This window comes from Leopardus geoffroyi, chromosome D3 (assembly GCF_018350155.1).
Source record: "Leopardus geoffroyi isolate Oge1 chromosome D3, O.geoffroyi_Oge1_pat1.0, whole genome shotgun sequence".
In the NCBI taxonomy this organism is placed as follows: Eukaryota; Metazoa; Chordata; class Mammalia; order Carnivora; family Felidae; genus Leopardus; species Leopardus geoffroyi.
The window spans coordinates 51,614,843-51,903,200 of NC_059339.1; the positions used below are offsets into that span (position 1 = coordinate 51,614,843).

General features: G+C 34.3%; 1 long non-coding RNA gene across 1 annotated transcript; it reads left to right on the forward strand.

Moving 5' to 3' along the window:
• The first annotated feature begins 17,315 nt into the window (after positions 1-17,315).
• LOC123587965 lies at positions 17,316-198,563 on the forward strand. Its single transcript, XR_006707633.1, has 3 exons — positions 17,316-17,521; positions 98,950-99,107; positions 198,104-198,563. It is a non-coding gene; the product is annotated as an uncharacterized LOC123587965 (long non-coding RNA).
• The last annotated feature ends 89,795 nt before the right edge of the window (positions 198,564-288,358 follow it).

The window sequence follows — 288,358 nt, forward strand, 5'->3', positions numbered from 1 at the left end:
TGCTTTGGATTCTGTGTGGCTCTCTCTACACCTCCCCCACTCGTGCTCTGTTGTCTCTCTGTCTCTCTCAAAATAAATATTTTTAAAAATTTTTAAAAAGTACAGTGAGATATCACCTCACACCTATCTGAATGGCTAAAATTAACAACACAGGAAACCACAACTATTGTTGAGGATGCAGGGAAAGGGGAACACTTTTGCACTGCTGGTGAGAATGCAAACTGATGCAGCCACCCTGGAAAATAGTAGGAAGGTTCCTCAAAAAATTAAAAATAAAATTACCCTACAACCCAGCAATTGCATTGCTAGGTGTTTATCCAAAGGATAAAAAATGCTGACTTGAAGGAGCATATGCACATCAATGTTTATAGCAGCAGTATCAACAATAGCCAAATTTTGCAAAAAGCCTAAATTTCCAACAACTAATAAATGGATAAAGAAGATCTGGTTTTGGCACAAAAACAGACACATAGACCAATGGAATAGAATAGAAACCCCAGAACTAGACCCACAAACGTATGGCCAACTCATCTTTGACAAAGCAGGAAAGAACATCCAATGGAAAAAAGACAGCCTCTTTAACAAATGGTGCTGGGAGAACTGGACAGCAACATGCAGAAGGTTGAAACTAGACCACTTTCTGACACCATTCACAAAAATAAACTCAAAATGGATAAAGGACCTGAATGTGAGACAGGAAACCATCAAAACCTTAGAGGAGAAAGCAGGAAAAGACCTCTCTGACCTCAGCCGTAGCAATCTCTTACTCGACACATCCCCAAAGGCAAGGGAATTAAAAGCAAAAGTGAATTACTGGGACCTTATGAAGATAAAAAGCTTCTGCACAGCAAAGGAAACAACCAACAAAACTAAAAGGCAACCAACGGAATGGGAAAAGATATTTGCAAATGACATATCGGACAAAGGGCTAGTATCCAAAATCTATAAAGAGCTCACCAAACTCCACACCCGAAAAACAAATAACCCAGTGAAGAAATGGGCAGAAAACATGAATAGACACTTCTCTAAAGAAGACATCCGGATGGCCAACAGGCACATGAAAAGATGTTCAACGTCGCTCCTTATCAGGGAAATACCAATCAAAACCACACTCAGGTATCACCTCACGCCAGTCAGAGTGGCCAAAATGAACAAATCAGGAGACTATAGATGCTGGAGAGGATGTGGAGAAACGGGAACCCTCTTGCACTGTTGGTGGGAATGCAAATTGGTGCAGCCGCTCTGGAAAGCAGTGTGGAGGTTCCTCAGAAAATTAAAAATAGACCTACCCTATGACCCCGCAATAGCACTGCTAGGAATTTATCCAAGGGATACAGGAGTACTGATGCATAGGGGCACTTGTACCCCAATGTTCATAGCAGCACTCTCAACAATAGCCAAATTATGGAAAGAGCCTAAATGTCCATCAACTGATGAATGGATAAAGAAATTGTGGTTTATATACACAATGGAATACTATGTGGCAATGAGAAAAAATGAAATATGGCCTTTTGTAGCAACGTGGATGGAACTGGAGAGTGTGATGCTAAGTGAAATAAGCCATACAGAGAAAGACAGATACCATATGGTTTCACTCTTATGTGGATCCTGAGAAACTTAACAGGAACCCATGGGGGAGGGGGAGGAAAAAAGAAAAAAAAAAAAAAAAAAAAGAGGTTAGAGTGGGAGAGAGCCAAAGCATAAGAGACTGTTAAAAACTGAGAACAAACTGAGGGTTGATGGGGGGTGGGAGGGAGGTGAGGGTGGGTGATGGGTATTGAGGATGAGCACTGGGTGTTGTATGGAAACCAATTTGACAATAAATTTCATATAATAAAAAAAAAAAGATCTGGTTTATATATACAATGGAATATACTCGGCAATGAAAAAGAATGAAATCTTGCCATTTGCAACAACGTATGTGGAATTTGAGAAACATAACAGATGAACATAGGAGAAGGGAAGGAAAAATAAGATAAAAAGAGAGAGAGAGGTAAACCAAAGAGACTCTTAAATATAGAGAAGTGAGCGTCAATGTAGTGGAGGTGGGGAGGGGGGATGGGTTAAATGGATGAGGGGAATTAAGGCAGGAACTTTTTGGGTTGAGCATTCTTTTATATAGTTTGAATGCAAAAATTTATCACACAAATCCTTTGCAAAGATGTTCTCTCTAAGCTATTGTTTGTCTTTTAATTTTTTTAGTTGCGCATTCCAAAGAGCAGAAGTTGTATTTTTGAAATCTAAATGTTCAACCAGTTTGTTAACTAATCTTGATTATGCATCCAAGAATTGCCTAATTCAAAGGCAAAAATCTTTTCTCCTAGAATTTTTATAATTTTTTTGGTGTATAATCTGTTTTTAGTTAATTATTCATAGAGTGTGACCCAAAGTTCTTTTTTGTTTGTGTTTCTTTATTTTGCATACAGACATCCAACTTTTCCAGAACCATTTGTTGAAAAGACTATCCTTGGGGGGTCTGAGAGGCTCAGTTGGTTAAACATCCAACTCTTGGTTTTGGCTCAGGCCATGATCTCACCATTCATGGATTCAAGCCCCATGTCGGGCTCCTCACTGACAGTGTGGAGCCTGCTTGGGATTATCTGTCTCCCTATCTCTCTGCCTCTCCCCAACTCACGCTCTCTCTCTCCCTCTCTCTCAAAATAAATAAACAAACTTTAAAAAAGAAAAAGAAAAGACTATTATTTTTCAATCGCACCACATTGTGAAAAATCACCTTTGTGAAAAATCAATTCCCCATTTAGATCGGTATACATTTCTGAACTGCCTACTCTGTTCCATCGATCTATTTTATCTATCTACATAAACATAATTCCTTTATGATCCTTTTAATATTTATAGAATTTGCAGTGATGTCACCCTCTCATTCCTGAAAAGGTACTGTACTCTAATACTCATTGATTATTCTAGTTAAAAGTTTACCCATTTTATTGATTTTCTCAAAGCATCAGCTTTAAAAATATTGACTTGCTCTACTTGTCCTATTTGTTTTATTTTCTATTTCATTGACTTACTATTTGATCTTTAATACTTCCTTTTTTCTATTTGGGATTTATTTGCTATTTGGGATTTATTTTTTAGTTTCTCAGGGTGTAAGTTGAGAGTTTAAGGTATCTGTTCTCTTTCAATGTAGGACTTGAATGCTACAAATTTCCTCTTAAAATGCTCTTCATTAAATTTATTATACATTTACATTATGTGATTTAGTATTTTATTTGTTGATTAGGTTTTATTGTAAATCTTGTGAAATTATCACAGTCTGCCTTCAAGTGATATTTTAATATCTCATGTTTAGTTATAAGAAATTTAAAATAATATACTTTCATTTATTCCCTCCCAAACTTTGTGCAATCATTACTATTTCATCATCTCTGTTATAAATCCTGAAAGGCTCATTATTTTTTTTAATGTTTATTTATTTTTGACACAGAGAGACAGAGCAGGAGCAGGGGAGGGGCAGAGAGAGAGGGAGACACAGGATCAGAAGCAGGCTCCAGGCTCTGAGCTGGCAGCACAGAGCCCGATGCGGGGCTAGAACTGACGGACTGTGAGATCATGACCTGAGCCGAAGTCGGACGCTCAACCAACTGAGCCACCCAGGTGCCCCATGCTCGTTATTTTTTATGTAAAGAGCTAATTACCTTTTCTTAAATGTTTATTTATTCTTGAGACAGACAGAGCACGAGTGGGGGGAGGGGCAGAGAGAGGGGGGAAGTATCAATTACCTTTTAAAGAGATTTAAGTAGTAACAAGAATGTTATATATTTATTCCCATGTTCTTTGTTCCTTTGTGTAGATAAATATTTCCCTGTGGTATAATTTTCCTTTATTTGAATAACCTGAACTAGTTCAGTTCAGGTCTGCTGTTTAGAGATTATCTTGGCTTTTGTATGCCACAGAAGTCTTTATTTCAACTTCTTTTTGAATTACATTTTCACTTACAATAAAAGTTCTATATTGATATTTTTTCTTTAAATACTTTGGAGATGTTGCTGTAATATCTTCTCACTTGCATTGCTTACAATGAGAAACCTGCTTTTATCTTTATCTTTGATACTCTGTACATAAAGTATCTTCTATCTCTGATGACTTTCGGCTATTTATCACTATTTTCAGAACAATGATTATGATGTGTGTTTGTGTGATTTTACTAATGTTTGTTGTACTGGATGTTTGTTGAGTATCCTGGAACTTTGGGTTTACATTTTTTATTAAATTTGAATAACAGTCACCTGTTATTGTTCAAATAAATTTGTCCCCCCTGACTTCAGGGTTTCCAATCACAAGTGTATTGATCCCTAGAACTTTTCCCCTAGCTTACTCATTTGTTTGATTATCTGTTTGTTTTTGTTTCTGACTTCATCTTCTCTCTGAGTTTCATTTTGGATTACATTGCTATGTATTCAGGATTGCTAATCCTTTATTCTACAATATCTACTCTATCCTTAATCCTCTCTAGTTTTTATTTTTTATCTCAACAACTGTAGTTTTAATTTCTATAAAATTGATTTCCATCTTTTTAATAATGTACATATCCATACTTAAGTTTTGAATGTATAAAAACATTTTTAATAATTGTTTTTAATGTCCTGTGTCAATTCTAATAGCTGCATCAATTCTGGGTTGATTTTTACTCGTTGCTTTTCTACTTGTTAAAGATAGTTTTTTCATGCTCTTTCCCTGCCTGTTTTTGCTTATTGCATGTTTGTTTGTATTTGTTTTTTCATGCCAAATGTCATGAGTATCTTGTTTGGTGCTGGATTTTTTTTTCTCTTAATTACCACAAACTTTCTTGAACTGATTCTGGAATGTAGTTAAGTTACTTAGACATTTATCCTTTCAAAAATTTCTTTTAATATTTATTAAGTGGTGCCAGAGCATTGCTGAATCTAAGAAAAATTATTTCCCAATGCTAAAGCAAGATACTTATTGTTTGTCATTAGGTTCTTTGTTTTTGTTTTTATTTTGCTATATTTGACATACAATGTTACATTAGTTTCAGATGTACAACATAGTGACTCAACATCACTATACCTTTTGCTGTGCTCAGCACAACTGTAGCTAAGGTAATAATTTCTGATTATGCTATTCAATGCCTTGTAGGTCATGAGGCTTTCCATTTAGACTATTGAGAACAGGTATTTTTCTTGGATCTATGTGACATTCAGGCACCATCAACTCATAGTTCTTAAGCTTGCCTCATATGTATGTATTAATATGTAATTACCTGAATATTTGAGAGCACTCTTCTGCAGATCCACATTCCCTCTCTCCTCTCCAGGTCTCTGTACAGAAAACCTTAGACTTTAGGTCTCCACAGATTCTCAGCTTTGTCTCTTCAGTCAGGGAGTATGCTGGGTTATGGCTGTGTGCCATCCTCACATGGCCACCTGAAGTCAATCTTAAGATAGAAAGGTGGGCATTCACAGGGCTGAACTTGTTTACCTTCTGTAAGGGATACTCTGTACTTCATTGTCTAATATCTAGTTTATCAAAAACCATTACTGCAAATACATTATGAATTACTGATTGTTTCAGTTTTTATAAACTGTAAACCAAAATATATCCTCCCACATTTACAAATCTCTGTAATATTTTGTTTGTTCAAAGAAATATTCCAGATAACTATATATTGAGGAGAAATTATATGATGATGTACTAAATACTCTGCTCTATCAGCAATAATAGTCTTAGGTTGACATTGATGATTAGATGCATTAGACACAATAGGTTTTACCCCAGACAAATTTCTCTAACTTTAAAAAGGATTTAGAATCAGTAACAGCAAGAATAGCAACAGCATAGCAAAATTCTGGTGACTGTAAAGCATAGCTTCTAATGCCCTCCACTTTGTCCATGGCATGGTGGGAAAGGTCGCAAGTCACAAAGCTTGTAGGGTACAGACCACTTCTAGCTCAGAAAAATAGTAAACTCCAACATCCCTTGAGTTTTTACATTTCCTTCTGAGGTTTATGAATAGTACCTATTTTCTATTACAGCTCAATATAATTAGTTATCAGTAACTTATCAATTACTGATTTTTCAATAAGCAGTCTTAAATACACTACATGTTCTTTTTTGGTACAGAGCATTTATATGTTGGGCCTAACATATTTTTATAAATCCATTGAGTTAGTTGCAAGAATGACTTAATCAAAGATTTTCCTGAAGCTAATGGTAGAATCACAGACCACAGGTCAATACTTTCCTCATAGAGAACATACCCAAAACTTGTCTATTATACTATTTATTTTATATGGACTCATTCACATCTCATTATCCTACTCTGAATAGTCAGTAGTTAGTTCTATATATAGAATAAAGAGAATATTTAAATCAAGGGCTAAATGGTGGTGGCTGGAATGAGAATGGAAGGTGAAGGGAATATTTTCCTTTTCCTCCAAATATTATAACTCCATGGATTTCAATATCAGTGTCGTTGGAAGTAATTTACTACATGTGCTATAAGAACAATTTATGGCATTTTGTTGCTCTGGAAATTGGTAATCAATAGTCTCCGCTGTTTGAAATATACAAATCATTTCAGATATCAACAACTCAATTTTCTAAGAGTATCACATTGTAGATCATCTACTATGCATAAGGCACTATATTCTACATGTATCTGGCTAAGTAAATTTAGGCTTTTTTCCAGGCTCACATACACAGAGAAGCTTACTATCCAATGGAACTGGATTAACCCATAACCTGTACCGCCCATCATATAAATATTATTGTTGAATATAACACATAACCTCATTCTCTTTGAGGTATTGTAAATATATGTAGATACTAAAGTCTTTTGCAATTAATATAAATATAACCAAAATTTATCTGTCTTATACCACGTGATATTTCTATTTCAACTGTAAAACGAAAACATAATTCCTATGCGTGTCCAGCATACAAACTGATGTGATAATCAAATGAAATTATATATGTGAATCATCATTGTGAACTTTAGTGTCTTGTCTTAAAAGAGCAAAGAGTCAAATAACTACTCAGCTATTTCTATATTCAAGACTGAAATGGAGAATCTTGATTATTATCTGTATTATTCAAGGATAAAATTCTACTGTTAATTAGTTTTGTCAAATTCTTTAATTTTATATTAGGCATAAATAAGCTGATTTCACCTCAATTTTAAATTGTATTATAATAGCCCTCATGATATATTGATTGTATAGGATTACTACTCATTAGATTATATAATAAAGCTCAATAATTATCAATAATTACTATATTATAATTAAGATATTATAATTAAAAACATAATGATTATTATGTTAATATGACTTAATTTTCTATGTCCATTCACATAAATTAGGTAATTTGAAGGTATTAGAAAAGCCAACATAAAAGAACAAAGACATTGTCTTTATATTTTAGAAATCACTTATAATTCAAAGCATGCTATTGCAGAACAGAGTTATGGAAATATTAAAAATAAAAAATTCATTGTTAAATTATATTAAACAGAGAAATGAATTAGCTTCAAAGTATTTTAAAGTTAAAATAATTTTAAATATAAATCAGAAGAAACTACAGACAATTTCTATTTCTCTAGTAGGTATTCTAACTTTATTCTTTGCATATTCATTATAAATGACAATCCTTTTGATCTTTTAACTTCATTAGAACTTCTTTTTCTCTTTTAGAACTTCTTATAAATTTCATTCACTTGTGGCAAGTTTATCTTATGTGAGTTTGTAAATTAAATTTACTCCTCTACTGCAAAAGATTCCCTTTCAAAATAATGCAATAATTATTTATGTTAATATTCATTGTGTAAACATTTATTGAACACCACCCCCCATGATGTGCCAAACACCACGCTAGAAAACAAGACAAAAGGAATGAAGAGTTTTGAGCTAAATTAATCCACAATATAATCATTTTCAGTGTACCAACTAACCAGATATAAGACATGGATGTGCCTTCAGGACACAGGTGACCTGACAGCAAGGAGAAGCATATATGTGAAACAGTAAGGAGCAATATAAAATATTGTAATTAGCAGTAAAACCTACTCATTAATCAAACATATTCATATTATTTGGTCTCAGATACTTAAATTTACAACTTGAAATAAATGGTATAATTTTTTTTAAGATTATGAAACAAAATTCAATTATTTAAACTCCAGGTAAATAGCTTAATTCTTACAGGTGTTTCTAGACATTCCAGGATTTTAATTTGCTAATAAAGCTTGCCTAGAATAAACCTTGAGATTTCAGAATAAAGCTTGCCTAGACAGAGGGAAGTTTGATAAAATGACTTAATGGTAAGTTGCCCCTTGTATAGCTATAAGATATAGCTATAAAATAGCTATAAGATAGGTTAAAGAATCTATCTAGTTCAAAGCTACTTACAAAACAAGTTGAATTTAAGCTTGGTTTGGGCAGACTTCAATGCTCAACTACTGCAAGATAAAAACTTTGATTTGATTTGATTTAAAAGATTTGCAGTGAACAGCAATATGGTCACACTCGTTCACAGTGACCCACAACCATTTTTTCAAGTACATGGTGAGAATTCGGCAACCTGCGTTATGAAGAACAGTGTAAACCAGATATTGTGTTTAGATCACACAGTAAAGCAAATAGGAATTAAAAATGGAAATATATTTTGCTAGCAACAAATTCGAGTATGAGACAAGGAAAAAAATACAAAAGCTTCATATGAGTAAACAGAAGGGAGCCAACACCTTACTACCACCTTTTTTTGCCTGGAAAGTACAAGACTCCCCAAAAGTACTCTATAAGCCATTGTGCCAAATCCTGGGCAAAAGTTGATGGTCCACTTAGTTCTTGACACAGGCAGGGTAGATTAGGAACTGCCTTTGCTAAACACAGCTGGGATTTCTTCCAGCTGAGGTAAGTGGGGAAGACAGGATTATCATAAAATTATTTTTAAATCTATTTTATATTGATTCTAAAAATAGTATTTTGTTATTATTATCTAGGACTTTCAAGAAAACCCAATGGACATATGTAAGTGATGAAATTGCCAAAACTGGAAGACTTTGAATTATAGGATACTGAAAACCACTGGACAGTGAATGATTCTTTTTACTTCATGTGTATTGAGGCAACAGTGTGGAGAGAAAGCAACTGAAACAGCTGACTGACCAACTGACTGATTCATTCCTTTCTTCCTTCCTTCCTTCCTTCCTCTTTTCCTTTCTTTTCTTTTTTCTTTCCTCTTTCCTTCCTTTTTTCTTTTCTTTTCTTCTCTTTTTTGTTTCTTTCCTCCCTTCCTTTCTTCTTTCTTTTCTTTCTTTCACTAAAGGGCGATCTACAGTAGATCTTATACCAACAACTAGTTTAAATTTGGTAGAAAACATCAGATAAACAAAAACACCTTAAAAGGATATTCCATAAAGCGTGGAGAATTACTGATGAATTACTGTCTTCCACATCTCTTTCTTGGATACTTCCCTAAATAATATGATAAATTTTCTAAAATACCAGTAAGGACAAACGGTATTTGACATACCCTGTTAGTTTCTACCTTCGGTATCACAGATCTCATAAGAAATATCAACTCAAGGTTTCCCCTAATGAGGTCTGCCATAAAACCAAGAAAACAATTACAATGCTTTCAGCATTAATGTGAAATAGTTCAGTATTTAGAATATTTAAAAAAAATGATTAAAATCTAAGTGCTTATACTCTAGGATGACAATTCAGTAGCATTTTGTATTTTTAAAAATGATGATGATGATAAATAGATGTAAAATCTATATATCTATCTATCTATCTATCTACCTACCTACCTACCTACCTAGCTACATATTTATCTATTTATATATAGTGACAATCTTACTCTTGGATAAGAAACTAATATTCCTAGCTCTCACCTTGTTCTTCCAGGAATGAGAGAGCTGGATTGGAAGATAATTCACAATTGAAGATTTAAGATTCACTTCTTAAATTCAGAGATTATAAAAATAAGTTATTAATAACTCAAGTGTTTATAATGGAATATTTCAAAGAATTTTTCAAAATTATTTACCATCATAATGTGAAGAAGAATGTTGCTACTGAGAATTACCCCATACAGTTATATTGGCTAATACTAATAAAAACAGTGTCACTAATATTAATTTCTATTTCATTTATTTTAAATCTGAAAGTACTTGAAAGAACTAGTGACACCTAATCTCAGTCACTCATTCTAAAGGCATAAAAGAGAATCTTATCATTACTTAAAAATCACTTTCTGCTCAAAGAAGGATAAGTAACTTTTTTAGAGAACAGCACTGAAGTACAAACCATTATATTTTGATTATGATAATAAATTATTCTAATAGTGTAAATCTAAAATGTATCCATATCCAAGGAAACTGAGTTGAAGAGCTATTTTAGCATTGCTGTTTATATAATCCATACATAAGTTTTCTTAATGAGCTAACAAAACCTAGTGTTCAAGTTGTCCACCCAACACATACAAAAATGTTTTCAGATGGCTGGACACATGCTTCAAACATAGTATTGAAAAGATACATGCTATTTCCAGACGGTATACTTTAACATCAAAGGTATTATGTCATATTATTCAGTACTAAATTTATATATTGTGGTAGAAGGAAATAAAATTTTCAGGTAGGATGGGGAAATATACCATTGAAATATATGACCAAACTGACAAATGAATCTTCCCTGAAGAGAGGTACTTTTAAAGGAGCATCCTTCAGCAGCTATGTGAGTGACTAGACTGTTTCTTCACAGCTTATGTTGTGATAGAAGGTAAAAACTTTTTTTTTTTTTTGGTGATGGTGCCTCACTCCATCTGTGCACAGGAGCTGCTAAGTAGACTCAATTAGGTAGAGTTTCCCAATGCACTACCTACTCCCTAGGTAGACCTATGTACCCAAAACTGACTTAGCAGCTTGTTGCTGGATCTAATAACGAAATGGATACCTAAGAAAACTGGCTGGGGTAGAGAGCTGGAAGAGAGGATTTGACGAGAACTGATTCATTTCATTTATCATTAAGTAAAAATCTACAGACTCACCAAGAATAAAACATAACTGGGGTAAAGATTTCTTTTTTAAGTCTCCATGTTCATTCCTATTGCTTAATAGATTATTTTATGGGTAATTTTATGGCCTGATATCCAGTAACTCATATTTATTAATATTATTTCTTATAGCTCTCATCAGAAATGGCACATAATACCATTATCTTGTTATTAAAATGTTGTCCCACTATGAACAGGGAGCTTAAGATGTATGTCAATGGAAATAATTCGCATATTTGTTATCAATTTTATTGATTACCTGAAGTTTTAAAAAAATAATTATTGAATTTAAGAAATCTTGTGTTTTTTAATATTCTATACAAAAAGTAAGCTTAATGTATGGTAAAAAATTTAATATCATGAACTTTGGAGTCTGAAAGAAATGTATTAAAATATACCTTTGCCAAATTTAGGTATACCATCTTGGGGATATTCTTAACTTCCAGTGCCTTAATTTTCCCATTTTAAAAAGAGAATAATAATTAGACCATAGTTTTATTTGTGATCAAATAAATTTACAAAATAAGCATTAACTAATAATCATAAGTATTTTTAATAGTACCTGCAATATAGTAAGCAATAACTGAAAACTCTTAGATTTAATAATATTATTCATTTTCTTTTTATCTTACCTGCTTCCTCCCTTTAAGATATTCTAATCTGGCAACACATGCTGACTTGATTTTTCCTTATATTAAGAATGCCAAAAACAATTTCTAAAATGAAATTCTTATTCTTGTAATCAATAATTTTTGATATGTTCTGAATCAATATGTTCTGACTTGGTATATCATATCATGCTGAAAATTAAATCACTATCTCTGATACTTTTTTATAAAGTCATGCTTTTGATGTTTTAATTTATGTCAGAATAATTAATAAATGCACCTTGTATTGCCAATAATAACAGCAGGTGTGTTACTTCCCTTTCAAAGTTTCTAGTATTTCTACCATAGATAGAGAGGCTAAGTCCAGATGGATATGTAAATATCTTAGTCATATTTCTAAAGTCTAGTATTCCTTCTGTCAATTCAGCTCTTCTGAACAATGTAGGTTTTCCTCATACCCTCATCATCTAGTTCCCTGACTTTCAGGAGTGGGGAATGAAAAACCTCTTCCTAGTGTATGGTACTACTCAGGTTTTCCCTGCCTCCACGTTGGCCTACAGAGGTTTACTTCCATTTCCAGGGTATGTCAAAAGAAGTCTTCCCACATTTTTGTTATTTGTAGGGATTTATGCCTCCGAAAAACTGATGAAATGGAAAGACTAATGGTGGAAAAGGAAGTGTAACAGAACTTAGCTCAAGATTATCATTGCTGACACTGTGGTTGCTATAGAACCTACTACTGATATAATTAACCCACAAAGACAGTGTGCATTCCTGTGTACTTTGTTTCACACTGAGAGTTTTCTCCATTTCATTGGATGAACCATGGGTCCCTAGTCAATGACAGTGATCAGTTAAGTCATACTCTATCAATGGAATGAAATCTGTAACACTGATGATAAGTAGCATGCCCAAAGTAATTTCTGATATTGCTATGAATATTAGTGATTTCTGAATTTTATCAAGATTTTAGAAAGGGTTCAGAACAAATTTCTTCTCAGATGGCTATGCTGATGGTGTTTGAAATAAGAAGTATCTTTTGGCTGTCCTTATAAACACTTATAAATATTTCAAATGAGTGAAATTTTTCACTGGTATCAATACCAAGTATAGTTAAAAAAGCTTTTGAAAAATGTGGTGTATGTGTGTGTGTATGACTTAAATAGGTTTATTTTGGATTTTCATGAACATATCTTTGATTTTGCTCTTGTATATTTAAATGATACCCTGTAATCAAAGCAAAAACATTGCATAATTGGCACTATGATTTTTTTTTAATGTTTATTTCTTGAGAGAGATGGGGAGAGAGGAGCAGAGAGAGAATGAGAGAGAGAATCCCAGGCAGGCTCCACGCTGTCAGCACAGAGCCCAACATGGGGCTTGATCTCACAAACTGTGAAATCCTGACCTGAGCCAAAATCAAGAGTCAGAGACAGTTAACTAACAGAGCCATCCAGGTACCTCTTATTATATTAGCATTTCTTATAATTCCAAATATTTGAGGATTTTAGAAAAGATAATTTGCAAACCTGTTTTAGATGTATTTGTGTACAACTTAAATTTATACTGGTATAAAGATTAGGGAAAAATAAGTGATGAAAAATTATTTGTATTAAGTGTGATGGTAAGCAGAGACAATCTTTTCACTATTGTTCTGCTAGTAAAGTTTCCTTTTTTCTTCACCTGTTCAATAGCAGAGATTTGTAGTTTTTTAACCCCACTGATTTGGGGTTAAAAAGCTACCATGAATTGCCCTTGAAATAAAGGTAAACAGAGGAAGTATTTTAAGGAATTGCTGTTCCTCTTACTTAGCTCTCTCAGCTTGATGCATGACATAGTCTCCTGCATTCCTATTTTGTAACAGCTCCTGATCAAAGGGTAGTAAAATTCTTCAAACTTCTGGGAGTAGCAGTTGTTACGTTTAGCATGTTCTGCATACTAAATAGTAAAGTGCTTACATGTATGAACATTTGGATCAGATAGACTGATTTTAATTCTTGACTCTAAAATTTATTGGGGGGTATATTTTGTCCATATTTTACTCAGCTGCTGTTATTGTTACTGTTTTTCTTTTTGTTGTGATAATTCTCTCTGATTGATTTTTTTGTCTGGCTGAGATAAAAAGGAAACGGTTGGTATCATTAAAAGTAAGAGTTTTTATTATTGCATACTATATGCCAAGAGCTGCTACAAATGTTTATGTGTATTAATTAATTTGATCTCACCATGCTACTGCCTCAACCAGTAGTCAACTCTACACAGTGTACGATGTATACTATGGATTCTATAATTGCAGCCCACAAAAAGCCCCTCTTCCTAAAGATAACTGAAGAAGTTTGAGAATTTTGGATTACAGCTTGGGCCATAGAAAAGCTGTACTAAGCAGCATCTCCATTCACAGTCATTGAGTAAAACGTGTATTACCTTTCAGTGACCCTGCTACTTTCTGAGTCACATTCTTGGGAAAAGGCAGTGGAGTAAAAAGAGATCGAGTGGTTAGACTACTATCTCTCTCAGAGGAACAAGCCTTTAAGACATATAAGATCAGCTGCTCACTTGGATAGCAATAGAAGTCCATTGTCACATTCTCTATGCGTAAGTATTAATTTGAAAGCGTTCTGCACTCTTCCATTTTTTATACTTTCTTCTCTTCTGAGAAGATAGCTACTGTAGTTATTAATAATTTCCAGAAACCCCAGAATAGGTACAATGAGTGACAGCACAGACATCTGTACTTAGATTCAATTGTTTAGACAATGTTGGGTTGGTGCTCTGTGTTGAATCTGAATTTCTTAGAGATTATCCAGTTGCACTGTTAGGATTTGATCTCTCAGTAACTACACTGACTATAAGTGATTAGCACTATCATACACATAGCAAGATTTGATGGGCAAGCTTAGGTCTCCCTTATAAGGACTCTACCAACTAAAATCCTTGACTATTTTTATGTAAGTGCTTCATATTTTAGAATCTCCTCTATCTTAACTACAAACTATGTAAGAAATTTCCAGCACATACAGTAAGGAGGATCAACAAATAAGAAACACAGTCATTGTTCAGTCTGGCCCTAGTGATAAAAATACAGACGGATCTGATATATATCCACAGCCAGGAAGATTCTACCAATCTTCAAATATGGCTCAATTGGGTAAAATCTTTACAGAAAGAAGCTTTATGAAATGACTCATAGCAATGCATAAGTCTATCTCACAGTAAACAGGAACTTCTTAAACAATTGAATATCAGTCTAAGAGAGTTTGAAAACCACGAAACATTGTACCTACAGTGATGAAAGAGAATAAAATGTGATGCTGAGTTCTCAGTAATCACGATTAGATAACTAAAAGCCTTGATATATCTTTGCGGTTTAATGATAAAGTTTATATCCTTAAACCATACCATATAGCTATTGGACAAATCTTTATGAATCCAAGTAACACTAACTTGTAACACTAGTCCTAGTAACACTAGTAAGTGTCCTAGTAATACTAACTTCTTCATTTAAAAAATTTTGTCCAAAATGCACTTTAGGAGCACCTGGGTGGCTCAGTCGGTTAAGCGTCCGGCTACTGACTGCGGCTCAAGTCATGATCTCACGGTTCAGTTCATGAGTTGGAGCCCCACATCAGGCTTTGCACTCCCAGCGCAGAGCCTCCTTGGGATTCTCTCTCTCTCTCCCTCTTCCCCTCCCCTTCTCACACACTCTCCCTCTCTCAAAATAAACTTTAAATAAAATAAATTTTAAAGAGAAAAAATTTTCTTCTTGTAGTAATATTAGTCATAGAACACTTGAAAATACCAAATCATTGACACAAATATTCCCAATAGAAACAAAAGTGTGTTTTGAATTTTACCAAGACATATTAAAAACTCAAGTTAGAAACGAACCTCAGTGTTGATTTCTTGATGTGCTTTTTTAAAATAAAACTATTACTTTTTTTTGTGGGCATGTAAGTCTCAGTAATCCATGCTTGTCTTTGTTCTTTTTTTAAACATCTTATTCATTTTTCCTCCAGCGAGGTGCGTATGCAAAAATATATACAGAAGGAGGTAGAGTTTTATATATTAATTTATGATAGGAAGGTCTCAAAGAGGTGGTTGAGGATTTCTGGTCAGACAAGACCAAAAAGGTTGTATTTTGGTGAAATACACCTGTAAGCCCTGGAAAGAACACAAGAGAAAACCAAAGGAGAACAGTGAAAGGTAATATGAAGGTGAATTCATTTTGTTATGGTGATACCTGAGGACTAGAAGAACAACACAGCAGAAGGTGACAGCCCAGTCTTGGCATTTCCGAATCTCCAATCCAGCAGATCAGGCAGGCTCCTTGGGTGGCTCAGATGGGAGTTCTGTTGACATTATCTGGCAAGTTTTGCAGAACCAGCATGGCAGAATCTATCAGAATCTCTGTTCATCACCAGCAAATACAGGAAATTAAAGGATAATCATTTACTGGATTTCTCTAAGGGGATTATTTTGAATTCCTCAAATGAAATTCAAAGATGTCCATCTCTCTGAGGTCAATCATTGGAGTTTTAGTAGTGTTGTTTGGTGGTATCATGTTCCACCGTGTCCAATTGTGACACGATCCTTGTGGCATTGTGTTGGTATCTGCACATTTGAAGACGTGGTACTTCTTCCAGTTTTATAGCAGGCAAAGCCCTTCACCAGTCTGCCCCTCCAGGGTGTCTGGTGGTATCCACAGATAGACTTGTTCTTGGAATCCTTAGGCAGGTGGACTGGCCTGGAGTTTTGATACATGGAGCCCAGCCTGCTGCCTGGGTATGTAGGAGCAGGCCTGGAGCCTAGGTTCACTGAGGTGGGCCTGGCCCTTGAGTCTATTATGATGGACTTGGACCTACATTCTGGGCCCACAGAGGTCAACCAGGCGCTAAGGACAAATAGGGTGGGCCTGGACTCTGGGCACACAGGCCTTTGCAAGCATTGGTCCACAAGAGCTGAGGGAGCCACAGGTAATGTAGTGGATCCAGAACCTGGGCTTGAGGAAATTCACTGAGAGCCTTGTGCCCAGGAACCTGCCTGGCGACCAAGGAGCCATCTAGGGCTGTTGTAGCCTGCCAGTGCCCAGATATGCTGGGAGCCTGCATTTATGGGATCTCTGGGAGCCTGGAACTGAGGAAGCCACCGAAGTCAGGGACTGGATTCGCAGGAGCCCACGGAGAGCCTGGTTCTGAGGAAGCCGCCTGGAGCCCATGTGGGGCCCCGGCAGCCCATGCCAGTGTGGGCTGGGGCCTGCCTTCAAGGCGCGCTCAAGGAGTCTGGAGCTGAAGAAGTCACCAGAAGCCGCTGGGGCCGCCCGGGGCAGCTGGAGCTGGCAGGCACGGAGGACTGCAGGAAGCCTGGGTTTGCAGAAGTTAGGTGGGAGTTCGGTGCCCGGGGACCTGACTGGGGCCGGCAGCCACCAAGAAGAGCCGCGGCTAGGTTCCTGGGAACCTGAGAGCCCACTGAGAGCCTGATGTCGCGGATGCCTGCCGTAAGGCGCGGGGGAGAGCGATAGCGCTGTGGTGCCGTAAGGCACGCTGAGAGCTGGGAGCCTGGTGCCCCAGACGCCATCACGACTGCGCAGCCGCTGGGCGCCGTGGTGAGTAGAGCCCCGGTACGTGGGAGCCCGCCGGGAACCACGTAGGGGTACAGGAGTTTAAATGGTGACCGGGCGACCCGCTTGGGGTCTGCCCTCGTGAGGCGCACATTCAGTTCACTGTCCCCCTGTGATTACCTAAGGCTGCCAGATCCTGAAGGAGGGAGGAGGGGTGTGAAGCTTACTTTCCTGCCCTCATCAGTGTGCCCTTCTTTCTGTTCTTCGTCCAGATGCTGTAATTCCGTGCTTGGAATCCTTGGCTCCTATGAAGGTATTGTTATATCCAAGGGCATTTTCGGTTTTATCAAGTTATGTTGATATAAATGTGTGTATACTAACCATGTATTATTTAATCTTTATGTTTGTGATATTTGTTTATAATATCACTTCCTCATTTCCGTTATTTTTTCTAAAACTTGTTTCTTCAATCTCATAAAAACTTGAAGAGTTCTATTGGGTTATTTAAAGCAACTTTTTGCTTGGTTGTTCTGTCTTTTTAATTCAACCTTTTATTTCTCTTTTATTCTGTCTACTTTCTTTGGATTTATTTTGTTTTTCTTAAGCCAACATTTAAAAATGTGCCACTTAATTACGGACCCTTAAGTTGGTCCTATTCAACCCCTCCTTGTAAATCTGGGTCTTCTTCTTCATCTAAGTAGGAATTTCAACCAGAAGCATCTGAATTCATTAGCCTAACTCTAAACCAATTACCTGCATTCTTTCCACTCCAAATCCAAATCCAAATCCCATGATGCAGTATTTTTGGACATTAAAGTTTGGGTTATTTTCTTTGAATGGGACACTGGAAAATATTAACAGATGAAATAGTTCTTTTTTTTTTTTTTTTTTATTAGCTGAAGCCTCTATTCTTAGTGTAGCTTTCATTTTTTTTTAATTAAGGATACATGTTTGAAATTATCAATTATATTTTGTGCACCTACTGATAAATGATTTTTAATTGATTTGTGATTATAATCAATTGGGCATTAAACTACAGGCCTTTATTTTCCTGAAAAAAGATGTTGTTTGAGTGTGTTGTAATCTTCTAGTCAGATTGCTAATATTTACTTTGTTATTCCTCTTCATTTGTAAGGGAGACATAAGTTTCTCTTGCAACTCAAGCATGACATATCTTTTTTTTTCTTTAATTGGTTATTATCTTTAATGAAAATAAGTCTGTATTTTCACCCTCCCATTTTTAAATATGGAAATTTGGTACACTCTCCCATATTCTCCACTTTACCACTTTTAGCTATTTTGCTGATTAAGTTGAGTATGTAGATTCATGTGATGATAATAAAAATGATGACAATGATACAGGGATGAGAGATGATGATGATACTTTTATATTACCGGTAACTTTTCTGTATATATTTTCCTAACAGTGAAAATAATGTCTATAAAAAATTACCCTATATTATACAAATTTATTTCACTAATATGCAGCATCTTTCAGAACTGCATTTTATTCTAATTTTTCATGTCGTTTTTTGTTTGTTTGTTTTCCTCTCTCTCTCTCTCTCTAAAATGACACACCATCTCTGTTTCTATGACCAAAATGATAAGGCCAGAGTACTTTTGGTGGTCTACCTCAGGTCAAGATTCAGTATGGGTTCAGTTAACTGTGGCCAAGAAGGCAAAAGCACTAGGCAAAATTGTGCAGGCCTAAGAGTTGAGAGAAGAATGAAATCCATTCACTTTGCTTACCAATTTATATACAGTAACACTGTCTGCCCATTGGAAAAGATAGCTGTTATTTTTTTGTAATTCCTACAATAGCACTGGCTTCTTGCCAAGTGTGCACCTATGGGCTGGGTTCTCTAGAGTGATGCCTTAACCGATTTGAACAAAGTGTCTATCAGAACTAGCAGGAGCTATCAATGAGGCAAGGATGGAGTGGTGGAGTGGGGTTGGGGATGTGTAATTATCTATAGGATAATAATAGGTTTTTCTCTATTCTCATAATTGAAGGGGGGAAAAGAGAAAAAATAAGGAAGGGAACTTATAGACAAGTATGTGTGTGTGTGTGTGTGTGTGTGTGTGTGTATACATATATATACGTATACATGTATATATGTGTGTGTGTATATATACATATATATATAGAGAGAGAGAGAGGTGTTCACCATAGTGCATATTCTGGTTTGTATTGGCATTTCTTCGCAAATCTTATTAAAATATGTCTTACATTCCATAACTTTATTATGTTTAAACCATGTAGGAATATTTGTATTCTATGAATAATATTATTATCACATCATTTACTTTATTTAGAGCTTGTAACTCATATCTTTTCAGTCTGTTTGCTCATACTAAGAAAGGTCTGTGTTTAATCAGTATTGATTATTGACATGGATGCCTTTCAAAGAATGAGTTATTACTATTCAGATTTTTCTGGCTCCAAAAAAAATGAGAAGGGAAAATCAGCATGTTGCTATTGGTACACTTTTTTCACAGTTTGAACTAGGGGAGCTAGATGCAGCCTGGTTAAAAATTAAAGTCTTAAGTATTTTACCTATAGTGATCTTTTTCTTTTTTTTTTTCCAACGTTTATTTATTTTTGGGACAGAGAGAGACAGAGCATGAACAGGGGAGGGGCAGAGAGAGAGGGAGACACAGAATCAGAAACAGGCTCCAGGCTCTGAGCCATCAGCCCAGAGCCCGACGCGGGGCTCGAACTCATGGACCGCAAGATCGTGACCTGGCTGAAGTCGGATGCTTATCCGACTGTGCCACCCAGGCACCCCTATAGTGATCTTTTTCATGTATGTTGTTACAGCGTGTTAAGACAGTACCCTTACCTTTTTATTAACAGAATGAATATTGTCATTAAAGGTTTCAGTGGTCTCACTTTCTGTATTAGACTATCCATAGCAAATGCAGCTAGAAATGAACATCATGGGAAGACCCAGTACAACTGAGATTTCTTCTCATCTAATGAGATTAAAGCTAGTCTTTGCCAACATCCTTTGTGTCTCTGAAACATAAACCATCAGTATATGTGTCTGGAGGCTTTGAATACTTATTCCTTAATTCATTCATTCCATGCATATTTATTTTGCTCCTTCTATATATTCCAGATAGTATTTTAGGAAATGAATATATATAAATAATATATATGTATATGTACATATATATGTAATGTATTAAGCGCACATATACATGTGTGTATATATATATTATATATACGTGTGTGTGTGTGTGTATATATATATATATATAATACATATAATAGAAAACAAAAGAAACATTATTATAGAAGTCCACTGTCTGGTTGATGAAACAAGAATTAAAGATCAACAAACAGGCTGCCTAGGTGGTTTAGTGGGCTAAGTGCCTGACTCTTGGTTTCAGCCAGGGTCATGATCTCACATTTGGTGAGTTCTAGCCCTGTGTCAGGCTCTGTGCTGGCAGTGAGGAACCTGCTTGGGATCCTCTCTTTCCCTCTCTCTCTGCCCCTCCCGTGTTCCCTTTCTCTCTCTCTCTCTCAAAATAAATAAATTTAGAAAAAAAAAAAACACACACAAGATTAAAAACAGACAAACAAACAAAAAAAAACCCAAAAAACATCAAATGAAATTGTGAAAAGCTTAAGAATTGCAAGAATAAGGTGTTAAACAATAGACACAGTGGGAATCCTCAAGACAGCTTCTTTCATTACAGACTAAATTTCTATTTCTAGAAATAAGGTTAGTAAGAGTGTTCCCTCTCTTTTCTCTCCAAATGACCAAGTCTTTGTAAACAGACTTTATGCAAAAGAATTAGGAATAAGATATGTTAACTTTAATGTTGCCTCAGTTATTCTCAAAATCATACAAGGAAGAAAGGGTAGAAAACTTAGCAAAAAGAAGTTAAATTTTTAGTGTCCCTAATTACCTTAGTCAAGATATAGTGGAGAAGGGAATTGAAATTGTTTCGATAGCCTTGGCATCCTCAAGAAAACTGGCTTGTTACTTGTCCATTCAGAAGAAAAATTACTTTCCTGAATGTCTTGAGGTTACAATTTTGGCATTACCCAGTGCACACTCTGTTATCTAAGCCTGTTTTAAATAGATGGCTAGTTGATCCTTTCAGACTCTTTGGTTAGAGTTGTCTTAATGGCCAATAGGCATGGCCAGACATTAAGGGACTAGACTAGCTAGGCTCAAGTAACTTAGCAATCTTGTACAAATAAATAAATAAATAAATAAATTCCTAATTATAACTGGTTGTTTTTTTTAATTTTATCTATAGTTTTGGTGCCCAACTTCAAAGTAGTTTGTTATAATTAGATTGCTCAAGTTGGCTTTAATTTAAGTCCTTAGATTATTTAGGGTCTTATTAAATGTGAAATGTTTTTGAGGGTCTGGAGATACTAAAAAGGATTATTTCAGGAACTTCTACCAAGACTTTAGCTGTGTCCTTATGGATAACAAGAAATAAGTCTTGCAAAGAAACAGAAGAGAAAATATTCTATGAAAAAGGTATGCTAATTGAGAAGTCCCTGTTAACAGAAACAATTTGGCACTCGTTATTTACTGTATTTTCTTCCAAACTTGTCATATAAATTCAGTCTCTCATTAACTGAATATCACTGATTCATCTTTACTTTTCTTCAAACTTGATACAGAAGTGTACCCTATATTTATGTTTGTTGAATGTTGCCATGAGAATCTTGGAGATGGAGAATTAAATACTTGTGTTTACATATACATAATGCTTGTGCTTACATTTTTCCAGATAGAAGCAGAATTACCTCTCCTAATGTTAGGCTGTAAAGGCAACCAAATAGCATATAACCTTTAATTTCCTTCCAAGAAATAGCACAGCAACAAGGCCATGGAATATTATTTGGTCTTATGTGTTCATTATGGGATTTAAAGTTCTGAGACTATAAAGATGGTCCTTTTTTGTCAGAGTGCTTTTAATACAGGCTTGGAACTGCTTGCATTGGAAAGGGATCAGATTAGGCTCTTATTTTCTTGGCCTCCTCACAAAGGCCAACTTTCCCAAAAGGCTGTTGGTTTTTCTTGAACTGATTGATCCTTTATCACCATCAAAATTGAAAGTGGGTGTGGGTTTATTAAAAAGGGACTAAGAGGGGCGCCTGGGTGGCGCAGTCGGTTAAACGTCCGACTTCAGCCAGGTCACGATCTCGCGGTCCGGGAGTTCGAGCCCTGCGTCGGGCTCTGGGCTGATGGCTCAGAGCCTGGAGCCTGTTTCCGATTCTGTGTCTCCCTCTCTCTCTGCCCCTCCCCCGTTCATGCTCTGTCTCTCTCTGTCCCAAAAATAAATAAACGTTGAAAAAAAAAAATTTTAAAAAAATAAAATTAAATTTAAAAAAAAAAAAAAAAGGGACTAAGAAAGTTGCTATTTAAATCTTTGCTGTACTCTAGCCTTTAGTTTGGCATCCAAGGGCAAATTAAGACTTCCATTTTGTTGAGCCCAAATCACCAGACAATTGCTTTAGTTCTGAAGGCTAAATTATTACAATAAGCAAAAACAGGTCTTTGTCCAGTCTTGTTCTCTGTAGATACATTTCTTTCAGTTTGTTGGTAGCAGTGGGTGTGGCTTGATAGCCAGGTAAAGGAGGAACTGTATACATCAAAATTAATAGATTTAGGGACATCGCCCAAATCGGTTGTTATCAATCCCCTCAAAGCTGAGTTAAAACTATTTCTTTATATGTCTCCCTTTGTTTCTGCTGTGTGTTCCTCATCCTTCCTCCCAATTTAGTTATTCATTGTAGTACCTCTGTACTCTTCCCTTTAAAGTTATCTATTTTACATCTTTAAATATTGATTTTTCTATTTGAATCACTCCAAGATAATAACCCATTTATGTATCCTTCTTGGACTGAATTGATCACATTTTCTCACATGTATAAATTTCAAATGATGTTAAGAGTTGCAGTCATGATTTTTTTTTTTTTTTTTCCCTTTGGTAGGCTAGGTAAAACAGCAGTGTAGATAGTTCACTTGAGAGCTACCTCAGACATGCTAAACATATTCAGAGACTGGCAAGGAACCAAACTATACTTTGACAACTCTTTCCTGTGAAACTGTGTTGGGTTGGACTGTGTGATTTGATTTGGGGATTAGGATGAAGATTCAGGGGTGCCTCAATATAGTCCATCTCACTCTACCTGGTTCTGTATTGGGTCTTGAGTCTAATTTCTTAGACTCAAATACTACTCTCCTTATCCTTTTGATTAATTTTCTGTTCATATATTTGTCTTCAGAACTTTAAGGGTAAGGGTAAACATGAATGAGTGTTTTCAGGTCAAATACTGTATTATATCTTCCTAATGTAAGTCAGATTTATAGTATCATAGTACCTTCAGCCAAACTAAATTTGTTTTTCCTGGAATATTTTATGAGATACCTTGCTGTATATTTCCTCTTATTTTCTTTCTTTTTTTAACTTTTTTAATGTTTATTTTTGAGAGAGGGAGGTATAGTATGAGTGGGAAAGGGGCAGAAAGAGAGAGAGAGAGAGAGAGGGATACACAGAATCAGAAGCAGGATCCAGGCTCTGAGCTGTCAGCACAGAGCCTGATGCGGGGCTTGAACTCACAAACTGTGAGATCATGACCTGAGCCGAAGTCGGATGCTTAACCAACTGAGCCACCCAGGTGCCCCTCCTCTTATTTTCTATATCAGAATAATTTATCTAACTGCTCTGTTAAAATGTTATCCATTCTTAAAGGTATACTTAAAATGATACCTCTTCTATCATAATATTTTATAGTTGTAAACGTTTATTATGAAAAAATTATATTTCTGTAATATATTTATTTTTGATGTTTATTTATTTTTGAGAAAGAGACAGAGTGTGAGCAAGCGAGGGGCAGACAGAGAGGGAGACACAGAATCCGAAGCAGGCTTTAGGCTCTGGGCTGTCAGCACAGAGCCCGACACGGGGCTCGAACCCTGATTGTGAGATCATGACATGGGCCAGTCAGTCACTTAACCGACTGAGCCACCCAGGTGCCTGTATAATATATTATACTTTATAATATATATTTTACATATAAACATATAACATTTTTTATAAAAATATATAAATATTAAATTACTAAGTAGAGCTGATATTGTCCCCACTTTACATATGAGAACATAGTGTTTAATTTGTCCAGTATCTGACAGTGTTTAGGTACAACTGTTAAAAACCAAGTTAAGTCTTTTGTCTTGGTATCCATTATACATCACTGTGTCTATTATGCTTAGGCAAAAAGCATGACACAATTTTGAGTTCCCATTTTTCTGTGGATTTAATAATCTTTCTTGCTTTCTAAAGCTTTTTTGCTGCTTCTTAGTTGTAAATAACTTTGTAGTTGCTTTATTTTCTATACCAAATTGGAAGTTCCTTTAGCTATTTATGAAATCTTTACATACTGTATATTATGTGCCAAAGTGAGGCAATAGAGAAACCTAAAGCAAATTGTTAAATAATTTACGTGAAATCACAATATCAGTGAATGGCAGATTTGGAGATTTGAATCCAGTAGTCCAGCTCCAAAATCTGTGTTCGTTAGATGTACGTTATTTATATTCCCTCTCTAATAACTCATCTTTGAGTTCCCTACTCACCCATCAATGGCTATAATTGAAATGGATGGAATTCAGTATTAAAAAATGCATTTCTTAATAATGATTAACCTTTATTAGAGACTCAATATTTAGAATTATCATGGACAGATACCCCATATTATAAATGATCGCTATAGCATATTATAATATAAAATTACTCCTTTAGGAGAATTTTTAGTCCATATAAATACTTAGTGTAACTATGTTATGTCTTTTTTTTTTTTTTCAGGATGTAATAATCCAATTGGCTTGTGGCAAATCTTGTTAATATACTATAATAAATTTGCTAGAACAAGATTTAGAAACAAAGAAAAGAGAGATACTGGCAATAACTCAGAGATTGTCTAATCATTTAGCTTTATCACCAAATATCAATAAAAATTATTAGCTGACACTAAAGAAGGGAAAGGAAAGTGTAGTCTTAAAGAAGAGCATCATTAAGGGAGCCTGGCTGGCTCGGTTCGTAGAGTATGCAACTGTTGATCTTGAGGTCATGAGTTCAAGCCCCATAGTAGAGGTAGAGTTTACTTAAGAAAAAAATTAAAACTCCAGACTTAAAAAAAAAAAAGCATCATTAATCAAATTTAATAGAGCTAATCAGTGACTTACCATTGTCAATTTTCCAGGAAAAAAATAAAACCGTGAAGACATATATAGATAAATGAAGAAACACTTCCTTTGGGAAATAATTATGTAAGAGAATTTAACAATGACCAAATATAATTATTTTTTTATCATGAGGATATCTCTTAATTCTTTTTTATTATATTTTTAATGTTTATTTATTTTTAATGTTTTTAATGTTTTTATTTATTTTTGAAGGAGACAGAAAGGCAGAGCATGAGCGGGGGAGGAGCAGAGAGAGAGGTAGACACAGAATTCACAGCAGGCTCCAGGCTCTGAGCTGTCAGCACAGAGCCCGACGCAGGGCTCGAACTCACGAACTGTGAGATCATTACCTGAGCTGAAGTTGGACGCTTAACGGATTGAGCCACACAGGCGCCCCTGTTTATTTATTTTTGAAAGAGAGAGAAAAAAAAAAACGTGAACTGGGGAGGGGCAGAGAAAGAGGAAGACACAGATTTTGATGCCAGCTCCAGGCTCTGAGCTATCAGCACAGAGCCTGATACGGGGCTTGAACTTAGGAACCTTGAAATCATGACCTGAGCTGTAGTCTGACGCTCATCTCATCTGACTGAGCCACCCAGCTGTCCTGATAGCTCCTCATTCTTAAAGCTCATTCAGTTGAATACATTTGCTCCAACCTAAAACTAGAGCTGAAAACCTAACATTTAAATGCCCAGTGACCCATGATTGCTTATAATTCTGATTGTCCACATCTGAATTTAACTTCGTTCCATAAGATCGTTATTCTTGTCCTCCCCACCATAACTCTAGGCATCTACCATGTATCCAGTTATGCAGCTTAGAAGCCTAATGATCAGGCCAAATTTCTATTTTTTATTCACCCTCACTTGATTTTTTACCAAGTCTTGTGGAATTTTCTTTCTGAATATGGCTTGAGTCCACTCCAACATTCTTTCCTTATTTGTATCACCACTTAGTTCAACCCCTATTTATCTGTCATCTGAATCTCTTTAATCTATTCTTAAATAGTCTCCCTTTATTCATTCTTGTCACTCTTAAAATGATCTTTTAGGTTGCAGTCAGATTCATTTTTATTAAATAAAATATGACTGTTATCCCCTTGTTTAAAAATTCGCAGTTGCTCTACAACCACTAAAGGGAAATGTTTAATCTCATTGTCTAGCATAAAGACCCTTGATGAAGTGACCTCAGACTACTTCTAATTCAACATTTGCCACTTTATATCCTGCACTTTAAACTGTGGTTCCCAGCACATACCATGCTATTTTATAGGTTCATGATTTATTCACAGTGTTCCTTTGATTGAAAAAAATCTTCTATCTTCATCTGGTTAATTCCCCTCAGCCTTTTATATTAGTTGTCAACTGTTATTTTCACCAGAAAAATCTTTCCTGAACAATAATGGCTAGAATAATTATTCCTTCCAGTTATCTTGAAGCACCTTGGATATATACACAGCATAACATTTCCTACAATTTAATGAATTTATCCTTTCTTTAAAAAAAATTAAATAATGTTGTCTCACCCACTAAATTGGATGCCTCTCAAAGACCAAAAAATATCCGTTTAAAGACAGGACTTTAGACAGTGGCTGCCTATATCTGATATGCAATAAATACTGGTTGAGCTGAGAGATAATTGCATACTTCTGTTTATATGAATAGGAAATTCTACTTGGACCTACTCTGTAATTTAATAAAAACCGAAATTTTAATGAAGAATATCATATCATTGATATATAAAAATTTGTGATGTGTATTTTAGAAAAAGATTATGAGGACAGCAAACTACATGTGATAGTTAGAATCACAAAATATATAAAATTTACATTTAAATATGAAGAAATTAAGTCTGTATATGTAATATATATATATAGCATAATATATGTATATAATATATACAAACATTTGTTGGAAATAGAGTATATATTTTTAACAAGGAGGAAAATAAAATGACAGAATTTATCATGTGAGAAGGAAAATGCAGCAAAGTTTATTATTTCTCAAATATAGCACCTCAGGCCAGAGTCATGTTGAGAGAATTTGTGTTAACTATAATATTTTAACTATAGATATTCAACTTCACAGCTTTCTGTTTTTGAAGATCGTAGATAAGTTACTTTTTAAGAGATCTACTCCTTCCCTAAGGATAGGAAGTTGAATTCTTTAAAACTCTATCTGACTCTATTAAAATTTAAAAAAAAATGTATTAAAGCATATTTAATTTTTGTCTTGTTGTGAAGAAAAAATTCCAAGCATGAAGGTCACTTACAAACTAAATATTTGCAAAAATAGCCCATCTAACTAACCATTGAGGATTCTGTCTTGATATAAATGAGCACCTTAAACCATAAATTGGTGTTTTTCAGAGGGTGCTGAAAAATAAATGGTTATAGAATTGTCAGCCGCTGACAACCAGAGAACTGATTCTGTAATTTAGTCAGAAACTAAAAAGATCAAAATCACATTTTTTGGCTTTTAACAGGCCTTTGGCTGCTGCACAGAACCTGCTAATAGCATCGTAGAAGGGAAGGAAGAAGTGGAGGTCATAAGGCCCACTTTACACTGTTGGGGAAATGGATGTGCCCGTTCCTATAGTCTGCTGTGTCTCTTAAGAATAGAAGACTTGTTCTGAGACAATTAATCAGAAGAATTCAGACATATAATCATTCTATGTATAGAACAATTAGTTTAGCTGCTAATAATTACAGGTTTTTTCTTTGCCTAATTTTTATTCAGAAGCACAAAACAATTAACACATATTCCCTAGACATGTCGTGTTCTGGATTTGGAAGAATTAATCATCCATGAGGCTTTTACACATTTTTCTTCCTGTGGCTTATTTGGTCAGTGTGTCCCCTGCATCTATTGGATACCATAGAATAATCTCTTTTGTATATTTCTGTTATTCATATGTATTCCAATATTCCAGTAGTCCTCACTTGGTTTTAGATTTTTGACTATCATTCTAATCGTAATACATGACAATTATGTAAGAAAGTACTTTTTTTATCTTTTTTGATCTAAAAAAGACCATGTGGTTAGTTAGCATAGAAACATTACCAGTACTGAAGAAAAACACCTAGTAGTGGACGTTTTAAGAGCTAGGAGATTTTTATGTGAATACATACAAATACATACTATCCTCCCAAGGAGGTGGGTATTTGTCAGAATTTAGTGGCCTTTCCCAAAGAGGATCATGATAAATAATCATAGTAGTAAAACTTTGTAGGTTATATATCTTTCAGCAAAGGGATGATCACTCCCTTGTAGTTACGTTTTCAAAGTAAAGTCTCAAGAACAAGCCATAGAAACACTGCAAATGCTGCTGTTTCTTATTTTGCTTTAATTGTTATTATTTTTCATTTTAGGTTGACAGCTCTTCTCTCCCAGGGACACTTATTGCTCAACATGTCCCATTTCCTTTAACTTACTTTCCTTTAGTGTATTTTTTTTTCATTCAAAACCTTGTCTGAATTGGTAATACTGCATGCACTATTAGGAACTACCTTTCAAACAGTAGTCATTAAAGTTTTCTTTCCCTAATGGTTGAGTTCTCCCCAGATATAAATTAATATTTTAGACATGAAATATAGCTCCTGAAATACAAGACAGTAGAACCATATGTTGACAGAAATATTGGGCTTACAAAATTAGTGGGATAAAGTATAATTTTAAAGTGAAAGTTTTATATAAATATTAAAATGACTTTTACAGATTTATCAGTAAGTTTACATATTGCTGGCCTCACAGTGTTTATTCACAATGTTACTAACTGATGTTTTCCCAGAAGTTAGGTATATATCAATCTTTTATCAACTGAGTCATATTTTAAAAGGGACCTTATCACTTAAGAACATTATGCCATTCCCTTTTTAAAGGAAAAGCAACTCTACACAATGATATATATATATCTATATATAGATATATATAGATATATATATATATATATATATATATATATATATACATACACACACAATGGAGTATTACTCAGCAGTCAAAAAGAAAGCAATCTTGCCATTTGCAACTATGTGGATGGAACTAGAGGGTATTATGCTAAGCGAAATTCGCCAGAGAAAGACAAATATCATATGACTTCACTCATATAGGACTTTAAGGCACAGAACAGATGAACATAAGTGAAGAGAAGAAAAAATAATATAAAAACAGGGAGGGGGACAAAACATAAGAGACTCTTAAATATAGAGAACAAAGGGTTACTGGAGGAGTTGTGGAAGGGGAGATGGGCTAAATAGGTAAGGGGCATTAAGAAAACTACTCCTGTAATCGTTGCACTATATGCTAAATAATTTGGGTGTAAAATAAAAAATAAAATTTAAAAAAAGGCTTTGTATTTAAAAAAAAAATAAAGCAAAAGATTAACCAAAAAAAAAAAAAAAAAAAGAGTGCCTGGGTGGCTGAGTTGGTGAAGTGTCCGACTTGTGCTCAGGTCATGACTCAAGATTCCCAAGTTCGAGCCCTGTATTGGGCTCTGTGCTGATAGCTCGGAGCCTGGAGCTTGCTTTGGATTCTCTCTCTCTCTCTGCCCCTCTCCACTCATGCTCTGTCTGTGTCTCCTTCTCAAAAATGGGTAAACATTAAAAAATAAATAAATAAATAACAGGTGCCTGAGTGGCTCAGGTAGTTAAGTATCAGACTTCAGCTCAGGTCATTATCTCACAGATCGTGGGTTCAAGACCCACATCAGGCTCTGTGCTGACAGCTCAGAGCCTGGAGCCTGCTTCGGATTCTGTGTCTCCCTCTCTCTCTCTCTCTGCCCCTCCCCCACTTGCACTCAGTCTCTCTTTCTCTCAAAAATAAAAAATAAACATTTAAGGGCGCCTGGGTGGCGCAGTCGGTTAAGCGTCCGACTTCAGCCAGGTCACGATCTCGCGGTCCGTGAGTTCGAGCCCCGCGTCAGGCTCTGGGCTGATGGCTCGGAGCCAGGAGCCTGTTTCCGATTCTGTGTCTCCCTCTCTCTCTGCCCCTCCCCCGTTCATGCTCTGTCTCTCTCTGTCCCAAAAAAAAATAAATAAACGTTGAAAAATATAAATAAATAAACATTTTTAAAAAATTAAAAAATTAAAAATTAAATACAATTTAAAATAGGCTTTGTATACTGTTAACAATATTTGTATCCTATGTTAAGTTTGCTCAAAACAGAGTATAATAATATTGTGTTACTTATAATTACATATACTATTGCTGTGACGTTTAAGAAAAGTTTATTGGTAAACATAGAGGATAGTAGCACTGAATTGATTTATAAGTAACTGTAATAACAAACTTGCAAAAGCAGTCTGTGCAATTTCCAGACCTCTGTTTCATAGCTCTAGAATGAAATGAGGAGGAAAAGAAAGAGAAGAAAAAGAAGGAAAAGAAAATTGAATGACTGTTAGCTCAAACATGACCCAAACAAAATTGTACCTGCCAGTACACATACCAAATATATTTTTTATCCAAATGCTTCGTTTGAGGAAGGGGTAATTATCATTCTTGTTATTGTTTTTTGTTTGTTTGCTTGCTTGTTACCTGGAGTCTTTTACTCTCAGGAACTGGGAACCCTGAGAAGTTCAACCCACCTCTTAACAGACATCAGTTTCATTTAATACCTTGTATGTTTTTGTTTGTTTGTTTGTTTGTTTGTTTGTTTGTTTTAATTGGCATGTATCTAGTTTTCTTTAAATTACTCTTAAGTTGCTAGGATAAACTCATTTACTTTATGAAAATACAGCTCCTTGACAGTAATGTTGCCCTATAAGTAGCTTTCAGGAATTTAGAGAAATGATGGTGACTGTACACTTCACAGGAAGAGATGATTTCTTGCATCAGGTTGGCATTTGGATGTACTGGAATGATAGGAATTGAATAGTAAGAGATAAGAATCCAAGCTTAAAGAGAAAGCATATACACAACAACATTTACAATGAAAACTCTAAAATTCATCAGTTAATAGCCTTGCCTAATTTTCAGTTCTATAATATTTGTATTTGACAAATTAGTAACCCATGAATATATACCTAATAAAAACTTAGTGATTCTCTCTGTACAATGATCTCCATAAATGAATTTTCAAAAACAATGCTTTCTAGGTTAACAATAATTTTTAATTTTCTAATATCAAATGTAAAAGATCTTATGGGGGCGCCTGGGTGGTCAGTCAGTTAAGCGACCAACTTTGGCTCAGGTCATAATTTCGCGGCCTGTGGGTTTGAGCCGCGTGTCGGGCTCTGTGCTGACAGCTCAGAACCTGGAGCCTGCTTAGGATTCTTTGTCTCACTTTCTTTCTGCCCCTCTCTCCCTCCCTCTCAAAAATAAATAAACATTAAAATATTTTTTTTAATTACAAGATCTTATGAATATTTATTTGCATTTTTAAGATTATTTTAAAAAGCTGTTGGGGTTAATAGCAAAACTGAGTTGAAGGTACAAAGATTTCCCTTGTACCTTCTGCCCCTACACCTGTGTAGCCTTCCTCATTATCAACATCTCCCACCAGAGTAGTGAATTTGTTTTAATTGATGAATCTATATTGACACATCATAGTCACCAAAGTCCAAAGTTTACATTACGGTTCATTCTTGGTAGTGTCCATTCATTGGATTTGAACAAATGTTAATGTATGGTATCCATCATTATGGTATCACATGGAGTGTTTTCACTGCCCTAAAAATCCTCTGTGCTCCACCTATTCATTTTTCCCTCTGTTTACCACCAGCCCTCAACTCCTGGCAACCACTGATATTTTTACTGAATCCATATTTTTGCCTTTCCCAAATTGTCATATAATTGGAATCATATAAAATGTAGCCATTTCCTATTGTTTTCTTTCACCTAGCAACATGCATTTAAGGTCACTCTATGTCTTTTCATGGTTTGATAGCTCAGTTTTTAGTACCAAATAATAATCCATTGTCTGGGTGTACCAAAGTGTAGTTATGCTTTCACTGGAAGATATTTTTGTTGCTTCCAAGTTTTGGCAATTATGAATAGAGCTGCCATCCACATTTGTGTGCAGGTTTTTGTGTGGAATGTTTTCACCTCCACTGGGTTGAGCGTAAAGCTCCAAGATTCTTTCCTTAGCTGTGTCCAGTCTAAAAGTAAGCTCATAAAAGACATTTTTCATCTGTTACATTATTTTTTATTTGTTTTATTGTGCCTTTTCTCTGTGTCTCTCTTTTTCCTTTCTAAGTTTTAATTTCCAGTTAATTAACATACGATGTAATATTAGTTTCAGGTGTAGAATTCAGTGATTCATCACTTACATACGATACCCAATCCTCATCACAAGTGTGCTCCTTAATACCCATCATCCATTTAGTCCATTCTCTGGCCACCTCCCCTCTGATAACTCTATAGTTAAGAGTTTGTTTCTTAGTTTGCCTCTCTTTTTTCCATCTATGTTTGTTTGTTTTGTTTCTTAAATACCACATATAAGTGAAATCATATGGTATTTGTCTTTCTCTTATTTTGCTTAGCAAAATATTCTCTAACTTCATCTACTCCATTTATGTTATTGCAAATGGCAAGGTTTCATTCTTTTTGATGGCTGAGTGATATCCCATATGCCACATCTTCTTTATCCATTTGTCAGCTGATGGACATTTGGGCTCTTTCCATACTTTGGCTATTGTTGATAATGCTATTATAAACATCTAGGTGCATATATCCTTTCAAATTAGTATTTCTGTATCCTTTGTATAAGTAAATACCTAGTAGTGCACTTGCTGGGTCATAGGGTAGTTCTATTTTTAATTTTTTGAGGAACCTGCATACTGTTTTCTAGAGTGGCCATACCAGTTTGCATTCCCACCAACAATGTAAGATGATTCTCCTTTCTCTGCATCCTGACTAACCAACACCTGTTGTTTCCTATGTTGTTAATTTTAGCCATTCTGACTGGTATGAGATGATATTTCATTGTAGTTTTGATGAGTAATGTTGAAGTAATGATGATGATGAGTAATGTTGAACATCTTTTCATGTGTCTGTTAGCCATCTGTATGTCTTCTTTGGAATAATGTCTGTTTGTGTTATATTATTTTTTATCTCTAGCATGCATTTTGGTTCTTAAGATTTCCATCTCTCTGCTTAATGTGGCTTATCTATTCTTAATGTGCTGTTTTATTCAATAGAAACCTTAGCATATTAATCATAGTTGTTTTAAATTCACAGTTTGATAATTCTAACATCCCCACCATTTCTAGTTGTGATGTTTGCTCTGTCTCTTCAAATTGTGTTTGCCTTTTGGTATGTCTTGTAATTTTTTTTTCTTGATAGCCAGACATGTTGTATTGAGTAAAGGAAATGATGTAAATAGTAATGTGGCAGGAAAGGAAAAACATTCTATAGCTCCTACAATTAAGTCTCGGTTTTTTAGTGAGCATATGCTTCTGGACTGTGAACTTCACAAATTTTTCTCAGATTTTTTTGTCCATACTTATTATAAGCACAGATGGCCAGAGTGGGCTGCAGTTGGGTATTTCCTTTTGTGCACATGGAAAGCTACCGTAGGTTAGAATTGGTATTTTCTTCTCCCACATGGAAGGCTAGAACTGACTGGTGTTGGGTATTTTCCTTATACCAGGTCACTTAGGCTTTGATAATATTTCTGCAAGTTAACCTTTGGTTAACTGGTTTCTCCTGAGAGCAGAACATGTTAAAAAGAACAATATGCTATGGTGTGTTTCAAAATGGTACCTCTAATCCTCTCCTAGCAGGATGCACAAGGTTTGTTTTTTTTTTTTGTTTTTTTTTTTGTTTTTTCATTTACTGTGAGAACATGTTCGAGATGCAGGTGGTAAATCTCACAAAATTGTGGTGGGGGGGGCCTTGTATGACTGGGTTCCCCTGGAATTTTTAACTCAGGGTCTTCCACAGTGAGCCTTTTGCAATCACAATGCAGATTTTCCTACCCTGGTACTTAAGTCTCTACTTCAATAAGCCATGACTCTCTATATTCACCTGTTTGTCTCCCCAACCTTAGGATAGTGACTTGCCCTGTTTTCTTACTTCCCTTATGGATCCAAAAAGAGTTATTAATTTTCCAGTCCATTCATCTTTTTATTTATTAGTAACAATGGAGTGATGACTTCCTAACTCCTTACATGCAGAAACAGAAACCAGATGTCCAGTTTTATTTGCCATTTAAATCTAGGATATGAATTAACTTAATCAGCTTACAGGAGAATATTTGGGTCATGGTTATTTGCAACTATTTCAGATATCTAGTGTATTTTCAGCTCAAAATCCATTGCTGTGTATATATACCTACATAATAAGACAACTCTGACAGAGTTCCTACAATTTATCTGGCTCTTTCAATATGCTGCCTTGTTGTATCTTTAATTATTTTCAGCTCATTATTGTTCAGCATAAGACAAAATGCTGTTGAGAAAGTCTAACCAATAGGTAGATCCATGTCTATGTTACATCAGTTGCTTTCTGCAATTTTACTATTTATACTTACTTTAAAATTAGAATAAAATTGCAGCCAAACTTGCTTTAGATTTACACTTCTAGATGCTTTCTGGACTGACTTTTATAGCAATAATCTTAAAAAAAATCATTGAGTTAGAAAGCAGATGAAATTATCTTATGAGTTATATAGTGTTTTCTGGGCCATCTGTACCTTAGACAGGTGTTTGTGTTTTCATCACAGGCCTTGTTATTTCGGATTTCCAAGGTAGAGGTCAAACTGAAAGAAAGAATTCAGTTGAGTGCTCATGTTTAATGTTGGCAAGGTAGCATATTTTTAACAGCACTTCTGGTTGTCATTTTAGTCATTTTTGCTTATTAATAAAATAAATTAATCATCCAAAACATAGTTTGAAAAGCTTCTTAACAACCCTTGATTACTTTCTAATATGAGTTAGTTCAATTTAATATAAGCATTCTGGTTTTTCCTAAGTATGCAATTATGTGGTACAAAATATATATGACATAACAGAAATTTATATCTGGAAGGAGATCATCTTTTTGTTCTAGGTGGAATTATGTTCCTGACAATATGTAGAGCATTGATATTGAGAAGAGCCATTTCTTTATTTAAATTGTTCTACTAGGGCTTGTGTTTCTTGTTTCTAATTTGTAATAAGATCAGAATAAAGTGAGAATTAATGAGTTTTTTTAATAGATGATCATAATAGAATTGTAGTTTATATTAGAATGTAGACATAAGAGAAAGCATGACATTCTATTTAAGTCATGTAAGGTAGCAACAATAAAATGATAATTATTTTGTTAAAACTCATTTTTCTAGGGGCGCCTGGGTGGCGCAGTCGGTTAAGCGTCCGACTTCAGCCAGGTCACGATCTCGCGGTCCGTGAGTTCGAGCCCCGCGTCGGGCTCTGGGCTGATGGCTCGGAGCCTGGAGCCTGTTTCCGATTCTGTGTCTCCCTCTCTCTCTGCCCCTCCCCCGTTCATACTCTGTCTCTCTCTGTCCCAAAAATAAATAAACGTTGAAAAAAAAAAAAAAAAAACTCATTTTTCTAGATAACACTTACTGAAGACTCCCCATTTTGGATAAAAGCTATACACGGGAAATAAAGAAACTATACATTTTTATTCAGCCAAAATGGTATTATATCATTCATGCATGAAATTTACTAGCTGTAGTCAGAGAAGAATATCTTAGGCCTAAGAGAGCTAAATTACTTAATTAAAAAAAATTAACGTTTATTTATTATTGAAAGACAGAGAGAGACAGAGCGTGAGCAGCGGTGGGGCAGAGAGAGGGGGAGACACAGAATCTGAAGCAGGCTCCAGGCTCTGAGCTGTCAGCACAGAGCCCGACACAGGGCTCGAACCCACAAACCGTGAGATCATGACCTGAGTCGAAGTCGGACGCTTAACCAACTGAGCCACCCAGGGGCCCCACTTTATTTATTTTTTAATGTTTATTTATTTATTTATTTTTTTAATTTTTTTTTTCAACGTTTATTTATTTTTGGGACAGAGAGAGACAGAGCATGAACGGGGGAGGGGCAGAGAGAGAGGGAGACACAGAATCGGAAACAGGCTCCAGGCTCTGAGCCATCAGCCCAGAGCCCGACGCGGGGCTCGAACCCATGAGCCATGAGATCATGACCTGAGCTGAAGTTGGATGCTCAACTGACTGAGCTACCCAGGTGCCCCTAAATTACTTTATTATTTAATTATAATATACTTTCTATCCAATTTTCTGTCGCAAAGTAGATTTAAAATACTGAGATTATGACATAGAGTAACATTTAAGAAGACACACCCAGTAATTTTCAGGGGAAAATAACATAAAGGAGGATTCAGAGTTACATAGTTACATCCTGATATTTAAGTAGCATAACTAATCCATAATTCATATGAAAATAAAATGGCGCTTTTAGATTAAGCCATCTTTAATGTGAAGAAATATTCTTAAATTGTTTCTAAAAAAAATAAGTTTAATATTAAGCAGCATCATCACTATGCTGTGTCTACTCAGGAAGATAAAGACTGAAAATCTATAATAGACCTGTGTTTCTAGTCTCTAATAATCACAGAATTAGTACCAATGATTCTGGTCATGGACCACACTTTGGGTCCATGATCCCTTCCTGAGTATTTTATTCTGTGTGTCATGATTTAAGAGTATTATTGGCAAACTAAATTATACATGAAAATACATTATTTCAGGAAAGAAAAGAAAAATTTAGGAATGATGATATTTAGACAGAAGTACATAATAAGAGAAGGGAGGAAGATGTGGAAGCTTTCTTGATGATTAGAGGCACTGCCATTGATTGTTGCAGATTCAGCTTAAATGAAAGCTTACTAACAGAACTGTCCAAATAAAATTGACTTCCTGCCACAGCAGAGGTTCCTTACCACTGAGCATATTCTACATAGTCTGGCTAGTCAACTAGAGATTCCTGAAGTACATTAAAGGAGATAAACTTTGAATTCGCCATAACTTATATCCTGTTGCTTATATTCTAGCTCTTGGTTTTTGTTTTTTGTTTTTTTTTTTCCCAAAGATCTGAGAATCTTGACAAAAGTGTGCTGTTTTCAAATAATAGAATATGATATGATTCTTCGAATAAATGGAATATAAATGGACATCTGTCTCCACCTTTCCAATAAACACACATATGAATGGTATGGTAGTAATCACAGGTAATATTTTTAGCATTTACTTTGGTTCAGACATTGGGCAGAGTGATTCACATCCTTTTTTGTCAGCTAACTCTCATAACAGACTAATAAGATATCACCCCTGTTTACAGATGAGGAAGAGCAGACTGAGTGATAAATTAGCTTGACTTAGGTTATACATCTAGCACATAGCAGAGACTAGATTCAAAGCCAGACTGTGTAATTAAGGAATGTAGATTCTTAACCATGGCTTCACATAGGAAAGGATAAAAGAAGGACAAGTAAGTAAGTTAGAAAAAATGCTGCTGATAAAATCCTCTTGAACTTCAAATGACTGCGCGCTGCTTTCCTTGCAGGACCTTGAGCTAAAGCATCATAGGAAATTTCAAACTCATTGTTCAGTGGTACTACATCAGCATCTAGATGGATACTACATCACTTCTGTTTAAGCAGGTCTTTCTTAGTGAAGGTTGTAGGAGTTCATGACTGACTTATACCATTACATAAAATAAAATCATCCTGGTCTTTGCTTTGGTGAAAGTAAGGGAGTATCAGCATTTTCATAAACTCTATCAAATACTCCTTTTCAAAACATGGACTGAGAATATATATTTTTAAAAAGAGGTGAGTCTTTCAATCTCGAATGAACTTTATTAATAACTAACATGGATGACATACAGTAGTCCTCTTTTATCCATGGAAAATGTGTTCCAAGTCCCCCAGTGGATGCCTGAATCTGCCGTAATACAGCGCCCTGTGTATGCTGGGGGTTTTTTCCTATGCATACAATCCTACGATAAGGTTTAACTTCTAAATTAGGCCCAATAAGAGTTTAACAATAATAATTATAACAATGTACTGTAATAAAAGTTATATGAATGTGATTTCTTTCTCAGAATATATTATCGTGTACTTGCCCTTTCCCTTCTTCTTCTTGTGATAATGTGAGATGGTAAAATGCCTATGTGATGAGATGAAGTGAGGTGAATGATGTAGGCATTGTTACATAGCATTAGGCCTTCTGAGGATATGTCAGAAGGAGGATCATCTGCTTCTAGACTACATTTGACCATGGATAATGGAAGGTGCAGAAAGGTGGGAGGAGGACTGTTGTACACCATTAATTGACATTTTAGTTTCCTCATCTTGGAGATAAAGCTTATTCAACTGTTTTTTAACAGTGTTCTGAGTAACATTTAGAGAGTATGACATATTTTCAGGAAAAAGAAATCAGAGTATTAGGCAGAACTTCAGAAAACATAGATTTGTATAAAATAATGAGAAGGGGGATAACGTATACTTACACTGGGGCAGGGCAGCTTAAAATAAACTCAAGCAGGCAAAATACTGTCCATTTAACTTGACATAATAAAGGGAACAGATTTCTAATCTTTAGGGCTAAAAATATATAATTGCCTTGTTAACAATGAGGGAAGAACAAAAGAAAGGGGAATAAATCTTTTGAATTCATAACTGTTAATTCTGTGGAAAAATGTAGAAAATAACACAGGTTATTTAACTAATTAGTAGAACATCTAATCACTGTTCTTTTGTGTTTTATTTATAACAATATGGTTTGTGAAGAAGATAATGGTTCTTTATTAAAGGATATTTTATATCTGATTGGTATCTATTCTACTTATAAAATCCTTTCCTCTTTCTTTAATTTCTTTGAATTTCTCTTTTTTTCATCTTCATCTCAATGAATAAGTAAATAAATATTTAAAAGGCACAAAAAGTGATAAAAACCCCGGGAGTAAATGCTAGTCTTAAATTACAGGTAGCTTAACACATATCCACAGAGACTTCCATAATTTACAAGGTAAGTAAAAAAATCCCTATATTTTTCTCACATGGTCCTATTATTTTCCAAATATCATAGAATTATAGAGCTAGAAGAGATGTTAAAAACAGATGCATCCCAACTGCCATATTTACAGAATGAAGAAATAGAAACCCAAAGACATAAAACTGGCTTGTAGGAAAAAGGCATAATCTTGAACTTCTGATTTCAACTTCAGTGCTCTTCCTAGCATTGACACCAGTATTTGATATGTGATTTTTGAATGTAGTAGTAGGATTTTTACAAATTTCAGCTTATATAATATGTGATAATCTCTTAAGTTAAGTGAAAACAAAATCAAAACATGGGTTGAAAAATAATGGAAACTACACATTATTCTATTTTAATGAAGACTAATACCCAGTATGATTAAAAAGTCACACAAATAAAAAAGGTTGTAATTATTTGGACGGTGTGAAAATAGATATTTTCGAAGCAGGTAAGCTTTCCACATACTACCACTGTGGAAGAAACATTTTTTTCTACATAAATTTTAACTACTGCCTTAGAAAAATATTTAGCAGCAGTTCAGTGAGGGTTATCTCAGTTAGGTTTTAAAGGAATTTCCTAGCTCTTTTCAGTTCCTTAAGTAGGAATCATCTACAAGTTATAGTGTAGAATAATGATCAAAAGTAGCTTGAACATGCCATGGAAAGCACTAATCCACACATTAGCAGACCTTGTTCTTTACTAGGTTTTACTATTTAATTGCCTTACAGACATGCAAGAGCATGGGCTCAGATTTCATCTCTACAAAACAGTAAAAGCAGATGCTACTGTGCTTACTTCAGTCAATCATATTAAGGATCAAATGAAAGTCTATATTAGTGTTTATTTATAAATAATTTAGATTGACATATCAGTGCAGGTTATTAGAAATCAAGGAGTGCTGACTTCTCAGTTTTCAGTTGAATAAAGGAAGATTCTATAAAAATTAATGGCTTTCCCAAAATCATATAAATAAATAAGAGCAGAACAAAGAGTTGGTTTATTGTCATATATCCCTTTCCATGCATTGTTCAGTCATCATTCTCTTCAATATCACCTTCTTCCAGAGAATGTTATCAGGGAAAATAAATAAATATATATATATGTGTGTGTATACACATGTGTGTATATATGTATATACACACATATATATATATTTCATATAATATGTAATATGTATAATACACAAAATATATTATATATATTATACACTAGAAAACATTACTTTCCAGTTTTTTAGTGTTACCTTTAGTAGTACTTCTGAAAATTGAAGTGTCACATTTTTTTACAAATAAGGTACTTATAGCATATTAGTTTGACATGGAAAAGTGAGACATTGTTTTCCTCATAATGGAACTATTTCCTTTGCCAGTTAGTATTTAGTGCCTTTAAAGAATAATTTTATTGATTTTTTTTCTGTTACCAAAAAAAAAAATATATATATATATCCTTTCCAAATACCCAGGACATAACTAATCGAGAAACTATTTTTTTTATATACTCATAGCATTTATCTTTTTAGAACCTAACATACATCTAATTATTTTAGGGGCAAGGTACAAGATAGGAAGTGCTATGGTCTGATGAGCCATGTTATATAAAAGGATAGATTTTGTATTATTGGAATAATGGAATGGCATATACATGATAAGATGATTCGATAAACATATACTTAATGCAATATTATATAATTTGAATACATGCAACATAAATATCTGTATATATCACTACTTATTAGGGAAATGCAAGTCAAAACCATGATATCACCTTACACCTGTTAGGTTGGCTGTTATTAAAAAGTTATGTGTTGGTGAGAATGTGGAGAAAGGGGAAACTTTATACATCTTTTGGTAGAATATAAATTGTTATAGCCATTGTGGAAAACAGCATGGAGTTTCCTCAAAAAATTAAAAACCTGCCATATGATTCAGCAGTCCAATATCTGGTATACACCCAAAGGAAATTAAATCATTATCTTGAGACATCTGCACTCCCAAGTCTTTAAGCATTATTTAAAATGGTCACAGTAATGATACAATCAAAAGTGTCCATTAGAGGATAAAGGGGAAAGAAAATGTGATTAAATGTGATAGGTAGGTAGGTAGGTAGGTAGGTAGATAGATAGGTAGATAAAATATTATTCGGCTTTATAAAAGAAAGAAATCCTGTCATTTCCAACAACATGGATGAACCCAGAGGGTATTATGCTAAGTGAAAGAAGCCAAACACAGAAAGAGAAATATTGCATGATCCCATTTATCTGTGGAATCTAAAAAAGTCAAATGCGTGGAAACAGAATAGAAGATTTGTTACTAGGGTTTGGAAAATGGGGAGATGTTAATCCAAAGGTACAATTTAAGATGAATAAACAAAGGTACAGTTATAAGATGAATAAATTTTGGAGACCTAATGTGTACAGCATGGTGACTAAAGTTAACGTATTATGTACTTAGAACTTGCTAAGGAATTAGATCTTAAGTGTGCTTACCACCAAAAACAAAACAAAACAACAACAAAAAGCCTGATGTGATGGATATGTTAATTGGCTTGGTTACAGTAATCATTTCACATATATATATAAAATGCCCACCTTAAATATATACAATTTTTACTTGTTAGTCATAATTCAATGAAACTGTATTAGATAAATCAATGCAGATTTCATATTATTGAAATAATGGAATGGCATAAACATGATAAGGTGATTAGATACAGATATTATTAATTCATTATTATGTAAGTTGAATGCATAAAAACAAATGTCTGTGTAAATGTAGTAATGGTTGTGGATAGATGCTTCTAAATTTTTTTAATGTTTATTTTTGAGAGAGACAGGATGCAAGTGTGGGAGGGGCAGAGAGAAGGAGACCCAGAATCTGAAGCAGGCTCTGAGCTGTTAGCACAGAGCCCGACATGGGGCTTGACCTCATGAACCACGATTTCATGACCTAAGCCAACGTCAGAACCTGAGCCACCGAGGCACCCCAATGGAGAGAAGTTTCTAAATTCTTTTAAAAAGTAAGGCTTTAGTCAGTTTTTTAAGTAATAATGAAATATATACACATGTAATATTGGAAGTTATGGATTCTTCAGAGAGAAAAATTTATCAAGATTGAAGTATGACAGTTTGAAATTAAATAAAATTATTTTAAAATTATTATTATTTAAAGTTGTCTTGTCACATATAGCTTCCAGAAAGACTGAAAGTAAAGCAAGGTGGAGCATTACACTCTAGACAATGTAGTGGTCTCTCTGAAATATTAAGGTAGATTGTGAGTTCATGCCACTTGCACTGGTGCTTGCATTTCTTTGTCTAAATCCAATTGTTCTCTAATATTCTCCATGTGGAAGCAATTGAAGCATCCCCATTCACATCCTATTTTATTTTATTTTTTTGAAGATTTTATTTTTAAATAATCTCTACACCCAACTGGAGCTCGAACTCACAACCTCAAGATCAAGATGCTTGCTCTTCTGACTGAGACAGCCAGGCACCAACCCCCCATTTGCATTTTAAAAGAATGTGGCATGGTAAATTATTCCCAATTCTAAAACTAAGTTATTTCTTTAATATGGTTATGATGTAATCCAAGGCAGATTTATTCAGATGTAACCAGAATCCTAACCTTGACCTTTCTGAATTCAATATGGTGCTTTATACTTTATTAAAAGAATACATTTAATTTTTTCAAAATGAACAAAAGATTTTTTTTTTTCGGTGAGATTTCACTCCTTCCAGATTCTTGCAATATTTAACTCTTTCATGTTTAAAGGTTTTGTTTTTTTTTTTTAATTCTCCACTATTTAAGATAAAATAGTTTACAACTACAGAGGCAAACAGTAGGGGCGCCTAGGTGGCACAGTTGGTTAAGCATCTGACTCTTGATTTCAGCACAGGACATGATCTCATGGTTCCTGGGATTGAGCCCAACACCAGGCTCCCTGCTGACAGCACAGAGCCTACTTGGGATTCTCTCTCTTCCTCTTTCGCTGCCCTACCCATTGCATATGCACATGTTCTCTCTCTCAAAACAAATAAAAATAAACTCGAGAGAGAGAGAGAGGAAGGAAAGGAAAGGAAGGGAAAAGGAAAGGGAAAGGGAAAGGGAAAGGAAGGGAAGGGAAGGGAAGGGAAGGTAGATTCGTGGACACATAGACCTGGAGGACAAGTGGGATAAACAGAAGTGACAGCTGGAGAGTACAAGGTTTCTTTGGCAAGGGGATGAAAATGTTCTAAGTTGATATTGGAGTTGGTTGCATAATTCTGTGAGTGTAATAGAAAAATTGAATTGTAACTTTAATTGAGTAGATTGGATGGTATGTAAATTGTAACTTAATAAAACTGTTAAAAATTTAGCCGACAAAACAAAAATATAAAAATCATATTTCATTTCAGTAATAATGTAATAAAAATGATAATTTCATGAGTACTTCGAAAATTCTGAAGTTTGATCATATGCTTATGGATTATGGGTTATATTTGAAGCATATACCAGCATGGGTATAGGATTGCTCTCAAGAAGACACACTTTTTGATTATAGACTTGTTGAAAACCCAAGTAAGGGGAAAATACTATTTGTATTGAAGTAATGTCTTAACTAGTTTCTCATGCAGAATATTTTCTGTCCAAGGTGTTTTCAAGTGATCAAAACTAAATTTATTATTGACAATATAATAATTCTTTTTTACATACACTCATCTATTTAATCCTTATCATATCCTCTGGGGTATGTAATGTAATTATTCTTATTTTAAAGTATGTTAACTTGAGGCAGAGAGAAGGTAAGTAGCTTGATTCATGTGGCAGAATTATTAAATGGTAATCCAAGATTTCTAAGTATGGAGCCTGACTCCAGAATACTTTTCAACTATTATGCTCAGTGGCTTGATAAGATTCATAAACATGCACAAAAGCACTTGCTGGCTTGGCAGGGTAATACTGTGCTCATATTGATTATGAAAATAAAAGAAATTTAAGTAGCAAGTCACAAGCACTAAATGGAAAATCTCCTTTTGATGAATGAGGTTTTATTATAATGGTAGTAATAAAAATATCTAATATTTATATAATATTTGATCTATGCAAGAACACTTTTAAAAAAGAGCACTTTAGAGAATTATAATTTTTATTTTGAGGTGAGGAAACTGAGATATATGTGTAAAATAATTTGATAATTTGAGATATATATGTGTAAAATAATTTGAGGTGAGGAAACTGAGATATATATGTGTAAAATAATCAGCTAAACATTAGTAGAGTCCAATTATTTATTCTTTAATATATAACATATTATAGGAACTCTGGAGAACCAGGAGGAGAGATTATATAGATTATATATAAATTTTAATCTCTTCTGTAAGGAGAGACTTTACAAACTTTGTAGTTAGCACTGATCAGGAGCTCAGCAATTTTTGAACTACCTGCCTCTAATAAACTTTTCTTAACTTTCCACTAGGAAAGTCATTGCCTGAAGGCAGGTAGATGTGCCTAGGCATTGGTTTATTGAGCAATAGGCCAACTAGCCCATAGGAAGAAATATCAAAGATAGTACTAAATATTACTTTATGAGTTTATTAAGAAGCTCAAGTCAAATGAAAGCCTAACTATGTCTGTGTTAAGAAATCCAATAGAATTTTATTGCATTTCTGATGCATACTTCATATAATAGCAGCTAAAGGGGAATCATTGTATAATTTAAAAAAGAGGAAATCAACAGCAAAAAACATATGCTTTTCATTATCCAGTTTAATAATCAAAATACAGTGAGATGGGGTGTGCGGACATATATATGTCGGGGGGGGGGTGGAATAGAGCAAAATGTATTCTCAGGAGATTTGGCCTTGATGTTTAAGCTACCTTTCAAAACCTTATTTTTTTTCTTAAATGTATACCTATTTGAACCTAATACCTCAGACACAGTCCTATTTCTCATCTCTCTCCATTAAAGCTGATTTTCTTGAAAGATTTGTCTCTACTCCCCATTCATGTTATATCTACACTCAGTGAAAAACACACACCAATTTGGCATCTGCTACCACTACTCAACAAGGATAGTTCTCACTGTGTTCAGTAACCTCCTGGTCAAAAGTCAATGAACATTGCAGAACTCATTTTATTTGACCCCGTGGCCGTTTAAAAAATTCTCCATCTTCATATTAAAATTTCTCCCCCCTCCCCACCCCATTGCTTCTGTGATGATATAATCGCCCAGTTTTCTTGATACCTCTCTGATTTCATTTTCTCTCTTACTTTATTCTGCTAATTTTCTTATATATCTCTGTTTACTGGAATGTTTCCTCAGGGTCCTGTCTTGCCTCTCTTCCACCCCATATTCTATCACAACTTTTCCTGTATTTTGTAAAAGAAATATCACCAATATGTATAATGGAGGAATCATCCTAATTTACAGAAAATAAATGTTCTTGGATAAAGAAAACCAAGATGGCAACTTTTGGAATGGTAAAGTAAAAGTCTCTGAAAATCCATGTTCAACTAAAAGCAGTAAGAACACTTGCAACACTGTCAAAAACCAACTTTTTTAAAACAAGAAATAAACAAAAATTTATAACAATCTAAGAATTGTTCATTCAGGAAAAAAATGCTGAATCTGATAAGAAGAATGACTCTTCTTATGTTTTAACCTTTCTTAAACCCATCCCTCTCTGTCCAACTCCATGTTAGCCTTGAAAACCAACTATAGTCTCAGAATTACAGTTGCTGTCAAAACAAGCAGTATAGCAGCCACAGGAGTAGGAAGAACCAAGTTACTTAGTAGCTTTATCCCCAGAGGACTAGCACTATTTAATCTGTCTCAACTACAGTGGCAAGCTCCATTCCCAGGCCTCGTCTTTGACAAACTCACTGTTTATAAACAGCACTATCCACAAGGCGTTTGTCAAAAATTATCTGGGGCAATTTTTTAACATTGCAGCTATCTATTTAGCAATACAAGTAGGGTTAACAAAAGGCTAACAAAACAGCTTAAAGGAAAAACTGGCAAATGAAATAGTCATAAAGAGATTTGTAAAATTTCAATGTACTCATAGGAATCTAGAAGGGCATACAGATGTACAGGACTGTGGACATGCCCAGTAGACCCTGGAAGGTCCCAATCTCTTACTACTGGCTGAATTTGAGGCTCCATAAAACCAAAAATTGAAAACTGAGGCACACTTGTAATCTGCCTGAAAGTGCATGATGGATATGCCCATACACAATGAGCCTGTCAGGAAAAGCTGAAAAAACTATTGGTTCATGTAATTTAAGGAAAATTCTGTATAATCATTAACTGACCACTAAGCCAACCAGAGACTTTATTGTCTTCACATGACAAAAAATACTTAAAGAATTAGTTAATAATTAAGAAAAGTGACTAAACAAATGTTAAAAACAACAACCACCAATAAACCCTGGGTGGGGGAAGATCTGGTTTCTATAATTACCACATTATGTAACTTAAATTTTCTTTTTTCTCCAAAAATTTCAAGATAGTACAAGCAAAAGGGAAGTATAGCTATACACTGAGAAAACAAACAAAAAACACTCAAAACTATTTCCAAACAATTCCAGAGTAGGCTTAGTGGACAATAGCTTGGACAAAAACTAGTACTCATATGTATTCATATGTTAAAGAACTGAAGAAAATCATGTTTAAAGAATAAACAGGGGCCGCCTGGGTGGCTCAGTTGGTTAAGCTTTCAACTTGGGCTCAGGTCATGATCTCACAGCTCATGGGTTCAAGCTCTGCGTCAGGCCCTGTGCTGACAGCTTAGAGCTTAGAACCTGCTTCAGATTCTGTGTTTCCCTCTCTCTGCTCCTCCCCACTTGCACTCTGTTACTCTCTCTCCCTCAAAAATAAATAAACATTAAAAAATATATATAAAGAATAAACAGGAAGTATGAGAGTGATGCCACACTAACTCCAGAATATAATAACAATAAAATTTAAAAAATCAAATCGACGTGAGCTCAACAGTACTAGTAAAATAAAATAATTAGGGAACATGAATACAGATAAATTGAGATTATCCAGTCTGAAAAAATCAAAAGGGTTATAAATGTGGCATAAGTCTAAAAGAATTGAAAACATTTAAATTATGGTCTGTAACCACATGCAATACAATAGAAACCATTGTAACAGAAGGAAACATGGAAAATTCACAAATATGTGGAAAACAAATAACACACTCCCAAATAAGACATGAATCAAAAAAGAAATCACAGTGGAAATTAGAAAATACCTTGAGATGAATGAAAATGAAAATACGGCATAGAAAAACAAATGGGTTATAGATAAGTCAGTGTTTTCAGGGAAATTTAGAATTGTAAACATAAAGAAGGAAGAGGTGCTCCTGGGTGGCTCAGTCAGTTAAGCATCAGACTCTTGATCTCATGGTTGTGAGATCCAGCCCCATGTCAGGCTCGGCGCTGCATGGAGCCTGCTTAAAATTCTCTCCACCTCTCCCCCCTGCTCCTCCCCTCACTTGTGCAGTCTCTCTCTCTTTTTCTCTTTCTCTCAAAAAAAAAAAAAAAACAAAAAACAAAAAACACCAAGATGTTACATTAATTATCACCTTAAGAAACCACAAAAAGGAGAACAAATTAAAAAAGCAAGCAGAAGGAAAGAAATTTAAAAAGATGATACCTGATATAAATGAAATAAAATACAAGAACAGTCGTGAAAACCAATGTATACAAAAGCTGATTCTTCAAAGAGATGAACAATTGACAATTTTTGGCTATTCTTACCAAAAGTAAGATGAAAATATCAAGTTACAAAAAAATCTGGAATGAAAGAGAAGGCATTACTCTTAGCCTTGTAGGAATAAAAAGAATTAACTGCAATATTGGGAACAATTGCATGCTAATAAATTAGAAAGCTGAGGAAATTTGACAGATTCCTAGAAAGACAAACCACTTAATCTAACTCAAAATTAGAAAATCTGGGTAGAACTAAAACAGGCAAAATAATTGAACATGTCATCCAAAAAAAAAAAAATTTATAAAGAAAAGCTTGGGACCAGATGGCTACACTGGCAAATTCTATCAAACATGTAAGGAAGATTTAACTCTAATTATTCAGAAACCCTTCCCCTTCATTCTATGAACATCAGCATTAGCTAAATACCAAAAACAGTCAAAGATAACACAAGAAAATGAAACTATAGACCAATATCCCTTATAAGTGTAGGCACAAAAATCTTCAATACAGTGTTAGCAGTACAAATTTAGCAGCATAAAAGGCCATGACCAAGTATTTATTTCAGGAATTCAAAGTTGGCTCAAATTCAATGTAATTAATACACTGTATTAATGTAATAAATAATAAAGGACAAAAACCACATGATTACCTCCATAGATACAGAAGAAGAAGTGGGCAAATGCCAACAACCTTTTTGATAAAAACTTCTCAACTGTGAGTAAAAGGGAATTTGCTCAAACCAGTAAAAGCTATATATGAATAACCCACACCAACATATTTAATGGTAAAAGGCTAGATGCTTTCTCCCTAAGATTGGGAGCAAGAAAAAAAATCTGCAGTTGCCACTTTTATTTAACACTTTATTGGAAATTCTATCCAGGATACTTGGCAAGAAAAATAAAAGGTGTACAGATGAAGAAGTGAAAATATCTGTATTTTCAAAAGATATTATTTCTGTAGAAAAAAAAAAGGAATACACAAAACTGTACTCAGGACTCATTAATGTATTCAGCATAGTTGCAGGATGCAGGATCAATACATAAAACAAGTTGTATTCTTGCACACTAAAAATGAGCACTGCAAAATTGAGATTAAGAGATTAAGAATAAATCCATTCTTTCTTTCTTTCTTTCTCTCTCTCTCTCTCTCTCTCTCTCTCTCTCTCTCTCACACACACACACACACACACACACACACACACACACACACATCAAACCTTAAATGATTTAGTAACAAATTTAACACAAAAATACAAAACTTGTTTATTGAAAAAGCATCACTGAAAGAAATTAAAGGAGATATAAATAAATGGACAAACTCTCCATGTTTGTGGATTAGAAACTTAATAGTGATAAAATGGCAAATTTCCTGAATTAATTTATTGATTCAACATACTTCTTATCAAAAACTCAGCTGCATTTATTTTATTTTTGCATAAATAGCTGATCCTAAAATACATGTGAAAATGCAAGAAATTCAAAATAAAATAATCTTGAAAATGAAGGAAAAAGTTGGAGAATTTACATTGCTTGATTTTAAATGTTACTGCAAAGCTACAATAATCATGGCAGTGTGGTAGTGTCATAAGGATAGAAATACAGATCAATGGAGAAAATTACTATAGAATGGACTTCAGACAATCAAAATAGAGATTTTGACATAGGGGCTGGTAGTACATCAAACATATGCTTCTAGAGCAATGATTAAATTTGACTTTATAGAAAGGGAATAGGCCATAATGGCCATAATGACACTGTAGATAAGGAACACCAAACAAGAGGGAGAATAAGGATAACATACGCGACGCATTTTTATTTTCTACCTGTAATAATGAGCAGTGATAATAACAGTAGTGTTTTTTCTAAGGCAGGATATAGCAAATGAGTAATTATGAGACACTTTCATTATGCCATCCTCTGTATTCTTGAAAACCAGAATTCTCAGAGTGGAAAAAAAAGAAGATATGGATATAATATAAAAAAAATGAAAATATCCTAGAGTCCCAGATTTGAATCAGCATGGCAAATTTTGTCAGCCTTCTCTGCATCTCTCCTTTCTAGCTTTACCACTGAGAAGGCCTGGGAAAAAAACACTGATCAAACATCAGTGAACAATGCTAATGAAAAGATTTTGGTCTTGCAGGCCAACGTTTCTGAAGTTAATTTTGCAACTATAAAACATATGCCTGCTTACTCACTTTCAGCTTCTAAATCTGTGGCTAATGCTAACTCCTAACTATGCAGGGAAGGGAAAATCAGGAAAGACAGTTCCAGTTTAGCTAAATTGGTATGGTTCAAATCCATTACATATATTATCTATTTATGCACTGATGGATGATAAGATTATAAAAAATTTTAAGGAAGTAATTCATATAAGAATCTGGATAGAGGTTATTTGTAGAAGAGGGGAGGGCACTATGATTGAAATGATAAAAGAGTTTTTGGAGTGGGTAGCAAAGTTCTGTCTTGATTTAGGTTGTCATTAAAAGGTGTTCATCTTGTAATACTATTTGGTAGTCCATAATATAGTTTTGAATGGTTTTATACATCTTTGTTTTATTTTACAATAACATTTTTTAAAGGACAAAGATGAATATCTTTTTGATGTGTCAGTAAAATATCCCAGGAGAGAGTAGTATGGTGTATGTATGTTTGGAGTTCAGAAATGAGATTAGAGTTTTGGTATAGATTTTTTTTTTCATAATGTGGAGTCATAGGAAAGTGAGAACTGCAAAAAGAGAATTGAGTTAAGACCAGAGCCATGAAGCAGGCAAGAGGAGATACTAGGAATAGTACTTGAAAAAAAAGAAAGAGAAAAACAGCTAAAGATGCTATTTATGGTGATCTATACACCAACTAGTTATTGTTATATGAAATGTTATATGAAAGTATTTTCTGAAATAATTGTTCTCATTGTCAGGGTGAGTACACATAGATAGTAAAGAAACAGAGACATATGCCAGTAGGCTTTTTAGAAGCCAACAAGGTCTTCTTTCTCTAAACATTTATGACAAATGTCAAGTCCTTAGAAAACTGTTGGAAATGATCTTTTGTTTTCCTTAGAGTGTCAAACTTGATATTTTGGTACAGCTTTCATTACCTTTATAATATTCCCAGTTTCTGTCTGTAATTTATCACTTTTGTTTTATGAATCTGCTAAGGTTGAGAAGCTGTGGCATGATAATTTGGCTGCTTTTTGTAAGTTTTTCAGTGCCTAGAAAGGTATTTTTTTTTAAATGACTATTTTTAAGTTTTAATTCATTCACTCTTAAATAATGTGTTATCATCATAGGTTTTTTTTTTAAGTGCTCATGGCAATAATTCCGTTTGATTCCCTGAAAAGCAACACTAAATTTTATCCTTGGTATAAATTGTATTTTGAATATGTATACTTTAATCTCTTCAGAGTGAGCAATTTATTTTATTATAATCAAATATTTAGTCTAAAAATCTGAAAAACATCAGAGGTAAGTAAAGCATCTATCGTAAAAATAATTTCCATGTTTGGTATATCTTGATGGAACCCTTGAAATAAAACTGAAGTGCTCTTAAGTATATCCTGTATATGTTTTCAAAAACTTTCATATCTTTGATGGTTCTAAGTATGATGAATAGAGTATAAATCATAGGATTAGATAAAACCAGTGCCCATACTGCCTATTACAGCTGTGATAGCCCTGTGAAGATATTTGCATGTTAATTCAGGCAAGATTTCCTTATTATCATCGACTATAATAAAAAATAATCACAAATCTTTAAATGAATATTTTGTGTTCAGTAAAACACAAGGCAGGAACAGCTGCCTCCCTCACTGGATCAGTTTACATCATGGTAAACCAGTATTTTACATGATAAGAAAGCAGGACTGACGGCATTATTTTTGATACATTCATCCATGTATACTATACTCTAAAACAGCACATAGGAGAAATAAATCTTTTTTATCAAACCACTTTTGAAAGGATTTTTCTAATCTACTGTATTTTTAAAACTAATCATGAGAGGCAGCTATACAGTTTCTCATCCTTGGGAAAGACATGACAGGAAGAAAGAGGTATTTTCCTATCCAGCACTACTTGAAGTCTGCTCCAGTATAGATTAAGATGTATTGTAATGTGTACTCATTTACTGTGTCCACATATCATCTAAAGCATGAGCTTCAAAGTGATACAGTGCCATCATTTTGGTCATCACATGATAAGATTCCAAGGTTCCATTAAAATGAATAATTACACATTAAAATACAAAGTTAAATCTGAAAGTGTTTTTAAATTTTAAAAAAATGTAATTTTCAAGGGAGACAAATAAGACATTCAAATGTAAAGACTTCTTCAAAGCCACATGGTAGTTCATTTTTGAACTGATTTTAAAACCCTGATTTCCTAAACACCAATAGCTTCTCTATGAAAATCACAATCTCTGGAGAATATTTTCTGCAACATAGAGTTTGGTGGAGCTATTTTGGCATAGTTATATTATTAAAATGGCAAGATAGGCTTTTTTAATCTAATTATTGTATTCTATTGAATCTAAATTCAATAGATTGTTTGAATCTCTTCAAAAGTAACTGTGAATCAACTTATTTTATTAATAGCTAGTGAGGTTTTTATTAGTATAGAGCAAAAAAATTGTATTCATTCAATCAACATTTTTTAATGTTTATTTATTTATTTTGAGAGGGAGGAGAGGGACAGAGAGAGATAGAGAGGATACCAAGCAGGCTCCATGCTATCAGTGCAGAGCCTGACATAGGTCTTGATCTCACAAACCATGAGATCATGACCTGAACCGCAATCAAGAGTCGGACACTTAACTGACTAAGCCACCCAGGCACCCCTCATTCAATAAATATTTATCTAATTTTTTATTATCTTCTAAATACAGTGCTGCATCATGTAGATACAAAGTTGAAGAAAAGTGAGACCCTTTCCTTAAAGTGCATACCTGTTTTACCTGAGAGATTTTGAAATGTTATTGTAATATAAAATACAGAGGTCATAATGCTTTCATCAAGTATTCTAATTGTCCTTTCATCCACTTTCCTCTTCCCTTGAATGTTCATATTGCTAGGGCCTCATTTTGGCTGCTAAAGTATAAGCAGAAATCTCGGTCACTTTTAGCAAAAGCTTTAATAGCTCCTGCGTGACTTCCCGTATTTTCTGTTTCTTGGCTTGAATATCATAGAAACATAAACATAGAGCCTTCTCAGTTGAAGTAGAGCCCACATGAAAAAATGTTTATTAAGCTACCGAAATATTGGGGATTGTTTGTCATGTAGCATAATCAAATTATTCTGACTAATATGCACTGTTAAGTATTGTCAAGGTCCTAGGAAGCTTCATGTGGCACTCTCAAAGTGGGAATTTAATTAAGAAAGGAACCATTGACAATGATGAAATCAAGAGGTAAGGAATTACCTGTGATGGTACAATAGACCAGGGCTAAAATATCTTCATTATCAGTGCTCAGACCTGATATCACAAGCAAAATTGTTGTCAGGGCCTCAAGAAAAAAAAAGAAGGTATTTTTTTGATCCATCCATGTCAAAGTACATCTGCAAGGTGGAAGCAAAGACATTTAATGCCCAAACCTCATTCTCTTCCCTTCCTCATACCTGCACCCAAATGGAGGTGGTAGAATAGAGGTCAGCCTTGCAATATGTACAATAGGTACATGGGTTTGGATATTTGACATCAAGACAAAACTTGAGCCATATACAGATTACTATAGGAACACATGAAATAATACATGTTATAAAATAGTCAAAAGATGGGGTCTTTCAAGAAAATTCTGGAGGAATACAACTTGAACTGAAAAAGGCATGAAAGAATTACTTTAGACAATTTGTGGAGATCATCTAATCTGGGTATAGATGAAAACCCAAGCAAGTACAGTATTTGCTGAAATAGAATAATGATTTAATGTCAGGCCTAGGATTCTGAAATGATAAAGCTGGAGATAATGCAGTGGCCAGAACAAGGAAGGCTTTGTATATTATATAAAATAATTTTGACTTTACCCTGAAGACCAAAATCTGAAAGATTTAAAAACAGTGACTATTGGATTTGTAATTAAAAAACAATATGGCAAGTAATAGTTTGAAGCAGATATTGAAGCAGAATGTGATTGCTCTAGGTGACATAATAATAAATAATGGCATGGATATTTGAAAGGAGATTTGAAAGTCTGAGTGTAGAAGTTATTCAGATAAGGAACAGTACCAGAGAGATCTTGATAATAATGAAGAGAAGAACCATCTAAAGCTTAAACCTGTTGTATAGGTGCTTGATTAACTATGGGGAATGAAGGGAATAGAGAATCAACCACATTCCACCATATTCCTAAATGAAAAAAAAAAAAAAACCTGTTAGATTCAATAGCCAATTTATACTTTGATAATTGCACAACTGGCGTTTTCACTTTGAGCAAAAATATTCAAAATTAGCAGAGTGTATGTAGATTCACAGATGTTATTAACATATTTTTTGGGGGGTTGAATTTATTTTAGATCTCTACACTAAAAATAAGAACTAAAACATAGTTCAATATTTAAAGTATTGCCTCTTAAGGCTTCAAAATTAAAAATGAAAACAACAGGAGAGTTAAATTTGAATTTAGTTCAGTCATAAAATTCATAGAGCTAGGGTAAATGATACTGGGCCTTTGTGATACCTACCTTAATAGATCTGTGTCATTTGAGTATTTAAAAAGCTAATTAAAATAGCAACTATAATTCCTTAGCTCCATAACTATCTCACTAATTTTGTAGGGCAAACCTATTTTTATCTTCACTAAATGCTTAACTAGCTCTTATCTTACTCTTAGGTAACCTAAAATATTTTTGGTTGTGGTAAAATTTGGAGGAGTTGTAAATGAATAATTTAAGAGTTTTAACTTTAACTAAAGTCCTTTTTTTCTCTTCTTTTTCCTCCGTATCTTGCCATGTAAACTGATTTTGCAAACACTCCCTAAAGATTTATTCTGTGACAGAAAACAATAATTATTTCCGGTTATTACAGTTTGGAATATTATCTGCCTCTTACACTCACACACACACACACACACACACACACACACACACATATCTTGTACCTGAAATAGGTACTATTTTAAAAGTAAATACAACTTTAAAATTAGAAACTATCTGTGCATATGTTGATCAAAGTGGCATGTTGGTATATTAGAAAATACATAATCTACCAATCTACTGTGGAACAAAGGCTGTTATGTTCCTTTAAATTATTAGAGTAAATGTTGCAGAGAACATTATTTTTATTAAGGAAAATTCATATTCATCATATTCAGATCCATGAAAACCTTAGTGAAAAATTAAGATACAAATTATTAGTCACATGTAAATTGAAGGGACTAGATGCTTCAGCATGTATATTAGTTATCTATCATTGCATTAAGAAAATGCCTTTACAAAAAGCCACACAAAACAAACATTTACCTCACACTTTCACAGTGTCACAAAAATAGGAGATGTTTAACTGACTTAGGGTCTGTTGTGTGTTTGCAGTCAAGCTATTAGCTAGGGCTGCAATCAACTGAAGGTTTGGCTGTGGCCAGATAATCTGTTTCCAAAATCATTGAGCTGTTGATAGTAGCCTTCCTTACTTCATTCTACTAACAGCTTGACAAGAGCTGGGTAATCCACTTCCAGTCTTACTCATGTGGTTACATAGTTGGTGCCTTCAGTTCCTCATCTTTTGAGTCTGTTCGTGACATGGTAAATGACTTTTTCCAGAATGCGTGATGCAAGAAGGAAATAGTGACATATATGGAAGCCACAGTATCTTTTATGACCTCAGGTTAAAAATAACGTAGCATTAATTCTGCATGTAATATAGGAAAGGAATATATGAGAATGTGAATGTTAGGAGAATTGAGGACAATCTTTAAGGTAGACTATCATAACATGTTATAATTTATATGTAGTAAACAAAGGAGAACGGGAAAAATTATAGCCAAATAATTCTAAATTGAACAAAGAAGAAATAAATTAAAAATTTGGACTTAAAAGAGGAATAAATCACTGAAACTAGCAACAACATGGATGAATCTCAAAAATATTAGGTTTAATGAAAGCATCCAGACATAAGAGTATATACCATTTGATTCAATTTATATGAAATAGTAAAAAATAATCCATGATGACTGAAAACACATCAGTGGCTGCATGGGGCCAGGGATGAAACAGGGATTGATTATAAATAGGGATGAGGGAACTTTTGTAGGCTGGGGGTGGGGGGGTGTGATGAAAAAACTCTGTATCATTATTGTAATGGTGGGTACATGGGTGTATACAAATATACATTTGTCAGAATACATCTAGCAGTGCACTTCGAATGAATGCATCTTATTTTATGTAAATTATACCTCAAATTTAATTACAGAAAAAAAATAGAAATTTAAAAATTAAAAAAAATGGAATTAAGCCAACAGATTAAGGCTCAGCAGTAGATATAAAACAAAAATAAAATTGAAAAAAATCATTATTCAAGTGCCAGAACAGTAGATATTTTCTGAAGAGGATTTAGAAAATACTTTACTGGGGTACCTTAAAGGCTCAGTTGGTTAAGCGCCCAACTTCCCACTTCGGCTCAGGTCGTGATCTCTTGGTGTGGTTCATGAGTTTGAGACCCACATTAAGCTCTGTGCTGACAGCTCAGAGCCTGGAGCCTGCTTTGGATTCTGTCTCCCTTTCTCTCTGCCCTTCCTCTGCTCATGCTTTGTCTTCTCTGTCTCTCAAAAATAAATAAACATAAAAAAAAAAAACTAAAAAACAAAAAGAAAATACTAAGGAATAGAAGATTGTTAATATCATTTTCTTTATAAAAACTTTGAGATATAATCACATAACATAAAATTCACCCTTTTAAAGTGTGCAGGTACAATTTTAATATATTCACAGATATGCGACTATAAATGCTGTCTAAATTTAGAACATTTTTATCACTCAAAAAAAGTTAAATCCTATTAGTAGTCACTATTTGTATTGTCATAACCCCAGCTCCTGGCATCCTCTTACATACTGTCTCTATGGACTTGCCTGTTCCAGATATTTCATATTAATTAAGTAATGGAATTATATAATACGTGGTCTTTATACCACATTTTGATCACTTGAAGAATATTTTTTTCCCACTTTTTGGGTGCTATGAATAGTGCTGCTATGAATCTTTATGTGTAAATATTTGTGTAGGTATGTTTCATTTCTCTTGAATATATACCTTAGAGTGGAATTGTGGGCTAATATGGAAACTGTATTTAACACCTTGAGGAATTGTCAAACTGTTTTCCAAAGTGGCTGCACCATTTTACTTCCCCATCAACAGTGAATGGAGGCTGAGATTACTCAATGCTTGCCATTGTTGGGGGTGTACAGAAATACACTTGATTATTGCATGTTGATGTGCATCCTGCACGTATGCTGAACTTATTTATTTGTTCTAACAGTGTTTGTTTGTTTGTTTTGCATATGAGTTCCTTAAATATTTTTATATAAAAGAGCATGGTATCTGCAAATACTATTTTACTTCTTCCTTTTCAAGCTGGAATCCTAACAAGAACCCTGAATACAATGATGACTAAAAGTGGTGAAAGCTGATTTTAGTGGAAATGTATTCAGTCCACATAAAATGTAATGTTACTCTAAGTAGTTTTCTTATTAAGACTTTTTTAGAGAAATTTAGATTCTCAACAAAACTAAGGGGAAGATACAGAGATTTCTCATGTACATCTGAACCAATATATGCATAACCTTCACCAGTATCAACATTACTCAACAGAGAATATATTTGTTACAACTGACGAATCTACACTGACACCTCAGAATCACTCAAAGGCCATAGTTTTCATTACTGTTCACTCTTGGTGTTATACATTATGTGGGTTTGGACAAATGAATAACCACATGTATTCATCATTATGGTATCATGCAGAGCATTTTCACTAAACATCTCCTGTGTTCTGCCTGTCCATCCCTCCTAAATCTCAACTTTTGGCAACCACTGATCTTTTTATTATCTCCGTAGTTTTTTTGCCTTTTTTTCAAAATTGTATATGAATGGAATCATACAGTATGTAGTCTTTTTACATTAGCTTCTTTTACTTAGTAATAATGCATTTGTTTCCCTCATATATTTTCATGACTCAATGTAGTACTGTTTAATTATCCATTCATCTACTAAAGAATTATCTTGGGGGCACCAGGGTGGCTCAGTCGGTTAAGCATCCAACTCTTGACTTCAGCTCAGGTCATGGTTTCACAGTTCATGAAGTTGAGCCCCACATTGGGCTTTGCCCTGATGTCATGGAACCTACTCAGGATTCTCGCTCACCCTCTCTCTCTGCTGCTCCCCCACTTGCTCATGTGTGTGCTGTAACTAAATAAATAAATAATTTAGGGTGCTTGGGTGGCTCAGTCGGTTAAGCATCAAACTCTTGACTTCAGCTTAGGTCATAATTTCATATTCACGAGATCAAGCCCTGTGTTGGGCTCTGCGCTGACAGCATGCAGCCTTCTTGGGATTCTCTGTTTCCCTCTTTCTCTGCCCCTTCCCCACTCATGTTCTCTGTATCTCTCAAAAATAAATAAATAAACTTTTAAAAAATGTTAAAAATGTAAAAATATAAAAATAAAAGAATAATCTTGCTTGCTTCCAAGTGTGAGCAATTGTGAATACAGCTGCTATAAACATTGTGTACAGGATTTTGTGTGGATGTAAGTTTTCAACTCCTTTGGATAAGTACCAGGGAGTGCATTTGCTGAATCATATGGTAAGAATATGTGTAGTTTTCTAAAAAAACACAAAATTGCCTTCCAAAGTGGCTTTCCTATTTTTCATTTTCACCCAAAAATGAATGAGAGTTACCATTGCTCAACATCCTTTCCAGCATTTTTGGTGTTGTCATTGATCTACCACTTGGCCATTCAAGTACGAGTGTCATGGTGTCTCATGGTTTGCTGTTTGGATGTGCATTTTCCTGATAACATTGGGTATGCAGCTTCTAGTTATATGCTTATTTGCTATCCATATATCTTCTTTAGAGAGGTGTCTTAAGGTTTTTAGCCCATTTTTTTCATAGGGTTGTTTATTTTCTTATTACTGATTTTAAGAGTTCTTTGTATATTTTGAATAACAGTCCTTATCAGTTGTGTTTTTTCAAAGTATTTCCTCAAAGTCTATTGCTTGTCTTATTCTCTTGACTTTGATTTCACAAAGTAGACACTTTTTAAAATTTTAATGAAATCCAGCTTATCAACACTTTTTTTTCATGGATTATCTATTATTTTGCTAATACCACACTGTCTTGATTGTTATAGCTTTATAGTAAGCCTTGAATTTAAGAAATGTCAGTTATCCAACTTTGTTATTTTTCTTCAATATTATGTTGGGTATTCTGCATCTTTTGCCTCTATATAAACTTTAGAATCAGTTTGTGAATATCCACTAAAAAATCTTTAGGATCATGGGGTGCCTGGGTGGCTCAGTTGATTAAGCTTCCAACTCTTGATCTTGGCTCAGGTCATCATCTCACAGTTTGTGGGCTTGACCCCCCATTGGGCTCTGTGTTGATGGTGCAGAGCCTGCTTGGGATTCTCTCTCTCCTCTCTGCCCCTCCCCCAGTTCTCTCTCTCTCTCTCTCTCTCTCTCTCTCTTGACTGCCCCAAGATAAATAAAATAAACATACAAAAAAACTTCAGGATCTTGATTGAGATTGAATTGAATTTATCAATCAAGTTGGAAAGAACTGACGTCTTGACAATACTGAGTCTTTCTGTCCATGAACATAAATTACCTGTATTTGTTGCTTTTTTTTTTTTTTTTTTTTGAGAGAGACAGAGAGAGAGAGGCAGAGAGAGAAGGGGACAAAGGATCTGAAACAGGCTCTGTCCTGACAGCATAGAGCCAGATGCAGGGTTTGAACTCACAAACCGTGAGATCCTGACCTGAGCTAAAGTCGGACACTTAACCAGATGAGCCACGTCGGCACACCTGTATTCATTGCTATTGAGGTTTCCTTGTTTCTGATATTTCACCAGATAGAAATACAGACTGAATGCTTGTACATACACATATACATACCCAACATACCTAAATTCATACACATAGGATATACATACATGCATACAAATGTAACAATGAGGATGTGTGTATATATGTATATATGTGGTTTTTTCATTGTATAATGAAGAAAATAAATCTGTGTATTTCATTTAACATTCATTTTTAAATTACAGTTATGCCAAAATAATCTGCTTCTAATGAAAGAAACCATAGTATAATCCTAAAAACATGCATATATATATTTAGTAGGATCGTCTATATTCTTAAATTAATTTTCTGTCTGACATATATTAACCAATAAAAAATACCAATATTAGACTTCAGGATTTTTTTTCTTGGAGATTTAATTACTGTACAACACACGCATACAAAACAAACCCGTGAAGCAATCATGTGTAATAGGTAGTGAGAGACACTTAAGCATATTTGAAATGCTTACAAACAGGCTTTATTTTCCCTTTCTTTCTTTCTTTCTTTCTTTCTTTCTTTCCTTTAGGCAACAAAATATTTTCATTCTTTGACACCTTCTCACATTCACCCTAGTACCATAGGTGCAATTACTTAAATGTATACAATATCATACTTAAAACACTAAAGCAAGTATTGAATAGAATTACTGAATATATAATATATAATATATAATATATAATATATAATATATAATATATAATAAATATATATAACAATGTATAATCAATTTACATAGACAACACCAATTGCAATTGCAACTGAAGATTCAGTGTTCTTTTTTGCCTTACCCAATCCATGTTTGTATTTTCCTTCTTCTACAATGCAAATCCTAGTTCCTAATAACACAAATGTTCTTATTCATTTTCTTAGTCCCTTAATATATCTACAGCAATTTCAGAATCACTTTAAGCATACCACTGCAAATAAATAAGCATACGAAAAAGAGAGTTCAGGTTTCTTTGCAGTTCTCTCTCATCTCATCCTTCTTAAAAGTTTGGGTGTATAGTTAAATACTCTGTGCTGTTTTTCTTTGTGCTTTTCACAATGAGAATGAAAATAGAGAGACTTTATGTTATTTTATAATATGATTAAAAATTTCTGTTCCAGAGCTTCTCTTTCCTCTTATTTGCCAAAAATCTTCTTATACTTTTTAAATGCATTCAAAGTTTCAAATCTTCATTTCATTAGTTTTGTTTATATTATTTCCTTTTTCATTTGGTGGTGTACCAGTATGTCATTTATAACAAAAATAAAAACATAACTTTTACTCTTCCATTTAGCATAATTTAACACAACGGCTTGTATTCACAGGGTCCCTTGAGTAGTTTATTTAAAGCTTTTTTTCATAAATTTAGGTTATAGCTTAAAGGACTTCTGACTTTTAAGTTACCATGGCAACCCTCTAATCTTGTACCTTGCTGTCTTTCCTTCTGTCCTCTTCTGTCTTAAAATTGAGTTCTGATTTCATGTTCAACTTGAACATTGTTTTTATTTTTAGTTTTGTTGTAATGTGGTTAGACCAGAAAAATAAAAGCTCTTCCGATGAATGCAATCACAAAAATCTAGAAAAGTGCATTTAGGTGGACTGTGAAGAATTTTGAAGGAAGTGTAGAGAAAAGGACCATTGAATCTACAAAGGAAGGCACCGTAAGCCTGAGTATAGCCTGCTCCCCACATCTCTCTAATCTTGCCACTACAGCTTGATTACTGAAATAAAAATTGCGGATGAGAAGCAACTTAATGTTGACGCATCCATGAAGCATATACAAGAGGAGGTTTGTAAACATGCTGAGTTAGAAGTATAAGCTGTGAAAAAGCTTTCATTCAGGGCCAGCTTCTTGGACTTTAGACTGACCTGTGCAGTCTCACGGGGTTTGTGTTCAAAAGAGCCCTACACTTGGTTTAATACTATCTTATTGTAGTCTTAAAATTTTAATAATTTCTTTTTTTTTTTTAATTTTTTTTTCAACGTTTATTCATTTTTGGGACAGAGAGAGACAGAGCATGAACGGGGGAGGGGCAGAGAGAGAGGGAGACACAGAATCGGAAACAGGCTCCAGGCTCTGAGCCATCAGCCCAGAGCCTGATGCGGGGCTCAAACTCACGGACCGCGAGATCGTGACCTGGCTGAAGTCGGACGCCTAACCGACTGCGCCACCCAGGCGCCCCTAATAATTTCTGAATAAGGGGACACACATCTTCATTTTTCAGGACACTGCAAATTATGTAGCTAATTCTGTCTTCAGTGACAATAAGTTTTGGTGAATATTAAAAACAGATTTCTGCAAGTTATGGATGTTTGAGGTCTGGATTACAATTTCTGACCAACCTTTGTATCCAAAAAGAAGATAAAGAAGCAAAAGCGCTTCTGCTCTATCTAAACTGATGAAGTCTGCTGTCCTCTCCGTCTATGGTGATTTGTTGAGGTTAAAAATAACTTCCAAACTAATAATCCCTTTAATGTACTTACTGTACAGCCCTATACTTTTCCACTCACATTTTATTCTCTGTTTTTTTATTTTTATAATTGTATATTTAAAAATAAGACCATAAAGATTTAAAGTAAACATCAAAATATCCAGAATATATTGTCAGACTTAGCAAATATTAACATTTGCCATATTTCAGACTTTCTCGGGAAATTAAATGTAACAGTTAATACAAAGACACATTTTTTAATCACCCAAGTATCCCCCACCTCATTCCTTAGAAGTATCCACTATACTGAAATTGTTTTGGATATTTATTTTTCATTTTGTATACTTTATTTAAATTTATTCGTACTTATATAACAAGTCATTTTGGTTTTGTTACTGTTTTGTATGCTTTCCTCTCACTATAAGGCTTACTCTGACAGTCATCTTCTCATTCTCCTAGAGGTGGGTTACGTAAAGTCTGATGGTGTTCAGGTGTCCCATCTACTTGGTGGCTGCACCATCCAAAACATCTGGCCTGTGATGTTATCATGGTGGGAATGAAGGCACTAGAGGAGCATATTGACCAGAGTGTCTTGCATCACTCCATCTCCCTTAAGGCAAAGTTCTACTGATAAGCTGGCCTAAACACAACGTTTAAATATTATGTTGATACTTTTTCTCATTAATTTTACCAATATCTTTCCCTATATTAGCACTCATCATTTGTTGCGTTATCAGTTAATCCTTCTGAGAACTCTATTTTGTTGTTCAAATATTTCCTTAAAAATGTTTATCAAGAGGTCTCTGAGTGCTAATGTTCTTATGTTTTCATGTCTTTAGCTATTTTATTTTATTTATTTATATCTCCTGAATAATATTTTATTTCAATATGTAATCTTGGATTTCATGGGTCATTTTTCTCAATTATTACCCCACATAGAGCGGAATATATTTAATCCTTGGTATTCTGCAAGCATCACACAGTACTAGATCTCTGTCTCTTTTAGATTCTAAACCAAGTCCTCTTATTAAATTCTATTTCTATTCCTATAATGATGACTATTTTGTTTTTTTTAATGTAAGTTTTGGGTGTGGGGTTTTTGTTGTTATTGGTTGCTTTTGTTTTTCTTCTGCCTTTAAGAGCACATGTGATTATATTTGGCCAAGCTGGGTGATAAAGGACAACCTCTTCATTTTAAAGTTAGCTGATCAGAAACCTTAATTCCAACTTCAACTCTAACTCCTATTTTGATGTAGGGTAAAATTCACAAATTCCAGGGATAAGGAGGAGGACATCTTTGGGGCCATTATTCTTTCTACCATGCCACCCTGGAGGAGTAGGATGAACAATCTCTGGAGCTCACACAGGGATTATGTTCACAGGAAATAGTTCGTGTATCCATCAACCTTGTAATTGACAAGGAATATAGTATGTATTCATAAGATGATTGCCACAATGATGGGTAATGTTTGCCCTAACCTAAAGGCTTCTGTGGTCTCATTTAATTAAGATTATAAATATTTTTAATTCTGCCCAATCTAAATGTTTGTTTTACTATAGTTTTGATGTTATTGTTTCCTCATTTTTTAAATATTTACTTAGGTTATAATTTTTTCTGTTTTTTATTCCTTCCTGAAGAACCACGTTTTCATCTAGTCTCATTTCCTTTTAACTTGAAGAACTTTCACAGGCTTTTATTTTAGTTAAGATTTGTTGGTAACATGGCACAAAAACAGACACATAGACCAATGGAATAGAATAGAAACCCCAGAACTAGACCCACAAACGTATGGCCAACTCATCTTTGACAAAGCAGGAAAGAACATCCAATGGAAAAAAGACAGCCTCTTTAACAAATGGTGCTGGGAGAACTGGACATCAACATGCAGAAGGTTGAAACTAGACCACTTCCTCACACCATTCACAAAAATAAACTCGAAATGGATAAAGGACCTGAATGTGAGACAGGAAACCATCAAAACCTTAGAGGAGAAAGCAGGAAAAGACCTCTCTGACCTCAGCCGTAGCAATCTCTTACTCGACACATCCCCAAAGGCAAGGGAATTAAAAGCAAAAGTGAATTACTGGGACCTTATGAAGATAAAAAGCTTCTGCACAGCAAAGGAAACAACCAACAAAACTAAAAGGCAACCAACGGAATGGGAAAAGATATTTGCAAATGACATATCGGACAAAGGGCTAGTATCCAGAATCTATAAAGAGCTCACCAAACTCCACACCCGAAAAACAAATAACCCAGTGAAGAAATGGGCAGAAAACATGAATAGACACTTCTCTAAAGAAGACATCCGGATGGCCAACAGGCACATGAAAAGATGTTCAGCGTCGCTCCTTATCAGGGAAATACAAATCAAAACCACACTCGGGTATCACCTCACGCCAGTCAGAGTGGCCAAAATGAACAAATCAGGAGACTATAGATGCTGGAGAGGATGTGGAGAAACGGGAACCCTCTTGCACTGTTGGTGGGAATGCAAATTGGTGCAGCCGCTCTGGAAAGCAGTGTGGAGGCTCCTCAGAAAATTAAAAATAGACCTACCCTATGACCCAGCAATAGCACTGCTAGGAATTTATCCAAGGGATACAGGAGTACTGATGCATAGGGGCACTTGTACCCCAATGTTCATAGCAGCACTCTCAACAATAGCCAAATTATGGAAAGAGCCTAAATGTCCATCAACTGATGAATGGATACAGAAATTGTGGTTTATATACACAATGGAATACTACGTGGCAATGAGAAAAAATGAAATATGGCCTTTTGTAGCAACGTGGATGGAACTGGAGAGTGTGATGCTAAGTGAAATAAGCCGTACAGAGAAAGACAGATACCATATGGTTTCACTCTTATGTGGATCCTGAGAAATTTGGCAGGAACCCATGGGGGAGGGGGAGGAAAAAAGAAAAAAAAGAGGTTAGAGTGGGAGAGAGCCAAAGCTTAAGAGACTGTTAAAAACTGAGAACAAACTGAGGGTTGATGGGGGGTGGGAGGGAGGAGAGGGTGGGTGATGGGTATTGAGGAGGGCACCTTTTGGGATGAGCACTGGGTGTTATATGGAAACCAATTTGACAATAAATTTCATATAATAAAAAAAATAAATAAAAAAATAAAAAAAAAGATTTGTTGGTAACAAATGATCTTTGTTTCTTTTAATGTGAAATTGTTTTTATGTGATCTTCACTCTTGAAGGCTGGTTTTATTGGATATACAATTCTAAGTTCACAGATTTTTTTTTTTAATTTTAGATATGTTGGCCCACTGTCTTCTGGTCTCTCTTGTTTTTGATGAAAATTCAGAGGGTATTTTAAATAATCTACACCTGTATGCAATAAGCCATTTTCCTCCTGTTGTTTCAAAGATATTCTCTTTACCTTTATTTCAGCAGTTTGACTTTAATGAGCTCAGGTATGATTTTCTTTATATTTATTCTGTTTAGTGTTCTCTGAGCTTCTTAAAACTGTAAGTTTATGCTTTCACCAGATTTGAGAAGTTTAAGATATTTTTGTCTCAAATATTTTATTTTTGGATCATTTTTTTGTCTGCTGTCATTCTAGGAATCTAGTTACACTTATGTTAGGCCATTTGACACTTTGTCACATGGTCTTGAGGCTCTGTACATATTTTCATTCTTCTTTTATTTTCACTTCATTTTTCTGAGTCAACAATTTTAATACTCTGTCTTCAAGTTCATTTACTATTTCTTGTCCTCTCCATTTGCTGTTAAATGGGTTTCACTGGGCTCAAATCAAGATATTAACAGAGTTGAGTTTTTTTCATGAGGGCCTAGAGGATAACATGTTCTTATGCCTTTTCCATTTTCTATAGACTATCCACAGTTCTTTGCTCTTGGCCCCTTTCTTCATCTTCAAAGCCAAAAAATTCATATTTCCCTAACCCACAGTTCTTCTGTTATCAAATTTCTCTTTGACAAAAGCTTAGAAAAGGTCTTGAATTTTAAGGACTCATGTAATTAGATTGAGGTACCTCAAATGCTTGCAGTATAATTTCCCCCTGTCAACGTCCTTAACTTGAATCATTTTTACAATGATGTAAGGTGACATATTCACCAATTTAGGGTATTAAGACTCAGACTTCTTTCAGGGAGAGGAAGTGGAATTATTCTACCACAGCTAGTACAGTATTTTATTTTATTTTATTTTATTTTATTTTATTTTATTTGTAATTCCAGATGTTTTATTTTTTAGTAATAAAATTTTCAGTTAGTTTGGGGTACCTGGTTGGTTCAGCTGATTGAACACACAACTTTTGGTTTCAGCTTAGGTCATGATCCCAGGGTAGTGAGATTGAGCCCCATGTTAGGCTCTATGTTGAGCATGAATCCTGCTTAAAATTCTATCTCTCTCTGCTCCTCTCCCCCACTCATACACTCTCTCTAATAAATAATGATAATAAATAAATTTTTAAAAAATTCAGTTATTTTAACTTTATAGTTTCTATTTCTCTACAGAAATTTCCTGTCATTTTTTATTCATTGATCATGTTTTACAACATTAGCCATAGTTGATAGCTGCTGTAAAATTATTTTCTGCTAAGAATTCTCATTATAGATCTGTATTATTTGATTTTTTTATTTATGTCAAGTGTTTAATTTAAATTCCAGTTGGTTAACATATAGTGTAATATTAGTTTCAGGAGTAGAATTGAATTTTCTTTTGAGGATATTACTTCATATGACTAGAAATTTGGATTGCATCATCAACACTGTGAATGATATATTGTGAAAATACTGGATTCTGTTTTACTCTTCCAAAGAGTGTAGATTGTTTTTGTTTAGCAGGACTGAGCTTTCATTGAACTATAGCCGGTATTTTGGTTCCATTTTTGTAGTTTTCATTTACTGGCTTGCTGTTTGCTAAGTGAATACATGTTTCAGGATTTACCCTTACATCCAAATATCTGTGCAGAGTTTATACAGATATTTTAGTATTCTTTTTCCCTCTCTATTATTGTCATATAAATAACTATATTCTATAAATAATATTATGTACATTAGAATATGATTTAAATAATATATATATATATATTTTTCCATTAATAGTGACTGTGATAGTCATAGATTCCCTCTCAGTCTTTGTTGGGCCAGCAAAATTGAAGATTTTCTACCAAAGTTTTGGCCATAGCAAACAGCAATGGCTGTGACCTATTTGCTGCTTAAAAGACAGATAAAATAGGAATCCTGTCAGTGCAAAATCTGCTTGGTTTATGTAACTCCCCAATGCCTTCAGGTAGTTCTTTCTTTACTTATTTATTTTCATTTTATTTAAATGTTAAGTTCTTACCTGTGTGAGTGTCATCTTTCCTGTAAGACCATATTCTGGTAGACTAGAACCATAACTCCCATATCTTTATGTATCTTTGCTAAACTTTATTAATGTATAATTTAGCTATACTAAGCAGTAATTATTTGAAATACCTGCTTCAGTGCTGTTTGGCAGATTTATATACTCATATGCCACTACTGCAACCAAAATGCAAAACATGTCCATCAATCCCACAAGTTTTCCCATGCTTTATTGAATTGCATTCTTATATGTATATCCAGCTGAAAGCACTGATCTTTTGTCACTGGAGTTTAGTTTGCATCTACTTGAATTTTCTGTTTCTGGTATTTACTTATTTATTTATTCTTTTGAGTTTATTTTCTCACATTCAGTAAAGTGATTTTTATTCATTCCTATTATTTCCTGTATTGGTATTAATTTTTATTGCTGAATATTATTCTATGAAAACTATACCTCTTTTGTTTATCCATACATCTATTAATGTTTATTTGAATTATTTTCAGTTTTAGGAAACTGAATAAATTTATTATTAACATGACTATATAATTATTTATTAAACATCCATTTTATCTCTCTTAAAATAGCTACAAATGGAATGTATAGACTCTAACATAGGTGTGTACTTTCTAATATTAGTTATTCTAATGATTGTGTAGTGCTATCTCATTGAGATTTTAATTTGCAATTCAATAATGATTAACAATATGGAGCATTTTTTATGTACTGATTTGATGTTTGTACATCCTCTATTCAAATGTTTTTAGTTAAGTAAGCTATCTTATTATCTTATGAGTTATAAAGTTTCTTTTGTTGTTTAATATTATATACTTTATTTAAATGATGCACGCATATTTTTCCCATTGTGTAGCTTATACTTCATTTTCTTAATGAAGTCTTTTAACCAATAGCTTTTAAAGTTCAATTTTGGATCTTCTTTTTTACTATGGTGTATGCTTTTTTTGTGTGCTTTATAAGAAATTTTTACCTACTCCAAGTTTATGAAATATTTTTCTAGGTGTTTTGTAGTTTTAGTTCACTTTTTATTGATTGTCATAAGTAATAATTGATACATTTTTCCTTTAATCCATTGGTATATTAGTCTTTCCACCATTATTTTTTTAATATTTCATTTTCCTTTTGTTTTGTTGCAATAGTTTCATTGGAAATTTATTGATCTTATATGTGCAGTTCTATTACTAAAGTCTCTGTTTTGTTCCAATGAACAATAGGTCTGTATTTCATCAATACCATGCTGTCTTGATTACCACAGCTATGTAGTAATTCTTGGAATCAGTTAGTATAGGACTATAACTTTCCATATCTATACTTTCCAAGGAGACTTTCTTGAGTAATTGATATCACCATTATCATGGTTTTGCCACTGTATACTTAGGTCAAAATTTATCATGTCATCAAGTTAAGTATGTGCATTTCATTGAATGTCAACTGTATCTTAATAAAGATGTTAAGAAGTATATTTGTCATAGGAGTGAGGTAAAGGAGTGGATGCAGATGGTTTAACAGAAAATCTATTTGTGCTTAAAATAACTCTGTTATAGTTTAAAAAAAAAAAAAAAAAAAAAAGCAACCCAACCATTTTAAAGGCAAATGAAGTATTGACTTATTTTCCAAGAAATATAATACTTTCTGCATCCTGTCTTTGGATTAATAATATTGTATTATGACTATTTTGTGTATGATTATAAAAGCCAGACATTTCTTGCAGATGTAAATTTAATCTAATCTTGCAGTGTTTGAGCCATTGTGCTGAAACAAGTCAAGGTTATGTATTCCTAACTTTAATTATCCAGTGCTGTTGATTCCTGAGTTGCTCTTGACTCACCTTTGCTTTCAGGTCTCTTATTTGAGATAAAATAGAACCCCTTCAGTATTTGATTGCAGCAATTAGAATGGAAACAGTTTAATGGAGACAAAGAAAAGATGATAAATATAAGAGCAAGGGGAGTTCCTTACAAATGATTTTAGGTTTTGATTTTGTTTTTAGTAATGAGGCATATAATTAATAGGTGTGTAATTCTAACAGAATAAGAGCTTACGAAAAGGGAATCTCCTAAACTTAGTTATGGTGTATATTAGTCAGGCTTCTATCCTTTGCTACTTCTTCCTCTCTCTTGCTTAATTTTCTCCAGCTGCAGAAAGTCTCTGTTTCTAGTTTCAACATGCCAAACTCATCCCTTCTGATAAGAAATCTCTGATATTAAATGCTTTGGTTAGATCTTTCTATTCCATTGAGGTCTCAGCTAAATGTGTCAAATGTAACTGCCTGCAGAGAGAGGCCCACTTTTAATAATACATTGTAACTGGGGTGCCTGGGTGGCTCAGTTGGTTAAGTGTCTGACTTCAGCTCAGGTCATGATCTCACAGTTGTGAGTTCAAGCCCTGCATTGGGCTCTGTGCTGACAGCTCAGCGCCTGGAACCTGCTTCTGATTCTGTGTCTCCCTCTCTCTTTGTCCCTCCCTCTCTCACACTCTGTATCTCTCTCTCAGAAATAAAAAAAATTAAAATAACAATAATAATATATTGTAACATAATTCCCAACATCCACTGTATTTCATTTGTGTGTATCTTGAAATTATGAAATTATATTTATTAAATAATAAGTCATTTATTTTATGACACTGTCCACTACCATATTTTTTCAGTAGAATGAGAATTCTATGAGGCATGAATCTTTCCCAGCTTGTTTTGAAATTATAAGAAGGTGCTTGAAGAGTACATAAATATGGTGTCCATTAAATAAATATTGATTAAATGGAATGTATGACACTTGAAATCATGTGGCTTTGTGTAGGTACATTTACCTTTCTGTAATATGAATGGGGAAGATTATAATTGTTATGTGTACATGAAGTGCTTTGTAATTAAAACAGTTAAGATAGTAAAAGCATCCTTTACTGTTGTAAAGGAATATAATTATTGTGCTATTTATTTCTCTTGCAATGTATAGTTTTATTACTAAAGTCAGGAAAACTGTGAAAGTTGACTTAATATACTCTAGAATTGAGTAATTATGTATTCTGCTTTTAAGAACATATAATTACTGCTCTTTTTAAGGAGGCATATAGTTTGTAGAAATCAGCATCTAACCAAAGGATTCAAGCAAAAAACTCAGAATACAGAAAGGCTACAGCTATGTATGTAATTGATTCATTGAACATGAAATTTTGTTTTCTCTAATTACTGTTTTATGTAAAAAATTTTCCCTGTGGATAGTAAGTATATTTGCAACAGATCTCATAGTTTTTGGTTGCTGAGAGTTGCTAAAAAAATCCCAGTTCACCTTGTCACAATGGTGCAGTGACATGGTTTTCTCATGTGATTCTGTACCGTATGGATGGTCTATGCCAACATGGTTGTCTCTGTTTTATTATTTATGTGTTTAAAAATGACTAGAATCGGGGCGCCTGGGTGGCGCAGTCGGTTGAGCGTCCGACTTCAGCCAGGTCACGATCTCGCGGTCCGTGAGTTCGAGCCCCGCGTCAGGCTCTGGGCTGATGGCTCAGAGCCTGGAGCCTGTTTCCGATTCTGTGTCTCCTTCTCTCTCTGCCCCTCCCCCGTTCATGCTCTGTCTCTCTCTGTCCCAAAAATAAATAAAACGTTGAAAAAAAAATTTTTTTTTAAATAAATAAATAAAAATGACAAGAATCTTAGATGTGGATAGCTTATATGATGAATTTGTGGATGAAGGGAACTTGTTTGATAATAGGTGATCTATGAAAATAAGCCTTTAAAAAAGAAGTAGTTTAAGAAAAACTAATGCCCATTTTTAGAGATCTAATGCTATTACATTTATAAAAACTTGGTATTGGTAGTCAGTAAAATCAGTAAAATCATAAAGATTGTATGCTCAGTCACTTTTCTTGAGAGCATATTAGTTTGATGCCATCAAATTGGACTAATACTTCTGATCAGTTTAATGAAGCTTGATAAAAGCAGAGGTGTATTTAAAGTGAACTTAATATTTGACTATATGCATATTACCAACACATAAAAGAAAAATGCCTAAAGTTTGCAGGGAAATATACTTTCAGAGTAGTAGTATTGGAAGAGGAAACAGAAATAGCGAAAACAGATAAAGGTGACTTTTTTTTTATTTTTAAAGGTGACTTTTTAAAGTCAGTTTCTCACTGATGAGAGAGAAAGACAGGTTCTCACTGATGAGAGAGAAAAATAAAGTCACCTTTAAAAATAAAATATAGGTAATATCTGTTTAATTAGCCTTGTATTTATATTCTCCTTTCAAAAAATCCTATGGGTATGTTTCTTTTTAAAGTGCACAATTGCATTCTCTACAATTTGAATACATAACAGTTTTAAAAGTGTTATTTTTTTAAATTGTTTATCAAAAAACAAAGAAATATAAACGTTGCTATATTTAAAATAATCCTTACTAGTAATTACTACTGATTGCCACTGTTCACTTGTTTTAGCAGTTTTTTGTTTAAATAATAGAATTCATGTAACATAAAATAGAGAATAATATATAATTCCAAAAGAACATTTTCATACTTCACGTTAATGTGCTGCATCCACACGACTCCTGAAACAGAATGCTACGGGCACCAGTGACAGTCACTTGTTTGTTTGTTTTGCCTTTGTAGCTTTTCATTCAAAGTGTCCAAATGCAGAATGTTTAAATTTTATATAAGGAAGAGTACTCTTGTTCCCAATAAGTCTCTTAAGGTCAGAAATGCTCCAAACATATGCTAGGAAACCTTAACAAAGTAAACATACAATGTGGAAACTAACACCATTTTTGACAGAGAACCATTTCTCAGAAGCTCATCAAATTCTTCAGGTTCACCTTTTTTATTATTTAATTCAGGTAAACTATAGTAGTTTTAAATTAAATATAGCATGTATAATGTCTCCATTTTAAAGAATTTGTGTGTATAGACTATTCTATCACTATGCCTTTTACATGTGAAATAAGGAATATCTGAAACACTGTCTGCCATGTATTAACACTAATTATTTTGGGGTGAAGGAGTTTGAAGTAGATTCCTTCTCCTTCTCCACACTACTTGAATTGTAATAATAAGCATGGATATTTATGAGAAGAGCCATAAAAATCATTGATATTACCCAAAAAGGTTAGAAAATATTGCACTCATAAATGTTGAGGTTGTGCCAGTTGGTAGAACTGATACTGGTAGTAATGCCAAAGTAAATTAAAATATTTTTTATCTTTGACTTAGCAATCCCACTTCAGTGACTCTAGCTTGCAGAATTTAAGAACAGTGAATTAAGAAATTTCAAAAATACATTCATAACCACTTATGGTTGGCAAAAGCAAAGTATTAGAAAACTTAATTTCATTTAATCGAAGAGTGAGTGTATTAAATATGGTAATTCTTTACTCTGGAATACTTACTCTGCAATCATTAAAAATAATGAGGTGCATCTCTGTGTTCTAATTTAGAAGACTGTGGTAGACTGTAAAGAGAAAAAAAAAACAGACTAAGTTTAAAATGTGCTAGGAATTGTTGTAGCAATTTACATGTATGGACTTAGGTACTTAGAGCATCTCCTGATAAGGTCAATCTACTTTTTACCCCCAGTGTACATATGAGCATACTGAATCACTGAGAATATAACTTCCCCCTTTGACAGAGATGTCAAGAACAGTCTGGCTCCATTGCTGTTTCTTATAACCTTTTGATGTGACTAACACCTGTAGCATTGGAGCTATGTTTAGGGCATAGTTCTACTTTTGTGTGAAAGAGTGAGAGAGAGAGCTGTGTTTAGAGACACAAAGAGACAGGGACACAGAAGTCAAGGTCAAAGTCTATTTCTATCTATGAAAAAAGCATGCAACATTTGATTCAAATCAGCCACATAGTATTATCTCAAGAGAAGGAAAATTCTACATGTCTATATATGATAATTTTTAGGAGGGAGGAGGTTGGACTTTTGTGAAACTTTAAGTGAAAATAAATCATTAAATAAAGATCAAAATGTTTTCATGGGTTGTAATATCCACCTGAGGTGAAAATCGCTCAAATCCATAGCACAGCAGCTTCTCACTGGTTGGTAGGTAAGAAGAGACTGTATCGAAGTTGGCAAGTAGTGCCTCGCTTAATCCTTCAAGTATGTTGAGTAAGCAAAAATGTGCTTTTTTTTTTTTTAGATTTTTCTCATGACATCTGAATATTAACTCTGGGCATTTTCTCATTTAGATAAGACACCAATGTACAACATTGAACTATCTTCTACCTTCACTCAATCTCGAAAGAATTACAGAGGAAAGATTTTAATGTATTTTCTACCAGAAAATGAGACCATGTATTTCCTAAAATATTTCTATAAATTTAGAAAATATTTTATTGTGATGTGTTTTCTAAGTGGTATAAAGGTCTTTGGAGTTATGACCTATAATCTACCCCAAACCATCCAAAACCACAAAAGCAGCATAATATCTTGACTCTTGGCATAGACTTTGGTAACAAACAGGCTTTGGAGACAGTCCTGGGTCTGTTCTCATTAGCCATGAGATTTTGGGCAATTTGTATAACCTTTTTAAGCCTAATAGACATAATAATACCACCAGTCTCATTAGTTTGTTGTGAATATAATTGAGATTGTTAAAGTTCTAAGTAGAGTCAGTTCCTAGTACACAGTAAGAGGCAACAGCTACCTTTATTGATGATTTTATTTGTAAAAAGATAGTTATGCACAAATCATATATATATGAGCATGCACACGCACGCATACACACATGATTAAGAGAGTAAGATAAGAGAGAAAGGGGTATAGCATGTGTCAATCTAAATAAAAAAGGTAAACTGAGGCAACCTCAAATTACCAGAAATTTAATTCATTGAGGAAATTCAGGAATAGCAGAATTGCAATTTGGGACATGCAAACTGTAGCAAGCTACAGACAAGTCCTTAAAGGATTTGTGGTGAGCTGTATTTATGGTCAAAGAGTGCAAAGTGGGAGGTTGGGGGACGGAGTCCAACTATAGTCCAAGTAGTAAGTTCATGGGCTTGAGGATGGGGAGAGATTCTTGATGGATGTTCCTAGGTCAGGAAATAAGTTTTGGTCTCCTCTAAGTCAGGCATTTATAGGACATCAGTCTCCCAGTTCTTAAAAGTTTTGTTTTCCTGACAGTGGATGCATGAGATTGAAATTCTTTCACACACATTAAATTATTGATTCATTCAGTAGCCTGCCGCTAGCTACCAGAGGAGCTTCCAATTTTATGTGACACAGACCAATACAAAAACATGTACAAGGCACTATGAAAAGTGCCATAATAGAGTCATAGACATGTTTAGAGCAGAACCAAAGAAAGGACTTGAACTAAACAGAGTGATTAGGAAAGATCTCTTCGGAGCTGCTGGTTGACTAAGCCTCTGTGGACAAGTAGAACTCTAAAGTAGAAGGTATTTTACACAAAGAGAACAAAACACATAAAGAGAAAGCATGAATGCCTGGGGAGTGGGGCATAATTTGTTTTTGCTAATAAGTAGGAATGCCAGTGGGAGAAACGCAGGATTAAGTCAGAAAAATAGACTTAAGTCAGAATATAGGACATTATGCAATGTTGAATTTTCATTGTATCTATTAGATGATGGGGAGTAATTTGGCAAAAACAAAATATTTGTAGTGTTTCAACAAAAACTAATTAGGTATGTGTTTTGGAATGTTCACTCAAAAATGGGTTGCGGAGGTTTACTGGGAACCAAAAACTCTATTGCGGGCATAGGGGGAAGTGGATTCAGAGGTGAAAGGGATTCAGCTTCTAGTTTGTTTATACATTCACAAGTTGCATGACTCAATCAAGTTTTTTAACTTCTCTGTTGTTTAGTTACATGAAATTAAGGAATGATATTCGATAATTTATACAGTATTGTCAAGCATTAATGTTCTTTACATGTTATTATAAAACATGAAATTATCTTCTCTAATGGCAGATTCTAACTTCAAGTAGCAATTTCTTGGTAAATAGGTGTTCTGAGACCCAATTCCACTACAAGAGATGAACTCCACCCACAGAACATTATGCAACTCTCCAGACACCAGCTATGTCCAACAATTCAATTCAATTCAGACACTGTCTACCAGGAGACAGCTGCAGATTCCACAGATTCAAATGTTCAGTCCTATAAGACTGTCTTGTCCCCTCTATTTCAGATGCCAATCAAAAATCCAGATTATCATCTATGCTTTTGATTCACCTGCTACAGATTGGAGGTTCTGATGACATCTTCCTTGGGTTTAACTTGCTAGAGCAGCTTCTCTGGTTTGCTAGAACTCAGAGAAATATCTTAATTATTAGATGGGGAGTTTATTATAAGAGAATATGACTCAGGAAGGGATAGGTGGAAGAGAGCATAGAGCAACATACGGGGAAAGGGCAAGGAGCTTCCATGCCTTCTCCACATATGCACTCACCCAGTACCTCTGTGTTCACCAACCCAGAGCTCTATGAACCATGCATTTGGGGTTTTTATGGAGGCTTCATTAGTCATGATTGATTAAGTAATTGACTATTGGCAAATTATTCAAGCTATAGCTTCTCTCTCCTCCCTGAATGTTCCACAGATGGATGCTGAAAGTTCCAGTGCCCTAATCATATGGTGTTCCTTTGATAACCAGCCTCCATCCTTAGGTCATATGAGGGCTTTCCAAGAATCAATCATTAAGATAACAAAAGACACCTGTATTGCCCTAAACACTGGAAATCCCAGGGGTTTCCAGAGCTCAGTGCCTGGAACTGAGTCTAGGACCAAATCCGTATGTAGCAGAAGTAATGCCATTTTGAAGGCCCCTCTCTTCTGCCTTGAATTGTTTGAAAGTAAGGTAATTTATACATAAGAAACCCTGACCTACAATACAAACCAACTCTGTTAACTTTCCTGCACATAACTCTCAAATATAAAGCTTAAACTGTAACCAAGATGATATTGCTAAAGCTCTATTGGGAACTAAAAGAATGCAACTGACACCAACTCAAAAGGACATGACAATCACATGACCACAACCACAGATTGGATCAAGACAGATTGCCACAACTAGAGTCTACAAGTTCCTCTGAAGAGTTATAATTAACCTTTGACTTCATCTGCTTAACCTTTGAGATTTATTTCTCCTTTCTTTCCCCTTTAAAATCCCCTGCCTGCTTCAAGTAAGTAAAATGATTGTTTGAGACATTAGTCTGCCATTTTCTCAAGTATCTGGCTCTCTGGAATAAAGTTGTATTCGTTGTTTCAACAACAGGTCCCTCAATTTACTGGACTGTCCTGTGAGAAGCAGATTGAACTTGGGTTTGGTAACACATATTTCTATTATAAATCACAGTATCATACAGGGTTAGTCTTGTTACCTTTATATCAAGTTTTAAGGTTAAAAAGCAATAAATTCACTTTTGTGAATTAAAAAGAAAATCCACGTGACAAAAATCAGCTAACTTTAAAAAGAATCAGTGAACCCAGCTCTAGTTGATATAACTAGAGACATTCAAAGAAGTATTAAAGAACAAAAATTCAACTGAGTAAATTTAAAGATCTAATTGGCTTTATTCAATAATTCATGAATCAGACAGCATCTCACCTAACAAATGGATGCTTCTAGGAATTATACAAAGTAGAAGGCTTTTATAGGCAGAAAGAGATTGGGAGTAGGAAGTTATTAGCAAAAGAAAAGAAAGGATTATTTCAGGAAAGGTCACCTTCCCTTAGGGAGAAGGGCTGGGGTTTTATCAAGAAATTCCAGACTGATTGGTTAAAAATTCCACTCTGGGAAAGGCTGAAACTTCAATTAGGTAGGTATTTAGTTTTGGTAAGGCTTAACATAAGTGACTATTGTGGGCCTGTTTCTTTTTAACAGAAGAAATTCAGAATAATCAGACTAAAAGTGTCATCAGTAAGGTTCATATATTTCCAAATGTGTTTTCAAAAGTGGAAGACAGAGATGCTTCTTTTTATTTACATTGAGTTGTAAAATATTAAGTATAAGTGAATATGTTGCTACTGAATTTTCATTTATCATCACAGATCTCATGTTTATCTTTCCTTTAAAATGTTTAAAATCAAGTATAAAGTCAACTAATATTTTTGCCTAGTAGCTTTTTATCAAGTACTGAAATAGTGTACTCTTAAGTATATATGTAGAGAACTATAATCTGTTTAAATTCTCACCACTTTTTGTTTAATTTATAGGAACCCATGTTCTTTTGTCCCATATCAGAAAATACCAGGTTTTTAAAAATAATTTAATTGTGAAACAATATTTGACATCAACGTCAAATTGATGTTTGAATTTTACTCTGTCAAGAAACGTACGCAAAACCACAAAGAGCTTTCTCATTTCATTTCTAAATGTATGCAGTTAATGTCAAATGGCTGGTACAGAGAAGGACATCCTGATTTTGGAGTCAAACCTTTGTTTGGGGATCTCTGTCTTGTTTCCTCTTAACCGGTGACCAACATCATGGCAGTAATTTTGGGGATCCCAAATTTTTCTCTGAGTAAAAGAGGCAGTGAACTGACTGCCTTTACCATTATACGTGGTTTGTTGTAAGGATCAACTAATATAATATGCATAAGAGAGCTTTAGAATTTATAAATCACTCCTGAAATACATGCAATTATTTTTATTATGAATTACACAATTCTGAATAACCTACTGATTGTTTTGTATCACGTTGTATTATTAATATCGAGGGAGAATTAATATGGTAAACATCAAATAAGTATTTTGAAAAGGTAGGAAGTGTGTGAAAGGATATCAGTCTAAAATGGCACCAGTGGATATAAAATGCACGATCTCATGCATGTACCCACAAAAGCACAGAGCTTAAGAACTGAGAGACTGACTTCCTGTAAATGCCTGATTTACAGAAGACTGAAACTTATCTTCTGATCAGTAAATATCTGCAAGAATCTCTCCTTGTCCTCAAGCCAATGAACTGACTGCTTGCAATCTGGCTAGACCCCTCCCTCCCCCTTTTTGCACTTCTTGCTCATAAATACAGTCTTCCCCAAACTCTCAAAGGACTCACCTGTAACTTGCTACAGTTTGTGTGTCCCAAATTGCAATTCTTCTGCTATGCCCAAGTAAACTCAGTTTCTGGTAATTTGTGCTTGCCTCAGTTTACTTTCTTTATTTAGATTAACACATGCAAATATTAATCACTTCTTGAATAAAAATATATGTTTAATCATTAACTGTGATTTGAGAAATGCATCATTATAAAAAGAAAACCGATTGCTATTCCTCTGATGTCTTTTTGAATGATTATCTAATGATGAAAAAACTGATATTAAGCTATGGGTTAAATGAATAGAGTGTTAAGAATGCTATATTTGTGGGGCAACTGGGTGGCTCAGTCAGTTAAGCATCTGACTCTTGGTTTTGCTCAGGTCATGATCTCATTGTTCAGGGTTCAAGCGCCACATCGGGGTTCTGCGCTGACAGCATGGAGCCTGCTTGTTATCCTTTCTCTCTCTCTGTCTCTGTCTCTCTCTCTCTCCCTCCCTCTCCCCGCCCCCCCAGCTCCCAGTCTCTCTCTCTCAAAATAAATAAATAAACTTTAAGAAAAATAATGCTATATTTGTGATCAGAATTGTTATGCAGAGTTTGACTTGCTATTTTGTATTTCATATTGATGATCAAAGAATTGTTAACAGAAGTGAAATGACTAACTGTAAGCAATTGTAATTTAGCCAGTTACATATATTGGTCAATTTATGCTGGATCTAGCAATAAAGCAGGACCTATTATTTTAAATGACTAATACAGGGCATAGGCAATTTTGGCACTCGATAATGGGGATTCAGTAAAATAAACTTGCCATTTGTATAGAGATAGATGGAGCAGCATGGAGTTTATATTTTAATTACTTCAATATCTTACTGACATTAAAATGTTCCTGTTGGCAAAGGATGGGGTTTTACAATGCACTTGTAGAAAGTAACATACCAGTTGCAGAGCCAGTATTTGGACTGAATGCAGTTTACGCCAATCAATGCTATGGTACTTTTCAGTGAAGAAATAAAATTATTCTTGTTTAATCACTTTCCCACCCGATACATAATCTGCTGGACTCTTGCCAGAATTGAATTGTATTTCTTCATAAAGCAGATATTGCTTTAGAGATACACTATTTGAATAGAAAGAGTGAGATTGGATGACACACAGTTCCGTGGAAAAAGTTTGCTGACTACACAGGATTGACAAAGCGCCTCTTTCACATTTTCACCACACACCTCCTGCTTATACCCTCTGACCACTCCTTATAGTATATTTTTCTTAAGCATCTAATTCTTTCATTGTTTAATTGTGAAATGATTTGACAATGATGTCCGACTTGTAATTTGCCATGTATCATCTGAAATTATCAATGAAATTTTATTATATCAAATTTTAGCATAGAAAGTTCTGCGTAATATTAAATATTGATACTATGTATCATGAATATACTATAAATTTGATGATAAAATTAAGGAGAAAAAAACAAATACCTAATTTTTAAAAATGGGCAAGAGCTAGTAAGACAAAAAGCTACTAAAACACCATTTTAATCCATCAGATTAAGAAAACTCAAAAATACTGTCATATATTTGGAATCATACAGTATGTAGTGTTTTGAGTTTACATCTTTAATTTATATACATGTATATATATATTTTTCTAAATAGTATTTCATTGTATGATACTGTGATGCCTCACAGTTTATTTATTACCATTTGTTGGACATTGTGCTGTTTCCAGACCTTGGCAATTATGGAAAAGACTAATATAAACAAGCATTCACGTACTGAGTTTTCTGTGGATTTGAGTTCTTATATCTTTTTTTGTTTTTCTTTTTGTTAATTTTTTTTTAATTTATTTTTGAGAGAGAGAGAGACAGAGCGTGAACAGGAGAGGGGCAGAGAGAGAGGGAGACACAGAATCCGAAGCAGACTCCAAGCTCCCAGCTGTTGTCACGGAGCCCAACACAGGGCTCAAACTCACGATATCAAGACCTTAGCCCAAGTGGGACGCTTAACCAACTGAGCCACCCAGGCACCCTGTGAGTCTTTATATCTGGTGAGGAAACATATGAATGGGAGCCTGGGTTATGTCTTAAGTGAATGTTTAATTCTTTAAGAACTCCCAAACTGTTTTCCAAAATAGCTGTGCCATTTTGTGTTTTTATTTTCAATAATGAGTAGGAGAGCTACAGCCGAGGTGTATCGTTGGCAGTACTAAAGATTGTCACATTTTGTTGTTATATTTTGTTGTAGCCATTCTGATGGATTTATAGTAGCATATCATTTTTTTTTAATTCTATTTCTCCAAAGACTAAATATTATGTGTAGCTTTTTATGTGCTTTTTTTCTCTCAGTACCTGTTTAGTAGTGAAGTGTCTTTTCAAATATTTTGGCCTTTTATTTTTTGGTTGTTTTTGCTACTATTAAGTTGTTAGTATTCCTTTATACACTGGTTAGTGTATCCTTGCTTAGATATGGGTTTTTCATTTCTTCCAGTCTGTGTGTCTGGTCTTCTCATTTTCTTTTTATTGTCTTTCAAAGAAGAGGACATTATAATTTTTATAAACTCCAATTTATTTATTTATTGTTTAGTTATTCATGTTTTTTAAATCCTATGTAAAAAATCTTGGCCTAAAGTAAAGTCAGAAAGATTTTAACTGTGTTTTCTTCTAGAAGTGTTATAGGTTGGATTTTATATTTAAATCTATAGTTCATTTGAATTAATACTTACATGTGGTATAAAGTAGGAGTCAAAGTTTCTTCTCTTTCTTTTTCTTTCTTTCTTTCTTTTTTTTTTTTTTTTGCATATGGATATCCATTTGTCCTAGCAACAATTAAGCAACAATTATCTTTTATTAATTCAATTACCTTGGCAAGTTAATAAAAATTACACTTCTTTTTTTTTTTTTAATAATATTTATTTATTTATTTATTTATTTATTTATTTATTTTGAGAGGAGAGAGAGAGCAAGCAGGGGAGGGGGCAGAGAGAAAGGGAACAGAATCCCAAGCAGACTCCATGCTGTCAGCGCAGACCTGTGCAGGGCTCGAACCCATGAACTGTGAGATCATGACCTGAGCAGAAATCAAGAGTCAGATGTTTAACCAACTGAGCCACTCAGGCACCCCACAGAAGTTCCATTTCTAATACATACATACATATATATGTATGTGTATATACATATATTTACATATATATAATATATATATCACTCTTAGAAATTTGGTCTCAACAGAAGATATGATTTTGCTATTTTTCTATAATTTTGCCTAGTTTAGGGTGGGAGTGATACTCTTTCCAGCTTTCTGCATGCTAGGTCTTAATATTTCCAACTCTTGGGACACCTGGGTGGCTCAGTCAGTTAAGTATACAACTCCTGATCAGCTCAGGTCATGATCTCCCAGTTCATGGGTTCAAGCTCCACATAGGTCTTTATGCTGACAGTGTGGAGTCTGCTTGGGATTCTCTCTGCCTCTGCCCTTCCCCTGTGTGTGTGCAGGTGCTCACATGCTCTCTCTCTCTCTCTTCCTCAAAAATAAATAAACATTAAATATTTATTCCCAATTCTTTCAAGAATGAAAGAATTTATTTGTTCTTGCAGCTTATCAATTTGCTCTTCTGTGTGCAATCTAGTTATTTTACTTAATTTTACTTAAAATTATTTTTTTAATTTTTTTTAAACATTAAACATTAAAGTTTGTTTTTGAGACAGAGAGAGACAGAGCATGAACGGGGGAGGGTCAGAGAGAGAGGGAGACACAGAATCTAAAGCAGGCGCCAGGCTCTAAGCTGTCAGCACAGAGCCTGACACGGGGCTTGAACTCACAGACTGTGAGATCATGACCTGAGCAGGAGTCGGAAGCTCAACCAACTGAGCTACCCAGGCACCTGTAAAAATAAAAATTAAAAATAAGAGGCCCCAAGAATTTTTAGGGGTGCCTGGGTAGCTCAGTTGGTTAAGTGTCTGGCTCTTGAATTTGGCTCAGGTCATGATCTCCTGGTTTGTGAGTTCAAACACTGTATGGGGCTCTGTGCTGACTGCAGGGAGCGTGCTTGGAATTGTCTCTCACCTCTCTCTCTCCCCCTCCCCCGATTCAATAAATAAAGTGTTTTGTTTTTTTTTAATTTTTACTTTTATTTTAAGGACAGTAGCTTCTTTTTTGTAATATTGATGCACTAGCATTCCTTTTCTTTTTATGTATGTTTAAAGTTTTGTTTTACTAATGTTGGTTCTTGGTTTATGCTATTTCATGGAGATGTTACTACTTAAATATCTGATTTCTTTTTTTAAATTTACTCTGTTTTGGAGTGAAGATATCCTTCATAAGCATGTAACCTGTGAGGGGAAGAATCAGAAATTTATGCTTGTGGTATAGCCCTTGATATTCTAAACATGGTCTACAAACAAGCATTAGCATCATCTTAAGAGACTTATACAAATGCAGAATCTCAGGCTCTATTCCAGACCTGCATTTTAACAAATTCATAGGTGATACATATACACGTTACAGGCAAAAGGCCCTACTTTGTGCCATTTTCAGTAACAGTGGAAATGAGAAGAGATGTGAAATTTACAAACTTTTCTAGTTTTGCCTCCTGATCTTGTCTTTTTCATTGATTCAGACACTTCTGCAGTGATTCTAGTTTAAGGTCACTGAATTTCACACCTCTAGGAAGTGCTATTTGTATTGTAATCTTGTAGTACTATTTCAAAGAGTGTATGTAGAAAGATGCCTTAAGAAGTGAGATGCGGTGGCACTGAGCTATTCTACTGCATTGCCTTTGCCATAATTACTGAGGACTGACCATAATGAATGTTACTGCTGTGATAACCTGACTAATCTGATTATTTCCTCCATGGCATTTTGTTCCTATATTCTCCCAGCTCCACTTGCGGCTTACCTTTGGAGTTTGCCACCCACATTTCAGGTGTGCTTTTTTGGACATCTTGCATTTTAAAATTTTTTTTTTTTTTTTCAACGTTTATTTATTTTTGGGACAGAGAGAGACAGAGCATGAACGGGGGAGGGTCAGAGAGAGAGGGAGACACAGAATCGGAAACAGGCTCCAGGCTCTGAGCCATCAGCCCAGAGCCTGACGTGGGGCTCGAACTCACGGACCGCGAGATCGTGACCTGGCTGAAGTCGGACGCTTAACCGACTGCGCCACCCAGGCGCCCCAGGACATCTTGCATTTTAATCTTTCCTCTTGAGCATACTATTCTCCTATTTCATTCTTAATTTCGCAAGTCCTCTAAGAATGTTTCTTCTTTTACAAAATCAGTATGGATTGTGTTGTATGTACTTAATGCATATTAAATATATTTTCTTACTTTGGTTTAAGGGAGTTACAGGGTAGTGTGTCCACTTTCAATAATTTTGAAATCAAATGCAAAGCTGCACCTTTCCTTAAAACTTCTCAAACGGGTCATGCTGAATGATTTCTTAATTTTGTTATAGAACAGGAGAAGCATTTTCTCTATTTTTCATTTTCATGTTGACTGTTTTATACCTGTCGAGTAATTTTTTCCCATCCTTCTTGCTCCATTTCTTACTTTTTCTTTTTTTTTCTTCTCCTCTTTCCTCTTCTTTTATTTTATTTTATATTTATTTTATTTTTTAGTATTTGTGGATGAATCAAGCAATGCTAGTTTCTGTGTAATTATTGTTAATGCGGTCCAGGTATTTGCTTCTAGACTTAGCTCCTTTATCACTGTGTAAGAAACTAGATTTTTGGCAATTATCTAACTGTCCTAGAGCTGAGAAAGCACTTTGATCTCTTCTGTTTCCATCATGGGTCACTACTAGATGTGTAAAACACATTTTTCTACCTGTATACATTTGTGATTTGTGGCTTGGCTCTTATTTTAATGAAAATTGATCTTTCTTTTTTATTTTTTCTTCATTTGATAATTTTCTATATTTTCAATGGGTTACAAAAGAGGGGAGGGTGTAAAACTGCCTTTTTCTGCCATCTTTAAAGACAAAATATATTTTGAATAATCACATAAATGAATATATGAACTGATATAGAACAATCATCTTTATAGTGAAAATGGCCAGTAAGGTAAAGAAGCCAATGTCTTTTTTGTGGGTTCATTCTGAAATGCTTTAACTGCTTAACGTTAAATTTTTTTAATATATATTTAATTCCTAGAATGACGACAATTCAATTATTTTAACATGCATAATACTTAAAATATGTGTAAAATTCAACTTGCCATAGTAACTGTAAATTTATTATTGAAAGCACCGATGTTTATTTGTACTGTTGAAACAATAACCATTTAGAATACTCATCACATTTGAAAAGATGTGAGTATAAAGGGTATAGAAAATGAAGTTTTCTTCTTCCAAATAATACCATAATAGAATGGGGGTGGGAGAGGAAATGTTTTTATTTTTAGGAATTGAGCATTCTTGATCTGAAGGTTTCAGTAAGTAACAAGATAAAATACTATCTCTGGGGGGATTCTGGGAAGATGGTGGCGTAGGAGGACTCTGGGCTCACCGCGCGTCCCGCAGATCACTTAGATTCCACCTACACCTGCCTAAATAACCCAGAAAACCACCAGAAGACTAGCAGAACGGAGTCTCCGGAGCCAAGCGCAGACGAGAGGCCCACGAAAGAGGGTAGGAAGGGTGGAGAGGCGGTGCGCTCTACACAGACTGGCTGGAGGGAGCCGGGGCGGAGGGGCAGCCCACGGGCCAAGTAGAGCCCCCGAGTCTGGCTTGCAAAAGCTGAGGGGCCGGACGCAGTGTGTTCCAACAGCAAGAGGGATTTGACATCTGGAAGGTTATAAGCTAAGAGCTCTGCTCGGAGAACGGGAGGGTTGGAGGACAACGGAGGGAGAGTTGTTGAGCCCAGGACAACAGCTCAGTTTGGCAGGGAACAAAGGCACTCCCAGTGCCATCTTCCTCGCCCATCCCCCAGCCAAAATCCCAAAGGGAGCCAGTTCCTGCCAGGGAACTTGCTTGCACCACGTAAACATCCAATGCTGTGCTTCTGCGGATCCATCCTTCTGGTGGGTCTGACTCCCTCCCTGTGCCGCAGGGCGCCTCCCGAAGCGGATCTCCAAAGGAAAAGTGAGCTGAGCCTGCCCTTCCCACCCCTGTGCACCCTGCCAATCCACCCCAGCTAATATGCCAGATCCCCAGCACCACAAGCCTGACAGTGTGCAAGTAGCCCAGACGGGCCATGCCACCCCACAGTGAATCCCTCCCCTAGGAGAGGGGAAGAGAAGGCACACACCAGTCTGACTGTGGCCCCAGTGGTGGGCTGGGGACAGACATCAGGTCTGACTGCGCCCCGCCCACCAACGCAAGTTATTCAAGACAGCACAGGGGAGGGGCGCCTGGGTGGCGCAGTTGGTTAAGCATCCAACTTCAGCCAGGTCACGATCTCACGGTCCGTGAGTTCGAGTCCCGCGTCAGGCTATGGGCTGATGGCTCAGAGCCTGGAGCCTGTTTCCGATTCTGTGTCTCCCTCTCTCTCTGCCCCTCCCCCGTTCATGCTTTGTCTCTCTCTGTCCCAAAAAATAAATAAACGTTGAAAAAAAAAAATTAAAAAAAAAAAAAAAAGACAGCACAGGGAAAGTGCCCTGCAGTCCCGCACCACTCCAGGGACTATCCAAAAACGGAAGAATTCCCCTCAGAAAAACATCCAGGAAATAACAACAGCTAACGAACTGATCAAAAATGATTTAAACAATATAACAGAAAATGAATTAAGAATAATAGTCATAAAATTAATTGCTGGGCTTGAAAAGAGTATAAAGGACAGCAGAGAATCTCTTGCTACAGAGATCAGGGGACTAAGGAACAGTCAGGAGGAGCTAAAAAATGCTATCAACGAGCAGCAAAATAAAATGGAGACAACTACGGCTCGGATTAAAGAGGTAGAGGAGAGAATAGGTGAACTAGAAGATAAAATTATGGAAAAAGAAGAAGCTGAGAAAAAGAGAGATGAAAAACATCCAGGAGTATGAGGGGAAAATTAAAGAACTAAGTGATGCACTAAAGAGAAATAATGTACGCATAATTGGTATTCCAGAGGAGGAAGAGAGAGGGAAAGGTGTTGAAGGTGTACTTGAAGAAATCATAGCTGAGAACTTCCCTGATCTGGGGAAGGAAAAAGGCATTGAAATCCAAGAGGCACAGAGAACTCCCTTCAGACGTAACTTGAATCGATCTTCTGCAGGACATATCATAGTGAAACTGGCAAAATACAAGGATAAAGAGAAAATTCTGAAAGCAGCTAGGGAGAAACATGCTCTAACATATAAAGGGAGACCTATAAGACTCGTGACCGATCTCTCTACTGAAACTTGGCAGGCCAGAAAGGAATGGCAGGAGATCTTCAATGTGATGAACAGAAAAAATATGCAGCCGAGAATCCTTTATCCAGCAAGTCTGTCATTTAGAATAGAAGGAGAGATAAAAGTCTTCCCAAACAAACAAAAACTGAAGGAATTTGTCACCACTAAACCAGCCCTACAAGAGATCCTAAGGGGGATCCTGTGAGACAAAGTACCAGAGACATCGCTACAAGCATGAAACCTACGGACATCACAATGACTCTAAACCCATATCTTTCTATAATAACACTGAATGTAAATGGACTAAATGCGCCAACCAAAAGACATAGGGTATCGGAATGGATAAAAAAACAAGACCCATCTATTTGCTGTCTACAAGAGACTCATTTTAGACCTGAGGACACCTTCAGATTGAGAGTGAGGGGATGGAGAACTATTTATCATGCTACTGGAAGCCAAAAGAAAGCTGGAGTAGCCATACTTATATCAGACAAACTAGACTTTAAATTAAAGGCTGTAACAAGAGATGAAGAAGGGCATTATATAATAATTACAGGGTCTATCCACCAGGAAGAGCTAACAATTATAAATGTCTATGCACTGAATACCAGAGCCCCCAAATATATAAAACAATTACAAACATAAGTAACCTTATTGATAAGAATGTGGTAATTCCAGGGGACTTTAACACTCCACTTACAGACACACGGATAGATAGATAGATCATCTAGACACACGGTCAATAAAGAAACAAGGGCCCTGAATGAGACATTGGATCAGATGGACTTGACAGATATATTTAGAACTCTGCATCCCAAAGCAACAGAATATACTTTCTTCTCGAGTGCACAATGAACATTCTCCAAGATAGACCACATACTGGGTCACAAAACAGCCCTTCATAAGTATACAGGAATTGAAATCATACCATGCATACTTTCAGACCACAATGCTATGAAGCTTGAAATCAACCACAGGAAAAAGTCTGGAAAACCTCCAAAAGAATGGAGGTTAAAGAACACCCTACAAAGAATGAGTGGGTCAACCAGGCAATTAGAGAAGAAATTAAAAAATATATGGAAACAAACGAAAATGAAAATACAACAATCCAAACGCTTTGGGATGCAGCGAAGGCAGTCCTGAGAGGAAAATACATTGCAATCCAGGCCTATCTCAAGAAACAAGAAAAATCCCAAATACAAAATCTAACAGCACACCAAAAGGAAATAGAAGCAGAACAGCAAAGACAGCCTAAATCCAGCAGAAGAAGAGAAATAATAAAGATCAGAGCAGAAATAAACAATATAGAATCTAAAAAAACTGTAGAGCAGATCAACGAAACTAGGAGTTGGTTTTTTGAAAAAATAAACAAAATTGATAAACCTCTATTCAGGCTTCTCAAAAAGAAAAGGGAGATGACCCAAATAGATAAAATCATGAATGAAAATGGAATTATTACAACCAATCCCTCAGAGATACAAGCAATTATCAGGGAATACTATGAAAAATTATATGCCAACAAACTGGACAACCTGGAAGAGATGGACAAATTCCTAAACACCCACACTCTTCCAAAACTCAATCAGGAGGAAATAGAAAGCTTGAACAGACCCATAACCAGCAAAGAAATTGAATCGGTTATCAAAAATCTCCCAACAAATAAGAGTCCAGGACCAGATGGCTTCCCAGGGGAGTTCTACCAGACATGTAAAGCAGAGATAATACCTATCCTTCTCAAGCTATTCCAAGAAATAGAAAGGGAAGGAAAACTTCCAGACTCATTTTATGAAGCCAGTATTACTTTGATTCCTAAACCAGACAGAGACCCAGCAAAAAAAGAGAACTACAGGCCAGTATCCCTGATGAATATGGAGGCAACAATTCTCAATAAGATGCTAGCAAATCGAATTCAACAGCATATAAAAAGAATTATTCACCATGATCAAGTGGGATTCATTCCTGGGATGCAGGGCTGGTTCAACATTCGCAAATCGATCAGTGTGATACATCACATTAATAAAAGAAAAGGTAGGAACCATATGATACTGTCGATCGATGCAGAAAAGGCCTTTGACAAAATTCAGCAACCTTTCTTAATAAAAACCCTCAAGAAAGTCGGGATAGAAGGAACATACTTAAACATCATAAAACCCATTTATGAAAAGCCCACAGCTAACATCATCCTCAATGGGGAAAAACTGAGAGCTTTTTCCCTGAGATCAGGAACATGACAGGGATGCCCACTCTCACCGCTGTTGTTTAACATAGTGTTGGAAGTTCTAGCGTCAGCAATCAGACAACAAAACGAAATCAAAGGCATCAAAATTGGCAAAGATGAAGTTAAGCTTTCACTTTTTGCAGATGACATGATATATACATGGAAAATCCGATAGACTCCACCAAAAGTCTGCTAGAACTGGTACATAAATTCAGCAAAGTTGCAGGATACAAAATCAATGTACAGAAATCAGTTGCATTCTTATACACTAGTAATGAAGCAACAGAAAGACAAATAAAGAAACTGATCCCATTCACAATTGCACCAAGAAGCATAAAATACCTAGGAATAAATCTAACCAAAGATGTAAAGGATCTGTATGCTGAAAACTATAGAAAGCTTATGAAGGAAATTGAAGAAGATATAAAGAAATGGAAAGACATTCCGTGCTCATGGATTGGAAGAATAAATATTGTCAAAATGTCAATACTACCCAAAGCTATCTACACATTCAATGCAATCCCAATCAAAATTGCACCAGCATTCTTTTCGAAACTAGAACAAGCAATCCTAAAATTCATATGGAACCACAAAAGGCACCGAATAGCCAAAGTAATTTTGAAGCAGAAGACCAAAGCAGGAGGCATCACAATCCCAGTCTTTAGCCTCTACTACAAAGCTGTCATCATCAAGACAGCATGGTATTGGCACAAAAACAGACACATAGACCAGTGGAATAGAATAGAAACCCCAGAACTAGACCCACAAACGTATGGCCAACTCCTCTTTGACAAAGCAGGAAAGAATATCCAATGGAAAAAAGACAGTCTCTTTAACAAATGGTGCTGGGAGAACTGGACAGCAACATGCAGAAGGTTGAAACTAGACCACTTTCTCACACCATTCTCAAAAATAAACTCAAAATGGATAAAGGACCTGAATGTGAGACAGGAAACCATCAAAACCCTAGAGGAGAAAGCAGGAAAAGACATCTCTGACCTCAGCCGTAGCAATTTCTTACTTGACACATCCCCAAAGGCAAGGGAATTAAAAGCAAAAATGAATTACTGGGACCTTATGAAGATAAAAAACTTCTGCACAGCAAAGGAAACAACCAACCAAAGTAAAAGACAACCAACAGGATGGGAAAAGATATTTGCAAATGACATATTGGACAAAGGGCTCGTATCCAAAATCTATAAAGAGCTCATCAAACTCCACACCCAAAAAACAAATAACCCAGTGAAGAAATGAGCAGAAAACATGAATAGACACTTCTCTAAAGAAGACATCTGGATGGCCAACAGGCATATGAAAAGATGCTCAATGTCGCTCTTCATCAGGGAAATACAAATCAAAACCACACTCGGGTATCACCTCACGCCAGTCAGAGTGGCCAAAGTGAACAAATCAGGAGACTGTAGATGCTGGAGAGGATGTGGAGAAATGGGAGCCTTCTTGCACTGTTGGTAGGAATGCAAATTGGTGCAGCCACTCTGGAAAACAGTGTGGAGGTTCCTCAGATAATTAAAAATAGACCTACCCTATGACCCAGCAATAGCACTGCTAGGAATTTACCCAAGGGATACAGGAGTACTGATGCATAGGGGCACTTGTACCCCAATGTTTATAGCAGCACTCTCAACAATAGCCAAATTATGGAAAGAGCCGAAATGTCCATCAACTGATGAATGGATAAAGAAATTGTGGTTTATATACACAATGGAGTACTACGTGGCAATGAGAAAGAATGAAATATGGCCCTTTGTAGCAACGTGGATGGAACTGGAGAGTGTGATGCTAAGTGAAATAAGCCATACAGAGAACGACAGACACCATGTTGTTTCACTCTTATGTGGATCCTGAGAAACTTAACAGAAACCCATGGGGGAGCGGAAGGAAAAAAAAAAGAGGTTAGAGTGGAAGAGAGCCAAAGCATAAGAGACTCTTAAAAACTGAGAACAAATTGAGGGTTGATGGGAGGTGGGAGGGAGGGAAGGTGGGTGATGGGTATTGAGGAGGTCACCTTTTGGATGAGCACTGGGTGTTGTATGGAAACCAATTTGACAATAAACTTCATATATTGAAAAAAAAATTTTTTTAATTAAATAAAAAAAAATACTATCTCTTACCTAAGAATTGTGCCTCTCATTGAAACTTCTTAAAATATTGATTTTCCTCAAGTAAAGTTTTTCAGTTTTACTCCCTTTGAACCACCATATTAAATTGCTTTTTGGCAATATGACAATACTATCAATGATAGAGGAATTCATATTTTGTAGTGCATTATCACAGGTGAAACAAATATACATATATATGTGTATATATATATATATATATATAAAATGAACAATAAGGATGAAATCAATTAAAATTAAACCTGTTTGGTATGGTTTGAATCAATCAGGCTGTGTTGTTTCAGTGTTGTGAAAGGTGTTGGAATACTGAAACATTGCTGAGCAATTCATCATAAATGAATATATAGAATTTCTGAAGGGCAGTTTGCCCATTTACATCAAAATATGTGGAAATGTGTAAATCTTTTGGTGCAGAAAACTTTCTTCCAAGATGTAATCATGCAGAAATAAATACAGATATATATGAAGATTTGTCTATAAAGATTTTTTTTTATTACAGCATTGTTTGGACTAGTATTAATTTAGAAACCAAGCAAAAGATAACAGTCAATTATAAAATACACATGGGTTTGGGGCACCTGGGTGGTTCAGTCAGTTAAGCTTCCGACTTCAGCTCAGGTCAGGATCTTGCGGTTTGTGAGTTCGAGCCCCGCATCAGGCTCTGTGCCGGCAGCTCAGAGCCTGGAGCCTGCTTTGGATTCTGTGTCTCCCTCCCTTTCTGCCCCTACCCTGCTCATGCCGTCTCTCTCTGTCTCTCAACAATAAATAAATACTAGAAAAAAAAAGTTTAAATACACATGGGATGTAGTTCTCCCAAACCATTATAAGTAATATTATAGAAAGGAAGTATGATAAGACATACTGTTAGATTATAAAATATTTTACATAACTAAGGTTCAGAGTAAAACTATATATTTTAGAGTAAAGTTACAATATAAATATAGATCAAGGATATTAATTGAGAATGTGACATGTATCAAAACTGTCAGTGGTAGGGGTACAGAATGCAAAGTAATACAATAAAATTATTTAAAAATATATGCTTCTGTCTCACATATTTTTGAAGTTTTGTAAGAAGACAGCTATTAATAAAATAATCTATATAAGACATTGTAAACAGAGACTTTATTTTGGGGGAACTGAATAAAATGATCCCCATGACCAACTAAAAACTATATTTTTCAGTTACACATAGCCAAAAGAAAAATAATACGTGTTCAAGTGGAATGATATGTAAAAAGTCGGTCATAAGCTTAGGAGTAAAGGGCATGCTCTCATTTCTCCTTTTTTCTCATCCATCAGATGAATACGAGAATATGGCAGAATGGCCTCTCTAGTACCATCCATATTTGAGTAATTCCATAGGTATTGCAGAAAACAGGCTAAAAGTTTTGGCTTAGCATTGTGGTTTTAACTACTTTTATGTAATAATGTGAGAAACAGCAAAACTTTTATCTTGTTGAGGTCCTGTTTTTCTGGGTTCTACTGAATAGTGAAACATCACATTGGTAAGTACAGCTTGCAGATTATCTATTGCACAATAGAACATTCTCTAGGTGTGGCACTGAAACAACAATCTGTCAGAGACCAAAGGGAGTGAGAAAGGTTGGCTAATGTATGTAGGAAACAGAACATACAGGGTACTTTGATTTTGTTTGGGTGGTAAGATGATCAAAACCAACTTAGGCAATCATTTTATTTTCTATCTTTGTGGATATCAGCAAAGAATTAAAACTCTAGAAATAAGTAAAAGCAGTCCCAGGAGCCTATCTATAGGAGTCTGATTCTTGGGATCATTCCTAATACCAAGTATAGAATTGCACTGACAAGAAAACAGGCATCGCTTCATTTCTTTTGTTTCATTTTGAAATAATTTTAGTTGTACAAAAATAGTAATGTTAGCATAAGCATCTCCCTTACACTGTTTAAGCCTGGTGCAGAAGTCAAAACTAAGAAATTAATATTGGTTTAATCCTGGTAAAAAAGTAAGAAATTAATATTGGTACACAATACTGTTAACTGAAGTATAGATATATTTGGATTCCATCAGTTGTTGTTGTTGTTGTTATTGTTTATTTTCCCCAATAATATCCGCCCCCCCACCATGATCTTCTATACAAGAGACCACATTGCATTTATAAGCCTTAATCTCCACAAGCTTTTAACATTTTCTCAGCCTTTTCTTATTTTTATGACCTTAACACTTTTGAAGAGTACTGGTCAGTTATTAGGTAGAATGTCCTTCAGTTTGAGTTTGCCTTATTTCTCACATGATTAGGGGCATGATTTTTGAATACCACAGATGTGAAGTACCTTCATATCAGAGACACATATTATAACACAGATTATGTTAACCTTGATCAGCTGGTTAAGGTGATTTCTCCTAGGTTTCTCCACTATGAATTACTTTTTTCCCCCTTTCCATACTCTATTTAAATAAATAATGAAGGGAGTCACTAAGTTCAACCATCAGTCTTGGGGAGGGGAATTAAATTCCACTTATTGCAGGATGAATATCAAAGAACTTGTAAATATATGTTTAAACAAGCACAGTAATTAATAAATATATTGGGGAAGAGATAACTTTGAAGCTATGAAAAACCCCAGCTCTTCTTTAAAGTTTTGTCTGTTTTTTTTTTAATGTTTATTTATGTTTGAGGGAGAGAGAGAGAGAGAAGTAAAGAGAGAGAGAATGTGAGCAGGGGAAGGGCAGAAAGACAGAGAATCCCAAGCAAGCTCCACTGTCCACATAGAGCATGAGGAGGGGCTCAAACTCATGATCATGACGTGAGCCAAAATCAAGAGTTGGAGGCTTAACTGACTGAGGCATGCAGACTCTCCTAAAAGTTTTGTTAATTTAGCATTCATCTGTGTATTTTAGATATAGTATTTTTGTTAAGTTTTATTTTATTTTATTTGAGAGAGACAGAGACAGTGTGAGTAGGGAGGGGCAGAGAGAGGAAAAGAGAGAATTTTAAGCAGGCTCTGCACTGTCAACTCAGAGCCTGATGCGGAAATGAGCCCACGAAACTCTGAGCCGAAACCAAGATTTGGATGCTTAACCGACTGAGCTTCCCAGGCGCTCTTGGATACAATAATTATTATACTGGTTTTCTGAAGATCACTTTCTATATCCTTCATTATTTATACATTTATTGCTTAAAGTCCTTCTATAGGATAAATTTATTCTTTCACTCCGTTTGTTAATTTATTCAATAATTCATATGAATACAAATTCATGAATATTTATTTTTGATCAAATAGTTTCAGTTTTGATCATGGGGAATTCTTTCAGGTTGACTCTTTTGCTCTTTTGGCATTCCCCATTATTCATGTATTGCTTATTTGTCTATTTTATTTATTTAGTCCTTATTTATTGATAAGCTTCAAGCTTTTTTTTTTCCCTGCCTCAGTTCTAGATTCAATAATTTCTCCTTGAAACCATGGTTATTAAAACATTTTTCTAAGTTTTCTTTTCCCCTAGAGACTGTACAGATTTATGTTTAAATTTAAGTATATGAAATATTTTGAGTTAAATTTTGTGTAGTGTCTGTGATACATGTTGATGTCTTTGTGTAGGGGGGATTTTGTGTGTGTGTGTTTGTGGGGTTTTTTTGATATCTATTTATTTATTTTTGTATACTTGCCCTTTGTTAGGCAAAGGATGTTGCCTTTCATTCTTAATTTTCTGAGATTTAAAAGTTTTTTTTAAACAAAAATGGGTTTTACAATAATTTTCCTACATCAATTGAGAAGATTGTATTTATATTCTATTCAAATGGTGAAGTATATTAATTGATTTTCAAATGTTGAATCAGTCTTGCATTCCAGGGATGAAACTGACTTGGCTGTGATATATTATTCAGTTTATAGTATGCTGTAGTTAGTCATTAATACTTTGTTAAAGATTTGTTATTGTTGAAGCTTATCTGTGTTCATTTATTTAACTGATACAGATCTTTTCAAATTATCATTTTTAGAATGTGCTTTCAGTAGTATATGTATTTCAAGTGTTGATATATTTCATCCAGGTTCTCAAATTTATGAGCATAAAATTATTTCCTTATCATAAAATTATTTCCTTATCATGTTTGTGAGTGTATGGGCTTAGCAGCAAACTGGCTTTTCTTTCACATCTGATACTGTGAAATATATACTTGATGGTAATGGTGGTAGTGTTTGTGTGGTTAATCAGCTTAGCTAGAGTACCAATTTTATTCATCTCTTCCAAGAACCAGCTCTGGTTTCATTATTATTTTCTATTTCCTAATGTTGTCAATTTTATTGATTTCTACACTGCTTCCTTTGCATTTAATTTGTTCTCCTTTTTCTAGTCTCTTAAGGGAGAAGGTTTGCTTAGTAATTGGAAATCTTTCATTTTCTAATATAAGCACTTAATTTTGTAAATCACTGTCTAAGCACTAATCTGGTTTTATACCACACATTTTAATATGTTTTCAGTTTTTGTTTGTTTGTTTTCTTTTGATGATGATCCCTAAAGATAATTTGACTTTTCCAGCAATCCTAGCTGTATCGAACCATTGATTTTCCTAGAAGCGTGTTGGCATGCTGGTGGGAGCATAGGAAAGGAAACATTCTCTGAGGCACTGATTAACCTTTAGGTAGGCTCTCTGACCTTGTGTGTTGGGAAATGTGACTTTCAAAGCTGCTTCTGGTCCTCTACCAGATATAGCCATGTATTCATGCTCTTTCCCTATGGGGACAGTCTTTATTTTTCCTGTTTCTCTTCACAGTACTCATGAGTATAATTTTCTTGACTATTTCCCTGCAGATTAAAGGGGTTTTTTTTGTTTTGTTTTCTTTTGTTTTTGTTTGTTTCTTTAGTTTGTTTTAGTGTTAAAGCAATTATACTTCAGACAGGCTTCCTCCTGGTGTTAGACCCTGGACCTCCCTTTTTGAGCATTTACTTTAGAAAAACTGCAATTATAAATTTTCTCCCTGTCCCTTTGAGATGTACATCCTTCCCCATCCTCTTGCCAGTTTTACAGTCGAGGAATGTCTTTTTCAAGAACCTGGAAACATCTCTTTGAAAAGCAATCATCAAGGAAGATAGTAACCCCTCTTTCTCCATTTCTGTGGGAAGGGAGCCTAGCTTTGATAAACACTAATGAACAAATACAGATGACGTAACTGTTCATCACCCTTTCCCCTAAAATCCTCCAGAACTTTTCGAATAGCTCACTCAGTGTTTAAATCCCTCCAAGTTTTTGCCACCCCCCCCCCTTTCCTGTAGGGTGGCATTCAATCTCCTCTGTTGCAATATTCTTGGCCCTATTGCAATAACTTTAAATAAAGTCTTCCTTGTGATTTCTAATGTGTCATTAAAACTTTTCTTTGACAACAGGGGACATGGCTTTGGTGGACTCTTCCTATAGCCAGCACTAAGTGTCCTAGGTAAAATTTTTCTAGGATTCCATGACCATCCTTGTGAGCACCTTGAGAGGTTCCTGTAGGAAAGGCCTGTAAGAGAGTGTGAATACATCCTCTAGGGATTTCTCACTCTCAAGTTGCTCAACTTAGCAATTTTTAATCATTTTTGCCTGAATCTTCTTATCAGTTTATTTGGTGTTCATTGACATCTGTCCTAGGTCATTCAGTGCTCTAATCCTATTTCTCCTTTCAGATTCCTATCTCTCTCCAGATTTCAACTTTGTTTGCTTTACAACTTCAGTTCTCTCATGTGTTCAAAGTAGTCATTATTCTTCAGCTTGTTCAGCTATGGTCTTATAATAAGGGTGGAAGGAGCTCTCCTTCCAGTTCTCAGAACCTAGAAATTTTTTAACAGGTAGAAACTAACATTATGATTTTAAAAACTGAACTAAAAAGAGGAAACACAAAAGTAGTAACTCCAGAAAGTAACTACCACATCTAGGGCTGGGGGAGTGAAAGAAAGAGATTAGAACCTAGAATCTTAGGAAAGTGATCCCACAGATATAGGGCTCAGCTCTATGCATAGAGGGTACTGTCACAAAAGTGCTGTTGTCTGAAGTTTTCAGCAGTGCCTGTGTGGAGCTTGGACTTAGACCTTTCAGGCCGAGGCTTCAGCTGTCTAGTGCTAACGGGAAATTGAAAACAACTGCTGCCATGTTAACTACCTATCCATGGAGAGTGAGGACTGTTGCTAGAGTGATGCTGACAAGAATAGTGAGCAAATTAGGTATATTATGTCCACTCAGAGTTCCTCAGATTCTCAGTCTTTCTCTCTAGCACCTCCTTTTAGTTCAGTATAGCAGCCATAAGTAAAATAAATGCATCATCCCAGCCCTAGCACCACGAGTATTAAAAGATGAAGAAAATAGCTCAGTAATCAGCACAAAAATGTCTTAATGTTGTTGCTTTCAAAAGTAGATATATACTATTCCAAATTATATATACTATATATATATATATATAATAAACACGGTTATATGTTTTATATGCATATAAAATATACGAATTAATATATTATACCTTGTTATATGACACCTTTTTAAAAATTTTTTAAATTTTTTTATTTATTTTTGAGAGAGAGAGAAAGCAAGCAGGGGTGGGACAGAGAGAGGGAGACACAGAAACCAAAGCAGGCTCCAGGCTCTGAGATGTCAGCAGAGAGCCTGACATGGGGTTTGAACCCACGAACCATGAGATCATGACCTGAGCTGAAGTCGGACGCTTAACCGACGAACCACCCAGGCAACCTATGACTCCTTTTTGATGGCAAGAATACTTGAGAGATTAAAGAGACATATACACAAGGGAGAGAAATGACTCGTTCCGTTTTAAATTCTTTCTCATGTTTTGTTTTTTGTTATTCTTGCTGGTTAGTTTTATTTCATTGTTTGCTTGAACACCTTGATAGAGGAAATATGTTAACGCTAGAATCTAATTGAATCTATTTGAATGACCTATCCACTTCAACAGATGCATTCTCTAAGGGCAGGATTCTCCATGGCATCATGAAGACAGTTTTGGAAAGCATATCATTGGAAATGTAATACCGCATTCTCAGTACATCATGTCACATTATGGGGTGCATTATCCTTCTGCTGTGTGAATTTTATTCCCATTACCACACAGAGAAAATAGAAAGAAAATTAAACTTTAAGAGTTTGCTTTGTTTTAGGGCTTATAAATTATCATTGCTAATGAATTTTTATCAATATCATGTGGAACGAAAAGATAGAAATTTTATGTATCTATGGCTTTTCAATTTTTCTGCATACAATGAATTTTGAATTACTGTGTCTAGAGCCATTTTATTATGGTTTTCTTTTTCCCTTAAGAATAAGTTGTTCTTATAACAAATCATTTAAATGTTACTATATGAAACGTTACTATATGAAAAGCTTTCCCAAAATGTATGTTGTGAAATTGTGTATATAACGGTACTTTTTTTTTTTTTAAGGCAAATGTACACACACAGGAAACACAGTGTTCTTGAGTTGCATGCTGTGCTTCAGTAGCTGTCTTTTGTTCAGAACTTCAGCATACTTGCAGATCATTTACCGTGTGTTTGATATACAAAACCAGCACAGGCTCTTTTTAAGCTGCCTCCATGACTGGGTGAGTAATCAGATTGCTAAAAGTGGACATAAAGGGGATACACATGAAGGATTTTTATCAAAAGTTGCCATTCCACATATCACAGCTGGAAATCTAATTGTGCTTGTATTCATGTATCCATTTATTATACTTTAAAATTTACCATCTGTGTGAATCCTTATGTTTTTATATAGAAGAAAACCTTCACAGTAGATGTGTATAAGCTGGGACTTATAATTCAAAGACAAAAATCAAATCAAAGCAAAACATAATTGAACATTTTGTGTTGGTGGTGGTGGGTGGTAATCCTATTTGCATTTTAAATGTATAATCTTGATTAAGTTTTGTGACCCAACTTCAGTGACCCGACTTGAAATATCTTTAAAAAGAAAAAAACAAATCATTTTTTTCTCTATTCAAGTGGAAAAAGTAAAGCAGTATTTATTTTACAAAAATGGAGAACTTATTTGTAAAAAATTTGAGATCTTCTTATATTTACTTTTGGAGTTAGGGAGAATTTAAGAAACCTTATCTGTCTTATTATACGTGTCAGTATACATGAATAAAAAACAAATCATAGATCACAGTTTGAGGAGTCTCCAGGAGTGTGTGTATGTGTGCTTGTATGTATGTAACAATTAATGTTATTTCCTATATGAGAGCCTTGTTCACTGATGTATTCCTTCAAGAGATTATCTTCTCAAAAGTACAGTTTGCATATGCGTTTAAATTTTAAGTAAAGAAAATGATAAAATTACATGTGTAATGAGTGCTAAAATCACCTTAAAAATATATTTGATAAAATGTGCAATAAAAATATGTATTTTGAAATAAAATAATAAATGAGCAAACTATTTTCAAAGATATAGAATGAAATCCATAATTTATGGTTTTAAAATTGCTCTCCCAGTTTATGCTGTTTATGTTAAGAGATGTTATTCTAAGTTGTTGAGTACCTTATAAGCATTCTATACATTCTTCTGGAGGTGAAACAAACTTTTACAAATTGGGTGTTAATATAAAATAAAATAAAATAAAATAAAATAAAATAAAATAAAATAAATAATTGGATTATAAAATTCCAATACATCACAGAATTTTGAAATAGTAAAACGGTCAATATTTTTAAAAATAATAAATTTTTAAAGTTTATTTATTTATTTTGAGAGAGAAAGAGAGTACACAAGCAGGGGGAAAGGGGAAAAGGAAGAGGGAGAGAAAGAATCCCAATTAGGCTCTATATTCAGAGAAGAGCCTGAGGTGGGGCTTGATCCAACCACTGCGAGATCATGACCTCACCCAATATTAGGAGGCTTAACTGACTGAGCCACCCAGGTACCCCTAAAAAATAGTAATTTTATTTTGGGCAAAATGGCTTCAAGTCCTCAGTTGAAATATTCTCACTGAGAGCTGATTAACAGAGAAGTTTAAGCCAAGATTGTACGTTGAATGAGGAAGAACTAGCATCTGCTGAGCCTTTAGGAAAACTTCCATTGAGATAAAGTTACATTAATTCATTATCTTCTATATTTTCATAAGTGAAGGTGAAGTTGTAAAAAAGATTCATTGAGGTTTTTTTTTCCTTGCTCAGAAATGTTAGCGATAAGAGAAATAAAGATGATCCCTGACCAGTATACTCAAAAAATTGCCAAGAATATGATTATGACACACTCATATCATTATTTAATAATTGTTGTCATTAAATACTTGGTAATTGTTTCATAATCATGTTTAGCCATACATAATGTTATAATGGAACAAATATGAACAAAATGACCAATGACTTGTTCTCATATCAATAGTTGGTACTTGAATATGGATTTTTGATAATTATTGAAAATCACCAATGACATATACAATATAAATCAATTTTTGTGTTCATTTGTATTTTGAATACGATCCTTAAAGCCAGTCCATTGGTTAGGACCAAAATTCCTCACTCATCTTACTTTTCCTGTAAGGCACAGGATACTCTACTCATGGCCCAAAAGCATGTGGTATTAGAAATCCAAAGTCAACCAGTATTCACCTGTCTCCTACATAGAAACTGAAAATTAGTACCTTGCTTTTCTTCCCTATGAAACTAATAAGATATAACAATACTTACAGTTATTTTATCATAGTTTACCCACATGCCTGGGATCTTGGTGTCTTTCACTTACCCTCTGGGTTACATCTCTAAAACTATGTAACTTCCTGCAACCTCTGCCCATATACACAGAGGAGATGTTTGCCTTGTTTCAATTAGTTTCCATTCATAACTGATGCAGGAATGAAAAAGGACCATCCTGCTTCCCATTGGAGACCCTTTCTCCCATGCTCCCCTTTCCGCTGCAGTCCCTGCAAGCAGAAAATGTCCTGTTTAATAACAAAAAAAAAAAAAAAAAAAAAAGAGAGAGAGAGAGAGAGAGAGAGAAACAAAGAAAAAAGAAAAAAGAAAGGTATTTGAAGAAAAGTGCTATAACTCAAGCATTTATAAATTGTCTTTGGAAGTTGTTCAGTTACAAGACAACAGAAGTATGGTCACTGGGGGACCAGTGACTTCCCTAAAGTGATTTGAACAAAGTGAATTGCTGGAAGGACATGGATTTCAAAATAAAAAGGACAGCCAAAATAGCAAAACAAGAACTGCGAAGCTGAGTGATAATATTATAAAGCTACATCACATAGAGAACCCTCGTCAGGAACTAAAGCATTAATCATGTCAAATTCATTATTTACTGGTGATCTTTAGAACAAGAGTGATATTGGATGATGACCTCAATGTAATACCTTGCTTTAATTACTCAATTTGTAGAGAAAAATCTACTGATTTTCTGATTAATGAAAGGCTTTAGAAAAAACTACTTTAAAAATAACATTTTCAATAGTTGCATTTTTGCTGTTCAAAACACATTTTTAGGGACTGGAAACATTGTCATATTCTATAATCATAAAAAGTATGAGATTCTTTTTACATGAAGGAACACTTTAATTATTAAATTTTCAGGAAAATTTATAGATACAAATAATAGGAAAACAGTATTGAGGATGTGTTGAATTTTATCAACTTGAATGTATAATTGCTCTTTGTTATAAAGTATGTTTATTTTTCTACATTTTCATTAACTCTATAGCTTAAAATGTCTCTTAAATATTTGAAGAATCACAAGATATACTTTTATTAAATGTAACATTTTTCTAGATAGGATGGAAACATAAACTGATTTATCAAACTTCGTTTAATACATTTATGTTTTTTATTTTTATTTACCTATTTTTTAATGTTTATTTTTATTTTTGAGAAAGAGAGACAGTATGAGCAGGGGAGGGGCAGAGAGAGAGGGAGAGATAGAATCCCAAGCAGTCTCCACAATGTCAGCACAGAATCCTACTCATGGTTTGATCCCATAAACCGTGAGATCATGACCTGAGCCAAAATCTAAAGTCAAATACATAACCAACTGAGCCACCCAGGCACCCCTATGGATTTTTAAATATACCCTTTAAATTATATTTGTAACAAAACATTTTTTGAATAGATTTTTTTAAATGTTTATTTTTGAGAGAGAAAGAGCACTTCTGTGAGTGGCAGAGGGGCAGAGACAGAGGGACACAAGAGTATCTGAAGTGGGCTCTGCACTGACAGCAGAGAGCCCTATGTGGGGCTTGAACTCACAAACCATGAGACCATGACCTAAGCCAAAGTTGGACACTTAATGACTGAGCCACTCTGGTGCCCCTTTTTGAAGAGATTTTAAACTGGAAGGAAAATAATAAATATAGTTGAATGTTTATAATTTTACCTTTTCTAATGTTCAAAATGTTGATAATATGTTTATTTCAAATCTCTTTTACGTAGAAACTTACAGTGAAAATTATTTTCACATTCTGTGAAACTAGGTTTCCATTTACTTGTTCAATAGAAGTCATTTGCATCAAATATTTAAAAATGCCCTTGGCAGGGATTTAATTTGAAATGCAGTCTTAAATCTAAGTAGGAGAGTCAATTAATATGTGAAAAGCTGTAAGTTTCAGAACACTGCTTCTTCTGCTTCCTTCCTTCCTTCCTTCCTTCTTTCTTTCCTTCCCCCCTTCTTCTATTTTTCCTACTTTTATTTTTTCTTTCCCTCCCTTTCTTTCTCTCTCTTTTCCCCTTCTTCCATCTTTCTTTCTTTCTTTCTTTCTTTCTTTCTTTCTTTCTTTCTTTCTTTCGTCTTTCTTTCGTTCTTTCTTTGGCATGATTATGGACCATCTATATTTAAGCTAGTTAAAGAGGAAATTGTAACAGAGAGAGAGAAAACAGTGAAAAGTAATATGACTGATGGATTATAACTCTCAGTGGAGGTTGATTAATTGTCAGTTCTGGGTATTAAAGCAAATGTGGTTGATGGGTAACGAACAGGTTTCAGAGAGATGTTTCAAATTGAGATTATGGAAAAGATCCTGTTTTGGGTAATGACAATGCCCTAGGCATTACCATGGGTGAAAATTGACCAGAGTGAGAAAGAAGACAGGATCATTCAAAGACTGGAAATGAAGGATCTCAGCTACCAAAATGTTGGTAAGATTATCTCCTTGAAGCACAAATTACTAAGAATTATGACAGTAATATTAGAGAGAGAGTGAGACAGACTTTAAATAAAGTCTTTGAGGAATTGACTAGAGCATATTTAATTCCTATACATAAATAGAACAGTGGGTGGAATATTCTGATGATAGGAGATTCAGACTTGGTTTTCAAGATGATGGAAGCATAACTGTCAAGAAACTGCATCTGGAAGCAAAAAGGACATCTACTCCCTTGGTACACAGAATAGTAGCACCCAAAGTTGTCCATGACCTAATCCTTACAACATGTGAATATATTCCCTTACATGGCAAAAGTGATTTTGCAGATGTCATTAAGTTAAGGATCTTGAGATGGGTCATCATGGTGGACCAAATCCCAAAGACCCTCAAAAAAGGGAGGCAGAAGGGTAGAGCCAGTGAGGAAGATGTGATGAAAGAAACAAACGTCAGACTGATGCAACCAAGGCAAGGTTGAGAAGCCTCTAGAATCTGGAAAAGGAGAGGAACAAACTCCCCTCTTCACGCTCAAGAAGGCACCCAGCTCTGCCAGCCTGCTTTAGACTTCTAACCTCCCAACTGTACAGTAATAATTTTGTGTTGTTTTAAGCCACTATATTTGTGGTAATTTGTCACAACAGTACAGTAGGAAATCAATAAAACCCCACATCCAAATACAGTGTAACATAATTTAGGAAAGAAAACAGACACCACCTGAGAGAGCTGTAAATGAAGAGACAGCTGGATTTCATTTAGAGCAAGAACATGAAAATTGATCATAGACCATATGAGGAGGACATTAGGGAAATATTTCAGGAGTTTGGGAAGAGTGGACACTGGGCTTACAAAGGAATGTATATAGACTAGAATAGGACTAAGAATCTGGGGGGTAAGGGGATGAACTGGGCTTCCCATGTTGCCTGACAAAATGAGGAAATAGAGAACAAATGAGATTGGTATATATGCCACAAGACACCAGTGATGGTGAAGTAAGGGTGGCATGGAATACAGGGTAGCCTTTCAATGAATAATCATACTTGACCATGAAGTCATGGAGGCAAGGAAAGGGTGGTCTTAAATGGGGCATCCAGAACTCCCAGTCTCTCTTATTATAAAACCATGCAAAATTATGAGGTTTTCTCTTTATACCTACCAATAGACAGTATAAAAGATGAAGGACAAATTGATTAAATAAGCAATGCATAGACACTATAATCTAAGTGTAAGTAAATCATACTTTGTATCTGAGGTTTAAAAAGAGGAATTGAGTAGCTTTGTGGGTTTTGGGAGAAAAGAGTTTGCTGAATCATGACAAGTTATATGGAGACTTAGAAGCAGGACTAGGAATAAGAAACACCTGAAATTTGTATTAGATGTATCTGTTTGAATTTAAGAGAGAACAGGATCATGAGGTGTTATGAACTAGAATTTCATGAAGTGATAATTATCAATAGCAATGAAGAACTGTGACTATTCCTCTCCATGATGAGAACCAGAACTCTGGTTAGGACTTTAGCTGTTTCATACTGAAGTTTGGAAAAGCTCGAATTTTATTTTTAAGTTAATTTAATTAATTTCTTTTTTAGAGAGAGTAAAAGCGGGGGAGAAGAGCAGAGGGAGTAAGAGAGAATATTAAGCAAGCTCCAAGCTCAGTGCAGAGCCCAGAGTAGGGCTCAATCCCACGACCTTGGGATCATGACCTGAGCCAAAATCAAGTTGACACTTAACTGACTGAGCCACCCAGGCACTCCTGGAAAAGCTTTATTTTTGTGTGTATTTTATGAGGCAAATTGCTAAATAATATGGATCCCACAAATAAAAGATAGCATTTAAAGAGCTTTAAGTAAAAGAGACCAATGCATGCAAGTAAAATTGCACTTTTAACAATGGTGATGAAAAAAGAAAAACCGTGCCTGATGATTCCTCATATTCTTTCCTTTTGAAAAATGAGTGTCTTATTTTACTGCATGCTTTCAGTACAATATGTTAGTCCATGAATTTTGTAAAAGATGAATCCATAGGAAATTATCAGAACAGCAATATATGTCCCAAAGCCTAAATTCAATAGCAGTTGTACACATACTAGTTCAGCAAGCAGTACTGGATTTTCACAAACATGCTGACTTATGATGACCAAAATGAGAAATGAATAACCAGCAATGGAGCCTGGATAGCAATAAGTGGAAGTCGGCAGATGGTGTGTGAATATCACACTGGCACTGGAAAATAGCAGAACAGACAGCCACGCTTACTATGATGACAGATTGACTGACTAGAAAAGCTTGAATGCACTTGTGGTGTTTTCCCTAGTGTTTTAATTGGAGACATAAAAGTTCATATTAAACTCCATATCAGTTAGAAATGATAAGTCAAATTCAACTTAGTGTTGGCTTGGTATATCTGTTCATTTTGTGTGTGTGTGGGAAGGGGAATCTGTATACTGACTAATTAGCATAGAAAATGATCTACTTTTACATCATTCAGCAGATACTAATGGTTTAGTGGATGTCCTTTGAAATAAAATTAAGTGACCCAGAAAAGCATGAATATTATACCTAACTTTATGTGATATACTGCTTATGATAAAATGTGAAGTTTAATTATTTTCAAAGAAAATATAGCCAATAAGGTGATTTAGTCAGAAGCATCGTTCATCTCTACCTTACTCCAAAAGGTTGCATTAAATCATCAAAACAATAGCTATTTTTATACTGTAATGATGTGTCAACTTGTCTATAAATTTGTAGATGAGTCAAAGGTGAGTTAAGAAATGCAGACTTTCCAGATAAGTAATCCTCATGGTGCTTGAATTTAAATGATCGATGACAAAACAAAATATATTAGGAACACGAGGAAATATCCTTTCAAGGAACACATCTATAATATAATTTGAAGATATGATATATAGGGATGAAATAATGTATCTTTTAAAGTTTTCAAATATTATCATCTATATTCAAAAGTATTATTCAAATAATTATGCAAGAAATTATTGACATTATACATTTATTGTATATAGTCCCTTCTGACATATGCAGGTAAGCTATAAATAATTGAGGGGGGGATCTTCAAATGTAATCAAACTATGACCTACTATCAATATTATGATTGACAGTGTATATGAGTTTGAGAAGCAGTGAACACCCTTTCTCTTCAGCTTCTTGACCCACTCACAATTCACAGAAATAACTGTTTGTGAAAAAAGTCTAATTTATACCTCTATGTGGATATTTAGTCCGGTTTTTAAAAATATTTTGAGTAAATGTCTGAGTCGATTTTAAGAAATCTTTTTACGATCAATGAATATTTTAGTATTTGTCATTATTTTGATGAATGTTCAAAATATGTTTTTAGCGTCATAATGGGAAGAAATATGGTTGTGAAATATTTAGAGACTTTGGCAGAATTTCTACTTTTCAAGGTGAAAGTTGTGACATCTGGCTTATGATCGCATGCAATATATATTAAATTGACTAACTCATTTGACTAATGTGTTGTTTAATATTTTTCCGGATCCTATGTATTGAATTATGTCCACATAGGCTTGGCCAAATCTACAAAGCCAATTTGGAAATATAATAAGGATGCTCAGTTGTTGACCATGAACTCCTCTGTCAGTGTTTAGGGACCTTTTAATGTGCAGTCTATAGATAGCATCCAATATACTTAAATAGGCTATACAAAAAATGTCTTTTTCAGGAATTTAGTTAGGGAAAGTCCAAAATAGCAAATTAAAGAATAAATAAAAGAATTAATTTTCCAGATTAAAAACAAGAATCAAATTAGTATGTATTGTTCACTACTTCCTTGTGGAGAGGTAAAGTTATTGCCTGCACAGTTTAAAAAAGAAATGAGTTGGGGCGCCTGGGTGGCGCAGTCGGTTGAGCGTCCGACTTCAGCCAGGTCACGATCTCGCGGTCCGTGAGTTCGAGCCTCGCGTCGGGCTCTGGGCTGATGGCTCGGAGCCTGGAGCCTGTTTCCGATTCTGTGTCTCCCCCTCTCTCTGCCCCTCCCCCGTTCATGCTCTGTCTCTCTCTGTCCCAAAAATAAATAAAAAACGTTGAAAAAAAAAATTAAAAAAAAAAAAAAACAAGAAATGAGTATCTTCAGTTTCTGATGTTGTATCCAGCTGTCCAAATGTCTTCATATCAGTTATAATTTCCTAAAAATATTCATCTGTGTCACCCTTATTGACTATGTCATAATGTCTCATATATTTTATTTAACTTCAAACTAATATCAGGTGTCACTTTGCTTCAATGTACTTGACACATTTTTTATAAAGAATTGATAAAATAGAATATCCAATCCTTTTCCTGTTATTGAGGAAAAGTGAAAAGAGATCTGTAGAAATGTTGGTCATATGAATTACTGTCAAGATATGCTTTAAAAAGGTCAAAAATGTTCTTTTGATTATTAGAATTTTAAAGTAGCAGTGGGAAAGGAATATCCCCCAAATTCAGTATAAAGTGACTAAGTTTTGAGAGAAACAGAGAGACACACTTCAGGAAATAATCTAAGAATTGACCATTCGATCAATCCTCAAATCAGAAGTAACATCTATCTTCTTTAAATAAGAAAAAAGAATTTCAAAAAAGAAAAAAAGAGGAGATTTGTAGCTAAGATTGTAGCATACTTGGAAGACCCTAAGTTTGTATCATCCCTCAAACTATCAAATCACCTGAAGACCCAAGAAATTGATCAAAGGACTGACACAGCAAACTCCACAACTAGATGGAGAGAAGAGGCCACACTGAGGAAGGTAGGAAGTATGGAGATGTAGTTTAAGGGAGAAATGAATCATGGGTGCTGTGGAGAGAAAAGAGTCTTAGTCATGGAGGCACAAAAGAGAGGAGCTCACAGGGGAATGAATGCATGAGGAGAACACTTCCCCAAAGCCATTGGCTAGAAAAATGAGAGGGGCTGATTTTCATGAGTTTTTGCAACCAGTGGGACTCCAGGACTAGAGATTTATGTGGGCTTGTCTGGGACAGAGCCCTGAAGACACTGCCCTACACCTGAAGAGAAGTCAAGCAAACAACTGGGGCAGATGGCACAATCTGAGGAACTCCTAAGATGCATAGAGAGGAGATTGTTCTCTCTTCTTAGAGTGCATCTGTGAGAGGTGGAGTTACACAGATGCCTCTCCATGCACAAAAGAGCCCATGGGCATCATTTCCCTCCCCTGCACCCTAGCATAGGTTCAGAGCCCCCTCCCGAAAGCAGTTCAGCCTGACACTGGCTGACTAGCCACTAGCTCCAAGTACCATGCCCCTGTGCTCTGGTGCAACTGCCATTCTTGGCCAAAACTATTTCTCAGTGTGGCAAGACCATATCCAGAACACCAGTGCAGGTCCCTGCCTACACAATATTCCTAAAGTTTGGAATTTTAAGTCACTGGGCTTGGCTGGGGTAGACTCCTTAGGGCACTGCTATGCTCCTGGAGAGAAAGCAGAAAATCAACCTGGAGACAGCATGAAAACAGCAATCTGAAGAATGCCTCAGATGCAGAGCAGAGAGAATATTTGCTCTTCTGGGAGTGCTTCTCTGAGACCAGCAAACACAGAGACCCCTTTCCAGGGACAAAGGAGCTGACTGGTGCCATTTCCCTCCCCCACCCCTCAGCATAAGCACAGAGCCACCTGTAATAAACAACATAGTACTGACACTGGCTGCCTAACATGCTTGCACCAAGTCCAGCCCTTCTGCATTCCCCAGGTACTGCCCTTCTTGGGCAAGTGTACCCCATTCCCAGCTCCACAGGCCCCTTCTGCAGGAGATCAGCAGAAACTCCTGCTCACACTACATCTCTCAACTAGAGAGCTCTGCAAGGCTTCAGTTCTAGTGGAAGTAGCATCTAGTCTCTTAACAAGACCAGAGCATACCTTGTTTAAGTGTGCCACACTGTGATCAAGGTCCATACACTGCCCATTGCAGGCAAGGAGAGCTTCTGAAGATGACTGGACTGAAAGAGCAGCCAAAGCACAGCAGCAAAGTGCACCAGCACAAACCAGGGGCACTCCATGAAACACCAGGCCCTAGACACTGTGTGATCTCTTTTTTTCATAAAGCCATTACCTCAGAAGTAGGAAATATAACAGGCTTTTGTAACACAGAGAAGAAGACAGAGACTTAGACAAAAATGCCAAGATGGAGGAATTCATCCCAAATAAAGAACAAGATAAAGTCAAGGCCAAAGATCTAATTGAAACAGATATAAGGGGGCGCCTGGGTGGCGCAGTCGGTTACGCGTCCGACTTCAGCCAGGTCACGATCTCGCTGTCTGTGAGTTCGAGCCCCGCATCAGGCTCTGGGCTGATGGCTCAGAGCCTGGAGCCTGTTTCCGATTCTGTGTCTCCCTCTCTCTCTGCCCCTCCCCCGTTCATGCTCTGTCTCTCTCTGACCCAAAAATAAATAAACGTTGAAAAAAAAAATTAAAAAAAAAAAGAAACAGATATAAGTAATATGCCTGATGGAGAATTTAAAACAATAATCATAAGGATACTTACTGAGCTTGAGAAAAGAAGACTTCAACAAGACCCTTACCACAGAGAAAAGAGCTAAAAACAGCCAGTCAAAAATGAAAAATACAATAACTGAGATTTGAAACCCAAGTGGATGTAATGAACACAAACACGGAAGAAGCAGAGGAACGAATAAGTGGTATAGAAGATAAAATAATGGAAAATAATGATGCTGAACCAAAAAAGGAACAAATTATGGAACACAAGAATAGACTTAGGTAACTCTGTGACTCCATCAAACATAATAATATTCATATCATAGGAGTCCCAGAAGATGAAGAGAGAGAAAACGGACAGAAGGTTTATTTGAGGAAATTATGTCTAAAAACTTCCCTAATCTGGGAAAGGAAAATGACATCCAGATTCAGGAGGAACAGAGGACTCCCATCAAAATCAACAAACAAAGGCCAATACGAAGACATACTGTAATTAAATTTGCAAAATATAGTGATAAAAAATCCTGAAAGCAGCAAAACCAAAGAAGTCCCTAAGTTACAAGGGAAGACCAATAATGCTAGCTCCAGATCTCTCCACAAAACCTTGGCAAGCTGGAAGGGAGTAGCATGATATACTCAGTGTGCTGAATGGGAAAAATTTGTAGCCAAGAATACTGTATCCAGCAAGGCTATCATTCAGAATTAGAGGGATAAAGAGTTTCCCAGATAAACAAATCTAAAGGAGTTTGTTACCACTAAACAAGCCCTGCAAGAAATATTAAAGGGGACTCTGAGTCAAAAGGAAAGACCAAAAGTGATGAAGACAAGAAAGGAACAGAGAAAAATCTCCAGAAACAATGACAAAACAAGCAAAAAAAAAAAAAAAAATGGCACTAAATACACATCTATCAGTAATTACTTTGGGAGCATCTGGGTGGTTCAGTTGGCTAAGCATCCAACTCTTGGTTTTGGTTCAGGTCATGATCTCACAGTTCATGAGTCTGAGCCCTGCATCTGGCTTTGTAATGACAGTGTGGAGCCTGCTTAGGGTTCTCTCTCTCCCTCTCTCACTGTCTCTCCCCCACTCATGTTCTCTGTATCTTTCTCTCAAAATAAACAAACATTAAAAAATAAAAAAAAAAATAATTACTCTGGATGATAATGGACTAAATGCTCCAATCAAAAGACATAGGGTATCAGAATGGATAAAAAACAAGACCCATATATATGCTGCTTATAAGAGACTCATTTTAGACCTAATGACACCAGCAGGTTGAAGTGAGGGGATGGAGAAATAATTATCATGTAAATGGATGTCAAAAGAAATCCAGAGTAGCAATACTTAGACAAATTAGATTTTAAACCAAAAAACGTAACAAGAGATGAAGAAAGGCACTATATCATAATAAAGGGGAGTATCCAACAAGAAGATCTAATAATTGTAAATATTTAGGCCCCAACCTGGAAATACACAAATATATAAAACAATAACAGGTGTAAAGGAACTCATTGATAATAATACAATAATAGGGGACTTTAACAGCTTACTTACATCAATGGACAGATTACGTAAGTAGAAAATCAACAATGGCTTTGAATGACACACTGGACCAGATGAACTTAACACATATATTCAGAACATTTCATCATAAAGCAGCAGAATACACATTCTTTTTGAGTGCATATGGGACATTCTCCAAAATAGTTCACATAGGTCACAAATCAGGCCTCAACAAGTTCAAAAAGATTGAAATCATACCATGCATATTTTCTGATCACAGTTCTATGAAACTTGAAGCCAACCACAAGAAAAAGTTTGGAAAGACCATAAATACATGGAAGTTAAACAGCATGCTACTAAAGAATGAAAGGGCCAACCATGAAATCAAAGAAGAAATAAAAAAGAATACTTGGAAACAAATGAAAATGAAAACACAATGCTCCAAAATCTTTAGGATGCAGCAAAAAGCAGGCATAAGAGGGAAGTATTTGGGGCGCCTGGGTGGCGCAGTCGGTTAAGCGTCCGACTTCAGCCAGGTCACGATCTCACGGTCCGTGAGTTCGAGCCCCGCGTCAGGCTCTGGGCTGATGGCTCATGATGGCTCATGATGGCTCAGAGCCTGGAGCCTGTTTCCGATTCTGTGTCTCCCTCTCTCTCTCTCTGACCCTCCCCCGTTCATGCTCGGTCTCTCTCTGTCCCAAAAATAAATAAACGTTGAAAAAAAAAATTTAAAAAAAAAAATAAAAAAAATAAAAAAAAAAAAGAGGGAAGTATTTAGCAATACAGGTTTACCTTAAGAAGCCAGAAAAATCCCAAGTACACAACCTAATCTTACACCTAGAGGAGCTAGAAAGAAAAAAAACCAGAAGCCTAAAGCAAGCAGAAAGATATGAAACAGATCAATGAAACCAATGGCTGGTTCTTTTATAAAATTAATAAAATTGATAAAGCCCTAGTCAGACTTATCAAAGAGGGAAAGAGAGAGAGAGAGAGAGAGAGAGAGAGAGAGAAAGGACCCAAATTAAATCACAAATGAGAGAGGAGAAATAACAACCAACCCCACAGAAATATAAACAATTGTAAGAGAATATTAGAATAAGCTATGTGCCAACAAATTGGACAATCTGGAAGAAATAAACATACTCTTAGAAATGTAAACTACCAAAACTGAAACAGGAAGAAATAGAAAACTTGAATAGACCAATAACCAGCAAAGAAATTGAATCAGTAATGACAAATCTCCCAACAAACAAAAGTCCAGGGCTATATGGCTTCACAGAGGAATTCTGCAAAATATTTAAAGAAGAGTTAATACCTGTTCTTCTCAAATTATTCAAAAAAAATAGAAATAGAAGGAAGAAAAACTACCAGAATCATGCTGTGAGGCCAGCATTAACCTGATACTGAAACCAAAGACCTCACAAAAAAGAATTACAGACCAATATCCTTGATAAATGTGGATGCAAAAATTCTTAATAAAATACTCACAAATCGAACAGTATATTAAAAAGAATCATTCACCATGATCAAGTGAGATTTATTCCTGGGCTGCATGGCTGATTCAGTACTTGCAAATCAAACAATGTGATATACCACATTAATGAGAGAGAAGATAAGAAGCCTATGATCCTTTCAATAGATGCAGAAAACGCGTTTAACAAAGTACAACATCCATTCATGATAAAAACTCTCAATAAAATAGAGATAGAGGGAACATAACATAATAAAGACCATATATGAAAAACCCACAGCAAATACCATTCTCAATGGGGAAAAACTGAGAGTGTTTCCTCAACAGTCTGGAACAAGACAGGAATGTCCACTCTCATCACTGTTATTTAACATAGTACTGTAAGTCTTGGCTATAGCAGTCCAACAACAAAAAGAAATAAAAGGCACCCAAATCAGCAAAGAACAAGTCAGACTTTCACTATTTGCTGATGACATGATACTACACATAGAAAACCTAAAAGACTCCACCAAAAAATTGCTAGAACTGATATACAAATTCAGTAAAGTTGTAGGATACAAAATTAATGTACAGAAATCTATTTCATTTCTATACACCAATAATAAAGCATCAGAAAGAGAAATCAAGGAATAAATCCCATTTATAATTGCACCAAAAACCATAAGATACCTAGAAATAGGCCTAACCAAAGATGTAACAGATCTGTACTCTGAAATGTATAAAACACTGATGAAAGAAATCAAAGATGACACAAAGAAATGGAAAAGCATTCCATGCTCATGGATTGGAAAATAAACATTGTTAAAATGTCTATATTACCGAAAGCAACCTACACATTTAATGCAGTCTCTATCAACATAACATGAGTGTTTTTCATAGAGCTAGAATAAACAATCCTAAAATTGTATGGAACCAGAAAAGACCCTGAATAGACAAAGCAATCTTGAAAAAGAAAAGAAAAGCTGGAGGCATTGCAATTCCGGACTTCCAGTTACATTACAATGTGGTAGCGATCAAGACAGCATGGTACTGGCACAAAAACAAATACATAGATCAGTGGAACAGAATAGAAACCCTAGAAATTAACCCACAACTATATGGTCAACTAATCTTTGATAAAGCAGGAAAGAATATCCAATGAGAGAAAGTCTTTTCAGCAGTGGTATTGGGAAAACTGGACAGCAACAAGCAAAAAATGAAACTAGATCACTTTCTTACACCATACATAAAAATAAGTTCAAAATGGATTAAAGGCCTAAATGTAAGACAGGAAACCATTAAAATCATAAAGGAGAACACAGGCACTAACCTCTTTGCCATCAGCCATAACAACTTCTTACTAGGTATGTCTCCTAGGCAAGGGAAACAAATGCAAAAATAAACATTTAGGTTTCATCAAAACAAAAACTTCTGTACAGCAAAGGAAGCAAGCAACAAAAGTAAAAGGCAGCCTACAAAATCGGAGAAGATATTTGCAAATAACATATCTGATAAAAGGTTAGTATCCAAAATATATAAAGAACTTAGAAAACTCAACACTCAAAAAAGAACCTAGTTAAAAAAATGGACAGAAGTCATGAATAGACATTTTTTCCAAAGAAGACATACAGTTGGCTAACAGAAACATGAAAAGATACTCTATATTACTCATCATCAGGGAAATACAAATCTAAATTACAATGAGATATCACCTTACACTAGTCAGAATGGCTAAAATTAACAACACAGGAAATAGCAGGTATTACTTGATGAGGATGTGGAGAAAGGAGAACCCTCTTACGCTGTTGGTGGGAATGCAAACTGGTGCTGCTACTCTGAAAAACAGTATGAATTTTGTTCATAAAGTTAAAAATATAATGAACTACACTATGATTCAGTAAATGCTTTACTAGGCATTTACCCAAGGATACAATAATACTAATTCGAATGGATACATGCACCCTGATGTTTATAACAGCTATATCAACAATAGCCAAATTATGGAAAGAGCCCAAAAGTCCATTGACTGATGAGTAAAGTGGTTGTCATATAGATATATCTATATAGATATAGATATAGATATAGATATAGATATAGATATAGATATAGATATAGATAGATACAAATATAGATATTTAATGGAATTACAAATATATTTTATATATTTGTATCTATATTTATTTATATATATAATTATATATTTATATATAATTATATATGTAATGGAATATTACTCAGCCATCAAAAAGAATGAAATCTTGCCATTTGCAATGGTGTGGATGGAGCTAGAGAATATAATGCTAAGTGAAATAAGCCCGTGAAAGACAAATACCATACAATTTCACTCATATGTGAACTATAAGTCCACGAAATAAGTCCACGAAAGACAAATACCATATGATTTCACTCATGTGGACTATAAGAAACAAAACAAATGAACATTGGGACAAAAAAAGAGGGAGGCAAACAAAAAAACAGGCTTTTAACTATAGAGAACAAACTGAGGGTTACTTGAGGGGAGTTGGGCAGGGGTTAGGTTAAATGGGTGATGGGTATTAAGGAGGGCATTATTGTTGTGATGAGTACCTGTTGTATGTAAGTGATGAATCACTGAATTCTATACTTGAAACTAATATTACGCTGTTTGTTAAGTAACTGGCATTCAAATAAAAACTTGGAAAGAAAAGTTAAAAAAATAAAGAGATGCCCAAGAGATCTGGTTGTATCAGGCAGGAAAAAAAAAATGGAAAGGCAAATGAAGAGGTAGTAATGCTGCATCAAGTATTTTAGTAAAATTATTATTCTTTGAATATAAGAAAATATTAATATTAATATTAAATATGAAATTTATAAAGGCCACATTTTTATTATATAATTTCATATATACATGCAATTAGATAGCTGGGTTCTTCCTGGGATTAGGAGGATAAATCTAAAGATAACTTTTAACATTTTAATACATTTAATTCAGAGAATTTAAAAGCCAAAAATAGAATTGCCAGAGGATCAGGGATCAGGATGACCTCTGCTTAGTGAGGAATGAAACTTTAGTTGCTTAATGTTCAGATAGGACCCAGCAGGACCCAGGGTGATAAACTATTACAGCTATTCAATTAAGAATGTGGAAATATTTCAGTATGATAACTGGTACAGTCATGCAAACCTAGAACTAGGTTATCTATTGGAAGAAGTCAATATATGTAACTTGGGACCTTCGTACCAGGAGTCACATTTTCAACTATCTGGAAAGGGTCAGAGTGTTCTAAATAGGAATGAAGCCAAAGAAGACAGATGATGAGATCTATTCATGATGAATGCCCATTCTTGTTTGCAGTTGTTCTTAAGGCCCAGCTGCATTGCTACACTTTTGGGGAGGTTTGGCTATTGGCTTCTTACTACAATCGCAAAATATGTGTGAAAAGTCCTTCCAGAATGGAGAGAAACTAGAGCTGAGGATACCAATTAGGGCACATTTATTAAAGCAAAAGATGATAATAGTCAAGGTTGGACAAATGAAGTAAAATAGCAAAAGAAAAGGTGGGGATATATTGAAGAGTGATTTTAAAAATGGACTCCAAAGACCTCATAACCAAGTGGATATCAGAACAGACGCAGAGTTGATGAAAATGACATTTGCCTGGTCAGGAAAGAATAATGAGATACAAATGTCCTTACTTCACTAATAATACATACATACATGCACACATATATACATACATACATACATACATAAAAATCTAAAAAGTGCTTGAAGTGATTAAATACAAGTATACTAAAACAGGATAAAATCAGATTTGAAAAAGAATAAGAAAAGGTAAATATGCATAATGTGGTACAATTAAATCAGAGGTAATGTAGATACAATGTAAAGTCCAGTTTCTTTGGTACTACTCAAAATTGATCAAAGTTGCACATGCTAATGCATAAGCAAACCAACTGATTGCTTTTAAAAATAAGGATATGGAGTGTGGGGCAGAAAGCAAAAATGATCATTTGGTTTTCTAAGAAAGAATTTAAACAGCCTAAGGAGCTTATAAGTCATGAGGGAGTGAAGAGGAATTTTTGCAATAGGCCTTCCTCAGGCTTCATAAAACTTTTGGACGTGTGAGGCATATGTGATACTTACCAACATGTGAGAGCTTGTATAAAATGTAATTATGTACATTAGAGACACAGGATATCACAATAGTGCCAAGTCACCCCATATTCTAAAACTAAGTGCTAGACTACCTAAGTAGTATGCCCTAACAGATTAAAAACAAAACCAATTTGACATGTATTAATTAGCCTGTTGACCATTTCTAGCTCTTTGTAATAAGGTTATAGATGCTTTATGGAGATAAGTCATTAGAGAATTGTTGCTGTTTTGTATACAAATCTGCCTCTGGTGAGAGGTGTTAATAGTGATGATACCCAGAAGTCTAGGATAGGGGACAGAACATTATGGGTAGTTGGCATGGGTTAGTTGGGAAGCTTCTCTGGTGAGCAGGACAAGGGCTGCTTCTGAAACAGTATGGAAGCATTTCAACATTTTAACAACTGATATTGCCACACTGAAGCAAACTAGCTGTTAGCAATGTTTTATTATCTCTCTATATATTATGATATGATACGAGATCAATATCAATATAAGCACATACAATATCAATATAAGCACATATAAATGCATGTTTAGTTATGCCTGTGTTAAATATTATATAAATAAATGCATATACTCATATGTAATGCATCACGCTTTATTTGATTTTCATTATCGTGCTATTTAGCTATATGAACGTTGTAGTAGTATTGAGTCATTTTCTTTTTGATGACCATTTATGTTGTTCCAGTTTATATCACTATATCAGTAATGCTGTCAGATTCAATGCCCTTTACTTGCAAGACCCCTTCCTGGGTTCCAATTTAGATTTACAGAGACCCTCCCTCCTACTTCATCCCAGACTGCTAGCTTAATAGTATATAATGCAGTTATGCCTGCACATATGGGGTCTCCAGGACCTCACTCCAGTGCTGTGCAGCAGCATCCATTCTTGTTATTCAGTGCTTTATTTAAATATTTTCAGGGTCACCCATCAATCTCACAAAAAATAAAAACAAAGGAATAATAACACTAAATTCAACATAATAATTACCTCTGGAAAGAAGGAGAGGGATTGAATTCAGGAGAGACTGTAAGTTGCTCAAAACTTCAGATAATATTCTGTCTTTATATAAATAGCTGGCAGTTTCGTTTTACTTGTTTTATTAATCTTTAAATTAGGTACATACATATATATCACAATCTTTTGCATAATAGATTTCAAGATTAAAAATATATAAAAAGTAGGTTTGACAACCTCATATAAAGTTGAACAGTCTAGATTAGACATGCGTCGAAAATATATTTGGGCATGAAAATATGAGTTTGAACTGCTTATAATAAATGAGGTTATCATAGAGCCAAATTATCTTTGCATGGGGAAAATCTTTTGTTTTCAGTAAGGTATTTCTATCTCCTCTGAATATAGTCAACGATCCTGCTTAAAGGTAAGGCATTTTTAAACTGTTACAAGCTTAGTTTTGTTCTGTACAGAGGTAGATTTCCATTATAAGACTGTGGATCGATCACCTAAGCTACTTCTGAAAAATATAAATTCTAACTAGTTCCAAGGACAAATGTATAAGATTATCTGCACTGGCCATGCAGGGATTAATATATGACAAGATATTTCTGATTATGAAGGACACTTAGGTTTTAGAGTCAGTCTATATTGTTTTTGTGGAAGAGTATATATTTTCCTCTTCCCTAATAGAATATTAGAAGTCTTCCATATTTATTTCCATAATAGTATGTCCTGGTCCTAACAGTCATCATTTAATCCAAAGGACTTGACAGTGAAGATGTTTTATATCTTTCTTTAAATAAGTAAACATTATATAAACTCTAAAAGGGATTAAACTATTATATTGTTATCCTATAATACAACTATATTTTTAGGTTTCTGAACTGTTTAAAGAATATTAAAATTACAATAAAACATCTAATTAGTAGTCATATTATTCTAAATTTTGAAAATTAAACCATATTGTACTGCATATTATTTACACAACAGCATTGAAATTGAAAATGCACTTGTTTTATTTCAACAAAATTTTCTAAATTAAAATAATGCATAATAAAAATATTATGTAAAGTAATTGCCTCCAAAATTACTCATTATTGCCTTTAGCACTTTACATGGATCAGGAGCCATAATCATTATCTCGATTTTCATTACAGAAATATATTCAGTTTATACCTTGGCATTATTCTGATTATACAAAGTCCGATTAAAATTAGTAATGAGCAAAACTGAAAATGTACAAATATTTAAGCTATATGCATATGGTAGATTTTCTTAGTTGAAATGTATTCAAAATGTGTAGTTCTTTGGCCTGGGAAGTTTGCAAATGTGTTCTGATTTGGGGGCTTGAGAGACTTCGCAGATATTTTACATAAAGTTATATTATTGGTATATAAGAAACTACAGTATATGCTAAGGGAAAATAGGAGGGACATATCTGCTGATTTTTCTCATTGTCTCTGAAACTCCAAAGCTATATAGACAGTACAGATGAATAGGTTTGAGAATCATTTGTACTGCTCTACCAGCTTCTAAGAACTCCAGATATCTCTGAGAAAATGGGTGTCCATTCAGAAATGTTAGAGCTACAGGGAATCCACAGAGCTTTATGAAATTTACTTCTCATCTTGAGCTGTCTTTAGCGATGGAATCATACTAGAATGTGTCAATTCTTTGTCAGTTTAGAGGAATGCAGTCTGTTCTGGAAGGATGAGTGAAGTGCACATCACATTCTGATTTCAACTGCCAGCTTTCCATACACACTACATAGAGAAGCTCGTAAATTAAAGGGAGACCATAATGAACTCACCTGTTACATATACGGTACTTTTAGGACCAACTCAAATCCAAAAAACAAAAAATAAAGCAAACAAACTAACCATCCCTCAAACTTCATCTCCTCTTTCTCTAATTTAGGTTTATATTTTATTTCCCAAGTGAGATAAATATATAGTGGATGCAAAACTGGGGCTACTGGAAGATTTATTTAAAGGAACAGTTTACCCGGCCATGACTAAATTGCACTTTGTGTCTATGCATAATATAGTAAATACTTCTGACACTTGCAAGGTACGGATTTTCAGAAAAAAGAGACAATCCATATTAAACACTTTTCATATTCAGAGAAATTGGGCTAATGACAGAAGGAAACAAACAAAACATTATACAGTATATAGAATGATGGATGGATGGATGGATAGATGGGTAGATGGATGATTTAATCTGGCTGTTTAAACTTATACCAAAATATTATCATGAATTCTTTATTAAATCACCCAATTCTAGGATATGTGTATATATATATATATATATATATATATATATATATATATATACACACACACACACACACACACACACACACACATATACATACACATATATACACACACAAATACATAACATATAAAGACATGTTTTGTATAATGTCTTTATAAATGTATTTTGTATATGTGTGTGTAGATATGTGTCTATATGTATCTATAGACACATATATGTGTGTATACACATATAGACACGTATATACATATATGTGTCTATATATACGTATATAGCTTCAAGTGTTCATTTTCATATTAATGGAATTCCGTTATATACCATGTAAAATTTGAAGAGAAATTAAAATAACATGGTTTTAGCTCTTTACATAAATTATATTTAAAGAAAAATAATGATTTATACCAATATAAAAGAGCAGAACTATATCTTAGAATTTAAAAATGCCTTAAATATACATATTTGTAGTTTATTATTATTTACTTTTTTTTTCATATTGAGGGTGAATGATTTCAGCAATAACCTTGTTGTATATTTTACCAGAATGCCACAGTATTGGAATAGACCTAGCATGTTTCCTCTGAAATACGTTAAAATACTGAACGATACTTTGCAAAATGAATAAATGGACAAGTGCTTGCTAACACTAGTTGAGACAATATTTTAGGCAAGTCCTCCAAGATCAGTTAGATTGACTGTTTACAAGTTTATCATCAAGGAATCAATTAGCTGCAAATGGGCTAGGTGATTCATGTCTGTTAAACTGCATGGATAACTGCTAATGGAATCAGATATCAAACATGTGGTTTAAAATGTGAATATTATGATAAATGAGTTAACCAGTTTGACATGCAAACTATTAAACCAACAGCTGTATCATAACTGTGTGATTATCTATATACATATGTATTTATTTAGTTCACAAAATGTTCACATCTATTATACCTTTTTTTAAAATAAAGAACTCCAAAGTTAAGCAGTTATGACCTGGGCTATATCAAATACATGAGAATTAGAATAATCAGAACCAGGAATTTAGGTTTCAGTCTTTAAATCTGATGCCCTTTTTGCTACATGATAAGTGATTAAATGTAGTTGTAGATATAGATTACAAAACCACATACACACAGATATACAAATAGATACATATCAATACAATTGCGAACACTATCATGATAATAAATTTGCCACATTTGGGGTGCCTGGGTGGCGCAGTCGGTTAAGCCTCCGACTTCAGCCAGGTCACGATCTCGCGGTCCGTGAGTTCGTGCCCCGCGTCAGGCTGTGGGCTGATGGCTCATAGCCTGGAGCCTGTTTCCGATTCTGTGTCTCCGTCTCTCTCTGCCCCTCCCCCGTTCATGCTCTGTCTCTCTCTGTCCCAAAAATAAATAAAAACGTTGAAAAAAAAATTAAAAAAAAATAAATTTGCCACATTTAAAATCCTAATAATTAAAAGTTTAGGTAAATGCTAGTAGTACTATTTTCTATACTTTACTTTTTATTTATGAAGTAATTTGGGTGGTCCACTCTGAGAAATTTCATAAGTTTTGAATTGTCAGAATATAGTGCTTACAGCAAAGAGGAAATGACAGAGACAAGGAAAGTTAGAAAAAACCATTAATACTTTGCTTAAAATGAGGGAAGATACAGGAAACCATGACAGCTGATCTCACACATTTTAGGAACATTCCTGTGAAAAGGAATGTATTCTGTCATCAGATTGTGGCATCAAAGTAAGTAAACATTTAGACTTCATGGGATACCATCATTTATGCCTTAGGAAGTTTCTCTTAGACTTTGTGACACGAACGTACACAAGCCATACAGGCAGATGCTTAGGCCCAAAGGGAAGCTGAGTCTCCATTTCTGCCTTTACACTTGATGCACATCCTAGCGCTGTACTTCGTTCCCTGTAGAGATTGGGACCAAGTGGGAAGATCTGATTTCTTAGATTAATAAAATTAATATCCTAGGACAGACTGTTCCCTTAAAATCTGAGAATTCTTGTTGCAGACAGTGGGTCTGGATTGTGCAAGACTTGTCAGGGGTTATACCTGTGGAAGTCAAAGGGAGGAAACATGATTCAGTTGGGGGAGCTATTAGACCAGGATGCTGACCTGCCAGGTTCTACCAGTCAGTGAGAAGCTCTGGAGCAAAGTATGCCCTTTTTAGAAGTACCTTATGTTGGATGAAAATGGCTAGCTCCCTGAATGACTTTCTCATTCCTTCTCTAGAAGCTACTCTAAGAAACCTGTGTTGGTACTATCGTCTTCTGGATCTGCTAGATCCATCCTAAGAAAAGCATGATGTCGGCTTGAGAGCTGAAGCAAACCCTGAAGGAACTAGCAGTTGGCAGCCATCCACTAGCCATTTTCCTCTGAACGGGTCCAGATTCCTCTTTTGAAGGGGTCCTGAAACCACATATGTATCCCTGCTATATCATACATTTATCTGCTCCTATGACAGCCTTCTACTTTGCAGAAACTGGCAGTTACACAGGGTAAAAAAAGTCTTGAGTCATTACTTTCTCTTTAACATCTCCTATGTGATCTAGGAGTCCTGTTGATTCTCCTTTTAGACATTGTCCATGTCACTGCCTCCATACCTGCTGCCCCAGTTCAACCCACCATAATCTTTTTTTCTGGATTACTGTGATAGCCTCTTGACTAGTCTTACTGATTTTAAGTTTGCCCCTGTAACCAGTTCTCTACACAGTATGTTATATCTCCTTTGTGTTCTCAAATCTTGCTGTCTGTATCCCTAGGTCCTATCATATCTTCCATAATACTCAGACTTTTCAGTGATTTCCCTTTTTACTCTCATTTAAAATTTTTTTTAATGTTTGTTTATTTTTGAGAGCGACAGAGTGAGAGTGGGGGTGGGGCAGAGAGGGAGACACAGAATCCAAAGCAGGCTCCAGGCTCTGAGTTGTCAGCACAGAGTCTGATGCAGGGCTCAAATTCACGAGCCATGAGATCATGACCTGAGCTAAAGCCGGATGTTTAACCAACTGAGCCACCTAGGCACTCTCCTTCTTACTCTTAAGTAGAAGAAAACTACATTATCCAGCCCTCTCATTGTTATTATTATTAATTTTTATTCTAACCTCTAACCCTCCATTTATTCTTCTTTTTTTGAAAGTTTATTTATTTATTTTTAGAGAGACAGAGAAAGTATGAGTAGGGGAAGGGCAGAGAGAGAGGGAGAAGAGAATCCCAAGCAAGCTCCACGCTGTCATCACAGAGCCTGACACGGGGCTGAATCTCACAAACCGTGAGATCATGACCTGAGCCTAAACCAAGAATCAGGTGCTTAACTAACTGAGCCACCTAGGCACCCCTCTAATCCTCCACTTAATCCTTTCCAACCTTAGTATTCCTTAAATATGCCAGGCACCCTTCAACCTCAAGGCCTTGAACATGCTATTTTTTTCTCCTTTCAGACATTCTCAGGTCTTTGATAAAGTGTCACCTTTTCAGAAAGACTTTCCCTGACAACTCTACTAAAAGTGCATTTCAAACCATAACTCCAGGTTGAAACATGGCACTACCATTTCTCCATCCTTGCTTTATTTTTCTTCATAGTACTTATGAACAATTGTCAGTTACTATATCACCAAGAGCTAGACAGATTCTGGAATTTGGTATGTTTTGAAATGAATATTTGTTGAATGAATGAACCATCAAAAACTATCATTTGCCTACTTTCACTCTGTGATGATAATAGGAACTATGTTTGCACATTATTTTGTATGGTCATCAGTGAGAGACTGGATTGGGCCCGGATCCAAAACTAGCCGAAAGGTTATTAGGAATAAGACAACAACATAAAAAGAGATCCATGACATAAGAAGTGTAACTCAAAGTAATATTAAATACCTACTTTGTGACTGGCGCATATAAATTATTAATACTTTAATTATTTAATTTGCCTTTAAATAGGTATTAATATCATCTGGTCTATGAAATAGATTTAGAGAAATAAAGTATTTAACCAAGTTTCTGTTTATGTGGAGAAGTAAGAATTATCTTTCCCATGCCTTTATCATTTCTACTGCAATGTGAGAATTAAACACAATAGCCATTTGTAGGAATCATGCAATAACTTTATAAATTTCACCAAAAAGTTCTGTAATTCCTAGTCTATGTTGGACGTCCTACAAATGCACATTATTTTTTTTTATCCAATACTTGATTTAAAGACATAACTCAGTCTTTAGCATAGATTTTTATTTAAGTTTATAACCTCAGATTTTTCACAAAGTAGAATTTTTTCATTCATTCATAATTCTGTCCATCCATCCATCAATTAATACAATCACGCATTCATTCACTGATTAGATTTTTTTAATTGTGCAATTCCCTGACAGTTTATTTTCAGGTAACAAGACAAAGTTTATGCCTTCATGGGATTTAAATATATATAAGCATTTTATGTAAGCTAAGCAGACATCAATATTAAAAATAAAATTTTTGGATCAGTCGGTACAGACATGAGGATTTCATGTAGTTTAGAAACTAAAACATACACATAAACCCCCACATATACCCAAATGAAATAACAACACCTTAAGTATGTGGTGTATTAATCAATCTTTTTTTAAAGTTTATTTCTTTATTTTGAGAGACAGAGAGGATGAGAGTGCGATCAGAGAAGGGGAAGAGGGAGGGAGAAAGAGAATCCCAAGCAGGGTCTACACTGTCAGTGCAGAGCCCGACACAGGTCTCAATCCCAAGAACCGTAAGATCATGACCTGAGCCAAAATCAAAAGTCAGACACTTAACCCACTGAGCCACCTAGGTGCCCTCAAAATCTTGATAGAGCAAATGAAGCATAGTTTAGGGCTATTCCAACTCAAAGTAATAGCCAAAGTCAAGAAAAAATGAGGCATATTTGAAGGAATGTATTATACTTAGCTGAGCTTTCTAAGCTAAGTGTGTCTTATCTTGTCAGAAACTGGAAGCCATGAAAATATTTGACCTGGAAGACTGAAGTTACCAGAAGTGTATAATTAAGAAATTACTCCTAGAATAATATGGAAAGATGGAAAGGGAGCATCTGCTGATAGCTGGTATCCCATGCCCTGTTAAGATTATCAATGACTACATGTTGCTAAACATAGTTTCTATGTCTTATGCCTTATCTTGTTTGACTTCCCATTATCACTGAATATTTACAGAGTAATAGAAAGTAAGCAACAGGACAAAAAAGGTTAAAAATTAATATGAGATACAGAAAGAAAAATAGACAAGATCCTAAATGAGGCATACAGGGATGAATTCAGGACCCAGTTAGCAAGATTTATCTTTGATGCAAGTAATAATGACAGTGTCGTGGGAGAAAAACAACTTGAAAATGTAGACTTGATGTGAATTGGTCATTTTGGAGAATGCCACTGGAAGGTGATTACTGATCCATATATAGGTAAGCCTAATGGGATTACTGGACCAGAAATTATACTGACGCAGATCTTGGTTATTATGCCATTACCTCCTATAGATATCAGCTACCAGGTGCAAAAACCAAGTCCTGATCATTGGAATCCATATCCCATTCTGGTTTTGGCAGACATGTGCAATGGAGGGAAGAAAAGTTTGAGTTTGGTATGCTGAAAGAAGGGTGTCAGAATTTAGCTGATGACTTCTAATAAAGTGAAGAGAGACTGAGTAGAGTTAAATGAGTAATTATTAAATGAAAAATGTTTTCCTAAGTTGCCATGTTTACATACAATGAAGTAAAGTTGATATTTCATCAACTGTAAATTTCAGCTTCTCTGAATGTGAGGTTACCGAAGTAAATTTCTTGACTTGTCCAGAATAAGCATGTGCTTAACCTATGTCATTCTAGAATTTTTCAGTCCTCATGAACTGCATTTAATTCCAGTACTAGTTTTTGTTGAGCTAGCAGAATGTTTTTCACTAAAAAAAGTGTTCCAGTATCTTTAGTTCCAGAACTTCACCACAACTGTTTCTTTACACCAACCTTTTTATTCTACAAATGAAAATTGCTTAACCCCTAATGGCATTTGAACTTATAAATCAAAAGAAAACAAAAGCATGTAGGTAAAACATGAAATGTAAAGGCAAACTATCAAGATAAACTATTTTCAGTAATTAAAAACCATTACTCATATAGCTCATATTCTTGTGAGATGGATTTTCAGACAAAAAAGTATCTTTAACATAGCATTTAAAAAATTTTGCTATAAATTAAGAAATAATGCAGATGTAGCCAAGCTATCCCTTAAGCAAATGTAACCAATTCTTAGGGCATGCTCTCAAGGATTTTGAGATCTTTTAATGACAAAGAAGTGAGAAATTCAAATATCCTAAGTGCCTAGTTTAAGTATGCCTCCATGTTATAAATTTGTCTTCTTCACCCACTCCAAACTTCACACCTCATTTCACACAACCCTATATACTTGGAATAGTATTCTGATTAATGTTCACTCTTTTCCCTCTATCTGCAATCATTTTTTTCACTCTTCCCCAAGCCCATCTGTTTAGTGGCAAACCCACCTGCTTCAACTGCTCCTTTGTCTTTTTTACTTTTTTCTTAGCAGTCTCTGAAGTTGTTGATAAAAACTCTCTCCTTAAGAATTGTGAACTCATTTGAGTGAGGATTGTAATGGCTTGACATGTTTTCCTTCCTACACATTTCCATATGAAAGTCAGATACTCATAAATAATGTTAGGAGTAATAATATAATGGAAAATATTAAGCAAAAGATTTATCTTCTCAAATTAGAGATGCATAAAATTCTGAGTTGTACATTTCTGATTTGCAGCTTAGTGAAGAAAAATATTTGAAGACATAGCACTGAACATATATTACATAATGCTTTTATATAGCTCACTTAAAGGATAAGGTTAAAATTTCCACTTTCCTTTAATGACAACAATTTTAAAAGTATTTTAGAGTATAATTTTAAGAAATTAGTATTTAGAATGTATGTTGCTGACATATTTTATGCTGTAGATGCCAAAGTATTAAATTACAATATTTCTACTTTCTATTTTTTAATATATGCTTTTTCTGTTAAAATCATGAAAAATTGATCATTTTGAAGACTCTTATTTTTCCCTCATTTTATAAAAATTATAATAAAAATTTTTTAAAAGTAACTCTACCTTCCTGAACACATGCATGCCACACACACACACACACACACACACACACAATTGAATACCAGAAAGAAAGGTGTCATAGATTTTATTTTTAAGATATAAATAAAATTACCAGAGCCATTTATTGTTGAGAATGATCACTTTAGAAGACTGATGCTTCTTAATAATGACTATATGATTGATGATAAGGTAGCAGTTCCATTTAAAAGTGATTATTATACTGTCCTATTTGTGTTTGTTATATAGTAGAAGTCTCATGGATACTCTGAAATTTCTTTTATAACTGTGTGGAATAAGGTGTTTTTGTTTTTGTTATTCCCATACAATTGTGTTCTCAGGATGACCAGATATAAAAAATATTTATTAATTCACAATACACATCATACATAGATCACTTCTTTTTCATAGGCAGTCTTCAAAAAGGAGACTTGGATGACAGATCCATTCCATATAGATATTATTTTTTCCCTTTCTGTGTTCAAATAGACTTTTGTGCTCCTATGATACCACTTATTCTGTTTTGTGTATTAGGGCTATATGTGCATTTATCCACATTTTAAAGTATTTTAAAGAACTTACAGGTAAGGGATAATTTTAATTTTCATCTTAACATATGCTATAGTACCTAACAAAAAATTTGTGTACATCAATACATATTTATGGAAGTAGCTAATTAAAAATACATTAAGCATTCAGGTTTTTTTAAACTTAACATGTGAATTTAAGAATTGAATTTTATCATACTTTATGTTAAAGTTTCTTTCCCATATAGCAGTTGTAATAGTACATAGAGTACATTACATTTCAAATGTAAAATAGGTATAATTAATATAGAAAATATAATGATCAGTATGGTAAACATATATGTTAACATGTATAACGTATTAAAATAATGTATACATTATCATAGTTTTTTTTAAGAATTATTTAGTGAACTATTGGACTCTTAGCTATTTAGGAATTTTTCCATTAAAAGAACCATTTCACGTTTCATAGGTCAAAGCTACCATTTAGAGTAACATGCATTTAGCTTACAGCAAAATTCTGAAGCTCTCCTGGTGAGAAGTACTTAGATATAAACTGTGAAATGAAAAGAAAACTATACTCATTTTCCTTAGCCCATAACGTGAGAGTTCAAAAGGAAAGAAGCACTTCTCACCAAGAATAAACTGTGAAATGCATGGGAAGTTGTTGCAGGCTGTACCAGGGGATTTGTAGGAGCAAGTACACAGAACTTCACAACTATTAGTGGTTAATTCCAAGGTTATTTAAATCAGCAGTGACTAAGTGGCATTAACGTTATGTCAACAAAGTGAACTGCAAAGATGACCATCCTCAGTTTTTCTGTGGTGAATGATTTGTGCTTAAAATTAAGCATATAAAATTCCTTATTATAGTTGTCATTGCTCCAGAAATAAGTTAAAAGAAGCTGTGCTTATTTTTTTTCCTGCTAAGACTACTGTGACATTCACCAGGTCATCTGTTCAAAAGACAGCTGGCCTGATATTAGGGTTTTCAATTAAGAAAATTGGACACTAAAGCAAAGTAGGGATTACACCTTGCTCAAACTCTCAGTCAAGCATTGAAAACTAATAACTATGGATTATATTGACCATATTTGACTCAGTTATTGAACCTGAGAAAAATTGATCAACTTGTATTTCATGAATTCAAAATAATACTCCTCAGACTGTAATAATCCTTTGTCGCCCCAGATTGTCAATGAAACTATTTGAAATTTCCATCTTTTATTTAAAAATGGTCACAGGTATGCAATGCCATATGGTTCACCCTAAATATCTATAGCTTTACAGCATTTCAGCTGCAGTCTTTCAAGTGGAAATGTGTGAAAAAAAAAGTATTCCATTTTTAAGCATACTGCTATATGAGAATGTTATTTGCAAAATAAACTACAGATAAAAATACAGATGAAATACTGTAAATATGTGTTAGATCTTTCAATGAAGTAAATGGTTTATATTTTAAAGATGAATAAAATAATCATAACTCATCAGTAAAATGGTGTATGTGACCCTTGATAAAATTAGTCACTTTTGTCTACTTCGATGTGGTGATTTGTAGGGTATTTTTGCTCATTCCTAAATATGAAAATCCACATCATTGAATTACTCGAGGGGATCATATATCATTTTTTCAGAACCTTATCCAAAATGTCAATTTAATCCTCAACATCAGAATATTCTTCAGAACCTTACAAGTTTACTTTTTTTCTACTTTCTTTAAATTGCCATTAATGCACACTGTAGCTCCATCAATATTACTTAGCCATCAAAAAAGAAGGAAATCTTGCCATTTGCAATGACACGGATGGAGCTAGAGAGTATTATACCAAGTGAAATAAGTCAGCCAGAGAAAGACAAATACTCTATGATTTCACTGATATGTGGAATTTGTAAACAAAATAGATAAACATAGGGGGAGGAAAAAAAGAGGGAAGCAAACCATAAGAGACTCTTAACAATAGAGAACAAACTGATGGTTTCATGGAGGTAGGTGGGTGGGAAATCAGCTAAATGTGAGATGAATATTAAGGACGGTACTTGTTGTGATGAGCCCTGGGTGTTATATGTAAGTAATGAATCACTAAATTCTACACCTGAAACCAATTTTACCATATATGTTAACTAACTAAAATGTAAATAAAAGCTTGAAAAGAAAAAAATCGTTATTAATGTAGTTTAATACATTTTATTAGTTAACCCAAAAAATAAAGCAAGAGTAGATTTAAAAGAGAAAATTTGTTGGTTCTCTGTGGGTTTAGGAGTCTAATATAATATAGTATTTGAGTAATTTATTTAGTAATAATTATGGAATACCTAACATGTAGCTGGACTCTGCAAATTGTTGAGGATATAGGAGACAAAGTCCCCTTCTTCATGGATCACCCATATAGTTAAATCAAGAGCTAAAATTTGTCATTGGTTATATTAACAAAATACCATTTGCCCCAATATTAAGGAGAAAAATTTAAAGTCCACTTAAAACAGAATAAAAATTAATATCTTTTACCTATAGAAAATTCCCTTAATCAGATTAATTCACAAATGGAAATTGGGGATATACTTTAATATGATAAAATTCAGGATTTAAAATATGATATTTTTATATGATTTGATTTTTTTCAAATCTGAGAAACAAAAATACATTCTACAGGAATTTTTTAAATTTGCATTTTTAATATTTTCTTTTTTTCATGTTTATTTATTTTGAGAGAAAGAGAGTAGGGGAGGCAGAGAGAGAATCCCAAGCAGACTTCACACTATTAGCACAGAGTGCCAAACAGGACTTCATCTCATGAACCATGAGATCATGACCTGATCCAAAATCAAGAGTAAGATGTGTAATTGACTGACCCACCCAGGTGCCCACATTTTCAAGTAATATTTTCAATGAGATGTTAAACCTACTATAAGAGTAGATTGGTGCTGAGAGTGTTCACATATCTTTGCCATGATGTGCATCCTTAGTCTAGAAATTGAGTGACTCAAAGATGCTCACGTTACCTCTAGATACAGACCCAGGAGCTACTCTCTGCTATAAGTTATTCAGTGGCTTTCTGTGGTAAGCAGTATACAGCATAATTCTGTGCTGTCTGAAAAATCCCTAGAGATGTTTACATATAAATTGCCTGTTTGCAGCTGAAAAGCAGAATATTTCCAGTGGAGAAATGTTACCATTTACGTTCAGGAAAAAGGATGGGCAGACCCCTAAATTGCAGAACTTCAATGCCAACTAAATATTTGGTAAATTAAGCAAAAGAGGAGATGAAAATTAGTTTGAAATTCATATGCAATATTCAGTAGACTTACATGATACCAATTGACAGTATAAATAGATGCAGTGGAAAACTTACTAAAGGTCTACCCTGAGCCTAACTTTCCAATCATGGCTGGCAGTTTTTGAGCAAGAGAAAAGAAGTTTTAGTGTGTGCTTATGCACATTATCATCATAAACACAATTGTCATCATTACCAACAACCTCATTCTCATTCTTTAAAAAAAAATTTTTTTTTTGTTTACTTATTTCTGAGACAGAGAGAGACAGAGCATGAGCGGGGGAGGGGCAGAGAGAGAGGGAGTCACAGAATCCAAAGCAGGCTCTAGGCTCTGAGCTGTCAGCACAGAGCCCGACGTGGGGCTCAAACTCACAAACCATGAGATCGTGACCTGAGCTGAAGTCGGACGCTTAACTGACTGAGCCACCCGGTACCCCTAAATCGTATTATAATTGTAAACATAACTTTAGAAAGAACATATTTTCTAGGTTTCTCACATATGATGGAATGATTAGAAAGTGATCAGGGTACTAAATTTTCACACAATTGGGTTGCATTGAAGATGCTATTTTAGGCAGAGTTTCCGAGTCAGAGGTGCTCTTAAACATGGGGACACAGTTAATTAGATTTTGATTATTTGCTTGAGTGAGGTGGTACCACAATAAAAACAATGTTGTAAATATTAACACTGATGGCTCCCCTCTGAACCACTCCCTATATGTATGCCTTGTGTGATCCCCTCACACATTGACTGTAAGCTTGACCATGTGACTTTCTTTAGATGATTTAAGAATGGTAAGTATCACACAAATAGAAATTTTATAAACACTTGCAAATTGTGCTTTTCTCTTGTATTATAGTTACAACTTAGTAGTGAAGCCCAAGCTATCTATAGGCAGGCAGCAAATATAGACAGAGAGATGTGAAAGATTTATTTGGATTTTCTAGCCTAGCCAAATCAACCATCTGAATGCAACCAAGTGAGCCCAGTCACCTCCACGTAAGCAGAACAGTGAGATGAGACCAGTCAACACACAGAATCATGAGAAATAACTGTTGTTATTATAAGTCATTAGTTATTGGAGTAGTTTTGTTACACAGCAATAGCCAATCGAAACATGGCAAGTCTTAATAACATTTCAGGAATCTTATTTCAGTGGAGAAAAAGTAATTTATATGAACAAACTGGAATCTCATCTTATCCACGTATTTAGTAGAGTCTATGAATATCTTATACACATATTTAGTAAGGTCTATAGAATGAGTGAATATCTTAGACACATATTTAGTAGGGTCTAGGACAAAATATATAATCAAAGACTTGTAATTCTAAGCTATTTTGTTGGTAGAAATATCGTTTGTTATATTTTCACTGCCGTACTTTTGATGCCACAAAGAAATGATGATTTCTTTCCAAATACCTTTCATAATACATGTTGTATATGTGTGTATATAAACATATGTATGGATATGTATATAATATACATATATATGCACATATATATATTTTATTGACCAAGAATATATATAAAAAGTGGTTTAAATTAATAACAAATTCATATAGTGAGTATAATTTTTTTATTTTTACTCAAATCTGATGTCTTTGTTTTAATTGTTTAGTTTAAACCGTTTATGACACTAAAATTTAATCTTGTATATTTTCAAATTACTTTTATTTGTTTTCCTTTTTGCTGCTATCCATCTATTTTTAAATTGAATTTCTTCTATTGCTTACATTTTCATCTGTGTCATAATTATTTTCAACTGAAGACATGAGCACGTTTCTCACCTTTGCTGATTTATTTATAGAGACAACTAATGTTTGCTTTTACCCGTTAGCCTCCCCATATTCCCTTTTTCATATTGATATTATTTAGAATTTTAACTTTGTATTGCTGTTAATATACATTTTTTTCATGTGCTCTTAGTCTTTCACCCTTTAGACATCAATAACATATTCCAAGATTTTTGACTACTCTTACATCCCTATTTCTTAAACTCATCGCCTGTGTTTGTGTTTCTTCTTTAAGATATATTCTAAAAATATTGTCAATATAAAATACTTGTTGATATTTTGTTGCATACAAAACTCGAGGTTAAATATTCATTTCACTCATTATTTAAAAAAAAATTACTCTGCTTACTTCTTGCTTCCAGTGTTGCTCTTAAGAGCACTGGTACTTTTTTTTTCTTTGTAGGTAACATATATTTCCCATTTAATAACCTTTAGAATTATTTCTCTTCCTTTGATACTTTTGAATTTCATTGTAATGTGTCTAGATATGAGTTTACTTATTATTTGGCACTCTATATGCCCTGTCAGTCAGTGTTCTTTCATTTCTCTTTAATTATGTGAAATTTATTGGCAATACATAATAAATAAATACAATATTTATTTATTTATTTATTTATTTATTTATTTATTGCCATTTTAGCTTCACCATCATTCTGGTAATACTGTTCTCTTATTTTACTCTATCCTCCACATCTAAAACTTGTTTTTCATATTTCCCATAATTTTATGCTAACAATTCTAACCAGAATCCATATGGTTCAATAAACATTTATAGATATATCTTCTTAAAAATATGTTTCTAAAATTATTCTATTTTTCTGACTTTTCAAAGTTGCTTTTTAAAAATTCATATACACAAAAGAAACTATATGGATATTTTTATTAAATTTATTTTGTTAAAAGGAACAATTAGCATTCGTTTTTTAATAATATGTTTTCTGATATAATAAAAGGATTTGGGTAAGACATCCTGCAAAGTTCCAGATAGTTTATAGACCCTCATTAGATGCTGAGGGTAGAGTAGATGTCATTTTCTCTTTTTCTACTACAGTGATACATACAAATGTATAGAATTGGTAAATACTTGTTCAAAATATTAGTGTAGCTTTTCTATCCTCTGGACAAGAACCATAGGTAAATAAATTAAACTATACTTGTAAGTAGCTAACAATCATGGGTAAAATTGGGAATAATAGGTAATAGTCCAAAGTAAATTGTTCTTAAAGTTTAGACTTCTGAATGTGTGTGTGTGTGCGTGTGTGTGTGTGAAAAGAGAGAGAGAGAAAGAAAGAGAGAGAGAGAGATTTATTCAGTGGCTATTCTATGCCAGTCTCTCTGGAAGTTGTTGGTAAATAGCTAAGATCCCTAATATCAAAGAACATGCTGCATGAAGAGCAAGAAATATGGGCAAACAAATACTTGTTTATATGATTGCATCCTCTACAACACATGAATAAAGTGATATGCAACCATTTTGCCTAGAGTGTCCAGAAATGCTTTCTTGAAGGGGATTTCTGAGCTAGGCCTTGTGGATCAATGTGGAGAGTCTAGTAAAGAAGTGAGGGGAGGACAAAATAACTACCTGACAAATGTGTTTTATAATATTGTGATGTTTTTCAAAATATTGATTTGTATATATAAAGCTTTCATGATAGTAGGTAAAGAAGGAGTAATTTCTCTTTTTTGTTCAGCAAATGGTCACCCCTCATGGAGAATGAATAATAAATGAATCTAGTGTGTGAAGAAACAGACGTTGTCATGGGGATAAACATTGCTTCTCAACAGTAGTTCATTTCTAGTACCTGAATTAGAGCGAATTGAAATAGTCTAGTTCAAGTCTTGGGGCATCTTCTCTTTCCACTCTGTTTGTATTAATTCTTCCAGAAGAAGTGTTGTTAGTTCAGCCATCAGGGGCAATTGTACCACTAGTACATGTGCTAAAAACAACTTAGAAAATTTCCAGCTACATTTTATTCAAAAGAAGTGATACATAACATATTAAACAGGCATTCAAAGGCTAAAGATATGGTATTAGTAGTCAAAAAGAACATATAACATTCACATTCTGATTGAGAAAATTAAAATTGTATCTTCAAGGAACATATTTAAGAAACTTTTTTTTCCTTTTAGACTCATCTTAATGGATACAAACTACAATTAAAGTAACTTTCCTTGAGAAATGATGCATAAACTAAACAATAAGACTTTTCCTTGGTATTTAAGGCTGCTTTTTTTGAAGCCTCGTATTATGTTGTACATATAATGCAATGTCATGTGGAGTGATCTGACATCAAAAAGCCCCAACCTCTAGTAGGTGAACCTTTTCCTCACTTTCATGTCTAAGAAAAATTGAGCTCATGTTGGGTTCTCAGAGACAAAAAAGAAATGGCAATGCTTTGTTCACTTTAGTTTGTTCTAATTCCAAGAGACTAAAAGCTTAGTTCTGAAAAACTGCATTTCAATTCTGCTAGCACTCCAGGACTTTAGTGCCCACTCCTGAATAGTAATATTAACACCACTAAATTTGTTTTCTTAGTTCTCACTACATATTTACGTATTATGATTCTCTGAACTACTTTGAATCATGATTATTTTTAGTAGTTCTCATTTTTTAAACCTGAGACAATCAATTTTTTTCTTATGGTCATTCCTTATAAATTGTATTATATCCATCCAAATTGGTAATGTTACATAATGATTTAGTAGGAAAATTCCCGTACATTTAAGAAATAGTTGTCTTGGTTTTGAATTAATAAGAAAAAAATGGAAATTTCATATTTGATAAGATATTCGTGTAAATACACTACCTGCCAAGTGTACTCTCTTTAAAATCTCTCTTTTCTCCCTGTCACACATGCATGCAGATATACACATCATTAATTTAAAAAACAAAAATGATTACTTCTGTTTCATATTCCTTCATGGAGTAACACAGTAAAGCCAAGAATGCCAGCTTAATTGGAGGAGGTGAGATATAAGAATATAAGAATCACCTGTGGATCTTGCTAACCTGTGGAGTTACATCTCTAAAGGCTGATGCAGAAAGTCAGTCCTGAGAACCAGTGATGATTCTGCTGTCAACCATGAATGCCTACTCTTTGTGAAATTTAGCTATACGGGAGTGGAGATATTTCACTTAATCTTCCACTAAAAGAAAAAAAATACACAAAACTGTTCATGGTTATGTCCTTCAATAGTAAGCTTAAACACAAAGGAAATAGAGGGGCATGGCTTGTGCTTCTAAATTCCTTAAGATATATCCAAGGAGCACAGAATAACTATTGTTTGGTGTATTGGCCTTGTTAAAATGATCAAAATCTATCCAGGGAATGAATCCTTAACGATTTTAGATTACCTGAGGAAACTATCTGGAAAGATATTTTTTCAACTGTCATTGCGACATTCATATTCTTAATTTTTAATTGTGAAAAGCCTCTCTAGTCTTCACTTTATTGTGAATCCCTTAACTAAGGTACTCATTTGCAATGTGAACAATTCTGTGTATAGTTACTAAAGAGCTTCCTGTTAATACATGTGTCTATTGATCCCTATTTCCTTTTAAACAGAAATCTGGGGCGCCTGGGTGGCGCAGTCGGTTAAGCGTCCGACTTCTGGGCTGATGGCTCAGAGCCTGGAGCCTGTTTCCGATTCTGTGTCTCCCTCTCTCTCTGCCCCTCCCCTGTTCATGCTCTGTCTCTCTCTGTCCCAAAAATAAATAAACGTTGAAAAAAAAAATAAGTTAAACAGAAATCTAAGTGATTTAATCTTCTCATAAGTTGTGTCATTGAATGTATGCAGAAATCCTAGATATTTACTTTTTTTTTCTTAAAGTTTTAGTGATTTATTTTGAGAGAAAGCATGAGCGGGAGGGGTCAGAGAGAGAGAAAGAGAGGGTGAAAGAGAATCCCAAGCAGGCTCTGCACTGTCAGCGCAGAGCACAACACAGGGCTTCATCCTACTACTGAGATCAAGACCTGAGCCGAAATCAGGATTCTGACACTTACCGACTGAGCCACCCAGGTGCCCCTGGATACTTAACTTTTGTAAGTCAATTTACAATGAAGTCCAGTAACATGTTAAAGTCATATACCTTGAAGGCATAAGAAAAGAACATGATTCCAAATGTTTCTTCTCTCTGTATCTGTCTCTGTCCCTTTGCCTGTCTCTGTTTCTCTCATTCTCTCTCTTTTTTTCTTTAGCATTGTTCTTTACTATCTATCTGTGCATAATTATTCTGCTCTCTGTAGTAACACCAATTTGGGTAAACAATAAAAATAGTAAAGATAAGGTAATGTGTACAATGAGATTGAGTATCCCTTTCTGTGTAAAGTAACAAGAGCAATAAATGTTTTTGAGATGGAGGTATTTTTGATTGCTTTGTTTTGTCTGGAGTTGGGAAAAGATTAAAAATAAGCAATAATTTTCTTTTAGTGAGTGTTATCACTGCCATTCAAGTGTTAGTGCCTCACGCACTAGAAAGTCTAATATGTCAATGGTATATTAATAAAGCATACTTTGCACATAAACTAACTACGGATCTGTCATGGATACACTGCCCTTTGTTTAGGGGTTGTAGCTTTTATTGGAAGACAGCAACTAATTCAGCAGTGGTTATTTTCCAGTGAGTAGATAAACAGGTACATGGAATGAGAAAATTTGAGTAGGGAAAAATTATATGGCCTAGTTTTGCCCAAAACGCCAGGCATGATCATATAATTTTGTATATGGAAAATGTATGCATAGAGTTGAATCTATTTTTATCAAGGATGAATGGTCTAGTATATGAATGTTCTCTTATATTCTTCTTACTATTTTTTTAATGTTTCTTTCTTTTTTTTTTTTTTTTTTTTTTGAGAGAGAGAGAGAGTATGAATAGGGGAGGGGCAAAGAGAGGGAGACAGAATCTGAAGCAGGCTCCAGGCTCCAAGCCATGTTCTTTTACATTCTAAAGACAGAAATAAGTTTGTATTAATGAATAGCTTTAAGTGAATTTAGATTCATTTCTTAGAAATTAGTGAGATGGGAAAATCAGAAAAATTAATAAGCTTAAAACACAGATGATTTAATTTTACAAAAATCATAAACTTGTTAACAAGCCTCAGTGAAGAAGACAGACAAAGCAATAAAGATAGAGCTCTTCTAGGTATAAAATTTGTCAGTAAAGTGTTCTTCCAAGAGACATGTTTTGCCATATAGAATAGCTCCTCAGTTAGACCATGACTCACTCGTGTGTTAGCTCATCTTCTTTTATCTCATCACTCCATATCCCAGATTGAAAGCCAAAGTATGATTTCTCTATGTCCATACTGAAGCAGAAGTTGTCTACTGAGCTTTCACAAACGTGTCTATACTCATGTACATTTTAGATTCAAATGGTTTATTTATATGTTTTGTTTTAGTATTTGTTTATCTTTTTCATGCTAAATGGAATTGACTACAGATTAATTTTTGTCTTTGGTAGCAAGGCAATTAGAATAATGAACAGATGCAACTAATTTGGGAACAATCAATTTTCTGGAGTTAGGTTCAGTGATGATATAACTATCTTTTAAAAATGCAACAATTATCAAGCATTCAACACCAAGATACCACAGGAGAGCTAATATACCCATGTATTATAAAACACCACTCAAAAAACACTATTAAACAGTATAGTCATTTATGAAGCATTAAAATTCTAATTTGAAGGTGATACTTCATTATATAAGTGTTTCCATATGTAAAGATGTATACCAATGACAATTTTAATAATGTATCATCCAATTTTGGAAAGCCAATACAGAATGTTTAATGTTTTAATTTATGTTGCTTTTCATATCATTTTATTATGGAATTAAATAATATAAAACAAAAAAGGACCCACTGATGCCAGACCAATTGCTAGATGAAATATATAGGACAAGTTCATATACCTGCTTTAGACTTGATGTTAAGATCTGGCAAGATCTGTCAGATGAAATTTCCCATTACCCTCTTCTCCCTCATTCGTTACCATTACATCTGGGATCTTAGGCTGGGTCAGATCTTCACTGATTTAAATTTTTTCAAAACATGATTACTTTAAATGCTTCTTTGTTTACCTAAAAACTTGCTAACAGGATAGGTCTTATGTGTATATTTATGTTTAAACCTGTCAAGTTTTTATGAAATGCAGAGACATGTGAAGCTACATATTACTTTATTCTTTTATGGTGAATATTTTTTATAGAATTGAATTTTGTAATTTGATTATTTTTTCTTTAAACACTATTAAACACCAAAGTTTAAGATTTATCACTTGATTCAGTTATGGCTGGTGAAAACGTCAGAGTTGATATGATGTAAGAGACTAAAGTAAAGTGGGGGTAAGTTCAAGAAAATGTGAAGCTAGGTTGTTGATGTGTAACCCATATCCATAATATATACGCTGCAGTGATGGTGTGATGTTTCAACAGATTAGGGTAGAATGGCCTAGATGTCCAAGGATTGAAGTGTTGAAGAAAGGAAACTTGTGGCATATTGAAATGTTACAAGTTTAAAATAAGAAGTTTTTACCTAATGATGGAAAAATAATGATTTGCAAATGAAGATCAAAGACTATGCTTAAATGTTCACCATGCAGTAGGAGAGCAAACCTGGCAAGTTTTGCTACCTAACAGGGAGAGACCTGTGCAAAATGAAAATATGGGGCTTCTTATTCAAAAAGTAGGGAGAAAGCCTATTAAGGGTACTAAAATACAAGGCTTTTGTTTTCTTCTGTAATCTCCTTCTTGATAGTTTTTCTTTGTTTGCTTTTGCTATAGAATATTGTTCTAAGTAAAGAAACATTAAAGATTTAAATTATGAACACAAATAATACTGTTCATATTTATATTTTGCATGCCAATATTTAATACAAGTATAAGTATTTAACTCATATGCAGAATCACTAAAATTAAGCAATTTGTGTTTCTTACTTTGTGTATGCATATATATTTTGTTCTTATTAGAACAGTGGAAACACTGCACAAAACTAACTTCAGTCTTTTCAATTTATTGTTTGATATACACACATACTACCAATGCTCTTACCTTAGGCTTACTAATGAATAAAGGTTTAAAAGAAAAAAACACAATGGGTTGGCTTTCTTTTCCTTTTTGTATCTTCATTTTCAGCATAAATACAGAGAAGTAACATGAATATAAAAGGATATGATACAGTTCTTTGATCAATTATGTCTTTCCCATTGCTTTTTGTTTGGTTGGTTGGTGTTTTGTTTTGTTTTGTTTTGTTTTGATTCAAAGCAAGTTCTGCTTTTAATATAAAATGTGTCTTTTGGGCCGCTTGAAACAGTCAATGGCCTGCTTAATCAGTTGAAAATATACATGCTAGCAGCGCCTGGGTGGCTGAGTCAGTTGAGCTCTGACTCTTGATTTTGGCTCAGGTCATGATCCCAGGGTCATGGGTTGGAGCACCACATTGGGCTCAGTGCTGCATGTGGAGCCTGCTTAAGATTCTCTGTCTCCCTCTGCACCTCTTTCCTGCTCATGCTTTCTCTCTCTCAAATAAAAAGAAAAGAAAGAAAGAAAGAAAGAAAGAAAGAAAGAAAGAAAGAAAGAAAGAAGAAAGAAAAGAAAAGAAAAAAAGAAAACATATACACTAATCACTCATTTTAGTCTCACTGAACTCCCTTACATCATGAATCCATTGGAATTCAGTATTCCTGAGGAATCACAAATGATATACACAAATGGAATGATAAGGATCAACAGGAGATTCCAATATTGCATGTATCTCCTCTGTCTACATCTATATTCTACTGCACATCGCATTGGAAAAAAGGGTCAGAAATAATATTGAGAGTATCAAACAGTGACAACACTACATTAAATCAAACCTAAGATTCCTCTGAGCACAGGGCCCTGTGTTACTGCGCAGGTCGTATACCATGATGCCAGACCTGGGTTGAAGTGATGGGCAGTTCTAATGGGAAGACCCAGTTTCAGGTAAAACAAAGCAATGGGTGTAAAGTCCAAGGAAAATATTCCATACATAGAATATAGAAGAAGAAGTCAGTTTTCCCTAAACAAAGTTTCTGAAGGACCTGATTCTTACATTTAAGAGAGAAAAGAGCAATTAGAAGGATAAAAGCTAACCTAGAGTTGAAGGAAACAGATACAATAAATAAAGAGTCTTAATATATGAGAATTAAACAATGATGAATGGAGACATTACTTGCTTAACATTTCCAAGTGAAACACTGATATCAAGTTTAGGAATAGTCACAAAGCAACTCACATTTGTATGAGAAGTGTCTGGGAAAGCAGCCATTGAATGGAGTCACCACAGTCTGGGGACATGTTTCAATTGTTTAGATTTCCATAATGGAGACTTCTTTGCATATATTTTAACATTCAGTGAATTTTGTGACTTTTGCAAGAGACAGATTACAAAGAAGGCTTGCAGATACAGAGCTGGTAGCATCAGGAGTAGAGGTCAATTCAGGTCTCAATGAAAAATTTTTAAAAGAATACTTCAAAGATTATCTTGTCCCAATACAGATCTCGGATCACAGACTTCTGAACTTTAACATAATAAGCATGCAGTATTTTACTCTTTGAAACCATTTCATCTACTCTGGCAGGGCTTAAAAAAATGATAATAACTGAACTTTGTTCATTGTTAAAGAAAAATCCTGATGGGGCACCTGGGTGGCTTAGACGGTTAAGCATCTGACTTCGGCTCAGGTCATGATTTCACGGTTCATGAGTTCGAGCCCCGCATCAGGCTCTGTGCTGACAGCTCAGAGCCTGGAGCCTGCTTCAGATTCTGTGTCTCCCTCTCTCCCTGCCCTCCATACTTGCACTCTGTCTCTCTCTCTCTCAAAAATAAATATTAAAAAAAATTATATAGGGGCGCCTGGGTGGCACAGTCGGTTAAGCGGCCGACTTCAGCCAGGTCACGATCTCGCGGTCCGTGAGTTCGAGCCCCACGTCAGGCTCTGGGCTGATGGCTCAGAGCCTGGAGCCTGTTTCCGATTCTGTGTCTCCCTCTCTCTCTGCCCCTCCCCCGTTCATGCTCTGTCTCTCTCTGTCCCAAAAATAAAATAAAACGTTGGAAAAAAAATACTTATAAAAAAAATTATATAAAAAAAGAACAATCCTGATAGTTTTAGTATGGGAAGGAATAGTAGCATTTTCTAAATTATCAGTGGTGCCCAAACACTAGAGTACAAAGAAGAGAATTTAAATGTCCTGAAATCTCCATGATTCTTCTGAATAAATAAGAATCAGCTTTTATTTATATTCATTTATAAAACCATAAGCTCTGTGTAAAATTAATTGGGAGAGCTATAGTTTTACGGGCTGCTATTATATAATTGGGGTAACTTTTGGTAATTTTATCTGGCTTAACATTTTATTCTACTAGGTAAAGCTTCTAGGTTCCTCAAAGTGTATGATGAAAGAGTTGAAAGCAATACCCAGATAGTCCATTTTTTAACTTCTCTCCAATCTAATAGGTAAACCTAGATGTATGAAAAGGGATAATATCCAATTTATTAATGTCCACTTTGGTAATTTTGAAGGTAGTAAGTGCATTGTCTATATACTCAATATAGATTTATAATTCTAAAATCACAATAGATCATAGTTAAGATAAATTATACTTTCTCTCTATTTTAATATTAACATTTTATGATTTGTGTCCAGTGTTATTTTGAAAATTTCTTGCTTATTTTTTTTGTGTATTTTGTTTTGTTTGGCTTTTAAAAAATGTATGCATTACTGTAGACAACACATTGGAAAAGTGGATTCTGGGAGGATGAGTACAGCTCAAAATGAATTGTTCAGAACTCAGAATATATGACATATGACTTCCAGAAAGAAAGCAATGTGTGACAGCTAAAAAAAAAAAAAAAAAAAGGAAAAAAAAAGTAGAACACAAACAAGCCATATAAATCAAATCTGTCACTTCTATTAAAGGAATTCTGTGTATGTCTAAGGCGAATTATAGGCAAGAACTTAAAATAAAATGGAAAGAAGAAATGGAAAATAACCAGAAATTGAGAATTCATATTAAAAATGTGACATATGATGTAAAAGAGAATTGTAGAAGTAAATCTGAAATAAAAGTTCAGAGAAATATTTTGTAAATATTTGGAAAGCCAGCTAAAGAGTTTAGTCAAACACGAGAGCAGCCATTTATGCTTTTTCTCAGTGACAAGGAAATCAAGAGAGACATACTAAGAAGAAAAATTACCTAAGTTGTTGAAGGCAGTGCTAAGGATAATAACAATGAACAGATAAAGGACAGAATAAGACTCATCAACTGGTCTCAATTCTATGGGCATGCGTACTCAGTTCTGAAGGTTGCATCTACTACTACTAGTATCACTACTACCACTACTACTGATTCTAGTAGTGGTTATATTCGTTAAAGCACTCTGCAAGAAAGCCTAGAACTGGTTCTGTGGTTTAGTGTCATCATCTAGGACAGGCTCTTTTCAGATTTAGGCTCTGCCACAGTTGGTGTGCCAGTGATGGTTCCCCCAATAGTGGTTAAAAGGACTACAGCAGTTGCTAGCCTCAAGTTTGCACATAGACATGTCTAGAAGCAGGAAAGATAGGGTAAAAATTTTGGTCCTTTTGTTTCTCTCTCTCTCTCTCTCTCTCTCTCTCTCTCTCTCTTTTTCTAGAAGGAGCAATATTTCTAAGAAATCCAAATAGAATTCCTTTATATTCCACTGGCCAAATTAGGTCATATGCACAGTTCTAAGTGAATCTATAGCAAAAATGGGATAGAAATCCACAAGTGGGTAAGACCAATGTTGACACTCCCTTGAGGTTTGATTAACAAGGTAGAAAAGAAGGCTAAAGTGGGAAAGGCTACTGGGACATAGATGTTTTTATAGTAGTAATCGGTATTGATTGAAAGTTTTCTGGGGTGCCTGGCTGGCTAAGTCAGAAGAGCTTGCCACACTTGATCTCAGTCAGGGTCCTGAGATTACTTAAATAAAAACTTTTTTAAAAAGTAGAAAGTTTTCTACTTACCAGATATGTTGTATACATTTCATCTTCTGGTCACGTTATGTTGTTCATGCTGTTCTATTCCTATTTAACATAAGAACAAATAAAGTTGTAAGACCAAATAGCATGGCATAGTTAACATGAGATAGCATAAGATAGCATAGTTAACAAAAGAATACAGGATTTATACAAATTCTCTTTATCCCCCTAGTTTCTTTTTTTTTAGTTTTTTAAAAAATGTTTATATTTGAGAGAGAGAGAGAGTGTGTGTTTGTGAGCAGGGAAGGGGCAGAGAGGGAGAGACAGACAGAATCTGAAGCAAGCTCCAGGCTCCGAGCTGTCAGCAAAGAGCCTGACGCAGGCAGGGCTGGAACTCACCACCGCCAGATCTGAGCCTAAGTCGGAGGCTTAACCGACTGAGCCACTCAGGTGCACCCCCCCTTCTGCCACCAAATTTCTAAATAGAACACAAAATTTATAAAACATGAAACTATACATGGTAATGAAATATGAATTCATATTTTGAATAAAGTATATAATAAACTTTGAAGCTTTAGAGGAAGGGTACACAACTATGAGTTATGATATAAAAAGAAAAGTTTAACTCATCCTACAGATGTCTGTTAGCAGTTATTAATAGTCCCTCAAAGCCTCAACATCAGGAAGTTGAATACCAAGGACCACTGGTCATTAATGTGTGTTTGTGTGTGCTTGTGCATGTGTATAAATAATATAAATATAAATACAAATATAAATATAAAACATGTATAATGTGCATAAGTATATATATATATAAAGATAAAATATCTGATATGTTTAAGTAATGAGAAAAAATCGAGTAATATTCATATTAAAATAGATGATAGATAATAGGGTAAAGAGGTAATAGGTTTAAAGTTCACCCTTGGACAAAATAAAGGATTTAAGGATTCTCTTGTGCTGTATGTATGGCACAGAGTACAAAGAAGTATTTTAAAATGTTCTTTTCAGCTCCCTCTATTCCATTAAGGTATAAACTTGGGCAACCTTGAGGTCTGTGATCACAGTTTTGTGTTTTAGGGCAGGAAGAGGAAAAAATTCCCAATATACTTTGCATTTCCCCCTTATTAATTCAAACTAGTCAATAAAAACTCAAGGTAAATACTGACTAATCCTATGTTCTACAGAATTGTTTATTTCTCAAGAGCTACAGGTTCTTTTGTTCCTTGGATACTTCACAAATGATGTTCCAGGTGAAGGAAGGTCCTTTGATAAACCTTCTTTCCTGAGGAGTCGACAAGGGATAAAGTCCAGAGTGTAAGAATACATATTAGATTTGGAAAAGAGGAAAGATCCTCATCTATGAAACTTTAAAGAAGAGAAAGGTGAATAGGTTGTAGATGTGTTAAGTAACTAGTTGTTACGGAACTAAGCTAAAGATGGTCTTTATACTTTATCCCCTAGATTGGCCATTTCTTCACAGAAAGCTGAGACCCATTAGCTCAAAAGACTGCAGGTACTAAGTCGAAATTTTTGTACATCAAATTGTTTTAAATATAGCCCAAATAAGATTTTTAGCCATCTCCAGTCTGCCTGCTTCGCCTACTCCACAAACCTACATCTGCTAGTCATAGATAATATAAAATCTGAAACTATAAAGACTTCAAGCTGCTGCTGCATTTTGAGCTCTCTGATCCAGAAATTGTTTGCCATGCTGCTAATCAACATTACCTAGATAAGTAACTTCCTCTGCAATTCCTGCCTCCCCTTCTGAATGGTGTCCCCTGTGCCTCCATCTCATGCTGTGAGAGACTTCTTCCTCACATGTCAGAGCCTCACAAACCAAGCATGTGTGTGCTAGTGTAAGTTCTTGGTCATATCCTAAAAAAAAAAAAAAAAAAAAATCAGCTCCCAAATCCCTGGAACCCCCCTATAGCAGGACAACATTGAACAGAGGGTATCCATTTTACCTGCATTTTATCTCTATGTCACAAAAACAAATACATCCGCATGAAAAAATGAAAGTGCCTGAGAAGGGTGATAAAAGATTTAGAAGAGTTTGGCTGTGGAGAATGAGATGAGAGGGTCCTATTTACAGGTATTTTGAAGACTTATCAACTAATAATAGAAACAATGGATTTATTATAGCACAATCCACAGTTTTGTTCTTTTTGTTTGCTTTTTTTTTGTTTTGTTTTTTGTTTTTTGTTTTTTCTCTTGTGTTGTCCACCAGTCTTGGTGGCAAATAAAAGATGGAAATTTGTGGATACAGTGTTTAGTACGAGTGTAAATGAGGAAATGATCGGTAGAGTCAAGATGTTGAAAGTGTAGCTAGTATCTATGGAGAAGGTCTATGAGGTTTAGTCTATAGAAAAACAAATAAACATTGAATAAAAGATTGGAGCAAAGAAAAAAGATTCTAGAGTAGAGCTGTCCAATAGAACTTACTGTAAAGATGGACTTGCTCTATAATCTGGGTGTCCAGCATGGCATCCACTAATTACATGTAGTTATTGAACACTTGAAAAGTGGCTACGGTAATAGAGGAACTGATTTTTTTAATTTATTGTGGAAAAAACACATACAAAATTTACAATCTTTATCAATTTTTGTTCAATAGTGTTAACTATATTTACATTGTGGTGAAACAGATCTTTAGAACCTGTTCATCTTGCAGAACTAAAAGTCTATACTTATTAAACAACAACCTCTCTTTGCCTCTTACCCCAATCCCTGGTGAACACCATTCTACTTTCTATATCTATAAATTTGACTACTTTAGGTAACTCATATAAATGGAATCATCCAGTATTTCTCCTTTTAGCCTATTTCACTAAGCATCACGTTCTCAAGATTCATCCATGTTGTAATATGTGATAAGATTTTCTTCCTTTCTAAGGTTGCTTGGTGTTCTGTTGTATTTACATATCACATTTTGTTTATCCATTTATTTATCTGTCAATGGACATTTGGGTCACTTCCACCTCTTAGCTATTGTAAATAGTGCTACTAGGAATATGAGTGTGGATATATCTCTTTAAGATCCCGTTTTTAATTCTTTTGGATATATATACAGAAGTGGGATTGCTGGATTATATGGTGATTCTATTTTTAATTAAAAGTCATTTTGTTATTTTTAATTTCATTTTTACTGCTTACATAATGGGTGTACCACTTTGTAGTCCCACTAACTGTATACAATGGTACCAATTTCTCCACATCCCTGCCAAAATTTGTTATTTTCTTTCCTCCCCACCTCCTCCTCCTTGTCCTGCTTCTTTTTTAAATAGTAGCCATACTAATGAATGTGAAGTGATATCTCACTGTGGTTTTGATATACATTTCTCTCATTATTAATTATGTTGAGCATCTTTTCATATGCTTTGTTGGCCATTTGTATATCATCTTTGAAGAAATGTCTGTTCAAGTTCTTTCTCATTTTTTAATCAGATTATATGATTTTTCTATTGAGTTGTAGTTGTTCATATGTTCTTGATATTAATCATTATCAGATCTGTGATTTGCTAGTATTTTATCCCATTTCATAGGTTTTCTTTTTTTTTATTTTTTAATGTTTAATTTTGAGACAGAGAGAGACAGAGCATGTACGGGGGAGCATCAGAGAGAGGGAGACACAGAATCCAAAACAGGCTCCAGGCTCCGTGCTGTTAGCACAGAGCCTGACGCAGGGCTCAAACTCACAAACCACGAGATCATGACCTGAGCCGAAGTCGGACACCCAACCGACTGAGCCACCCAGGTGCCCCAGGTTTCCTATTCATTGTTCATTACGTTCTTTGATGAACCAAGGTTTAAAGTTTGATGTAGTAATTTGTCTATTTTTGCTTTTTTTGCCTGTGCTTCTGGTGTCATATCCAAGAAGTCATTGCCAAATCCAGTGTCATAAAGTTTTTTCCTGTGTTTTTTTTCTGGGAGTTTTATAGCATTAAGTCTTAAGTTTAGGTCTTTAATTCATTTGGAGCTTGTTTTTGCATACAGTGTAAGATAAGAATCCAATCTTATTTTTTGGCCTGTGGATATATCCAATTCTTCCAGCACAATTTGTTAAAGAGACTGTACTTTCCTCACTGAATGGTGTTGTCACCCTTGTCGAAGGTCATCTGACTACATATTCAAGGATTTATTTCAGGACCCTCTATTTTATGGCATTGGTCTATATGTTTGCCTTTATGCCAGTACCAGAGTTTTGATTACTATAGCTTTGTGATGTACTTTTAAATCATGAGTAAGTCCTCCAAGCTTGTTCTTTTTCAAAATTGTTTTGGCTGTTTGGGGTCCCTTGGGTTTCCATATGAATTTTAGGATTTGTTTTTTCCTTTTTCTGCAAAAAAAAAAAAATGCCATTGAAATTTTGATAGGGATTGCATTGAATCCACAAATCACTTTACATAGCATTGACATCTTTATTAAGTCTTTCGGTCCATGAACATGGATGTCTTTCATTAGTGTCTTCTTTAATTTCTTTCAGATGTGTTTTATAGTTTTCAGTGTACAAGTCTTTTACTTCCTTGGTTAGGTTTATTCCCAAATATTTTCTTCTTTTGATGCTGTTGTTAATGTAATTTTCTTTCTTAATTTCTTTTTCTGATCATTTTCTGTGTATAGAAACACAACTGTGTTTTGCATGTAAGTATGTAACCTGAAAATTTGCTAATTTTGTTTATTTCTAATGTTTTTTTTTGTGGAAGCTTTAAGGTTTTCTACATTTACAATTATGTTATCTGTGAACAGAGATAATTTTATTTATTGCTTTGCAATAGATGCCTTATATTAGATGCCTTATATTTCATTTCTTGCTTAATTTCCCTGACTAGGACTTTCAGTACAGTGTTGAAAAGAAGTGAGGACAGTGGACATTTTTGTCTTGTTCCTGATTCTAGAGAAAAAGTTTTCAGTATTTCACCAATGAATATATTAACTATGGGTTGAAGAACTGAAATTTAATTTAATTTAATTTAATTTAATTTAATTTAATTTATTACTGAATTATAATTTAAATAGTATCATACAGCTAGTGGCTACCATTTTAGACAGCCCAGTTCTAGAGGGTTGAAAAATGAACTAATGTTGGACTTTTGGAGAGATGTGAGTTTAATATTTTTAGAGCATAATTCATTTATAAGACATAATTTTAAGTAAGATGGCTTAGAATCTAGGTAATGTGAGGAATATAAAGATCACATGAAAAATCTGAATTGGTTTTACTTAGACTGAATTAACAGGATTATGAAGTAACATAACAAAAGACTATTGACAGTCATACCAAGAATTATTAGGTAAAGTTTTGTCAATGACAGAACCAGGATCAGTCTTCTCCTGTGCTTTGGAAGGTAGTAAACCCATTCTGATATAGGTAAGAAGTGATGAGATTGTGTATCACTGTTTCTTACATAACATGTAAATCTACTTATAGTTGTAGAGTCCATTAAACTTTGAAGAAACAGTGGCTGCTAAAAGGAATTTATACTATTGTTTGATTGGAAAAACAAAGGGCAAAGGGCAAAGGAAAGAAGTAAACCATGGAGAAAATTGAGGCATATGTTCTTAACAGTAAAATTCTATATAATTCCATATTCTTGCATATCATCTCCCATAAACTATTTCTTCTAAAGGTTTTCTATTTAGTAATTTTTTTTTTCAATATGATGCTTCTAATTTCTTCTAACAGATCAAGTCAGTATCCATTGGGCATAAAAATAATGACATTACATTCCACTTTGGTTTGGTTGCCTCAATCTACGTTTTGGGGGGTTATAGTCCCAAAAAGCAAAATAAGGAAAACATGATAATCAGGTTCTCAATGAATGCCTGATAAGAATTGATGTATTTAATTTTCTTTGGTCTCCAGTATGGAGACCGGGCACTGTCTTTTTGCAATTCCCAAGCAAACTGCCTTCCTTCCTACAATCTTACTTAAACTTGCACACTCACAGTACACACTAACTACTATTTCATGTTCTTTTAATGATTAGAGAAAGGTGGGATCACACACAACCACATTATGTCTTGCTATCTTTTCTATATTAAGCCATATAACTGCCTATTTTTTCCCATGTTATCTCTATGATGGCTTAGTAAAATTTATTAGTAAAGTCAGTTGAGTAATTTCTTGCTCAACACATGGTACCTCTTAGTTTTTTCCCCCCTGAAGAAGAAGAAAAATATTTTATTCAGATTAATCTTTGCTATTTGAAAGTTTTTATTTTCTATTACCTCTGGGGTTTCAATTATTTTTATTTAGTCAATTTATTAGAATAGCATTGTGGATAGTATTGGTATCTATTAACATTTTTTTTAAAAGAAAAGTTTCTAGAATTGTGGCACATTTCAGTGGTATAATGATTAAAATCTATGTGTCAGCAAGAGTTTCTCTATGAAATTTTAGAGGTTATGTCCTTTCTGTTTATTCCCTAAGGAGGTGAGCTTGTTAGGTAAACATTCACCCATATTGGTAACATTGTCCAAAAGTCAACAGAAAAACTATATCTTATAAATGCATGAGAGGGTGCTTATGCTTTGAATATTTCGCACTTTAATAAATAAAGGAACATTTCACTTAGTTCAGAATATTAATTATAGCATTTCCATTGCTTATAAAAATAGGGTAAAGCCAAAAATAGAAAATTTTAAACAATGACATAAATAACACCAAGTTAAACGCTTTCTCAATCCCTATGGAGGTGGGGCTTAAAAAAGTAGCCTTGGGCTCAGAAAATTGTAAGATCTATACTATTTCTATTACTTTTTCTCCTAAGGGAGTCCTTCACATAATATTCATGCCTTATTATTTGCAATAAGGTATAACATATTTTTGAGGTGTTTTAGTAGATTATTGTTTATAATATTGATGCATTTTGGAATTGGAAATGATTCTGAATATTATGCTGTCCTGAATTCTAACATATTGAGGTTTAATGAGGTCAACTATATTTCTAAGACAAAAAAGAATTTAGTGGTACAGCTAAAGCTATTACTTTAGACTCCTAGTCAATTGTAATTGCTACATGTCACTTCCCCATCCCTGCTTCTCATCACTGGATGAGGACATTGTATTGATAACTGAGCCTTTGTCTCATTGTTTCTTTTCAAGTCAGAATATACAACAGGTTGACATGCAGGAAAGAATCTATCAACTAGTTTATAAATAATTGAGAATTAAGATTAATCATTTATATTCCTTCAAAATTAAAGCAAAGTAAATAGAAGCAGAGTAAAAATTAATTGAGGTTTAAAATACATACTGAGAGGAAATTTTCAGACTCTAGTAAGAAAAATTTGCTTCAATTTCAAATTTGTTTATAGCCACAGAATAGAAATCTCTAATAATGAGTATTACAAACTCTTGCAAACTTAACCTGTGTGCTTATTTACCTCCTCTCTGGATATTTAATAAATATCTAGTTTTTAAATGTATATAACAATCAAGATACATAAGAAAACTTTATTTAGATTGCAAGGGGTTTATTAATGTAATCCACATAATTTATAGGTTATGCATTTGCTTTTAAATTTCTTTCTTCTTGAGAACTAAGGGAACTGAACACATTGGTATGAAGCTGAGAGGCTAGTGGATCTTGAGGATTTGAGGGGCAAACAAGGAATATAATAAAATCATGGAGTAGTAACTTTGGAGACATATAAGACAGAATGAGAAATCTGCTACTAACAGCTGTAACAGAGGTAACTGGAATACGTGGGTTTTGGCTTTATGTTTTTTGTTTCCTCCAGTTTTTCAGCGCATATCCATACCCTTAACCACTTAATCCTCCCCCTTTGGTATCTGATGACTCTTAAGCATAGTGTTGACAAATGCACATTTGCCTGAGTTCAAATCCCAGCTCCATCATTTATGAGCTGTGTAATCTTGGACAAAATTAGTTTTGCCTCTTTCTATATCTGTTAAATAGAAAGGACATTGAGGACATCTTTTAGAAAAGTTCCTGACACGTTGAAAACATTTTTTTTATATTTATTGTTGTTCTTGTATTAATTATTTGTTTTATTTTTATTTTGTCTTCTCTGATATGGTAATCTCTTTGAACAGGGATTATTATTTCCTGATCACAACAACTCAGGCAGGTATCCTGATCATCAGTAACTTATTGAGGACACAGGCAAGTTTCTGCTAATGATTTCACTAATCCACTGAATTCATAACAATTTTTTCAATCAGCCAAGAAGAGATCAGTAAAATAGAGATTTAAGCAGATAAGTATTCATTTTAGTTAGGGGGTTAGTATTCATTTTTCAGTTTGATTCTTAGCTTTATGTTCTATCAAAAGGCTAAAGGTGACCTTCCAAAATGTTTATTAAGAATTCAGAGACTTTCTGGGAATGCAAGGTGGTGCAGCCACTCTAGAAAAAAGTATGGAGGTTCCTCAAAAAACTAAAAATAGAACTACCCAACAACCCAGCAATTGCACTACTAGGCATTTATCCAAGGGATATAGGTGTGCTGTTTTGAAGGGACACATGCACCCCCATGTTTATAGCAGCACTATCAACAATAGCCAAAGTATGGAAAGAGCCCAAATGTCCATCGATGGAGGAATGGATAAAGATGTGGTGTATATATATATATACATATATACATATATGTGTGTGTATGTATGTATACATACATGTATGTATGTGTATATATACATATATGTATATGTATATATATGTATATGTATATGTATATGTATATGTATATGTATATGTATATATACACCACATCTTTATCCATTCCTCCATCGATGGACATTTGGGCTCGCTCTCTCTCTCTCTCTCTCTTTCTGTCTATATATGTATATGTATACACACACACACACACACACACACACACACAATGGAGTATTACTTGGCAATCAAAAAGAATGAAATCTTGCCATTTGAACTATGTGGTTGGAACTGGAGGGTATTGTGCTAAGTGAAATTTGTCAGAGAAAGACAAAAATCATATGACTTCACTCATATGAGGACTTTAAGAGACAAAATAGATGAACATAAGGGAAGGGAAATGAAAATAATATAAAAACAGGGAGGGAGACAAAACAGAAGAGACTCATAAATATGGAGAACAAACTGAAGGTTACTGGAGGGGTTGTGGGAGGGGAGATGGGCTAAGTGGGTAAGGGGCATTAAGGAATCTACTCCTGAAATCATTGTTTTCACTATATGCTAACTAATTTGGATATAAATTTTTAAAAATAAAAAATAAAATTAAAAAAAAGAATTCAGAGACTTTCTGTGTTCTGACAAATGCTTGACTAAAATTTTTTTTTTAAGAGCGAATTTTTCTTGAGTTTCTTCAATAAAATCTTATATACATACATCGAAAAGCATCTACTGAAGCTTCCATTAACTTTTACAGAAAGACTCTAATAATAGGAATATCTAATATTAAGAACATAATTCATCCTTGGATTATTAGTTGTCTTTTCTATTTCAGAAATAGTTAATAGAGCTTCCTCTTTGGGTTATAAGTGGAGGTGGGAGGTATAGTTGCACAAAATATTTTGATCAATTCTACTTTATAGGTGAGAAATTCAAAGAGATGGTTATTCAAATATTCTGATATGTATATTTAGAATATGTATACAGGAAGATATATACTATGTATTAGAAAAATATATTTATATGGAAAATCAGAAAGCCCAAACCATAGAGAAACAAAATATTTTTTTCAGTAGTCTTAACTGGATCCGCTGCTACAAAAATGTGGCAGCAGTCATAAGGATGAATTGTATCAGTGGACAATACATGACCAGAACAGATACTAGTACTTTTTGAGATTTGCTGGCTTGTGAAACAGCTTTTCACTCAAGTAGAACTGATTCATATTGAATTCCATGGGCATTTGAACATGTACTTGGTTTGAGTAGGAGTATAGGAAGTCCTTTTTAAATTGCCTGAAATAAAGTTGTTGAAAACAGCAAATGTGATCTACAACTGTGGTGAACTAAACAATACAATGAAATCATTGAGCAGTCAGTTCTGCAGAGCATCAATCTTATGGTTAAAAATCTAAGCTGAAAAATTGATAATAATTATTTCCCACAGGGAGTGGGGTTTAAAGTTAAAAATAGATGTTTTTTTCTTTACCTTTTTGCACATTAGAATATATTATACTAAGCAAAATAAGTCAGAGAAAGATAAATACCATATGATTTCACTCATACGTGGAAGTTAAGAAACAAAACCATGAACACAGGGGAATGACAATAGAGAGAGAGAGAGAGAGAGAGAGAGAGAGAGAGAGAAAAGCAAACCATAAGAGACTCTTTAATATAGAGAACAAACTGAGGATGATGGGGGAGGGGGGGTGGTTGATAGGTATTTTGGATGGGTAGAATGAATGATGGGTATTAAAGAGAGCACTTGTGATGAGCACTGGGTGTTATATATAAGCGATTAATTACTAACTTCTACACCTGGAACCAATACTACACTATATGTGAAAAAATAAAAATAAATGTATTTCTATGTGTCAAAAAAAAAAGAGAATATATATTATAAAATGAATCTAAAGCTTATAAATGAATGAGCACTAAAGACAAACAAGAAAAGGATCTGAGGGGCGCCTGGGTGGCTCAGTCGGTTAAGCGTCCGACTTCAGCTCAGGTCATGATCTCACGGTCCGTGAGTTCGAGCCCCGCGTCGGGCTCTGGGCTGATGGCTCAGAGCCTGGAGCCTGCTTCCGATTCTGTGTCTCCCTCTCTCTCTGCCCTTCCCCGTTCATGCTCTGTCTCTCTCTGTCTCAAAAATAAATAAACGTTAAAAAAAATTAAAAAAAAAAAGAAAAGGATCTGAATTTAGGTCAATTGGAACAAAGTTTCCCAAATATATATATACATAAATATCAGTAAATTACAAAATAGTGTCTGGAGATGGAATCATGTTTCTGTCCACGCCTTAATTTTTGCAAACAGATAAGTAAGTTGTGCTTGTGTTTGTTTTATTTTGCCTATTCACAAAAATTGCTTTTACATAGATTCATAATTGACATTCGTAAGTGGAGTTCTGAGGGCAACATCAATTATTCTTTTGGTCCATGATATTTTTATTCTCATAATAATACTGACAAAAATTCCTTTTGTAGCATTTGATTCCTCTATCTGATCATATACAAAAACATTTATGGAAAGGGGAAACTCAAGTTAGTCTTTACTAACAGCTGGAGAAAAGCCAACATGTATCAGTAATTTTCTGTGTAAGATTGTGATGAGCAAATGAATTGGAAACATGTTAAATTTCACCATTTATTTTTGCTTATTCAAATATGGTTATGAGAAAAATATTCTATTTATTTATCTTATATTTGTGTAAGTTTTATATTCCAAACTTGCTGTTGAAACTTTAGTTATTTTGATCTTTAAACAAGTAGTGGCAATTTACCAATAATCTTTGTTAGTGTTAATATTTGGTGAAATTTTCTGTGCAGGCACCATTTTAAAAAAAATTAATTGCCTCTGTTACTGGCTTCAAGAAAATGAATTTCATGTTCTTAGACAAATTTAAAAAAAGGCTACTGTGGAGACAATAGTTATCCAATCAATAGTGAATTATTATTGACATTCAGGCAATTTTATCATAATTTTACAGTTGTTTCTGACCTGAACTTCAATGTAATCGTCATCATCTTTTCTTTGATGTACATATTACTAATTTACTAACTTTAGGAGAAAAGAAAGGTTTCACTCTAATACCTGAAGGCTTAATTCCAGTATCTGATTAAACTGTCCAAGTGAAAAAAGTGAAACTGAGCATACAACCAAAGTTTTGTGAGTTCAAGTAATGAAAAGCCCTAGGCCTGACACTAATTTTTTGAATTTATATATTTCTTACTTGGCAACATAAACTCTTGGCTTACTTTGCTCTGGTTGTAAAATAAGCTGCTGCTCAAATCCCAGAAGAAGATTCTGGTCCATGAAAGTGTTTTACTGCTGAAACAAAAAGGATTACCTAACTCTAAATTTCATATTAAAATTAAAATTATTACCAAATTATCTGGACATCACTTACATTATGCCTTCATGGTGATCCTTAATTCTGTCATAGCATCTTTAATAAATTCTTCAATTACTTATATCTTTGAGGAATGAAAGAGTTCTTATTTATTTGTATATCTCCAGCACCTTGGACAGTGCATATACATTAAACACCGTAAGACTTGCTAAATCAGTGAGTTGAATTTAACTATTTTATGTACCTAGGGCAGTCAATAAAACACAGCATACAGACAGAATGACTAGAGTGGGCTATCTGTCAAATGTTTTTATGTTTCTTCGTCTTCACAATTTTTAATACGCTTTTTTAAAAGTTAAATCTGGCCATAGAAATGATGTAGTAGTTCAACCAGATTACATTATAGATCAAGAAACTGAGATTTAGAAATATCCTTGGAATAATATGCTATAATTTAAGACAAGCTTTTACATATAAAAATACAAATTCTCCAGCTTCCATATTCAAGACATAGAATAATTAGTTGATAAACTTATAGTGTGTCAAGTTGAGCCTGGCCATATATAGATCTTTGCCTATATAAATATACTTGGGTTAACTACCAAAGTAGCAAACTGGTAATACAAAAAATATATAAGATCTACACAACTCCTTTGATTGTCTCTTATTTTTTAGAGGAAAGAAGCAAGGTAAAAAAACAGGTCTTTCCAAGTCAAAAGAACCAAGAAACTGAGGCTTTTAACACTGATACCATTAGAGTGTGCAGGAGAATTCAAGGTCTTTCTCTTACTGGAGTTTTATGCATAATTTTGTTTTCTATTTCTTACTATACATAGTTTTTTACATACAGTTAGATCAGTAGACATATAGATAGAGATACAGGCATAGATATAGATATAGATATATTTTCATGCCTGAAAGTGCCCTATCCATGGCCTAAGACACTCGCTCATCTTGATAATTTTGACATTTACCTCTTGGCCTGAAGCAAACCAACTGCTGGTTCTTTTCTTCTGGCTTTGAGTGGTGTGTATCTGCCATAAAACAAATCTGTAGATTAGGGGTGAGTTTTATCTGAAAAACTAATTTGTCATTTAGATTCTTTTTGTGGAAAGATTAAATTTCAAGGCCTAGTAGCCCTTTATGATTTCTGAGAAATTCAGCAGTGTGCTAGTCTATCATTAGATGAGAGATGATCCTTGATCATTGGAAATTTGAATTAGTTTCCACTTCTATCCTCTTGGAACTAAAGCTTTTTATTTTTATTTATTTATTTTTTTAAGGCAGAGAAGCCATTATCAAATATAGTGATGGGTATTTGTTTTCTCCTAGCTTTTATAAAATCTTAAGAAAACTTGGCACATTAAGATTTATTCACAAAACAAACCCCATAAGAAATAATGCATTATTTTGAATTGAATTAAATCGAGGCCTTCCTGTAGCTATGGATTGATTACCTGTAGACTGTCTTTATTCTCTACCTATTTAAATATCTCTTTTCACCTCCAGTATCTCCCTTATACTTGAGTGAGTCACCCCTCAAACCACTTGCTTTTATTCTGACATTCCTAATAGTCTCATCTCTAATTCTGTATGTTGCCTAAGGCACTGTATTAATGAATGCACATGACTCTAACCCTATAGCAGTCAGTGTCACCCATCAAGGAAACTTTCAGTCTTGTATTTTATCCTTTCAAGACATTGTTACTGGCTTTCCCTATAACAAAGGGAAGAAACAAAGAAGTTTCTCTAATAAGAAAGATTATGAGTTCTGTTTTATGCTTGTTGGGTTAATAATGATGAAGTAGCCAAACAGGCATGCTCAGTAAATACTTAGAGATACAAGAATCAGGAAGAAGTCAACTAGAGATGTAGATTAGCAGTTCTTTGCAATGAGATTGAAACCATTATAATTAAAAAAAAAAAAAAAGCAAACAATATTTTGAAATCTCTATAGGCTAAACTTACAAGTGATCATCTTTTCTTTTTTTTAATGTTTATTTTTGAGGGAGAGAGTGAGTAGGGGAGGGGCAGAGAGAGAGGGAGAGAGAGGATCCAAGCCAGCTCCTTGCTGACAGCAAAGAGCCCGATGCTCAGGGCTTGAACCCAAAAACCGTGAGATCATGACCTGAGCCAAATTGGACCCTTAACTGACTGAGCCACCCAAGTGCCCCTACACATGACCAATCTTGAGGAAGGATGGATTCTATCAACATAAGTTGAAAAATATGGTAAAATTAAAGCTGAGCCAGCTACCAAATAACAAAGAAAATAAGTTTAAACTGTTTTGAAGCATTATGAAATACAAAGTAAAATAATTTGGGGTAATTATTTTTATAATAACTGTGTAGATCCAAAGTTATTTTTATAGTAACTGTATAGATCTAAAGTCTTTAAATTATAAAATTATTTGTTTCTCTGATTGTACATTGAAATGAATGGTGAATTGAAAAGAAACTATTTTCATTTTTAAGAATTAGGTTCTACTCCTAATTTTGTCATGCAAAACATTTATTTTTTGTTTATTCACATAATAGCAACTTGATAATCACCTAATACACATTATTCAGCAAACTGTTTACACACCAAGGCTTATTTTATCATTTGTGAAAAGTTAAATTTTTCATATAGCATTTGATGTGATTACATGAGATAAATTGTGATAACCATCATATTATCTGCCAAATAGTAATTTATTTATTCCATTTAATTTTGATATAATTTATAGTTATTATTTAACTTATTATTTTCCATCCTGGTGCCAAACGTCATGTTATTCCTTGTTCTTCTATCTCCTATTTGTTAATAAACCAAATATAAAATTCTCAGGTGGTTATGAGTGCATGCAGACATTGCCAGAGGCTGAGAGGCCATTGATTTGATAGTTGTTGTTTTTGGATCAGTATGAGTCTGGCACTTCTAAGGACCTTTTACAGCCAACCTATCTTGGCTCACTGGGCAAAGTAAACTCCCAGGCCAATAAGAGAGGCCTGCTGAGTAAAATAAATCACTTGAAATGGCGCAAAAGCAAGAGGGTTTTTTTTGTTTTTTGTTTTTTGTTTTTCATTTTTCGGTCCCAAACTGTGTTGATCTTCTTCTACCAAACACATATCCTATCTTGGAACCACAGATGACAGAAGGATCTTTAAAGGCAACAGTGGAAGAATAAAAAAACCACCCACTTCCTGGGGTGAGAATAGAATGTCAAACAAAGAAGATAAAAAAGATTAAGGAAAGAAAAAAAAAGTGGCATCATATTTTAGGCCTCATGATAAACATTCTAACTTAATTTAGATTTTATCTCCATGAATTTGAGTAGGAATAAACATATACTCTCTGATAATTTTTTTCCTTAAAATAAATTCAATAATATGCTTTAGAATGATAAATACTTATATGCCATATTTACCTCTTGTATATAACTGGAGTGTCCCATTGCTTTAACATAAAATCATTTCGTGTTTTTTTTTTTCTATTCTGAGTGTAATTGAAGAATAAATGCCCAAAGATATGTTTTCTTAAAAGTTTATTTGATTTTAACCTGGCTGTGTATTTCTTTTCTGAAATTTCATTGGCATACAAAACATCCAGTGTTTCTAAAAGGTAGAAAATCTTTGTTAAAATAAGTAAGTGTGATTTATTTAAAGATTTGCCCATGTCCTAAAAGATCAAGAGTTGTATCAAAAATACTTAATCGTATGCAACTTGATTCCTGGGACAGGCTTATATTGAAAACATAGATTCATTAAAGTCTGTTGAACTGAATTAATTTACTATTTTTAAATTAATAAATAAATGCCTTTTGAATTTTATCCATTTTACTTATAATTAAAAAATATTAGTATTTATTTATTTTTTGAGAGAGAGTGACAGAGTGTGAGTGGGGGAAGGGCAGAGACAGAGGGAGACACAGAATCCAAAGCAGGCTCCAGGCGCTGAGCTGTCAGCACAGAGCCAGATGCAGGGCTTGAACTCACAAACGGTCATGACCTGAGCCGAAGTCAGACATTTAACCAACTGAACCACCCAGGCGCCCCCCTATTTTGCTTATAATTTGAAAATTCTGCCCGCATTTCTCACTGACCATTTAAATGAGTGTAACAACCATCCATGTGATTGCTATTAGAGTAAAAAAAAAAAGCCTAACATTTAGAAGCAGGAAATTCTGTGTCACAATAGTTCTGTGACTTCACATAAGATGTCCTCCCAGGACTTCATTTTTTTTCATTTATGTAATTGCAATGATGATGTTCTCTTCAACTCTCATCAGGATTGTTACGGTTATTATCCTGGATGGGATTTTGAGCTATTGGAATAAACTTTGCTACAAGGATGATGCCAGTCTATTGGAAAACTATGAAAAAAAAAAAAAAAAAACCCTTTCTACTTCTCTAGCAGTTTGTCTTTCAGCACAAGTATTATTTTTTCACCTCTTACTAATTATCACTTAACTCTTTTGGCACTTTCCAGACATCCACATAACTCTTAAAAAACTTTGGTTGACAATTGGACATAATGCTATCCTGAAATGTGTGGAAAATAGATGGAAATAGATGGGAAAAAATAGTATACACTTATTTTCATGAGAAGCACAACATCAAAATGCTATTTGTTTATTTATTTATTTATTTATTTCAAGAAGAAGGGGCTCACAACTGTACAGTTTTGGAGAACCCATACATTTTTTATGAGATGGTTTGTGTAATAAAACTAAAGTCGGAGGGGGGGCGGGTAGAATTTGAAATATCATTGAAAGTTGTTGGAATGACTAGAATGTGGAATCATGAATGAGTACAATAGCAAGAATAGCCTGTGCTCTATGCAGTGGTCCAAATGGATAGATCGGGATATCACTCCGTGAAAGAAGAAACATTTCTAGTTGGAAGAATGTGAGTACATACTTAGATATATTGAGTATATGTTTGTGGCAGCAGAAAGGTGGTGTCAGTTAGACTCAAAGAACTGAAATCATGGAACTCAGAGACCAGGCCTGGACATTAGCATCATCTGCACTTAGTGGGAGCCAATTCAAGTGTGGCTTGTGAATGAAGACTCCCACAGGAGTGCCAGGTGAGAAAAGAAAAGAATCAGATACCAAGTCTTTGGGAAATCCAAACATATAAAAGATAGGCATGAAAAAAGCCAGTTAAGGCGTTAGAAATAAGAGTAGCTAGGTGAAAATCAAGAGTGTGTTTTGTTACAGTAGTTTTAAAAAAGGACCAGGAAAGAGAGAGATATACAAGGAGGAATGCATTTTAGACATTAAATACAAATGACAAAAGCTGTGTTGTGAATCCAATCAAACACTTACAGTTAATTTAAATAGTAGAATATTCCTGTGTCCAAAGCACTATGAACTAAGGACTTAGAGATACAAGGTGCATTTTAAACAAGTGAGCAGGGAAAACTTATGGAATGACTGAGTGAAGAGCTCAGTAAAAGCGCCCCTTGAAAAGCAAAGATAAAATGGACATAATTATTCAAAAAAAAACTACTTTAGGATTCTGAAAATTGGCCAGAGACATACAACAAATTGAAAAATGTTTATTCAAGAAGTCTTAATGAAAATCTGTAGTCTTTTAGCCTGAGAAGCGTCTACTATTTCCCCTAATACAACTTCACTGTGTGGAGTCCAGGGCAGGTCATGTGCATCTGTACCTTTGCTGCCAAAGAGCCTGATCTGATTTGGTACGGGATGTTAGAAAGATCCATGCCAGGGCACACTGCTGAAAACAACAAACAATCCAGGAACAATAGCTAACAATCTGGAGAGCCAACATCACACCTAGTTTAGTGCCATATTATAGTCTGCAGCAAGTGGCATACCAGCAGATCGGCCATAAGTTTCAGAGGAGTTCTGGGGAATTTGTCTTGATACACTTTCATGTAACCTAGATGGTCTGGATAAGCTTTCACATAACCATGGTGATCTTGAATATTGTGCGTTTATACACGGATCCATCCAAAATCAGGAAATACCAGAGAAAGCCTTAGTTGTCTCTTTGTCTCTGGCTGACTATGAGGCTTTGAGTATATGGAAGTTAAAGGCCAGAGAAGAACTGTAAAAATATTGAACTTAGAATGTGTTTCCAAGACATACACAGATTTGTCAGCAAACAATGGTGCCTACTGGCTGAATGACTTTAAGTACCACTGTTTACTAATTATCAACTGATCACTAAACTATGGCAACCCAAGGGAAACCCCTAGGAATCCGGCTTAAAAAATAATAATAATTATAATAATATTAAAAACAAAAGAGAGGGGTAAATAAAAATAATAATAAAAACTGAGCTGAGACTTCAGTGGCCATTCATTTTGGGGAGGACATACTACTTTGAATTATCCCAAAGGAACAAAAGAAGGATTGATTAGGATCTAGGCTGAAACAATATATTACGTATAGTGTTCAGTTTTCAAATAATAATAATAATAATAATAATAATAATAAGATATAGAAAGAAATAAGAAATTGGAATGTATGCACTTGAAAAAACCAATTTCTGGAAGTGTCCTAATGAGGGATTTAGCAGAGAAAATATTCTTTCTTATATACACAATGGAATCCTGGACAAAGAAGCAAGAGAGAAAAGGCAGAAAATATATTTGAAGTGATGGCTGGCCACTTTCCATATATGATGAACAATTCGCAGGTCCAAGAAAATCAAGAGATTCTCAGTAGTATAAACACAAAGTGATCCACAACTAGATACATTGGATTTAAAATGCTAAAAACCAAAGATAAAATCTTGAAAGCAGCACCTATGTTACTTCTAATGCACTTTATCGATTACAGTGCTCACAAGTACAGCAGGGTTACTAAGCAGTGACTAGTTTCTACTGAAAGCCATTTTATACTCAAATAGTTCCAGAAATTGGTTAAGATTCCTAGTATGCAAAATTAAGACTCTAAAATATTACCAGTACGTGATTTTTTATAGAATTTAACTCTATGTCATGTCTTCAACAAAAGGCCCTCACCAGTTCTTTATCATATGCTTTGATTGACTGGCCTATTACTGGCCCTTCTCAGAGAAATTTCTGTTCTCAATCTATCACTTACTATTGGGAATTGAAACAACTATAATTAGCTGTTAGAACTAGAATAGATAACTGAGCAAATCTGGGATCTGGGGATCTAGAAAACCCCCTGGACTATACTGCCTCAACCACAATCAGAAGGTAGACCTTAATGGGGAAGTGGTTAACAGACAAACTCCAGGACCCAGGTGGCTAACCAAGTTGTGAACATTCTAGGGTATAGGTGTGTAGGACATTGTCAGCTTGAAGGTCCATGATCTGCTGTTCACTAGGATCCAGGATTTTATGTGAAGACGGAATTGCAAAAGTCCGTCAGTGAAAAAGCCGAAGCTGTATGGCTTTCTATAACTTAGACTCAAAAGGCACATGATGTCACTTTTATTTTAGTCTATTGGTTGAAGCAGTCTATAAGCCCGCCTAGATTCAGGGTTCTATAAAGCCTTACCTCTCAATGAGAAGAGTGTCAAATAATTTGTAGCAGTGTTTTATTTTTATAATTTAATTTAATTTAACTTAATTTCTTTTTTCTTTTCTTTCCTTTGTTTTATATTATCAAGTTACCTAACATAGTGTAGTCTTGGCTTTAGGAGTAGATTTCAATGATTCATTATTTGCATATAACACCCAGTGCTCATCCCAACAAGTGCCCTCCTTAATGCTAATCACCCATTTTCCCTCATCAACCCTCAGTTCTTTGTATTTGTCTTCTATGGTTTGCCTCCCTCTCTGTTTTTATCTCATTTTTCCTTCCCTTCCCCTATGATCATCTGTTAAGTCTCTCAAATTCCACATATGAGTGAAATCATATCTTTCTCTGACTTATTTCCCTTAACATAATACCCTCCGGTTTCATCTACATTTTTGCAAATGGCAGGATTTCATTCTTTTTCATCACCAAGTAGTATTCCATTATATATATATATATATATATATATATATATATATATATATACACACACACACACACACACACACACATACATACACCACATCTTCTTTATCCATTTATCAGTTGATGGACATTTGGGCTCTTTCATAACTTGGTTATTGTTGATAGCACTGCTATAAACATTGGGGTGCATGTGCCTCTTCGAATCAGCACTCCTGTGTCCTTTGGATAGATCCCTAGTAGTGCAATTGCTGGGTTATAGGGTAATTCTATCTTTAATTTTTTGAGGAACCTCCACACTGTTTTCCTGAGTGGCTGCACCAGTTTTTATTCCCACCAACAGTGCAAGAGGGTTCCGCTTTCTCTACATCCTTGCCAAAATCTCGTTTCCTGAGTTGTTAATTTTAGCCACTCTGACCAGTGTGAGGTCGTATCTCAATGTGATCTGATTTGTATTTCCCTGATGATGAGCTATGTTGATCATCTTTTCATGTGTTTGTTGGCCATCTGGATGTTTTCTTTGGAAAAGTGTCTATTCATGTCTTCTGCCCATTTCTTCACTGGATTATTTGTTTTTTGAGTGTTAAGTACAGATTTTAGATACTAAGCCTTTCTCTGATATGTCATTTGCAAATATCTTCCCCCATTCTATCAGATGCTTTTTAATTTTGTTGATTCTTTCCTTTACTGCACAGAGGCTGTTCATCTTGATGAGGTCCCAATAGTTCATTTTTGCTTTTATTTGCTTTGCCTTTGGAGACAGGTCAAGTAAGAAGTTGCTGCAGCCAAGGTCAAAGAAGTTACTGCCTGTTTTCTCCTGTAGGATTTTGATGGTTCCTTGTCTCACATTTAGGTCTTCCTTCCACTTTGAATTTATTTTTGTGTATGGTGTAAGAAAGTGGTCCAGTTTCATTCTTCTGCCTATTGCTGTCCAGTTCTCCCAGCACCATTTGCTAAAGAGACTGTCTTTATTCCATTGGATACTCAGCAACTGTATTTTAAATCCACCACAGCCTGCCTTCTGACTTCAATTTATTTACTTTTTCCTTTCATATGTAAATTACACATTTCTTTTCCCAACTCCCGACACCCACTTCTAGTAGCATCAGACTTAAGGTCAGGCCTAGGATCTTATCTTTTTTTTTTTTTCAACGTTTATTTATTTTTGGGACAGAGAGAGACAGAGCATGAACGGGGGAGGGGCAGAGAGAGGGAGACACAGAATCGGAAACAGGCTCCAGGCTCTGAGCCATTAGCCCAGAGCCTGACGCGGGGCTCGAACTCACAGACCGCGAGATCGTGACCTGGCTGAAGTCGGACGCTTAACCGACTGCGCCACCCAGGCGCCCCAGGATCTTATCTTTTAAATTTTTTTTTTTTTCAACGTTTATTTATTTTTGGGACAGGGAGAGACAGAGCATGAACGGGGGAGGGGCAAAGAGAGAGGGAGACACAGAATCGGAAACAGGCTCCAGGCTCTGAGCCATCAGCCCAGAGCCCGACGCGGGGCTCGAACTCACGGACCGCGAGATCGTGACCTGGCTGAAGTCGGACGCTTAACCGACTGCGCCACCCAGGCGCCCCGGATCTTATCTTTTAAATGAGGTCCAGGTGCGGAGGTTCCTTGAGTTTTGTTGTTTAAGTATGATTTATGTCAATATGAATACCTGTGAATTTATAAAATAAGCCATTTTTCCTCATGCTCCCAACAATGGTGAGACAGACTTGGGAAAAACAAAGAAGAACCCATACACAAAGGGGAATAGTGGGAGACACAGCAGTCTCTAGTCCATAGCAATTCTGAAGCCAGCCATGCGGACATGCTAGTTTCTTGATTACGCTTAGTGCTGTTCCCTGAGATTATGTTTTCAATCTGTCTGCTATTTGAGGAGGATGAAAGTCTTGGAAAAACTGTAGCCACAAACTAGATATCCCTTTGTTTAGCAAAATAACGTAATGGATTTTTTGTTTGAGTAGACAGACTTAAATATATGGGAAACTAACTAGGCTGTTGTAATATGAGACCAAAAAAGTAGTCATTGAAACAAGATGTAGATGTGTTTATCACATAATGGTCTCAGTAGTGGTGCAGAACTAGTAAGCTGGCTCAATATCATTGAGGATCCAGATTGTTCCAACTTCTTTAACTGCCATCCTTAGAGTGCCAAGAAAGTCCCAAGAAAGACCGAAAGTACTTACAAAAACAAAGAACACAAAACTCATATACACTGTAACAATCTTCTGTCAGACCCATGGAGGATGACTCTTTGATTATGTAAAATAGTTATGTTTTCACATAGTATTAGTTTTATGGAAAACTGGCTCTTTTAAATTAGATGGAAAATGAATATAAAATTGCATTTAGTATATGATCTTTACTAAGCATACCCATATACAGATACCCTTCCTCATACACAAAAAAATTGAACTAAAATCACTAAAATTCACAGCTATTACCTGTGGGCTGGGAAATTACAGGGATTTAATTTTTTTTTTCTGAAACGAAAGGAAATACTCATCCAAAAATCTTATGGCTGTCCTACTTCCTAATTTTACAAGCCCTTTGGGTATATATAGATACTGGTTTTAAGAGACAATCTATCCTTTTCCTTGTTTGATTCTTTGGGCAGTAATATAACTGGTTAGAAAAAAAAAGTATTTTACAGATGTGATTTTAAATTACTCATGGGCCCTTTCTTTTTCAGATAGATTACTGGAATGCTTTAATGATTGATGACTAGAAGCAAAGTCTGAGTCCCGGTCATAGACCTCATTGCTTTATTGCCCTCGCTGTTTGGTCGTTCCTAAATTAAATCACTACATTAGTGTGTTGAACAGAGACCCACAAAAATGTATATCCACCTGGAATCTCAGAATGTGACCTTATTTATAAGTAGGGTTTTTGCAGATATCATTAATAAAGATGAGGTCATACTGGGTTAGTGTGGACCCTAAATCCAATGACTGGTGCCTTTATAAGAAAAAGAGAGGACACATGGAGACCACACACACAGGGTAGAAGGCCATGTGACAACAGAGGCAGGAGTTGGAGTCATACAACTACTAGACAAGGCAAGGATTGTCCAGAGACACCAGAACCTAGAATGAGTCAAGGAAGGATTCTTCCCTTGAGCCTAAAGAAAGCATGGCCCTGCTGATATTTGGATTTCAAATGTCTAGACTCCAGAACTGTGAGAGAATAAATTTCTCTTGTTTTAAGCCACCCAGTTGTGACAATTTGCTATGGCAACCCTATGAAACTAATATGATTATGTTCCAAAGAAAGGAACGTATTGTATTAAAATTACCTGAGATAAATAACAATATGTGAGAAGCATTTTATAAATATACTATGTATATCATGCTATATATAATGGATTATATATATTTATAATATTACTCATATATGCTTAATAAAAACATAGACTTTGTGATACAAAAATAAATAGATAAATAAATAAAAGCTTAATGTAACTGCTTATCAAAAGATTATATATTTTTTTTTATTTATTTATTTTTTCAATGTTTATTTATTTTTGGGACAGAGAGAGACAGAGCATGAACGGGGGAGGGGCAGAGAGAGAGGGAGACACAGAATCGGAAACAGGCTCCAGGCTCTGAGCCATCAGCCCAGAGCCCGACGCGGGGCTCGAACTCACGGACCGCGATATCGTGACCTGGCTGAAGTCGGACGCCTAACCGACTGCGCCACCCAGGCGCCCCTCAAAAGATTATATTTTGTTAATTATCAACTGCTATGCAAATGCTGGTGATACACAAGTTTATACATTTTAGCTTCTGATCCCATCTATAATATAAATAAGTATGATTTCATTTTCCCCACCCACATTCTAAAACCATCATTAGCAGAGATTAAATTATTCCACATATTTTATACAATTCATCTCAATGAAGGATGAAACTTAAAAACTTGGGCTTATAAATCAGGGGCAATGCAGACAACATGCCACTGAGTAAATATATGAGAGTTCAATATAATTTTCTGTTATCTACATTATTTTCTGGGAATGCAGGCTTAATTACTAAATTAAATCAATTAATTTTGAATGCACATACTGTAAATAATTATAGTCACAATTTGGATACCAATACTGCATTATACAGAATTTATGTTTGCTTTCATTTATTTAATCACTGGTTCTTATTAGAAAAGAACAATGAGGTATTTGGAGTCTAAATGATGTTTCCAGCATGTTTTGAAAAAAGAAAACAGTAAATATTGAAATAATTATGTACGTCTAGAGAATAAGTTTGAAATAATAAATATTTATTGAGTTTTAATTTAATGTATGTAACATTCCAGAACATGTAGTGAGAAAAAATGAAACAGCTTGTATGAAGCCTCCATGTCCAGTAAAATGGAAACAATACCTAAATACTGTAGTATTAAATGAGATACCATAGGAGTGTCTGTCATTTGTTTGCAGATACATTCCCTTCCTTTCATCTGCTCTGCTAATTATCTCAGGGGCTAAATTTCTTCACCCTCTGTGTTCCATGAATGTTGACTTCCAACAAGGCTTGACCAGTGGCAGTCATGGTGGGGAACTGGGAGTTGAGAGGAAGGTATAAACCAAGATATTTTCCGTCTTTACCTCTGTTTCAGTCAGTGGCTTCAGAAGTATCTCTCCTTGGTAGTTCCAGTCCCACTGGGCAGCATCAAGCTCTGTGGCTCCTAATCAAAGAAATCATGTTTAGGAAAAGTACCATTATAGTTATAGATTGCTGTGCAAAACATTAGCTATACACCAATATATGGATTTTAGCTTTTAATTTCCTCTGTAATGCAGTTTGAAAATATTTCTCTCCTTCCTCGACCACGTTCTGAAACCAATTATTACTAATGTGGCATTTTTCCAGGCCATTTATCATTCTAACCATCCCCTCCTTATCTGTTAATGTTCTTTTTAGATATAAATTATTGTTAACAGAATTAAGTCCCATACTTCAAAATTAATGTCAGTACTTCAGGATCTCAATTAATTCCCAATAAAATGAGTAGAAATAATATCATTAGAAATAATATCATTAATATGGAAACCAGTTTTTTTTATCCTCATGCTCCATGATCTTATCCTGTTTCCACTTCCTATTTGTTTCCTTTTTTTAACTGTTCCCTATCTTCTTCTCCTACTTTCTTTCCTTTCCTATAAATAAGAACTATTGCCATCTGTCCTGCCAGCTTAACAGGGTTTCTGTGAAAGCAAAATAAGCATCTGCATCTAATAGTGTTTTGTAAACTGTCAAGAATTATTCGTATATTAGTGTATCATTTTGCACTGGCTTTTCTTTTTCATTTCCCCAGGCATACCAAGATTGATTATTTTTTCTTTGTCTTTTTATTTTTTGTCTAATTTTTTTTTTTTTTTTTGCTGTTAATTTCAAGTTAGATAACATAACATACATTGTAGTCTTGGCTTCAGGAGTAGAACCCAGTGATTCTTCTCTTACATATGACAGCCAGTGTTCATCCCCAAAAGTGCGCTCTTTAATGCCCATCACCTATTTAACCATATCCCCACCCAACTCCCCTCCAACAACCCTCAGTTTCTTCTCTGTATTTAAGAGTCTCTTTATGGTTTGCTTCCCTCTCTGTTTTTATTTTGTTATGCTAAGCAAAATAAGTCCATCAGAGAAAGACAGATATCATATGATTTCACACATATGTGGAATTTGAGAAACACAACAGATGAACATAGGGGAAGGGAAGGAAAAATAAGATAAAAACAGAGAGGGAGACAAATCCAAGACTGATTTTCAATGCTTTTTGTTTTATCCTACAAATGTCTTAGAATACACATTAGTTTTTTGTAAACGGATTTTGATTCTCTTTCTAATTCTGACACAGTTGGCAACTATCTGCTCATACTTTTTACTTCAGCTTTCTACCATCACCTACTTCATTCTCATTAGGTCCAAAAGCAAACTCCTCATTATTGTTCAAAACTGATTTATTGTGCTCTGTTGCCTATCTGCATTTGCTCTGTGAATCCTTTTTTTTCTTTTGATTCCATAGTCTAAAATACTGATATCACTTTTTACTCCATTTTTCTTACACATTTTATTCCTTACCTCCAAACCCCCAGATTTTTAAATTTTTCTTTCATGTCATTTGTCCTTCCTTCCTTTTGCTATTTTCAGTTTTTTCATCACTGTTGTTGATTTTTTTCCTTTTACCATTGTTTTAAGGACTTACTAAATTTGTATTTGTCTGGCATTTATTTCAGTGAAGATCAGGCAGGAAATCACAGTTGATATTTGTTCCATGTGGAAGTTTGAAATGGAATAACATGAGATTGTCAACAGAAAATGTTGACACAACTCAGGATTTAGCAACAGCAGAATGCTGCCACCACCATGTGGGCTGGAGGAAAAGAGAGAGCAGAGTTCAGCCCTGTTTTGTTAATATTGTAACTGAAAGTGCTGAGTTTAATTTTAGGCACCACATTATAAGAAGGATATTGAAAGTTAAGGAGAGGGATATTATGATGGTGAAATGGCTGGAGAGTGTCAAGTGAATAATCACTGAGAAAACTATAATTACTTTGCCTAAAGAATAGGTGGAGTGCTGACAACAGGAAGGATATATCAATAGCTGTCTCCAAATATTTAAAGAATGTTAATGGAAATATATGCACAGTGCTTTTTGTCATACCTAAGAGCTTGGAAGCTTATGACATTGATTTTGCTCAATGTGAAGCCCGATTTTAGAGTATTTAATGCTTCCTCAAAATACACTTTGCCTTGAAATAATGAATACACTATCATAAACATGATATTAGAATACTCACCTATAGGTTGACTTTGAAGCTAAAGAAAAATGTTAGCAATGTGAAGGAGTAAAAACAATATAGCTTCATAAGTTCTTGGCAAATTTTAAGATTTAATATTAGATGGGGAAGAATATCAAATAAGTTCAAAATGGGTCATTAAGATTATCACATGCTACAGAAAATTAAAGATCAAGATAAACCAGGATGTGTTGTTTTTGTTTTTTTTTTTTTCCTTGACAAATGATAGTTTCACCAGTGAAACTTTCATGAGTACATTTATTTGGGCATTTTTGAGTACAAAACTAAGTTGGCAAATAGAGTTATTGGTATAGATCACTAAACTAAGGAGAAAAATAAATCACTATAGGGAAGGAACATCAGTGTCAAATGGACTTTTGCAGGCTACAGAAGTAGCCACTTATGCTTACATACTGTGAAGACAGAGTATTACAATAAAGACAGAAGCAGAGATTTTACTATAAAATAGGATAATTAGGTGATAGAAATGATGCAAAGAATAGTGTAGACAGAGACCTAATCACGCCAGTCAAGAGGGAGCCAATAAAGAAGAAAGTTATGGCTCTAGCAGGAAGATTCAAGTCTCATAGTTCTTAATATTTCCTACCGTAAACAAGGCAAAAAAAGCCAAAGCTCTCCCTCCTATTACTATAAAAAATATCAAAGTTCCACTCGGCTTTATTCACTTCAGAGTGCTTCTGGGTCTTTCAACCTTATTTCACATCTTGTCTTTGCCACCTGTAGTCCTCAAGGATAGACTTAATCTTCTTCCAAGCTCAGGGTCTTTTTGGAAGATCCTTCAGGTTGCAGGTAGGTTGGGTGAACCAGATGTGCCTTTTCTAGACAAAGAAAGGAAGGATGAAGTATACACACACACACACACACACACACACACACACACACACATACATGTCAGGCAAATGTTAGGAAGGGCAGAGTATAATTGACTTCAGTCTTCAATGAACAGAGTTTTTATTTCTGAGAATGGCAGCAGTAGATAAGATTTAGAGTTTGAAGAGAGTTTGGCTTTTGGAAATAGCACTATGAGAAGTGCAGTATAGTTGAGTAAGAGGATTACTGAGCATCACTCAGGAAATGATTGGAAGATAGAAAGTATAACAGCGTAACAAGTCAAAATTTCATGGTTTGGCATTTTCCTCTATTATAATTTACCATGTTTGTGTGAAGGATAAGAATGTAAATAAAATTGGTGTTTAAAAAGCAATGAAGCTTGTTATCAATAGGAAAACAATTTCTTCACAAAGTTTATTTTAAGAGAGACTACGGAGTGAAGAGTTTTGAGAGTTTTGGTAAGGAAGAAAAACAGAAGAAAAGATACACAATATCTTTTTTAACACACAATAGCATATAAGCACACTCAATTTTTTAAAATCAAATAAAAGTACAAGAACATATTTCAAGGCAAACATGAAAATATTCTGGTTACTTTATGTTTTGCCCCACTTCAATTCAGTGAGTCTATTCTGACTTAATTTAACAATAATCTCATGGATTTCTTTACGTAACATTGAGCCTGATAGTTTGGGACATTCCTATAATCCTGTGTAAACAAAAATGGTCTTGATAATTTAGTTTGTTCAGATTCTGTCAGCCTCAAGAACAGTCCCAATACATATAAGTGTGTCTATTAGATTCATTTACATTTAAATTTTCTTTTTAAACTATAACTGTCCAATAGTACACCTTGATATCTTTTCCGTGTGCTCTGGGGAAAGATGACTCTCCTATCAAAAAAATGATTAAAAATATTAATAGTTGTTATATGTGTGTGGTTGAATTGGAGATTTAAAAAATCTTCATTCTATGTCTATTTTCTAAATTATTCTTTGAACATAAATACTTGTTAGAGAAACATGAGTATTTTAATATATGTATATAACATTTTCTCTGTGTGTGTGTGTGTGTGTGTGTGTGTGTGTGTGTGTGTAAACAGGAATGTGAATGATAAATAGATTCTATATTGGAAACTCGCTCAGTAGAACATGACAAAAATGGCAAGAGTTCCGAAATTTTTATTGTACAATGATGTGACCCAATCCGGATGAGTCGAAAGTGGGCTAATAGAATAACAACGGATGATTTAGCAACCATTTAAATAAGTGTGCGGGGACCAGAAGTAGACAGAGTAAGACATTTGTGATTCCAGGAGGAGAAAATCTGTCCAAAATTGTGGAGGATGCGAAGAGTGCTGTAATGATACTGATCGGATTGAAACTCTCCCAGTGAGTTGCTGGTATAAAGTTGAGACAATGAAACTAAAGGCAGGGGAAAGCTAATCCATTCTAGACAGATTATCTACCATGTGCAAAAGCACAGGGATTAGAAACATAAATTAGGACAGATAGGAAAAAAATGATGAGAAATTTGCTTTTTTTCTTACACTTTTGAGTCTGCTCTAAAGATTAAGTAAGACTTTGGGAAATGATACATCTTTCATATCAATCTATATAATTGACTCTGGATAGTCAGAATTACAGTGATAGTTGAATTAGAGTATGTGGCAATGCATTTTTTTATGTTTAAGTGATATCTGCTGATACTCCAAAAGTGTATGATTATTTAGAATCATGGTCATGCTCCAAAAGTAAGAAGTTAAATGTTGTTAACTGACAATTGTGATGTATTTAATTGCTGCCTTCTAAAAAGAGCAGACTAAATAGAGGGAAGCCCTTTTCAAAACTCATTAAAAGAAAAGCATAATTATAGTAACTTCTATTTAGAATATAAAGGCTAATTCCAAAGATCCAAAAGTGTCTGTTGGAATTTATCTTGAAATGTCAGACAATCTGTTATGAAACAATATGGTTGCCTGTGTGAAGAAATATGTTCATGCCAAACCAGTTAGTAGGAAGATCATTAACAAATAGTATAAACAGAGAAGTAAAAAGATGGATCCCCTAAGGAGATGAAGTATTTATGTATCTTGGCTCAGAAATTCACTTGTGTTCAGCCCAACAGGTAGTCCCATACAAAGATACCATCTGCCCAATGAAATAAAACAAATTTTAGGTTTCAAATAATATAGACTACAACAATCCAAATTCATGTGAATGTATAAGAGCATCTTCTCATACCAACTCTAAAGAGAAAAAAAAAATATTTTCCCTTGGGACAATTAGTTAGGATAATGTAGACTCACCCAGAAGAGTAGGCTACATAGCATGTTAGAACATGTGAATGTAAGGGAAATTGCTGAATAGGAGATTGATTAAATATTCCCACCTTTCTACCCTAACTTCCCAGTCCAATTAGACTATAGAACTGAGGATTAAGTTAATCATACTTCTTGGCAGGGTATCATCATGAGCACCCAATGGACCCTCTCTAGATGATTAATTTGATTTTATTCCCATGTAATTCTCTCCTTCATCCCTCATCCTACTGACAACCATTCAGGTAGACTTCATTTGTTCATATAAAATGTGTTTGGTGATGCATGTTTTACTAACACATGGTAAGGTCATTTATAACATATCTCGTATTTCTTTTTTGCTTTTCATTGATATATATATATATATATTTGTTTGTTTGTTTGTTTGTTTGTTTGTTTAATCCATGTGACTAACCTTTTGTCTAACCAGTTACTTTTAACTTTGCCAGTACTGCGATATCCATCCTCTACATTTGCCTAGTGTCCTTCCTAAAGATGGATACCTAGATTCCTATCATATTCTAAATCTTTACCATAAACATTCCTGCAAGGAACATTCTTGTGCTTAGCCCTTAATAGATCTATGTGAGAGAGAGAAAAAAATTGTATTTGTATGGTGGAATTGCATGTTCATGAGATAATAGATTATTTTATTTTTAGTTGACTCTTGCCATATTGCTTGCTAAAATGACTACAACTGTTGACATTGCTGGAAGGTAAAATGAATGTTTATATATAAATCAACGTTCCCACAAATAACATTATCCAGTTGTCTGATTTTTTTCAAATAGGTGGAAAAAGTGTGAAGTATGTGCTTTCTCCTTTTCTACCTATTTCTTTTTTTCCCAATTAGTAATAAATATGATTGTTTCTTCATATACCAGTTAACCTTGTGGTTTTACTCTTTAGTAAATTACCGAATTGACAGATTTTACATTCAATTAAGAATGTCTCGGGGCGCCTGGGTGGTGCAGTCGCTTAAGCGTCCGACTTCAGCCAGGTCACGATCTCGCGGTCCGTGAGTTCGAGCCCCGCGTCAGGCTCTGGGCTGATGGCTCAGAGCCTGGAGCCTGTTTCGGATTCTGTGTCTCCCTCTCTCTCTGCCCCTCCCCCGTTCATGCTCTGTCTCTCTCTGTCCCAAAAATAAATAAACGTTGAAAAAAAAAATTTAAGAATGTCTCAGGGGGCCCCTAGGTGGCTCAGTCAGTTAAGTGTCACCCTTTGGCTCAGGTCATGATGTCGTGGTTTGTGCGTTTGAGCCCTACATTGGACTCTGTACTGACAGCTCAGAGCCTGGAGCCTGCTTCAGATTCTGTGTCTCTCTCCCTCTCTGCCCCTCCTCCACTCACACTTTGTTTCTCTTTCAAACTAAATACACATTAAAAAAAGAAAAGAAAAGAATAATAATGTCTTGGTAATATGAAGCATTGAAGATAATTCTAAAGGAAGGTAGAAAGAATGTGAATATCGGTGAGAGCCTCATTATTTAAAACAATGCAGAGCCAAAGAGGATTCATTGCTCAGTAGTTGAATTACACTTCCCCAAGTTGGGAACCCTATTCTGTGCCCTACCAGTTATATCATCTTTGCACATGTGGTGGCGTTTTCTCATTTGAAAAGTAGGCATCATATTAGTACCCACTTCACAGAGTCCCTGGGAAATTATATTAAATAATATAGAGAAGAGACTGAAAAAACAAAGCTCAGTCCTCACGAGCATTCAATAAATGAATGTTTTAAGAACCATTTCCTCTCAATTTTCCATTAATAAGTTTAGATTTCTTTAATTTTGTACAGTTTTACCACATATCGTTATTAAGCAAATTAAATATTAATGAAGGGAAATAAATTCCATTCAAATGAACTCCAGATATTCATATCAGACCCCTTTGGCCATTTTGCTATGTACATATTCTGTCTTTCATAGCTCAGATGAACAAAGTTCACATGGAGACATGAACTGAGAAACCAAAAACCTGTTCTGTCAGCATCCTCCCTACATTTGTGAGATGTTCTGATTAGATGCTTTAAAAGGTTACCAGGACAACGGATGCTATCTTAAAAGTTAACTAAATAATGTACTCCAGAAAGGGAAACCATTACCAGCCATTTGTGAATTCATGTATCTCACTCTCCCCTCACAACCATGCTGCATTTATCTTCAGCCATTTTTCAATATGTAAGCAAAACCTTAGTTGCAAGTGTTAATACTGCTTGTGTTCCTAATTAGATGAAATTTGCTACTTCTAGCTACAAATTTAGTTAAAAATTCTCATGTATTATCATGCTCATAAGTGAAATGTGTTCAGGGAAAACCATATAGAATTATGAACAATCCTACAAAAATCTCTTTACATGATCATATGAGAAGCTGTGGGAATTAAAAAAACTATTGTACTTTTAATCAGGGTGAAAGCTTTTTTCCTCTGCATTAGTAGAAAAAAAAACTGTTGAGAAAGCTTTGTCAAAGAAACATATTTTGGGGTGCCTGGGTGGCTGAGTCAGTTAAGCATCTGACTCTTGATCTCAGCTCAGGTCTCCATCTTAGGGGCATGAGTTCAAGCCCTGCACTAGGCTTTGTGCTAGGCGTGGAACCTACTAAAAAAAAGAAAAAGAAAAAAAAAGTGGGGCAACTGGGTGGCCCAGTTGGCTGGGCAACTGACTCGATTTCAGCTCAGATTATGATTTCATGGCTGTAGGATCAATCCTCACGTCTAGGCTCCAATCTGAGCATGGAGACTGCTTGGGATTCTCTCTCCCTCCTCTCTCTCTGCCCCTCCCCTCTCTGCTCACACTCTTGCACTCCCTCTAAGCAAACAAACAAACAAACAAACATTAAAACAAACATTTTAAGGCCAAGAGCTTAAACAAAAGTGAAATTTAATCTATTGTCTCAAGGTTTTAGAGCTTTTTTTTTCAGTAGAAGTACAATTTGTTAAACATTTAATATAGCCACTTCTAATTAATTACATGTCGATTCCTATCATGAATATTGAAATATTTAATTCTTACAAAAATGGTAAGGAAACTAGAAATAGACTTTGTGAAATTATGTAACTTAAAGTCCTGTGACTGGCCAAAACCCATGATTTAATTGACTAGGAACTATCCTACTGACCATATAAATACCTGGCTGGTTTCAGTAACTTACCATTTTGGCACTAGTTTAAAAAGTTGAGGGGCGCCTGGGTGGCGCAGTCGGTTAAGCGTCCGACTTCGGCCAGGTCACGATCTCGCGGTCCGTGAGTTCGAGCCCCGCGTCGGGCTCTGGGCTGATGGCTCAGAGTCTGGAGCCTGTTTCCGATTCTGTGTCTCCCTCTCTCTCTGCCCCTCCCCCGTTCATGCTCTGTCTCTCTCTGTCCCAAAAATAAATAAACGTTGGAAAAAAAAAATTTTAAAAAAATAAAAAAATAAAAAAATAAAAAGTTGAGGGGCATTATTTGGAAATACCATCTTGCAATTTAAGTTGCATTTTGTTGCTCTGGATTGCAAAGGATATTTAAAGGTTGTATGTTTCTTTGTCATTAGTTGTTTTGTTTTGTCTTGTTTATTGGTTTGTTACTTCTATACCCACCACCTCCCATTAATCACATTTTCCCATGTCCTATAAGTTTTTTATTTATATTCTTCCTTGTGTCCACTTAGATTTAGTGTTATGCAGGTATATAAACATACTGACTTATGAATACTTGGAGAAAAAATATAATTCAGCAAGATAAATATTTGAATTAGATGATAAATGGAATAAATTAAAAAATGAAGGTATTATAAATAAATAAAAAAAAATGAAGTGAATGTAGTAGAAAAAAAAGGGTGCAAGACAGGATAATATAACAGTGTGGGTAAGACCACAAATTTAGAGTTAGACTAAATTATATTTGAATTCCTGCTTGCAAATTTACCTGACTTTGGGCAGATTATTACAATCCTCTAAGCTTCAGTAGTCTCAAATATACATTAATATATTAGTACTTGCCTCGCAAAGATAGTGTAAAAAACAAATTATATAATGCCAAAAAGCATTTACACAGGTATCTATAAGTATAGAAAATGTTTAATAGATACCAAATGTATTCATGATGATAGTACCTTATAAATTTCATAGCGGTTTTGGGTTTAAGTTTTATTGTGACAAACACTGTAAAATAATTATTTTTTCTTATCAAGTTAAATACAACTGAAGCTTTGATGTAACACAACTCTACTCAAGAAAACAACATCTCTTAATTCATTCTCACAAATAAAGCCAGTGACAAGTGTTAGAGGACTTATTATAATAACTCCACTTGCTGACGGCTTATGGCTACAAGGCAAACTGCAATTTTATAAAAGAAAATGAGTGGGTTTGGAGGGAAAATTCTCAAGCCTAAATATTTTTCAAATATTCCGATTAACAGTTTGAATAAATCTGGAGAGTCACCATAGCTTATGTGAAAGAATACATAAACTAATTTTGTCTCTTTTGAGAGTTTTGGTGGAGATCAACTGTCCAAATACTTTTGAGATTATAATTTTCTGGTAATCACCAAAGCTACGCTATGATGTCTTACAATGTCAAAGCATAGGCTTTAGTGTTAATCAGAAAGAATAAGGTAGGCTTGATGTTCTCCTAATATTTAAAAAAATACCAGTTTGCATAAATATATTTTTTTAATGTTTGTTTATTTTTGAGAGAGAGAGCAGGGGAGGGGCAGAGAGAGAGGGAGACAGGACACAGAGAATCCCAAGCAGGTTCCATGCTTCAGCACAGAGCCCACCTCGGGGCTCCATCTCACGAACCATGAGATCATGCCCCGGACCTGAAATCAATAGTCAGTCGCTCAACCAATGGAACCACCCAGGCACCCCCCCCCCACCAGTTTGTGTTCATTTAAAAATAAAATGTAAGACCTATTTGTCCATACCTTTCTCTCTTCCATCACTAAATGCTCAGTAATCAACCATCCTCTTTCCCATTCTTCTCCTTGTTTTTTATTTTCCTTCCCTTGGAGAGAAAAAAACAAACAAAACCAAAACTGTGTAAACAGATGCTTACAGAGTTATTGAATGTTTTCAGAGGAACAAGTAAAACCTGTTAGAGACATCGTGGCCTCATAAATTCTGTGAACAGCCAAGACTCATTCAAAGAGAGATTAATGGGTTTTGACCTAATCAGTTCTTCCAGGGTCCTTTGTGGTTGTTCTGAAATGGTGTAAGTGGTTCACAAGTACTTGATATCAAATTGAAACCATTCTCGGTGCCAAAGGAAAAAATCTTATGGGCACTTGGAGAACTATTAAACTGCTTAGGCTGTTCTAAAGACGAATGAAAGAAAATTAGCATTTCAGAAATCTGTTGGGAGTTACGCATTACCATACACAAATTTGGGTAGTAGTAGTCAACTGTCAAAATATACTAAATTTTTCATGAGAACTGTGATGTGTTGGGAAGCTTTTGGTTTCTGTCAAGAGGAGGAATAGATCCAAAAGGATAGGCAGGAATCACACACTATTGAAAGTATAGGTCAAGAGTATGAATTCTTGACTCTATTGCCTGGATTTGAATTACAATATTCCATGCATTAGCTTTGAGATCTCAGTTACCTAAAATATCTCTCATCTGATCTTTCTTATCTGTAAAATGAAGTAATATAATGTAGATAAGACACATTTAACTGTGTCTGGAACAAATAAATTCTATGTACATGTTTATTAAAAGAATATGCACTGGGCATCACAGTATGCATTTTCTTGTATTATCTTGTTTAAATTATGCTAAAATCCTTGCTTAAAGAGGTATCATTTTCTCTCATTCAAGGTAGAAGAATTTGAACTTCAAAGTTTAGAAAATTACCTAAAATCAGAGTAGACTAAAATTTAAATGAGGTTATTTTTCACACCTATCAGAATGGCTAAAATCAACAAAACAAGAAACAACAGCATTGGTGAGGATGCAAAGGAAGGGGAACTCTCTTACACTATTGCTGGGAATGCAAACTGGTGTAGCCACTCTGGAAAGCAGTATGGAATTTTCTCAAGAAGTTAAAAATAGAATCACCCTATGATCCAGCACTACTAGGTATTTACTCAAAGGATACAGAAGTACTGATTTGAAGGGATACATGTATGTCAATGTTTATAGCAGCATTATTTACAATAGCCAAGATGTGGAAGCAGCCCAAATGTCCATCAATTGAAGAATAGAATCTTGCCATTTGCAATGACATAGGTGGAACTAGATAGAGATTATAATGCTAAGCAAAATAAGTCAGTCAGAGAAAGACAAATACCGTATGATTTCACTCATATGTGGAATTTAAGAAACAAAACAAGCAAAGGGAAAAAGGGAGAAGGAGAGAAAGACAAACCAAGAAACAGACTCTTAATTAGAGAAAACAAACATGGTTATTGCAGGAGAGAGAGGTGGGGGGATGGGTTAAATAGGTGATGGGGCTTAAGAGTGTACTTGTCATGATAAACACTGGGTGATGTATGGAATTATTGAATCACTACATTGTAGACCTGAAGCTAGTATAACACTGTATGTTAACTAACTGTAATTGAAATAAAAACAAAAAAAATAAACTCAGGTTATTAATAAATGATACTTATTAAATAATTAATAAACTAGTCCCAATATTTTTTAAATTTTTTTAACATTTATTTATTGTGGAGAGACAGTGCGAGGAGGAGAGGGGCAGTGAGAGAGGGAGACACAGAATGCGAAGCAGGCTCCAGGCTCTGAGCTGTCAGCACAGAGCCTGACACGGGGCTGGAACCCACAAACTGTGAGATCATGACCTGAACTGAAGTCAGACACTCAACTGACTGAGCCACCCAGGTGCCCTAAGCTAGACCCAATATATTTGGTGGTGGTTGTTGTTCAATCTGAGGATATATGCCCTGGAGTCTGATTTTTTTGTTTGTTTTTTGGTTTTTGGTTTTTTTTTTACTTAAGGATGAGCATCCATATTTCTCCAGCAGTACACACACATAAACTGCTAAACTGAATGGCCAGGGTACCCCCAAATAAATGAGGCCTGAGGGAGTCACAAGGGGACAGAGAGTAAGTGTGCTTGTGCAAGTAAAAGTGAACAGCATGGCCTTCTTATTCTTGCAGACGCTTCGGGTCTCTTGGCTAGTACTTTGCCTCATGTGGTTGTAACATTAGAAACATATATTCTCGTTACAGATTCTGGCCCATGATGTTGACTTTGTCAGCATTTCTCACAAAGATGTTTAGTAGTCCCTATGTTGAAATCACGTCAATGACAATTTCACAGTGGCTTTTGTAGCACTTAAAATGCTAGGAGTTCACGTCTTCGTAAAAGGAGTTTCTGAAAAAAATCACCGTGAACAGAACATAAGAGAAATAATTGTCTTTCAGTGCCTCAGGCATGCTCTCACCAATCCAATTTTAAAGTAGAAACAAAACACAGAGCAGAGGGGTAATAACAGCCATGTTTTAGAAGATGAGGCAGAAATGTTAGATGATTTGGGGAATGTCTATAGATTGAGTTTTTTTCAGCTGCCCCAAGGGAGGAAAAACACGAAGAGGAAAAAATTAGATGAATATGAGCAAATATCATTTCAATAGGCTGAAGCCTCACACCAAAATAAAATGTGCAGCAGTAAAAACATGAAAAGTAAATAAAATGAATGGCTGTCTAAATGGAGACATAAAAGAAACATCACTATACACATAGCATAACTTCTGATTTCATATAGTATAAGGAATATTCTTACACCAAACGAATTTCCAGACTGCTGAAGCTAGAAGAAATATTAGCATGAACTCAGCCTAATCTGTTTTATATAGGGTATGAATAGAGAACTTAAAAATATATTCCTGCTATAGATAGAGCTTAATGTTATTTAAGGCAGTGGAGTGGAGCACAGGACCTGGTTCCTGGTGGTAGAACGGTAGTCTCATATTTACTTAACAAATTCACCACCTTTATGTATATAAACCAACACTTTCCCCTATCATGTGCTCTCCTCAATGAGGCAATCTGCAAAACTTCAATCACAAAAGTGTCCTAAAGCAGGAAGCCTGTAGGGACATGAATTACTAAGTTTACCTGCTAAAATGACTTCCTGAATCTGCATTGGTATGGGAGCCCTTTATTCTTGTTCAGTGTCATGCTGGATAAATATGGGGGAGGGGGCTGGGGAGTGAGGGAAGGACCATGGAAACCTTTCTAAGAATAAGTATCAGAATCTGGCATGCCGAGCCAAGCCAGGGTGAATTTGGCTTCCTTGTTTACTGAATACCCACAGCAATAAGTTCCAGGCTCAGTATCAGATGTGGGATGTAGAGGTGGGGTATAGTGATCAGGTCCAGAGATTGAATGATCAGATTTTTAAACTGTAAGAAACTATCTCAGTCAGATCCTTGGCATTACACATGAGGAAATGGTTCCAAAGAAACATAGAAAACAATCTGGCCAATATTACCCGGTCCATAGTTAGACCAGACTGTAAGTTTACAAATGCATTGATATGCTCTCTTTAAAGAAAGCCCTAGATCCTCATCAGTTTATGAAAATCTTTGTGGGTGAAGAGGTACATTTTATATAGCAAGAAAATCTAAAATAAAAGAAGACTCAGGTAGAGTTCTGGCTTTGAAAACACAATGTGTGCTTCCTCTAGTGCCTTTTACACATTTCTACTCTACTGCTTACCACATTGCACTGAAAATCATTCCCTTGTCAGTGATTAACAGTTTCTAATCATCCAGGTTTTTCACTTGAAATTAACTGTGTGATCTTGAGTAAGAAAATTACCTTTTTGTTCTTGCCTCAACTTCTCTTCTTCAGTAAAGAGAGAGTAATAAATATTTGCCTGTAAAACTGGGTTGTTGTGATGACCCAACACTGTAATGTATGTGAGACACTTTACAAAAGGAAATTAATCATTCAAGGAAAATTATAATGGTGGCAGTAGTGGGATAGTAGCAGTATTAGTAATCATATTAGTAATCTCTATCCAATTAATATGACCAGAATGGGTAAATTCAAAGAAAGGAGGTGAAGGAGTCTGTCCTTTATATAAATAACATTTGCCAAAATGGTAGTTGTTATACGGTGGATCTAACAACGCGGATGGAACTGGAGGGTATTATGTTAAGAGAAATAAGTCATTCAGAGAAAGACAGATATGATGTGATTTCACACAGATGTGTAATTTGAGAAACTAAACAAATGGTCATAAGGGAAGGGGAGGAAAAATAAGATAAAAACAGAGGAGACAAACCGTAAGAAACTCTTAAATACAGAGAAGAAACAGAGGGTTTATGAGGGTGGGGAAAATGGGCGTTGGGTATCAAGGAGGGCGCTTGTTGGGATGAGCACTGGGTATTATATGTAAGTGATGAATAAGTACTGGGTATTATATGTAAGTGATGAATATGTAAGTGATGAATAAATAACATAAATTGGACCAAGCAAAAGTAGATAAATAACAGAAACAGAATGTACCAAAATGTAACATTTTTAGGTACATCTGAACTATACTTGCAAACTTGAACAATACTGCAATAATGAAGATCAAAAGTACTCCTAAAAAAAACAAATAATGGTACAGGTGGGAAAAGGTTACTAGTACATCCTACTGTCATAATGTTACTCTTTTTTCAATCCGAACCCATTTTTTCATGAGTTGAGCTTTATCAGTGTGCTTAGTTATAATTTTTAAATGAAGCACTATTAAAAAGATCAGGAAACAAGTGAAATATAACATCAATTGTTATACTAGAGTTTGTGAATATGCTGCCCATTGTGAAAATTCAAGATTATATACTTTTTTAGTTTAGGTATAATGCTGGACATTGAGGTTTCTTTTTTTTTATTATTTATTATTTATTTTATTTTATATTTTATTTTATTTTATTTATTTTATTTTATTTATGTTATGTTATGTTATGTTATGTTATGTTATGTTATGTTATTTTAGAAAGAAAGAGTGTGTGCAAGCCTGGGAGAGGGGAAAAGGGAAAGGGAGAGAGAATCTTAATCAGGCTTCGTGTTGAGGATGGAGCCTGTCACGGGGCTCAATCTCAGGACCCTGAGATCATGGCCTGAGCAGAAATCCAGAGTCGATGCTTAATTGGCTGGTCCTCCTAGGCACCCCCAAGACATTGAGGTTTCTATTCAGATGCCTTTTATTAAGAAAATTCAGTGTTCAGCCAAAGCAAAGACAGAAGAAAATTTTAAGAGTTAATGTGTTTAGATTTTTAAAGTCATTTGTCAGTAAATAACATTTTCCCATTTTCCCCATTTCTGCTTGCAAATTGTTTTCTCAAAATTCACCATATTGTTGTCCTGAAATTCTTTGGCAGACTTGAAGGTAAATACTAAGAAACAATAGAGGACAGAATATTAAATAAAATATGTATTAATAGTGAATATTTATATAGTAGATTTTATTTCTGAAATGCTTTTGAACCATTTATTTGTTGACATATCAGTTAATATTCCCCATGATCAGCTTTATCTCTCTGCATATCACTTGATGAATTATTTTTATAGAAGTTTATATTGAAGTGTGAGTTTTATCCTATATGATGTATTTAATTCTCTTTTGTATGTTTTCTATTTAGTAAAATGGTAACTGAAAGTATATTGGTATACTTGCTATTAGTTAGATAATAGGTCTTTTGCTCTCTGAAACTACAAGACAATAAATAACATACTGGTGAATGATTTTTTTAAAGTCAATCAGTACAAAACTAGATATTTATAGACATACTTGATGTAATACGTGTTTTCTTCCTATGTAAGATGCTCCTTCATACTTGCCTAAAGGTGTCTGGGTATACAGTGTTGTACATTAGACAAAAATAAACTACTTTTCTGCCTAGCTACACCAGAATTCAGATGTGTTTCCAGTAACTGGCACCTCTCTGTCTTTATTATTAACATGCATGGAGGTTTGACTGTGTTTTATTTCATTTTGGAGGAGGCAAGGAAGCAGGAATACTGGTAATTTAGTGGCTGGCCAGACAGCAAGGGTGTGAATTTTTTAGAATGTGTTGTCTTTACGTGGGTTTGAACTCTTCTGTTTAGAAGCACAAGGGTCAGAAGCTTAGAGGATGATCTATTTTTACAAGATGTTTTTGAATGTAGGAAGCATATTGGTCAAGAGAGACTCTGTCAGGCACTAGATCCAAGGAGAAAAGTTTTGTAGCCAGATGAAAACGGATGTTGCAGAGCTGGTGGGAGGGGCAAATCTGCCAATCTCTATGTATATTACAACAATGTTCAAGTGCAGGGGCACCTGCATGGCTTGGTCAGTTAAGCAGCTGATTCTTGATTTTGGCTCAGGTCATGATCTCACAGCTTATGAGTTCGAGCCCCACATTGGTCTCTGCACTGACATCGCAGAGTCTGCTTGGGATTCTCTCTACCTCTCTCTATGTCCTTACCCAACTCATGCTCTCTCTCAAAATGAATAAATACACTTATACAAAATAAAGTTGGTGAGCATTTTTAAAAGAAATATTCAAGTGCAGAACACTTTTGTATTGAATTCTAGAAATCTCAGTGTCCTCAACTCCATTAACTATCAAAAGGGGATAAAGATTCTAGTAGAACTTCATTTATAGATTGCTCTAAGCATTAAAATAGAGCATTCTAGTTAGAAAACAAGAGCTTCTGGCACATTGCATCCACTCAGGAAATGCCAGGTATTATTTTCTCATATAATTACTTTTTATTCATGTTAGACTCGTAAAATGCTGAGACTTCACTAAAACTATTTTTAGTGTTCTCTGTTTAGACAAAGAAGTTGATGAAAAATCAGTCACAAATTTCATAGTCCAGTGTGGTGATAATGATTTATTGATGAAGATTTTAGAATAATTAGTGGAGAAGAGATAGTTATATACTTGCTTATTACCTGATAATCAGTGCGTGTGAAGATTCTTTGTAATGTCCAGAAAGATTTCTCCTCATGTTCTTTATTTTCAAATGTGCTGTCCCCACTAATTTCATGTGTCCCTGTCTCAACATGAAGAAAAGGTAGCAATGTTGTACTCACAATGCCATGAGTCTGTGGAACACGTTTATATTAAAGCAGTGCAGATCTTCTTGCCTCCGTAGTTTCCTAATACTATTTATTTAATTTGTGCTACATGATTTTTTATGATTCTGTGTCATCCACCAAACCACCCATGAATCCTAGCTTCTAATGACTCTATCACAGGACATCGCTGTGCTTCATTGATAAACAAAAATGCAAGTCTCACTTTGAGTATGTAGAAAATGTGAACAATAATTTGTTTCCTGGTAATGTTGCAGAATTTTGATTAGGGCTATTGCTGTTTAGAGATAGATAGATTTTTTTTTCTCCATTTCCAGCTCTACTCACTGCCTCTATTTAGCCTTCCTCAATAGCCTGGTGACAATTTTGTCCTACTTCTTATGAATTCCAGTAACATTCTTGCACCACATTTAAGATAGCTGATATATACTTCCTTGATATACTTTCCTTCATTAGGAATTTTGGTAGTTTTTAGTACATCTATTACCGATGTATTTTCCTCTAACATATTTCTGCATGCATTAGTCATTCAATAAGTGTTCACTGATAGACAAAACATAGTTTATTTTCTCCCACTGTTAAGCAATGTTATACAACAATCAAATTATGGCACACTCTGTTTTTCCTCTCTATTTATTAACTGCTGAGGTGGGTCACAGTCACATTTTATCTGCATCATCAACAAACACCTCTTATAAGTAGTCTAGCAGATGCCTCAATACTTTTCCCTGGGATGCTCAATATGTCTGCTATTTTTCCCTGAACAATTCAATAATTAGAACTTTATCCGATAATTTTAAGGTTTTAATTCATGTTAAATTATAGTTAATTTCACCTTGAACTCTTATTAGCTCTTAAGACATTGGCAATAAGTTTGGGATCATTTCTGAGAGCAGTTTGGTAGAAACAGTGAGAAAAAATATTGGGAAATCAGGATCCAGAAAATACAGAAAAACTTTGCATATAAACTGGACACTGAAAGACTATAGGCGCCTGGGTGGCTTGTCAGTTAAGCATCCGACTCTTGATTTTGGCTCAGGTCATGATCTCTCGCACGGTTCATGAGATCAAGTCCTGTGTGGGCCTCTACTACACCAACAGTGTGGAGTCTGCTTGGGATTCTCTCTCTCTTTCTCCCTCCCCCTGCCCTCTCTCTCTCAAAATAAATAAATAAACATTTTTTTTTTAAGTGCTAAGGCTAAACTTTGGCCATTCTTTCAAAGATTACTCTGTCAATATAAGTATTTAAAGAGTTAGGGATGCCTTGGTGGCTCAGTTGGTTAAGCATCAGACTTCAGCTCAGGTCATGATCTCATTGTTCGTGAGTTCAAACCCCGCATCAGGCTCTGAGCCTGAATCTGCCTCAGATTCTTTGTCTCCCTCTCTTTCTTCCCCTCCCCAGCTCATGTTCTGTCCCTCTCTCAAAAATAAATAAGCATTACAAAAGTAAGTATTTAAAGAGTTTTCTTTGTCTTCTCTATATCACACATAAATTTTAATCCTAAATATTTAATATGAACCTGAACAGGAAGAAAAAAACTTTAAAGAAACCTGGAAATTTTATTTTCAAAAGTTTATAAGAAGGTTGCCTTTTTAATGTTAAAGGGGAAATAATTTCCACACTTTAAATACAGAAGTGTAAACTATAATCCATTGTTTAAATATGTTGCAAGTGACTTCTCTTTTAATATAAATTGTGTTTTTCTTACTTACAAATCAGATTGTTTGCCATATGTATTAACTTACTGATTGAGCTTTCTAGATTACTTGATACAGTTGACTATTTCCCTCTAATAACGAAATTTTTATTTAGTCCTTCTAAAATATAACAAAAATCTTATTTTGATACATATAGCACAGAGACAAATATGCTTTTCTTCCTCTTTGTCATTTTAGCAGTTGCCTATGAAAACATGTTTCCCGGGGCACCTGGGTGGCGCAGTCGGTTAAGCGTCCGACTTCAGCCAGGTCACGATCTCGCGGTCCGTGAGTTCGAGCCCCGCGTCGGGCTCTGGGCTGATGGCTCAGAGCCTGGAGCCTGCTTGGGATTCTGTGTCTCCCTCTCTCTCTGCCCCTCCACCGTTCATGCTCTGTCTCTCTCTGTCCCAAAAATAAATAAACGTTGAAAACATGTTTCCCAATAAATCTGCAACATGTTATGTCTCATTATGACACAGAAAGAATGTTACCATATGAGTCATATAACTAGCCTTGGGATAAAATGTATGAAATCTACTCTAGTCCACCATTATTCATGTACATCTGTTGTCCTAGTCCATCTAGTTTTTGAACAAAAAAGAAAAAAACCGTATACCCCCAAAGTTTAAACTGTGTTATGGTCCATAGAGATAGAAAGCTGAGTAGTGGTTGTCAGAGGCTGTTGGGTTGGAACAAATGGCAAGAAACTGTTTTTAATGGATATGCAGTTTTATTTCAGGATAATAAAAAATATTTCATAACTAGATAAAGGTGATGATTGCAAACCATTGTGAATGTACTAAGTTCTACTGAATCATATACTTTAAAATAGTTAATTTTATGTTATGTGAATTTTACTTCAATCAAAAGAACAAAAGAACTATATGATGAGACTCTTATTTCAAAACTTTAAAAAGTTTTCTAACAAAATAATCACATATGTGTTGATTTGAGATGATCCATTATAAGGGATCAATATCTTGTTCAACCCTGGTGAGAAGCATGTATTTCCTTATTTCCTTTTCCAGTTACTGGTATTACCATGATCAGTCATCAGTTCGCTCCTCTCTCATAATCTGCATCTCTTTTTTTGTTTGTTTTTGTTTATCCTACTACTTTAGTTATAATGTCTTACTTCTCCTAATTCTTCTTTTATCTATCTTGGTAGGTAAAATTTTACCACATGAGAAACAAGTGGTTCACCTTTGACCTTTCCTGTTCTGTGATATGCAGAATAATGGTCCTCAAAAATATCCATGTCTAATCTCCAGAACCTGTGAATATGTTAGTGTATGTGGCAAAAGGGACCATGAAAACATGATTCAATGAAGGACCTTGACAAGAATAGATTATCCTAGACCATCTGGGTGAATCCAGTCTAACCCAGTTCTTAAAATACAAAAACCTTTCTCTGCTGTGGTAAGAGAGGGAGACTATTAAGCAGGGTCAGAAAAATGCAGCATCACTAGTTTTGAAAGTGAAAAAATGTGTCAAGAGCCAAGGAATAAAGACTATCTCTATAAGCTGGAAAAGGAAAAGAAACAGATTCTCCCAACCATTCAGAAAAGAACACAAACCTGCTAACGCCTTGATTTCAGTTCAGTGAGACCTGTGTCACAGACTCTAATCTACAGAACTATAGAATAATAAATTAGTGTTGTTTTAAACAAATAAGTTTCTTATATTTTATTATGGCAGCAATAGGAAACTAATACAGTTTCCTTTCTTCTATGACTTTATAACTACCTCCTTATCTTTCAAATCTATTTACTTTTCCCTGTTTAAACCTTTACTACCTTTTTTTATGATTCATTACATCTTTGGAGCATAGCAATAAATTCATAAATACTTCCGTTTTATTTCTAAAGTCACTTCGCTCTAATTCATTTTCCACACTGTAGTCAGAATTGCCATACGAAGAGACGAATCTGAGTATAAATTACTAATAAATCCTTTCAATCATTACTGTTACCCTCAGGATAAAGTCCAATCTCCTCATATGTTTCACCAGGCCCTTTGTGATCTACTTCCTGATCGTTCTCCATTTATTCAATGATTTATGGTCCAAATATACCTTAATTACCTGAAAAAAACACCTTATTTCTCTTGCCTTTGGGTATTTTAAGAATTTTCACTCATTTACACTATCATCTCTAACTAGTTAACATGCATTTATTCTTTACCTATCAAGATAAATAACACCTTTTTAAAGAAGTCTTTTCTGAACCCATAAAATTAGGTTTTCTATCACTGCTTGCTCTTAATCTCATTGTCCCCATGATAATCTCAGTTGCAGCATTTATAAGTCTACAGAATGGTGTGATTTAGTTTTGACTTGTATCTTTCACCAAATTATAACTTTTTCTATTTTTAGATCAGTTATTAGGTATTCAAAAATGATATGTAAGTCAATGAATAAATAGAAGTATTTACTTTTTGCCACTATGTATCATTGTGCGCCCAGTGTTTTAATGCTTACTTAATGTAGTGTCTACCTCATAACTAACTTTAAATTGGCATAACACCATTTTAATCAAAATCTTACTCCTATTTAAAAAACAAAAGTGATACTTACTGAATAATGTGGAGAATGTCTTCAGAGTACCGCCTGGTATAAGTCTAAATTATTCACTATGTCCACCTCATTGGATCCAAAATAATGAAGCTAGTGGCTCTTATCTAAATTGTAGGCATACTGCCTGTGAGGAATTAACCAGCTTTTAGAAGTTTGCCTTGCAAATCCAAACCTATTAAATGACACAGAATGTCTCAGCATGTCATACAGTAATGCAATTATCACTGACATTAATTATTACATTCTAAATTGCCCTTTTAATCATGTCTTAAAAGAGGAAATTATGATTACTTTCTGCTCTTTATCATTTATCTCTTCTCTCTGTATTTGAAGAAGCAGTGTCTGGATCCAAAAGAATAGTTCTAATAAAGCCATCAATGACTATTTTAGTTAATAATACTTTTAAAGTTTTCCAGAAAAGCCATATAAATATTGAAAATGTCAGGTAAATTAGCCACTTCTTGATACTAGTGCCAGTTGATTATGTTATCAATTCAAAAGGGCTTTTAGAACATTATCTTAACATAGAAAACTTTAAAATATGTTTTACAGAACCAACTAGGTTACACATCATTTGTACAATTATTTACTGTGGAAAAATAAATAAAAATATAAACTCTGAGTTTTAGTATTATTTTTTTAACGTTTGTTTATTTTTGAGAGACAGAGAGACAGAGCACAAGTGGGGGAGGGCAGAGAGAGAGGGAGACACAGTATCCAAAACAGGCTCCAGGCTCAGAGCTGTCAGCACAGAGCTGGACACAGGGACTCATGAACCAAACCGCCAGACCATGACCTGAGCTGAAGTCAGACACTTAACCGATTGAGTCACCCAAACGCCCCTAACCTCTGAGTTTTAGATTCTGAAGAGAACCACTTAGGTATGCAATGACTTATATATAGTATAATATTCAGTTGCAGGAGACTAAAAGTCCCCATAAATTGTTCTAACTTTGATTGTTCATGTACTAGTTATTTTCAGTACATTTTACTTTATATGGGATATTTCATTAATCTATAAAGTGAGGTTAATATTTATTCTACCCCCCTATGTCATAGGATTAAGAGAGTAAATCAAACAAGATAGAATATTGTAAAAGCCTAAAATTATAACAATTTGACATTATTACTAAAATTAAAAATGTTTATCTATGACCAAGGTGAATGCTTATAAAAGTAAATGAGCAGTAGAACCATTTGAGAACAAGAAATATTCCAATTTAAACATTTTCTCATACAGAGAAAATTGCGTCTTATTGATGAAAGCTATCTTATATGAAAATTCATTATATTGTTATCAATTGCTGCCAAATTTTATAACATTTTAAAGTACTTAAACCAGGGGCGCCTGGGTGGCGCAGTCGGTTAAGCGTCCGACTTCAGCCAGGTCACGATCTCGCGGTCCGTGAGTTCGAGCCCCGCGTCGGGCTCTGGGCTGATGGCTCAGAGCCTGGAGCCTGTTTCCGATTCTGTGTCTCCCTCTCTCTCTGCCCCTCCCCAGTTCATGCTCTGTCTCTCTCTGTCCCAAAAATAAATAAACGTTGAAAAAATAAATAAATAAATAAATAAAGTACTTAAACCAGATTGCATTGATTGTGTGTTGGGTGGTAATTGTGATAGAGATTATGTATGTCATTGTTTTCCATGTTGTTTGCATTAAATATATAGCAACAAATTGTGGTAACGACAAATAGAGACAAAGATCCTGTGCTCCAAGGGGAAAAAGAAATCAAATCTTTCTTAAATACAAAATATCTGGTGACATAAAATTTTGATTATTGCTTTGTAAAGTTTACTAAGGAATATATGACTAACAAATGCAATTCAGTATCCCATGTATATAGTGGGCATCACACGCTTTCATATTATGTACAAAGTTCATTAATAATCGCTAAGGATCAGAGAATTAAGTAATCAGTTCACACACATTAAAAAAGATTCAAATTTATGGGAAAGGATTTTAACTGAGAGGTGATAAAAGCTGTTGCACTGCTCAAAAGGTAGTGAACAGAGCTATGTCTGATGAGAAAGTTCATTTGTCTAAGGAGCAAAACATGTTTGAATCCTGTTTCTCAAATATTTAGTTGTATGACTGGGCTGTTGAGTCTTAGGTTTTTATGAAATGGAAAATTAACACCTATTCCACTGAGTTGCAAAACTTGACTGAAACTTGAAACTTATAATTTAATATATCAACTATTAAAAACTCTGGGGTGCCTGGGTGGTTTAGTCGGTTAAGCGTCTGACTTCGGCTCAGGTCATGATCTTGTGGTCCGTGAGTTCGAGCCCCGCGTTGGGCTCTGTGCTGACCGCTCAGAGCCTGGAGCCTGTTTCAGATTCTGTGTCCCTCTCTCTCTGACCCTCCCCCATTCATGCTCTGTCTCTCTCTGTCTCAAAAATAAATAAACGTTAAAAAAATTTTTTTTAAAACTTCTATGTCTGATTCTTCAGGAAAGAAATAATAAAGGGAAAATATTCACTCAATATAATGAGATTTTAACAATTACATTTTATAAATATGTAATAATTCATAATGATGAAAAATGTAAATGACTAAATGGAGGATTTTTTAAATTTTATTTATTTATTTATTTATTTATTTTTCCAACGTTTATTTATTTTTGGGACAGAGAGAGACAGAGCATGAACGGGGAAGGGGCAGAGAGAGAGGGAGACACAGAATCGGAAACAGGCTCCAGGCTCCGAGCCATCAGCCCAGAGCCTGACGCGGGGCTCGAACTCACGGACCGCGAGATCGTGACCTGGCTGAAGTCGGACGCTTAACCGACTGCGCCACCCAAGCGCCCCATATTTATATTTATTTTGAGAGAGTGTGTGCGTGTGTGCGTGGGCAGGGAGAGGGACAGAGAGAGAGAAGAGAGATAATCCCAAGCAGGCTCTGTGCTGACAGTGCAGAGACCGATATTGGGACATGATCTCATAAACCACAAGATCGTGACCTGAGCTGAAATCAAGACTCAGATGCTTAATTAATTGAGCCACCCGGGATTTTTAAAATGAAATAAAATAAGGAACTCTTTAAAAATAATGTTATAAAATATCAAAGATAAATAAAAACTATAGGATATTGAGAAAAAATATGATAATTAAAGGAATTAATGAAGTAAGTCATACAAATATTTCTGTCCCTTCCAGACAGAGGAAAGGTTACAAAAGTGGATCATATTTGATGTGTCCAGAGAACAGCAAGAAGGCAAATGTGTCTTGGTTAGAGAGAAGGAAAGTAAATACAGTAAGAAATGAAATCAGAGTTAGCCTCTGGTCAGATTAAGTTAGATTTTCAAGGTCATGGTAGAGATTGGGGCTTATATTTAGAAAGAGATGAGATGCTGTTGGGGGGTCCTAAGGCATCAATGACAGAATCTTTCTAAAGTACCTCCTTGCCTGCTGTATAGAGTGAAAAGAGTCATTCAGAAGCTGTTACAATAATTCATTTGCGGAAGGTGGAAGCAGGGTGACATGTCAGAGATGTTGCAAAAGCTGCTAGATATAATGAAAGTTTTGACCAAAGTAGTGGAAAATTAGATTGTAATGGTCAGGTTTTCGATACATATTGTGTTTAGAAAGAATAGAAATTACCTGAGGATATAAAAATATATATGATATATAATATATTAATAAATACATAGTATATACAATATATAATTTATTATATACAACACATTACATATATTATGTATTTATAATAAATATATAATTATATTTATTATATATTTATTATATTATATATTATATGATTGCAATATAATTATATATTATATAACTAATATATAATATATAATATATAATATATATATGTAGGTATACCTCAATTTATTGTACTTTATTGTGATTTACACATACTGTATTTGTTTGCAAATTGAAGATTTGTGGCAATCCTGAATTGAGCAAGTTTATTGGCAACATTTTTTCAGTAGCATTTGTTCACTTCATATCTCTGTGTCACATTTTGGTAATTCTCACAATATGTCAAGCTTTGACATTATTATTGTATTTGCTATTGTGATTTGTGATCAGTGATTGTATCTCACTAAAAGCTCAGGTGATAGCCTTTTTGGCAATATAGTATTTCTTAATTAAGGTATGTACATTGTTTAGACGTAATACTATTGCACAATTAATAGACTACAGTATAGTGTAAACATTGCTTTTATACGCACTGAAAATCAAAAAAAAAATATTTGACTCACTTTGTTGTGATACTTGCTTTATTGCAGTGGTCTGAAAACAAGCATGCAATATCTCTGAGGTATGTGTATATGTATACCTCGGAAGTCACTCTCAGTCCCTTTTTTGCTTGCACAACTGAGAGGCTGTGGGGGCCTATTTTAAGACGAGGATGGTAGGGACAATAAGTTTAGGCTATGAGGATGCTGATCCTAAATGTGGATGTTAATCATGAGATAACTATTAGACAGCTCCAGTGAAAAGATCTATTAGGCCATGTGGGATACATGTCTTGCATGCAGAAGATATGCCTGGCCTTGGCTAGAGAATTGAGTTTCAGACAGTCAGCATGTAGATATTAGTTAAAGCCCTGAGGTCACTGGGATGAGTACAGATGGTATAGAGTGGTGTTTCTGAGGCTGAACTCTGTATTGCTGAAAAATTGAGAGGTCAAAGACAAGGAGAGGAGAAGCCAGCAGTGGAAGCTGAGAAGGCATTTGTGGTGAGGCAGAAAGTGAACTGAGAGTGGTGTCCTGTCAGCCAATTCTGCCACTGTACAGATAATAAGTCATAACTGTGCATACAGATATTAATAAAGTAGCCAAATAAAATTAATCTAAATGAACCATTGCTTTAGATACATCTTCCTAAATTATTTGTAAATATAAAACCTGGGGCGCTGGGGTAGCTCAGTCGGTTACGCGTTGGACTCTTGATTTCAGCTCAAGTCATGATCTCATGGTTCCTGGGTTGGTGCCCCACGTCAGGCTTTGTGCTGACAGCACAGAACCTGCTTGGGATTCTCTCTCTCTTTCACTATCTGTTCCTCCCCCATTTCCACTCACAAGGTCTCTCTCTCTCTCAAAATAAATAAACTTTAAAAAAACACCTAAAATCCTATTTAGGCCTATTCTGTTCATTTATATTCTGATTGGAAATTAAAGAAATTGGAATTTGAACTCATTTTGAAAAGGAAATTCTGAAAGCAAATTGAATGATCAAAGTGAAAAAAAAAGGGAGAGAAAGTGAGAAGAGAGAGATTTCTAGCCTTAAAAATAAGCAAACAAAATTCATACCAGACCAGGAACGTGAATGCCACCAGGTCTCCCTCTTAGTTTTACAATTTTGGTCTTCTCTCCAGATATATTTCATTTACTCTCACTGAATGCTCATTTCTCATAAGGGAGGACACTTGACTACTCACAAATCTCTAGTCCCTCACTTTTTGGTATCTAACACTCACAAAGCCTGAATAGTTTGAAAATTATCAGGGAAAATCTCTGCCTGGCTTGAGCCTACTCTTGAACTAGTCAACTCTGGCCAGAGAGTGGACTCAGGTAAAAATGTAGGCATTCCCAATGAACACAAATGGATGAGGTGGAGAAAATACAAGTTCCCAAAAGTAAATGAAAGAGGGAATGTGATTATAGGAACAGTGCAGAAATGATAGCAAATAACAAGGCAGGGAGGTTCCACTAAATCATGAGTCCCATTTCATATATGTATCACCCTCATGATCAAACAAAATTTCATTTTTGGATTTGGATTCATTAATTAATTATTGCCAAGTGTCAATGAGTGTCAAAATATTAGGGATGAAGTCAGTATAAATTATCAATGGGCTATATGAAATTATGATTATTTGGATTGAATTCAGACTTCTCAGAGTCACAGTTGGTTGGATTTCTTCAGTTTAACTTTATTTTTAATTCAGATTGCTAAAGAAAATAACAGGAGAGTTATTCAATTTGCACAATTATTGGAATTAATCTTTTAAGGTTCTCTATTAAGATGTACAAGGTATGTATATTTCCTCAGCAACATGGCATTTCTAAAGGATTCCAGAAAGGGCATCATGTTTAGATTACTGAATTTTTGATTGGATTTTTATGAGGTTAGTTGATAACAAAAGGGTTTAAGTTTTAGAGTAAGGTTCTATTAAAATACAGTACATATTCCCACCAAATACACTCATATCATGGATATTTAATTTTAAGAACAAATCATCTCACATACTACTCATTTATGTAATGAGGTACAAATTTGATTTTGAGATTAAAAAATGCATATATAACTTGCAAATTGTGATAATGCAAATAATGAAAATTCTATATTCCTAAGGTTTTATGAAATACCTATTTTAGTATTCAAAACAATAACAGCTCATTTACTTTTCAGAACAATCTCTTTGTGATGTTTCTATGTCATCTTACTGTTTTTCTTCCATTTCAAGTGTATTTTAAGTTGTAGAGATAAAATATAAATACTATTTTCCATTCATATAATGTATTTTTATTCTATTATCCCAGTTTCCTCTGGAGCTTTCTAATTTAACAACTCAGTCTCACATGGGCACAAGCTTCAGTGTTTAAAATCTGATCTACAATGACCTCATTTTTTCAAGAGTTACTTAACTCAAATTAATGTTTTACTCATACACTTAAATATCATATACATTCTCATTAAGATACCCTTGTCTACTCTACACTCTTAACAAGATAGTATTAAAAAAATAAATTCAGTGTTTTTCACAGATCTCAAATTTGAACTGTTTAGAGGTCCTGCCATTGATATCACTTTATTATCAGAAACACATACCGAATTGGTTTATTTCCAGAGACTTTTCCAGTATATATGTTTCTGATCAAAGTGTGTGGCTTTTTTTTCAATGTTTTCAACTTTATTTTTTCATTTGGATTTATCTGATTTCATGTAAAAAAATTGGAAAGTGGGGGCACCTGGGTGGCTCAGTCAGTTAAGTGTCCAACTCTTGGTATCGGCTCAGGTCATGATCTAATGGTTGGTGTCTCTCGTACTCTGTGCTGACAGCGTGAAGCCTGCTTGGGATTCTATCTCCCTCTGTCTTTTCCCCTCCCCTGTTTTCTGTCTCTCTCTCTCTGTCTCTCAAAACTAAATAAACATTAAAAAAATAGAAAAGCAAATATGTATTTAAAATGCTTCTCATTTCCTTTTAAGCTGATATACTAGAAGCATTCAATAAAAAAATTCTAAATATGAAAAACAAGACTTTTTATTTTCCAACTTTGAAAACCTTCAGGAGAAAAAAAACAACAGAAAATAGATGATTTGTGTTTCTCAATAATGATTTATTGCTTTTCACAAAATATAACAGGAATGAGATGTGTTATTATATTTATATAATTTAGTATTAGTATTCATCTATGGGTACACATTTTAAGATTAATTAAATACATATAAATAGTTAATAAACCAAACTGTCTTGCTTGTAAATAACTTACATAGGGGTACCACTTTAGTATTTCACTAAGTGTGTGTGTGTGTGTGTGTGTGTGTATATAATTATATTTTGTCATTAATGTAATAAAGAGAATTTTTAACAGATACCAGGAGAAAAAATGGTAAATACTGTATCTAGTGCTAAAATATTGTCTATATAAAGCTATATTATTTATATAAATAAATATAAAATTTTATAAAAATATATAAAATATAAATATAAAATTATTGTCTATATAAAGCTATAGGCTACTCTGGTGAAAAAAATAACCTTTCTGACTCTGACAATGTTTAGGGCATAAGCTACCTAAAATCGACTATTTCCTCTTTTCTTTCGTTTTATTTGATGCTGTAACTGCAAATGACCTTCCAGTGCTCTGTCCCAGGTAATCAACATGCCAAGACTTCTTTCTCTTCTCACTTAATTATAGAAATGACATTTCCTCTCTGCAAATGTTCTGACTTGGATTTCTACTTCAACAGAAAGATTCCTTTCAAGTATGGACCATTCACTCTCATTTGCACTGTTGCAAATCTGGAAAACATGAAAGCAGCAGAGCATATTTAAAAGTACCCAAAAAGCAATGAACCAGAGGTTTTGTTCCACTTTTTACTAATTATCTTTGTGACATTAGATAAGCCACTTAATCTGCTTGAGTCTCATATTTCTATGTAGTAAATTAGTAGGTAATAGCAAAATAATCTGTCACCTCTCTCATACTTTAATATTTTGTGATTTCTAGCCAGAAAAATACACTGATTTACTAAGTACAGAACTTTTTCTTGCCATTCCTAATAAACTGGGAAAAATAGTCTAATAAAATCTTCAGAGTCCCCTGAACAAAATTGTTCTTTTGATTGATGTTCCTTTTACTAGTCATTATGTGTGGTGAAATGAAAAAAAAAAAAAGTATATATTGGTCTAATGTAGTCTCTCTTTGTTAACTTCTCCTTTGTTCACAATCACAAATCAGTGGTGGCATGAAAATATACACAGTGGACATGACTACATAAGAGCCCATGCTAAGTGGCTTATTTTTCTGGATTTGCTAATTTACACAGCATAATTTCTCCAGAGACTGAAGGGATCTTTGCTTCAATTTGTGCTGTAGTGACCTGGCTACAGAATCACTGATTAATTAATATTGGAGCATGCCATGTTCTTACCAAAGGAGCGTAAAGCCTGTCACACAGTTTCTGACTATGAGAAATAAAGCCAGTGTGACATAAGGAATACATATCAGTTGAATTGACTTAATGGTCCTAGACACTGGGAACTGGACATCTATGTTTAAAAAAAAATAGTACTTACTATGTGTCCCTTCATTTGTTTTCTGCCAGAAAGATATTTTTTCTCTGTACATGCATAATCCTGACTGGAAGCCTGTTCACAGGATTCAGTCTAAATACTAGATGTATCCAAGTGAAATGACAACAGGACACTCAATCACCATATGCTGGAAGCACTTGATTAATCCACTTATTTTCCTACTTTAACACACACTTCTGAAAGTGACATGGACCACAGAGCATACAAGAGCATGAGATCTATTCCTAGGGAAAAAAAAAAAAGGAGAGCTGAATTAATAACAGATTTTTCATAAGTAACACCAAAAAGAAATTTTAAAAAATTACTACATAGTTCTCAGTTTTTCAGAAAAATGATATGTCATAAGACAAATGCATTTTAGACCCATAGTTCTTCACTGGGGACATCACTTACAAATCACATCCCAGACTATTCAATTAACAATTCTAAATTCTTGCACTTGGAGATTCTTATCCAGTGCATTTTTGTGGAGCCAAGCAATCTATCCTTTAATATATATCACTAAATGATGTCTTTGCAAATGATATGTGAACAAAAGCTTAAGGAACAAGGTCTTAGACAGATTCACCACATATGAACTGTCACACTCATGCTTTTCATAGACTATTCAAAATTACATTTCTTGCAAATATTCTATGTATAAAGTTGCCAAGTAAGGTGAGAAATTAAGTTGCACAATTTCTTTCCGTTTAAGAAATATTTCTTAGGCTAGCAGTTTTATCTTGATGGTGTCTTCCAAACTCATAAGAATTGAAATATATTACCTAGACATTTTAATTTTAAGCAAAATAATGAACTACTTTTCCTATGGTGGAATTATACAGAGAGTTTAATTTATAAATAGGTCAATTATAAGGGCATATTCCCCATCTTTGGTATCGAAGAAACCAGTCTCCTATTCTCTAATTATGTAAAATGCCCTCTTACTTTTATTGTTTTGAGGACTCACTTTTCCTGTGTCCCTCTTTTCCATTAAAGCACTGTTATGGACCAAATATGTTCCCCCCAAATGCATATATTGAAGCCCAAACCCCAGTGTTGCTATATTTGCAGATGGAGCCTGTAAGGAAGCAAGTAAAGTCAAATACGGTCAGTAGAGTGGGACCCTGACTCAGTAGGATTAATGTCCTTATAAAAAAAGATACCAGTGCATTCTCTTTCTCTCTGCATGTGCGCAGAGAAAATACTATGTGAGCACATAGAGAGATGGCAGGCACCTATAAGCAAAGAGAAGAGGCCATTGCCACCTTGATCTTGGACTTCCCAGTTTCCAGAACTGTGAGAAATAAATCCCTGTTGTTAAGATGTTATGGCAGCCCTTGAGACTAATACATGTTTTGGTACTACGAAGTGGGATATTATTGTACCAAATGCTTAAACATGTGGTAAGCACTTTGGAACGGGATAATAGGTGGAGGCTGGAGGAGTTTTAAGGTGCATGTTAGAGAAAGTCAGTTGCCATGAAGGGATAGTTGTGGAAACATGGATGCTAAAAAGTGATTCTGCTAAGGGCTCCAAAAGAAAAAAAAGAGACTGAAGAGAAAATTTAATGTTTGGAAAATCAGCCTGTCCATATTTTCAAAAAATGAGAAAGCATGTTCTCTAGAGAACACTGAAGATGTGGCTGGACGATCACTAGATAGATTATGGGATTATATAAATAGATAGACTGCCAGTTTGAATTGAAAGTGATGGAAGTTGTACAAATTGAAGGAAGACTGTCAGATCTCTTGGCTTTATACAATGAGGCCATAGAGTTATCTGGTGGCAGACAGGTGCTTTTCTTTTTCTTTTTTTTTTTTTTTTTTTATTTTACTAAGATTTTATTTTAATTAATTTAATTTTTCAAGTTTTCACTTAAATTCCAATCAGTTAACGTACTGTGTAATATTAGTTTCAGGTGTAGGATTTAGTGACTCATCACTTATTTACATCACCTAGTGCTCATCACAAGTGCCCTCCTTTAAGCTCTATTATATAAGAAAAGGGAAGAGTGACTCCTAGGGTGATTTAGAGATCATCAGGGATACTGACTCAGTTTCAACCAGTCAGACAGCCTCTGTCCAGAGTTTTGGAGGCAGGACCTCCACTCCAGTGCAGTATTGCAGCCCGGCTGAGTCCAGAAGGCAGAGCATTGAACCAAGGAGCGTTATTCTCAAGCCTTCAGATCTGTTCGAATTTGCCTTGCTAGGTCTTGAGCTTCTTTGGGACTTGTCACCGCGTTCTTCCTTTCTGATTTCTTCCTTTTGAAATAGAAATGAGTATCTTAGGTCTGTTCCACCATCGCGTTTTGAAAGCACACCTGTCTGGTTTCACAGATTTGCAGATGGAGAAGAATTAAACCTCAAGATGAATTTGTACATCTACGTACAGTGTCTGATTTAGACAATATTTCAATGAAGCCTTGGTCTTTAGTTTTTAGTGTTGATGGAATAAGACTTTTGGAGCTTCTGGGATAGAATGAATATATTTGCATATGAGAAGGACATGAATTCTGGGACTGAATATTTATGTCCCCCAAAATTCATAAGGTAAAGCCCCAGCTTCCAATGTGCCGTATATGGATACAGGATCTCTGAGGAAGTAATTAAGGTTAAATGAGGTCACAAGGGTGGGGTTTTGATCTAATGGGCTTATTGTTCTTAAAGGAAGAGATACCATAAAGCATTCTCTCTTGGTTTCTGCACACACACAAAGAAAAGGTCATGTGAGTACAGAGAGAAAGATATGGCTGCAGCCTACAAACGAAGAGAAGAGGCCTCAGAATAAAACCAATTCTGACAGCACCTTGATCTTACACTTCCCAAGCTCCAGAATTTGAAGAAAGTAAGTTTCTGCTGGGTAGCCACCCAATCTGTGGTATTTTGTTATGGAAGACCAAACAGACTACTACAAACACCATTTTCTTTGTTTTATGATGTTGCCAGTTGTATTTGAGCTAATAGAGTTAGAAATTTGACTGCAAGATGTATTTCTTCAGGAAAATCTTCAGATAACCATCTACAAAATTTATAATGGCTTTTTTTGTATTGGAGAAATGTAACTCATTCTGATAAAATAAATGGTGGTTGCTTTCCTCAGGAAATGAATATATGCACATAATTATGATGTTTTGCCACAATGGTGAGGGGAATGAGAAATCCTGCACTAAGGGTTGACTTACCCTCAGTCAATCCTTGGAAGCTCCAGAGATCCTTACACTGCATGTTACAAATGCTTGATTAAGTAATTTGCATAAGAAGGCCATCCTATCAAGTGTTCCTAGTTTAATATCTCATAGTCTGATAGTATCTCACTGTTTTATTGAAGAAAGCACCATATTAATGGCTGTGTTGGGTACAAAGATGAGAGAGACAGGGTCCTGCCTTCAGGAAGTTTATACTCTATTTGAGAAAAATAATAAGTATGATCCTTTTGGCTTTTGCTTGTCCATTTATTGATAGTGTGCCTTCTAAAATCTAGGTAAGAATAGTAGCAAGTAAACAACTTCAGAGGTGAAAAAAGAAATAATGGGAAATATAAAGGTAATTTTCCTATAAAAAATGGAGAACCACCTCTAATGATTCTTTCTCGATATATATAGGAAATATAAATGAGGTGATGAAACTCCAAAACAGAATGTATACCTCTTATACAACACAGTGTGCTTAACTATAAACTGAACATTCAGCTTTTGCTGTCTTCACATTGATGCTCAGAGTTACAGACTATTATGACTGTGTTCCTAGTGTCCTCTCATGTCTGCTCTAATTCATTGGTAAATCAGTGTAACACCAAAAGGCCAGTTTCACAGCTATCCCTCTGCAATGAAGTTTTTTTTTTCTTTCTCTTCTGTTTCTGTTTGTTTGTTTGTTCATATCTGAGTTTATCATGTGTAAATCATCAGATTTAGTAAGTATTTGCAAAATGGTGATGTTTTTGTACCATTTAGAACAGTATTTATTCTTAGTAAGTTCAATATGTGATACATTACCTGAGACCAACAAACCTTATTTTTATGTATGATTTAAGTTTAAAATTTCAATTAATAGATTTTTCAGAATATATGTCCTTGACTTCCAGTGCTATAGGCTGAATAGTATCCTCCCAAAATTCATATGTTGAAGTCCTAACCCCCAGTACCTCAGAATGCAACTGTTTTTGGAGACAGGGTCTTTAAAGAGGTAAGTTAAAATGAGGGCATAGGGTAGGCTCTAATCAACATAACTGATTTCCTTATAGGAAGAGATTAGGACACAAAGACACACAAGGGAAAACCATGTGAACATACAGGGAGAAGGTAGCCATTTAACATCAAGGAGAGAAGCCTTCAGAATAAGCCAGCCTTGCTGACACCTTGATTGTGGATTGCTACCCCTCAGAACTGTGAGGAAATAATTTTGTGTTGTTTAAGCCATGGAGTCTTTAGAACTTTGTTGTGGCAACCCTAGCAAACTGAAACTTATGATAAAATGAGTTAAAATAAGCCTGAGATAAAAACTTAATAAAGGATAACAAATGCATAAAAGTGATGACTGCTTTTGGTTCCTGTTAAGCTTAACTAGATCTTCATATAATTGACCTCTTTGAAGGCAAGTTTCAAGCTAGTAAACTAGAAATTAACTGAAGTACTAAAGTGGGATACCTATTGACTAAATGGAATAATTGCAAAGGTATATACTGCTACTAAATTCTATTGATGTTAAACAAGAAACAGATAAAAGAAAAAACTAAATATATCTTAATTAGTGATGTTGTTTATCATTCTTATATTTAATTCTAAACTTATACTTGTTATTAAAATCTTCACTCAAGCTGCTCACTCTTTGACAGGGATGATTAGTTTTTATTATAGATCATTATGTAACTTCTCAGATGTTAAATGACTAACTTGTTGGTATTGTAGAAAATCATATGCTAATATGATAAAGAAAACACTAAAATTATTTTTCCCCAAGTAGCTTCCAAAAACTTAATAGTCTAAGTTGGGTTGGCCTCTTGCCATTAATGAAGAAATTTAAAAGAATTCAAGTTGTGGAATCATACAATAATATGATAGAGTTTCTACTAACAAGTTTCATAACTGGATCCCAGAAATGTCCTTTGTAATATCCAGGTTTCCCCTATAATTTTCCTGGTAATTCTCTTTTGGTATGAAAAATTTCCCTTCATAATCTAAACCTAGAGGTAAATATATTTTGGGAAATCAGATCTGGATCAAGTCAGTCATTTTGAACTACATATTTTAATGTTACATTTATGATGAAGGTGGGAAAAGCTCAAAATGTCTCTTTATCCAAACTTTAATTGTTTACTTGGCATCTAAGGCAGCACCCTACTGCAAAAAGACTCAGATACATTGAAACCCTCAATCTTTCATATGACATATTACTGAGAATATAAACAGAGAACAAACAAAAAGTTTATATTGAGTATACTATTTATATTAAAGAATACAGAAAGATTTGACAGTACTTTTAAAAATATGTAATTACCATTTTCTAGTATTGGTGACATAGAATGGAAAACTAAGATGATCGAAGAGTCAAAGTTTTAAATTCAATCAATTTCTGCTTTTTCTTAGCAAAAAAAAATGGTGGATCATCTTTCTAAGGCACACAATAATATATATACACCATATTAATTATGTTTGCTGGGCTAACTTGGGAATTGTGAAACTTATTTGATGAGAGAAGAGAAAATTTGAGAAAAATTAAAATTGCTAAATTAATGGCAAACCTCATCATTACTAACATATATACACCAAGTCAGCTGTTAGAAGGAAGTTTAAAACTTGAAATCTTTGAATTTACCCTAATATTTTATTTCATTTTAGCTAAAATTATAGTGGAAGTGTACAAAATCTGTTTGATATCCATTTTTAGCAAATTTTCTCACCAAGGCCTATTAACACTTCTCATAACTTGTTATTTTTCCCATGTGTGTGAGTCTTGCACACTGCATTCCTGGGTGACTTACCCTTACTTGTAATTTACAACTGAGTAAACATAGAAAACTTCTATGGAAAAGTAACCGAGATACATGAATTGCACAGCATATATATGACAGCTTTTCCACAAGCACATTTTTAGAAACTACTTATCATAAACTTTCTGGGTTAAAATATTCTGATAAATAGACTAAATGATTCTGGATTTAAAATACTATTTCACAGTGGTAGAAAAGGGTTAATAAGATTCCATAAGTATTTGAATAAACAAATGAATCTATCAATCAAAAGATAATATATTTAATTATGTGATAGAAAAATTACTGGAGTTCCTACACTTAAGTTGTAAAAAAAAAAAGAGAGAATATATTAATATAATTTATTTTTATCTAATTTTAATTTACTGTTTTCCATTGTTTCAGAGTAAAATGTTTAGCAAAAGATAAATCCGTATTTTTTTCAATGTTTATTTTGTTGAGAGAGAAAGAGACAGAGTGTGAGTGGGGGAGAGAGGGAGGGAGACACAGAATCTGAAGTAGACTCCAGGCTCTGAGCTGTCAGCACAAAGTAGGGCTTGAATTCACCAACCAAGAGATCATGACCTGAGCTGAAGTCTGACGCCCAACCAACTTAGCGACCGAGGCGCCCCAAACTGTATTTTTTTTCAAATAAAAAAACAAAAGTGCCAAACTTTATGCATTTGATGATACGATTTTACAATTTCACATATACACTACTAACTTTCTTTAAGGGTCATCCTGAGGAAAAACTAACCTGTTTTCTAAATATGACAACATGATTAGAACCACTTTTTTCCAATTTCTATATATTTGTTTAAAAGCTTTAAATACTTTCCCTCAAGTAAGCAAAACATATACATAAATATGTGGGATTATTTCCAAATATCTATCAAAAATAGTCACTAAAATGATACTCTGCACAAAACCTGGCTATTGTTCTATATTTTACACAAATCTTAAATTACATCTCTCATGGAATTGGAAGTTTAAAGCCAGACATCTGGTATATGAGGATAACTATTTTGTAAGATGTAAGTCACCTGAAATTTTAGTTGTAAAACTATCTAATAAATTAGTCTTCATAAAATTGAATATAAGGAATAAATGGTGGCACATTCTGTTTACAAAAAAGGAGAAATCTTTGTAAAACTGAGTTTGAATGATTAGTTTGTTCTGAAGTATGAATTGGAAAAAGCAATGTCATTATATTACATGCCATTTGTTCTAATTGTCAGATGGATTTTTATTAAACATATGCTGCAAAAACAAGAAGATTATCTAATTTGGCTACTCTCCCTCTCTATAAAATAATACATCCCAAATTACGCTTAAAAATCCAAATGTGCAACAGTTGTTAATGTTATAAGTTTGTCCTCATTTTGACAGTTTTAAAAGTATATTAATTTACTTGGACATTAACTTAATGTGGCCATGTGTCTATGCTCACAGAAAATCTCTCATTATTTACCAGGCATTCAGATCTCCATTAGCAAACACAAAATCTCTATTCTTTTTTCATATTGTGGTAATTGAAGAATTATATTTACTAATTTAACAGATCAGATATTTTGATTAAATATGTATTAAATGTCCGTAGGCCACCTGATTTTGTCCATTCACTACTTTGAATTGATTCATTTTTATCCTCTGTAACAATGAATTTTTCATATTCCTACAGTTAGTATCAACAGGGGCTCATCTACCTACTTTGCTTTGGAATATGATGCTCTAAATTTGCTCCCTCTACCTCTTCTGCCTTTCCATAAATGCTGGTTTTGTGCAATTTAGGAAGACACGAATGTGCTTTGAATCATTTAAAGACTCTGAACATGTTTCTGGTGCTACATCTAATCCACTCTTAAAATTTTTTAAACTTGAGTTGAGAAGAAACTCTTTTTTTGTCTTTAACCAAATTATTATTCCCCTGTTGATATTTCTGCATGGTTTATTTCTAATTATATATAGAAGAGATAAAGGCCATGAAAACAATAGCCACCTTTAACTACCCAGAGAGTCACTGTTTACTCTTCAAGTCCGCAAGTGTGACTGACTATGGCCTGGCCAAATCTATTCATATTATATGTCGTGTATATATAGGCACAATACCATGTCATTCTAGTTCCAGGAGTGGTACTGGTTAGATTAATGGTCTGCCATCAGTCAGATTAGGTATTGACCAAATGCTTTTATCTAGCTGTTCATAATACTTTGTGTTTAATTTTTCTAGCATATTATTAAAATAACGTTCTCTTTAATTCTTACTTCATAATTCTTCCATACTATTACCAGGGTTTGGGAAGAATTTACATGTGGTATAAAATTTGCTTTTCTTGTAGTATTTTTCTAGCCCCTTCACCTGTTTATTTTATAAATAAATGCAATGTATACCTTAATCTTACCTTCCCACTTCATCTTGAACCTCATATTCACAAAATTGGATCATGATATTAAGATAGTGGTATACTCCCATCATTGTTCTATAGGATTCTGGCTTTTATTTTTATCTTACATTTTTGTGCATTTATATTTTATCTATAATCTCATTATCCTCTGTCATGAGTCATTTCTCTTTTATGTTAAATTTGCATAAATGATATCCTGTGTCTCACACTTTTTTCATAGAATATTATATATTTTAAATATTTAAATATTGGTACATGCTTATCCAGTTACTTCCTTGTAACTGCTACACACTTTTCATAATATGTTACATTTTATTTATGCAGTTATTTTTTCTTTAATTGATGGGCATTTGGGTAGTATCCACTACATTGCTATGATAATTTTTCCAGTAATAAACTTCTTTGTGCAGATTTCTTTTGAGTATTTATACTTAAGATTCTCTGAGTATGTATTTAGAAAAAGAATTTCTGAGCGATATAATATGAGCACAGTAATTTGATAAAATATGTCTGTTTTCTTCCAACATTGTATTCTCACCAATAGCTCACCATGTTTAAGGTTTCTTTCATTATCATCTTCTGTTTAATGTTTTTTTTTCCATTTGATGAGAAAAAATAATAACTTTTCCCTTTTGTTTTATTATAAAACCTCAACATCACTTCATAAACTCATCAGCCAGTGAGATTCCCTTCCTATTACTAACTTATTAATTTTATTTACTTATTTCCTTATGATATTTATGATTTGTTTTGTTACTTCTCAGGAATTCCCTATCCTTCAGATAATAATCTTTTAATAATTATTCATGTTGCAAATATTACTTACTGTTTATTTCCTTGTTAAATTTCATTCATATAATCCTTTAATTTTGATATCATAAATTTGTTCTCCCCTCTTCGGATCAGTACTTAATATTTAAAGAAAATTATTTTCCCTTACATGGTCATGAAACTATTCTCCTTTCTTCTTTTTTTTTCTGATAGTTTTAGAGATTTTTTATTTTATTTTGTTCTGTTTATTTTTACTTTCACATTAAATCTTTAATGTATCTGGATTTATTTGTTGCACCCAGAGTGAAAAAAGTCCTATTTTTTTCTCAAATAGCAATGAAAGATTCCTCAAATTTCTTCACAGATTAGTGATGCCAACCTAATCATTATACAAATAAAATAACCTGTTATTATTACCGATTACCATGTACCAACTACTTAATATGGATTATCGCATTTAATCTTTGTAATTTTGAGATAGGAAATGTTATTTTTTTATTGTGCTGATGAGTAAACAGCATCCTTTGAGAAGTTAATTATTTCACCCAACATGACACAACTAAGGTAGGAATTGAACACTGTAACATCTCAAATAAGTGATCCCAATCCCATGCTTCCTATAGGAAAATACATCTAAAATAAGAATCTTCTTTGTCTCATGGTATTCTCCTTATTACATAGATCTTCACTATCTCTCCCTCTTTACAACAAACAGAATCTTTAGCGTGATTTAGACAACTTTCTGCATCTAGCCACACCCTCCATTTTTATAAATTCATCTGCTGGCTTTTCCTGTCTCTCACTTCTTACTCTGCCCCATACAATAATATCTTGCTTTCACATGACAATGATAGTTAAGGCTTTTCATTTTCTTCTAATGCTTCCTGTCAGGAAACCCCAATTTCACTTAAATAACTCACAGCTATCTTTTAGGAAAGCACCAGAATCAGCCTTTCTGGTAAGCCTTTTCTGGATCCTCTATTTGGAGCATATCCATACTCTGTTTTTCTGTACCAAGTCTATCATAGCATTTTGCACTTTGTTTGCACATTAATTTTTCTGCAAAACAGACTGCAAGAAGCCTTAAGCAGAAATGCTACTTTTTCTTGCTCTATCCCACACACTTGGCACAAGGACTGATATAAGGTGGGTGTTCCAATAAAAGCTGGTTCAACTAAGTTGAACATAGAAATCTTTATGGCAAAAGGCATGCAATTAGTCTTTAGAAAAAATTCTACCAAAAAACATGTATCTACCGGTATTTACAATAATTGTTCATTTGACTCCATCTTGAAGAGTCTCATTATCCTAATGTGAAATGTGACCCTAGCAGTGGAAACTTCATCTTTTTCCAACCTCGAAATGTTGGTGAGCAGATGTCAAATACTGTGAATGGAGCATTTCCTATAGCCACAAGTTCCTCACAGATCAAGAATTATATCTGGTTTATAGTATTCGATGTGGATAGGGAGTGAACTCAACTAGTCAAACAGACACTCCTTCTTAAACATAGGTGCCCAATTAAGGGATTCATGATTGTTTCTCAGTGGATTTTAGTCTCAGTATGATATTATTTTGTTTTGTTTTCTGTTTGTTGTAGTTATGAGTGTGAGAAATGTAAAAATATATTCCATAGTGACATATACAATCAAATTAAATTGTCATGAATTTTGACCATTTTTACCTATAGCAAATAAGAATAGAAAAACAATTATGAAATGTTTTTCGTAGAAGAGGATGCATAACATACAAAAATTATCCTATTTGGGTCTTATTTTCAGTGTTCACATATAAACTTTTGAGAAAGTTAAATAGGACAGCTTAATATTAAAAAAATTCTTATTTATCTGGTACTCTACACTAAAAAATCATTCAGTTGAGCCTTGCAATGAGAAATGTACAGGAGAAAAACAAATATTTGACAACCACCCAAATAAAAAATAATTTAGTTGATTTTTCTCTCTACAAATTATTAGTTGAACACAGCTCCAAAATAGCAATCCTCTCTTTTGTAAAGAACTGTACAGTAAGTTCTTTCATGAACACTAAAGACAACAACCATGTGTTTCTTGAAGACTGAAATAATATGCTTCTGTAACAGCCTTGGAGACGGAACCAGCAGTTACTTATCTGCCATTTCTCGTGCAGAGTGTCTCTTATTCCTTCTCTGATTCTATAATTAATTAAAATAACATTAGTTAATTCACACTGCATAATGTCAAATTCTCTTAAAACTGAGCTTTCTTCTTATACTAAAAAGTCAGATAAAACTGACCAAATAAATGTACCAAATACTTAAATCAGGAGCACAACAGCATTCTTCACACATAGTACAAGCAAACAGTTTTATTCCTGTTTATGGAGCTTAACCTTCTGCAAAAGTAATTAGTTCTATAATTAAAAAGCTATTTGGGATGATTAAAATCCTGTTATCTTGTGGCATTTAAAGACAAATGCAAATGTCAGAAAGAATGAATTCATTAAAATTTCTATTTAAGAGAAAAATTATATATGGGGTATTATTTATTAAAATATTACAGTTTCAGGGAAGGTTTGATCTGCCAAGAAGACACTAATGGTGGAAGATATCTTTCTGTAGCATTGGATATAGCAATCAGCTGCTATTCATGAACAATTATTTTGGTGTTATTTTAAACTAACAGCTTAGAATGTCACAGTGTTATTTCAAAAGTGATGTTATTCTTCTGAGGGACTTTATCTTTTTCAACAAATTAAAAATTGTTAACATATCTAGCTATGAGTTAGCCATGTATATAAGTTTGGTAACCTATCTGACATGCTGTAGTATGCTATCAATCTTGATTTTTCAAGCTGTGAATACAGAGGCTAATTACTTCGAATGAATGGCCAAGTTTTAAAGTCTCCTTTTGCCCCTCAAAATTAATAAAATTAGGGGAAGAGAACTTGAGGGAGTAGAAGACTGCTAGACTACATGCTGTTAACAATAATTTCTCAAATGAATGTGGTGAAAAGCAGTCAATTTTCGGTCCCTAGTCAAGAGTCTGCATTCTTTTAAAGAAAGCATAATTATTCATGAGCAGATTAAATTAACTTCCAGTGATAGAAGGTACAGAATATTACCATGTGTTGTGAATGACATTTTAAAATCATACCTTTTCTGTATCTTTAGCATTTCTATCCTCAACATGTCATTAAAAATTCAAGAGTATAGATACATAAAGAAATTTTAAGAAAACACATTTTGAAATAAAGACAATGAAATGAACTTCTACCAAATACATGATTTAAAATTAACCTACCAAACACACAAACAAAAAAACCCAACAAAGTTCTAATTTTATCTTTAAATTTAGAAGTTAAATAAAAAATAATAAAGACTAAACCTCATGATGGTTGGTTGGAAACGAGAAATGTGTTTATTTGGTCATTAATGGTGTGTTTACAAAGACAAAAGCAAATTAGGCAAAAATTATTGAATGAAAAATCAGTCTTCAATTTTAGAGTAAGAGTTTTCCTCTAGTGTGATATACAGTCTCTATTATCTCACAGTGTCAATTTCTAATCATTTAAAAAAGACATTATAGCCTAACCCCAAAAGCCACATAGCACATAGGGTACATGTGGCCCTGAATTCTGAGGATGTTTGTTTGTTTTGCTTGTTCATTTGTTTGAAAACAAAAAACAAAACAAAACGAGCCTAGAAGAGCACGGATCATCTCTTCAAATTTAACAATATGGTCCCAGGGCCAGTAATTTTCTGTAATGTGACCACAGAGGGCTATAGAATTCAGATGCTTGGTTTTAATATTTCTAACCCATTATTGATCCTTTTTTTGGAGTAAAGTACGGAACCTTGGTTGGAAGACAAGAAGTCTTCCTGAACTCCGATTAGGAATCAAGTGATAAGACCAAGAAGTTATCTTGCAAAACTGAAATAGACAAAATAAGATTATTCAAATGGAAAATGATGGAAGCATGGAAAAATTACAATGCACAGATCTCAATTATCTTGCTGAGTCAAGAGGACATTCCAAATATATAATGTTCACCTAATAATGCATACTCACTTTCAGGATACATCCCTTATTTTACATCCAGGTATAAATGATGAAGAAAATGATCTTAATTTAAGAAATATAGCAATAACTTTATTAGTGGCTCAGATTTATTCAAAATCAGAATCATTTGGTGAACAACTCTATGAATGGAGAGAGTCTGGGCATATCTATAGTCAGCACATATAATTTATTTATATTAGTATAGTGACATGGGTAGTAAACCCTAAAATTCAAGAAATGTGTGAATGCCTTTAATAATGGATCATTTTTTTTCGTATATGATTTTTTAATGAATAATTCATCTAGGTGAAAATTCCAATGAATATAAGGAAAGTGGGAAGATCTTTCCACTAATCTTATAAATTAGTCAATGTCAGGGAAGTTACATGGGTAAGAAACCATATAAATATAAGGAGTGTGTAAAGGCATTGAAAAAGGTTTGTGTCTTACTGAACATCTCATAAGTGGTACTGGTAAGAAAGCTTTCAAATGTGAGCACTACAAGTAATATGCAGGGACATTTTCTGGATCTTCGGGATTAAACTGGAAAATTTCTGCTATAACTCAAGACTTATTCTTCATCAAAGAATTCATCCTAGTGAGGAAATATGTAACTGAACGCTATGGTTTTAAGGCATTTGGGTATAGCTTTCAACTATCTCAGTATCAGAGAATCTATGCTGATTAAAATCCCTATGAATTGAAGCACTGTGGGAAGGCCTTTCTTTTCTGGTAGGATCAAAGAGCAAATTGAAGAAAGGAAAAAAAAAAGAAGAAAGTCCACAAATAAATTAATATGGAAAGGTCTGTATCAAAAGGTCATATTTTACTTGATGACAGATAACTTTCATCATCTTTTAACGTTTTACAAATAATTTATGTAACTCAGTGGATTTCACTTTATTTCTAATATTCTGTAATAGTTTTATGCAGACTATTTATATCTAGCTAACATTTATTTCACTATTCAGTTCAAACTGTGAATATAGGTTGACTAATTTCAGCAAATTCTTAGCATACCATACCACTTTATCAATAGTTTCTTCCTTTTGTATTGTTTTTTTTCTATGTCCTTGATAAGTTATATTCTTACTTCCTTGTTTTTATAAAACTGTGGGCATGTAGGACTTGTCCCAAGTATGTAAAACTGGTTTAACATATGAAAATCAATTAATATGATTCATCAAATGAACAGGCTAAAAAAGAAAATTCACAATGTCATATCAATAGTTGCAAAAAAGCATTTGATGAAATCTAGTATTGTGGTCTACCAGACTACTGATGATAAAAACAAACAAAAAAACAGCGACAAAATAAAACAAAACAAAAAAAAACTTGCGGTAAACCATGAATAGAGGAGAACTTCCTTAGCTTGATCAAAGAATATCTACAAAAACCTACAGCTAAAATCATACTTAATGGTAATAAACTCAAATTTTTCCCAATAAGATAAAAAACAAGACAAGGATGTTTTGCCTCACCATTACTTTTCAACATCCTACTGGAAAGGTAATGAAATAGGACAAGAAAAGGAGATAAAAGATATACAGTTGGGAAGGAAGATATAAAACTGCCTTTGTTCATAGATGATGCTACTTTCTACAAAGAAAATCTGAAAGAATTGAAAAAAATTAATGAAACTAATAAGGGATTATAGTTAGGTTGCGGGTTAATATACAAAAGTCAATCACTTTTCTCTACATCACCAGGAAGAAGTGAAATTTGAAATTTAAAAAATGCTATTTATATTAGCACTCAAAAAGTGAAGTACGTAAGTATAAATCTCACAAAATGTACATAGGATCTTTATGAAGAAAACTGCAGAACTGCAAAGAGTAAAGTCAAAGAAGAATTAAATGAATAGAGAGACATTTCATATTCATGATAGGAAGACTCAATATGGTTAAGATATCAATTCTTCCCAAACTGAAATAGATTCAATACAATCCCAATCAAAATGCCATCATTTGCATACACATTTTGTGTATATGAACAAACTGATTCATCCCAAGGCAAAAAAAAAAAAAAAATGACTGTAGGTTTAGATGTTACACCCTTCACAAAAATTATATAGAAGTGGATCACAGTCTTAAATATAAAACACAAAACTATAAACCCCCTGGATGACAACATAAGAGAAAATATAGATAACTTTGGCTATAATAAGAACTTCTAAGTACAACAAAGCCATGGTCCATGAAAGAAAAAATTGATAAGCTGGACCTCACTAAAATTAAAAATTTCTTTGTGGCACACACTGTTGAAAGAGTGAAGAGAGAAGCCACAGACTGCAAGAAAATGTTTTCAAAAGATACATCTTAAAGCACTGCTATCTAAAGTACACAAATTACTTTTAAACTCAACAATTATAAAAACAATCTGATTAAAAAATGGGCCAAAGACCTTAACAGACACACATCATGAAGATATACACCAGGCAAAACAGCAGATTAAAAGATGTTCCATATTATATCAATAGAGGAATGCAAATCACAGTAACAATGAGACATTACTACATACCTATTAGAATGGCCAAATTCCAAAACACTGAAAACACCACATGCTGATAAGACCTTGGAGCAACAGGAGCTCTTATTCATTGCTGGTGGGAATCCAAAATTGTACAGCCACTTTGGAAGACAAATTAGGCAGTTTCCTACAAAACTAAACATACTTTTACCATATGATCCAGCTGTCGTGATCCTTGGTATACATCCAAAGCAGTCTAAAAATTATGTTCACCAAAAAACATTCACATAGATATTTATAGCAGCTTTACTCATAATTGCCAAAACTTGAGAACAATGAAGATGTTCTTCAGTAAATGAATAGATTAGGAAATTGTGTTTGATCTAGACAGTGGAATATTATTCAGCACTAAAAATAAATGAGCTAAAAAATAAAAATTAATAAATAAAAAGATATATTAGGTTATTTATTTGGTATTTTTCTTGCTTTTTGAAGTAGACTTATATTGCTATGTATTTCCTTTTTATGACCATTTTTGCTGTATCCCAACGGTTTTGGACCATCCTGTCTTCATTTTCATTTGTTTCTATGTATTTTTTTCTATTTCTTTTTTCATTTCCAGATTGACTCATTTATTCCTTAGTAGGATTTTCTTTAACCTCATGTATTTGTGGTCTTTCTGTACTTTTTTCTTGTGGTTGACTAAAAGTTTCATAGTGTTGTGATCAGAAAATGTGCATGGTATGATCTCAATATTTTTGTATTTATTGAGGCCTCATTTTCAACTGATTATGTGATCTATTCTAGAGAATGTCCCATTTGGACTGGAAAAGAATATGTATTCTGCTGCTTTAGGATGAAATGTTCTGAATGTATCTATTAACTCCATCTGGTCCCAGTGTGTCATTCAAAAAAATTGTTTCCTTGTTGATTTTTTGCTTAGATGATATTTTCATTGATGTAAGTATGGTGTTAAACTCCTTATTACTATTGATAATTACTATTGATAATTACTATTAATAATTACTATTATCAATGAGTTCCTTTATGTTTGATATTAATTGTTTTATATATTTGGGTGCTTAAAGTTGGAGGTATAAATATTTACAATCATTAGATCTTCTTGTTGGATAGCCCCCTTTATTATTATATAGTGCCCTTCTTCATCTCTTGTTACAGTCTTTGTTTTAAAATCTAGTTTGTCTGATAAAAGTATTGCTACTCTGGCTTTCTTGTGATGTCTATTTGCATGATAGATGTTTCCCCATTCCCTCACTTGCAATCTGCATATATCTTTAGATCTAAAATGAGTCTCTTGTAGGCAGTTTATAGATGGGTCTTATTTTTTTCTTTCCTTTTTTTTTTTTTTTTTTTTTGTCCATTCTGATTGGAGCATTTAGCTCATTTACATTTTGAGTATTTATTCATTGGCATGAATTTAGTGCCATTTTATTACTTCTTTTGTCATTGTTTCTGGAGATTTTCTCTATTATTTTCTAGTCTTTGTCAATTTTGGTCTTTCCTTCCCACTCAAACAGCCCTCTTTAATATTTTTGCAGGACCGGCTTAGTGGTCACAAACTCCTTTAGTTTTTGTTTGTCTGGGAAACTGTTGCTCTGTCTATTCTGAATGAGATAGCCTTGCTGGATGGAGTATTCTTGGCTGCATAGTTTATCCATTAAGTATGTTAAATATTTCATGACACTCTCCCTGACTTGCCAAGTTTTGTGGAGATCTGCAGCTAACTTCATGGGTCTTCCTTTGTAAGTTAGGGACTCCTTTTGTCTTGCTTTCAGGATTTTTTCTTTAACACTATATTTTGCAAATTTAATTACAGTATGTCTTGGTGTTGACCTTCTTTTGTTATTTTGGTGGGAGTTCTCTGTACCTCTGGATTTGGATGTCTTTTTCCTTCTCCAGATTAGGGAAGTTTTCAGCTATAATTTCCTCAAATAAAACTTCTGTTCCCTTTTCTCTCTCTTCTTCTTTTGGGACTCCTATGATACGAATATTATTATGTCTGATGGAGTCATTGAGTTCTCTAAGTCTACTTTCATAATCCAAGATTTTTCTCTCCCTTTTTGTTCAGTTTCATTATTTTCCATAATTCTATCTTCTATATCATTTATTCATTCCTCTGCTTCTTCTATCCATGTGGTCATTACAACCAGTCAGTTACACATAAAGGAGCTAGAAAAAGAACAAGTGAGGCCTAAACCCAGCAAAAGAAGAGAAATAATAAAGAAAGATTAAAGTCAAAATAAATGATGTAGAAACAAACAAAAAAAGATAGAAAAAAATTAATGAAACCAAGAGCTGGTTCTCTGAAAAAATTAATGAAATTGATAAACCCCTAGTCAGACTTATCAAAAAGAAAAAAGAGGGGCGCCTGGGTGGCGCAGTTGGTTAAGCGTCCGACTTCAGCCAGGTCACGATCTCGCGGTCCGTGAGTTCGAGCCCCGCGTCGGGCTCTGGGCTGATGGCTCAGAGCCTGGAGCCTGTTTCCGATTCTGTGTCTCCCTCTCTCTCTGCCCCTCCCCCGTTCATGCTCTGTCTCTCTCTGTCCCAAAAATAAATAAACGTTGAAAAAAAAAAAAAAGAAAAAAAAGAAAAAAGAAAGAACCCAAATAAATAAAATCACAAATGAGAGAGGAGAATTCACAACCAACACCTCAGAAATACAAAAAAAAAAAAAAAAAAAGAACATTAAGAAAAGTATATGCCACCAAATCATACAATCTGGAAGAAATAGATAAATTCCTAAAAACATATAAAATACCAATACTTAAACAGGGTGAGATATAAAGCTTGAACAGACAAATAACCAACAAAGAAATTGAGTTGGTAATCAAAAGTCTCCCAACAAACAAAAGTCCAGGCCCAAATGACTTTACTGGGGAAGTCTACCAAAATTTGAAGAATTAATAGCTAATATTATCAAACTTTTCCAACAAATAGAAATGGAAGGAAATCTTCCAAATTCATCCTGTGAGGTCAACATTACCCTGATTCCAAAACCGGACACAATAGCCCTAGAAAAGAGAACTACAGGCAAAGGCCAATACCCCAAATGGATGCAAAAATTGTGAACAAAATACTAGCAAATCAAATCCAACAGTACCTTAAAAGAATCATTCACCATGATCAAGTGAGATTTATTCCTGGATTGCAAGGGTGGTTCAGTATTCTCAAATCAATCAATGTTGTATACCACATTAATAAAAGAAAGGAGAAGAACCATGTGATCCTCTCAATAGATGCAGAAAAAACATTTGGCAAAGTACAACATCCACTCATGATGAAACCCTCAACAAAGTAGAGATAGAGGGAACCGCAACATAATAAAGGCCATATATAAAAAGCCCACAGCTAATATCATCCTCAGTAGACAAAAACTGAGAGCTTTTCTTCTATGTCAGGAACAAGACAGAAATATCCACTCTCACTACTATTATTTAACATAGTACAGGAAGTCCCAGCATCACCAGACAACAAAAGGAAATAAAAGTCATCCAAATTGTCAAAGTCAAACTTTCACTATTCACAGACAACATGAAACTCTACATAGAAAATCCGAAAGACTCCACCAAAAAAATTGCTATCACTGATACATGAATTCAGTAAAGCCACAAAATACAAAATCAACATACAGAAATCTGTTGCATTTCTACATACCAATTTAGAAGCAGCAGAAAGAGAAATCAAAGAATCAATCCCATTTACAATTGCACAAAGGAACATAAAGGATATCTGGGAACAAACCTAATCAAAGAGATAAAGCATCTATACACCGAAAACTGTAAACACTTATGAAAGAAATGAAGATGACACAGAGAAATGGAAAGGCATTCCATGTTCATGGACTAGAAGAACAAATATTGTTAAAATGTCTATACTACCCAAAGCAATCTACAGATTTAATGCAATCCTTATTAAAATACCACCAGAATTTTTCAGACAGCTAGAAAATTTGTATGGAACCACAAAAGGCCCCCAATAGTGAAATCAATCTTGAAAAAAGGCATCACAATTCCAGACTTCAAGTTATATTGCAAAGCTTTAGTAACCAAAACAGTATAAAACTGGCACAAAAACAGACTCATAGATCAATGCAATAGAGTAGAACACCCAGAAATGAACCTACAACTATATAGTCAACTAATCTTTGACAAAGTAAGAAAGAATATCCAATGGAAAAAAACATTGCCTCTTCAACAAATGGTGTTGGGAAAACTGGACAGCAATATGCAAAAGAATGAATCTGGACCACTTTCTTATACCATACACAAAAATAAATTCAAAATAGATTAAAGACCTAAATGTGAGACAGGAAACAATCAAAATCCTAGAGGAGAACACAAACAGTAACCTCTTTAACTTTGGCCATAGCAACTTCTTATTAGGTATGTCTCCTGGGGCAAGGGAAACAAAAACAAAAATAAACTATTATTACTTTATCAAGATAAAAATCTTTCACATAGCATAGGAAACAGTCAACAAAATTTTTTTTTTTAATTTTTTTTTCAACGTTCATTTATTTTTGGGACAGAGAGAGACAGAGCATGAACGGGGGAGGGGCAGAGAGAGAGGGAGACACAGAATCGGAAACAGGCTCCAGGCTCCGAGCCATCAGCCCAGAGCCTGACGCGGGGCTCGAACTCACGGAACGCGAGATCATGACCTGGCTGAAGTCGGACGCCCAACCAACTGTGCCACCCAGGCACCCCCAGTCAACAAAATTTAAAGACAAACTTTGGAATGGGAAAATATACTTGCAAATGACATATCTGATGAATGGTTAGAATATATAAAGAACTTTTGAAGTTCAACACCTAAAACACAAGTAATCCAATTAAAAAATGGTCAAAAGATATGAAGAGATATTTTTCCAAAGAAGACATACAGATGGCTAGCAGACACATATAAAACATCATCAATGTTACTCATCATCAGAGAAATAAAAATAAAAACTACAAGATATCACCTTACCCCAGTCAGAATGGCTAAAATTAACAACACAGGAAACAACAGGTATTGGTTGGTAAGGATGCGGGAAAAGGGGAACCCTCTTACACTATTGGAGGGAGGAATACTGGTGCAGCCACTGTGTAAAACAGTATAGAGTCTCCTCAAAAAGTTAAAAATAGAATGACCCTATGACCCAGCAATCACACTGCTGGGTATTTACTCAAAGGTTACAAAAATACTGATTCAAAGGAATACATGCACCCTGATATTTACAGAAGCATTATCCACAATATACAAATTATGAAAAGAGCCCAAATGTCCATAGACTGGTGAATGGATTGGAATGGAATACAATGGAATATTACTCAGCCATAAAAATGAATGAAATCTTGCCATTTGCAAAGACTTGAATTTTGCTAGAGAGTAAATGCTAGCACTTAGTATTTATGCTAAGTGTATTATGCTAAGTGAAATAAGTCAGTCGGAGAAATACAAATATGATTTCACTCATATGTGAAATTTAAGAAATAAAACAGATGGGGGCACCAGGGTTGCTCAGTCAGTTAAGCATCCAAGTCTCGATTTCAGCTCAGGTCATGATCTCACAGTGTGTGAGATCAAGCCCCTCATCAGGCTCTGTGCTGAGAGTGGGGAGCCTACTTAGGATTCTCTCTCTCCCTCTTTCTCTGCCCCTCACCAGCACCCACATATGTGTGCATGCTCTCTCTCTTTCTCAAAAATAAACACTTTTAACAAATGAAACAAATAAACATAGGGGGAAAAGGGAAAAAGAGGGTGAACCAGAAAATAGATTCTTAACTACAGAGAACAAATTGAGTATTACTGGAGGGGAGGTAGGCAGTGGGATGGGTTAAATGAATGATGGGTATTAAGGAGGGCACTTATGATGAGCACTGGGTGTTGTATATAAGTGATGAATCACCAGATTCTATACCTGAAACCAATATTACAGTGTATGTTAACTAACTGGAATTTAAATAATAACTTGGAATGAATGAATGAATGAATGAATGAATGAGCTATCAAGCCATGAAAAGGCATGAAGGAACTGAAATGCATATCACTAATTGAAACAAGCCAATCCAGGGGCTCCTGGCTGGCTCAATTGGAAGAACATGTGACTCTGATCTCTAAGTCATGAGATTGGTCCCCATATCAGGTGTTAGAGATGACCTAAATAAGTGAATAAAATGTTTAAAAAATAAGAAGCCAATATTAAAAAGCTACACAGTGTGTGATTTCAACTATATATCATTCTAGAGAAGAGAACACTATGGAGACAACAAAAAGATCAGTAATTTCCAGGAGCTGAGCCGTGGGAGAGATGACTAGGTAGAACACAGAGCTTTTTTAGGGCAGTGAATCTACTCTGCATGATACTGTAATGATGGGTACATGTCATTAAACAATTGTCCAAAACCCATTCAGTGAAAGGGAGGCTATGCATATTTGGGCATAGGCAGTATATGGGAAATCTCTGTACATTCCACTCAGTTTTGCTGTGAACTCAAAACTGCTCTAAAAATATTCTATTAAAGGAGAAAAAATTCATAACCTATGTCATCATTGCTACTCTTATTATTTGAAATATATTTTATACTGTATTTTGTTTGTGAAGGCAGTATCATCTATTTTCTTTTATGAGATCAGTTTTTATCTTCAAAAGTATTAGAAAAAACAAAGATAAAAGGATGGCCACTAATGCTATCTGAGACCTCCAGCAGAACATTTTGAAAACATTGTTTTAAGATATTTTATGAAAAAGCGATTGTGTTAATGATATCCCCCTAAATCTGTTTTTGTTGTGACAAGTTGTTTTATGAAAGAGGTTGGCTTATCAAAGTTGCTTAATACATATAAAATATAGTTTCATTGTTTATTTTAAAAGAAAGCATATGAATTTACCCTTTTTATAAATAAATGCATTTCCATTAACTACAAAGAAGATATTTGTGCTCTCCTTTGCTCTACCTCTAAGTAATATTTCAATTTTTAAAGATCAGTCCATGATGTATTACTTGCATACACCAATATTCAACAATTTTAAATGTGCAAATTAAAGACTTATGAAAATGACATTCAGGGGTGCCTGGGTGGCTCAGTCGGTTAAGCGTCCGACTTCGGCTCAGGTTGTGATCTCGAGGTCCGTGAGTTCAAACCCTGCGTCAGGTTCTGTGCTGACAGCTCAGAACATGGAACCTGCATCTGATTCTGTGTATCCCTCTCTCTCTGACCCTCCCCTCATTCATGCTCTGTCTCTTTCTGTCTCAAAATTAAATAAATGTTAAAAAATTAAAAAAAAAAAAAGAAAATGACATGCAATCATATAAACACTGCTACAACCATGATATACAGCTTTCTATCACCCCCCAGAATTCTCTCATGTTTTTGTCACAGTCTGTCTTCCATCCCCATCCCTAGCTCTAATAATCACAAACCTAAGTTCTGCCACTATAACTTTGCCTTTTCTAAATTTTCATATGAATGACAGCATAAAAAGTATCTTCAACTAAAGCAGGATCTAATGAGGCCCATGGGTCAGAGACTAGTCTTAGTTCTTAAAAAACAAATCAGTATGTGGATCAAATAGCAAATACAAGTCTAGGCAACAAAAGACTAAATTGAAGTATTTAGAGTAATTTATTTTAAAGGTACATAAGAAGAGTAGCAACTAAGCACTGTGGAGCAGTATAGGAATAAACAGAGTCGAGAATAAATGCTATCGATAGCAGTGGACAGGCATTAAATTATTCAGGATTAAACTTGATGCTAATAGCAAATTCAAAAATACCTAACATTATCTGAGTGCTTCTCATTATTCCAGGCGCTGTAGTAAGTGCTACACAGTCAATCCCCACAAAAACCCTATGTGGGAGTTCCTATTATTATCTTTTTTTGACAAGTGAATAAACTGGGACATGTATTAAATAACTTGGCAAAAGTTACCCATTTAATAGTGCTAGACGCAAGACTGGAACTCAGGTGCTCAAACACTAGAGAGAGACCAATATAAACTCCAAGCCACTCCAGTTTAGACATTTGGTCCAATTTCAGCATTTAATAAACAGGTCTAGAGTAGTTAAATGCATCACTCAGGTTAGGCCAACTCTTTAGATTCAAGGTTGAGTGATATAATTTCCTGAACTTCAGCCCAGATATTTATTATTATTAACAATGTCACTGGCACTTTTAATATTATAATAACCATTTAATTCAATATTTAAAAGTATGCGTGTATATATAAATTATATATAATATATATAGTTGGTATATATTTAAACACATTATTATGTATACATGAACAATGAATCCAATTCATTCAGCTTATTTTGATCAGTTGTTAATGAGGTTACTGTTTACAAGTGGGTAAACAGTATATTTGATAATGTTGATAGAATACACTTGTGTAGCAACAGGAACTGAGATTGACTCACCATTCTATGAACAAGTTTACTAATTATTAAAGAGATTAAGAACTATAATTTCTTTGTAAGATCTAAGGCTGAAAATTTATTATCTTATTGGATAAATAGTTGTCATAACTTTACATAAGCACCCTCAAAGAATTCTTAGATGTCTTACCATTTAAAGGTTCTTTTTGGATGTTTACTCAGAGCGAACAAATTTCAGAAATAAGACGTATTCTCACTGAGTTCTTAGGAAAAAGCAAATTATAATTGATGCTAAGTTTTTTAGATTTAAGGCATGATGTTTATAAAAAATAAAAATTATCTGGAAATAAGACATAATTGTATGCATTATACATAGTGTATTTCAGAACTATTTCCATACTTAACCCAGTAAAAAGAACTTAATGTGTGTATTTCAGCTTTTCATAATAGTATCCATTATAAACTTCACCTACTTCATTTATTACTTAGTATTGTCATTCACTCTAATACTATGGAAGTGGTCAAAGGAAGTGTGTGTCTAAGATGCTCTAGTTGTGTTTACTAACCAAGCTAAACCTAAATAAGTTGGCTCAGCACAATCCCAACCAGGCATTTTTCTTATTTTTCACATTCATACTGTTCCAGGTGACCAATGGTTTGTGTATGTCCTTAATTTTACAATATCATGGCCATTGAGTTAAGAAAAAAAAAAGTTCCTTAGATTCTTTATCAAGTAACTTCTAAGCCTGAATGATAAAGTTATAAACCTCAGCAAAGGATATGATCATAATTAGAAAACAGAATAAATATATAAGACATTTTATTTCTGTACAATGGTATGAATACAAATTGATCTTCCAGTTTTCTAAAAGAAAAAGAAAGCTGAGATCTCACCTTCTTTTCCAGTACTCAGTAGAAATCAGTGTAATATAAATATCAATTTATTGAAATTATTTTCTGCTAACATATAGTTACACATTATTCTCAATATATCTGCACACAGTCATTCATTAATTGATTTGTATGTGCTACTCAAATGAACATTTTTTATAAAGAGGTATAAAATAAAGGTCTTTTTCCCTTATCACATAAAGCAGTAGGTAATGCAATATACTGTTGCTAGTAACAGCAGTTCCTAGAGGAAGTTGTTAGCTCACAATATGGAATTGCAGGATATATGTTGCTCTTTGTGTTCAGACAGGAAGACCTCAGATGGTTAGCAGAATGTGCCTGTGGGAGATGACTATTGTACAGTATAGTAACTCAAAATCTTTTCGACTTGGCATGAAATAACTTCTAAGCGTGATGCAATTGTAAGCTAACACACTGAAACCCATGTCTTATTCAAGTAAAATAAAAGGCAATCATATATTTAGGAGAGCATGAGACACATGCTGTCTATTAAGGATCAGCCACAAGGGAAGACATGTCTTTTTAAAAGGTTTTATTTTGATACAAGATGGAATCTTACAGTCAGTAACTCAGTTTAAAGAGGAATCCGTAATTACAAAAGGAATATCCCATCTGTTATTAAAATGTCACAGATACTGTGATTCTTGGGAATGACTTTTTTTAGAGAAAGATTATTCAATTTACTGACTGAAATGTGTTCATTTTTGAAGATTATATGTCAGTGATGTCAATTCACTGTGCTTTGCCCTTTGACAAAATACACGCATTAAAAATTTTGTCATTTTAGTGTCCAAATTTTCAGGTTCCTAAAATCAATATTATAGGAGACCAGAGTGTATTGACAAAAATCTACATTGTCTCTCAGCTCACAGATGGAATGCCTAAACATCTTCAGTAAGTGTCCCGTAGGCAGTCACACACAGTTGCCTCTTTTCAGTTTGGCACACCACTTGGTTATTTTGGCCAGGAAAGGCTGATGCTTTTCTGTGCTACGGTGACACGTATTTAACATGACATAAACAGTGATAGCAAAGTCTCTGCAGTGAGCGAGCAGTGATTGAGATGACAAAATCTTGGCATCGTTTCAAAGACAATGAAAAAAATCTTTCATTTGTTGATTTTTGAATACATTGAATACCAAGGACAAAGATGAGATCCACTTGGTGCAAAGGATGAAGGACTAATAAACTCAAGTGTGAACATAACTGTCTTTATCATTAAATACTATCGTATCCTTTCCATCTGTAGTTTGATTGTAGCCAGTCCAGAGACTGAAAAATTTTCAAGGGATATATAGTGCTTTACATATATCATTTTTTTCAATTTTGTCATTCTGTAAAGAAGGTACTATTATTATTATTATTATTATTATTATTATTATTATCCACATTTTTGGTGATAATACTCGGAGAGATTATTGGACTTGCCTAAGGTGATGCACATAGTTCATAGCAGGACTAGGGTCTGAACACAGGCCACCCATACTCCTAATACCTTGTCACTAATTCTGAGATAAAAATAGAGTGGGTCACAATATATTGCAACCTCTGTATTCTGATGTTATGTCATGATTGAGACAATGTAATACAATATATAAAACCAGGAATATCAAGACCAATGAAATTATGTCAATATTACACAGTTAACTATCATAAGCTTAGAGACAAGATCGGGGAATGTAGTCAGAGGGGTGTACCAGGCAAGGAAGAAAACTGAAGCTCTGTTTGGAGAAGCACTCCTACCTGAGCTCATACTAGGATATGTCCTTCTGTTAAGAGTCCTCATTAGGATTCTGGATTTTGCCTTCATGGCACTATCCACAATTGAAATTACTTATAAAATTATTTGCATAACAATGTCTATTTCTCTGCTAAATTGTATTCCCAGGTAGAACAAAAAGCCTTGAACATTATAAGTACTCAACAGATCTTTTCAAAGAAATTGCAAGTTGAATGCTCAGGCAAAGGGAGTCTAAACAGAAACAAAACAGTCACAAACAATTCCAAAAAGAAGTTTCAAATTTTAATGATACCACTTGTCTGCTGATGTTCTGTTGCATTTTTGACCTAGCAGAATTCTTGGGGTTATAAGAGGTTTCTACAGGCACCTTTCTCTTTGGAAAATAACCCTCAAATATATGCTTTCTTGAATCTTACAGGTACCTCTAACTTTGATAAAAAACTCATTACTTCTTACTGTCATACTCATTGCTCTCATGTAATGAATTCACTGTGAACACATAGACTAAATACAATGTATTGTTAAATCAATTGCATGAAATTCTCTAAATCTATACATCATATTGAGGAAATCAATTCCATTTTCTCTTAAGAGTTTCATTTGATCTGTCCATGGATGATTAGTAAAATACAATGTGGTATATATATGCAATGGGATATTCTGTTTTTAAAAGTAAATAAATTTTGACATGTGATACAACATGAATGAAACTTGACATTATCCTAAGTGAAATAAGCCAGACAGAAGAGAACGAGTATTGTATGATTCCACTTAAAAGAGGTACCTCGAGAAGTCAAATTCACAAAGTCACAAAGTGGAATGGTGTTTACCAGGAGCAGGGAGAGGAGGAAATGGGAATTATTGTTTAATAAGCCAGTTTTAGTTTGCAGTGATGAAAGGTTCTGGGGATGGATGGTGATGATGGCCACACAACAGTGTGGATGTACTTAAATCCAAAGGTGTGTACACTTAAAAATTGATAAAATGCTAAACTTTTTGTGTATTTTACCATGATAAAAAATATAGAGCAAAAAAAGGAATTTCACTTGCAATCAGCATCTCACCAGAAATGCTGAAGTTGTTTCCTTGGTATTATAGGTTTCTTGGACCTATGCATATTTACTGCTAAACTTACTAAGACAAAATTCAAGGTTTTATGTTATTTAGGCAATCAATTTGAACTTTAATTTGAGTTATTTAATTTCCTAGTTCCTTATATCACTCAGATATTTTATTTTTAATTAATTTACAATTAAGATACTAACTCTTTTTTATTTGTTTAGAAACATCAGTATTAGAAATCAATAACATATTTTTGTCAACCATCTATATACACTTTACAAGTAATTCTGTCAATCTTTGTCTAGGCTTATATTTATTTAAAATAAAATATGAGGGGCGCCTGGGTGGCGCAGTCGGTTAAGCGTCCGACTTCAGCCAGGTCACGATCTCGCGGTCCGTGAGTTCGAGCCCCACGTCAGGCTCTGGGTTGATGGCTCAGAGCCTGGAGCCTGTTTCCGATTCTGTGTCTCCCTCTCTCTCTGACCCTCCCCTGTTCATGCTCTGTCTCTCTCTGTCCCAAAAATAAATAAACATTGAAAAAAAAATTAAAATAAAATATGAATTTTTGTAATAATTAGAAGTATGTAAAAATTGGAACACAAATTAATATACAGACACACAAGTATTGTCTTGATTATATATAACAATTCATATCAATGTTATTACTTATAATCGTAATATTATTTTTATAATAATTTTAATGAAACAATGTTATGTTAGATCATTCCTGTAATATGCATTTGTACCCTGACAAACAGATGAGTATATTGACAACTCAATTCAAAAAGAGAACACTCTAAGAAAAAGTTCCACCCTAATTTTGAAATTTAGTTATACTGTTAAACAGCATTTTTGATATGGTATACTTTATGTGAAAGTAAAGCCACTTTTAAGGCACCTATAACTTTTTGTTTTATATGAGCCAGTGTTACAGATAACTTACTGAGATTTGAGAAAGTATTTTAGTCATACCTATGAACCTATTATATTTTGTGTTATGTCATAGGAAAAGCAAGAGAATAATGCATGATTCACTAATAATGATAAGGCACAGATTTATTGTTACAAAATAACTTCGTTTCCTACTGTTTTCCATTTAAATACAGTTTTAATCCCAAAGTCAGAAGAACTGCCATTTTCTTTGCCTTTAAGTAACTCATATTATCCTGTTGTTGGATTTAAGAATCTAATGGCCAAGTGAATTAAATGCAAAGAAAAAAAAATGATGATCAGAAGGTGAGGGAGATGTGGATATAAAAAATTGGTTAATGTCTAAGAAAATATTTTGGCACATGTGGAATACATTTTGGGAGGGTTGCTATAGAATATACCCAACAATGATTACTTTAGGTACACTATTTTTTCATAATTTTTAAATATATGCTTATGTCATCAGGACAAAATATAAAAAAATAAGCCAAGAATATCATCTGACCTTATAAACTTCTGCTAGGGAGAATCTAAGAATAAATTGGTTTCTTTTTGGAGTATCTAAACAGATAGATGGGGAGTATATCACCCAGATAGTGCTCCATATGTAGAAATAAACAACCTCAAGCAACTTTCAAATTATGGCAAATGTATTTATATTACATTCAGTTTGTTTTATGTGGCCTGGTTATGTGTTTAATTATTATTATTACATCTACTTGCTTCCTTGGTATCTCAAATTTTCACTTAGAAGGAAGTTGAAGTGGTGATATAAAAAACACCAATCTACCTAATATCCTTTCTGGCCTTGATATGCATAAAAGAAAAAGAATCAAGTGACTTTTTCTATGATCTGGCATGATGTGATTTGGTCACACCTCTTGAACATTCTATTAAAATACCTAAATATTTTTTCCAGTTATAAAATCCTTCAGAATCAGCCAGTTGTTGGTAGAAATCAAGAAATTTGCATAACTTAAAAGGAAAATACAATTTACAAGAAATGAAAAACTACTCACTAACCTTTAAAGAGTCTCTAGGGGGGGCACCTGGGTGGCTCAGTAGGTTAAGTGTTTGACTCAGGCTCAGGTCATGATCTTGCAGTCTGTGAGTTCAAACCCTGAGATGGGCTCTGTGCTAACAGCTCAGAGCCTGCAACCTGCTTTATTTTCCATGTCTCCCTGTCTCTCTGCCTCTCCCCTGCTCATCTTCTGTCTCCCTCTCAAAAATAAATAAACATTAAAAAAATAAAATAAAAATAAAAATAAATAAAGAGTCTTTAAGGAAGGAAAGAGATCAGACTTTCTCTTCCCACTACACTGGATTAAGATAATTTAGAGGATTGGTCCTGATTTACCAGAAATATAATAGCTATAAACCCTCATAGATTATATAAATACAGTCTTAGATCTCTGTTGTCAACTCTCATAAAATCTGTTTTATTCAAAATTAGAAACTTGCTAAACATAATAAACACTATCATCAAGAGTACTTGCCTTTCTTATTTTGTTTTTTTTGTTTTTTTTTTTTTAATTTTTTTTTCAACGTTTATTTATTTTTGGGACAGAGAGAGACAGAGCATGAACGGGGGAGGGGCAGCGAGAGAGGGAGACACAGAATCGGAAACAGGTTCCAGGCTCTGAGCCATCAGCCCAGAGCCCGACGCGGGGCTCGAACTCAAGGACCGCGAGATCGTGACCTGGCTGAAGTCGGACGCTTAACCGACTGCGCCACCCAGGCGCCCCTGCCTTTCTTATTTTGTATAAAGCTTTCATATATATTTTCTCACCTGGAACTTAATTTTTATTACTCATCAAGTAAAAGATGAGAGTTGAATAAATAATGTACATGGAGAGAAATTTGTAATGTGCCTAATGAGCCAATTTCAGCAAATTACACACCAATGAGAAGTTAAGAATGAAGGTAGAGTAAATACATATGGGAAAAGTGAAATTACTGAGGGATGAGAGAGGTAACAGAAATGGTCCTTGTCAGTGTTAGTTAAGGCTATACATGCTACACAGTGCAGAAAGTAAATAATATAAAGAAGTGACTTTTAAATCCCGTGAGAAAAGCTTAGTAAAATTTCTCTTAGGAAACCTAGTAAAATTTTCTGATCATACAGAAAAAGTTCAATTGCCTAAATTTGTTCTAATCTAGAATAGTATCAAGGCTGTTAACTAATCAGAATAAAACATTTCCATAATGACACTTTATAAGACCCATTTTCTACCTTGCTGCTGCTAAAAATTAAATTACATACATTTAGCAATTTTCTAAGTGCTTTAAAAATATCTTTATTCTCTCATCTTGCTATTCGAAGCTTTATTTTTCAAACTAACACTTCCTGTGCAAGTACGGGGAAAAGAAAAATAATGGAAAATGCTAAGGATACTTAGAAATAAGATTTCTTTTTTCAAGAATTATTGGCACCAAAGGAAAGTCCTTTTTAGCTTAAATAGTTTTTGTTGTTACTTAATTTTTTTAACATTTATTCATTTTTGAGAGATGTAGAGAGACAGAGAATGAGTGGGGGAGGGGCAGATAGAGAGGGAGACAGAATCCGAAGTAGGCTCCAGGCTCCGAGCTGTCAACACAGAGCCCAACGCAGGGCTCAAACTCAGGAACCCTGAGATAATGACCCGAGCCGAAGTTGGACCCTTAACCAACTGAGCCACCCAGGCACCCCGTTTTTGTTTTTATTTTAAATATATATATCATAGAGGAAATACTAACTGACCTCCAGTTTGTTCAGTAAAGAATTTGGGGAGATCTTACCATACCAGTAAAAATTTCACTGTATTTCTCTTCATGGATTTTAGACAATGTACCAGATATTTGAGCCTTCAAATTTTCTAGCAGTAGAATCTTGAAAGCCTCCAGTAGGATGTCTTACTCTAAACCAGTCAGTTAAAAGTGCTGATTCAACTCAAAAAGTTATGATACTTACCTGAAGAATGAAATTTAAGGGACTGCTACCTTCATTAAGAAAGTATTGCATAAACTAATTTTTAGCTGATGTAACAAATTTGATTTGTGAAACAGTTGATCCCATGTTGACTTTAGTTGCCATTTTATAAAGTTTTATATGCATCTTATTATAAATAAATGTGTCTTGAACCTATTGTATTTAGCAGTTAATTTTGTCTGGAAGAACAAAATCAAGTTCACACTCTAATTAAATACAAAATAACAAAGATAACGAATGATAAGTAATGGAAATCTTTAGTACGAATAGCTCTTTATTTTAATCTTCTGCTGTTTTTATAACTTGCTTTTTGCCCAAATCAGGTATGCTATTTCTGGTCTATTATCTTTGAAAGCTGTGTATTTGACAATTTATATATTTTAAAATATTCTAACTTGGTTGAAAGTGTGTAATCATGTTTGTGTGCACATCCAGCATATCATGTATAATATACGGTTTATTTCCCACTGTTTACTACATAAATGTGAGAAATCTTGAGTCAAGTAGGGCATTGAAAAGTCACAGTGATCCTTTCTAAACACCAACATCTAACTGAAAAAAGGCTTGAATATCAACGGTTTCCACCAACTTAGAAAAGTTGAGTATTTCAAACTACACTTTAAAACCTCTTTGATTATCTTCTTTACATTGTGCAAGGTGAAATAACTAAGAGAATATTAAAAGCTTTTTTTACATAAAAACCTAAGTCAAAGATGCTATAAGGGGAAAAGTAACACACATAGACAAATATGTATATATATGCACATACAAACATGCATACATGTGAAAAAAATCAGAATTAGAATTGCTTGAATAATTATTTTATATACTTTTAATTGTATCTTTGAAATAAGGGATCATGAACAACTTGATATAAAGCAGAAAAATACCTTCAATACTAGTGAACAATTGATCAGCAGCGTGATTGCAAAAAAGTTTTAATACACAATTAAGTACATGGAAAGATGTAGCCTATGCTTAACTCAACTTTTTTCTTAATCGCCATAAGTTTACATCTTAAACATATTATTATTATCACAATCAGGTGAAAAATGTGTTTGGAATTGTTTTCCCTAAAAAATGGTCTACATGTTGATTATATGTGCACTCTATTTTTTCCTACATACTTGGCAAATTAGCCTCTTTCTTTAACAAGCTTATTGATTTCATGTTCTAAGCCACTAAGTCAAATTAGCAAGGAATTAAATACATATTAAACATACAAAATACTGATACTTGCAGTTTCATAAAAGGAGAAGTACTAGATTTGGGATTTTGATAAAAGTTCAGATCAGTGATGTCCAATAGACATATAATATGAAATCCAAATTTGATTCTAAAAGTTTCCTTTTTTTTTTAAGTTTCTTTATTTATTGAGAGAGAGAGAGAAAGCACAAGAATGGGATAGGGGCAGAGAGAGAGGGAGAGAGAATTCCAAGCCGGCTCCATACACTCAGTGCAGAGCCTGACCTGGGGCTCGAACTCACAAATCATGAGAGAATGACCTGAGGAGGCTTAACCTACTGAGCCACCTAGATGCCCCTGATTTTGAATTTTCTAATAAGCACGTTAAAAAGCAAGCAGGGGTGCCTGGGTGGCTAGGTTGGTTGAGACTCCGACTCTTGAACTTGGCTCTCAGGTCATGATCTCAGGGTTCATAGGTTTGAGCCCTGCATCAGGCTCTGCATGGCAGTGCAGAGCCTGCCTGCGATTCTCTCTCTGTCTCTTGGTCACTCCCCTGCTCACAATCTCTCTCTCTCTTTCTCTCTCTCTCAAAATAAGTAAATAAAACATTTTTTAAAAGCAAACAGCAAATGTGAATTTAATAATAAATCTAATGTAACAAAATATATAAAATATATAATGTTTATAAATTTATATTTTATTAATAATTTTACATCATTTTTCTCTGAAATTCCTCAAAATTTTGTGTGTATTTCATACTTAAACGCAACAAGTTTTATGATAGATTTTCATCAGAAAACTTGATATGAATTTGGGGTTTATAAAATTTACAGTAAAAAAAGATTCACATATACATATGTTGTTCCAAACATACTTAAACTTCTTCATAAAAAGAACTGAAAATTGGTATTTAAATATTAATTACATTAAATAATATTAAAAAGTGAATTCCTCAGTTGCACTGACCATATTACAACTATTCAGTAACCACATTTTTCTGGTGACTACCTTATTGATAAATGAAGGCTCTTTCATCTTATAAATTCCTTTAAAGAACCTACTATTTGCTAACACAGGGAAGATGCTGAGGATATGGAGTAATATATTTTTCAATTCAATGGGAGTTATAGACAAGGGAAGAGTTAAGTACAATGTACTGTAAATAGTGCCTAAGATGAAAGTATGCATTAGGCACTATGGGAGAAAATGAAATGAGTTGCCAATGATGATATTTAAACAGTAATGGCAGAAGAGTGACGTCAGATAGATGGCAGTCCAGGAAATTGCAGACTCATTCCCCAATGGAAACACTAAATAAACCATTAGAAGCTGACTAAAATAACTTCATAGGAGCTCTGAAAATCAAATATCTAAAGCAATCAAGTGAATGTTCAGTGAAGAAAAGGCCACACTTAAAATACTAGGAAAATTTGGAGTGCTTATTAATATTTTCCTGTCTCCACTCCAGCGTGGCATGGTCCATTTTAGGAGATACAGTGGCCCAACTTCAGTTCTCTTTTGCAAACTAGAGAGAGTAGATTAAGATGATTTTGCATTGTTCTAACCTGTCTGTAAACTGCCAAAGTGATTTGTCTATATAAAAACTAAATCAGAGCTCAAATGGCTAAAAATAGCTCAGACCTCAGGCTAAGGGAACCAAGCATAGCTCATTAAAACTGCAGGGGGCAAAAACCCAGAGACACCTGGGACAAGAGATTTCTGAGTGAGAAATATGATAAAATAGCAAAGGCCCCAAGACAAACGGGGGGTAAGATTCTTAAGGAAATTAAGATATTTAAATTTGTTTTAATGTTTATTTATTTTTGAAGGAGAGAGAGACAGGGCATGAGCAGGGGAGGGGCAGAGAGAGAGGCAGACACAGAATCTGAAGCAGGCTCCAGGCTCTGAGCTGACTACACAGAGCCCAATATGGGGCTTGAACTCACAGCTGTGAGATCATGACCTGAGCAAAAGTCAGATGTTTAACTGAGTGAGCCACCCAGGCACTTCGAGAAATTAAGATATTTAAAACACCCATGGGGGCGCCTGGGTGGCTTAGTCAGTTGAGCATCTGACTTTGGCACAGATCATGATCTCATGGTTCGTGTTCTCAAGCAGCGCATTGAGCTCAGTGCTGACAGCTCAGAGCCTGAAGCCTGCTTCAGATTCATTCTGTGTCTCCCTCTCTCTCTGCCCCTCTCCCACTCACGCTCTGTCTCTCCAAAATGAAAAAATGTTAAAAAAAATGTTTTATGTATATGGATGCCGGAATTGAGAAAATAAAGGACACAAATAGAACCAGGGAAGACACATGCCCAGAAAAAGCTGAGAACATTTTACGCCTCCATGCTGGGCTCAGTAGTGAGGTCTTCCCCTGCACAGAACCAGTCTGCAAAGACTAGGAAAAGTGGCTGTTTTTGCAAATCTCCAGTTTTAAAATAAAGATCACAAGGTATACAACGAAACAGGAAAATATGGCCTATGCAAAGGAATAAAATAAATCTCTAGAAACTATCCTTGAAGAAACATATTCTTTAGACTTATTATACACACACTTTAGAACAATTGTCTTAAATATAAATGGAAGACTTCAACATGAAGAAGAATGAACGTGCAAACTTAAAGACAAGGAATTTGAAATTATCAAATTAGAGGACCAAAAAGAAAAAAAAAAAAGAACAAAGAAGAGTAATTCAAGCCTAAGTAATTTGTAGAATGCCATCAACTGGATCATAAAACATATTATGGGAGTCCCAGAAGATAAAGCAAGAAAGGGAAGGAAAGCTTATTTGAGAAATAATAACCAAAACTTCCCAAATTTGAGGAAAGAAATGTATATTCAAATACAAGTAGCTCAATGACGTTTAAGTACGATACACTCAGAAACCTACACCAAGACACATTATAATCAAACTATCAGAAACCAAATACACACAGTATCTTGGAAGTGGTAATACTAAATTGAGTCATCATATGTAAGAATTCCTCTCTAAATTTCTTAACAGAGGGGCACCTGGGTGGGTCGGTCGGTTGAGCATCTGACTTCAGTTCAGGTCATAATATCACAGCTCGTGAGTTCAAGTCCCGCTTCGGGCTCTGTGCTGACAGCTCAGAGCCTGGAGCCTACTTTATATTCTGGGTCTCCCTCTCTCTCTCTCTCTGCCCTCTCTCGTTCATGCTGTCTCTCTCTGTCTCTCAAAAATAAATACACATTTTAAAAAATTTTAAGGTTCTTAACAGAAACAATGATATATTTAAAGTGTTGGGAAAAATAACCCAAATTCTCCTCTAAGAATTTTGTATTTAACATAACTGTCCTTCAAAAATGTGGGATAAATGAAAACATTCCTAGATAAAAGCTGAGTTCACTCACTAGATCTGCCCTATAAGAGATGCTAGAGGGACTCTTTCAAAAAAGTACTTTCAAGAAAGTATACAAGGTGTAATTTAAAGCCATACAAAAATATCAAAGCTTTCAGGTAAAGGAAATATATAGATAAATACAAAAATGAATAATAATTTTGGTTTGTAACTTAACTTTTGAGTTTCTTACATGATTTAAAAGACAAAAGCAGGAAAAGAGCTACAAATTTGTCAACGACTATGCGATATATAAAAATGTAATTCGTGATGTCAATAATATAAATGGTGGGGGCGGAACTGTAAAGTAGTAATGTCTTTACATGCAGTTAAAGTTTGTATGAGTTTAAAATAGATTATTATAACTTAAAATCCTTATACGTAATCTCCAAAGTAATGACAAAGAAAATATCTATAGATTATACACACAAGAAAATGAGAAAGGAACCAAAATGTGTCAGCACAAAGAAAACCTCAAGAAAACAAAACCAAAACACATCACCACAACAACTAAATGCATACAAAGGTAGTAAAGAAGAAAATGAGAGACAAAAAATGTAGGACATACAAAAAAACAATTAACAAAATGGAAAGAGTCCAACAGTTAATTTAGTGACTAGTTAACTACTTATTGTTAATCTAATCACTTAATTAAATTAACAATGTGTCTTAAAAAAAAAAAAAACAGTGGTTCAAAGAAGAAATCATAATAGAAATTAGAAAATATTTTGAGATAAATTAAATTGAAAACACATAATACCAATACATTTGAGATTCAGCAAAAACAGTGCCAAGGGAGACATTTATAGTTGTAAATACTTATATTTAAAATGAAGAAGAGGGGCGCCTGGGTGGCGCAGTCGGTTGGGCGTCCGACTTCAGCCAGGTCACGATCTCGCGGTCCGTGGGTTCGAGCCCCGCGTTGGGCTCTGGGCTGATGGCTCAGAGCCTGGAGCCTGTTTCCGATTCTGTGTCTCCCTCTCTCTCTGCCCCTCCCCCGTTCATGCTCTGTCTCTCTCTGTCCCAAAAATAAATAAACGTTGAAAATAAAATAAAATAAAATAAAATGAAGAAGAATCTCAAATTAACAACCTAGCTTTATACCTTAAGGAATTAAAAAGAGAAGAACAAACTTAAACCAAAAGAAAGGAAAGCAAAGCAAAAGAAAGGAAATGATAAAATATTAAATCAGAGAAAAACAAAAATGAGAAATAGAAAAAAATAGAAAAACAAAGAAAATAAATGAAACAAAAATTTGGTCTTTCAAAAAATTGGCAAATATTTATCTAGACTGACTAAGAAAAAAATGAGATTCAAATAACTGAAGTTAGAAATGAAAGAGGAGATACTATTACCAAATATACAGAAATGAAAAGGATTGTAATGGATACTGTGAGCAACTGTGCACCAAAAAATCAGATAACCTTATTACATGGACAAATTCCAAAAAACACACAACCTACCAAGACTGTCTAAATAAGAAATAGAAGTTCTGAATAGACCAATAACTAGTGAGGAGATAGAATTAGTATTCAAAAACTTTGATTCACAAAACAATTCAAGGACCAGATGGCTTCACTAGTGAATTCTACTAACATTTAGGAATAAATAGCATCAGTTCTACATAAATTCTTCCAAATTGTACCCCAAGCAATCTAGAGTGAATCTAGATTCAATGCAATTCCTCATAAAATCCCAATGATGTTTTTTTGGCAAAAATAGAAAAATCCATCCTAAAATTCATATGGAATCCTTTGAAAACCCAAATAACAAATACTTTCTTGAAGAAAAAGAACCAAGTTGGAAGCCTTATACTTTCTGATTTAAAAAGTCACTACAAAGCTACAATAATCAAAATTGAGGTGCTGAAATAAATAAAAACATGTAGATTAATGTAGATTAATGGAAAAGGATAGAGAGTCCATATGTAAATCCTCAAATGATTTTTGACAAGGATGTCATAACCAGGACAGTCTTTTCAACAAATGGTATTGAAAAAAAACTAATGGATATCTACACATAAAAAAATGAAGTGGTACCTTTACCTTATACCATATATTAAAAAAAAAAAAAAAAAAAAACTAATTCAAAGTGGATCATAGACCCAAACATAAGAACTAAAACTGTAAAACTCTTAGAAGAAAACATGGGGGGAAAACTTCATGACACTGGATTTGGATTTGGATTTGGTAATGATTTTTTTTTTTTTCAACGTTTATTTATTTTGGGGACAGAGAGAGACAGAGCATGAACGGGGGAGGGGCAGAGAGAGAGGGAGACACAGAATCGGAAACAGGCTCCAGGCTCTGAGCCATCAGCCCAGAGCCTGACGCGGGGCTCGAACTCACGGGCCGCGAGATCGTGACCCAGCTGAAGTCGGACGCTTAACCGACTGTGCCACCCAGGCGCCCCGGTAATGATTTTTTTTAGTGTGATATTGAAAGCCCATACAGGAACCAAAAAAACAGAAAACTTGGACTATATCAAAATTAAAAAATATTTGTGCATCAAAGAACACTATCAACAGAGTGAAAAAGCAACACATGAGTAGGAGAAAATATTTGCAAACTGTATTTCTGGTGAGGAGTTAATATCTACAATATATAAGGAACTCCTACAACTCAGCAACAACAAAACAAACCACTTGGTTTAAAAAATGGAAAGGGTCTTGAATAGATCTTTCTTCAAAGAAAATAATAATAACAAACAAATAACCAATAAAGACATGACAGGATTTTCAATATCAGTTATCATTAGGGCAATACAAACCAAACCACAGTGGAATATCTCTTCACACATATTAGGAATGGCTATTATAAAAAATTAGAAAGTAACAATTGTTTTCAAGGGTATGGAAAAATTGGAACCCTTGCACACTGCTGGTGCAAATGTAAAATGGTGCAATTGCTGTGGAAAGCAATATGGCAGTTCCAAAAAAATTAAACATAAATTATTTTGCGATCCAGCAATTCCACTTTTGGGGAAAGAACTGAAATGAAAGGAGGGAGTTGAACAGATACGTGTTCACCATGTCCATTGCATTATAATCGGAAACCAAAAGATGGAAGAAATCCAAATGTCTATCAGTAGATAAACAGACCAACAAAAAGTGAATTACACACAATATTATTTAGTCTTAACAAGGAAGGAAATTCTGGCACATGCTACAACATGGATAAACGTTCAGATATTAGGCTAAGTTAAATACATCAGTCAAAAAAGACAAATACTGTATGATTTCGCATATATGAGGTGCCTTTTAAAGTCGTCAAATTTATGGTGACAGAAACTAGAATGGTGGCTGCCAGAAGCTAGGAGGAGGGAAGAATGGGGTGTTATTATCTAATTAATGGTTACAGAGCTCTTTTACAAGATGCTAAGAGTTTCAGAGATGCTTTGCACAGTAGTATGAGTACACTTAATTCTATTGAACTAAGTAGAATTTAACTGTATGCTTAACAGTTAAAAATAGTAGATTTTATGCCATGTATATTTTACCAAAATTAAAAAATACATAATAGAAACATGAAAAATAAAACGATTCCCAGATTTCTTAAAAAGTGAAAAGAATTCAACCAATTGTTCCGAATATGACCAAAAGTAACTTTTTAATTTATTATCTTTAAATGCAGAAAATTATTTCGGCACTGTGCCCTCACATCCAGACATTTAAGCAAACCTAAATTAACTACTACATGGTTGTGTGAACTTGTATGTCAATCTACATGCGAGGAAGAGAGCTGGGGAAGTAGGGGTGGGGGGCAGAGACTGAATTTTTCACAAACGAACACTTTCATGGTAAGATTTTCAATAAATATTGGTTGAGGTTATGCATATTCAGAACGACTTTAAGTGATGTTTTATATATAAAATTTTTGATATTTCTGATTTAACTATAGATTCTCCCTCCCTGCCCCTCTCTCCCTGTCTCCCTACTTTCTTCTGCCTTTCTCTCTGACTGTGGTTCTTGCTGCTGCAGAGCAGGAAAACATATAGTGCATACCTATTGTCCAAAGTTAATATAATCTTGTGGTTTTAAATCTTATATATATAAAACAGGAGTGTGAATAGAAGCACAATTATGAGATAAATAAGTTCAGTTGTTTCCTCTTTTAACAATAACCTCCCACTAGGAATGAGACCTGAATTTGATTTTAAATAAAAGTGGATGATAATGAAGTTTTATTTGCTATGTTACCCCCTAACTCTCATCTGTTATTAATGCAGAAATATGCCAGTTTTTCCTCGGTAGTAGTAACTACTAATGCAATTTTGAATGAGTATATGTGGTATACTAATATTGTAGATTATGACTTCCAGCATGGAGTTTAATATTATGTTGCTTATTCTCTTGCAGTGAATTATAAATGAAAATAGCTTCAAGAAAATTGAACCTAGATTAGAATTTCAGGCTCCAGATAATCCTTAGTTTCTCTTTTAATGCAGCATGTAGGAATATTCCTCCCTTCCACTTCTTTCCATTTCTTCTTTCTCTATCAAGGTTTATCCTTTTCTTTGCTGATATGTCCTTTTGTTTCTGAACTTAAATTCATGGACAAAAGAAATACTTTTTTCACCTTCTTGCTTTGTGTATGTCATGCTTCTAAAGTTACTTACAACTCAAGCAGCATGAAGAAAAATGACATTTTTAGTGAGGAAGAAAAATAGATTTCAGAGTAACTCCAAGATACCAATGCAAATTAAATGAAAATTGGAAGAGCTAGATTTTTTTTCACATGAATAGATATTTTCTTACAGAATAAATACAGGTTTGCTTGAGTGGAAAAAACACTGATTGGCAAAAGACAGGAGAAAGGCTGTTCTACTTTACATATAAATGAAAATGATTTTTAAAATGTGTATTGAAGTTATAGAAACAGTTTGAACTCTTAGAAAAAAAATGCCTATCCCCCCTAAAAAATACCAATCCAATTAATGAATGTTTTTTTCTACTTATTTGTGGAAACATTTAAAAAGTAAATTTAATCCTATCCTTTATGAAAAAGAAGGAAGTTCTAAATCAGAAATTAAAGTTTTACCTTTACAAAGAATAATCTCTAAAACGAATAACAGTAATATGATTATTTTAATTTTTTCACTATAAATTACATAAAAGTTAATATGCTAAAGAGATATTCCATTATAGCTTTCTGCATGAGAAAACTATTTTAAAATATTTGATATTTAATATCAATTAATATTAGCATCCTGAAAATACTATACGTGTAGGCAAACATCAGTTGAATTTCTCACTTTATAGGGTAATTAATAAATCACAAGTATTTTATTTAAATAGTATAATTTAGATATCCAATCTTGACATTCATAGCCCATGTTTTAAGAAGATTGTTGAAATTTTTTTATTGCTGAAAATAACTGAAAAATTTTTGAGTTTTAGAGTTGTTTTATTAATTTAGAGCTGCTTTATTAATTTAACTTTAAACATGCTTTTTTTATTTTTTTAAAGGTTTTTTATTTGTTTTGAGAGAGAGCAAGAGAAGGGTAGGGACAGAGAGAGGGGGGAGAAGAATCCCAAGCAGGCTCCACTCTTTCAGTGCAGAGCCTGATGCGGGTCTAGAACTCACAAACCATGAGGTCATGACCTGAGCTGAAACCAAGAGTTGGATGCTTAACTGACTGAGTCACCCAAGCACCCTGAACATACTTTTAATCTGAAATCTATGCTTAGTCATGTTTATTTTAATTAAAAACTATCCCTAAGTGAAATGTTAGGAAGGCCATGAGTTTCAGAGTTTCCAGAAGGAAAATATTTCTTGGGACTTTAAATTGAGTATTACCATTTATAATGGCTACTGATGAATGATATAGGTATAAGCAGATATATAGATGATAGATAAATAGAGATAAGGGAGGTAGAACGAGAGATATATATTTTTATTATGGGACCATCTTTCTGTCAAAACATAGCTATATGCTAGTCACTGGATCACTAATTATTCTCTTAGTATGTTTAATGTAATGATGTATTGGGAAAGGGAAATACTTATTTCCAGAAATAAGAAGATATCAGTGAATTAAGTTAGCTGGATTATAGAGCAGTAATTGGTTATATACACATGATTTCCAGTCAAAACAATGTTTTCCAGGGGCGCCTGGGTGGCGCAGTCGGTTGAGCGTCCGACTTCAGCCAGGTCGCGATCTCGCGGTCCGTGAGTTCGAGCCCCGCGTCGGGCTCTGGGCTGATGGCTCGGAGCCTGGAGCCTGTTTCCGATTCTGTGTCTCCCTCTCTCTCTGCACCTCCCCCGTTCATGCTCTGTCTCTCTCTGTCCCAAAAATGAATAAACGTTGAAAAAAAAAAATTAAAAAAAAAAAAAAAAAAAAACAATGTTTTCCAAAGTCATTCATGTCAGCTGTTTTTTTTTTTTCTCTTACCCCCTTCAGTGAGACTATGGCATACATATTTATTACTACTAAATTGTTTTCTCTCAGCCTTTGGTATGTCTTTTCATTCCTTAGGGCATGTTTCACAGAGGAGATGTTTTTAACTGTTATATAGTTCAGTTTATCATTTTTCTTCATCATGGGTTATGCTTTTGGTGTTGCATCTAAAAGCTTACTAAAATGAAGATCATGAAGATTTTCTCTTGTGTTTTTTGCCTAGGAGTTTTATAGGTATAGATTCCACATCAAGGCCTTTAACTTATTTTGAGTTCATTTTTATGGAAGATGTGAGATATTTCCCCCACTTACCTTTAATTTTATTTTATCTTACTTGTCTATTCTCTTCCCTCCTATCCATTTTATTATTTTTTATTTGTTTGCATATGAATGTCCAGTTGTACCAGTAGCACCATATGTTAACAAAAGATAACTGTTTTACACCGGATAGATTCCCAAGTTGTCAAAAATTAGTTGGCTACCTTTGTGTGGGTCTATTTCTGGGCTGCTTATTCTATCTATTATATCTTATTCTAATTCCATATTGTTTGAGTACTATAGCTTTATATTGAGTCTTCAAATTGGGTAATATGATTCCTCTGACTTTTTATTAGAAGGTTGTCTATTATAATACCTTTGCCTTTCCATATGAATTTTAGGATTAGCTTGTTGATATGAACAAAAACTTCTTGCAATTTTCATTGGTATTGTGTTGAATCTGAAGACTAAATTTGAGATAATTGACATCTTGACAATATGGAGTCTTCCAATTTATATGTGCACTGCATATCCCTACTTATTTGTGTATATATTTAAATTTCTTTCATCAGTATTTTGTAGTTTTCCACATTTGACCTTGTATCCTGCAACCATACTGAACTCATTTATTAGTTCAAAAAGGTGTTTGTTTTTCTTTTTGTTTTGTTTTCTTTACAATTTTCTACATAGGTAATTGTGTCATCTGTGATTAAGGGCAATTTTATTTTTTTTTTCTTTCAAATCTGTATGTATGTATTTTATTTCTCTTTCTTTCTATTGTACTAGTTAGTACATCCAGCACTAGAAAAAATGAGAGAGGCCCTCTTTTCCATATATATATATATGTTAGGATAGCTGTTAGGATAGCTGTTAGGATAGCTATTATCAAAACGCAAGAGATAACAAGTGTTGGTGAGGATGTGGAGAAATTGGGATCCTTCCATACTGTCAGAATATAAGATGGTGGCGTCTCTATGGAAAACAGTATGGAGGTTCCTCAAAAAATTAAAAATAGAATTATTATATCATCTGCAAGCCCATTCCACTTCTGGGTACTTATCCAAAAGAATTGAAATCAGTATCTCAAAGAAATATTTGCACTCCCATTTTTATTGAGGCATTTTCCATATCCTGGTTATTGTGAAAAATGTCCATCAACAGATGAGTGGATAAAGGAAATGCAAAATATACATACACTGGAAGACTATTCTATAAATGAGGTAAATATCACCATATGTGACAGAAATGGAAGAACCTGAAGATATTATGCTTAGTGAAATGAGCCCATTGTAGAAGGATGAATACTTCATGATTCCACTTGTAAGAGGAATCTAAAATCGTTAAACTGATGGAAGCAGAAAATAGATCAGTAGTTGCCAGAGGCTAGGGGGAGGGTGAAATGTGAGTTGCTGTTAAGCAGGTATTAGGTTTCAGTTATACAAGATGAGTAAGTTCCAGAGATCTACTGTACATTGTGACTATATGTACTTTAAAAAGAACATAAAATGTATCCATTAAAAAAATTCTTCTGCAATGCAAAGATAAAATAAAACCTCATGTTAGCATGAGTAATTTAGATTATAAGGTAATATTTTAATATTCTTATACTTAAAAATCAACTGAATAGGTTTTTTTCTTCATTCATTCATTCATTCATTCAGTATATTATGTATATACTATATGTCTGAAAGTTTTAGATACCAATCCCCAAGCTTAATTTCCTACCTCAGTCAAAAATTTAAAATTTATTATATATTTGTAAAATTCATATATGTACTGTTAACATTAATTAAAATCAAGGGTTGTCAGTATTTCTATCAACACATAACATATAAAAATGCTTATTCATGAAGGGTTAAGCTGTATCAATGTCTTATCAAGCCCTGATACTGTATAGATGTGATCTCACATTTTCTATTTCTTATATATTTGTTACACATAACAGGCATTAAATCATTTATTTTCATTAAGCACAAATGTATATAGATTTATGTATCAATTTGAAATTAATTTCTCACCTTTTTCTTACTCTGAATGTTTTATGGTTTTAAATTAACTGATAATCAAATGACATTATAAGACATGTCTTTATATTTGTCCAAACACTTCTGAATAAATTTGTTGGGCTATTTATGACATCAGCATTTGTGTTTGTCATTCTCATAATTTTTGATCACATGTAGTTTGAATGTGATGCTTTAATCCAATATAAGTAACAAGACTACTCTTAAAGCAAGGACACAATGTTTCATAAGAAAAGTAGAGGCCAAAAAATAATGAATACTTAATAGCACTACATTTTAAAAGATGTTAGATACTATAACAGTGCTCAATTTACCTTGTCAACAACATCTGCTGCGTCTCTACAAATCATCGATATAAATTAAATACACATTCGGATTGTCCTTGTTTAGAAGCCTTTTTTATTATGCAGATATGTGTATATATTTACCATTTTAATAGTTTTTAATAATATAGTTCTGTGGCATTAAGTACATTCACATTGTACATATTTAGAAGATTTTATAGTTAGTTTCATTTATAGTATCTAAATGCTGACTAAAGTTAGATACATTTCCCTTCCTCATCAGATGTTTCTGGGTAATATAACCCAAATGTTACTGAGATAATGGCGCAGTATAACTTTTTTGCACTATTGTGTTGAATTATTGCACAAATTCTAATTATTTGCTCTACCTTAAAATACTTTTTTTATTGTGAGGACAAATGGATTTTTATTATACAGATTTTTCTAGAGGCATTATAAGAAAGCAGCAAACAATACTGATCTCCAGGCATTATACAATGCAGAAATTTCAGTTATGATTAATTGTATAAAGATTATGGAATAAGAAAAATTATATTTGTAATAGAGGCCTAAATCAGATCCTTGATATTATGTTACAGTTTCTGAAACCATTTTGCATAAGGCAGAATTTCTTGTTAAAGACAAAGATTGAGCATCACAGAGCAAGACTTAGTTTTGTTTTTTTTTTTTTTAATACTACACATTTCAGATAAATAATGATGGTATCCTGGGATGCATACAATCCATTTCACCCAAGGGGAAGGCTCCTGAAAAGGTATAGAGAGGTTACAGAGACTTGCTCAGTCGCCATTTAGTTCAGATTATAGATACTTCTATGAGCAAAAAGCTTCTATCTCAAAAGTTGGATAAACAACATTTTCAAAGACAGATCAACTATGGAAACACTCTTAAATTTCCAGTTTTTATGACTGCATTCTTTTTAATATCTCCTGACTTTAAGGAGCGAAATTTGATTATTTAAAATATCTAGGGGCGCCTGGGTGGCTCAGCTGGTTAAGCGTCCGACTTCAGCTCAGGTCATGATCTCACAGTTCGTGAGTTCAAGCCCTGCATCAGGCTCTGTGCTGACAGCTCAGAGCCTGGAGCCTGCTTCAAGATTCTGTGTCTCCCTCTCTCTCTGCCCCTCCCCTGCTCATGCTCTGTCTCTCTCTGTCTCAAAAATAAATGATAATAATAAAAAACATTAAAATATCTAACACAAGCGCCAAACAAATCATTTAAAAGAATGTATCATCAGCTTCTCATCTCGCAGAAGTGGACCAAAAACCATGGTTTCTACTAGTTTATCATCAATATGTTTTCTATTCCTTATCTCCTTTTTTAATAATTTTTTTAAAAATTCTTTTTAGTGTTTATTTGTTTTTGAGAGAGAGACAGAGCATGAGCGGGGGAGGGGCAGAGAGAGAGAGGGAGACAGAATTTCAAGCAGGCTCCAGGCTCTGAGCTGTCAGCACAGAGCCCGATGTGGGGCTCAAACTCACAAACGGTGAGATCCTGACCTGAGCCAAAGTCCGACGCCCAACCGCCTAACCGACTGAGCCACCCACGCGCCCCTTCTTATCTCCTTCTAAATTAACGGTTTTAGAGAGTAGGAGAGGTGGGGAGCACATCCATTTGAAGCCTTTACTGAGAGTCCTAAAGTTGCAATGATTCAGTAGTTTGAATATCAGGAACAGCATTGCAGAAAATACAATCTAGAAGACATGTTTTTCTATTCTTTTGAGCATTTTAGTCTTAGAAGTTTCAAACTTTGCTCCTTTTTCAAAGCTAGCCCATTTATGTCAGCAAAAATTTGCTGTCCACATCTGAGAAAACGATAGTATTATGTGGAGTCCCCACAGCTTTCCTCTCTTCCCACCTTCAACTCTGCCTTTATTCACCTTTATATTTGTCACATTTGCTTTAAATTCAGAGGATTCTGTCCTTGGGTCCAAGGTTAATATCTCTTCTTGTTACCCCAACTCCTTTATTTTTCCTTGAATTCTTTTTAAATCCACATTAGGTCAGGGCTGGTGGCTCATTTTTTGTTTGTTTACTGTGTAGCATCCCCAGTGCCTATATCTGTATCTATACATATATGACTACATGCTCCCTAAATATTTCCCTCTTTTTCTCCCCTTAATCTAGAAATTTTTAGGTTTTTTTTTTTACTCTTTATACAGTCTCAGTTTTTCCTCATTCTTCACTTTTCTGGTATCATCTCTCTTATCCTCCTTTTCTTGTTCCCTAGATTCTGCTAAAATGTTTAAGAAATTATCAATTACCTAATCTCCAAATCCAGTGACCTCTTCACATGCTCCTTGCTTTTTGTCTCTTCATGAAAAGTTACACAATTTTCTCTTTCTTTCTTTTTGATTTTGTGTAATATGTGACCTAAACAATGTATTTCTTTTCTGATTCTTTCCCTGACTCTGGTATTGTTCTTTCTCAGTATCCTCATTGACTATCATCCTGCCCTTTGTTAATCACATGCGTCCCAAAGAGCTCCCTTAAGCCTATTTTACCCCTCTTATGTATGTTTCTTGTGAGTTCCCATCTACTCTCATAGCTTCAGTGTTTTCAAGATGGACACAAATTAACATTTGTTGTTCTGAGCCCTTGACTAGTTCGGTGTGTTTATCATTTCTTAATAATGCTCACACAACCTTCTATCAAGAGGTAGTGATGCCCACATTTTATTTTATTTTTTTTTTCAACGTTTATTTATTTTTGGGACAGAGAGAGACAGAGCATGAACGGGGGAGGGGCAGAGAGAGAGGGAGACACAGAATCGGAAACAGGCTCCAAGCTCTGAGCCATCAGCCCAGAGCCCGACGCGGGGCTCGAACTCACCGACCGCGAGATCGTGACCTGGCTGAAGTCCGACGCTCAACCGACTGCGCCACCCAGGCGCCCCGATGCCCACATTTTAAAATCAAGGACACATTAATGCTACATGGCTAAGGGATAACAGAGCTAAAAATCAAAGTCTATGTGTCAGACTGCAAACAGTTATGTTGATTCCAGGTAGCAGTTTATTATCTTTTTTATATGCCTTTGCCTTTAAAGTGCATAAAATGTGAACTCTTTAGCTCTTAGGTGGGAGCCCATCAGATGGGATATCAGTAATCTTGTGGGAAAGAAGTGTTTACAGGTGTTTTACTCTGTGACATAATCGGAAAGAGGCATAGAAATCAAGAGATACTTTCAGATGTGGAAGTTATCTTCTGAATGGCTTTCTATTAAAGACACGTGCAGAACTCTGAAAAATACCACACAGAGGTAAATGCATCGAGGGTTCCGGACAATTGTTTTACATTCAGCAATCATTCTTACAGAAATTTTCCCTGCATCCATTGTCACGTCAGAAATAACTTTAGGTTTTGAGTCAAAACTAGACTTATAAGGGCTGATGACAAGTCCGCATTGAATCACGAGAGCAAAAATATTGAGGTGTAAAACTGGGCATTTTCAGTAGAAAGTTCTGTTTAATTCCCTCTATTAAGTCATTCATTTGGTGGAAATAGCTGATGAGCTTTGTCAGTTACCAAATATATCAGAACATGTAGCAGAGTAAATCAAATGGGGATGGTTGAAAAAAATAAGTCATGCTCAAGTACAGTTATTCTCCAAACTGTTAATACTATTTATAATTTGACTCTGAACATATCATATATTTGTATAAAATAAAATGTAATTACAACTTGAGATAAATATTTTTCTATTCCTATTAATGTGTCTTATCTATGTGTCCCATGTTAATCAATACTGATAATGTGACTTGAGAGAAAACTGACAAATAATAGCAGGAAAAAAGATGGAGACGAAATGTTGTTGTTGTTGTTGTTATTATTAATGGCATCATTAGAGGAGGTTATTTCAAACATTCATTTTGAAGCTATTGTGCTTACAAAATAGCTAATATGCTTGAAATGAGAAGAGGCAGTTCAGTGTAATGGAAAGCATATCAGAAATCAATCATCTAAATAATTGTTAAGTTTTCAGTATCACAAAACACCTGCAAATCTTACCTCTGAGCTACCTTGCTAAAATGCCAGTGTGTGAGTTTCCCCATCAAGTGCAGAAAGAAAAGGTGCAAGATTATTTTGGTCCTCACAGAAACCATGGCTTCACACATCTGACAACACTTTAATCAGGACACCAAAGCGAATGTGGAACTGTTTCCATTTTTAGTTTCACAACTCATTCGTTAGTGTTGCAAAAGAACAGAGTGTTATATAATAACCATTCGATGTTTATTTTAGGTGTGCATTATTCTCTATGTGGAAGTTCCCTGATGCAAAAACTTAATTATTCTTTATACTACCATATGGTTAGTGGTGCCTCAGTGGAAACTTCCTACAATCTGGCTTGAAGTCAAATATAATGTTTCAAAAAGTTTCCTGTAGTTCAGCATCTAGAGATGTTTTACATGTTTAATGTTAATGTTTAAATGTTTGACACCTACTTATCTAATAAATTCAGGAACACAATCTAAATTCAGTGTAAAGTTAAAAAAAGATAATTTTTCTTCTCAGGTTGCTTTTAGGTCTTGACATAAAGATATAGAATAGCCAAATATTCGGCCAGATGCCTTAGAAAGCTAAGAAAGGTGTGAATTCCAAATGGCAGTCGACACCTCTTTCTCCTACTGTTAACATCCATTACAAATCCTCTTAATGTTACCACATCTATCTTCTCATCTGTCTGTGAACTAAACCTCATTTACTGCATTTTAAATAAAAATTGTATCTATTTACTGTGTAAAACGTGATGTTTTGACATATAGCCATAGTTAAATGATTACTACAGTCAAGGCAATTGATTATCCATAGTTAACATTATTTTGTGTATAGTGAGAGCACCTGAGATTTACCCTGAGAAATTTTCTAGTGTACAATATAGTGTCATTAACTATAGTCACAAGTCTGTACCTTAGATCTCTAAAACTTATTCATTCTGCATAACTGCAATTTTGTACCCTTTGACCAACATCTCCCATTTCCCCCACCTCTTTACCCCCTTATGTAACTGCCATTCTATTCTCTGCTTCTATGAATATGTTTTTAGGTTCCACATATAAATGAGATCACGAAGTATTTTTCTTTCTGTACTTGCTGATTTCATTTAGCACAATGTCCTCCAAGTTCTTCCGTGTTGTCACAAATGGTAGGATCACATTCTTATTTAAGGCTGAATAATAAATAAGAATAATATTCTTATTTAAGGCTGAAATACAGCATAATTCTTTTAGCCATTCATCCACTGATGGACACTTTGGCTGTTACCATTTCTTGGCTATTGTGAGTAATGCTGCAATGAACATAGGAGGATATATATTTCTTTGGATACTAATTTCAATTCCTTTGGATATATGCTCAGAAGGGGGACTGTTGGATCATGTAATAGTTCTATTTTTAATTTTTGAAGATCTTTCATGCTGTATTCCATAACGGCTATATCTGTTTACATTTCCACCAAGAGTGCACAAGGGTTCCCTTTTCTCCACATCCTCATTAACATTTGTTATTATTTGCTTTTGTGATAATAGGTATCATACTAACAAGTGTGTGGTGCTTTCTCCTTGTGCTTTTGATTTGCATTTATGTAATAATTAGTGATATTGAGAACCTTCGATATTGACAATATTCTTCTAATCTTCTCTTCTTATAATATCACCTAGTATATGAAATTAGAGCTCACCCACGTGACCTCACGTTACTTTAATTACATCTTTATAGTCCTTTCTTCGAATACAGTCACATTCTGGGGGTACTGGGGATTATGAATTTTCACGAGACACAATTCAGCTCATCATACCCCAGATGACCTGTATTCTGTGGTAACATTTGGATGATTCTTTCTAGGCCTTCTGGAGAGTAAGTAACACTTTGTAACCAGTGGTTAAAGAACCCAGCATAAAGGTTTGTGACTTGCTGGAGTCTGATCCCTAAGTAGTCATCTTAAAAAAATTTTAAGTTTGAGAAAGAAGAAATAAAGGTGAGAGGAAACTAACACTAGTTGGGAAGCTAAAATTTAAGTGTGATAGTTTCTTGGCATTTTTCAAATACAGTTACTAGTATTTTATAATAAATGGTTTAATTCATATAGGTGCAGAGAAGAGACTGTTTTAGTTTTCTATTGCTGCATAAAAAGTTACTACAAACTAAGCTTACAACAATATGCACTTATTATCTCACAATTTCTTTGGGTTAGGAGTATGGACATGGCTTAGATGGATCCTCTACTCAGACTCTCATGAGGCTACATTCAAGGTATCAGGAAGGTGAGGGTTTCATTTCAAGCTTATTCAGATTGTTGGCATAATGTACTCATAGTTCCATGTACTTATAGGACTAAAGGCCCAACTTTTAGAGGCCAGCCCTCTCCACAGGAAGTTCAAACCACTGTTGTTTGTTTTCTTGCAGGCCATCAGGAGAGCATCTTTTGAAGGGCTCACATAATTAGGTCAGGCCCATCTACAGTAATCTCCCTTTTGATCGACTCAAACTCAAATGATTAGGAATCCAATATAGGAGTGAACTTTCATCATAGTAATTGGGACCAGCTATACTCAAGTATAGGGATTGCATAGGCTATGCACAAATAGGAACAAGATCTTAATTTGCTTACAATAGGGATCAAGTTGAATTATTTTTTGGCTTAGAGCATGAGAATTTTCTTTTCCATTGCCAAAATATTCAACTTGAAAGTTAATTACGAAGAAACTTTATAATTTTTTTCTTTTAAGTTATGGATTACCTAGTCTCAGTTAAAAGAACTATAAAATTCAAGAAGCAAGAGAGGAAAAAAAATGATGAGCAATGCCTATTTGCTTAGCCTAAAAGATCATTTGGGGTGTATTTACATTGTACCATTATTTATATATAAGGTGCTATATGTGGGAAATGTAATATTGACACTTTACTTCTAACTTGTAAAGTGAATTACTCCTCTTGCTAAGGGTGAACAATTTTACACAGTAAAATCGGGTAGATGCCTAAAACCAGCAAGTTTTGATTACAACATAGTATATTGATTGTATCTTAAAATTAGATTTCCATTTAACTTGAAATTCACTTTTGAAGCTAGATGCATTAATTGAATAAATTGAGCTTTTTCCTTCTCTGGGTTACATAGTCAAGTTTTGTTTTTGATGCTTCACATTTCCATTTTGTGACTCTGTGATATTTCTTAAATTCTTCTTCGTAGGGTCCTTGTGATATTTCTTATATAAGCCTCAGTTTTTTCCAAGATATTAGACCGCATTAAAATAAGAGGAGATTTTATTTGAAGAAAAATTCAGAAGGTAGTAAAAGTATTCTCAGAAATGGATTCCTTAAGTTACTCAAAAAGTGGCCTCTTATTTGACATGTCTCTGGAGGCAAGGGAAATAAAAGCAAAAATGTACTATTGGAACCACATCAAGATAAAAATCTACTGCACAACGAAGGAAAAGTCAACAAAACTAAAAGGCAACTAATGGAATGGGAAAAGATATTTGCAAAAGACATCGGAGAAAGCGTTAGTATCTAAAATCTATTAAAGAACTTGTCAAACTCAACAACCAAAAAACAAATAATCCAGTGAAGAAATGGCAGAAGACCTGAATAGACGCTTTTCCAAAGAAGACATCCAGATGGCTAACAGACACATGCAAAAAAACTCAACATCGTTCATCATCAGGGAAATACAAATCAAAACCACAATGAGATACCACCTCACACCTGTCAGAATGGCTAACATTAACAACTCAGGCAACAACAGATGTTGGCGAGGAAGCAGAAGAAGGAGAACCCTTTTGCACTGTTGTTGGGAGTTCAAATTGGTGCAACCACACTAGAAAACAGTATGGAGGTTTCTCAAAAAATTAAAAATAGAACTACCCTATGACCTAGCAATTGTACTAGTAGGTATTTAGCCAAAGAATACAAAAATGCTGATTTGAAGGGGCACATGTTGATAGCAGCACTATCAACAATAGCCAAATTATGGAAAGAGTCCAAATGTCCATCGACTGATGAATAAATAAAGAAGATATGGTATATATATATACAATGGAATACTACTTGGCAGTGAAAACAAATGAAATCTTGCCATTTGCAACAACGTGGATGGAACTAGAGTGTATTATGCTAAGCAAAATAAGTCAGGAAGACGGATATCATATGATTTCACCTATACATGGAATTTGAGAAACTCAACAGATGAACATAGGGAAAGGTAAGGAAAAATAAGATAAAAATAGAGAGGGAGGCAAACCATAAGAGACTCTTAAATACAGAGAAGAAACTGAGGGTTGGTGGAGGGGAAGTGGGTCGTAGGGGAGGGTTAAATGGGTGATGGGCACTAAAAAGGGCACTTTTTGGGATGACCACTGGGTGTCACATGTAAGAGATGAATCACTGGGGTCTACTCCTGAAGCCAAGACTACACTGTATGTTAACTAACTTGAATTTAATTAAAAAAAAAAAAATGGTCTCTGACCCTCTGTCCAAGAGCCTGAAGAGAGTTAAAACAATTTAAGAGGAGGTCAGAGGAACTCTCAGTACAGTCTGCCATTGTTTCTCTTTCCCTTACCTAATACTGTTTCTTTTCTGAATTTGTGTGTATTAACAAATCTTTTGATCAGTGAAATTTAATATGTATTTGTTGAGTTTTTGCCAGAGTACTTTGCATATGGCAAATACTTAATAAACATTTATGTAATTCAATTGAGTTTTCTTCTTCAGTTTCATGTTTTTAATTTCGATTGTGATTGATTCAAAAAGTAGAATATCTGGGCAGGAGAAAGAAAATGTAGATAGAATAATACAAATCTATGTCTATTGTAAAATGAAAAAAAAAAAAACCTGTTTTGAGAAAAGTGATTTTCATAGTTTCTCTCTAACTTGGCAAAATGTTTCTGCTACCAAATCATCACCTTACATTTGCCTGCATTTCATGCTTTTATTAGTTTTCTTTTCAATATAGCTGTTCTCCCTGAATATTTTTTGTTTCTGTAATTTGTCAAATGTATATATTTTCCTGCTCTGTATGTGTATATCCATTATATAGAATTTTTTATAATGAAGAAGACTTCTCTGAGGCAATAGATTCTTTAAAGGGTTATTACCGTAATTATTTTTCCTTGAATCTCTCCCCTGGAAGATTTCTTTTAATTCGTTTTATTAATTTCCTTTTTTAAAATACCACCATAATGGACAAATTCAGTAAGAGTAACACTAAGAGTCAAGTGACAGTTGTTGCCTGAAAAGATAGGAGAACTCTGGCACAATACGTTCTTTTTTTTCTTTGTTTTTAAAGACCTTCTTATTTTGCTGTATCTTTCAATGCACAACATAGCTATCATTATCACTGTTACACCAAGGAACTGTGGCATGCACACTATTTTATCATAAAACAACACTTACTCTCCTTTTCCATGCTTAACTCCATTGCTATTTCTGAGACAGTAAAATATACAGATGAGTATGCAATATGCACATTTAATATTTAAATATGCCTTTAATATGGATAATGTATAATCCAATTTTCTCCTTTTTTCTCCACCAAAACAAAAATACAACTTATATCATCTTATGATCATCCAATTCTGATGTTTAAGTTTGCATGTCTTCTTTAATAAATGGTAAATTCTATAGACTATAAAATTATGATTATAATTCTAATCTAGAGACAATTTTAAATAGACAAATTTTAAAAATATTTATATTAACAATATACGCATGTATCTATGAATTCGCACAGAGCACAAATTGTTATTAGACGGGCAACAGCTAGTTCCCCTAGTAACTTGCTTTCCCTGTCTCTTTTTAGCTGTGATGGGTCAACCTAATGCTCTTTTTCATCATGTCAATGTTACATAATTCATTTTATATCTTTGTAATAACATGCTAACCTAAGACGAAGAAACCAAAATGAATGATAACTGTCTGCCTTGGAAATCATGCCCTCTTATTTTATATGCTTTTTATATGCTTACCTTTATCAAAATTTCATATGCATATAGATATTGATGTGTGTATATATATATATTACTGGTGTCTATCACCTTAATAGTATTCATAATCATCCATTAAACGTATAGACAACTGTGCAGTTTGAGATGGGAGAGATCCGTTTTTTGCAATTAATTTTTCTACAAAAGCTGTACAATGCTAACAGAATTGTGAATCACCAATTTAGTAGTAGTCATTCAGGCTAAAGCACAATTTGCCTATTGATTGCTAGAAGTTTTAATAATTTCCTAGCCTCTTGAGCCTCTTCTACATTACTAACACTATTCATTACCTCTCAGTAAAGATATTTCATGGGGTGGAATTTTTAACTCAAACAAAGCCATCCTGATTGTGACTAGAAGTAGGTTCCCCCTCCCCCCCAAAACTCTTTGAAATCGTAAAAGTAGAAATGAAATGTGCCTTGTAAAATTGAATGAATTGTCAATTGACCAGTAATTCTTGTGCTGCTTTCCACAGGGCAAAATGAAAAATTCTATAGAGGAGAAGAGGGGGAAAACGCCATAAAATTGCTGTGGATTCTTTCACTGGATAGGAAAAAAAAAGTGTCACAGACAAAGAAAAGGGACTTTGGACTTGAAATATAATGAAAGTGATTTTTCTGAACAGACGAAGCAGATGGCATTTACAAAAGCAACTAAACTTTGTGAATAGTATAGAGTTTTCTTTGGTTCTCTTCAGAGGACGTAACACTTGAGAAAGTAATGGGTCTGAAAGTTGATTACCAGGCCTTCACCCCTGTGGAACCAGCTCAAATTTAACCCTTGCTACTTCTAACTAACTGAATTGAGTCAATAACAATTATTTCTAGTGAGAATAATACGGCATACATTCGGGGAATGTATTATATGTGCTTATCACTTCAGTTACTGTTTTTACAAACCTCAAATGCTACATCTAAGAAAAGACAAATAATAAATCAAGGTAAAAATTGAAAAGCTTTGAAACTCTCTAAAATTGAACAATCCTTCCACTAAGTAAATGTTTTTGAAGTTCCATTAACAGTGTCCGGCATAAAGCAGGTGATTGGTAAATGCACGTTCTCTTTACCATTTTTGAAAAATATCAGACTAAAGTGAATATCACTTATTGGGAATGGCAATGAATTTGTGTCAGTATCCCTCAGGCAAAAATGCAATATTATTTTAATATATGTAGCATTAGGTATATGAAACTCCTAGTTCAGATGAAGACAAAACACTAAGGATATACATAAAACTTATATGTTGGTCATATAAAGAGTCTTGGATTTACTGAATTTTAGAGCTGTGTGTTCTATTATATAGCTTTTACCCTGTATTTTAGAGATGATTAGTTTGAGGCTCTGTCATGTGATTTATGTGTCACAGCTAATAACTACGATAGCTTAGAATAATAACCAATTTATAATGCCTGAAATCCAGACACTCAAGTTTTTTTTTCTTCTTCCTTGATATTTTCTTCTAATGAACTTAATTCTATTTCCATGGTTGTATTTCCTATCTAAGTGATGGTGATCCCAAATTTTTATGTCCTGATCAGGTATCTCATCTTCCATTTAGAATTATATATGTTCAAACTACCTGCTATCAATTAATAACAAACTCCTTAAAGTCACCATGTTCTAAATAAAACTTCCTCCTTATAACTTCCTCTTATAGTTCAGCTTATGTGATATCTCTAATTCACGCAGTTTCCAAGATAGAACAGTGGATGTCATCCTTGATGATGCCCTTCCCTTTACCCTCATATGCAGTTGATCATATTTTCTGAAAATATCTATCGTATCCTACCATCCCGGTTACTACTAGCCGACTCTTTACCCCTTTCTTCCAACATTGCTCGAAGAATATACTCTGAGTCCATTCTACAACCACAGAGACTTGTTTTTTCTATTTCCACAAATCTCTCAAATTTTGAACTTGGTGTTTTCCTTGCCTGAATCTTCCTTCCAGTATATATAAACTCCAGTAACCAGGCTAATTTGAGAAATCCCACATATATCAGACAAAATTCAATTTCTTGATCAATCTTTGTCTACCTGAAGTAGATGTTCTTCCATGTACTTCTATATTTGTCCTTTTTTAAAATGGCATTTGTCAAACCGTTCAGATTTTGTCTCTTATGATCATCTCCACCAATCTGGACTAATCTGTGGAAAGTCATGAATTATGTCTTTCTTACCTTCTGTTATATCTTTAAAGTCTATTCCAAGACCAGAATATTAATCTTTCAATAAATAGTTATGAAATAAGTATATAAGCAATTGAATGAGTTAATGAATGTCAGGGGAAATCCTGCAAAATCAAGGTAAAAATGAAAATTAGAAAGTCCTTTTACTAAATAGTTCACACTTTTATATGATCCATTTAAAAATTAAACATGACCAACTGTTTGTTGCCTAATTTTAAAATAATGTATTCCCTAGTACAACTTTTTCCCTTGTATATCATGAGTGAAGTTGGGCGAGATAATCCAGTCTTTAAAAATTGGGTCATCACACACTAAAATTTCCCCCAAGGGGAAAAAACTAACAAATTTTGTATGTAATAATCATCATTTACTTTCAGTAATGATGCATGTATGATTAATATTAAATAGCTTTAAGTTTATTTATGAGCACTTAATCCATTTTATCATTGATCTTTCCAATTTTGTTTTTAATAACAATCAATTTTAAGTATGAATATAACAAAACATAAAATGTCATGTCAATTTTTTTATACTGAACTTAGATTTGGTTACATTCTGGGAAGACAAGTCACGTTTTCTGATTTCTCATTCTTTTTTCATCTGGGATTACTCAGAATCAGACCCTGAGATGATTAATATGTTTCTTTGTGTAAGTAGTCTATTTAAGAGATTATTCCAGTTAATAGTGGCAAGGAAGGAAAGAAGTGACACAGGAAAAGGAGAGAAAAATAACATAAAACTCAGAGGTCTCCCGCCAGAGAGACATTAGAACAGGTACTTTTATACCAACTTCCATGAGTCTTTCCTTTAGGGTGGGGTCAGTGGTTAATGCCACCTGAGAGGTAGAGAGAAAACACAGTTAAATAAAGAAATGTGGTATTGAAAATGGGAGGTCAGATTAACACACACTAAAATGTAAAAAAACAAGGGGAATGGACATTTGCCACATTCCTCATACACTACTTCCAGATAATATAAACTAAAGCACAAAAATACAGTCCTAGACCACACAAATTGAAAAGTATTAATAGCAGTATCAACTATTTTACCAGACTTCCACTTCAGGCTATGACAGAGATCTGTGGCTGGATTTACTTTCCTTCTGTAAACTAAGACCCTGCACAAAATATATAAAACAATTGTTTTCAGACATTGTACACCAGACCTAGCAGGACTATGTTCTCTGAAAGAAGGGAAACAATAGAGATGAACCCCAAAGTAGTACAGGACTCAGTGCAGAAAGATTCTAAGTATTATCATGGTGTTTTAGAATTGAAAAAATTAGAGTTTAGGGACACTGAGGTGGCTTGAATTTGCAGGACAAATCACCAGAGAGTTGGAAGCTACATTGAGAAACCTGAAATGATTTCCTTTGAATTATTTTATGAAGCCAGAATACCCTGATACCAATACTAGACAAATGTATTATAAGAAAATGAATCTAGGAGCACCTGGGTGGCTCAGTCAGTTAAGCATCTGGCTTCAGCTCAGGTCATGATCTCACAGTTCATGAGTTCGAGCCCTGCATCAGGCTCTGTGCTGACAGCTCAGAGCCTGGATCCTGCTTCAGATTCTGTGTCTCCCTCTCTCTCTCTGCCCCTCTCCTACTCATGCTCTGTCTCTCTTTCTCTGTCTCACAAAAATAAATAAAATGTTAAAAAAAAATTAAAGTCTACAGACCAATAATCCTCATGAACATAGATGCAAAAAACCTCCATAAAACTTCAGCAAATAGAATCAAGCACTATATAAAAAAACACAAAACATGCTGACTGAATTTTAAAATCTTTTAGTTTATCTATAAAAGCATTTAATCCATTTTACCAATCCTTTATCTTTCTATTTTTATTTATTTATTTATTTTACTAAGGAGCAATTACCATTGGTGCAACTTAGCTTTTTTACAGGAATGTAGGGTTAGTATAATCCTGAAAATAAAAAATGTGAGTATTAACAAGAATAATCCTCTCAATATCCCTGTTAGTAGAACAAAGAACAAACAAATGATCATCTCAATAAATAGTTCTACCCCTGAACCATTTGCCCTGGGATTCAGTTACCATTTGTCATGTTTTCTCAACTGTCAGTTACCGAAGTATAGCTTTTGTTGTGTGGAGATCTGAGAAAATGCTTGGTGGTGAAGAGAGGTTCTCATATTTTCTGAAAACAGGTAGACACTTTTAACCTAGTATCTGAGTCACTTTGGGCTGCTATAACAGAATACCATAGACTGGGCAGCTTATAAACAACACAGATTTATTTCCTACAGTTCTAGAGGCTGGAAATGCAATATCAAGGTGCCAGCATGGTCAGGTTGGCATCTCAGGGTTTGCAGATGACCATCTTGCTGTGTCTTCACATACTGGAAGGGGCAGGGGAGTTCTGTGGGGTCTCTTTCATAAGGGCACCAATCCAACTAGTCACCTCCCAAAGGCTCCGCCTACTAATACCTTCGCAGGGGGTTAGGATTTCAACATATGAATTTTGGAGGGACATAAACATTTAGTCCATTGATACCACAGTGTACAAACAGTTGGAGAAAACCTGCTGAAGAGAAAGTTGAGGCCTGTGCTTGATGGTCATAACTATTGATATCTGAAGTTCTCTTTAGATAAAAGGTAAATACCAGTTGAGAGTAGAAGTAGCTTGTCTTCCCTTCCAAGATCACTACTAGGGGACTCTGTCTTTTGTTTGCTCTTCAACACACCTCATTCGTCTCCACCCAGTAGTGCCACAAGGATGGGGGAATGTGATCTCTCTTGTTGCCATGGGAATGAGTTTACCTGAGAAACTTGGGTTCACAGATGAGTCTTTTTAGCTCGAACTTTTACTCCTTTTCTACCAACTTTGTGTCATGCTAAATGAGGTGCTTGGCATCCATGAACATTAGGCCCATCTCCCAGCAGTTATAAGGAGACAGAACAGAAATGACAAAAGGTCACAAATTGTTAAAAATAATGTTGGGTGTCACAGTGCTCATTGCTTTGAAATACCAAAGCCTTTACATTTTTCAAAAGCCAATTTAATGATTTGTCCCATTTTAGGAAGCAAAAACATCTAATTAAAAGGACTTGGCAAAGATAAACTCTCATCTGCATATAAACTGCTGTGTGACATGGAATGATCTTGTTGCCTTGAGCTCTCATTAATCTGTGTTACTCAAACTCACTACGTACAGACACAATAAATAGTTTTAGTTTTGAAGAAGTGCAGAAGCTTCATAACCCCGAAGGCTCTTATCCACCACTAGAGTTTAGTTTTAAGGTGTTAAACTAAAGTGATTTCTTAGGGGGCGCCTGGGTGGCGCAGTCGGTTAAGCGTCCGACTTCAGCCAGGTCACGATCTCGTGGCCCGTGAGTTCGAGCCCCGCGTCGGGCTCTGGGCTGATGGCTCAGAGCCTGGAGCCTGTTTCCGATTCTGTGTCTCCCTCTTTCTCTGCCCCTCCCCCGTTCATGCTCTGTCTCTCTCTGTCCCAAAAATAAATAAACGTTGAAAAAAAAAATTTTTATAAAGTGATTTCTTAGGATAAATCTTACTTGGTCATCGTGGAGTTTCTCAACCTCAGCATTACTGCCATCCTGGGCTAGACTGTAGTCCAAGTGGGAGGCTGTTCTGTTCATTGTACGATGTTTAGCAATATTACTGGCTTCTGCCAAGTGTAAGACAACAGCAAAGCCCCAGTTATAGCAATTAAATATGTCTTGGGATACTGACTCCTTTTGTGTTAAACAAGTACATTTTAGGGTAGAATTTCAATTCGTCTGTTCATTTATTTTTAGTAGTTACTATAGGGCCTAAAATATTTATCTTAAGTTACCACTATTAAGTTCAAGGTAATATTAGTTTAATTCTGATAAAACAAAACAACTTTTGTCCAATGCAGCTCCACCCCTTGGCAATATATGTCATACGTCATAAATTAGATATATAATAAAAACATGTAAATATAGATAAATACAGTATTATAGCTAGTAATTCACAAAATCTTATGAATTTAAAGGAATCCAGAGGAGGAAGGAGAAAAAATACAGGCTTTCCGTTTACACAAATAGGTATTATTTCGGGGGTTATTCATTTCTTTCAGCGGTTGTCATTTAGCCCCTTTCCTATTTACCTCTCTAGTATTTCTGGTTAGATAGGTCTTCTTGCAATGAATGCTTTCTGCTTATTTTTTTTTTTTCCGGAGGTTGCCTTTATTTTGTCATCATTTTAAAATATTGTGTTGCTTTTTATTAAACTCTTGATTGACTGGTTTTTCTGTCAGTACATTTTCCTTTACTTTTGTTTAATATTTTTTTTTTTTACATTCTTTAGTTTGGGTGGTTTCTATTGACCAATTTCAAATTCACTAATTCCTTCTTCTTCCATGTCATATCTGCAGTTGACCCTAGGTAATACATTTTGTATTTTGTTATTTTCAAACACAGAATTTCCATATACACATTTTAATAATTTCCATATCGTTATTGAGGTTCTTTCATTGTAGGCATTGTGATAATATTTCTCTTTTTTGTTTACATTTACTTTTCTTTAATTGACTTCTTTGATATCGTTGTTAAAAAAAAACACGGCGTGCACTCAGAGTTAAGTAGTAATGAATTCTTGTTTCATAATCATGGGCCACACTTTTCTGAGATTTTTTGTTTGTTTGTTTTGGCTTCATTTTGATTTGTAATCTTTGTTCAATACAAATGTTTTTTCAGATCATAATGATTTATTTTTCCTGACTATTCTAGACTTATTCTGTGCAATCTCTCTATCTTCTTGGATGTGCAGTAGCTGATATGTCTATTCAGATTTGTTTTTCTCATTCATATTCTTATTTTTTATCCTCTTTTCATAGGGGATGCCCCCACATACAAATCATTTTGTGATCAGCCAATAATTTGGACATAGGTTATGTTCCAAGACTTGATCCTATATAGCTTTCACTGTCTGCAGATGGATCTGTGTGGGACAAGGCTGCAATTCCTCAAGTCAACCTGAGATTTTCCTTTTTTCCTGGGGTCTCTTTTGTGTCTCCTGTGAATGTGTGGATGGTTTTTCAGTCATCCAGGGAGATTTGGAGAGTATATCTTTCTCATATACAGGTTCTCATCACTTAATTTCTAGCTGATCTGCATATGTGTCAACTTAGCCTAAGTCAATGGATCTAGGGGTTTTCTCTGTTCATTTCTTTATGAACTTGCTAGTTATAATTAGGTAGACACCGCCACCAAGCATAAGCTTGCATCCTCTTCTCCAAATCAATCCCATTCATGTTGGCAGCAGGGAACTGGTTTTATCAGACCAACCATACACTGGTTAAATGACTGTGCCAAGCGAGAATGGGATTAGGAAGTATCCCCTGGCAAGAAGGCCTCAGAAAGCAGCAGCTCTTTAATAAACACCTCTCAAGTGTTGGCGAGGATGGAGGCCTGAAACTCTGCTGGTGGTAATGTAAAATTGGACAATAATATTGGAAGTGAATGGGAAGAGGAACCAGGGAATCATTTGAGGTGCTGAAAATGATTTATATCTAGATGGCAGTTGTGGTTACATGAGCATATGCATTTGTTAAAACTGCTTGAAAAAATCTTTTTAGGTAAAATCATTTGACTTTATTTAAAATAAAACAGAAAATATGATTTCAAATTAGAATCTTTCTTGAAGAGTTTTTCTAAGATGTTCTTTCTCAGGGTGAAGTTCTTCCCTTCTACCCTTATTTTCCTGAGTTTTGAAATCATAAATGAACTTGAATTTTATAAAATTATTTTATTCTGGCTTTTCCTGAAATTGTTTCATCTACTAATGTGCAAAATTATATATGAAGATTTTCTAAAATTTCTAGATACAAATAATTGCAAATTTAGAGTGAAGTGTACTGAAGAGAACCTATATAGCCATTACCCACAACACTGTGGCTAATATTTTCCCAAACTGCTTTATCATTTAAATCATATCAGTTAAATATATAATTTTCCAATTCCTCTAAATACATCAGTGTATATTTCCTAAAAATAAACACACCTGCTAACATAATCACAGTACAGTTATCAATTTCTGTGTGTTTATTTCATCTAAGTTTTCAAACTTACATGCATAAAATTGTTTTACATGATTTCTTTGTTAATTTTTAATCTCACCTACGGTTATAATTATTTGTCATTTTTCCTAATTAATTATTATTTTTTTATTTTTACTATCTCCTTCCTTCCTTCTATATTCTTTGATTTTTCTTCTTCTTTTTTTAATCTTCAGAAAGTATACAATGACGGTAGCAATATAAGTTGGTAGAGTCACTTGGAAAAAATGTCTGGGAATATCTATTAAAGCTTAATTTATGCATATTCTAATACTTCTAGTAATTTTCCTGAAAGAAAACTATGTATACCAAAATGTAGGTAGGTACAAGGACATTTGTAGCACAATTATTCAAATAACTCCAAATTGGAAACAAACAAGTAATCCAATAGATAGGTAAATTGTGTTGCATTTAAACTGTCCCCCAATTAAAGCAATTGACCTATATTATACTATAATTGTGGACCACTACTCATCAGTTAAAATAAATAAACTCTCCACATGAATGTGTCTCATACATATAATGTTGAGTGAAAGAATCTAGATACCAAAGAGTACATGCTTCATGACTCTAATCCAGGAATTTAGTAATCAAAATAGTGATTAACTTGTGGAGGAGGAGTCAAGAGTGACTAGGAGAGGACACAGAGGGAATCTTGGATTTGATGGTGATGTTTTATTTCTTGATGTAGAGAGTGATTACAGTGTTGTGCTCATCTTATGCATATTCACCAATATTAATATGCATACTTATGATTGTTCATTTTTATTTTGGTACTATTAGTTCTCTATTCATTACCTCATTAAAAAGTATTGTTTGTCGTTTAATATTATGACTGAATTTCACAAAAGAAAATCTTCTATCTTGAGTCTTTTTTTATCCCTTAGAATTTTTTTATCATAAGAACTATTTTAAAGATTTTTTGTCATATCTTTAGTGTGTGTACCCAAAAAGGAAAATAAATTTGCCTAAGTAATCCTGAAACAATTTCACATTCAGAATATGACTGTTGGACACCACTTTTCAATTCTGAGTCATTGATATTTGTGTTTTTCCACACAGTATTGACTTCTGTGCCATTAAGAGTGTTGGTAATGCTCTTGATTAAAGAGCGTTATTCTGCTTCTATCTTGAATCTTGATCTATGTCCCAAGTACAAATGAGTTATCCATCTACCCCTTCTAATCCTGTGCACAAATAGAGCTACTGGCATCAAATTCTATGCAAAGCTACATATAGGATCCTCTTTGCCATCATAATGACTTCTAGCTTTGTAATTGAAGTGAAATTATTGGTAGTGTTGTAAGGAAATTTCTTTTTAAAATTCATCATTGAATAATTCTTGTTTTTTTATAAAAACTGTCAAGTATTTATAATGCTTTACCTTTCCAATATCTTTATTTTTAAATAACTTCCACGTTCATTGCCCTTAATGATCGCCAGAGCATCTCTATGGAAAGTAGATCACTTTCTCAGTCATACAATCAGTACTTGATTTGTTAGATTAATAAAATTCATGTTTTTCAACTTCCAGATTAGATTTCTTTCCCTAATCTTCCACTTTGCCACACTGTCAGACCATTTTCTTAATCATACTCTTGTATGTACCCAACTACAGGATTGTTCCATAGTCTTCATAATACAAATGCATGTGTTAAATCTGTGATGTTCCAGTGTCAAATTTGTTTTAAATCACAAATAAGACATCTGATAAGGGTGAAATATTTAGATTTATGGTACTCTCTCTAGGAATAATAAGCTCCTGATCTATTTACCAGAGTTTGAGGATTTTAGTTTCAGTAGAAATTTTTTTCTTGACACTAATTGAATTGGGAAACTTAAATGTGATATGAGAAATATTTTCAACATAACTCCCTGTAATGCATGTGTTACAACAATACTGTAAAAGGAGATCTCTGATATATAAGAAAGTGTTATGGTTTTAGACAGACATCTCCATTTTTAGTTTTCAAAAATACTGGCTTAAAAATGAAAATGTGTTTTTCACATTATTGCATTTTGAGAGGATATGCTATTTAGAAAGGGTAATGTTTTAGGCATGTTACAAAGTATCAAAGAACATAAAAAGTGAAACGTAATAATTTCCAGAATACTAGTCTCTGTGATACAAAATTTATAATCAAAGATATTTACTTTTCTAAAAATAGCAGAGTCTCTTCTGAAAATGAAATTTTTAGATTAGTTCTTTCAATAAACTCATATGCTCATTTTTATGAAATCTGTTATGCTCTTTCTCAGCATTACGGGATAAAAAGTAAATTTCAGCACTAAGATTTGCCATACATGCCAAAAGACAAAATTTTCGTATATATATTGCATTTCAGAGTTTTCTAAACATCAGCCTTAAACTGACATTCATGCCCACAATGATGTGCCAAGTTGCTGTTTTAAAAGCTGTATAAACCTCAAGGTCATTTTCTCCTAATTATGCCCTGTCCATAGGAAACTTTATTGAAACATTTTTTTCTCAAACTGAGACTTGCTGAATAGAGAAAGCACTCCTTTCAGGTCAAGCTTTGTGCTCTGTGACATATTTACTGACTCTTTATTCTACAGCTGGCCTTTTCATTACCTAATGCAATGAGATAGGACTCAGATAATAAGTTCAGTATATCTAAATGTCCTTAAGGCCAGATTTGCTTGTGAAAAATACAAGGAAAGTATTCGCTTCCCTTATTTACTATCGATTTTGTTTCTTTAAGTTTTTCCAGCCCACACTGCATTGTCATGCATTTTCTCCTGACAATGTCTATAACAAGAATTTGTGACATTTCAATTGTTTTACAAGAGAATTTTCTGGAAGTCATTTGCTGAGGAAGAACTGTAAATATATGCAAGTGTCAAGCAACAGTCTTTTTTTTTTAATGTGAAATTTTCTAAAACAGAACAACTTGTGTCACCTCAAGTCTCATCCCCTGATGCATATATTAAAGGGATGTTATCAAATAGGTTTTTTTTAAGTTTGGAATCATCAAGTCTCAATACCTAAAACCTAGGGTATTCTTTTTAAAAAACTAAAGTTTATTCACCATTAATAAATTTGTAAATTATAAATTATAAATTATAAATTGTGATGTATAGTTATTTATAAGGGGGAATAAGCATAGCTCAGAAAAAAACTTTTCAAGAAAAGATGGAGAATCAAAAGATTGAGTAAATAGCAAGATGAGTACAAGTTTGACAGGAAATGTTTCTCACTGTGGTCAGCTTGTTCTTATGATAAGCTGACATGGGCAGCATGGTCTGCATTTTAGTGCTTACTCAGCCTTGGGGGCAAGCCAAGGGCCTGAAGAGGGGAGAGAAGCTTGACCAAAGTTTGGTCAAGACAAAGCGAACAATAAGAAATGGGCAATTGTGAACACTTGTTGCATCATACGAATTGCTGTATTATATACAATGCTCATGCATGTGTTAATTGAAAGGATTTAAGGCCAGTATTCTAAATATATGTTGGTATTCAGTCTGTTGTACCAAAATGGTCCTGGGCCCATGGCCAGCTCAGATTTTTTTTTTTTTAATACAATACCTCTCCTTTTACCCACAATAGGTACTCAGTATTTTATAAATAAAATAGAAATTTAGGGAAGCTAAAGAACAATTAGCAGTTAACAGTATCCTAACTTCAAAATGGTACTTGTCTACATAAGAAAACTTATGAGGCATTTACAAGTATACATCAGCAAATAGCAGACAAAAGAAGAAAAAGAAACCCTTACAGTTAACTGAAGGGAATCTTTTTCTACCAAGAATGATAAAGTTAAAAATACTGTATACAAGCACACCTCATTTTATTGTGCTTTGCGTTATTGTACTTTGCAGATACCGTGGTTTTAATTTTTTTTACAATTGAAGCCTGTATGAAGCAAGTCTATCAGCACCACTTTTCCAATAGCATTTGCTCACTTTGGGTCTCTCTGTCACATTGTGATAATTCTCACAATATTTCAAACTTTTTCATTATAATTATGTTTGCTATGGTGATCCATGATCAGTGATTACAACTCACTGAAAGCTCAGATGATGGTTAGCATCTTTTAGCAGTGAAGTGTTTTTAATTAAGGCATGTACATTTTTTTAGACATAATGCTATTGCATATTTAATAGACTACAGTATAGTAAAAAGATAACTTTTATATGCACTAGGAAACCAAAAAAAAAGTGTTTGACTTGCTTTATTGCAACATTCACTTTATTTCAGTCTGCAACCGAACCGACAATATTTCCAAGGTATACCGATAGTAGCTCTCCTCAGCTGATTATGATTTAATTTTCTTTTTGAAAGTGTTCAAGAATGGTTAGTAAGATTTGATTCAGGCTCAGTTAAATATATGGAATTTCAGGGGTTTGGCTGTTGTTTAATATTTTGTTACTTTATCATTTTACCAATGAAATATTGTTTCAATTGAAGCATAATTGTCAAAAGATTTATTAAAATAAGTGATATTGTCTGTTCATTGGGCACTTCATATTCACTATTCCAATTCCAAGTATGTTTTATAAAATTTGGGACCAAGAGAAATGTTTATTACATTATACATAAAATGGTATTGAATTACATAGAGCACTAATGACTTGTTCATGGATGGCCCCCAGACTAGAAAGCAGCCGAGCAATGCCTAACACCAAGACGTGCTGAGGTCTAGACCACTGTGTTCCCATTACATCACACTGCACCAGAGGAAAACATGGATCCTAGCTACAAATGTCAGGTTAAAGCTTAGATGTTTTCAGCATCAGATCGGTTACCCTTTTCAACTACAGGCCTGATTCAAGTAGACCTTATTTATTTATTCATTTAAATTTTTAATGTTTATTTATTTTTGAGATAGAAAGAGAGGGAGAGAGAGAGAGCGAGCGAGAGCATGGGCACAAAGCAGAGAGAGAGAGAGAGAGAGAGAGAGAGAGAGGAAGACAATCTGAAGCAGGATCCAGGCTCCAAGCTGTCAGCACAGAGCCTGTCTCAGAGTTTGAACCCACAAACCGTGAGATCATAACCTGAGCCGAAGTCGGATGCTCAACCGACTGAGCCACCCAGGAGGCCCTCAAACAGACTTTAAAAGTCAAGTCCAGCAGCATGCTTTAGGATTAGTGCATCACAATTAGAATTTAAATAATATAATTTATGAATTTATCTCCCAGTTGGGGGTTGTCACCTCTAAACCTTTTGAAGTATAAATATGTTAAGATGAAACCAGAGGTGAATTAGATCCTTCAAAGTGATCATGATCTGCACATTTTAGTATATAATGAGCATAATCTTTGCATTTTATAAGATCTCATTTATTATATTAATTATCTCATTTAGTCAATACAGTTTACATCCACATTAGATGTTATTATCTCTCTCTCTTTTTTTATTTTTTTATTTTTTTTTTCAACGTTTATTTATTTTTGGGACAGAGAGAGACAGAGCATGAACGGGGGAGGGGCAGAGAGAGAGGGAGACACAGAATCAGAAACAGGCTCCAGGCTCTGAGCCATCAGCCCAGAGCCCGACGCGGGGCTCGAACTCACGGAGCGCGAGATCGTGACCTGGCTGAAGTCGGACGCTTAACCGACTGCGCCACCCAGGCGCCCCTCTCTCTCTTTTTTTAAACAAATGACAAAACCAAGTTTCCAAAATTTTAACTTGTGTGCCCAAAGCTATCTACTTAAATGACCAAGCCAGAATTTAAAATATGATGAATCTAACTCGAGACAACCTTCCTTCCACTTCACAACACTAACTCAAAGCAAGCTGCAGAGACATCCATTTTCTAAAGCACATAGACAAATTCTAAATGGTTTTAGGCCATTATGATGTTTCAATTTCTAAGGAAACTCCAGTCACCCTCTTGCCCCTGGTAAATATACGATGGGTATAGAGTAATGAACTTGCTTTCTCTATACTTCTCCCTGATTCATTTTTAAGAGCTTAACAAAAGTGATCATAATGAATAAAGTGGGGAAATTAATTACAGAGAAATACAGTAGTATCAATAGAATTCTTCTTTCTAGATGAGAAAATTGTGATTTATAAGGTCTGGGGGCTTTCAGATGAAATATAATGCATATAAAGTTGAAACTAGTATTTCACATTCTTCTACTCAGCTAGTTTTTATTAATTAACATATTCAATTGAGAATATTACTGAAAGAATATTTCTTTCAGTGTAAATGCCAGCTATTATATATGTTAGAATTTTTAAGTCATTAATATGTAATAAAAGGCAATTATGTTAATGTGAATTAAATTCATTCGTTCCTGTATTTGGACAATCAAATACATTTTCCTAACTAAAACTTTTAGAATATACTATAGTGATTTTATTTTCCAATAAAGCCCTGAGAAATGAAACTAATACAAAAAGTCAAAAATCAAATTGACCTGAGGAACACAAGCTAGTGGGTTTAGGTTATCATCTTAGTAAACTAATAATAATAATTGCCTGTCCACGTTGTTTTAACTTAGCAATTTTAAACAATGAACTTTAAGGCATAGATTTATTTCTGTGAACATGCAGTTATTTACTAGGATGCATGGAAAAGAGAGAAGCAGAATGAAAACAAGGGCAAAAATGTGGGAGATTCAGATTCATCCATTCAGCAAAGAACATGTCCATATGATATTATTCAGGATGCAGAGCTCAGGAAAACAAATCTGATGCTAACACAGATCCTTAACAAACCTGTATTTCTGGAAGAGCTGAAGATACAGCAATAAATGGGAGAAAACCAGTGAATAACTATAACACAATGTGATATGTTACAAGCATGTAACAAACAGTTTTATAGAACATCAGAGGAGGAATCCATTTTACTTTCAGAGCTTGAATACTGTCTTCAAAAACAGGGGGTATTTGACCTGGACCTTGAAGCTTATGTTGGACTTCATTCCTTACAGAATTGACTACACAGTATTTAGAGTGAAGAAAAAGCAGAAGAATCTTGGGAAGTGTTTCTTAAGGCAGGGTGTGTGTGGGGAGGGCGTGTGTGTGTGTGTGTGTGTGTGTGTGTGTGTGTCTGTTTATATGCACAGAATTGCTTCCTACACAGCATTTTAGAAATGTTCTGGTATTATTCTAGTAAAACTTGCAGGATATTGATATTTATTGACTGGCAGACTGAGGTGACAAATGTAGCAGTTCCCATGTGATTTGTGCACATTTTGCTGTACATTCAGGTAAATGAAAATTTATTTATATTTATCCAAGACTATGTATTTAATCATTCTCATGTGAACTTAAATAATTCTTACATGATTTAATTTTTTGTATAGTTTGCATTTTCCAGCAATGCAATTAACATGTAAAGGCAAATTATAATGTTTAAATTTCTAATTTTATCAAAAGCTGTTCAATATTTAGAAAATCTCATCACTGAGGTCAATGTAGCACATAGTATTTGAACAGCTAATACAACACATTTTTATCAGTTTACATTTATGGCTGCTGCACTTACAGTGACTATCTACATGTCTATAAGTTCTCTTTTTGTTTTGTTGTGCCTGAGATTTACATATTGACATGTTTGTTATGAATTAATTTTATCTTCTATCTTCTTTAGATTACATGTATGCCACTATATTGATTCCTCTTGGAATTGTATATGTAAGTTACATTACCTATTAATCTCATTTGAAGGTAATGAAGAGAACGTTAAAAAGATTTGTTATGAAAAGGTTGATGGCTATTAACCCAGGGCACTTACATGCTGATTGTAATCAAACAGGTTTCAGCTGAAGAGGAGACAGCACTCTATTTTAGGTGAGAACACATATAAAACAATGGCTTGATATATATAGAAATCATGAAGGTGGGAAATTAGGAAGCTTCCCTGGAACCAAGAATACTGACTCCAAATCTCTTCTGAGCCTGTTGGATTTAAATAAAAAAAAGAAAGGTGGAATTACATGTGTATTTAACTCCTATAAAGCTTATAAAGGGGCGCCTGGGTGGCGCAGTCGGTTAAGCGTCCGACTTCAGCCAGGTCACCATCTCACGGTCCGTGAGTTCGAGCCCCGCGTCAGGCTCTGGGCTGATGGCTCAGAGCCTGAAGCCTGTTTCCGATTCTGTCTCCCTCTCTCTCTGCCCCTCCCCCGTTCATGCTCTGTCTCTCTCTCTCTCTCCCAAAAATAAATAAACGTTGGAAAAAAAAATTATCTTTAAAAAAAAAAAAGCTTATAAAATTACTGACTAGCTAATAAGACCTCTGTTTCTGTTGCTACAGAAAGAAACCTTAAACCTCAAAAAAAAAAAAAAAGCATACAGAAGGAAGAGGTAAAAGCCCTCCTTCCTTCAATCTTCCAAAATTCATGGCAATACATAGTTGGTAGAATGGAAATCAAATCTAAAAACTTTTAATTACAAAACATCACGGAAATGCAACTTTTATTCAGGGTGTCTGTGGGTCTACGTAAATGTTAAGACTCTATTATTATAAAAAGAAAAAAAAATTAGCTGTCTCTGCCACACTGAGAATCTAACAAAACGTTGGGGATATGATTTATAATAAAAGATTATAAAAGCCACACATATAGATGATCATACATATATGATCCTACATATGTACATATATATATATATATATATATGCATACGTATTATACCTCATCTCATAACTAAAACAAAATCAAGTGATTTTAACAAGTGATTAAAACATAATAAATTTACAAGATGCAATAAGCTATAGTCAGTCATGTATGTTTCTGTTATTGTTTTGTTTTTGTTTTTTTTTAAACGTTTATTTATTTTTGGGACAGAGAGAGACAGAGCATGAACGGGGGAGGGTCAGAGAGAGAGGGAGACACAGAATCGGAAACAGGCTCCAGGCTCTGAGCCATCAGCCCAGAGCCTGACGCGGGGCTCGAACTCACGGACTGCGAGATCGTGACCTGGCTGAAGTCGGACGCTCAACCGACTGCGCCACCCAGGCGCCCCATGTTATTATTGTTTTAAGGACCGTGATGATTCAATATGCATTTTTATTGTATTGTATTGTAAATTTATGTTTTATTTTATATAGAGAGAGAACAAGTGCGGGAGAGGGGCAGAAGGATAGAGAATCTTAAGCAATCTCAAGCTGAGCTGAGCCCAACACAGGACTCTATCCCATGACTCTGGGATCATGGCCTGAGCTAAAACCAAGAGTCGACTCCTCAACTGACTGAGACACCAAGGCACCCCTTGATAATGTATTTTAGAAACGAACGCTAGTGACAGCTGTGAGCGTAGTTAAGACAAGAAAAAAGTAATCTTTTAGAATTGACTTCTGGTTCAATCACTATGGCAAAGAAATAACTTTTTTTCTAAGTCGTATCTATTTGTTTGATATCTATTTAGCAAAAATGTATGAAAGTAAATTTATATATTTTTATTAGAGTGATATCACAAACTGTAAATTAACACTGAATGTAAATTAAGGTAAATTTTAGAATATTTTAACAGATATTAAACTTAATAAAATTGTACTAATATACAATCTAAGCTATAAAGAATGCTTATCCCTTCTTTCTCCCATATACTCAACAATAGTGAATATTGACATTTCTTTTAACACTTTACAATCTTATAGGGAAAATGGTTTCTCATTGTTATTGTAATACCCTTATTTTATTAATACTGAAGAGAAATTCATTTCTGGTATTTATGAGGGTATACATTTCATTATTTGTAGATATCTGTTTAGTACTCCTGTCTTCTCACTATTAATCATATGGCCTGGGCCCCACATTTAGTTTCTAGAATTTATTCCTATTTCGTTATTTGCATTTATTTTGTTTTTTGGTGAGTTTTCCATAGATGCTTTTTTCCCTATTCTAAATATTATGTTCTAGTGTTTTGCTTTATGGCACAAATCTGTGATTTTCAAAAATATCTTAAGCACCCTCTAATCTTCATGAACTTAAATTCTGATGTTAAGATCTGTGAATTAAGTACTAGATAATTTAGTTTCTGGTCATAGATGCTTCAATATCATCTATTTTCATTTGGTGTTTCTCTAATAACATTATTATGGGACACAAATATTAGTATTATTACACTTACTTAAATTAGAGGTCTTGAGGAGACGGAAAATGGCTTAGTTTCTTTCTTTGCTAAATAATTTGTAATGAGTGAATGAATGCACGAATGAAAGCCAATAGATATTAAATCATGAGAATTCAATTTAAAATCAGTTTGGTTTTCGTGGTACCTGAAACCAACCGACTTTGGCTCAAGTTGTGATCTCATGGTTTGTGAGGTCAAGCCCCACATCTGGCTCACTGCTGTCAGCACAGAGCCCATTTTGGATCCACTGTCTCTCTCTCTCTCTCTCTCTCTCTCTCTCTGCCCCTCCCTTATTCATGCTTTTTCTCTCAAAAATGAATAAAACATTAAAAACAATTTTTTAAATAAAAATGAAACTATTTTGGCTTTCAAAATTATTTTGGCTTTCAACAATTATAGTTGGCACAATAGTTGGCCAATAAAGTCTGCTCCTGAATTATGTAAAGAAACATTTGTTAACAATTCACATATTACCTTATCTGAAGCATATTTTATGTTCCATTTGTAGATACCTACTAGTAAAATATACATAGGCAATGGATCTGCAATAATAAATTTGAGTTTTGATAAATTAATGATACCAAAAACTTAAAAAAAGTGTTTATATACTTGAAAGATAATTATAAAAATTGTTACCCCTGCATTGAATTAAATAGGAAATATGACTCTTATTAATCAAAACTGGAAATCCTGAATCACCTACATCTGAAGGCTTCTCTCAAATATATGTCTCTCAAATGTAAAACCAAAAGTTTTGTATTCAAACATCAGTTTTATATCATGACCAAAAAATCATATTACTGAAATAAATATTTTACTCCAATAAGAGAGCCTGGAAAAGTTAGAAAATACTGGTATTAGTATTAGAAAATCTTTACTGATATTGGAAAAGTTAATCAGCTAGATTATCTGTTAGATAATAGATTATTTATAAATCAAAGTAGTGTTGCTGATTCCATGGTTTTTGTTTGTTTCAGAACTGATCATTTAAATTACCACATTTTGCTGGAAAGAAGACAGAATCTTTAGCCTATGAATATGATACTTGTAAAAAACTTCATTAGTTTCCAAATGTAGTAAATATTCAAGACATGAACAATTTTTCATTGATATCTAATATAAAAATCAGTAACTCCGTTGAAATGTATAAGGGGACATGTTATGTAGTTTATTTTTTAAAAGACTTTCCTCAAAACAATAATCTTATTTTTCCTCTTTGCTTAAATCACAGAAGCAAAAGAACACTTGTTATTTTGTCTAGGAAAGATGAGGTAGGAAAACAAAATCCTTACAGTTTGTTATACTACACCAAGGAGCAAGAGACAATGTCCTTGACATGTGTTTTACATTCTGACCTTATATGCAAAGTAACGATGTTTTGACAGGACACATGCCCTGCTGGAGAAGAGATTGCCACATTTCTTACTGTAGAAGTGATGGGTTTGAATACTTAGAAGTAAAAGAAATTTCTAAACATTCTTAACTAGATGTTCATAAAGAATTTGCATCTTTGATTTATTTGCATCTTTTTGATTCATTTAACTTTAATATATTTATTTGATGCAAATTAAATCCACCTTTCTATTTTGCCTACTGGTCTAACAATATCCTTCCTAAGATCCATTGTAAGGAAAAACAATGCTGCTCTGTGTTGCCATCACAGTATCCTTGAGGCATTCCATTTCAATACATGCAGGGGGAGGAATAATTAAAGAGAGTGAAACAGCAAGGAGTAACAGCCTAGAACAAAGTCAAGCTACCATAAGAATTCTAAATCAGACATTCCTAATAATGAATTGACTGAAAACTACATAATTTTATGAAATAATACCAGCTGACTTGACCTCTATTAATATGTAAGGTGGCAAATTAAAGCAATTTTATGTGTGATTCTGTTAAAGCTCCCTGCTGATTCAGGTGTTACCACACCTGAATTCTTACGGCATTTAAAAACCTAATACTCGGTTACAAACTTCGTAGCCTTTAGGTAACGTTACTCCACAAAACATAGGTTTTGTAATTCTAAAATGTTTCCATGTGGCCAAATAGAAGAGGATGAACAAATTGATAACTACATTCCAACCAGAATTAATAATCTATAATTTTTTATTATATGCTCTATAATTCAGTATATCCACTGTTTAGTGGACAAAAATAAATACATATTTATCTTATTCTGAAGAAGCAAGACTCAATAGCATAATTATAGAGAAAAATTTGTGTATTTCATTGCCCCCTTAAAATGTATTTAGTGATCTTAGATTCCTTCCTTTGATCTTCGATGAACACTCAGTCCCAAGTTTTCTAAACAATCTTAGGTACTAATAAAAAAATTTCTTAGAATTACTGTAATTCACAAGATATATTGTCTTCTGAACTTTATCATATTTCTGAAAATAATACTTGATTTAAAATTTGTTTTGCCACTTTTTCTTCACACTTTTTCAACATTTCACACGAATGTGCAAAACTGTGAAGTCCTTGGAAAAAAGTGAAGCATTGCCAACATGGACCTCACTCACCATCATATAGTTTTCCAAAGTAAGTTATAAATGCATTGTAGAATTTTTAATACAAATTTGAGCTACTGAAGGAAGGTGTACTTGGTGTCAGTGTAGAAAACACTGACTGAAGCTTCAGGAAAAAAAGTTGAAATTCTTCCCCAACAAAAGACAGCAGCATAGATGAAGAGATAAGATATGTACAATAAATAAAAAAAAAATTCACTATCCACTCTCAGTAATTAACATAATAAATATTGAGAAAATCACTGAAGATATAGAATATCTGAAATACAGTTGATCCAACTGATATTTGTAGAACTTTCTATCCAAAAGAAGCAAGGTACATATTCCTCTCAAATTGCCATGAAAAATTCACCAGGATAGATTACGTTCTTGCCATAAAATAAACCTTAGCAAGTATTTTTTAAAAGTACAACATAAACCATACAAAGTATGTTTACTGACCATAATAGAACTAGAAATCAACAAAAGAAAATTATCTGGAAAATCCCCAAGTATTTGAGAACTAAATGACATCCATCGAAAAATCTCATGGTCAGAGAGGGTTATCTCAAGTGAAATTTAAAGATTTTTGTCTTAATAAAAGTGAAAATACCTCATATCAAAATTTTTAGGATGTATTTAATGCATTTTTAGATGAAATGTATAGCTTTAAAATGCTTGTGTTAAAGTAAAAAGGTAAGATATCTGTGATGTAAGATTTCATCTTAAGAATCGTGAGAAAGAAGATTACAAAGCAAGCAAAGGAAGAGAGTAATAAATGTGGTACTCATGGTAAAAGAAAAGACATACAGAGCAATGCAACAGAACGGAATATAGACATAGATGACACAGATAAGCTCATTTAATTTTGACAAAGGAGCAAAGGCACCCCAAAGAAAAAATAATCATTATTTCAACAAAACTGGATATCCACAGGCAAAATAAATAAAAATACCCAGATGTAGACCTTACATATTTCACACACAAAAAAGTAATAACTCAAAATGTCTAATAGCTCTAAATGTAAAACACAAAACTATAACATTTCTAGACAATATCATAAGAGAAAATGTAAGTGATCTTAGGTTGGAGATTACTTTTTGGATACACATCACAAGTGTGATCCATAATTGAAAAAAATTGATGTTGCCTTTATTAAAATTAAAACCTTCTGCTCTATGAAAAGCACTGTTAAGAGAACAAAAAGACAGGCCAAAGACTGGGAGAAAATGATTGGAGTAAAGCACATATATGATAAAGAAGTTATACAAAATATACAAAAAACTTTTAAAAATGAACAATAAGAGGGGGGCCTGGGTGGCTCAATCAATTAAACTATACTATACTATACTATACTATACTATACTATACTATACAGAACTTTACACTTATGTGACAACTTAGAAGAAGTAAAGCTCAAAAACTCAAACTACCAAAATTAAACAAGATTAAACAGAGAACCAAAATGGTTCTATAATCAGTAAAGGCATTGGATTTTAATAAAAGTATTCTAAAAAGAATCTCCAGTCTCATTTAGCAGTGCTTTAAAAAAATAAGAGTGTATAACAACATTATCAATAACAACCAAATTATGGAAAGAACCCAAATATCCATCAACTGATAAAAGGATAAAGAAGATGTGGTATATATACACAATGGAATATTACTCAGCCATAAAAAAGAATGAAATCCTGCCGTTTGCAACATTGTGGATGGAGCTAGAGGGCATTATGCTAAGCAAAGAAAGTAAATTAGATAAGGACAAATACCATATGATCTCACTCATATGTGGAACTTCAGGAAAAAAAATAAAATAAGTGAACATGAGAAAAAAAGAGAGGAGGCAAACCATAAAAATAGACTCTTAACTATAGATAACAAATTGAGGGTTCCTGGAGGGGCACTTGGAAGGGGATGAGTAAAATGGATGATGGTTATTAAGGAGCACACTTGTGATAAGCACTGGGTGTTATATATAAGTGATGATTCACTAAATTCTACTCCTGAAACTAATATTACACTATGTTAACTAACTGGAATTTAAATAAAAACTTTAAATTAAAAAAATAAAAAATAAAAATAAACAGCAACTTTCACGTCACCCAGAAATTACATGCCTTGGCATTTTTTCCAAAAAGATAAAAATGTTTGTTCACAGAAAAAAACCTTATAAATGAAGGTTCATAGCAACCTTATTTGTAATAGCCATAAACTGAAAACAGACCAATGTTCTTCAATGGGTAATTGATTAAACAAACTGCACTGCATGCATAATGTGGAATACTTTTCAGCAATGAAAAGAAATGAATGATTATTACATGGAAGACTTGGACAAATCTGCAGAAAATTATGCTAAGTAATAAGAACCAATTCCAATAGTTTGCATACTTTGTGATTCCATTTTTATAATATTTTTAAATAACAATATTGTAAAACATTTTAAAATGCAGAACAAATGTGAGGTGGATGTGGTTTTACAGAGCAACACAAAAATTTTTGTGGTGAAACCTGTTGAGAATATTGATCACAGTGGTTCTTGAGTGAACAGACACAAGTGACCACAGCACTAAATGCACTCACAGAAATGAGGACTAGTGAACCTGGGAAAATATGGATGAGCTTTGTGGATTTTATCACTATCAATATCCTGATTGTGACTTTGTATTATAATTTAACAAAATATTATAATTGGGGAAATTGTGTACATGTGGTCTTCTCTTACTTCCTACAAATGCATGTGATTTTGCAATTATCTAAATAAAAATTATGCAGTGATCTCAATAAAAATTACATTCTCTTAGATGTGATAGGGTACACTGAAAAAAGAAAAAAGAAAAAAAAACTGCATAAAATCAAACAAGTGCTAAGTAAATGAAGAGATAGTCCATATAAATGGATTAGAATAATCAGTATGTTAAAATGTCATTTTCTCAGAGATTTCAACAGCTAAAACATGTGGAAGGTTGCCTGGGTGGCTCAGTTAAGCATCAGATTCTTGATGTCGGCTCAGGTCATGAGTCCACAATTCGTGGGATCAGGTTCAGTGTCAGACTCCGCACTGTGAGTACGGAGCCTGCTTGATCTCCCTCTCTCTGCCTCTTTCCCCCACTTGCACTATGTCTCTCTTTCTCTCAAAATAAATAAATAAAACATGTGGAGATAAAAATGATATACAAGACACAAAACAATTTTTAAAAAGCTGTAGTAATAAATATTATGTGTCCTATTGCTGAAAAGTTACACACATAAACAATGAAGCTGACTAGGTGCCCAGAAATAGCCCCAGACAAATATGGTCAATTGACTTTAGACAAAGTTACAAAGGCAGTTCAATGAGGAATGAATAGTCCTTCAAGTAATAGTACTAGAAATGGATGTTCTTATGTAAAAATGTATGAATCTTGACACATAGACTATAATGTAAAATTGTAAGAGGCAGGGAAGAAAACATAGAAATTCTGTGTGACTTTGAGTTAGGCAAAGATTTTTTAAGCAAGACAACAAACATACAAACCCAAATGAAAAAATTGATAAATTCAGCTTTAGCGAAAAAAAAAAAAAAAAAAATTGGTGCTTTGTCAAAGGTACTTTTTTTTTTTTTAAGTTTATTTATTTATTTTGAGACACAGAGAATTCAAGCAGGGAAGGAGCAGAGAGAGAGAGAGAAAGAATCCCAAACAGACTCCATGTTGTCAGCGCAGAGCCCAATGCAAGGCTTGAACCCCCAAAACATGAGATGACCTGAGCCGAAATCAAGAGTCAGATGTTTGACTGAACCACCCAGGTGCCCCAAGACACTCTTAACAGAATGAAGAGGTAAGCCACAAACTGAAAGATGTATTTGTATATCACATATTTGATAAAGGACATAGATAAATATATGAAAATAAACTCATTATTACTCATTGGAAACATCAAATAACATCCCAAGAAATCCCTAAATCACCCAGGTCTTTCTCATGCTCTGTCTCTGACTCTTTCCCTTCCTTCTTTCCAACTTCTTTTTTGTTCCTTTTCTTTTTTACCACCATGAAAAGAGGTAAATTATAATTTTAAATGAGTAGTAATACATTACAGGCAAAGAGCACATTGTTCCTTACTTAGCAGATTGTTTTTATAACAGGCTTTGGTAAATATTCCTTGAGGAATAAGTGTGGGAAAACATTTAACACACATTCATTGGTTTACTTTTTGTTGTGCCTAAGTTTGAATTTTTTTCTGACTTCGAGAATATAAATAACAAAGCAGAAATCAAAACACAATATATATTACAAAGCCTAATATATATAATTCATATTACATCAGGTATAATCTGGGAATAATAGACATGGCTAAAAAGATCAAATAGAGGACCAAAATCCAATGAATTATCAAGTGCCTTAAATTGAAATATATATGCATAAATAATAGTTAATTATCACATATGTGTATGTAAGTGCATAAATGTATATTTTATAAACGTTAATGTAACTATGACTATGTGTATATATGTACATCTATATATAATATTTTGCTGTATTCATTTTCCCTTATAATTTTTAATATTTTCTTATAATTACATTTTTAATTTGTGTTACTGAATTCCTAGACTATTAGGAAAGAAAGAAGCAATATATACAAATTAGGAGACATTTTATCATATATTCCAACATAAACATATTCTGTTTCATGCATTTTTGCATTGCAAATGATTTTGCAATTTTGCTGAATTCTCACCATGTTAAATTCATTTCTTTATTCCCTTTATATCTATTTAATGTTTTGCAATTTCAGACACTGGTAGAATTTAACACATGTGCTTTATTTTAATGGCTGTTGTCACCCAAAATAATTCCGAGTCTATAATTTTTATTGAAAAGTAATCTTATCTGAGGTCAAGTGACTGTCTCTCATCCTCCAGGGCATGTTACAAACAGTGTAATTAATGCCATTACTATGTTGTATCACCCCATCAGTTTTAAGGGAGTATGATCTACAATGTATTCAGAGTTCTGTAAGCCTTTATATAGTTTTAAAAGCATATATTGCCATATGGGGCTATATTGGGGCACCTGGGTGGCTCAGTTGGTTGAGCCTCGGACTTCAGCCCAGGTCATGATCTCACAGCTGGTAAGTTTGAGCCCCACGTTCGTCTCTGTGTTGACAGCTGAGAGCCTGGAGCCTGCTTCAGATTCTGTATCTCCCTTTCTCTTTTCTCCTCCCCTGCTCATGCTCAATCTCTCTCTCTCTCTCTCTCTCTCTCAAAAATAAATAAACATTAAAAAATAAAAATAAAAAAAGCAAGGTTAAGCGGGTAGGAGCAGTGACTCATTAGAGACTATAGCCATTCTGCATATAAACTTCTCCCAAGACCCAAACACTTCCATTTTTTTTATTTGCTCTTCCTAACTCTCCCTCACCCAACACTAGGTCCTTTTAATCTTCATTCAGATGCAGCCATTCTCTCTTCACTATTAGGTCATTTACTTTCTACTGAGAGTTAGTAAGGAAGGTGCTGAAGGGAAACTGTCTTAGCATCATATTTGAATTCCAGTATTTCCTCTGTTACTTATCATTTCTACAACCAGGAGCAAATTTCCTATCGTCTCTGAACCTACTTCCTCATCTTTGCTGACAAACTCATGGTTCTGAGAGTTATATCAGATAATGGATGCAAGAAGCTTAATATTTTGGATAGCACAAATAAAGACTCAATAATATTATATTTATGTACTAGTTTTCTTGATTAGTTTTGTTTATTGTGTGTGAAAGAGAATCATTATCATTATCTTGAGGATAGTCTGTGCTTTAAAATATTTATAATTATTTAATAATTATGAACAAGAAATGTTACTAAATATTTCTGATTTTCTAAATTGTGAGCTTTCTTTTATTATTTTTAATACTTGCTAAAGGTATATAAATGTAGCAGATAGTTACATAACATACATATGCTTATATTTTTAATAGCTTTATGCTGTCTATGGTGATGAAAATATTTTCTAATGAAATGTGGTACACCAAAACTTCCATCCTCTATTTTACATGATTAAAGGATAATCAGAGAAATGGAGGGGAAAATTATGGGAAACAAGCAATAAATAACTAACTGCTTTGTATTCCAATTTTAATAGGACCGTGAATGATAATTTTTATCTTAATTTTAAGTTTTGCTTGAAAACACACGTCTGAGGGAAAGGTGCAAGTAGTAAATAAAAACACTTTTTAAAACAGGATATCTTCTTGCTAACGAGTGGGGAGAAGGGGCTCCTGCATGGCTCAGTTGGTTAAGCATCTGACTCTTGATCTCGGCTCAGGTCATGATCTCACGGTTGGTGAGTTTGAGCCCCACATCAGGTCAGGCTCTGTGCTGACAGTGTGGAGCCTGCTTGGAATTCTCTCTCTCCCCCTTTCTCTTTGCCCCTCCTTCCCCCCCCCCCGAAAATAAATAAATCATCAACAATAACAAAAGAGTGGGAAAAAATACAATATTTTTCAATCTTCCAACTCTTGGCATTGTAGTAGCATTTTTTTAATTTTTTAAAAATATTTCTTTTAAAGAAATATTTCTTTTTAAAATATTTTAGAGAGAGAGAGACAGAGTGTGAGCAGGGGAGGGTGAGAGAGGGAGGGAGACACAGAGTCTGAAACAGGCTCCAAGCCCTGACCTGTCAGCTGAGATTATTTAAAGCAAAAGGAAAGATCATTTCGATAAGATGCATAAGAGTAACAGCATTGTGGGGCAATCACACTTCCTGCAGTAAGAGTACGGTGTGTTGGACAAAGTCCTCAATGGAAACAACCTGAAAAGCTAAAGAATCAATTAAAAATATTTCTAAAAGTATCAGAGTACTACCAAGAAAGTGATACTTTTAGGACTGGAATTACAGAACAAACAGGAATTGTAAAGGGGCAAGCCTAGTATTTGGTATTGTATTACATTTGAAATAATTTGCCCATTCCAGAACTGCGAGGCAGATACAGACAAACCAAGCAAACCCAACATAATCCAGGACTTGAGGAGGGATCAAGAAGAACCAGAACAACAACAGCAACAACAAACTCCTTAAGGCTTGATAAGAAGAAGCCTTGGTAAAAATGCCAGGCTTTCACATAGGAGTTGAAGTATGGATGCACCAGACCCACTGGCCCTTAGAGAGCTGAGGCTATCTTCAAACACCCTCCTTTACTAAGTAGGAAAAGATGAGCTGGGACTGGTAGTGCTTTTTAATAACACTAAAACTAAATCTTCTCCAGGGAAATATAACATACAGAGCCTCAAATTATTGTTGCACGTTTTGAAGTAAAAATATCTGATAAAAAAAAAAACACAAAAAACAAAAAACAAAACAACAACAAAAAAACAGAAAATAGACAGTAGGAAGAGTTAGGATATCCAGAAAACAGATTTATCAGACACCAGATTCAAAAATAACAATGCTTAATACATCTAGGAATTTAAGATGAAATGGAGAGATTCAGCAGAGAATTTAAAACTGTTAATGGGGTCACCTGGGTGGCTCAGTCGGTTAAACATTTGACTCTCGATTTCAGCTCAGGTCATGATCTCACAGTTCATGAGGTCAGGCTCTGTGCTGACAGCTCAGAGCCTGGAGCCTGCTTCAGATTCTGTGTCTTTCTCTCTCTGCCTGTCCCCTGCTCGCACTCTGTCTCTCTCTGAGTCCCAAAAATAAGTAAATATTAATTTTTTTAACTATTAAAAAGGGTCAAATCAAATGTCTGGAATTAAAAATAGAATAACTGGAATTAAGAATTCAATGAATGGATTTAACAGCAGAATGGAAACCATTGAAACCATTGAAACAAAAATAAATGAATTGAAAGAGTGGTAATAACAAAACCATTGATTAGATGTATAATCAAAAGGCATTACAGGGGCACCTGGGTGGCTCAGTCAGTTAAGGGTCTGACTTCAGCCTAAGTCATGAATTTGCCATTCCGGAGTTTGATCCCCACATCAGGCTCTGTGCTGACAGCTCAGAGCCTGGAGCCTGTTTCAGATTCTGTGTCTCCCTCTCTCTCTGCCCCTTCCCACTCACACTCTGTCTGCTTCTCTCAAAAATAAACATTATTTTTTTTAAAGGCATTACATACATATAAGTTTAGTCTCAGAAAGGGAGGAGACAAACAGGGCAGAAACTCAATTTTAAAGAGATGATTTTTCAGGATTTTTAAAAGTTGAGAAATGAATGCAAACCACTAATTAAAAAAGCACTATAAACTCTAAATTAGATAAACAGTGAGTAATTAACATAAGAACTAGTAAATTCATAATAAAACTGACAAACAGTATAACAAAATCTTAAAAGTAACTAGAGATAAAAAGAAATACTACCTTCAAGAAACAACAAAAATGCAAAAACTAACTTCTCAACAGAAGCAATGGATATCAGAAGACAAAATAATAATACCCTTAATGATTCAAAAAATAACTATCATCCTAGAATAGTAAAAGATTAGTAACATGACATACAGCTATCATGATAATATTTGAGGGTAATGATATAATAAAGACCAGTAAATTCAGAAGACAAGTGTGGTAGCTCATCTCCAAAACTGATTTCCAGCAATTCCTTCCCTCCTCTGCTCCCCACACTGAGAAGTGGAGGTTATTCCTTTTGCCCTAGATCTGGGATACCTCGATAATTGTTGTGACTATTAGAATACAACAGAAGCAACAGTCTAGAAATTCCAAACCCAGACCTTAAAAGGATGCTCATCTCTCACTTCCTTATTCTTGAATCACACACCTGTGATGCTCCCTCTTGGAACATAACCACCTTGCTGCAATCTCCAAGCTGCAGAGACCAGGTGAAGGACGACTAAGGTGCTGTAGTTGAAAGTCTGAGGTTAGATTCCAAAATGAACTCAAACCTCAGAGTCCAGCCATGTGAGTGAACCATCATGGATATTCTAAGCCAGGCAAATACTCAAATGACTATAGCCCTAATGTTCCAGGTGACACCACAAAAACAAAATAAAACAAAACAAAACAGGAAAACCACCCACTAAGCCCAGAGCCCAGAACCCCCAGCAGAAGAATCACAGGAAGTAATAAAATGGTTTTTTAAACCATTAACTTTTGTAGGAGGCATATCACACAGCAGTAAGTAATCAGAATAATGAGAGAAGAATAAAAAAATTAGTGAAGAGAGGTGGTAAGTAGAAAATAGCAACATTGTAGATTTGAATGTAAATGTTAGTAATTACATAAAATCCAAATAAAATAAGTGCTGCAGTTAAGAGATAAATATTGTGAAATTGGATTGTAATAAAACAATGTATATTTTTACAAGAGACACAATTTAAATATAAAGATACAGAAAGATTAAAAGTAAAAACTGGGAAATAAGAAAGAGATAAATATGTAAAAACTAACCGAAACTCACCTGGTTTAACTATACTATTGGTTCAAGAAGATTTCAAATGAGGATGCATTAGAAAACTTACATTGCATAATGATGAAAGGTCACTCCACTATGAAGATAAAATTATTCTAAATTTGCATATACTTAGTAACATAGCCTCAAATGTATGATTATAATGGGAGATTTAAATACTCAACAAGAGATAGAATATGCAGACAAAAAAACAATAAAAGATAATTTTTAAATGAGAATGCATGTTCTTTTCAAGTACAGAGAAAACATTTACCAAAATGGGTCATATGTTTAGTCATAAAAATGTCTCAAAGTGTTTCAAATTATTGCAACCATTTAGAATATATTCTCTGACCACAGATAAGTTGAAAATCAAATTTAAGAAATCGCTAAAAATCTACATAAGTTTGGAACTTAAGCAATACATTTTAAAATAATTGATATATCAAAGAAAAATGTGAATTAGAAAATATTAAAAATTGAATGATAATGAAAATACTATATATCAAAGTGGTTACAGGGCAGTTAAAGACATTATTAGAAGAAAATTTATAGATGAGGATATTTGTTAAAACATAAGGGCAAGAAGTTGGAAAAAGAACAGAAAAATTAAAAATACAAGAAAGGAAACAATAGGAAGTATACATTAATGAACTTGGCAATGCTATTAAGTTTTTATATCACTCCCCTTTAGGAAAGATGAAGGAGTTGGCCCCTCCCATCCACCTAAAGTAGCTTTAAGAAAACCACATTTGGAGAATGTGCATGCTTTCCAGAAGGGAAAACTTACATCACATTCCTTGGTTGGATGTGTATTAAATGGGGGCAATTGCTGGATTATGTGTGATACTTAAGTAGAGTTCAATAAGGGTTTCTTGAGTTTTTTTAACTTATGGTTCTCTAAGATGTGGCTTATGGATATTGGTGCATTGACACCAGGAGTTAAAGAGGCTGGTTCAAGAAAGTCTACCTGACAATTGATGGGGAAATCAGTGTAGTCATTGTTTTTTGCATTTCCACTTCAAAAGATAAAGGGCTCATTTTTTTATAGACAAAATTGACACCATGAGAAATAACAGACCATCTTAAAGGACGTTATTCTAGAAAATTATAAGAAGGAACTAAGAGATCCCAGTTAAAAAATATTTCATTAGCCAGGCACCTGGGTGGCTCAGTCGGTTAGGTGGCTGACTTTGGCTCAGGTCATAATCTCATGGTTCATGAGTTCGAGCCCTGAGTGGAGGTCTGTGCTGACAGCTCAGAGCCTGGAGCCTGCTTCAGAATCTGTGACTCCCCTCTCTCTCTGTCCCTTCCCCAGCTCATGCTCTGTCTCTGTCTCTCAAAAAGTAAATAAATATTAACAAATTTTTTTTTAAAAATTTCATTACATGTGCTTTTTGGAGGTAGATTCTAAGAGTCTTTAAGCAGAGAAATAAACAAAGTGTGGATAGATAAATTATAGATGATAGATGATTGATTGATAGATAGATAGATAGATAGATAGATAGATAGATAGATTTCTCTGAATAACTGTGTCCAAAACTTAAAAGAGTATAAATCATAAACACTGGGAATTCATTCTTCCTTCTCTATTCCTAATTTCAAAGATCTCTGCTTATACTTTTCAAAATTAGACACTCTTCATTTTCCTGTATGCATGTTAGTACTTCTTCCTTATGGAAAGAGAAACAATCCTTTTCCACACCAACGGCAGTGTTCTATGTACATTATTTGTACCTTGATATACATATATACATTTATATACATATTATGGAAATATTTTCACATCAGTGTATAGAAAACTTCCCATTTTTAAGATGAATATATTATTTTATATATGTATTCTAATATAACCGATTTAACCAAATCCTCAATAATTACATTTGACCTGTTTTCAAATATTCATTATTATGGGGGGGGGGGGAAGTAGGTTTGAATGGCCAAGTGCATACATTATTTCATAAGTAATCAGGTATTTCGAGTTGGGTTCCCTGGGAAGTAGACACCAAGATGGAGTTAAAATTGCAGGACTTTTATTGGGATTGCTCTTGGGATGCCCTATGGAATAGGTGTAGGGGGGAGAAGGATATTGCAGAGGGAGTTTTCAAACTTTACCTAAAATATTTGAATACTTTTTTCTCTCATATATTGATGACAAAGTTGTTATTAATCTTAAGATTTTCTTGCAAGTCTGACAGGTTAAAATTCACATTTCTCTAGTTTTATTATATTGTTTTGTGAGTGAAGTATCTTGGAAAATAGTTGGGGTCATTTGTAATTATGTTGTGTGAAATTTCCATTTCATTTATCCTTTGCCCATATTTTCATTGGGTTTTGGTCTTTTTCTTACAGATTTCTTTATACCCAAATGATGATAGACTTTGTGATAGTAAAATTTAACTTTTTTTCATTTTTCCATTTGTGTTTTTACTTTGCATATTGAAATATTGACATGTAAGGTTTTTTTTATTTATATAAGATTAAGTTTATCAATAGTTTTTCTCTTTGTGAATTTTGAAATACTTTTAAAGAAAGATCTTATTCTTATATAAAAGAATTTACCCCTTTTTAAAGTTTATTTATTTATTTTGAGAAAGAATGAGAGGGAGAGAGGGAGAATCCTAAGCAAGCTCCTCACTATCAGCACAGAGCCTGATGCAGGGCTCAAACTCACAAACCACGAGGTCATGACATGAGCTGAAATCCAGAGTCCTATGCTTAATTAACTGAGCTACCCAGGCACCCCAAAGAACTTACTCCCTTTTTGTATTATTAGTATGGATTTATTTATTTTTTACATTTAAGTATTTGATCCTGGTAATAATGTCAAATATGGCTCAAACTATACTTTTCTTTCTGGATGAATAAATTTGTTTAAAATTTTCATCCTTGTAACATTAAGTTAAAATACATTTAATATGTAATCACATTATACACTTCCATTGATTACCTACAAAGCCATTAGAATTACCTACTTCTCAAAATCTCACTGTAATTCCACTGTGAAAGCACCCACACTACTGGTATTGTGGAGAACAACTAAAGTAAATATGTAATTTATTATCCAAATGGGAACATTTTATTTTTAATAGTAAAAGGAGGTACAACTAATTCTTATTCTAGGACAACAGGCATAAGCCTTGACTGCCATGGGCTTAAGGCCATTCTAGAAATAGCTTCTTTAACTCTTTATCAATTTCTTCTATTGAAACTAGTCTATAATTTTCTTTTTTCATAATACTTTTGTCAAGTTTTTGGTATCAGGTTATGCTTTCCTCATAAATTGAGTTTGGAAATGCTTTTTTCTCCTTTATTTGCCCAAATAATTTAGAATATAGTAGTGTTGTTTCTTCCTTATATTTTTCATAGAATTTACTAATGAAATGATCTGTGCATTGGGATGTATATCATCACATATACCCCCTATGCACTAGGTTTTATTTATGGTACTGTTTTGCACTTGTAGATCTCCTTTAACTTTCAAAATACGACACAAATATTTGCTTCCTGAACTCTCTTTCACATGTCTTTTCTCTAGACACTTTTTCTTTGGCATTAATCATACCAATAATTCTTAGCTATCTTCTAACATGTCAGATTACAGTAAAACCTTGGTTTGTGAGCATAATTCATTCTGAAAACATGCTTGTAATCCAAAGCAGTTGTATATCAAAGCGAATTTCAAGAACCATTGGCTCAGTTGTGGTCATGTGACATTTGGCGTCACATACTACTCATATTGCAAGACATCGCTTGTTTATCAAGTTAAAATTTATTAGAAATGTTCATCTTACAGAACATTCACAGAACAAGCTACAATCCAAGGTTTTACAGTATTTCACTTTATGGTTATTTATATTCTATAGAGAAAGTGTTCATTAAAATTTAATGGCTATTCACTATTTTTCAAGCAGTATGCTAGGCAACGTAGATCTCACAGCAATTATTTGATAATATATTATTTTTCAGTTTCC